This window comes from Pezoporus occidentalis, unplaced genomic scaffold (assembly GCF_034315485.1).
Source record: "Pezoporus occidentalis ecotype Australia unplaced genomic scaffold, CSIRO_AGI_Poc_V1 ctg31, whole genome shotgun sequence".
NCBI lineage: Eukaryota > Metazoa > Chordata > Aves > Psittaciformes > Psittacidae > Pezoporus > Pezoporus occidentalis.
In genome coordinates, this window is record NW_026915052.1 from 1825906 (window position 1) to 2061717 (window position 235812).

General features: G+C 41.7%; 4 protein-coding genes across 19 annotated transcripts; all 4 read left to right on the forward strand.

Moving 5' to 3' along the window:
- Positions 1-579: 579 nt before the first annotated feature.
- Positions 580-21642, forward strand: HHIPL1 (HHIP like 1). The gene is made up of 9 exons (XM_062627886.1): positions 580-882; positions 6854-7500; positions 9736-9879; positions 10115-10443; positions 12308-12434; positions 13309-13454; positions 16472-16553; positions 18335-18417; positions 21027-21642. Exons 1-9 carry the CDS (start codon positions 619-621, stop codon positions 21626-21628), a joined length of 2424 nt encoding a protein of 807 aa, XP_062483870.1. The 5' UTR covers positions 580-618; the 3' UTR covers positions 21629-21642.
- An 8581-nt stretch (positions 21643-30223) lies between these two features.
- Positions 30224-52382, forward strand: LOC134168363 (cholesterol 24-hydroxylase). 5 transcript variants are annotated; one of them, XM_062627953.1, is made up of 15 exons: positions 30224-30379; positions 33970-34047; positions 34355-34436; positions 34985-35058; positions 36577-36663; positions 37301-37439; positions 38309-38419; positions 39204-39360; positions 39686-39748; positions 40822-40894; positions 41340-41424; positions 43251-43361; positions 43618-43706; positions 44592-44658; positions 52213-52382. In XM_062627953.1, the coding sequence occupies exons 1-15, from the start codon at positions 30252-30254 to the stop codon at positions 52336-52338; spliced, it is 1470 nt and encodes a 489-aa protein (XP_062483937.1). In that variant the 5' UTR covers positions 30224-30251; the 3' UTR covers positions 52339-52382. The 5 variants fall into 5 exon arrangements, with proteins under 5 accessions (XP_062483937.1, XP_062483939.1, XP_062483936.1 ...); XM_062627955.1 differs by lacking the exon at positions 52213-52382 and adding an exon at positions 51954-52206; XM_062627952.1 differs by lacking the exon at positions 52213-52382 and adding an exon at positions 45536-47124.
- Positions 52383-53698: 1316 nt separating this feature from the next.
- LOC134168345 (extracellular tyrosine-protein kinase PKDCC-like) lies at positions 53699-62321 on the forward strand. Its single transcript, XM_062627887.1, has 7 exons — positions 53699-54329; positions 54526-54648; positions 56727-56998; positions 58114-58193; positions 58286-58390; positions 59877-60053; positions 61455-62321. Exons 1-7 carry the CDS (start codon positions 53802-53804, stop codon positions 61556-61558), a joined length of 1389 nt encoding a protein of 462 aa, XP_062483871.1. The 5' UTR covers positions 53699-53801; the 3' UTR covers positions 61559-62321.
- A 33837-nt stretch (positions 62322-96158) lies between these two features.
- EML1 (EMAP like 1) lies at positions 96159-230028 on the forward strand. Of its 12 annotated transcripts, none has more exons than XM_062627890.1 (25): positions 96159-96356; positions 168622-168804; positions 174165-174297; positions 179953-180000; positions 183281-183415; positions 189091-189119; positions 190548-190574; positions 192675-192905; positions 193710-193839; positions 197960-198109; positions 199582-199651; positions 201547-201657; positions 203986-204081; positions 204609-204743; positions 206187-206286; positions 207639-207793; positions 215949-216074; positions 216330-216461; positions 219766-219833; positions 221324-221412; positions 221879-221976; positions 222100-222187; positions 222379-222474; positions 228028-228158; positions 228467-230028. In XM_062627890.1, exons 1-25 carry the CDS (start codon positions 96329-96331, stop codon positions 228590-228592), a joined length of 2715 nt encoding a protein of 904 aa, XP_062483874.1. In that variant the 5' UTR covers positions 96159-96328; the 3' UTR covers positions 228593-230028. The 12 variants fall into 12 exon arrangements, with proteins under 12 accessions (XP_062483874.1, XP_062483872.1, XP_062483873.1 ...); XM_062627888.1 differs by lacking the exon at positions 96159-96356 and adding an exon at positions 140138-140394; XM_062627889.1 differs by lacking the exons at positions 96159-96356; positions 190548-190574 and adding an exon at positions 140138-140394.
- Positions 230029-235812: the final 5784 nt, after the last annotated feature.

Sequence of the window (235812 nt, forward strand, 5' to 3'; positions counted from 1 at the left end):
ATTAATCTAACCAAAATATTATCCCAGGACGAGATTGCCAAAGGATGCCGAAGGATGTAGAAGCACTAGCTGTACTGAAGCCAAGTTTCTTGGTTTTAAATATGTCCATCACCCCTATAAACTCCAAGTGCTATTATCTATCATATTTTGGTCACCAAGAGATTAAAGGGCACAGCCGAGTCCAGCAGCCAGCACCCGTGGAGTTGGTCCGAGGAACTTGTTTCCAGAGTGCCACACAGGAGGGCCATAGACCGCGGCACGACACGCTGTGCGGACTGCACAGACAATTACCTGCCAGGCTGTGGTCCAGCTGCAACGAAGTAAAAGCGCCTTTCCAAAGCCATCACCGCAACCTAAGCGTGCGGTGAACGTCTCCAAAAGCCCAGCGCTGCCGGGCGGGTGCCCAGAGCTCGTGTGTCCGCGGCGCCGACCTCACCGGCGGCACCGGGGAGACCTCGGGGCGGGCGCCTCGGGGCTGCCGCTCTCCGCGCCCCTTCCGCCGCGGGGGGAGCGAGGCGGCGGGGCCGATCGAACGTGCGCGCAGCCCGGCAGGGCAGCAGACACCTCGCCACGCCGCTCGGCAGCCGGCTCGCCCGTGGCACAGCGCTGCGCGGGGCCATGCATGGTGTGCTCGGCGCGGCGCTGGCGCTGCTACTGGCGGCGGCGCTGGGGCCGGCGCGGCCGCACCCGCAGTGCCTGGACTTCAAGCCGCCGTTCCGGCCGCCTCGGGGCCTCGCCTTCTGCCGCCGCTACGCCGAGTTCGGCTGCTGCGACCCGCGGCGCGACCGCGCCCTGCTCCAGCGGTTCTACCGCCTGAGCGCCCGCCTCGACGGGCCCACGTACGCCGCCTGCGCGGGGCACCTGCAGGACCTGCTCTGCCAGGTGAGGCGGGGCTGCTGCTGCGGGGGGTTTGCATAGCACAGGGAGTGTGAGCCGTGCCGTTAGTTCCCAGGCCCAGGCAGGGGTATATGGACCACCCCACAGGCGCATCAGCCGTGGCATGAGGGCCTGGGCACAGGCACGGGTCTATTGGCACACATATGAGTACATCAGGGATCAGCGCAGCAGCCTAAGCGTGTGCTTCCGGGCCCTGTCAGGAGTGACTGTCCATCATCAGGTGTCCTAGTGGACTTCTTGTCCTTTGGCAGGAATGGGGATCTTGCTCTGCTTTAGTTTTTGAGTAGCAGTGCTCTGAGATGGGTATATGGGCAATTGCAATTTTCAGACATCCCTCACTCTCCCATAGCTGGATCACAGGACCTGGTGAAGACACCCAGGAGGGGACCCACCTGCACAAAACATGTTCCTTGTTGCACCCACCTCATGGGATGAGGTGGTTTGGGTTTTGTACTAGGTTACAGCATCTTGAGTTGGTTTTAAGCGTGTGCCAGTTGCTGACAGTCCTAATGATGGGTGTGGAGTCATGCCAGAGCAATGCCTAGAAACCTCCGTGGTGACCATCCTGTATAGGGAAATTACCACTCAGGGCTGATGTTCTGTGGCCAGGTGTGATAACAGGATGATCACAGTCTGCACAGAGCAAAGTGTCTGACCTGATCATCAGTGGTGGCCTCGTGTGTATGAAAATGCCCCTGAGACAGAGCAATGGCAGCTCTGTGCTGTGCAAGTGTAAATCTGAAATTCATTCAGACACTGGAGTTTTGTCCACTATGCTCAGATGGGATCAAAGTGGCTTTTCAGAAATCCTGCTCTTAGCATTTTAGAGGGTACCTCTTGTGTTGCTGAAAGAGTGAAGAGAAAAACAACCCCTTTCCATACCTACTTCCAGAGATTTGACTTCTATTTCACCTCACATTGCTTTGGAACCAATAACCTTTGAATATGTTCCCAAAACAGAAGATGTCCAAAAGTCCATTTGCAGATAGGAAACCAGTTACCAGTGCATGCTAAGCACTCCTCCTGCCTCTGGAAGCAATGAGTAAGTCTCATGTACATCAGAAACCCGGCCATTGAAAATTTGTTTAGAATCAGTGAAATATTTCAGCGTGAGAAAGTGATTCACTGGGATGTTCTGAGAAGCTCAGTGCATGACCAGCCCAGACAAAGCTGCAAACCCCCACCTCTGGCCAAGCAAGCATGAAATGGAAGTTCAGGTATTGCAAGCACTCCAGAATACTCTGCTTCCATTCATTAGAATCATTGAATCATAGAATCATAGAATAGTTAGGGTTGGAAAGGTCCTTAAGATCATCTAGTTCCAACCCCCCTGCCATGGGCAGGGACACCTCACACTAAACCATATCACCCAAGGCTCTGTCCAACCTGGCCTTGAACACTGCCAGGAATGGAGCATTCACAACCTCCCTGGGCAACCCATTCCAGTGCCTCACCACCTAACAGGAAAGAATTTCCTCCTTATATCCAATCTAAACTTCCCCTGTTTAAGATTTAACCCATTACCCCTTGTCCTGTCACTACACTCCCTAATGAAGAGTCCCTCTCCAGCATTCCTATAGGACCCCTTCAGATACTGGAAGGCTGCTATGAGGTCTCCACGCAGCCTTCTCTTCTCCAGGCTGAACAGCCCCAACTTTCTCAGCCTGTCTTCATACGGGAGGTGCTCCAGCCCCCTGATCATCCTCGTGGCCCTCCTCTGGACTTGTTCCAACAGTTCCATGTCCTTTTTATGTTGAGAACACCAGAACTGCACACAATACTCCAGGTGAGGTCTCACAAAAGCAGAGTAGAGGGGCAGGATCACCTCCTTCGACCTGCTGGTCACGCTCCTTTTGATGCAGCCCAGGATACGGTTGGCTTTCTGACTGCGAGCGCACACTGAAGTCAGCTCATGTTCATTTTCTCATCAACCAACACCCCCAAGTCCTTCTCCACAGGGCTGCTCTGGATCTCTTCTCTGCCCAACCTGTAGTTGTGCCTGGGATTGCTCCGACCCATGTGTAGGACCTTGCACTTGGCATGGTTAAACTTCATGAGGTTGGCATCAGCCCACCTCACAATTGTGTCAAGGTCCCTCTGGATGGCATTCCTTCCCCCCAGCGTACCAACTGAACCACACAGCTTGGTGTCATCCGCAAACTTGCTGAGGGCGCACTCAATCCCAATGTCCATGTCAGCAACAAAGATGTTAAACACGACTGGTCCCAACACCGATCCGTGAGGAACACCACTCGTTACTGGTCTCCAGCTGGACATTGAGCCATTGACCACAACTCGTTGTGTGCGGCCATCCAGCCAGTTCTTTATCCACCGAGTGGTCGATCCATCAAATTGATGTCTCTCCAATTTAGAGACAAGGATGTTGTGTGGGACAGTGTTGAACGCTTTGCACAAGTCCAGGTAGATGACACCAACTGCTTTACCCCTATCCATCAGTTCTGTAGCCCCATCATAGAAGGCCACCAAATTGGTCAGGCAGGATTTCCCCTTAGTGAAGCCATGCTGGCTGTCACGAAGTGCCTTGTTGTTTCTCATGTGCCTTAGCATGCCTTCCAGGAGAATTTGCTCCAAGATTTTGCCAGGCACAGAGCAGGGACTGACTGGTCTGTAATTCCCAGGGTCATCCATTCTCCTTCTTGAAAATGGGGGTTATATTTCCATTTTCCAGTCATCGGGAACTTCACCTGACTGCCATGATTTCTCAAATATGATGGCCAGTGGCTTAGCAACTTCATTCGTTATATATACAATTTATATCCTAGACCTGAATCAATAAGTGGGTTTCTCTGACTTATTCAGCACACTTCTGTCTCTCATACATCACATAATTTGTGATTTCTCTGAAATGTGATCAAATTATTTTGATAAGTGTCTTGGCTTGTACTTGTGGTGAGAATTCCTACCTTCTCTGAAATTGTGATTTACTACATGGTGCTGTTTCTGTTCCTTGTGGAAGGGCAAGTGGAAGACCAGAAACATCCTTCACTCAGTGCTGCCTATGATCCCCCAACCCCAAAATCCCCTCCACCCAGAATCAAGCTGGGAGGATGCCTTTGGCCATGGGGGAGAGGAAGGCTGCAAATGGGACATACACCCTGCCTGCCCCATGGCTTTGACACTCAGGGCAGCAGGTCTCACAGGATGTGTCTGGATGTGGATTATTGCACAGTGGGATACAGGACACCAAACTGTGGGAGAGCAGATGCCTTGTTCTGCTTCTCGGGGAAAAGCTTGCCTAAAGGCTTGAGTTTCCAGGTGGAAGTGGACAGGGAATGTCAGGGATTATGTAAAAGTCAAGCGCTGAGGAGTCTCATTGCCTTCTTTGGGCTGATAGCAGCAGTAGATAAGCCATTGTTTGATGTGGGTGTTTGTCCAGATTCAGACTGCAGTTCCTCAGAGCAGTAGTTGCTGCTGAATTCCTGGAGCAATTAGGATGGATTTGGCTAACTTGTCTCCATGTCACTTATTTTCTGATGAGTTACTTTCATAGTGTGAGCTTGTTCCATCTCTACTAAAGTTACTGAACATCTGCTCATCAGTTCCTTGATTATCATAGATTAAAATGAATGAATAGACAATGCCATTTAGAAATGAGAATGCAGATCTATTACTGATGCTGGGCTGTGTCTGAGTGTAGAGTTGCATGGTGTTTTGAGTTAGTGAACTGACAAGATGATGTGAAGGGTGAAGGACCACAACATTTGCTTCAGAAACAGAGAAATTCAGGATCAGGCACCAGGCTCCACCTCTTGTGGAGTAAAAGTTGGAAGATACTCCACATATGACTGGAAAATATCCCAGGCACAAGCTTGTGTACTGTGTGATGGATCTCTGAACATCACTGTTCAGCATAATGCTCCTGTAAACAGATGTATACTACCAGGGATGTGGTAAGGGGTGAGGAGGAAGTTATCCACAATTGCTGTTCAAACACACCTGAGGCTGGGCCCACAGCAGTAAAGGGACAGGGAAACCGTACCACTGTGCTGTTTTTAATGCCAGTGCTGAAGCCAGGACATTGCTTTATAATGCATAAGATCACTGTGTGCTTTGTTAGAGGCTTTCAGAGAACCAAGAACACCCCAGTAATCAAGCAAGGGCCTTCCTCTCTCTGAATGTGAAACCTCCCTAGGCAGCAACAGACTGAGCTCCCATCCAGCCCTGCCTTTCTAAAAGCCCTTTCTGTCTTGTTTCAATTTGTCTTCTATGGCCAATTTTTCAGTCATAACAACTGCATGGGCAAATGCTTCGGCTCTTTCTGTCCCTGGCACACCTCGTGTCACTGAGCTGAGTGCCGTTACCCAATCTGCCCGTGTAATTTCAGTGTTTTGTGTCATGCTCAATCTCCTTTTTAGTACATTAATTGCTGCTCATTTGAACGCATAATAATCTTCATTTTGCAATGAATGACTTGACATTCCAGGAGGAAAGCTTATTGTACACTAATGATCTGTTATATGGCCTCTCAGTTTATTATGGTATGTAATGGAAAATAAAATAAAAATTAAATATTGTGTGTACTTATCAGATAATTTAAATACTTCAATATCTCACATGTTGTATCTTTTCAGCTATTGAATGGTATAAGAATCTGCATCAAGAAATAGCTCCCTATAGGTTTAGAAACAGCTCCCTATTTTTTATTATTCTTTTTTTAACTGAGCTGGTTTTGCTTAGGTGAAATGCCAGATAGGAATTAAAAAATTCAGAATTTATTCAAAAGGGATAGCTTCTCTTCCGACCTTTCTTGCCTCAGTTATTTACTTATCCCTATGAAAATGACTGAGCCTTCACAGAGTCATATTGTATTGTTTGAAGAGCACTTTTGAGATGATTGTTGAGAAGATGCATTGCAACTGGAAAATATTGTGTGCTTATTACAAGGAAAAGCCCTTCCAAAGCAGAACTGAGTTCTTTTGGCCAGTGTGTAACTTGCAGACAGTTTTACTGGATTTCAGCTTTTTACGTAAGGAAAATATGCCGGTAGGAGTTCTCATAGTGGAGAATACAATGAATTGTGTCAACTTGATTCAGTCCTTGGGTACATTTCCAAGGCTGCACCATCCGTAAATGAGGGTTGAGCTGCAGTCGCTGCCGGTGGACTTTGCCTGGACTACAGCCGTTTGGTGTTCGCTGTCTGAAATCCTGTAGCCTGAGCACTCCCTGCAGAACTTGGTGGCCAGTGTCATGATTACAAGATACATTTCACTACTTATAGTCAGGTATATAGCTGTCTGTAGGCAAAGATCCACTAGCAAAGGCAGGAGGACCCCAGCAAGGATGGGGTCTAGCTGCCTTTATATTACAGTGTATGCAGTGATAGCATCCCAGGCTAGGTGCACTGTGCAGTACAAAGGATGGGCATCCTTCTCCTCTCTATATCCTCATCCTGCTCCTTCCAACCTGCAAATCATACCTGTGTTTGAGGTGCATGTTTGGATTATCAGATGATGAGGTATGAAAGTTGCAGATTTTGGCCCTGCAGACCTTTCCTTTTTCCTCCTCGTCATGGAGATGCAGGACCTGAATCTTCTTAGCTAACTGTTAGGTTTTGCTTCTGTGCTGTGATCAATCTGCACATTATTCCACAGAAGAAGTCAGAGTATCCAAGAGAAAAGTCTGTTTTTCCCCAGTACAGTCCACTGGGGTGATGTAGCAAGATATGCGGCATTGCTGGTTTTCTTGAGTTAGTGCTATGTTTGGAGTAATGAGTAACAGCATGAGGAAGCCAGCTTTCACCAGGAATATTGAAGATCATTTCCGTGAATGCTGAGATAACCCCCCTTTTTATGATGTCTTCCTGTGTTAATTTATCTTCAGTATAAACCACAATGTATGTTGTAATTAAGATGAAATTTTTCCAATTGGTGTTGCTGCTCAGCTGTTTCAGATCTGGTCCAAGAAATTGTTTGAGGCTTTTTCTCTGTCCCTCTAGGAATGCTCTCCGTATGCAGCTCACTTGTACGATGCCGAGGATCCCTCCACCCCAGTGCGAACGGTACCAGGACTTTGCCAAGACTATTGCCTGCAAGTGTGGCAAAAATGCCGCTCCATTTTTCACTATCTCTCTGCAGACCAAGAGTTAATTGCACTGGAGAATAATGTGGCAAAATTCTGCCGCTACCTGTCCTTGGAGGACACAGACTACTGCTTCCCACACCTGCTGGCGAACCAGAACCTTAACCAAAACCTGGGGTTAGTGACTGCTGATGCAGAGGGCTGTCTCCAGCTTTGCCTCATGGAGGTTGCCAATGGGCTGCGCAATCCTGTTGCGATGGTGCATGCCAACGATGGCACCCACAGGTTCTTCATTGCGGAGCAGGTTGGCCTGGTGTGGACCTACCTCCCCAGTCGATCCAGGCTTGAAAAGCCATTTCTGAATATTAGCGAAGCCGTACTTACCTCACCTTGGGAAGGAGACGAGAGAGGTTTTCTAGGTATTGTCTTCCATCCTAAATTCAAATTTAATGGTAAAGTGTATGTCTACTATTCAGTTCAAGTTCATTATGAAGAGAGAATCCGAATCAGTGAGTTCAGAATTTCTCCTGCTGACATGAATACTTTGGACCATGGTTCTGAAAGGTATTGTACACACGTTTCTCTGGCAAATGTATGTAAGATATCAGAAGGCAACTTGTGCATTTTTAAAGGCTAATACTGAATGAGGCTTATTTAGCTGAATATTGTTCTTGCATTCTGGTGTGTTAGCATATTAGTTCAAGTCTGTTTCTAGCATATTGAGACAGAGAATACACATGTCCTTCATGGATGAGCTGCAAGTGCTCAGGGATAAAACATTTACATCTCTCAGTTCTTCTGTGTCAGCAGATTTAACTGAGCATTGTTTAAACATTGATTAGGGTTAGTATTTTAGAATTTGATTTTTGGTTGGTGCTTTTTTTGGTATTGTGATGATTACCCTTTAAAATGGACTTCTGCAGTGCATGAGTGAAATTCATCCCAAAGGTTATTAAATTCAGTATGAACAAACTCAATGATATGGACTGAAGATAGATTTGGGCCCATATTTCTTTATCTGAATGGCAGCTCAACCCTGTGATATTACTAATTCAATATAAAATCAAATAAAATGCAAGCCACTATGTTGTTACTGAGTGCATTTTGATTGGAAATTTCGTTTGAGTCTGATCTTGCAATTGATCTACATTAATATGCACAAATAATAAGAGATTTGTTTGTGTAGTAAGTCTATAGATTTATAAGCGCATAATAGAACCACTGTTTTAAGAGACCCTTGAATATTATGTCAATATTTTTGCTTTGCTAGAGGGGTTGTATTAGGGGCTTTCCAAATACTCAGCAGTGGATGATTCTAGCTCAGAAATGCATGTAGCCTAATGATGAAAAGAGGATGCTGATTTATAAAGAAATTACAGTATAAGCAGTACTGTAGGTAACAGGTAAGGGGAACTGAAACATGGTCCTCAGGAAAGCAAGTCCAGAGCTTAAACCTGCAGAGTCAGGGCCCATGAGCTCTCTTATTAAAAAATCCTCAGGCTCTCCATTTGTAACATTTCCTGTACTTGTTTAGCCAATGGTTAGTACGGCAAAAGCTTAAGAAAACAAAATTGTGGTCCGGTTGTGCTTGTGTAGGCACAGGTCCCACTGACTTCACCCTGAGATGCTGCCCAGGAGGGAGCTCAGGCCGACATGTGGTGTGCATTGCCATAGCAGCAAGGCATGTGTCTGTGTGTCCACAGATTTCTGCTTGATGTGTTTTGTTTTATTCTGTCTTCTTTGGAAGGTTGAGAAGGATTCATCTTTGTGTCCGTATAGGATCCTCCCTGCTCCTGCAGCTGGAGTCTGTGTGCTTGTGCACAGTTGCCTTAACTCAGAGGTGGTGACATTTAGCAGCAGGAGACAGTAATTACATAGTTGTATTCCTTCCCACAAATTGCAATCTGATAATGATTGTAGCTATCAGTACTTTCAGAAGGGAAAAAAACTAACTAAAAATGAGGTGGATAAGTGATTATTCTAATTAGGTTTTTCAGCTATTAAGAGGCACTGCCAGCATGAAATCCGGACTGCTTTAGAAGCTGGAGTAAAATAAACTTTAATTATTATACCTAGGAACCACCACTGCATGTATTTGTGGCTTTACCTTTCTATAAAGTAATACTTTATGTATTTCACCCTTTTCTTACCGTGAAAGGAGTGCCAGGTGTATGAAATAAACATAAGAGTCAGTTTGGATTCAAAATTAAGGTAAAGGTTGTTGGTACTGCTTTGAATAACCTTTGTCAAAATGTTAATTTGTTGGTGGGGCTCCTTTTAACCACTCTTTAAATTCATGAAGTCCTGTGTAATTATCATTTAAGGATTCTTCTTCTTTAAGAATTTAACTATTCCTTAAGGTTTGAAAAGTTTTAGGTTTGTCTTGAAAGCACCTATCAGGATGGTGCCAAATGCTGCACAGATGCACAGGCAGACAGGAGTCCTTTCTCTTGCAGTTTATAATTGGATTTAATCTGAGATGGCTTTTCTTAAAAAAAAAAAAAGTTTAATAAGGGGAAGGAAGAATCAGAAGAAAAGTATGATTAATTAAAAATATCTTCTGTCATGTGACTTCCCAGATTTTCCTTATTGCTCATCTTGGTATTTCTGTACTCCGGAAAGTATGTACGAATTATTTAAAGTTAGAAGATCAGCTATGCCTAAGCAAAATGCAGTAATGTGGATATGGAGGAGTTTCCATCAAAACAAATGTGTGCCTGGTGTGTCAACATTGGAGTTGCTCTGCCTTTTGTTTAGGGCTTGTGCAATAGGTAATGCCTCCTCCCTGTTTTCATTTAGGATAATCCTGGAAATAGAAGAACCTGCTTCCAACCATAATGGAGGAGAGCTGCTTTTTGGAGATGATGGGTATCTCTATATATTTACTGGAGATGGAGGCATGGCTGGAGATCCTTTTGGGACCTTTGGAAACGCCCAGAACAAGTGAGAGTGGACCCATCCCTATGGCAGCTCCACATGGTGCAGTGGGTCGTGGGAAGTCAGTGCTGCTTGAAGGCTTACAGTTGTTGAGATGGTTGTTTTTCCAGAGATGTTGAAAGACTTGTCTTTTCCAAAAGAAGAACAGTGAAACCCTAGACATCCCAAAAAACCCACCTCTGATGTTTAACCAGGGTCTAATTTTATTTATTTTTTCATTTCCTTTCTTTTCCCAATATAGATCAACTCTGCTGGGCAAAGTGCTGCGGATTGATGTAAACAACAATGACCGCGGGCCTCTATACCGAATCCCTCCCGACAACCCTTTTCTTAATGATCCCAAGGCTCGCCCTGAAATCTACGCGTATGGAGTGAGAAACATGTGGCGCTGCTCTTTTGATCGGGGCGAGCCTCACACCAAGGAGGGGAAAGGACGGCTCTTCTGCGGGGACGTGGGGCAGAATAAATACGAGGAAATTGACATAGTGGAGAAAGGGAAAAATTACGGCTGGAGGGCGAGGGAAGGGTTCAGCTGTTACGATAAAAAGCTTTGCACCAACTCTTCAATGGGTAAATAGATGTGCTCTCCAAATTAACTGCGCCTCCCACTGTGCAGTTTTCTGCACTGTCATTGTTAATTCCTGCCCTCAGAGCCTGGCTGCCTGATGGAAAACATACTTTTTTTTTTAGATGTAAACCTCTATTGTCTCAGGCTAGAAGGAAACTGACTTGGGAATAAATATCGAAAGTCCAAATGTTACTATTTTTGAGTTAGGAAGAAAAGGAAACACGCTAGCTGCTGTTCTAGGTGATCTGTGTTAGTCAAATTCCATGGTGATTCTGTGATTTAGGGGAGCAATTTAATGTTTTCCACATACAATAAGCTTCCCTGCAGAAGTGAGAAGAATTTGGAGCAATTGTATTTTTCTCCATGACTCAAAAGTAGTGTCCTTATTTTTTTAAAAAGAAAGAAACATATTGTGTAAGCTGGTCGAACAGTATACACACTGCCTGCTTTGCAGGCAGGAGTGTGCAGTGTATTTTTGTTTCTTTTAGCTATGCCAAAAAGGAAAACTTTATTGCTTTCTTTTAACTTTTAAAACCTGGGTGCAGGGTATTTGCTGGCTGGCTAAATTCCAGTGCATGTGTGAAGTCAGGCTGTATTGTGTTGCAAGGTCTGATGTGACCACATCTTGTGCTGGAGCATCTCCCTTGATATTCAGGGTGCAGTAGGCTGGCACTGATTTGCACTAGCCAAGATTATGATATTTTTTCTCTTCTATGTGCTACGTGGTGGTGTTTGACTTCCTTTTATTAACTTAGTTTGACTTCCTTCCTTTTATTAACTTAGCTACAAGTACAGTGGCAGTGATTGTTCTTTATAGAAATTTGGAGCACAGGAAGCAGATTTTTTGCACCGCCTTTGCTGAAGCAGTTGTCGGAGAGCCCATTTAGTGCTCTCCTGTGTGACAGTGCCTGCGTGAGCATTCATGGCAGGCACTTTACTGGCATCTCCAGGGATTCAGAACAATTTCTGATGCCTTTAGAGACGCTTTTGTTAGAACAGTGAAATGTCACAGCCCCTTTAAAACGGTAAGTGCAGCTGAAATGTAGAAAACACCTGCTTTAGATGAAGTGCCCCTGGTGCAGGTTCCTCTCTGGCAGAGCTGCTGGGTTTGCTACTTGAAGCATATCTGCTACACCGGCAACATGAGGAAGGGTGAGTACCACGAGGAGATACCAGGATTTCCAAAAGAAAGGGGAAGAAGCATCTAATGGAGACTGTCAAAATCAGGGCATCTCCCTCTGTTTTGCCTCTGCCTTGTGTTTTATGTTTTACAATGAATATACCAGTACTACATTTTGCCTGCACCATACCATAAATATTTGATGGTCCTTTCAGGTTAAGCTCCTCTGTGTCAGAGAAACAGAAGCTATTTGTGCTGACATCTGACGTATCTTTTCATCAGTGCCTGCAGTCTGGAGTTACCTCTCTCTATTTTGCCCTTTCACCCCTAAAACAAAGCTGCATTGGCCAAACGTCTCTGCATGGGTGCAGTGACCCTAAGAAAAACCTGCAAATTCGTAGCAAAACCAGCAGCCTGTAGAAATGGGCCAGAAGCTGCACTAACAGAGCTGGGTTGTAGGGAGAGGAGAAGGGCTCAGGAGGACAATGAGGTGTCTGGGTGATAGACGGCACTTGGGCTTACCAGGGCTTCAGCTTGTATTGCAAATGAAACACTGACCAATCTCACTTAGCTAGCTTGGCTATGGTTAGCAGAGCCAGCTGGGCAGGCCTATCAAACATGGTTCTGAAAAGGTGAAAATCAAACTAAATATGACTCCATTTGTATTGTGCTGGTCTCACACCTGTCTAGATAAGAGCTGTTCTGCATCGTGTAAAACAAAGTCACAGATCTTTTCTCTCCTACAGATGATGTGCTTCCAATTTATGCATACCCACACAAAATGGGGAAATCAGTTACAGGAGGCTATGTCTATCGGGGTTGTGAGTCTCCAAACCTGAATGGCTTGTACATATTTGGTGATTTTATGAGTGGGTAAGTAAATACTTCAGATACTTGCTGAGCTGTGCCCTCAGCCAAGCTCCTCCAGTGATATTACACCTGTAAGTGCACATGCAGTCTAACAACTGAGGCCATGCTGCTATTTGCTGTTTGGAAGCACCATGCAAAGCCTGACTGCTCATTCCAGAGGGTTCACGTGGCATGTTTTACATAACCCTTATTCCATGGTGCTGTGCATTCCAGCAGCCCTCGATGTCGCTGATCTACATTGTGCCAGTACAAATAAAAAGGCAATGATATAATGTTCATTTAAAGTACTGGAAGTGGTGTAAAAAAGCATTCAAATACATCCTACCCCCCCCCTCCCCGCCCCCCCCCCCCGATGCTTTGATGCAATGTTTCCAGACACTGAAGAAATGGAAAGAAAAAAACTACATTGTTTGGCAGTGAGTCTGGTGAAGACCTATGGTGAGACAGGCATGAGACTGCCTTGTTTCCCCCCAGCTCCTCTGCCTTTGCCACATCTGCATCTCCCAGGTCTCTTGCCTGCAGTGCCTGCGCTGCCTGCCCTGTGTGATACATTGGTCCTGGGCGCGAGAGAGGTCACAGAGCTGCAGTGAGGCCAGGCACTCTGTGTATCTGGCAGCATCTGCCTCCTCCCCAGTAGTCTGATATCCCTTAAACCTTCCCCGATTGTGTTTTCATGTGCTTGTGTTGCCCTAGAGAGACAGGGTCTTGTGTGGGCATATACTTGTTTTAATATTAGCTATCCTTTGCTTTTGAGGACCTGCAGTTCCTGTTGCAGCTGATGTGGGTAGGAACCAATAAAGATCCTTCCAGCTGTCCTCATTAATGTTCATAAATGATACTCTTGGTTGTGTTGTGGAAGTGTTCTTTTGCCTTGCAGACGCCTGATGTCTTTGAAGGAGGATCGTGCTACTGGAGAGTGGCGGTACAGTGAAATCTGCATGGGGACGGGACAGACTTGCATGTTCCCTGGGCTTATCAATAACTATTACCAATACATAATCTCTTTTGCTGAAGATGAAGCAGGTAATCCTCTAACTTTGTTACTCTGAATGGTGTGCTTGTTGCTTCTCTTCCGAGGAAAACACCAGAGAAGGGGTCAGAGAGGGCTCCTGGGGGGTAGATTATGGTGGGGAGGCAGAGCACGACCCCTTCAGTCTTTAAAAGGCATCTCCCAAATACCAAACCAAAGTTGCAACCCTAATTTTGAGGCCAGTGTGCCAGGCAGTGCCTGCAGGGGGAACTGGAGAGGCACATCCCTCGGCACTGGGGCTGGGTGTGCTGTTACCCGCATGCCTACCCTCTGGGAGGGCTGGGAACAAAGGAGCAAATACAATAAAGCACAGCTTAGAAAAGAAACCTCAAGGTTCCATGCCTTTGGGAATGCAGGCCCTGAGAAGATGATACCCAAGAGAAAGAAAGTCTATGCCTCTTGGCTAGTCAAGGAGGCTGTTAGTGGTTTTAATAGATGCAGGGAGGCAGAGGTAATGAACAGTAATTATGAACCCACTCACCAGAGCCTGGAATATTTGTACCTCTTGAGGAGAAGCAGAATGAAAACCCTATGCTATGTCTCAAGTGTAGGCATCTGCAAAAGTCTGCTTAAGTCCATATTTTATTAGTGCCAGCTGGGATTTTGCCTTGCATAGGGCTGAAGGATGCAGTCTCAGTGGAGCTTTGCAAAGCTATATTTTTTAAGACTGGAGATATTTTCTTTCTAGAAGGGAGATGCTGTGATTTGAAAAGGAGAAAATAAAGAGTCCTGGATGGAGGGAAAGCTGGTGGCCTCTCCCTTTGGTCATACAAGGGTTGGTTAATTGCCCAGCCCTGCAGTGGGGCAGGCAGTGTGCAGCCCCTGGCTGGGGATGGCGGCAGGATGAACCTTGCAGTGTTTAGTCCTATTGCTAGCTAGCCTCATGTGTGACTTGGCAATGCAGGAGTTGATGTTCTGCCCTGCTGTGGGGAGGTCTTGGCTCATAGTCACAAGCACCTGTGTCCAGAATGCCCCATTTTTTAAACATCTGTTTTTCCTGCAGATAACATTAGGTGTGGATGACGCACAGACAAAACATCCACTGCATGCCATATAAATGCAAATTTTATCATGTAAATGCAAATCATCCAGATTAAGTATTAGCTCAAAAGTTTGGCTTTGGAATTCTTGTCTTTTGGGGAGGTAAATATATTTCCTTTAATGGATAATGTTCATGGAAGTTAGAGCTGCTTCACAGTGCTGTGGTGAGAAGGCTGTCTTACCCTAAAATCAGAATAACTTAGCTTAAATCAGCTTTATGCCAATTCAGAGGGCTGCTAAGTGCAGTATCAAGCCGTTAATTGCAGCCCTTGCTCATGCCCTCATCCTGCACCAGTGGGCAGAGCCTGTGCAAAGTGGGGCTAAAACCCTGCTACCCTTCTTCTGTCCTGTGCTTTTGTGATTTGCACAAGCACAGTAATGCTGAGTGGAAATTGGGGCAGGAGTCTGTTCTCAGACATAGTTATTTGCCTTGTGTTTGCTTTATTATAATGGAAAAAAGTCTGTTGGTAACAGCTTAGGGAAGTTGCTTTATCTGCAGTGAAGAGTCTTCTCTTGCACCTTTATGGTGTGATGTGAATCTTGGGTTTTACACAGCTTGTCTTTTACAAGTTTGTTTTAACAAGCTTTTCTTCACAGAAGTGTTTGGTTTTGGGGTTGTTGCTCTGATGAATGTTAATGTGGCTGGTGCACTGGATGTGTTTATGTGGCTGGGGACACCTATATTTTTGGCTCGGTGCACAGCCATCATAAAGCCAGCAGCCCCATCCCCTGGCAGCTGAACGTGTCGGGGACATCCCAGGCACTGTGCTATGTGTGTGGGGCACACGTGTGACAGCCTGCGTGCTTCATGGCCTGAGCATCCATATTTCTGCCTGGTAATTTCCAGGAAAGAGGAGTGGGATGTAAACCACCCATCACTGCACCATAAGATGCAGTGACAAGTGTTTCCCACCACTGTTTGCATCAAGGCTGCCTGCTCTGGTTAATGGAGCTCACCAGAAAAAGGAAGAAACCACCCAGGGGTTGCTGGGATGCTGGGAACATATGGAGGAGCTCAGCGCAGGGCAGCACAGGAGAGCAGGGAAGAGGAGAGAGGCTCAGCAGCCAGCACCAACTGCCACCAACTACCCACACCTTCTTTTGCCCACTCTGACCCCTCTGCTCTTTCCCCTCTTCCCATTGGGGTACCCATAGGACACCCAAAGAAATCTGCCTTACTAAGCAGTTCTCTGTTGCTTCTTTTTCTTCTTCTTTTTTTTTCCTTTTAAAAAAAAATATTGGAAGTGTATTTTTTCTTTCCAGTTCTTTTCATTGCACTGCTCAAGAGCTTGAGCTGGCAGAAGGAAATTGCCAGAGGGACTGCTTATCCTGGTGTCACCTGCACAATGGGAGCAGAAGGATAGAAATGCAGATAAGAGAAAATAAGTTAAATAAATGGTGGCGGATATTGTTTGGATGAAGGCCAAGCCCTACCCATGTGGCTTGACAGAGCTGTGATGAACCAAATGCCTTTCGTGTGAGATATACCTCACTTTGTGAGTGTGCTAGAGAAAGCAAAAGCAAAACCTTGTTCTCCTGTAATTCACCCCAAAGAAGCACTTCATTCAAAAGAGCAGAAGACAGTGTGATCATTCTTAATTTCCTTTCATTTCATTTTGAGAAAGGGAATTCAGGGTTTGGCTGTTTTGCATTAGAGAAGTTAAAGGGCGCAGATCAGACTGAGATGACCCGCAGTGGAAACTTGTCCAAATAATACTTCATGACAATATGTAAAAGCTCCCACTCACTAAGTGTATTTTATGCCACTGGATTGCAGATGAACTCTCACTACAAACCCAAACACAAATCTGACTCATTTCCTTTGGTAGACAGATCCCCACATTGGTCCCATGTTTCATGATGCTCTCTGACCTGTGATGCAGAGTTGATGCCTTTTTGCTGTACAGGACAGAAGCTCTATGGAGAGTTTTCATGGCTGTGTCTGTTTGCTTTTTATCTTTTTCCTCAGGGGAGCTTTACTTCATGTCCACCGGCGTACCAAGTGCCACGGCTCCCCACGGAGTGGTGTACAAAGTGGTGGACACCTCTAGGTACGAGATGCTCTTGTTGCAAAGCCTGAGTGTGGTGCAGTGTGTCCAGATGTGGATGTGATGAATGATGTTGACTGAATTACTATCTCTCCTCTTATGCTGGGCCCTTCTGTGAAGCTTCATCAAGGAATGGCTGGAGCAACCCATTGTGGGTCTGCTTTGCTCCTGCAGTTGTGGGAGTCTACACTTGTTATAGGGCCTCTTGGTGTTATATGGGTTGGGAAATTTGTTCCTGAAAGCTAAGGGAAGATTTTATGGGTGTTTTGTCCTTCTCAGGCAAAGTTTCTCTAGATTTGTGCCCCAGAGGAGGCAGTTTTTCCTCAAGGTGTTTTTTCTCAGTTCCCCTCCATCCTTTGTAGCCAGCTGCATCTCCTGTAAGAGTCCCATGCACAGGAAGCTGACCTGCAGCATGACCTGCAGTGCTTTCTTGCACAAACCAGAACTTAATTAAAAAAGTACATTATTTTTTGTATTTCAAAGAGGAAAATGTCTTGGACAAGGAAAGAAGACCATTGTTAAACCTTCTGGATCCTGTGTGTGTATCTGAGACTGGGCAAGGCAGGGAATAACTGTGTTTCATGGGAAGATTTATAACTGTTTTTAAGCGTTACTATTGTAGGCTAAACACCAAACTACTTTCAGCCAGACATGGAGAGTAAGACTTTTGTAGCTTTTACGTTGTTTTTGTTTTCAATGGATTACATTTACAGCTTTAGCTATCTGAGCACTTTGAATAAAACCACTTGTCTGGTTTTATGTCCGAACCAGACTCCAAAGTTAAGCAACCCTCAGAGCTGCTGCATGTTTTCCTCTAACACTCTTCTATCAGGAGCATTTTCCATTATCTAACACAGTGGCAGAGTTCCTGTAAATTGTGTATTAAGAGGCCGTTATTACGCAAGGTTTGCAAAATTAAAGCAGAAGTCAAAACCAAGTCCTAAGTTTAAAAAGAAGTTTCTTTCATGTGCAGAGTACAGAAAGAAATCATAAAAGTAGGGAACATCCATGTGTCAGTAGTAGAGAGAGAAGCTCTTGGCTTCCACAGAAATACAAAGGCAAACAATCCTAATTACAAAGGAGTTACACCCTCCAAATGCAAACACCATGCATTTTTGAACCAGTTTGAAGACCTCTGAATACTGAAGAAGTCTGCAGATTAACAAGACAGGAAAAGTGACGATAAACTGGATGTAAGTTCTCAGAAGTGAGCTACACCTCCATGGCAAACCATACTAAGAGGGAATTTCTGTAGGAGACGGAGCTCTTTTGTGAAACTAATGCATTTTTGGTACTACTTTAGTAGTAGCTAGCCTTTTGTCTGGGCTTTATATATGAATAATAGCATGCTATTTTGCTTCTCTGAAGACAGACAGTCGGAAAACTTGCATACACGTGACCTTTATGTCAGATGTTCAACGTATACTGTACTTTTCTTTTCGTTTTATAATTTTTTTTCAGTTGTAATTTTTATTTTCAGTTTGATTAATCTTTCTGTGATGCTTGAACTTGCCAATGTTTTATTTCCTTAATGGATTCAGCAATGGCAAGTGAAAACACAGCTAGAGGACTCCACTTCCTTGTGAATATTTGGACTTTGATCAATGCAGAGATGTGATTGTTTAATTATGTTTTCTACTGTAAGAGATTACATGGATCATTTAAACAGACATATTTTTTTTCCCAATGAGCATTACATTCTTAGAAAAACAATGGGAAGTAAAGACTCTGAGTGCCAGGAGAAAGGAACTAATTGTGCACTCTACGTGTCCCTTTTCTTGCAGGAGAGCACCACCAGGAAAATGCCGAATTGAGCCATCGCCAGTGAAAGTAAAAAGCAAGCGCATCCAGTTTGTGCCAAAGGAGAGTGAGTGTCACTGTCACTGTTTATTATTGGTGCATGTTAGCTGGCTGTAAATACAAACTCCAGGCTCGTACTATCTCTGTGTGTGTGGAGACCACCCAGAACTTCACTCTTCAGAGTATCCTCAAAATTAATTCTTACCAGCTGCTTTTGGATCAGAAGAGTCAGTTCAAATAAGGCATAACATATTTCCCCTCTCCTGGCTATGTGAAATCTTCTCTGTAGTTTCTGCCCCTTTTCCCTTTTCCATGCTACATGATACCTGTTTCATTACCCACCAACTTGGTTTCTCTGTAATTGTTTCCATAGTGAGATACTCTCTGTGCTCAATGGCACTTTTCAATGATAAGTGATCTTTTGCTGTTCCTTCAGGTAGTGAGGAGCACTTCAGGAGCTGAAGGATATGATGGCTAAAGGGTTGGGAAATAGCTCATTGAGCAAGATGAGAGCTGAATCATTGTTAGATGTAAGTGAGAGAATATGGGATGACAAAACACTCCTGAAAAACTTGAAGAGATCAGCCATTCAGGTGAACTTTTGGCTTATCCAAACCCTCCAGGGCTTTTTGCTTCATACTAAATTAAGTATTTTACTGCTAAATCTGGAGCACTCAATGATGTTGCTGAATCTGCAGCAAGATAAGTACTATTTGTGTTAAGTGCAAAAACTTAAATACAGTATTAGGATCTCAAAATTAGATTAGGCAGCATCATCTTTCTTTTCCCCTGTGCATTTTGTTTACGCACATAAGTACCTAGGAAGCACTCTAACAACTTTGTCATGAAATTACTATTACTGTAGGAACTCAAATGGCAGAATACATGATTTAATTTTTAATAACATTCATCATCTTACGCTGCATTTGAGTCACTGACAGTTCCTACAGCTTTGACTTCAGGTAGGAATTATGGCACTCAGCACCTTGCAAGATTAAGTCTTTAAGGTGGAACAAGATCTAAGGCTAATTATTGACTATTGACATGTCTGAGCACTCACCACATCTTCAGAAACATTCTCCTTTGCAAGCTGCGCATCCAGTTTCCAAACATTAGTTATCTGGTTTGTGTTCCACAGTTTTTGTCTCTGCTTATGCATTGTTCTCTATGCAAGTCCTAAGTTCAGATTTTTAAACTGTACATATAACTAAATCTTTTGGATTTGTTTACAAGGTAGTTTTCATCATAAAGTAAAACTTAGAAACAGTGGGAGAGATTCTGCTAAGCGTCTCAAGAACTAAATTCGTTTTTAAGTGAAAAGCAAGCATGAAAAATTTGATTCAGAAGCATGCAAGCGAGGATGTGTAACTGTAAATATTTTGCTGTTTTGGGTAGTGTTTAGTATGAATGCAATAGAACCACCAAAGCATGTGGTTTGCATTAGCAAGATAAGTGCATCTGCTGGAAGTATATTTAATAAATAGCTTAATGAAGAGTAATATATAATAACAACTTGATTCAGTGAAGTGAAAAGCATTCCCAGATGACTATTAGCTTTCATGCAGTCCTATATACCATTATATGGATTCCAGGATTTTAAACTACTTTGCCAGATCAGTCTGCAGCAACTGAGGTGTACACAGGTAGGGTTTTCATATCTATTTGTTGCCTTCAGAACCTCACTTTCCAAAGAAGGGAAATCTTTTCATGCCACAAATACAATTTATCTCCATAGAGTGCCATTTGGAAAAACTGGACCACTGCAAGGGTTTGTCTTTTGGGGACAACAGGTATTAAGCACAAATAAGAAAGTCATATTTTTCCCTTGTCTCAGTACTACAAAGCACATGATGAATGAGAACGGGTAAATCTAGGATATAATTCAAAAAGTCATGATGTCTCTGACACTTCTCAGCTCAGTTGATTGTTATTCTGAACAATTCTGAATTGCTTCTTTCTGACAAGGAAAAACTTATTTTTATGCTAAAAATAGAGCGCATGTGAATAAGCAAGTCCAGTAACGCCTGGAAACTCTGACAGCAAAGAATTTTCAGCTCTTCAGAGTTCAAGACTTTTATTTTGTTTTTTTTTGTAAGGAAGAAAAAAACACAACTCCAAATCCTGTTTTATGTGTTGTCCTGGCAACTCCGTTCCCTTTGCACATTCCAGTTGCCAGAGAGAATTTATTTTGAATGTTCCTGATTTCAGCTCCTCTCAGTAAAACATCTGACCCAGTGGGGAGGCCAGCGGTCTTGTCTGGTAATGATCCAATCATTAGTAATGAAGAGAAGGGCAGAAACAGTGCTTGTCTTCAACATGCTTTCAGCAGTGGAGAAGGGTATGGTGGGAAACTCCGCTTCTGACTGTGAAACTCCAGTGCCCACACTTTAATGGCCAGGCTGAGGTTTTGCCAATAAACTGCTTGGAGTTTCCTTCTTGAAAGAGGCTTGCTTGTTGGCATTAAGCCCTGCAGTCCTGTCTGCTAACTAAAAGCAGCCGACATTTTTTGCTGGGAATACTGGTTCACCGGGAGCACTGTCACTTCTCAACAGGATCAAGTAAGCAAATTCCAAGAAACAAGTAAGTCAAAAATCAGTGCTGGTTTTATGTAGTTGTCCTTACATGTTGTCCATAGAGTGACAGACTGATGGTTTTCTGTTTGTTTTTCCCCAACAGAGCTGATTATGAAGACACCAACACCACGTCCCCGGCTGAAGGCCATGACCGAGGCCCCACAGAGTGGCAGGCCAAACCCCGGAACCCCCCGCATGCCATCTGAGGACTGGGTGGCACAAGTCCCACCACCACCAGGGAACCGAAGCAGGACATCCACTACACCGGCACCGAGTGGCAGGGCCTCCAAGCCCAGGAAGGGAGCAGAGAGGAGAGGACAGCGCAGGAAGAAGCCCCCCAGCACGGCCCCACCACTGCAGAATGGTGCCGTACGGTTGATGCAGCAGCAGAACCGCGGCCAGAGCTGGGGCCGGGTGGAGGTTTATGTTGATGGAGAATGGGGCACAGTGTGTGACGATGGCTGGAGCTCACTCGGCGCCGCTGTGGTGTGCCGCCAGCTGGGCTTCCCCTACGTCATGCGGGCCAGCAAGAAGGCAGAGTTCGGGGAAGGGACCTCCCTTCGCATTCTCCTGGATGATGTCCAGTGCTCCGGGCAGGAGAAGACGCTACTGGAGTGTGCCCATGCCGACATCGGCACGCACAACTGCTCCCATGAGGAGGATGCTGGTGTGGTGTGCAGCCGGGAGGAGGTGGCAGACTGGTGACAGAGGAGCTGGAGGACTGGAGCGTGTCACTTTCTTGCCCAACACCCTATACCAGCATCAGTGTTGAGGAGGGTGTGCCCTGCCTTCAGGATGCTGCATGTGTTTGAAGTAATCTTGTGGTTTTCTTCATGTTCATCCCCATGCATCTGTCTTGGAGGGAAAGAAAAAGTAAAATGAAGCAGTGACTTGAGTACGATGAGGGCAGGCACTGCGTTTCTACCCCAAACATCAGCCAATATTGATCAGAAAAGAGATGCATCCTGTTGCCCTTTCCCTTTCTGAAATACAGCATTTCCCAGCTGTGCTTCCCAATGTTTTGCCAAAAACAGATTCCCAAATGACCCTGTATCACTCCTGCAGAAGTGTTTGTGTTGCTTGGCTTGCTTTGCCACCCACAGCTCCTGAGTGGTGGTTTTTAACTATGCATAAATCTGTGCCTTCCTTTGCAGAATACAAAAGTTGATTTTATTAATTTTTTTAACTTTCCATGCACTAGTTTAAAGGAAAGTGATTCCTCTGATGTGCTTTTTATTGGTATAGGCCTACTGGTCATCAAAGGTGACTGTGTCCAAGCAAAATCAGATGAATTAGAAAAAGTCATTGCATACTGCCTGGAAAATATCTCTGCAGTTTACACTAGCCTAAGTGAAAAGAAAATCTGGCCTTTGTTACATGAACAGGATTGTTATCCAGTTTAACCCTGAAGATAGTTGTACATGTTTCTTCGCTTCCCCAAACATTGTGAAGCCAACATGTTTTTGCACTCAGTTTTCACAGGTGCGAATAACTAGACAAGAGGTAATGCACTGGGGCAATAATCTGGTAACATTTACCTCGTTTTAAAGGATATAAAAAAACGCAACACGAGTAACTTTGTCTGAAATGTGTTTTTCACCTGCGTGATGATTGAGGACACGTGTTCTCCTTTTGTGGTCTCTCTGCATTTGATAGCATTTTGCCTAGGGTTTTTTCTTCCCTGTTGTAATCAGGATAGGTTTTATCTTGCTGCTTACATGTGAACATGGGAAAAACAGAATAAATGTAAAATGACTAGTGCATCCAGAAAAGTCCACAAGCAAAACCTAGTATGTAAAGCTCTTACTGTGGATATTTACTTCAATTCCCTGATTAACTGTTCTCTTCAGCCTAAAACATTGATGTATAAAGTAGATAAGCTTGGTTTAAGTATTTTTTCTGAACTTTCTGATATACTTATTAAGTATTTTTTGATATTAAAGAACACCTTCACTATACAAAACCAGACAGTCAGAAAAATATCACTGTCTCCCTGCTTCTTATGAAGTATAAAGTGGAGAACAAACATAAGAAGTGCCTTTTGCAAAATCCTGCTCATTTCACTGGAAAACCTACAAATGCCATCAGGCACCAGACTGTCATTAGGCTTTTCCCATTGCAATGAATGTGCAAATGCTTTTGTTTAAACTGCAGAAATTCACTTCAGGCACATCAAAACTTTCAGGGAACAAGAGAGTCCTTTGTAAATTCTTCTGTTAAAAGAGCTGGCACCTGATGAGTTGATGGGACTCGAGGTCTGGAAAAAAATGAAAAGCAGAGATACAGTCTTTCTTCTTCCAAATTCCTCTTCCACTTCTTCTGGCTCCTTAGCCAGATTTCGTCTAGCTCTAGCTGTGAGATTTTAAGGAGAATCTTGGTCATAGTTATGCTTAAAAATTTCTGGGTAGAAAAAAGGCCTGCACAACAGAAGTTACTCTTAAGGAATTGAGATGATTCAAGGATGCCTGCCATAGACAGGCAGTCTCTGGTGACAGTGAAAGGCGTATGGAAACCAGCCCACAAGGCTCTTGACATTGGCAAGAGTGAGCTGTACTGTGGCTTGGCTGATGGCAAACATGGAGCTGTACACCCCTGTGTTTGCTGACGGTGTTCCACAGGGGTATTATTTATCAGCATAGAAAGAGACAAAACTTGTAAATAGGTTGGGTTTTTTTCTCTCTTACCCTTTCTCCCAGTCTACACTGAGTGGGGAAAGCATTCAAGTGGGAGCATGCCAGCTCAGAATGCTGCTGTGATGCTGGGAAGATATTTCTGACCATCATAGTCCCTTCCAAGCTTGAAATATATCTGTTCTAATCCTGGTATTTGTCAGTCTAGTTCCTTGGTATTTAAATAATGAGCCTGTACTATTTAAAGCACAGGAGTACGTGTGCATTTCATTACCTGATATGTCATCTGCTGTTTGATAGGATTCTTATTGATAGCTTTTTTATTTGTTTTAAAATGCACTTGTATAATACCAGGATGTCACACAAATTCAGCTTTAGATAAATTAATAAACCCTGCTGTTACATTTGAACATGCCAGTATTCTGTGTGGATGCTGTTTCAGGATAAAGGTCTTAAAATATCCCAAAATAATGCTGGTTACCACAGTGTAGCTGCCCTTCCGCATGTGTTATGTAACAGTCCCAGATTTTGTCCAATAGCAATATGATTTATTGCTTCTGATTCACCTCTGTGACTGAGACTGGAGCATCTGCATTTTTCCTTACGGTTTTCCTTTCCTTACGTTAGCACAGGTACATCACACACAGGATGAAGCATATCTCTGAGGGAACAATGTAGACCCAGCCTTGCTACATCTTTTTCTCTACCTCCAAGGCAGAGTAGCTCTGTGTGAAGTGCAAGGGTTTTTTTTTTTCACTTACACTGCTTCTGGTATCCAGCAGCCAGCCCGAGCACCACCCATGCTGTGTTGCAGTCTGTGGTATAGACATTATCTTCAGGCCAAAATAATTTGAATTTAACCATGTTCTTTCCAAGACATCAAAAAGACAAATCCTCCCACATGTATCTAGTAAAAAAAAGCCCTTATATCTTGCTGTCAAAGCAATGGAGAGATAGTGAAATAAGTGAAATAAGTAGGGTGATGCAGTGGGGATGTTCTTTCAAATGCTGGCAAAACCCTTCTGGGTGCTGCGCCCTGGATGGAGCAAGCCGTGAGGACATCCCCTATGCTGGGGGAGCTTGGGCTCTGCCCAGCTTCCCTGTGACAGATTGCAGGGTATAAATAGCACGAGGCACATGTATCACATTACTGAGCACAGCAGCCTGCAATTAAATGACACTGAAGCCATGACTCCAGTTCAGAAAGTTCAGCGGTGGCACTATGGAAGACACGGGCACGGGGAGCAGACATGAGCCTGGGGGCACAACTTCGCCTGCTGCCAGAGTGTTTCTCCTGCCTTCATCTCTCCTACCAGCCTCTCCTCCACCTCTCACCAGTCATACCTTCATGCTGGGCCTCAGTATGGCCAAGGGAGAACAGCAGTTCATATACCACTGCCCCACAGCCCAAACCAAAACACTCCCAGGAACACACCGAGCAAAGCCTGCCTATTCTTTAACCTGTTAGCATTGATATGGTTGTATGGGGTGGGAGGTCCACAGTACAAACCCTTCCTCCTGTGCATTTGCTCAGCCCAGCATTGTTTGGTTGTGATGAACATGGAAATTCAGAAGTGCAGAGAAGAAAACCAGTCACAACATATCAATATCCAAGCCTGCTTTTCGTCTCAGATGCCAGTAGACCTCTTTAAAAGGTCAGCTCAGCATGTGAGATGCATTGGCCCCCTTAGATACTTTCATACACAAACACATATTCTTCTATATGAAAAAAGATGTAAGCATCATTTGATAACTAATAACTGCATTCCAAATTTAAGTTTTAAGAATTCACAGTTTTTCCTCTGTGAACAAACAAGACCTCAAACCCATTCGATGTGTGTCCATACCTTGTTGCCTTGTACATGTCTTTCCCAAGGTTTTCAATCTAGACTTTAACCTGGGGCACAGGTGCAGCAATAGAACTGCCTTGAGCAACTTCTTAATGTAGTCAGAAAAGTAGCTATGATGGAAGCAGCAATCATTCCTTAACAATAATGTGGTAAATAGGGATGCTATTTTTAAAGGAAAAAAAAGTAAGGCTTTAGTGTTCAGCCAGCTGTAAGCACTGACATCAAGTAGCTTGTTCCTCAGCGGCATTAGCTGTTGGCAATGACTAAACCCTTGGACTGTTTTCTTTATTATTAACCATCTTGCCAATTACTTGCCCACTCCATGCTGGAAAATCTTATTGACTGAGAAGGATCAGGACCTCAGTGTACATGAGCTGGGTGACAACTTATTCAGTGTGAAAATCACTGGAAAGGTTTGTATTTAGCAGTGTTGAGTAAGTAACATCTAAGCCCAGTGTAGATTTTGTTTCGGAAAGGTATGGTTGACTCCTATATCCAGTGTAGTTTAATCTGTGGCAAAAGATCCTGCTATGTAACCAAAAGCACAAAGCAACAAATATCTTCCCAAATGATACCTTGCAAATGACTAGTAACAGAGCAATCACTGACTGAAGTCAGTGGGAGGAAGGAAGGGCGGTTCAGGTAAATGTCTCTTCTGTATTTGGCAAAAAAATTGGTAAAAAATTCTGTATGGTCTTAGTTTAAATAAGTTTATCTACCTCACTACTTTTCACATTGGCTGTCATAATAGTAGTAAAAAACAGGCAGATACTATTACCTGGCTGTCAGAAGAACAAGGTGGGTTTTGGAGGTGTACTTCAACAAGTATTTTGAAATCTGGTTCTATTCCTCCGCCAGTGTTGCTCTGAGCCAGACAACATTCTGCTGGCATCACAGCATTCGTATCCTGGGTTCAAAGATAGGCAAAATATGAATTTATCTGAACTCTCAGGAGTAAACTCAATAGCAAGCTGAGCTGCAGTCATGCAGCAAGAAAGTTTGAGAATAAATTTTCTGTCCTGAACTTTCCAATCCTTGGAGCAGAGAACTTTATCTTTTGCACTATTAAAAACAAATTATTATTTGCCACAATGTAGCAACTACATGGGATGATTAAAGGGAGGAAAGTTGAGGCGCACTGTGCACAAAAACAATGAGTGCATGGGACACAGTGTTTCCTGCAGGATTACCCATGGGATTGCAGAGTGGCTAGTGCTGGACAGAAGGGCCAAAATCCCTGACAGCAGTTGGTCCTTGGATTCCACCTAGACAGTGTTTTTGCCTAGGAAAGGAGGAGATGCATAGTAAAACCAGTCCTGAAATTTGCATTTTCACTGGAGATGGATGAAGTGCAGTGCTCATGTCCCAGACTCCCACTAGTTCTGTATGGACCTTTAGAGAGGGGGTGAGGTCTCAGACTGTAAATTCTCCAGGAGAGGTACTATTTAATCACCACCTGCACTTAACCAGTAGCACACCACAGATGGAGACATTTAACAATAAAATTAAAAGCTCTTTATTTAGAAATGCATTTTATTGGTAAATTCAGAGTGTTCCAGGATACCCAGCCCTCTGGCTGTGTGCTGCCGAAGGCGTTTCCTAGCACAAGGGATGCCTGTGCTGTGCCTTCTTCCTGTCCTCACAGTCTACACAATGCTGGACATCGATGGAGAGCAGTAGATGTTTTCAAACCTAAATAGCTATGCAAATATAAGCAAAAGAGCAGGAGTCTGGACTAACCCTACATCCTATCAGTTGCAAATCACATTGTAACTTCACAGCGGTTAACAGTTCCCAGCTCTCTGCTCCTCTATTCGGCTTCCAAGTCTCTCTTGCTCTTTGTGTTTATGGGAATGTGCAGGTTGGGAAAGTGTCCACGCGATGGCAGTTCAGCTGCCAGCACAGAGGTGACAGACGACGAAGTTCAGCTTGCCCAAGCTGCACTCCTTTAGTGCAGCGTGGGGCTCCCAGGCAGATAAACATGACAGCCCCTTGGTGTCCTTCACTCAAGGGTATAGAAACACGTTAGAACACAAACAAAAGGTTTTATTTAAGCTTATCTTTATGGCCTAAAATATAAGGTAATTTCTGTAGTCTACCAAGGCTAAATACTGAGGGAAGGGGAGTTATCAGCTGATAACTGTATTTGCATGAGAAGCTTTACTCTGAGAGCTTGCCTCATCCACTCAGGGATCAGAACTGTATCACATGGCCTCCCTATCCCATCAAAATATATAAAATGCCAAATACTTTATCACCACCACGTGAGCTGCTCACAAACAGGGTACAAGCAGGAATTTTCCACAGGAATTATTCTGAGAGTGATTTCAAATGAAAGAACACCTTATAAATAGTTATGATCTATTCTTGAATTATGCTGAAAAGAGCACTGATGAAACTCAGAAAATCAATGTTTCATCAGGAAGATAACTGAGTGGCTTTAAGAATGTGGTAACATTAGTTAGCTTTACTTTTTAAGCACTTCCTCTGGGTAATGCTATTTTTGTGATTAGATGTATTTCCTAGTGATGGGTATTCATATCATGATATCATATATTGCCTGACCAATAGGAAGGAATGATAGGGTTTTTTTCTGAAGAGGTTGTAAAAACCCAGCCTTAATAGGCAAAAAAAAAAACAAAAACACCCCCCCAAAAAAAAACCAAGCCCCTAGTTTCAATTAAGGTAAACAGAAATAATATTTAGATAATATTTTGGTCTTTGAGAGTATAACAATGATGTAATTTCCAGATTAAAAAAAAAAAAAAGGTCTGTGTGAATGTATGTGTACCCTAACCAGAGGGGGAAATAATTTCAGGGTTGTTGCAATTATTTTGAGCAAAAGAAGAAACTAGCAGTTCAAGAATAATCAGTGTTGAGATTAACAGAAAGAAAAACAATGTTTAAAATAAATACGACCATAAATGCTCCATTGTGTACTGACGGCTGGAGACTGGTTTCCAGCTTTTTGCACCATTTGACCATTACCAAGAGTCAGTGATCTGCTAGTCTCAAACACACACAGAAACAACACAAGAAAACAGAAGAAAACCTGCAGATTGTGGCCCTTTAGCACAGCCATTGCTTCCATTTGGAAACAGAAGCAATCTGACTCTTGGAGGCATCTGGCAGATGATTGCTGCATCAGATGGACAAAACCGGGGGGTGCCGTAAGTTACATCCTCTTCCTCCTGCTGCAGAGAGGCATGGCCATATGGGCGCTGCCATGGGAGGGAAGCAGGGAAAAGTCACCCCAATGGAAATGGCAGATAAAAACTTCAGCAGCCTCATATGGTGCTGTGAAACAAGTCAGAGACCCACAGGTGGCAAATAGACATTGATAAAACGCCAGGTAGCTTAGTATCCTGTGTCCAGCCAGTTGAGTAAACCTTGTGCAGAAAAAGAGCAAGTGAATGGCGTTGTCCTGTGAAAGTCTGATAGGCAGGTGGTGTGGCTGCTTTTCTCTAAAGGGCATGATGGGGTTGAGGGCAGGATGGAAAGACAGGAGGATGCACTGGGTGGTTTGTGTGCCCTCTTGGTCTTCTTGGGCCATGTGGGGTCTTGCTGTTCCTTACCAGAAATCACCAGAATACAGAGCTCCTGCTGAGGCCAGTGACGACACCTGGATTCATCCCACATCACTTTCCTTGGCTCCTTGTGAGCCAATTTATTCATTCAGCATCCAGAGCAGCTTGTCACCATGAGTGACAGTTTGTTGTGAAAACTATCTTCCTCTTTCCTGCTGCTATCATTTCCGTGACTTCCTCCTTGCTCTTGACCAATGCAAAGTAATGATTGGTTTGTCCCTACTTATCTCCAAATCTCTGATGGCTTTCCAGACCCCTATCACAACCTTCTCTCTCATCCTTTTGAGGCGAATTTGTTCTGTCTCTATTTCTACACCTCTGCTGAGCTGGGAGGAAGAGCATGTATGGCATTCATACACAGTGGGTGTGCTCTGCCTTTACAGAATCCTCTATGTACTGATACACTTAGGCATCTTGTTCACTCACTCTTGTTCAATCACTGCCAATGCTCTGCTTGCTTCTTTCATCTGTAGTGAGCATTAAGCTGACGTTTCCTGAATGAATGCCGCCACTGAATACATATAACAGGTTTGTACTTAGATACATAATTTATTTTTGCCTGTGCATTACTTTTCATTTACCAGAAATGAATTTTCACCACTTTATAGCTTGGTACCTTGTGTCCTGCAATCCTTATGCAATTCGTGGCAGCTTTAGATACCTGTTTTGAATAGAAGTGTATAATCTCTCGTTTCCGTGTCTGGATGATGACTAAGTACATTGTATAACACAGGGCCCAAAGTAAACTGCTCCGAAAGTCTTCATCTATTGATTCCTACGGGCACCAATAATATATTCCCTCTGCCTCTTCTGTTTTAAGCAGTTAAAAGTCAACAAAAAGCCTTTGCCTCCCTTGTCCTGATTTGGCTTAGTTTGTGTAAGCCTTCAGGAGTGAGACTTACTTAAAATGCTTCTGTAAACAAACATATGAGGATGCAGCATCCTTCCTGACCTGCTCACGCACCGGTACAAAGCACACCTCTACCCAGGAAAGCATACATATATATGTATGTACATAGACATTCACATATATGCCTGTATATACCCTTCGCTGGAAGGCAGTTTTCCGTGCTCCTGTAACCCAGGGCTCTTGGTTCAGCGCGCCCCCAGCGCCGCCGCTGCCGGTCTCTTTAAGCGAGGCCGGGCCCGCCCGCCGCCGAAGCCTTTTCCGCCCGCCCCGCAGATCCGCGCAGGCCGCTCGCTGCCCGGGGACGCGCGCGCACGCGCACGCACGGCGTTGTAAGCTGGGTACCCGCTCGCCATGGAGGCGCTGAGAGCGGTGGGGGGGCTCCTGCTGGCGCTGTGCGTGCTGGCCTTCGGCCTGTACTGCTGCTACGTGAAATACATCCACGTGAAGTACGACCACATCCCCAGCGGCCCGCGGGAGAGGTAAGGAGTGGGCAGGCGCGTGCGGCGCGGGTGGAATTTTCAGGCGTCTGCAGGGCGAGTCCCTCCGCTGGCATTAGCCCGATGCCCGTCGCCGTGACCGCGCACAGCGGCAGACATGGCACCTTGGCCGCTCTCTCTGCCGGAGCCATGAGACAGTGGCAGCGCAGAAATAAACGCTCCAGCCTGTGACCTGCGGGGTGACCGGGCCGGACCGGACCGGACGTCGCTGATGTGGGCAAGGGCAACGGCGAGGAGGTCACGCCCGTGGCCCCTCCCCGGGAAAGGCTGGCACAGTAAGGCGTTGCCGGGGGCTTCTGCAGCGCTGCCGTGTTGGCTTGGGCTGGCGTGGTGGGATGTGCTGATCTACATCTCCTTGCTTGCAGCGGCATGAAGTGAGCGGCATAGTTGCCTGTCTCAGCTGTGCGCTTGCTGGTGAGACGAGAGGGGCCTGACAGGCAGCACCGGCCTATCTATCCCAGCACAGCTTGCCATCCTGCACCGTTCCAGCAGGCGTGTTGATGCTAACTCCACCAGACACCTTCCTTGTGGGCTTCCCATTCAACATAACCTATGGATGCACGTGCTCTCCATCACATGCCGCAGGAAAAGACACCACACCAGCACTTGTTTACACAGTCTACAGTTTAAACGGCCCTACAGGGACACCAGGGTTGGCTGCCTAACACTGAGCTTCAATTTGCTTGTGTGATTAGGTCAAATAGTAAGATAAAGAGATGATGGATCTTACCATACCTGAAACTGCTTGTCCTTGGGTTCTTTTCAAGGTGTGAAGTAACAGCAGCTTGAAGAACCCTGTGATTGCTTTTCTGTCTCTTAAGGGTTTGAGGCTTGATCATCATAGAATGGTTAGGATTGGAAAGGACCTTAAGATCATCAAGTTTCAACCCCCCTGCCATGGGCAGGGACACCTCACACTAAACCATCTCACCCGAAGCTTCCTCCAACCTGGCCTTGAACACTGCCAGGGATGGAGCATTCACAACCTCCCTGGGCAACCCATTCCAGTGCCTCACCACCCTCACAGGAAAGAATTTCTTCCTTATATCCAACCTAAACTTCCCCTGTTTAAGATTTAACCCATTACCCCTTGTCCTGTCACTACACTCCCTAATGAAGAGTCCCTCTCCAGCATTCCTATAGGACCCCTTCAGATACTGGAAGGCTGCTATGAGGTCTCCACGCAGCCTTTTCCAGGCTGAACAGCCCCAACTTTCTCAGCCTATCTTCATACGGGAGGTGCTCCAGTCCCCTGATCATCCTCGTGGCCCTCCTCTGGACTTGTTCCAACAGTTCCATGTCCTTTTTATGTTGAGGACACCAGAACTGCACACAATACTCCAGGTGAGGTCTCGGAAGAGCAGAGTAGAGGGGCAGGATCACCTCCTTTGACCTGCTGGTCACGCTCCTTTTGATGCAGCCCAGGATACAGTTGGCTTTCTGGGCTGCAAGCGCACACTGAAGCCAGCTCATGTTCATTTTCTCATCGACCAACACCCCCCAAGTCCTTCTTCACAGGGCTGCTCTGAATCTCTTCTGTGCCCAACGTGCAGTTGTGCCTGGGATTGCTCTGACCCAGGTGTAGGACCTTGCACTTGTCATGGTTAAACTTCATGAGGTTGGCATCTGCCCACCTTATGTGGGCAGGTCAAGGTCCCTCTGGATGGCATTCCTTCCCTCCGTTACAAGACTAACATTGACAAATGGGTAGGTCCAATGGAAGGCAGCCAGGATGCCCAGGAAGCTGAGTGCTCAGCTTGCTTTGGGTGGAGAAGCAGCTACTGAAGTGGCCATTTTCAGCTACCTAATGGGTGGTTATGGAAGTGTGGAGCCTGACACTCCTTGGAGTTCTGAAATGAAGGGCAGAAGGCAATAGGCACAACTTTTTGGCCAAAAAGTTGCCTCAAGGGAAATCCAATTGCATGTAAGGCAAAACACTTTCACCATAAGGGTGAAACCCTGAGTCACGTACCGTGTGTACCATAGCTCTGAAGTTGACTGGCCTGGAGCAGGGAACTTGACTGGTTACCTCCAGAGGTTCTTGCCAACCCAGATTACTCTGAAATGGGATTAATCCAAATCCAAACACTTCTCAATTGGGACTGTATCTGGTAAACTGGAGAAGAGCAGCACCAGAAGCAAACGCTGGCTTGTGTCTAGATTGCTGACCACTGGCATCAGGGTGTGGTCAGCAGACCTGCTCCCCACCCAGCCAGTCCACAGCCTGTGTCCTTTTGAGGTGTTACTATGTCCCGTATGCATGACTTTCCCTTTTTCCTTTATCAAAGGGCCCTTTGATAAAAGCTTAAGAAAGCCTTATTTTTAGGGTGAAGTACAACATAATCTTATCAAAACCTCAGACTTTGCTCAGAGTCTTACAGCTGCATGATAACAAGATTGTATTAATGTCCTTAATTTCCAGGGCTGATTTATTTTATTGACACTAATACAGCACATCTCTAAAGGAGACCTGTGCAGGACAGGCTGGAAAAGTGAGTTTTGGTGGCATTTTGTACTTTTTACCCCATGAATGGCTCACCTGTGAAGACAGGAGGTCATCTCTTCAAAGGTTTGCTTCATATTGAAGATTTAATAGCAAGAAATGGAAAAAGGGTTCTTTGCAAATACACGTTTTCAGTTGATAGTGTCACATAGTTACGTATCCCAAACCAAGCCCTTTTTTTTTTTTGATGGCATGCAGTAAGTAATTGGGACTTCTCATTAGCAGATTAACACTTTAGGCCTGTTGTAACACCTGACTTAATTGGGTAATGATGCTACAGCAGATGAAAAATATCTGAGGATTCATGTGTTTCACAAGAGGAGCCGTGAGTGGAACCTTGCCTCATGTGCTGCAGATAAAGTGGGTTTTGGAGCTTTAGTTAATGAAGAACTCACCTGTTATATTTAGGGCTTTCCCGTCTTTTTGGAGTCCAGTTACATTGGAGGAGTTAAACAAGTGGAGGATTAAAAGTTCTTGTAGATGTTGGAGAACTTAGTTGAGCGTTTGCTATTTTTAACCTGTATTTTATTTTAAAATAAGAGCCTGTTTTTCCCCTATTGCTTGTTTATACTGAAAAGGGTGGTAGCATTGCTGCCTGTCTCAAACAAAAAACGAATCTCGAGTGTAGAGAATCTCACATAAGAGAGGAGTTTGGCCAGATTTTCCTTCAGAAGTATGCAAAGCTGGTGGGGACTCTCCGCTCGCAGCTGAAAGAAGGAATTGATCTCTGACTTTTAATGCAGCTGTTGAATTTGAAGAGTTAACCTTTTTTATTCAGTTTTGCAACTCAGTATTGATCAGTAATCATCCTTTAATGCAGCAGCAATAACTGTCTTGTCCTGCATCTCTGCACTGGTCTTCCTGGATTCACGAGTGCAGCAGCCTGAGCCCAGTTCCCTGCTTACTCACATGAGGGCTGGGTATTGGCACAGCTAGGTGTTACTTTCCTTTTTCCTTACAAGGGGGAAACCATGAGCAACACTTACATTGCATCACTGAGCACAAAGGTTACAATCCACCCAAAACCTTGTGTTTGCATTCTTGTGACACTAAACCTTATTTTTTGCAGCTTTTTATTTGGACATCTGCCGATCTTATGGAGAATGCTGAGGAAAGAGGAGTTGGTGCATGATTTCTTCCTGCAGTGGTAAGTTGAGACACATCAGTAATGTCAAATGGAGTAGTTCTGTAGCACAAATTGGAAAATCAAGGTGCAGACACCCTGAATTACATATTTAGCATCATTCAGAAGGTTGGTAGAAGAGCTAGAGAGAGAGTATTCATCTTTCTTTCTATGGCTTTATGTGCTGAAGACTGCAGTAGCTCCCAGTACATGCTGCTTGGTCCTTTGAGGTTATTAGGTCTGAACTGTTACGTGTTGGTGGTTTGTACCATAATTCTCTCCATTTCTTTTTTTTTTTTTTTTTTTCCCCCCTCCCCTTCTCTTCTTGTAGGGCAGAGAAATATGGACCTGTTGTACGGCTTAATGCCTTTCACAGAGTCTCAGTAATGGTTCTGAGTCCTGAAGGAGTGAAGGTACTGCAAAATAAAGCTGAATCAACAGTGGGGATCAGCCTGTCCCTCCAGAAAGAGAGAAGTGGTGCCTCATGTTCAGGGCAACACAGTGCAGCCAGTCTGTCCCTGCAGAGAGGGCAGCTCTGGCTGGGTTAGTACCAGATGCTCTGCTCACCCAGCTGCCGTGATTTATTTTCCTCATCAATTGGTTGATTTACTTTGTTACCTTTATTTAAAGAGCCGACAGAGCAAGCATCCACCATTCCTGAAAAGCAGATTCTCTGCAAGAGCTTAATATCTCTAATGAGCAAGGCAGAAGGGACTGAATTTCTTCCTCTAAATCTTTGCAATAACCACAGAGTGAGATTTTGGGTCATTTGGCAAAAAGTACTAGAGGCATGCAACACAAGCTAGTGGCACAGGAACTGGGAATCAGGGCACATCAAATAATTTTCTAGTCTTCAGCCTGTTGCTATAGGAGGAAAACAGTGAATATGTGAGCAGCTTTTTATGTTTTGTCTGGGAAATGGACCACACGCAGTATTCACTGACCTGAGATTTGATTTTAGGAGTTCTTGATGTCACCACAGTACCCAAAGGATCGGTTCGTATATGGTCGTATCGTCAACATATTTGGTGAGAGGTAAGTGAAACCCATCTAAAGCCATAGTGATCTGAAAATTACAAGATTAGTAGAGTTGCAGGCATGACACTTCTTTTAACTCAGACCATTTACCTTTGTGGAGATTAATGACTAATTCCAGACATACCTAAGAGCGTGTACCTATTAAATTATGTGCTAAGTCATATGTCTTCCCAGGCAGAGAGGAGGTTATGTTGGATTTCTTTGACCTTGATCATACTTTTTTTTCCCTGTGGGTCTTCAGTTAGTCTCAGAACAGTTAGCTCAAGACCATCATCAAACTTCTCACTTAAATTTTAGAGCACTGAATTATTCCTTATTGCATGGGAGTTTCCAGCTCCTACGTCCAATAATAAAAAAGGGGATTTTCTCTTAGGCTGAAGCTTTTAAATGTATAATAATCCAGTCATTACCTTAATTATTTGCATAGCAGTTGTAATGAACCAGCATCTTTTTGGACTCAGCAGTCCACACCTATCAGGCAAAACATATCTGCAGTTCAGTCATTGCCCACAGTGGTGCAATGACTGTGTACTTGGAGCAGCACGGTGCCCCCTACATGTGGGAAAAATACAAGGAAGTAGATGAAGGAATGCCATCCAGAGGGACCTTGACACGCTTGTAAGGTGGGCAGATGCCAACCTCATGAAGTTTAACCATGACAAGTGCAAGGTCCTACACCTGGGTTGGAGCAATCCCAGGCACAACTGCAGGTTGGCCAGAGAAGAGATTCAGAGCAGCCCTGTGGAGAAGGACTTGGGGGTGTTGGTCGATGAGAAAATGAACATGAGCCGGCTTCAGTGTGTGCTTGCAGCCCAGAAAGCCAACTGTATCCTGGGCTGCATCAAAAGGAGCGTGACCAGCAGGTCGAAGGAGGTGATCCTGCCCCTTTACTCTGCTCTTGTGAGACCTCACCTGGAGTATTGTGTGCAGTTCTGGTGTCCTCAACATAAAAAGGACATGGAATTGTTGGAACAAGTCCAGAGGAGGGCCATGAGGATGATCAGGGGACTGGAGCACCTCCCATATGAAGATAGGCTGAGAAAGTTGGGGCTGTTCAGCCTGGAGAAGAGAAGGCTGCGTGGAGACCTCATAGCAGCCTTCCAGTATCTGAAGGGAGCCTATAGGGATGCTGGGGATGGACTCTTCATTAGGGACTGTAGTGATAGGACAAGGGGTAACGGGTTAAAACTGAAACAGGGGAAGTTTAGGTTGGATATAAGGAAGAAATTCTTTCCTGTGAGGGTGGTGAGGCACTGGAATGGGTTGCCCAGGGAGGTTGTGAATGCTCCATCCCTGGCAGTGTTCAAGGCCAGGTTGGAGGAAGCTTCGGGTGAGATGGTTTAGTGTGAGGTGTCCCTGCCCATGGCAGGGGGGTTGGAACTTGATGATCTTAAGGTCCTTTCCAATCCTAACCGTTCTATGATTCTATGTGTAAGACTTATCTTTGTGGCTTCATGGGGCTTGGTTGGCTCCCTTGGTGACAACTGTTCCTGTCCTTGTTTTCCTAAATGATAGGTTCCTAGGGAATGGCTTGGTAACAGTTTGCAACCATGAGCATTGGCACAAGCAGCGGAAGATAATGGATCCAGCTTTCAGCCGAACGTAAGGCAAATATTTCTGGGATGATCTAGCTGTAATATCTGCTGTATTTTATGATTCTCTCCATCATTGATCCATTATTTGATATTTAGAAAGAAGTAAAAAACCCAAACTTTTTATGCTAAAATCACGTTTTACTTAGAGTACAACACACCATTTCCATGACTAGCATGATGTGACCAGCCTTCCCATGGGGTGGTGGCACCCATATAAGCTCAGTGATAGCAGAAAGATCCTAAGCTTGTGTATTCAGGGGTGTGGTGATGGCTATTTTACCCTATTGGAGAACAGACCTCAGGGTCTGATCATTCACCTGATTGATAAGCAGGGGATTGTTCTGGTTTGTTTGTTTGTTGCATTGTGTTTAGGGTCTGAAGATAAAGTCCATTTGCTTTTGCATGCACAGGGCCAAAGCTCTTTGCCATGTCAGCTGTTGATTACATGGCAGGGTGGAGCAGGGGTGCTGTAAGAAGAATTTAACTAATTTTAACTGTTTACTTTTTAAAATATCAAGGCAAGTGTATTATTACTAATAATAATAACATCTTTATACTTTTCTATGGAAAATAATGAAGGTAATTTGCCTGAGCAAAGATGTCCTCTCCAGAGCCCCCATCACTCATTCTTATTGATTGTTCAGCTACCTGGTGGGTCTGATGGAAACTTTTAATGAAAAAGCAGAGGAGCTGATGGAGAAGCTAGAGGAAAAGGCAGATGGAAATAAAGAGTTTAGCATGCTGACGATGATGAACCGGGTGACTATGGATGTCATTGCAAAGGTACCAGCTGTCCACTTTGTTGTTTCCTCTTGAATTAGCAGGAAGATACAGAAGTAATGGGTACCAGCAGCAGGACAGAGTGAGGAACTGGAGCCAGGGAACAAGACCTTTATTCAGTAGTGCGGGAAGAACTGAAGGACTAATTGTGTCATAGAATCAGCTAGGTTGGAAAAAACCTTTAAGATCATCAAGTCCAACTGTTACCCCAGGACTGCCAACTCCACCACTAAACCATGTCACTAAAAGCCTCATCTAGATGGGTTTTGAACACTTCTAGGGAGGTGATTCCACCACTTCCCTGGGCAGCCTGTTCCAATGCTTGACAATCCTTTAGGTAAAGAATTTTTTTCCTAATACCCAGTCTTAAGCTTCCCCATGCACAGCTTGAGGCTGTTTCCTCTTGTCCTATCTGTCACTTCATTTTGGGCTGACCCATAGGAAGGGACAGTTAGGGAAGGGACTGCACAGCCTAAGCGTGGCCTGCGGGACAGGGATCATTTGCAAAAGCCCTTACAGCCTCATACCTCACATCCCTCTGTGCCAGAAGGGGCACACTAGTGCTCATTCATGTGTGGATGTTGCATTGTTGCCATTATTTGTCAGCATGAAGTCTGCCTTACACTGGCTTTTCCCTTCTTTATGCAAACAATTTGGATGAATGGAGAGTAATAGTAAATTATTGATCCTCCAAATAAGGAGGAAGTAAAATGTAGATACTACCCTTCCCTTGCAGCCTCCTGCAAGGCAGGGTCTACTCTGAGGTATCTGTAGGGGGAAAGGCAGTGGAGTGAGGCAGTCTTTCTCTTTCACCTCAGCCACAGGAAGCCAGGAGGATGCAGTGAGTTGCCTTTTTCTCTCCCACTCCTCAGGTAGCCTTTGGCTTGGAATTAAATGCACTGAGCGATGACCAGACGCCTTTCCCACATGCTGTGACTATGGTTTTGAAGGGAATGACCAAGATGCGTATCCCCTTCTTGCGGGTCTGTACACTCCGCACTTCAGTCCTCCCCCTTTGTGTCCACATGGACCCTCTGCTCCTGCATGAGTTAGTGGGTTGGAGCTGTGCAAGGCCCATATACAATTGGGAAAGTCATCAGTATCTCTTCCCCTCCAATGTGCGTTAAGATAAAATTCAGTAATGTTTTATAACACTTGCAAAACTTATGTTTAATGCTTCCTCTCTGCCTTTTCTCCACCCTGCATGTGTCATCATCTCATATGGCTTTACACTTTCACACCCATCACTACAAAAATTGTGGGTTTTGCCATTTGCCCAAGAAGGATGGCAGCCATCACTCAAGGTGGAAGAAGTCTGAACAGTCTTAAAATAAGAAATTCATATTTTTGACCTAATTTCATATACTGGGAAATTACGCATGTAATATGAAATATTTAAGTTGAAAATCATTCCATTTTCTCACAAAAACTGTAGTTCAGGCTTTTAGAGCTCCTGTTTTCCTTTTTGGGTCCAGAGGTAAGATTCTGTATTGCATGCTGCAGTTTTTTACATGGAGAGGTGAGGGATTTTGCTTACTATGTCCAAAACATCAGCTCTGACAAAGCAGAACATCAGCATGGAGTGATGGAAGTATTTCTCACGTCAGCCCAAACGTTCTACCTTCGGGGTATTCACTTTGTTCTGTGGAGAGCAGATTTGTGACAAATGCAGCTTAGCAGAAAACAAGGTGCTTGCTTGAAAAATAAGACTGGCAATATATTTTACCAACAAAAGGACTAAAATGACTGAAGAAACTCTGTATTCAGTACATGCCAGGGAAACAGAAGCTGGTAAAGGAGGTCCAGGAAAGTGTGAGGCTGCTGCGGCGTGTGGGGAAGGAGTGCCTTGACCAGAGGAGAGAGGCCATCCAGAGTGGGAAGGAAGACACACTGGATATTCTTACACAGATACTGAAAGGAGATGGTAGGGAACACATCGCTGTTTGAGTGAATTTCTGTGTTATGACTTGTCGTGAGATTCAGGGGGGATTGTTTCAGCGGTCTGAACTTTGTGAATGGTGGCCCTTCTTTAATGTATTTTTCACACTGAAGATGGTGAGAGCTGTTTTGAAACTTCTCTGTTTGTGTTGGATCAAATATTGATTGCAGCTCAGCGCCGACTTGAATGTTCAGCATCCCCTCCCAATACCACCTCAGACAAAATGTGCAAAATGGGGCAGAGTAGTCTGGCTGTTCCAGATGGTTCATGGTGGTAATTTCTAATCTTGTTTGCTTTTCTCTCCTGACAGCTCTGGAGGAAACTAGAGATGATGAAAATATTCTGGATAACTTTATCACTTTCTTTGTTGCAGGTTGGTATCTAACACTTGGATATGTCGCATGGGAATCTGTACTCATTTTGGGGCTGTCTTACGGGGCCATGATTAACATACTTGCTCACTCTATGTGATGCTGCTTTAACAAGGAGTCACTTCATTGGAAGACAGCAGTATTACACTGGCATAGGACCAGCTGGGCGAGGTCTGAAGAGAACTCAGTTTCTCATAGGCAAATGCAGTGTTATCCTCCTTCAGTCCTGTCAACACAGCAAATAATGTCAGGCCAGTGGTTTCCAGCCTGCAGTGCAGAGGGCACCACTGCTTCCTGGGGTGCAGTGCTATTCCTTATGGGGTTCTGCTCTTCTTCCCTGATACTGCTAAATCTGTAACATGTTCCGTGTGTCTTCATGTCACCCCACCCACATGATTAAACACAGTTCTTGGCTTATTAGTCAACACTTGGTAGGAGAGGGCACTGTCAGGCCTGTCAGAAAAAGCAGGGGCTGAGGTGAACACATGAGGTAAACAACTTAGAAAGATCAGTCTTGCAAGTCAGTAGGATTTAGGTTCCTAAGAAGGTGAGATCCATACACTGTTCTTCTACAAGAAAAACATTATTGCAACAAAGACATCTTTGTAGAAGACTCTTTTAAAATAGTACATATGCCCATCCATTAAAAAATTGAAGCTATCCTCATAAAGCAGACATTTCAAGGAAAGATGGTTAGAACTCAGTTTTCCCTCAGAACCAGTAAATCCTTGCATCACGGCAGAGCAGTGTGTCCCATGATGTGGCAAGGCAAATACTGAACCTTACTGGCCTGTGTGTTAGGGAGCTCATGACCAGTAGGTGCCATGTGCTAGCACTGAGTTGAGCAAGATGGTTCGTGTCTTTACCAGCTGCAACTTGTTCTTGTCATTCCTGGAAGCTCCTTATGTAAGATTTATCACCTTTTTAGTATTTCTTTTGATTTCTAGCATACTTGAAATAAAACATCTGGGGCCTGACATTTAAAGATTCCTGTTCACAGATCACACTAACAGACCATCTTTCTGTCATTATATTATTTCATACTAACAATAAAACCTATTTTTGGTGTCATTAGGTCATGAAACCACTGCAAATCAGTTGTCATTTACCGTAATGGCACTGGCTCAGCATCCTGAAATACTGGAAAGGTACGTGTGCTCCAGCTTGCTGTTAATTTTGAGGTGCACTTATTGAAAAGGATTATTAAAAAGCTAGGATAAATTCCCAGTAAATTCTAGCCTCCCTTCCAAAATAAACTGTCTCATTGTCTCAGTATATTTAAAATATAAAAAAAAAGCTTAAGGGGAGTTATTTCAATTCCATCTAGCTTGTGAGCTTTTTTTATTTCAAAGCCTTTATACATACTGGTCCTGAATCATACCTGATTTGCCTGTGCTGTACACCCACTCCTGGTATCAGCCCATTGCTGATAAGAGGCACAAGTTCAGGCAGGCTGGCTGGGAATCAGTAGGCATTTAGCCTGAGGATGGAAGTCGAAGTCCAACTCAGTGTTTGGGAAATTATAAATGTAATTGTCAGCTTGCCTAGCAAGAGATGCACGTCTGCAGCTAACCATTTTTAATTGAACTGCAGGCTTCAGGCCGAAGTGGATGATGTTCTTGGTGCTAAGAGAGACCTTGACTCTGAGGATCTTGGCAAACTCACCTACTTATCTCAGGTACTGCAGGAGTGAGGTAAAATACCAGTTGTAGCTGTTTGTTAGCACCTCTGCCATGTCGTGGAGAAGCCCCACGCTTTTCACATTTTAGGGACAATGTCAAATTTGATCCTGATGGTGTTTGTCCCCAGAGACTCAGCAAGCAGGTACCATGAGCCATTTGCAGCAGCCCAGGTTTGTTGGGAAGGATGCTCCTCAAATTGTTTTCCAAAATCCCACACAATTCCTTCACTGCTTTCCTTAATTATTAGCAAGCTGGGAGCTAGAGTGGAGCTGCTTAATCCCTACCTGTTTACACTGAAACCACAGGCATATGTAAAGAAGGGTTTGCAGCTCTGAGCCCAACCTGTGTCTGAATCCCACGCACTTCCCAAACTCACAGCTCTATTTTTGTTTGATTATTGTTAAAGCATTTCCAGCTATGATCTCACCATGCACCATAAACTCAACGGGATTTGAGGACATCCAAAAATAGAGGGTAGTTTTTGTAATTCCATTTTTTTATTACTCAGTCTTGAAACTCCCTTCAGTCACTTGGGGGGTTGGGATTAAATAAAAGAGAGTTTGGTCCTAAGAAAGAGGTCTTGTGTATAGAAATGCTAGTTGGTAATGAAATGCAAAGCCAGGGCTTGGCTACTCGCCAGTGTTTTTATTGCATATCCTTTTTTACAAGAAGGGGGATACCAATAGCCCTCAGGAGAGCCTGAATTGCAGCCATGGCAGCTATTCTTCTGCTTAGATTTCCATGTGATTTTAGTATTGTGTTATGGTTGCTTTTCCCTTAAACTGCCCTGCTGAGGAGATATGATGCTGTTTTACCATTTGATGTATCATATTCCACAAATCACTGTGCTTTGACAGTAGGTACATTTCAAAGGTGTATTTCTCCTAAGAAAAGCATCTCTGTGTGATTACAGAAATCAACAGGTTTCCTTAGGCTTCTCCAAACACCATCACAATTATACCGCTCCAATTAGGATGAGGTATCTAAGCCTTTCAGTTTTGAGACAGCTCATGACACCCTCTCAAAGCAGATTATTTAATGAACAAGCTTGGATCTATACAACCAACATCACAGTCATCCTTGGTCAGAGCCAGTCCATCACTGAAGTATCAGAGACCATGGGACTCCTCTCCTGCCGCTCAGGCAATTCTGAATCCTTTTGTCCATGTTTTTTTTTCATTAATCCACTCATGCATACACACTGTTAATTGCATTTGCAGTGCGATGCTAATGTGTGCTGTTAATTAGGTTTCACTTTGATGAAATAAGCCGTTCTTACAGCTCACTGCCACCAAAAGAAATGGTCTCACTCCATTTATTTTAACTCGCTGTTCCCTATTCATTTTCCTTTGCCAAGTTGCTTTGTCATTTTGGTGCTGTGACCTGGCTCAGCTCCCTGAGCAGCAGAAGCAGTACAAAGGTGGGAGCAACCAGTCATCCTCATGGCAGCCAGCACTGGGAACAGCTCATCAGGAGCATGAGACGTCACTTTCAGATACTGTCTTTGATTTTGCTTCCCAATACTTTTTCACTTAGTTGTTGACTTGACTTGAGGTGTTAGATCAGTTCAGTTCATGGGATCTCTTGTGGTTGTACTTTTTTTCTCTGTGTTTTACCAGTTGTAAGAAAGAACCAGGCCTGAAAGAACTGACTTAGCTGTATATTTTGCCCACAGGAGTCCAAGGCAGGTATATCAGCATCTATTCCACAAGCCAAAACTCCCATTTAGCCAAAGTAAAAGGTCATAGGGAAGTAATTAGTTTTATTTCTGCTTCCTACACTGTATTAACTAACTGACCTTTTGTGCTTTTCACTGATGCAGGTTTTGAAGGAATCGCTGAGGCTGTACCCACCTGTCCCGGGGACATTGCGCTGGATAGACAAGGAGCATGTCATCGATGGCATCAGGATTCCTGCAAAAACAACTCTCTTTGTGAGTTCCATCCACCATCATCAGCTTTTAGCTGCTGCAGTTGATCCAAATGTGATGGATTTGTGTATCAGGGGGCAAAAGTCCTCCCTGATCATATTTCTACCAGCCTCTCTAAACTATTGTCCAAAACTGGGTTAGAATTTGGATTCCTTTTGTCTGGGGTATGGCAGGAAGTTATGATTTTGTACCCATGACAGTGAAAAGGCATTTTCAGTGTTCTGCTCCTGACTAACATAAATAAACTCTTTCTTCACAGTTCAGCACTTACATAATGGGAAGGATGGAAAAGTATTTCAAGGATCCACTCACTTTCAATCCAGACCGATTTAGCAAAGATGCACCTAAGTGAGTTTGTTTTTACTCCTAGGTTATTAAATATGTAATAAGGAACCATTAAAGGAAGAGATTTCAAGGGGGAGGGAGAGAGGAATAAAACTGTTTTTCCATTCCAGTATGAGTATTGCTAAACCCTTATCCAAATGCAAATAGAGAGTCATAATGCACAGCTTTTGTTCAGAAGTTCTTTAGACCACATGATATTGTCTAAAAAAGAGTAATTCTAATGTTGTTTAATGTTTATATTGAGGTCAAAGCTTTGGGCCAATACGAGGTTGAATATTTTGCCAATACAGACATTTAATCTGTTGTAGCCCTGGCTCCAGGATGCTTGATATGTCTGCACATTAGAGAGGGGACAAGAGGCTGAGGGACAGAAGATGCTGTTCAGCCACAGGACAGGCAGCCTAATGAGTAATCTGATCAGTAGTCAGGAGTGCAGTAGGAGGGACCAGTTACCTAAACAGATGGTGCTGATCCCTGCATCTAGCTACTTTATGAGTCATGGATTTTGCTTCAGCTTAGTCTGGTCTCCTGAACCAAATGCCCCCCTCACTCACATGGTTCAGAGCTGCCCAAAGGAGCAATAACTGAGTGGATTGTTATGTCCTCATGATGGCCTGGAGAGCATTTAGAGTATGCTTGACATTCAGCTTTGAAATAAGGTTTTCACATATCAGACCAGTTCTGGAAGCTAAGCTATGTACATGACAAGGAAGCTTGTTGCAGAGCTGTACTGCTGCTCTGAAGCAAAACCATGAGAATTTGGAGATTTTCTTAAGTGAGCTAGGTGAGTTGGTATTTAGACCATTTCCTTGCTGCAGTGATCAAATATTCACTCGTTGCCTTGTAAGCTGTCAAGGTGACAGTTTAGAAGTTTGGTTTTTTTTTCAGGCCATATTATTGCTATTTTCCATTCTCTCTGGGACCCCGGTCCTGCATCGGGCAGGCGTTTGCACAGGTAAGGCCTGGAATGACACTTTATTAGCGAGCATTGGGTCAGCTCAGGGTGTGCTGGCTGCGGCTGGTAGTGATGGTACCAAAGGCCACACTGATGGTGTGCTGGCCCTCTTTCCTCTAGAGGGAAGATCACCACCATGCCCATGACCAGGCATGTCTCTTAAATGCTGTCAGACATACATGTATCAAACTGGTCCCATATCACTCCTGCACTCATTAGACCAAGGTGTCTGCAGGTGAGAGGGCAGCAGGCTGTTCTCCCTCTGAACTCTTCTGGGTAACCCTGCTTGAATCCAGCCCCCTTGATGGGAATTGCAGTCAACATCCCTTTTCCAGCCAGGGTCAGACACACGGGGGCTGTGCAAGGGCTTAAGGGCCATCCCATGAGTGCAGCTGGCAGAGTCAGGGCAGGGAAAACATCAGCTGGCAGAAGGGCACAAGCCAGAACTGGCACTGAGGAGGTGAGGAGGGGGCTGCTTGGATGGGAGGAACAACTTAATGAAGTAACGAGCATGGCAGGGAGCATTTCAGAAGAACAATAGGAGGCCGGCTCTTTGGGTCTGTGCTGTTGAGTTCATCTGAGCAACAGTGCTCGAGATCTTCAGGTTAAAGTGCTTAGTTTTACACTCGAATTTCCAAAACGGGGTTAACGCATAAACACAAGGACTGATCTTAGTACCTGTCAGTGGTCCTCAAATCCAGGAAGCCCCAGCTGACTCTTCTTCCTGCTCAAACTCAGCCAGCTGCATTAACAGAGTAACATTTAACTTTTAAATCTCTGTATTGACAGAGCAGCATGACATAACACACTGAGTGTAAGAATCTGCAATCCAAGTTACATTTGCTGTCATTGATAATGAGTTTGCTTTTCTTAACAGATGGAGGCGAAAGTGGTGATGGCAAAACTGCTGCAGAGGTTTGAATTCGAGCTGGTACCAGGGCAGAGTTTTAAACTCTTGGATGCTGGAACCTTGAGGCCACTAGATGGAGTAATGTGTAAATTAAAGCCAAGGAGTGTTGAAAGAAGCTGCCAGGCGTGACTACTCAGGGAGGGAAGCATGGCATGGTAATGTTAGTGTGTCTTCTAATTTTGAAGATCTTCATGCTAATCAAAGATCAGATTTTTCAGGCCCCTTCAGAGGGTTACTAGACTGAAATTTTTCTTAACCTTTCTCATAATTTACTGAAGAAAAACATAGGAGTCACTCTAATGAGCATCTTCAATCTGGAAGCTTACCGGGAACTGCAAAGCCTGTTATTTTCTTGGGGGACTATTTGGTTCTGACCAGATTTGGAAAAGAACGTCCTTTCAGTGGAGTATCTCTGGAGCTCCACACAAACCTGCACTCAAATCCCACCTGATAGTTTCCACTAAGCTTCCTTACAACACAACATGGTCTAAGTAAGCCCTTGTTGGGGGAGTTTCCTACTTACACAATGAAATTGGAAGATTTTGTAGAGCACAGGATTTGGGCTGAACTTGGGAAGAAAAGCTTGGAGATACTCTCTTGGTGAAAGCAATCTTCCCATCCCTACTCTAAATGAGAACAATTAATAGGAGCAATCTGAAATGAAAATCAGAAACGGAGGGCACTACTTTCCCTGTTGCTATTGCCTCATTTTTATTCAGTCTCTCCTACCTTTCTTCCAGTATCATTAAGAACATAGATTCTCAGTCCATGCTGCTGAAGGGTGCTCTTCTGCTTCCTCCCCACAGCTTGTTCTCATTCTCATGAGACACTGTTCCTTTTTATGGGGGCCTTACTAGGTATATTTTAACCTGGACCATTTTCCCTGTCTGATTTACCATGAAGCTACACGAGGACTTGAACGAGATGGTTTAGTAGGTGCAGCAGGGTTGGTGGTAAGTGCCTGTAGCCACATGCTGCTTAAAGTGACATTGCTGCTGAAGTGTGTCTATAACTTGAGCCACAGGCAGGAAAAGGTCCTGCACCCCCTTCTGCCAATGTGCCAAAATTGCCCACTGCATGTTGGCTTGCAGCCTAGTTCTGCTAGGGAAAAAAAAAGTATCGTGAAATTGCCACTTTCCATAAATATGTGGATGCCTCATATGAGTTTGGGCCTCATCTATCATGAAATACAGGAAATTCAAGGCATTTGGTGCTGCCATTGTTGTTTCTTACCTTTTTTAATTGAAAGGGCAAGAACACAGTCTGTACACTGTCAAGTTTCCACACCAGGAATGTAATGTCAAAGAGCTTTCCCTGTTGTACACCGTCTCATTCAGTGCAGCAGTGGGATAGGAGGCCAAGAAGGGTGATGTGGTTTTTGGTAATACAAGCAATGTCATATAATGTACTGATATGATTTACACCCTGCAGTACCAATAGCTATATTGCTAGTGAAGGTTTAGTCCATCTATTAGTAGATGAGCTCTTCAAGCCCTTGTGCTGGACATACTCTTGTATCCTTCTAGACATAATAAAAATGTCATTGGAAAACCTGAGGACTTTCTTGCTGGATGTGTGTTCCTGGGAGCTGATGTGATCAAGAGCAGGATGCTCAATGCCTTTTGGTCTAGGTAGGCTGGTGGTGTAACAAAAGGATGAATTGTGAGAATATGTCGGAGGGAAGGATCTCAGTGGTGCGGGGAGCAATGTATGCTGTGAACAGCACACAGACAGCTTGATAGACATGCTGGCACGATTGTGCCATGGAAATGTGAGGCGCAATTGTGCCAGCTCTCCGCTCTGCCCTAATGACTTAGTTGAAATGCATGAGTTGCACAAACAGGTATTGCTTTCTGCTACCCCTGCAATGGCTATGGGCACCTCCAAGGAGAGCTTAAAGGGGGTGATAGCATGTTAAAGCCCTGCAGCAAATTTTGTCAGACCTTATTTGCCTGAGACCAGAGCTTTCTGTCTACTTAGTGCTTACCCTCCTCGGATGCTCTTCCTGTTCTCTCTGCAAGCCCAAATGCCATCTAGCTCTCCAGGGACTGCTGACACGGGCCTTTCTCCTATTCGGACCCCCAAAAGCTCTCACCATTGTCACCTGTCAATGCTGATTGCCTTCCAGCAGATGGCAAGCTCTCATTGGCGATGCACCTAACTGGAGCAGCGCTCTTCATTGACAGCTCCTCTTTGGCGACAAGCTGTCCTGACTCCTCCAGGACATCCTACCACAGGATGATACCCTGTGGTGTTGTGCAAACACCCCGCAGTGTTCTCATGGCTTCATCCTGCACCCCCAGCCAGGACGTGATCCCTGCTCTGTCAAAAAAAAAACAACAAATAGGGTCAGGAAAGCTGTCCCTGGTGCCCTGAATGCCAGCTGGGTGCCGGTACAGGGTTTGCTAAATGCTGTGGAGAAACTTGCGGCCAGAAGTGGCTTTGGAGAAATAGCTGTGTCTGCCATAGGCTGCAAAAGACCTGGGGGCTGCAGCTTTCTCAGACACCACAGGAAAGGACAGTTTTCCTTATTCTGGGGAGGAGAAACGTGTTACTTCACTTCTGGCGCAAACAACCATTACCTGCACCAAGAATTCTGCTACAGATCATGGTTGGTAAGGCAAAAAAGGAGAGCAAGGGCTGTCTCCCCAGTGCTATTCCCAACTGGCTGTAGGAAACTATCATACCTGTAGCTATTTTTTCCTGTACCCTTTTCCTGGCTTTTGGGCAAAACAAAGGAAAACCTGGAAGTGGCTGCTGGGGTGGTTTTACCCTGGGTGCCATGCAGCACAGCTGTGTGTGGGATGCCTGGAGGATGGAGGCAGAAAGGTAAGCAGCTGCCTTCATTAAAGGTGTGGGCACTGGTGGCGACACTTACTCCCAAGAGTCTGTCTTTATTAGCAGCATCTAGGTCTTCATCTTGTTCTGACAGATGGCTGGTGCAGGTTTCTGACGCAGGTTTCTTTGATCCCTTTCCCAGACCTATAAACTCTTTGCCTCCCTCTTCTGGACTTAGGCCCAGGACTTTCATATATGACTTCAGAGTGAAGACTTCTCTCCAGGATTTCTCCCAGTTGTTTTTTTTTTATGCTAACCCAAGAGCTTCATTTTATCCCATTTAGATCAGTGTTGAGGACAAGACATGAGGAAAAAGCTGCTGCCTAGGCCTCTTGAGAAGGAGGGAACCGGTTAGGGGACATGCACCCAAGGAGCCTCTGTCTTTTAGAAAGCAGCAAACCCCCTTACTTCTGACAAGGGAGAAGGTAATGCTTTTTCGTCCCAGCTAGTCTGGAGCACAGGAGACTCTCCGTTTTTGCATCTACACCTCATGTACAGACTGGCCTACATCTCCAGAGAAGACCCCAGCTCTAGATTTGTGCCAGGACAAAAGTGGAAAAAATCTCCACAAGTTTTCATGAGAGGAATCTCATTATAACCCTTGCAGGGAGCCAAGAGAAGCTCAAAGGTATGGGATTCAATCATGCTCATTGAAACTGTAGCTCAGCCCAATATATTCTGAATGGTGGACAGCCTTTTGCTCCATCTATACCCTCTGGAGGACTGAGTGTACATAAGAAAGCACAAAATACTGTCTTTCTTTGCTGGAGCCAGGTATGCAGAGCAAGAACCAGGATATTTCAGGATCATCTATCCAGCCATGGTCAACTTCTAGTTCCTTTCTTCACTGCACCAGCTTTAGAGCACTGTGCTAGGTGCATGTAGCACATTTAGTCACTGTATGTTCAAAAAAACTGGGGCTCCCAGGATGTGGTGTGAGCATGCAGGTTAACCATACATGTATTTGTGGTGAGTGTGGTTACACGATGAGAGCTGTAGAAGGAGACCTTTGCTGCATCCAAGCAACATCTGCTATTGAGACAACACAGTCACAAAGCAGGTCTCCACAACACAGACCATTTCTCTTCTAGCTCATATGCTAGCAAAGGCAATAATGTCAGACAGAATCTTCTTTCTGCTGTGTTACAAGAGGGATGGCATGTACTGGGTCAGACAGAGCTGTTGTGCCTTCTCTCCGTTTTCCCACAAATTGCAAGATCTTATGTTCTTCTGGACTCAGAGACGAAGTACTTGCAGACGAGGTGACATTTCCTCACTGAGGCAGTGGGCTCGCTCTTCTTCCCTCCTTCAGTGATACCAGTGACAAGGGAGGCACCAGCAGGGTGGAGGAACTGCCCACAATGGAACACTGCCTCAGTGGGATCATTTTAAGGTTTCTCTATGTTGCTGCCCATGCCAATGCTTTGGTCTGCTCTACAGGACACTTGGTGACATTATTTGTAATTAATCACTGCTGGTCTGCCTCGTGGTAAGGTTTGGAGGCTGCACCCAGGTTACACTGAAGCTGAAGGGGGCCCTTTCCTCTGTTTTACTCCCTGTGAGCTCAGCCCCTTGCTGTAGACTCACAGCCCCCCAGCTGCATGTGCTGCAACTCAAGGAGGCTTATAAAATGGAAATTAAAATGACATAAAGAGGTCAAAGCTAGTGAGCTCAGAAGTCTTTTTACTGTGCCTTCCCTTCTCATGTGAGGTCTCCATGTGAAATGTTTGGTGGCAAGTCCTGCCCTACTCACCATGCCCATGCACGGGTCTGTGTGAGGTTGCAAGTGGTTTTTGTCACTGAACTGGCAGTGATGGGTATTTTATGAAACAGGAGGTACTGATTCAAATATTCTCCCTTCAAGCCCTGAAGTGTCTCCTGGACTTGTCTTGCTATCTCAACAGGCTTTGTGGTGGACATGGACATGGTCAAAGCTATCTGCCTCCCACTAGAGTGAGCAGGTAGATTCCTCTCTGAAGGGAGTTTGCGTTCTCTATGTTCAGCACTTCTTCGTCCCTCCCAGGACCCACAATACACATAAGGTCTACCCTGAATCAATATTTTTTTCAGAACAAGCCATCTTCTGATCCTCTTCCTGCCAATGAAGGCCCCCAGATTTGCTGGGAGTGAGGCAGTGCTCAGAAGCAGAACCTCCTCAAACACTGGTATTGTTTCCTCCTCTCTCTTCAAAACACTTAGGTGACACCTATATTAACAAAGGAAGTATGTCCTGGACCTTTCCCTGGCACTGAGGTGGACTGAGACAGAATAACTGTGTCTGTCGAGCTCTTTTATCCTTCAAAATAGGGTGGTCATGTGCAACTTGTGTACCAGGAAGGCCGTCTGGCACATCCAAGATCATACCAGAAATTGTCAGGAGAGTGACAGTGGCCAGGGGCTGCTCTAACAATGTAGCTATGGGGAAGATCATGTACCAGTGACCTAGGAACCTATCTGTCACTTTTAACTTTTCCAGTCTGTACTAGTGCGAAGCCTGCCCACCTTTAGAGTCAGTCTGTACTGATAGGCTAACCCTGATAGCAGTTTGTTTAGTTCCAATGCCGAAATTCTGCCTCTCATCCTTCCCTTTCAGCTCTATGACCTCCCTCTTTCAGCAATGCTGCTTTCCACACATCTCATTCTCTCTGGAAACATCACCACACTGATGTCTCATGGTCCAGTTGTCTTTCTCCTCTTTGGTCCACCTGTAGGATTTGCTTCTGCTCTAAAGCAGCCCTGCACTGAGCTCCAGTTGAGGGTCTTGCACTCTTTAACCCATGCCACTGTCCTCACTGGACTGGTGTGGGAGAAATTGTTCCTCCAGTACAGACCTATTGTAACAATATTAAAGAACTGCTTCCTCCTTTTCAAATGGACTTTGTTTGATTAAGCCTCATTCTTGGTTCAGTTCCTCAAAAGATCACAGTACTGTAAGCTACAAGCAGGCACTGGAGCATCTCCAGTACCTGAGGCACCAGCAGCATCCAGTAAGAGTTTATGCTGGATCCACCCTGTGGATTCTTGCAGGGGATACTGGTACCAAGCACTAGGGAAGACTCCAGTTCTGTGGGGTCTTTAAGCTTGTCTGGTAAGGGTTGATCCTTGTCTTGCTTACCCTCACCTTCCATCTCTTCCCTTGTTACCTCCTCTCCCCTCTTTTTTTTGTGCAGTGCCTCCAAGGAACAAAAGGACATTCAGATGACCACGTACTCTTCTGCTACATCCTTGCTGCAGTATTTTGCCATGTTTCCCATTTAAGGCATGAGCTCTAAAGGTGAGGCCACCTCTTGAGCCATTGTCTGCAAGAAGCCTTGCACAGCAGAGCCATGATATTGGTAGGGATCCTCAAGTGCTACTATAAAGCAAATAAATAATCAACCATTATTATTTGTATGTATCTGTGAGTCTTCTTTAATAGATCTTGATATTATTACAGTGCTGAGGACAGGCTAAATTAGATAATACTATGCTCAGCTGGCATCTATTCCCTTGGAAACACAGGTAAAAATGCATTTAATAGCTCTTTGGTGACAATATTATGACACAGATGTATACTTGATTTGAAAATAAGGATGGTAATTAAAGAACTATTAAGGTTAAAAAACAACAAAGGAAATTCAGCTCCTGAAAGAGCCATGCTGGGATCATGCCTCTAACCTGTATGTGTGTGGATAAATACAGGCAGTGAGATTTCCTCCTTTATTTTATACACTGGCAGACTGTGGGTTCTGGAACAGACTGTGGCCAACTGTGTTTCTGGAAATGTCCTGGTGAATCCTTAGTTCATTTTCCCTGCTGCCTTACAGAGCAACTGTGCCCTGCTCCAGTGCTCCTGGTCATACCCTGTCCCACAGGGTGCTCCAGGGAAGCTGAACCAACAGGAAGTGGAGAGGGAACTTTCTGCAGGCTTTTGGGAAGGAAGCTATTTATAAGTGATCACTCGTATTCATTGTTTCTATTTAAATGGTCTTGGGGAGTCACCGGTCATGATAACTGCCTTGCTATAGTCTCTGAAAATCTCTGTCCTATGGGCCATGATATTAAAGTCGAGTTTCTTAGGAAGGTTTCACAGAGGCTCCTTTGCAGGGGTGGCTTGAGAAAGCAACCTGAGCAGTGTGCTCTGTGTTGTGAGTCAGGAGAGAGAGAACAGCACTGTTGTACCTTGAGTGAGCCAAGGAGGAGCAGACGTGTCCCAGGGCAATGCCGATACTGCAGGACTGAGTGGTCCCGCTGCCTGATCATGGCTAGAACAACCCCTGTGTAATCTCACCCACTGCAATCGCTGGTCTCCTCGTGCTCGCAGGAGTCCTCATGAGGAGGCTACGTCACCAGCCTAAATGTCACCCTGCTCCCTCTGGGGAGGGTCCCTTAGGCCAGTTGTGCCATAAGCGATTACAGCAGATACTGAAGCAAAGCAGGCAGAGAGGCAGACCGTTGTTTAATTTCTAACCCAGTAGTGTAGAGGGGGCTGGTGTTTCAGGCCACTCAGTGAGGAGGGCTAGCGGCATACTGCCTACATCAGAAGCAGATAAAATGCATGTGCCTTTGGCCTAAGCTAACCCGACCAAGCTTCTGCGCAGCAGCGCCCGCTGCAGACAGGTGTATAAACGCAGGGACAGAGAGGAGGCAGCACTCCGCTCCGCTTCTTCGCAGCTATCCCGGCAGCGCTCTCCCCTGTGCAGATGTCTGCGTGTGGCAGAAGGCAGCCCTGCGCTGCCTGTGTACCACCAGCCATATGGATGTCCTCACAAATAAATGATATTGCATTTTCTGTCTGGATTGGCGGGTTTAGGCAGAGGGGTTCTGGTGGCGTTTTTCCTGGAAAAGAATTACAGTTCGATGCTTTCACCAGCGTTTTGCTGTTTCAACCTTCTAACCAGAGAGACTTCCAGCGTTTGCTTTCTTAGAAACCTAACCTGCGGCTTTTCGGAGGCACGGGAACGTGATATCTCAACTTGTGCTAACTTCAGTCCGTTTTCCATCCCTCGGCTGCGCTCTGTGGTAGCCGTAGCACGACGGACGGATTTCACACCCGTAAGATCCACGGGTTTTGCCATGAACAGCCTCCGTCGGGAGGGCGGGGCAGGCGTCAGCGGGGATGTACCGCTGCTCGCGGCAGCTTTGATTCCCACCGCGGGCCGCCTCTCCCTGAACCTCTTCGGCTCTGTCGCCGCAGCGCCCTCCCCTCCCCGAGGGGATCCGGGCACCGCAGCCCCGGGAGCCCCCCTCTGGGAGCGGCTGCCCCCGCAAGACCGGGCCGGGCCGGGGGTGGAGGTTTCGGGCGCGGGGGGGGCTCCTGCCCGACACGCCCCTTCGGCAGCGCTCGCCTTCCCCGGTGCGGAGCAGCGCGGGCGGCAGAGCGGCCGGAGTCCGCTGCGGCGCAGCCCCGCTCCCCATGGCGGCGGCAGCGGTGGGGCGAGCGTGGCGGCGCGCTCGGTTGAGCGCGGCCGCGCTGCTGGCCCTATTGGCGCTGCTGGCCCTGCTGGCACTGGCGCTGCTGGCGCTGACGGCCGGGCGCGGTGGTGGTGGCAGCGGTGTGGGGCAGCCGGGATCCCCGCCGCCGCCGCTGCCGCCGTTGCCGCCGGGCTTGCGAGAAGAGTTGCGGCAGAGGCGGCGCGACCTGCGGCGCCTGAAGGCGGCGGCGGGCGGCGGCGAGGCGGCGACGGGCGGGCTGGGCTGCAGCGACCTGAGCCTGGCGACGGGCGTCAGCGTGCTGGGATGGGGCTTCACCAAGGTGGTGGCTCGGGCGGCGCTGGCGGGCGGCGCCGCCGTGGCCCTCAAATCGGTGCACGGGACGGGCCGGGAGGTGCGGCAGTGCGTGCAGCGCTACGGGGCGCCGGCCGGCTGCCGCCGCCTGGCCGCCTACAAGCTGCTGAAGGAGGTGACGCTACTGCAGCGCCTGCGGCATCCCGGCATCGTACAGGTACGGCGGAGCTGCGCCCACGGCACGGAAACCTTTGGGGATGGGGAGGGGGGAGGCTCCGTGCTGGGGCTAGGTCGATCCGCCCTTGTTGCCCTCCGTGTCACCGGGGTGGGGGGGTGGGGGGGAGGGGGAGGGGGCAGACCCGCTCTCGCTGGCAGCGGCATCCCTCTGACAATCGCTTTTTCCATCCCCACAGCTGCACGGTCAATGCTATGATAATAGCGGAGATCCTGAAATACGGGTCACAGCTATGCTGGAGCTGGGATCCCCCCTGGAGATGATTCAGCTTCTGCAGACCCCCTGGGAGGAGAGATTTAAAGTAAGAAAACAAGACAAAGGGAGTTTTATCAGTCGCTTTTAGACCGCAGACTGGGTAAATGCGAAGAGCCCGTGGTGACTGCTGGGCAAACGGGGTTGTCATGCTGACACTCTGTTTGCTCCCGCAAATTGTCCTTAGATCGGTTTGCTTTCAATCCTTTTAAAGCACATTAACTTTGCCCTAGCCTGGCGTATCAGGGTTATTGTCCTTCTCTCTAGGGCGGTGTTAAAAGAGCTACATCTGGATGAAATGGCTGCAGAATCTTTCTCAGCAGAGGGGTGGTGTTTAATACCCAGTATTACACTATATTGCTGATTTTGCTTCGATGTTGTTCCAATCCACAGAGGGGCTTCCGTAGCGAGGCCCCTCAGCAGGATGGGTCTGACTGGGGAAAACTGCCTTGCCACACTCCAAGCTTGCTGTTTCTGTGTATTACCTGTCCTAGGCAGCAAGCTGAGCAGCCTGTCTCTCACCATGTGTATGTCTGATGTTCCTCATCATAGCCCTTTAGGCATTACTGTAGTACAAACGCTACTAAATTGCTTTCCTTCTGCTGTAGGATTGCATCCCTGTTAGTGAGATCTGCCTTGTATCCTAAGCATCCTCTTAAGCTCCCCAGGAACATAAATAACTTGTGACATAGCACTTATTTTGGTTATAGCTTATATTACATTTTGCCTCAAGGTCTCAGTTGGGGGTTCACTCCTACTTGCTTGGTTCCCAGGATGAAAGAGAGCATCAGATAGAAGCATGGATACCTTAATGTCACCAAGTAATGCTTTAGGCAAAATAAAAACACAGCAGAAGTCCCAAAATAAAAATCCCTGCCTGCATGTGGTCCCTAATGTTGAAGAGGAGCCTTGCCATCCAAGGCAGAGGGGAGTGTGGCAACTGCGCTTGCTCAGCAGTGGGATGTGAAGCTGGGATTCCTATGATTGCTTCACTAATCAACTTAAAATAGTGTCAGAGCTTCCAGTCATTGCTGTTGGCCTGCAGAATTCCCCTTCTGCTTACAAACTGTTTCATACTGGCTTCTACACAGCTTTCCCAGCTCCTCATCTCAAATTAGTCAAAGCTATCCTGCAGAGCTAGAAACCCATGATGCTGGATTAGCTGTTGGTAAGGTCTGGCACAGTGGCATTAAGGCTTTAATAATCTTTTAAGTGATAAAGACATGGATTCAGGATTTACACTGGTACTGTCTAGTCCTGTTGTGTACTAATTAGGGCGTCTAAACGGATGGGATTCCCCTCTGATGAGCCACATCAGATACCAGGGATTCTGCAAGCTGTTCCAAGTGAACAAACCCTCGCGCCTGCACAGATCACTATCAGAGACAGTGAGGGGTGGCGCGGGTCTGCCTGGCACACCTCGCTGATGATAGTCTGGTGCCAGGGCTCCCGATACTGGTTGAAAACTGCTGCAAAAAGCCACTTTAACAAAGTGCTGTTGCACTGTGAATATACTCTTCTAGCTCTAGTTTGTTCAAAAATCATTTGCCGAGCTTTCTGCTGGATCAGGTATTGCCTGACCTTTCCCTGCTGCCAGAAAGATGACATAGAAGCAAAAAAGCTGGCAATAAGTACATTGCGTGCTTTGGCTAATTTAGTAGAAGCACGATTGTGTGCCCAAATTCATACTGCTGAGTGATGCAGCAAGGCATGAATCTGGTATTAATGACCATGGAGCCTCAGTCTGTATGGAGCAGCATGGGGGAAGGGAGGGGAATGTATTAATTCTTTGCCGGAGTGGGAGAAAACCCTTCTGATTTCAGCTAGCTAGTATAGCTCCTGAAACATGAAGGCTGCTATTGTTTTCCTCACAGCTTTCTCCTCTAGTTCCTCTAACTGCAAATGTCTGTATATGCATGTTTTTTAAAAACGTTGCTAAACTACTTACCAGTCAAATCCTGTGGCAATGTTGATAATAAATTTTGTAGCATACATATAATTACCTTTTAAGTACCATATGCATTTTTTGCCTTTAATTTCATTGAATGCTCTCTCCCCTTTGTTCTACTTCCAATTTAATAGCCGGTTTTCATCTGATTTTCCCATGCATATTCATCTCTTTCTCAGATTTGCCTGAGTCTTGTGGAACTGCTGTTTTACTTGGCACATTCTCCTCTGGGTTCAATAGTCCTCTTGGATTTCCAGCCGAGGCAGTTTGTTATGGTGGATGGAAACCTAAAAGTGACAGACATGGATGATGCCAGCACTGAGGAACTGTCATGCAAGGAAGATAATGACTGCACACTTGACTTCCCTACAAAAAGCTTCCCTCTCGACTGCTCTGCAGTTGGGAAATGTGAAGGAATAAATGAAAAGAAGAATCTTTTCAATGCATATCGGTATGTCCAGCGAGATGAGGGGGAAGATCTGGGGTGGCTGAGCTCACACTCTGCCGTGTAGCCTCTGGCATCTTGTGTTTCTTCCATGCAGTGATTCCCCTTCACCTCTGTCAAACGGTAGTTAAGGATTACTTTGAAGCAACTTTATTTTCCTTATAAGGCAGGAAAACAGTGTAGTTGTTGTCTGGTGAGAATGAAGGCATCTTTCTTCTGCTGCTCCCTTTCCCAATGCCCTCTAGAAACCTGCCCCAAAGGTTGCACCTGTGAATTTGTTTGCCAAACAAGCTCTGGCACTTGACTTCCACCGGCTGTGTTTGCTGGAAGGAAGGCAGTGCCAGCTGCCTGCCACAGCCTGCCAGCTTTGAGTCCCCATTGCTGGGACCAAGCAGGCTAACTCTTCCCTTTAACTCCAAGTCTCCCTACGGAGACTATGGGAACCTATGCAAGAGCAGTGAAACAGGAAAAGGGCAAGGGGCTGAGACTGCTGTGGCATTTCTTATAGACCACCAGCTGAAAGTGTGAGGACTTCACTCACCATTGATGCTTGGCAGGTCGAGTGTGGGGGGAAGCCTTGGCAGCTGGATATTTACATAGAAGGATTTAGGGAGCCTGAATTTGCAGGATTCAGTGTTAAAGGGCAAATCCCTGCATAGATTATTGCAGCCTTGCAGTAGCGAGCTTGTCTCTTGTAGAACAGTTTTCTGGAAGGTTGAGGGAATGAGTTGTCCTGCTTTTCCAGGGACAATAAGAATGCCAAACATTTACAGGGCAAGGGAAGGGTCTTGCATGAGTCTTCTTTTGTTTTTTTTTTTGGTGAGAAATGCACTGCTTAGTGTACAAAATGGGCCCTGAGAATGAGGGAAAGCTCCATTGCGTGCATCTTTGCAAGGCTTTTCATGTAGTGGTTGCCAGCATGCCGTGCTGCAAGGACCAAGCTTTCAGCCCAACTCACAGGAGCTGTCTGTGAGATACCAATGAAGGTCTCAAGCATAGCTCAACAAACAAGTAGAATTACTAGTTGCATATGGATGATGGAGTCACAGGAAAACGTAGACAACTTAATTACCATGGAAATGAAGCGACTGCATTCTCATCAGTATGTGGGATTTTTGCAGGTATTTTTTCACCTATCTTTTGCCACACTCTGCACCACCAGCTTTGCGACCCTTCTTGAGCGATATTCTGAATGCAACAGGTACCAGCTAATATTCATAAACTTCCTTATTAGAACTCTCTAAATGTTATTTTTGGAATGGCTCATCTTGTCATCTTTTCCTTTAAATGTAGGTGATTTACGATATGGAATAAATGAAACCCTGAAAGCTTTTGAAAAGGTTTTACATCTCTACAAGTCTGGGCTCTACCTGCAGAAAAGACCTCTGCTTTTAAAAGGTACATGATTTTGAATGCTTTAATAACATGACTACTGAGGGAGTGAGGAACTTGGTAACTGGTCAAATTCTGATCTCCCATACGTTCAGGCAGGGTGTAGTCACTGGGAAAAGCACCAAAAGTATCTTTTTTTTTGAGCAGTCTTTTGTTGTTTTTTCATGGATGCTATGCATGATTGCACTGCTTTGCAAAGTAAAAGCAGTGCAGACAATCTGGCCTCCATATGGAGGTATGCTTGCACTGCTTCTAAATACTTATAATGCTTCTAAATTCTTATAATGCACACCAGTGTTTCAAGTGAATATATTTGGGATTGCTTAAGTGACTAGACAAGAGTGGCAAACTGAGTGTTTCCTGTCTCTCTTCAGGGTCAGCTTATCCTATGGACCAATAGGTCAGTTTTCCAGGCTGATATTGTAACTTCCTGTTTCACTTGGTAGCTTCTGGCTGTTTAGCACAAGTTATTGTGGGAATGTACAGAGGCGGGGGGGTGACAACACTGATATGAATGTGGCAGAGGAGCTGGGGCACTGGTGCCCTCTAACTTTCTTTTTTTCTGAAGACCATCTTATTGGACCTGTGGCTAGATAAATGAACTTTTATGAGGAAGAGACCCATTTGGTGGTAGAAACGAGGCTAATCAAAAGAAATGCTTCAAAAGCCCAGTAGTTACTGTGGCTTACATTTTCCTGAGCGTTCACTTGAGATGGAGTGGCACTGGTGGCCTGCCAAAGGAAATCTCTTTATGTGTGAAAGAACTGGAATTTGCACCATTATGAACAAAGATATCCTGTCATTTGCACTGAAGGACCAGCAGCTTTAACAGAAATTACTAGTATTTTCCAGCAACACCTACCTGTTGGCTTCACAACTTGCCCAGTAGCAATGTGCCAAAACAATCACCATCCTAGGGGTGTGGGAAGGTAGGGAGATACTCTTAGCAGTCAACGAACAATAGCCTGAACATGTCTGCTCAGGCTTGTCAGGTCTTTTGTATCCCACTGGAGCAAGACCTGGCCTCCCTTTCCCCCAGTGAGGTTCCTAAGTCTCCCACACCTATGGGTGGGCCAGCATGTGCCCCATGTAGCTGAGTGCTGGATCTGTGGTGAGCTGGTTCAGCTGTTGGGGCTGGGGTGTAGGAGAGGCCATTGTGGTGTTGGCTTCTCTGGAGAAGAAGCACATCAGCTTTCACCTCTCACACACCCCTGTGGTCGCTTCCCTGCCCCTTCACCCTTGAGAGCTCTGATCCCTCCCTTACATCTGTGGAGAAACTGCTGTTGTGTGCTACATAGCAGAACCAAAAGTCACGATTTAAGTTTCTTTGAACGTTGCAGCTGCACTCACTCCATCTAGGTACATCAGTTCAACCTATCACTATCACATTCCTTACAGCTTCACTGAAGTGCAACACACTAAGTATATAGTGTAACCAGCCACTGGAAATGCAGCTAAAGAGTTTCCCTAAAAACCTTCCTCCTGTTTCCAGACTACATCTCCCTAAAGGGCTTCCGAATGGTGGAAGGAGAAGACTACAAGTGCTGGCCCTCCTACAGCCATCTGGGATGCCTGCTTTCTGTTCACAGTGCTGAGGAAGCTGCCGCAATCTGTAACTCCCAATTGCAGTGTCAAAGCTTTATCATCACCCAGCAGAGGACCTGGACAGGTGAGTTTAGGCAAATGTGATGGGGTCCTGCCATGTGGTGCCCCTGCTTCCTTAGTCATGAGTGGGGATGATGCTGCTGTCCTCCTCGTACTGCCATGAGTCTATGGGTGCATGCAAAAACTGCCTTCCTTAATCGCAAGATCAGATGGCTGCTGTGGTGGGCATCCAAGGATCCCCTGAGTGTTCATAAGAAAACATGAAAGAAATTACGTTCACTTTCTGCACTTTCTTTCCTCTGCAAATTTGGCACAGGACTGCTAGGCGTTATTAAACAGTTACTTATTTCATGTAGAGATAGCCTCACTTTGGTGTTGGGCTAAATGATTCCTGTGGTATGTATAGTTTGCTAAAAGCTGTGGGGGTTTCTATAGATGAAAGAAGATATGTAAAAGAAGGTGGTTGCTATTGTTATAATTAAAAGAATCATAGCTTACAAGTTGTTATCCCCTTTATCAAAACTAAAGCCCTAAACCAATGGATTTCCAAATTGTCCCTGTAATTAGCTCTGATTATAGCTTCTTATGGTTAGCAGGTTTTCAGAATTATTATAAATTACCTCATTTAACTGACACTTCAATCACTGGCTAAATTGTTACTTGAAGTGAAACATTAAGTGAGGTAAATGGGTGTTTTCACTCATGATGGTGCCAAAGAATCATGTCTTAGTTGGCTTAGAAGACATTTAAAAAAAAACCCAAATACCAAAACTGCCAAAACCACAGCTTTTCCATTGGTTCATGTGCAATTGGAATGTGGCTAACTATTGACATAAGGACACTTATATCAATGCAATTGTCTTTGAGCCTGTTTCACACCAACAAGGGATTGTGTGAGCTGTGCCCAACACATTGCATCTGGTTTCTCACAAGGCAGCTGTTAATTGCTGTGTTCAGTGCCTGGCTGCAAGGAACCCCCTTAAAACAGCAGTGGGGATGAAGAAACAGCAGCAGAAGACCCTTCCTGCTGCTCCTGGCTTGAATGCTGTTCCCTGCCATCCTGCACCATGCCTGCGGTCTGTTAATATTTCCCTTCCTGCCAGTTTTCTTCCACATTTTTACAGCTCATCTTTGCAGCCAAAGATGCCAAAAGTGTGTGGCTGAAATGCCGAGTGCCTAACTTTGCCACTTGGATTAAGAAAAGTTGTGGGAACATGGTTAGTTCCTCTTAGGGCAGCTTGGTAAAGCAAATCAAGATGTAAAAGCCTCTGGGGTCCAGTTGTGTGTTAGTTGTGCACATTCAGTAAGCATGTGGAGTTTGCTGGGAGTGTGAAATACATCTCTGGCAGGGTGGAGTGGCTCTCTGTTGAGCGAGCTGTGTGTTGCTATGTCTTCTGTAACAAATAGCATGGGTCAAAGTGAACCTATGTCCTCTATTAAACTTGGGTTTTTATTTCCTTCCCAGGACGCCCACTCGCCTCATTTCAGAGTAGCCTGACTGATTTAATACCGGATGCTAACGCCGTAGTCTATGTTAAACGATCGCCTTCCTCAGGGGAAAGACTTTAGAGACAATGAGATCACATAAAATGATCCTGGGAGGAACAAACCACTGGGGAGAATTTCATCTGCTGAAAAGAATGGCTTATTTTCTTTTGCTTTGGGATGCGATCACCCTGCCAGCCCAGATAGAGTCAGATGCTGCTGCCTCCTTGATCAAAACTCAGATTTCTCATTGCAGCCCCGCTAGCTTTGGTATTTGTTCCCACACAGCTGTTCCACAGTCCCAGTTGTAGTCAAATGTTGCTAGACTGTGCAATCCTTCGCCTTGCTGCTTTGGTAACCAGCTTGTCAGCCAAGAAATAGAAATAGCTGCACGGGCTCCAGCTTGGGTATGCTTAGTTAGTTCAGTCACCTCTGAAAACCTATGGATAACACATCTTGGAGAAGACAATGGCTCCTTCTGCAGCTGCCAACCAGGATTTCATACCACTGCAGATGTAAAAGACTGGATCTGAGCTATGGGGCCAAGGTTGCAGGGTTGGGGTCCATAACCAGAGGTTGATGATGGGGGTGGTCTTCCAAGGAGGGTCCTGATTCCATTCCTTCCAGGGCAGGGGAGGGAGGTGGTGTATAAGTCAGCTGTGGAGCCAAATGTCTGCATATTTGGATGCAGGATTTGGGTTTGACCCGATGTGATTTGTAATGCCAGATCCCATGTATCAACCTTGAAGGTTTTTCTCTGTTACTTTCCATGAAAGAACAAGACATTCAAATTATTTATGTGTAAGGTGTGACTCTGTATGATAAAGAATTACTATGTTTATTCTAAGCACGCTGTGAGAAGTTTTTGGCTAAGTCTTTACTGCAACCAAATGAAGAAAAGCAATCGTTTCTCACCTTGAGCTCAGCTTGCATCATACCCACTCCTCAGGACAATCTGTGAGTGCTCTAACCTGTGTACAAATACGCCTGAGCCCCTTAGGCACTTAGGTCTTGGAGGATGTTCTGTGGCTCTGCTTGCAGACTCATAGGTGAAGAAGAAACAGTCTGGTCCCAAGAGCCTCCTGCCTATGCCCTTTGCTAAAAGGGCCCATTGTAGATGTGGCCAATGAAAAAAAGGCAGGGGTTAGTCTAGTTTCAGGCTAGATGGCAACATAACGTTCCACTCCTGAGAGTGCCTGGAAGCAGTGATCATACAGTACCTCATACAGTACCTCTTCTGCTGTAGCGCAGTTGGGGAAAGCCCAAAGCACTGCTCACCTCATGCCTTGCAAGGGAAGGTCCCCGGCCTCGTGCAGGAGAGCCACACTGCGGTCTCTGTGCAATGCCGTACCGAGTTTTCCACTTAGCCCATAATTCTGGTGGAAATGACAGCTCTTGGGACATTGCCATTGACTCCTTGTAGCCTATGACAGTTGCGGGTATTTCCATGTGCACCTCTGTAGCAGCTGGGATACCCCCCGACTAAAAATGCCTGAGTTCTTGCCCGGGGTTGTGCTATTTTTCATGATCTGGTTCTGTGTTTCCTAGTGCAGGATCTCACCTTTCAGCTTGTTAGTACTCTATTAACCCACAGCAATGCCATTGCATGTGTGCTTTCTCATACACATCAACGCCTGCTGCTTACACTAAAGCTGGGGGACTCTGATAGTGATATCAGTTAAAGAGAATTCCTAGTTAGCACAACAAGAAGGCTCTTCTTAGTAATGGCCACATTGCTACAGGCTTTGTGATGTCAACACTTTTTAAATGGACAGCCACAGACCACTCCATCGGTTACAGTGGGTCCTGTGGAAGTTGAAGGAAAGCTCCTGCCAGGGGTCCACTATTGTTTTACATTGAACCCACTGAGCAGAGCTTCAGGCATCTGCTGTATGGTGCTTTACATTAGCAAGAGGTAATGAGTGTTTATTCCATATCTCTCAGGCTCCTGAGATACAAATCAGAAGTACATTCCCCAGAGCAAGGGCAAGGGCCAGCCTGAGGTCATTTCAGAGAGGAAGAAACAGAGAGAAAATGCAAAAGTTAAACTGATTCCGGTTTGTGTTAGAACAATCTTCCTGCCCTAAAAATCTCTCCTGGTAAAAAAATTTATGTGTGTATTTTAGCCATGTGATGCTCCTTTCACACTGCAGAATTTTCCATCAAGTTTTCATTGTGCAATTGCCTGTCAGGCAGTAAGGTTCAGCCCCTTGGCACATGGAGCAGGGTATGTCACTGTCACTTGTCTTAATGCAGGTTCCAGCTTCAAACATGCAGTTAGTGCCTGGGAGCAGAGGCCCTATCCTCCTGCCTTAAAAGGTTTGAGGACACAGTGCTTAGCAAATAATAATAAATAAATAAATAAAAAGGAAAGCCAGGCTTCAAGGAATCCCAATGCTCAATCTGCTCTTGCCATTGCAAGTGGCTTTTCGAGGGCATTTAGATCACTCCCTGCAAACAAGTAGGTGCCTTCTTAGGACCTGGACCCCTATGAGCACATTCATTGTGCTAGCTGTCATGGTTTAAACTCAGTCAGCCATGCAGCCCCTTTCTCACTCCCCTGCTTCCTCCCCCCCCTGCTCCTGGAGGGATGGGGAGGAGATACGAAAGAATGTAAGTCCCACGGGTTGAGATAAGAACAGTCCAGTAACTAAGGTATAGCACAGATCACTACTGCTACCACCAATAATAATAATGATAAGGGGAATAACAAGGGAAGAGAATACAACTGCTCACCACTCACCGATCGATACCCAGCCCGACCTGAGCAGTGATCTCGCCCTCCCAGGTAACTGCCCCCACACTGTTTATATAGTGGGCATGACGTGCTGTGGTATGGAATAACTCTTTGGTCAGTTTGGGTCAGGTGTCCTGTCTCCAGCTTCCCCTCCTCCCTGACAGAGCATGAGACTCAAGAAAGTCCTTGGTCAGAGTAAACATTACTGAGCAGCAACTAAAAACATTGGTGTTATCAGTGCTGTTCCCAGGCTGAAAGGCAAAACCACAGCGCTGCACCAGCTACTAAGAAGGAGAAAAATGACTGCTACTGCTGAACCCAGGACACTTGCACAGACAAAGAGATAGGGCACAGGCATACATTTATGTCCAATTCTGTTCATGTGCTAGAGACTTGGAAGGTGCTGCAAATATGCTGGTAAAAGCATATGCACCATTCTCACTGCATGTCTGCTAGCTCCCCACAGCACGTAGCACCTGGTGGGCATACCAGTTTCAGTGGTTTGGAGTGACATCCCAGTGCAGCCCAGTGGTGCCCAGAGAATGTTGGGTGAGGGAAAATGTTTTATCGCCCCTCCACATCTATAGCTATAGTTTGTCATGCGTTTGAGGAAACACAGTCACTGGAAAAAGTGGTTCCCACCCTGCTTTTCCCATCTTCTTTCTGTTATCATCTGCTAAGAAACCTTTTCCAGTGGCTGCGCCAGTTTAAAAGCATGTAGAATGAATTCTCTGCTAGCCTGCAGTGAGCAGCTTGTGACCACCAAGCTCCTGCACCAGGGCTGTGTGAAGTACCCAGGGTGCTCACAGCCCAAAGGGGAGGCTACAGGAGCAAGCATCTTCTCTACAGATTGTGGGCCCATGTGGTTGGTTTGTAGTGTGCTATCTTTATGTCTCATCTCGGTCAGTCTTTATTCATTCTATCCTTTTATTAAATTATAGCTGCCTCAAGCAACTTCAGACTTTCAATGCCAGTGAAAATTTCAGTGCATGCCTAAAAACTCTTTCAGTAACTATGGTTTGTATGGAACTCAGATACAAAGATTTGCTGCCCTTAAAAAAGCTCCCAGTTGCTGGAGTCAATTTGTCTCTGCTGTCGCTGATCAGTATTTCAGCCACCATCGTGCAATATGTAACAGAGGAAAATGCTTAGAAGGAAACAGTGGGGGATCAGTTGCAATGGAAACCATGTGTGCTGGAGGAATAATATTTACCTACATGTGTCTATCACTTCTTAAAGGATGCTGCCATTAGGAGAGAATGGACATGAAAATGTTGCCTCCATATATAAAAGTTAGGAATATCATTATTTTAAACACAAACTTTAATATTCTTAATTAATTCCATGTTGTAAAAACAGAGATAAAGCCATATCCAGGAAGAATAATACCATGTACTCCAAAGATATAAACCACAATTTAATAAATAGCAACAGATGCCGCATGACTCATGTTCAGTATGTTTGTGCAGGCTTTAACTTAACTGGTGACTTCATGACAGATTGAGAGGCAGAGCAAGAAGGACAGACCCTGATAAAGAAAAAGCAACTCCTGGAGCATCACACAAGGTTGAAATAACAGTGAAAGTCGTATCTGTATTCTTACATGATGTTCTGCAAACTTTGGTGATCAGCACTCAAATAGATGAACTTTCAAGTTAGGTTTGGCAAAAAACAAGAGTTTATTACAGGCAGCTGCAGGCCGAAATCACACATGTGGGTTAACATTAATTTCTGTAAGGTCTCCTATAAATTCATGTACCAAAAGCACTTTGGTCCTATTGGGTTGAAAGATCTGGTTTGGGGTCCAGCTTGAGGAATTAGTGAAGTGTAACTCCAGCATCGAGAATAGCCCATGGTTACAGCTTGGTAGGACTTCAGAGTGAATCTTCCCCCCTAACTATAGTACCTGCAGCAATCTTTCTCCTTGGTTCCACTGTCCCAGTTTACCAAAGCGCCACCAATAACAGTGTGGAGATAGTAGTGGTGAAGGCAAACTCACAGAAGAGAATTTTGTATGAGAAAGAACCATGAGCCTCTCTGCCTCCTCAGTAGCATGTGCTTAGTCCAGGATGGTGGATTTGTCCTGAACGGTAGTTCTTGGTTAATGGGTAAATGTTTCAGAGTACATCAAACAAGTCTGAGTGCACCAAGGAGAGGTGATAGCCAGAGGGAATGTCTGCCAGACACCTCTGCTTGGAATTGACCTCCTGGCTTTGTGTGAGGGCTCCAAACAAGGGCTTGTGCTTTGGAGCAGCCCTCCTGGCTGGCCAACCCAGATGGCAAAAACACTGGGTTTACTGGTAGGGGAAACTCCTCAACGTAGCTGTGGAGGAGATGGAGATGCTGATGGCTTTTTAAGAAATATCTGATTGGCCTTTCTGGGCACTAGATTATGTCCCTGCACTGCACTCACTACCACAACTGCCCTATCCCAAGTACCACAACCACTGTTCTTCCCCACCCCATAATCTATACCTGAGGCTGCACTCGGGTCTCTCCCTCTTGTCATTTACTCACCTCCCACTCCCCATGTGCTATCCCAGCCCACACACTTCTTAATTCATAGACCCACACCCTCAACATTCATGCATGGCCCCACAGCATCTTACCTTGCAGCCAACACACCGGCTGTGGTATGGGTGGGGAGCCCTTGTTTCTATACTATGAGAAGCAAAATAGTCCTACATGTAGCAGGAGGCCACATCTGAATGGTGTAACCACAAGATCATCCTGCCTTTGATTTGTAACCTTTCTCTTCTCTTCATCTACCATCAATGAATTTTAGATTAACAAGTACTAAATATAATGTAGTAATAGCCTCCTGCAAACAACCAGGGTTAAAGCCATGCATTAAAACTGCAGTGCTTAGACTGCATTGTGTTATTCACACTGTGCATCACACCTTCCAAATCCAAGTCTAGGTAAGGCTTAAGAAAATGCATATTCCTACATTACGTTACATTTATCAGTATTCATCCTCAAACCCCATCAAAATCAATGGGAGTCTCTCATGGACTTTATGGCTGAAACCTTTTGCCCTACTCACAGTATTAAGATGCAAGTAGAAAATGAAGTAAAATATCAGTGTCTCCTAAAGCTACAAAATAAGCACCCAAATTTCCAGATTCTGTATCTGTAAGTTATATTTCCCACATAATGTCTTTAGCAAGTGAACTGTTCTACTTTTCTGGGAAAAGCCCTGCTGCAAATTCCCTCACTACTTCAGATGACAGATCAGGGAGTTCAGGCTTAGATTGAAAGCTTGATAATGGAACCTGGGGACACAAGTTAATCATCACATTGGGGAGACAGAGAGGCACTTTATGAATATCTTGAGGACACTGGGGTACAAAGGAAATTCTCTCAGAATGGAAGGAAGAAGCATGTCAGCATTGCTGCTGTGTCTCATCTGGTGCTGTTCCTCATTCACTTGGAGAGGGAGTCATGAACTCCCACTCCTAATTAATCTCACCCTTGTTTGTTTCTTTTGATTCTTTAAACACACAAGAAACAATTCACAGTCCCTCCCAGTGAAGTTAATGCCATGGTCGGCATTTTTCAGAGCTTGACTATTTCACTTTGTGTAGCAAAACTACTGTTGCAAGACTGTCATGTTACATGACATTACCTCTGAAACAAAGAAATTGCACCAGCCTAAGTTCACTTGTACTATAAAGCAGCATTGAACCCCAAAGTTTTACTGGCACAGCTAAAGGCCAGTTCAAGAAGTGCTCTGGAAATTGCCTAATCATCTCAATTGGCTTGCTCATTCGCCTGCTGTATGGTAAGAACAATTAAAGCCTCTACAAAGACCCATCTAAACCAGCAAAATATTCTTCAGTTCACCCAGGGAATCTTAGGTAGAATAACTAACTTTTCATTTAAAAAAAATAAAGTGTTTTAAGAACTGTATCTAATTAAATAGTTTTTATTTTAACTGAATGCTTCATCTTTGAGAGAACTCAGTGACGTGTTATTTTAACAGTGCTTCCTCCATCTTACTAAGCTAACACAGAAGCATAAGGATTAGTCTCTCATCCTCACCTTCTCTGTTTTCCTCCTGATAGCAGCTGCCATTCAGTGCTAATGGAAAAACCCACATGCACAGGCTGGGTGATGCTGCCAGAGAGAGGGAGGATGGTCTGCAAAGCCTCGCTGCTAAGGACCCTGTAGGATGTCACTTAGGCTGTCAAGGGAGCTGTCACCCATAGGCTGGGGACATGGAGATGACATCCCCCTTGTCACAGCCCTTCACAGCATCATCCTGACACAGCCCCACCAGGAGACAAGGGGCAGTGGCTGGTGGCTGATGGCCAGTGCAAAGCTGTTCAGTAGGCTGGCAGCCTTCAGTAGCTGGCAGGCTGCATCTGCCCATGGGAGGAGGTTGGAGGCACTGCATGGAGGGACATTGTAGCCCATTGCTGCCTCTGGCAGCGTGAATGGAGTCAGAGCTCTAGCACCCACCAACCCAGACTGGAACCGGCCCCCCACGTTCTGCATCTTTCAGCCCGTGGTCTGAAGCATCACCATCCTAGGGCTAGATCCAATGGTGATTTGCTAAAAAGTGCAATGTCCAACATGCACTGTAGCTTCAGTTTTAGAGATGTCAGGAATTCTCTGGAGACATTGTTTAGCAAAGGAGCTTCAGTCCTGCCAGTCTGTAGATGAACTATCTTGGGAAAGTGGAATTGTTCCCGTGCCAGGAACCAAATCAAAGTTATACCTTCATCCTTAGAAGTGCAGTTTTACCTTGCCTGACCCTCCCATCCTCTGGAGGACCCTGAACTTCAGAGGATGGGCTTTGCACGTTCATGCACAGGAAAAGAACAGGGAGAACAAACAAACACTCCACCCTCTTCCACTTATGTAAGATCAGAAAGAGTGTAGACTGAGCCCAGAGGACTGGATTTATGGATTCAGAAGAACCTCGTTATTAAAATGTTATGAAAGTTTTACTCTCCTTTAAATGCATAAATATGCAGATGAAAGGAGCCATGTGATCTGGCCATGCTGCTGCAGGCTCAGCCTAATTATCAGTTGCCAGCTCCACTGCATTTTAAGTGGTGAACATGATTAAAGATGCACAGACAATTGAAGAAAGTTAGATCAGTTCTTACAAGGCCTGCTTTTATTTTATAACCACATGGCAGCTTGGCCTTGGGACTGAATCTGCCCTTACAAGCTGAGGGAGAAAAGTTCTGCTGATCACACGGTTTCTTTTCAACCACAAGCTCCACGTGCTTTTGAATTCATAATATTCATAGCAAGCTGTTTGCCAAGGCAAACTGCTTTCCTTCCTCCCTCTAAGAAAAAAAAGGGCTCTTAAGGGGACCAGGTAGCAGAGGGCCAAACACTGCAGAAGTGTGGCCCAAATTTTCACAGTCTCACAAGCAGAAAAGTGCTAACTGTTTTCAAGGGTGTTGTAGTAACAGCATTTTTGGGGGTTTCTCCTTTCCCTAGGGATGGAAAATATCACTGAGAAACCCAGACAGTTTCATGCACTTGGGGGACAGCTGCAGTCCTGTGAGCAACTGGACTCCTCTTCCAGAGCTGTTGGGTTTTGAGCTGAGTGTCACTGCCATTGCAGCAACAGGAAGGGCAAATAGTCTGGCAGCATCTATCCTTTTGTCATCCGCATTTACTGGGGGTGGAGTCTGGCTCTATGAAGTGGCAGATCTGTCGAATCTCACACGCTGGGTGTGAATCTTGTTCCATGGGCTTTTGCTTCAGTGCTTCCCACAGCTACACTGGGTCTTGTGCCTTTCCCAGTTCTTTCCTGGGCTTACTTGCCATGGTGGATGGAGCTCCTAGGCTCTGCTTGGGAGCCACTGTCAAAATACACCATGCCTTGAAAAGTGGCAGGCTTCTGAGTAACTTAGTTTACTGTCTTTTCATGGCTTTCCAGAAAGACAAGTCTTTCCAAAAACACAAGGATTTGGCTGTTTTTTAGCACCACCACAGAGTGTGGCACAGCTACCCCTTATGGTCCTGGGAGTGAGCCAGTGTCTGCACAGCCACCGCAGACCATCCCCAGACAGGCTGGAGTCACTGCATGCCTGCACATCCCTTGGATGGGCACAGCCGCTCCATGCCACCTTGACCTGCCAGGGCTGTGCATGGCAGATTGGTTCCCCTATATTCATCATCTCCAGAGAAGACTGTATCTTAAGCTGGCCAGGTAGCACTTTGCACTGGAAGGGTGCATCTTGCTGCCACCTAGTCAAGGTTTCCTATTTCATGCATGTTCTCCTACTGCTTAAGCAGAGCCCCACTTTCAGCTGGGATTTCAAGATGCCTTGGGTATGCGTTGACTATGTGCACACCCAGACAGCAGGTTCCCTGAAGAAACACCCTGGCCCAGGGCACCACATACACCCTGTCTCTAAGCAGCCCACTGCAGTGTTCTCACAATGGGCATTTGCTCTGGTGCCACCATGATGCACGGACAAGGTGCTGCCACCTCTGCTGTGAAGCTGCAGTTCTCCATGGCCACAGTCGTGGCCCTGTGCTGCAGCAGTGCTGAGTGGCCAACACATGGGGTGCTGTGGCCAGACATCTCTGTCAAAGGGGTGAGGTCTTGTCCAGGGTTTTGTGGCTGGCTACAGCAGAGGCAGCAGTCTTGGCAGTCTTTGCAATGAGCAGAGAGAAACAGGCCCTTTCTGGGGTAAAGCATTTGACCTCTGCTAGATAGCTGCTCCTGCCCTGGATGAATTACATCCTCAGACCACCTATTGATTATAGAAGCAGCCCAGCTCAGACACAGACATAGGAAAAGAGCCTGTTGCCAGTACTCAGCTGTGTAAGCTAAGAGATATAGCTGGTACACTCAGTGAGCTGCTGGAAATGTGACTCTATCCTTCTGCTGAGCTGAGGTCTTCAGGACAGAAGGGGAGCCAGGCTGTCTCCTTGCCCCCCTGATTTGCAAGTTAGATACTCACAAAGTCACTTCATCCTTTGAAAAGGGGCAGCACACAAATGAATGTAGCTCTATCTTTGCAAGATTAGGGCCTCCTCCAGTTTCTTGTTGATTTAACCACCTTCCAATGGATAAATTGATGGGAGACAAAGCTGATTATTATGTCTTGTAACTGGGCAGCCCCCACAGCCCCATGCTCTACTGCACTAGCTTTGGGGTTTTAGCTTTCTTATGTCATATTTGTCAAGACATAAACCAGTTAAAGAAATGCAGCTCCTCCATGCCAAAGTTATACCTTAGGAAGCCCCACTATAATTTTATGTTCCCCTCAAATGTTTCCTGTTTCAATGGTGAGACTGCAGCACTGCTGTTGTTCCAGGATAATCAAGGATCCTTAAAGACCCAGTTTATGATTACAGATTTGCTAAGGTGGAGATTTGCATTTTCCCTATTGCGCTTGCCCTGAGCTGCTTCCCAGATCCTGTTCTCCCTTTTAAGAATAAAGCAATGTTGGGCAATAACTGCTCATTAAAAGCTATTTCAAAACCTAATTTCTTTCACTGTTCGATAAAATACACATGCCTCATCCTGGAGATTACTCTGTGGCAAAAGATAAGCAAAATGGGCCAGTTAATCAGTGTTAACTATCCTATAAAAGCCATTCCATACTGATCAAATATATACAGTCAAGCCACGGAAGTCTGTTTTTCCTAAATCATTAAGCATGATTAATTGAGCATAAGCATGCTGCTCTTTCTAGTCTCAGCCAGATGCCTCTGTATTATAATCCCGCTCTCACTAACATATTCTCTGGTAGAGGAAAAGAGGATTACTCACATGCAGGGAACAGCAGGAATATATATATTTTAATCTGGGTTTTGTTGTCGGCATTTGTTTGCATTTAAACATGAGGACGGGGATAGGAAGGGGTTTCCTGTCAGCCTGCTGGCTCTTCTCTCTGCTCCTCCAGGGTTGCTCCTGAGCTGCTGCTACAGCTGAGTGTTAGGACTTCTGAGAGCTCCTTCCCTGCAAGCAGCTGCCCTGAAGTCAAATGTTATCTGTAGATTTGCATCGCAACCCTCCTATCAACTCACTATTTATCCACACTCCAGCCATATAATAGTGTTCCTCTGGGGCTAGTGAGCTGTTAAATGGATTGGTTCAGTGGCTGGGAAAAAAAAAAATGAATACATTTACAAGAGTTCACAAACCCTTTTAAAAACTCCACTTTTATCAGTGAAGTGCAGGAAAAAACACAAATAGTTAAATCGGAGGGTGAGAGCAAACAGGATCATCTGACTGGCTTTGTCAAGCCAAGGCAGCATATCACCCACTGCCTAAAGGGTGTCACAAACTCCTTGTTTGCCCTGCCTCCATGCTTCTGGCAGGTATCTGGAGCTCCTGCTGCCTGGAAAACCAATTTCACCCACCAAAATGGCAGGAAACTTTCCAAGCAAAGAAAAGAATGTAAGTATGCAAGATTAGAGAGAAATAGATGGCTGAATAAATGCCAGAGTAGGGGAGAAGCTGCTGAGGAATTAGCATATATTAGCAAAGAAAAGCTGGAAAAGGGGCAGGAGGATATGTAAAGTATAGGAGGAAGGGCAGAGCTGCAGCAGAGCTGTCTCAGTGCACCACAGTACAGAACCATTGTGCATGTGCTTTCATGCTCTATTAAAGTAAAAGCGAATCTGTGTTTCTGGAAAAGCTTTCCCAGCACTTCTCTTGCACCATCCTCTATAGCGGGACTGCTTCACAGCCAGCCAGACCACTAGAGAGCCAGAAATCAACCTGAAAAATGTATTAGTACTAGTAAGGAGAGCCCCTGATGTGGAGCATGCGGTTGCATGAGTGTGGTCAGGAGGCCACGGAAGCAGTGGGAAGGTGGCTGAGACGCAGGGAGCTCCACAAACCCCACTTATCCATCAACCACCAGTGCAGACAGAGGCTGACTCAGGTTAATTAAGGAAGTGCACTCTGGCTCTCCACTCCAGTGGCTGGGGCCTTCCATCCTGAGGCTTCTTACAGCAGCTTACAGCAGCTTCTGAACTATATTTAACGGGACTTCAACACAGAATTGCAGAATGCATGTAAGGGAGCTCTGGAAGTCACCTTGTCCAACCTCCCTGCTCAAGCCAGTTGCAGAGAACTGTGTCTAGATGGTTTTTTATTATCTCCAAGGAGAGAGACCCCACAACCTCCTCAGCCAACCTATTTGCAAACACAGTGTGAACAACCCAGGTGCACATGCATGCTCTCTTCTACAAGTGATTTCAGGGAAGACTTCAAGTTTTAACATGAAGGGTACTTTATTTCATCATGATGCTGGGACTCCTGTGTCCAGTTGTCCCTTTATATGGTAAGGCAACAGAGCCTGCTCTACCACGTCATTTCAAACTTACTTTGGTCAGTGCTGGCATAGGCTCCCTCTCCCCAAGTGAAGATAGCCCCTCCAGGCCCTGAGGAGCACTCCCATCCTCCTGACCCTGAGAGGAGCCAGCACAGAAGCTTACCTAGCAGAAAGCAATTTTCTTTTTTTGCCAGGTCAGTTTTCTGCTTGTTTATTTTCCCAAGATGACTTACCCCATGCTCAGATAAGCATCAGTGCCAGCAACCAGGCATGCAAGAGGGGCTGGGAAACACACTGGATGAGACACACGGTTAATGATGCCTAACTGTTGTGTAACCACAGCTTGAGCTATCCAGGTGACTACTCGTAAAGCTCTCAGCCTCAGAAAACCCCAAATCATTAGGTGTAATATTGCACAAAGGGGTTCCTCAGGCCCATTTACTTCTATTTTGAAAGCACGGTGAGGAAGGACAGGATGATGGAAGCGCAAAATATTTTGTATGACCCCAGCTGTAAGAGGTTTCATGCATCTTTTCTGTATTGACTCATGGCCTGCTTACTGATGGCAACAATGTGTTGTCTTACAACAGTAGCAGAGGCAGACATGCTCTTCCTCAGCTGCGCAGGGACTCTGCCAGGCTGAGGGGATGTCTGTTGGGGAAGGGGCTGTCACATGCTGTCCTTGGTGAGGTCCCAGAGAAGATCCCAGGTGCCCTTGGATGCTTCACACGCCAGCTATTGCACTGCTGCATGTTGTAAAGAGCTTTTTTTCTGAGGAAGAGCTGTGCTCTGCACAAGTCCTTGTGTTTGTTAGAAAGAGCCAAGCATACAGTTTCTTCCATGATCACAAGCTTCCTTTTGACTCTGCTGGTGGAGGCTGGTGAGCAGCTTTGTCACTGTGAGGCTTCTTCCGAAAGCTGGTCCCAGGGCTGCAGGCAGCTGAGGCTCACCAGAGAACTGGCAAGCTCAAAGTCACTCACAATGGGTTTAATCTCCTTGCAAGCCATTTACAGTTTGGGTTTGTGTGACACACAGTAAAATTTAAAGGGACAGATTGCATATGATTTGTGCATCTATCATCATAAATATAAATCATTTTGATCACTTAGCCTTCCACCAGAGATGAATTCTTCTCCTCATTTGAGTCAGTAGAAGAGAATCCATAGCCATGACTCAAACCCACAGCTAAAAATTGTGAAGGAAATATTCAGCAGTTTAAACAGGCAGAACCCAATGTTCTTCCAGTGTTTCTGAAAAACAAAAGAACAATTAACAACAACAAAGCAGGAGGGCTGTATCACCAGGTGGTTCCAGGGCGTCTATGGACTAATGCTGGTGAGCCAGCTAAGGCCTGGCTGTAAGAGAACAGCACCTCAAAAAAGTTCTAAACCTAAAAATTAGGTTTAGATTATTAATTATAATTAATTAATAAATTATTAATGAGCAGAATGGGTGTTGGTGAGGCATACATGGCACAGAGGTATTGGAATTTAGGATTTAGGAAGAACTTGCCTTACATGCCCTGTTTTATAGCCAGCCTTGCAGTAATGGCACCAAGCTTCCTTTCAGCAGCAAAGAAAAGTTTTCACATTTCCTCCATACTAACAAAGGACACCTTTTAGGACAGCTTTCCGGGAGACTTACTGGAATTTCCAAGCTGTCCCTGTGGCAGAGGCGATGATCCCGCGCGGCATCGCTGTGGGCTCCTCTCCTTGTGCCACTGGCTCAGCCCCACCTCAGCAGAGCTGGATGGAGCTGCGCTGGCTCTGTGCTCTGCTGTTGACTACACAAGGAAAAGAGTGCCTGCTATGAACTGTTTTTAAGCTGTTTTAATTAAACTGATATCAATCTTACTAATGTAAACACAAAACAAGAAAAAAAATGTATCCCTGCTTTAAGTCCCGTGTAACGTAGCAAATGGATGGTAAACAGAAGGTTGAAGGGAGAGTTAGCTGGCTTGTGCATGTTTAAACGTGGAGGCTGCATTTAGCATTTGATTTAAAGGCAGGCAATGTAAGCGGCGGTCTAGCATTGACAGAAGGTAGGACAGCAAAAAGTTAAATTTGCAACAGTGAAACCATTCTTATTATTCCTGTTGAAACTGGCAAAATTTAAATTCTCGGTGGATTTTAGCGTGAAATTACAAAGTTACCTGGAAAAGGTGGGAGAAGAAAAGCAGATGGTGCCTGTGCTGATTTAACTGCATTTATCCTCAACCTGAGGAGCACAGGTAGGGGGGTGTACGAGGAAGCCTGTGGAGGAAGAACTGCTGTGTAGCAAGTACTGTGGCTGGGAGGAGACAGGAGAGGCTGGGACAAGGCAGCATTGGCAGTACTTTGGGGAAAGGCTGAGCTGCCTGAGCTCAGGGGGTAGTGTATTGTTGGATGGATGGATGTGGTGGGAGTTGCTGTTGTAGATCCACCCTGGGGATGGTCAGACTCTCAGAAAAGCTTCTCGTCTTGCCCTCAGGTCCTGGTCAATATTTCAGGTATGTGAGGTTCCTCCCTGTGAGACCATGGAGACTCCAGTAGAAGTGTGCCACAGAAGAGGAAAACAGACACTTGCAGACTTTCTGCTGCATCATCTAGGATGAAGTATTGTGGGAAGCAACCACATCTTTTTCCTCAACAACCGTTTGCTGTGCTCTCCAGTCATGCTCTCCTGATGACAAATGCAACATATGGGAGTTTGATTCATCAACCAGACGTGCTGGGAAATGGGAGAGGCCACAGGACAGGCTTTCCTGCGAGTGCTGGGAAGGACAGATTTCATGGGCTATGCCTTTGGAGCAGAAGTCAGGAGCATGCAGGATGGGTTGAGTCTGTTTGGTCAACAGATTTCCTTGCTGTTCATCAAAGTGAACTAACTCGTAGTGCTTATTACTTCTTCAGGTACTGAAACTATGTTGACAGGTTTGCCAGCTTCTGCATGCCATGGCCCCAGTGCAGCTCCAGAGGTGGAAGGGGATGCTCGAAGGTGGCTGCTCTGCAGGCTCCCAGTTCTTAACAGCTCCTAACTTCTGTTGTTGAGGGCACTGCTGGCATGGTCCATTACCTGGCCACATTATTAAGGCCTGGGGTGGAACTACATTGTATATCTCTCACCAAGATAAGTCCCATAAGATCCAATGGACAAAGTGATGCTTCCTATCCTTTTTTTCAAGTCAGATTTGGTAGACAGAGCTGCCACATTGTTATCAGCCCATGACATACCTATGTGAAAATCCAGAATCAGAAATGAATTGCTGCATAGTCCAACCAAGAAGAAACGGGGCATTTGGGGCACTTTCTTTAATTGCTGTAGAATGAAATACTAGGAACTAAAAATTTACTAGTTCAGATGACCCTCACTTGTCTATACAGGCAGAAAAACTGAGGCAGGCACCTACCATCACCCACCGAGTTTGCAGCAGAACTAGATATAAAGCAATAAATTCCTGAAGGTATTTTTGCTGGTGTTTCCCAGGCTGACTATGAAAAGGGTTTATTAACTTCAGCACAGAGCAGTGCTAATGGTGACTTCTCAGCTCCTGACACAGAGCTGCCTTGTATCTGTGCAGCTTGGGCATATCTCCTGTGGCACAGAGAAAATAGGTCCATCTTCAAAAGGTTGGACAGATATGACAGATTTCCTGTCTTGATCCTTATCTGTTAATTTAGGCTTTATCCCCATTGCAGGTAGGGTATTCAGAAGAGCCTGATATTGTTGGTAAACTAACACTTGCACAAGTACTGCTGTAACTGGCTATGATAGAGAAGAATCATACTTTACCCTGCAATAAAATATGAAGACAGCATACATGCTGGGGAAGTTGTATTCTAACTTAAAGTCAATGCAATAGCACATCAGAGGAGTCATACAATTAAATGATTTCACTCTTTCCACCTTCCATTTAGCAATCAATGAAAGCTCTCCCTTCAGGGAAAAGCTAGATGAGGGAGGAGCACTTGGCCCATTGTTTTGCCTGGGGTGCAAAAAAGAAATACACCATGATTTATATGTTAATGAGCAATTCTTGTTAGGCAATGCATTCTGCAAGGTGTTGCAATGGGGGACTGGGTGGTTGATCCCTCAGAGGAAATTAATTCATCATCAAAGCAAGACAGGGAGCTCCCTGGTGAGAGCTGTAAATAGGCCACTGGGAGAGTGACTGAGTGCTGGGTGTCATGTCCCTACCATTAGAGCTCCCATTGACAGTTCCCCTACTGCATGCATTCAGGCTCTGGCTCACGCCCATTATTTATAGAGCATTTCACATTCCTGGTCCGTATCCAGTCGATGTTGGCTTCAATTAGAACAAATGTTTGTTGATTGAGAGGAGATGGACCGGCTGATTAGCTCCTTAGGAAGAGGAGCACGCTTGGCAGAGGGCAGGCTGGGATCTTTGCAGAGGCAGGAGCATGTGGGGCTCTGAAAATCTGTCATGGAAGAGAAGTCTAGATTAAATCAATTCATTGAGAAGTCCATTTAATAAAGATAAATGGCTAACTTCATTAGGGAATTAATGATAGGCCTGATTAAAAACCCCAGTGGGAGTCCTGTTGACTTCAGCAAGCTTCTGATCCAGGCCAATATTTGCCTTAAAGCCATGGTCCCCAAGCTTGGTCTATAGGCTATTGAAACATATGTGCCTACAGACAGGCAGTAATCAGAGCAGACACACCATGCCTGCTCTTGAGCTAGATGTAAATGTAAACCAAGCATCTCGAAATGCCAAAAAAAAGGCAAACATCTTTATTTACATCAACGAGGGCATTTTTTTTTTTTTTTTTTTGATACTACAGAGAAGAGCCTTTGCTGGACGAATGCTCCAGGAGCATGAACTCGCAGCACGTTTTCCCTTCCCCAGTCCTTCCTGCCTTATCATGAACACTGCAAGATCTAGACGCCGTGATTGACTTTGCTGCGTGTTTGGGCACCTGAGACATTTAACTCGCTAATAGCCTCATGCTATGTATGAGACACACTGCCGATGTGATTACACACTCTCCTCTTGCTCGGCATAATAGTGGCAGGATGCCTGCGTTCATTCAAATCGTTTACCCATAACTAAGCTACCCGGACCCTTACCGATGTGCTATCTCGCCGAGCCCTGGCCCCGCCGCTGCTTCCGGTCGGGAACGACGGGGAAAAGCGCCTGGTGCGTGCTGCAGCGTTCCCCTCCTGTGGCCGCGACCTGCAGGTGCAGGCAGAGCTGCTGGCACAGGCAAGGCAGCTCCGAGCAGCACAGGCACAACGAGCGGGGAGCGCAGGAGGCCGTACAGGGAGCTGTACGGAAGGAGGGAGGAGGCGGAGCTGGAGGGTGCTAGGGGATGGAGAAGGGTGAGGAACGGAGAGAGGAAGGGAGACAAGGCGCTGAGCAGGCAGCAGGAGTGCGTTCAGGAGGCAGAGCACTGAGAGGTGATGGATGAAGAAGAGTAATACTTTTAAACATGAGTTTTCTTGTTGTTTTTTTTTTTTTTTTTACTTCTTTTCACATTTCCTTCTGTTATTTGAAGAATACGCATCCCATTGGGTTCGTGGGTAGTTAGTCAATGGCAGAGATACCAAGGTGGCCAAGCTGCCTCCCCTGCAATTTCCCCACCCTAGGGACAGCGTGACCTTGCCAAGCACAAAAAGCAAGTGATCAGTGGGATCAAAAGAGAAAGGCTTCAGCGTGAGTCTCTGACACTGACGAATCCACAGGAACAGCAATTCTGTAAATGATGAATGAGTCCTTTCATTATTCATGCCTATGTCAGGTGCTGCCAGGAAAAGTCCCATTGCGATCTGCCATTGCCTGCGTGCTGCCTTGCCAGAGATGCTGCTGCCATTGCCACATGGGCAGGTGCTCATGGGATGCAGTTTCTGTGCAGTTTTGCTTCGCCAAAGGCCAGATGAAACATCAGGGCACAAAAGTGCTGCTGAGACACCACTGCCTTTTACGGGTCTTTTTTTGCTGTAGTAGATAGGTTTTAAAGTTTAATAGAGTCAGGGTATTCAGTATTAGCAGCTTGTACTGTAGGTCACACAGCACGTTATGCAAGAGGATAGACTGAAGGATAATAATGATGTTTTCTTGTGGTTAAGATCTAAAACAGGTCTCATCTACCATTCTGTCTGTGGCCATCAATAAGAAGGAAATTCCCTTGGTGTTCACACACAGAGGAGCAGGATTAAAATCACTTGAGCTGGACTGTACTTCAGTTCCAGGGTTTTCACATCTGTCCTAAACCTCTGGATCTGAGTTTGGGATGCGCTGCCCAGGAGGGATGTTCATATCTGACCTCCATGGCTCTTGTACCCTGCAGCTGGAGCTCTAATTATCCATGTCATTATCTCTGCCTGCCCTGCTGGAAATGTTATCAAGGAGTACAGGGATTTGCTAGAAAAAACCCTTCCAATGTAGGACGATGTAATTATTGCCATCAGAGAAGGGAATGACTAATAAGGATCTTCAGAGAGCATTTCATTCATCCTTCGCTCCATGGCTTCAAAGACAGTTTTAAAAGGCATAATTAAGTAGCTCAAGTGCTAAAACTGCCTTGGCTCTTTTAGCTAATTTCTTTCCAATATCAAGATATAAAGTGGACAATAATTTCCCAGCAGGCCAGCATCTCCGCCTTTAATGAGCTAATGGAGCTTACATCTGTCTGCTCTCCTGTTTTACTCCTGCTGTGCATTTCTACCTGTTGTTCACTATTTTCCCTGCTGATTCTAGTAATAATCCCTGGAAGAGGTGACTGCCCCACTTCCATCTCCCTCCAGCTTTTCTTTGCAGAGTAGCTTCTCACACACACAGCAGAATGCTGTTTTTTGATAACCATTTGTATCTATATGAAAGATTAGCCTGATTTGGCAAGAGACTTGAACAGGCTGTTTCATTTATCACTCAGCACTGGCCTTTTCACTAGTTTGGGAGAGCACAGGATGTGTTTCAGTCTTTCTGGGCCTGCACAGGGACAAATTGGACATCAGCATGGGTGACTATGCTCCCTGCTACCTTGACCAACCATCCCTGACATGAACCCACAAGCTGATACTGTTACAAAGGCTACTTTGCTTAAAATAGTCTACATAGCACATTTCCACACATTTGAGACTTGGTTTTTTTTTTCCTGTGAGGATGACTGTCAGGATCTCAGAGCATGACCATGGTGGCCTGCCCCTTCCCAACTCACAGATGCTCACCCCATAAGCTAACAATTAGGAGGTTGCTTTCCTAGCACAGCTACAGTGTGGATGGAAGCAGAGAAAGGGCTGCATCTGCTCTCCCATCCCATGAGTGTGGCATCCTTGCCTCTGCTAATGGGGAATGAATGACTGCAGTTCGTCCCTGCTTCTTCTAGTGATTTTGTCCTTGTGGTAGTCCCTGTGGTATCAATGTTTTAAAACCACACCAGGGACACAGCCAGGTCCCTAGTTTCCATTGAATCAAGTGCATTGTAGTATGAATTTTAAAATAGGATGTTCTTTTCTGTTAAAGCAAATCTATCTGCTTTAGGTTCTTTCTTCAGTAAAATGTCTTAAAATTAGTTAATGAAAAATAATTTTGGAAAGGTAAATCTTCTGCCCCCCCCCTTTCCCCCCCATGTTTAAATAAGCCCAAGGGTGCTTTTCTGACCCTTCTGGATTGATGACAGCATCCAAAAATAGCAAAGCAGGCGTCTGGAATTACTTTATACCTGCATGTGTCAAGAGAGGCTGCTAAAATTAATGCAGCAATACCAACATAAAGGAGGGATAATGAATTTGATTAGTTTTATTACTTGCCTCAGTGCTACTGAGAGGTGCCAATCTGTTTGCAGGGAATATTGCAAGACACTTTCAGGCAGATAAAGACCTCAGCAGATGCAATACTGAATATGGGGCAAACCTATTGAGCTTCCTAAATGATTAACTACACATCATCTTTCCCACACTGGAGACTAATTAGCAACAGCAGACATTTTGGTGGGATATTCAAAACTAGGCCAGGCATTTTAATCTGATGTGTAAACCCAACCTTTCTGCTCCACGGCTGTGGTTAAATGAGCTGCTGTAAGATGTTACACACTGGCTTTTTCCTCACTCCTCCATCACTGAATACCAGTCCTGTTTTGAAGTGGGCAGCTGTTATGTCAGTCCCTGACACCATGATGCACAGCCCAGCAGCAGCAGCATCAGTCACTGCAGCATCGGGCATGATGAGCAGGAGGCTGAGCCTACAGCCAGCCTGTCCCAACTGCAGAAGCCTCTGCGGAGGCTTTGCTGGGTGAGGTTGGTGCAGTCCAAGCAGCTGCTTCAGTGAAGATGGGGCTTTGTGCTATGAGTTGCATTTGAAATCTGCCTTGCTAGGTTGAAATTTTCAGATGGGGGCTTTCTGAGTTGCCCAGAAGAAAAGCCCCTATTGAAAATAATGCTTAGTAATAACTAAGGCCAGGTTGGATGGGGCTTTGAGCAGCCTGGTCTAGTGGAAGGTGTCCCTGCCCATGGCAGGAGAGTTGGAACTAGATGATCTTTAAAGTCCTTTCCAACTCAAACCATTCTACGATTCTGTGAAACTTTGCTGCTCTAGGTGATATTTCACCACCTGGTTATAAGAAACGCTTTCAAAAAATGAATTTAGATGGAAACTAATACAATTTCCATCACTCATTTAACATTTATGAAAAGACTATATTTGGTTTTGGTTAAAACCCCCTGTATTAATTACTTAATTATTTACAGACAGTCAAATTCTGTTTATACTTTGACGAAACTGCTAAAAAAACAGATGGCAACTTGTAAAAGCACAAGAAAGCTATACATGTTCTTCATTTAAACTCAATACAGTCATTTCTATTATTAATGTATAGGTGAGAGAGGGAATGTAGAGATGTGTGTACCTGAACCAGTTGCTGAAATACTTTTCAGTTCATCTACTAAGATGATAATACTGGTAGCCAAAAATAGAGCAGTTATGTTTATAAACTATTGCATGAAGAAGAGGTAAATCCATTATAACTATGCGCTTACAATTGCAGAAAATTCAGGTATACGTGCCTTTGGCTCGTATATATGCATGCCAATGTTATGTACATAGCATATAGATTACACTTGTGTTAAATACATAATATATAGATTACATATGTGTTATAATAGATATGGTATAACTCTAAAATAGCAAAAAGTACAATTTCCGTAGGATTAATGTTCAGCTGGTTGGAAGAATGCGCTAGCAACTCCATCATCTTCCAGGAGAGGGCAGTCATATATATGTCCACAGGGTTTAGAAGCCCTTCAGCTTTCATGATTGCAGTGCTGCTCTCAGACTAAAACATGACCCTGAACTTTCTGAACCATTAGTCTGGGGTCAAAAACACTCTCCCTAATGCTACAGCCAAAGTTTTCACAGATCTCTTAGACAAAGTCCCATTATAAGCAGCTGACAGATACTAAAACACTGTATAAAGCTTAGTATAAGTACCATGGAGCAGGTGGTCAGTTGACATTTTGTCTTAGCACTGCTTCGTCGGCAAGTCTTGCAGAAGAACTGCATTACCCCTTCCCTACAGCTCAAGCACCTCAGCAACAAGTTAGCAGCTACATCACTAAAAATCATTTTAAAGGTGCTATTAGTCTCTTTTGTTATGTGAATGCCAGGTGGAAGTCAACACAAGTATTAATTGCAAACCTGTTCAGCTGAAGTGCTTTGAGCCAGGCAGGACTCTTAACACAGCTGAGAAGCTTTGTGTTTTATTTTAATTAATCCAACAAGAAAGGCAATTGAAATGAAATGTTTTCAGTTGTGTTCTCCAGCGCTAATCAGCAGCTCGTTATCTTTAATCGCACTGTTTCCAGCTCCATAAGAGAGGGATGAGCAGGAGTCTTCTGTAGGTGGGGTGAGCACAGCAAGCAGAGGGTGAGAGGGGAGAGAAACCCAGTGCCTGTATAGAGAGAGTTGGGTCTTATCACCAGATTCAGGGGTCTCCTTTCCAGCTCCCTCTAAGGCCTGCACTTACCTGTAAAAAATGTGAGACTTTGAATTCTTAAGGAAATATTTATAGCTTGTAACTCCTCCAGTTCATCATTTTCCTACATCTTCCTTTCCACCAATACAAGATGGTTAATCAGAAGAACGAGAGCTCTGTTAGCTCTTGCAGCTTTTGGGTACCACGCTCAATGATCTTTTCTATCTTAGTTTCTGGTGTCTTGCTTCTCTGTCCTTAAGACCCTCATGTCCAGTATTGATATGCCTGTCTCCTTTAAGTGTTCTTTGCCACTGATTTGATAATCTGTGCCACCTCACCAAAGTTGCTTTAGTCCTTGTGTTTTGGGAATCATTTTGGAAACATCAAGTATCTGCATGAGCCTCAGAATTTCAAAGTTTGATGATTTTCCTCATTCTCGTGTATTGCCAGTCTTGCAATATTTAATACTGATAAATTTATATGTGTTACTCATAAAAGGACTATTTCTATGGCTGTAGATACATGCATAAAGCAGTATTTTGCAGTATTGTATAGTGAAAGGGATGGGGGTAGTGGATAATAAGCTGTAGACAAATTACTCAAAAGAATGGAATCCTTGTTTGGAAGATTCAGAAACCAAATTAAACTCAGTGCAATCTAGAAAAAGAACTAGACCAAAAGCCAAGTTTTGGATATGGTTTTATCAAACCTTATCCAATAGATTGAGTTTGCAGAGCCATCCCACCTCTGAGGTCTTATATATCTGCATCACTGATAAGAAGAGCTAGCAGTGTCAGCTATTGCCAGATTCCAGATTAAATAGTTCACTATAGTGCAAATGCAGATGAGCAGCACAGTAGACCTTAGAGCCAGAACACCAAACAGGAAATCCTACTTTTGGATATTAAAAGTGCTCAGGGGAATGTACAGGGACTATAAGCAAGCTGTAAGTATTACATACTGTTGGGTATTGGCCCAGTCCCCTGAGAGCTGATAGCAGAGCTCCCACTGAGTTCAATGCTGCTGAATCAGGTGCTATGTGATTGCCTGGCCCCTGGACAAGTAGGAGCAAAGTCTGTGCAAACAGTCTGCAAACAGTCTGTGCTGAGCTTGGAGATGGTCCTTGCCACTGTGGCACTGTGTCCCTGAGCAGGGCTGCTGGGTGACACTACAGCATCTCCCTTCAAACAGAGGCACCAGGCTGAGCAGCCTCAGCTTTTGCATACTACAAAGCCCAGGGAAGGAGCAAAACCTATTTTTTTTTTTCACTCCTCATAACTTAAGATCCATAATTTGGTGTCTGAAAGCCTTTGGGATCCTATGGTTCATACCACATCAGGTCTTCTCAGAGTTAATGTCTATGCATCTCCATCCTGCTGTAAGCTATTTGTTTTGTGATGGATGTAGCTCACATTGTGTGAGCAGATCTTGCACAAAGGTTACACTTTTTTCCTTTTTTTTTCTTCCCCCCGCCCTTCAAATTGGTTAATAAAAATGTAGCTCATCTGCTCATCCAATATTTAGTAGGTACATACACCTAATTGCTTTATTGTTCCTCATATTTTTGGAGAGCCTTTGTAACCTCTTCATAAAGATGAAGGTAAATGACCACCATCATTATGAAAAGGATGGGTGTAAATGACCACCAGAAGTATTTATTGTGTATGCAACTAGCCACATGTGTTAGAGCACCAGCCACAACCAGACCACCCATGTTTGGATGTGTGTGATGTATTTTAGGTTTCGCACCCATACTGTTAGATGCCATGTAATGCTGAGGGTCAAGTTTATTCCTAGTGTTAAGTTCAGTGAAATCAAATCATCTGCCTTTGGGTTACTGGTGCTGCAGCAGGGACTGGTTTGGCCCATGGTGTTTAATTCTGATTATATTCAGTTTGAATTAGCATTTGGTTATTTCACACAGTAGGCATGCTTTACATTTTCTCCTCACCTCCTGCTGTGTGTGGCCCCATGCATCTTCCTCCACCTTTGAAAAATTATTCCTCTTAATCCTGTTGTACCTAAGTGAAGTATTCACCAGTGGAGAGAGAAAGGTGGATTAGCCCCATATCTGCTCACCTCTCCACTAAGGAGTGCGGTGAAGCTGAGGAGTTTTGCCAAGGGAAAGAATAGCAGCTAGTACTGTAGATACACATAGAAGTAGAAAGTCTGCCCCCAGGACAGCTTGTCAAATGGAGCCTCCTGTGCCATTAATTACTGTTCCAAGGTGCAGATGAAATACGTATGTGATAGAAGAGGTTTGTTTTTTAATGTCTTGTTCAAGCAATTTTTTAAAGAGACAGCATCAAGCCAAGTTTTCAGCTCATACATAGCAGGTTTTCTTTCCTTGTTGCTCATAGACTCTTGTCATTTCATTCCCAAAACACAGACTGTAGCTCTGGTTACAGATACAGAAGTTAGTCAGAAGGCTGACTTCTTCCTGGGGAACCCATGGGAAGGGCTGTGAGACTGACAGACTGTCTGTGGCCACATCAGCTCTCACATCAATATTTAGAATTGTGAAAGCAATCCCAGAGTCATTTTGCTTATTAGGGAATTACAATTTAAATGGAACTCTACACAGCATAAAAAGCATAATGTGAAGAATCATAGTTCAGCTCTAGTTAATATTTTTGTATTTCGTATCAAAAGCATAACCAGACCTTTAATTAAAACATAACATGAATGTACAAGTTATAGGAGTACACAGAGATCTTGGCCAGGGCAGGAGCTCCAGTAGTAGGTGCAGTGTAAACAAGCAGTACAAACCAGCTCCTGCCCCAGACAGTTTGCAAGGGGAAATTTGCAATCTACAGAGGGAAACTGAGGCAGGGAGAAATTTAATCTTTGATCAGTGTCACAGAGGCGATCCCTGGCAGAGCCAGGAACTAAACTTAGCCTGCTGAGTCCTGGCGGCAGCAGCCCTTTCCCCGGGACAGGCTGCATTCTTCCCCTGAATACTGTAGAGCAATAAATAGCAGCAAGCAGGGAAAAGGAAAGGAGAGCTGGGGGCTCTCCACTGGGGCTGGAGGTGACCTGATGGAGCAGTGAAATGGCCAGGGAGGAAATTTCCATCTGGGAGAGCTGTATCTCCTGCTTCAGAGTGGCATGTGGGGGGTGGGCAGTGGAGGGAGGAAGGTCAGGAAGGAAGGTGAAAGTGATGAAGGTGCATGCCAGAAACAAAGAGGCAAGTTTTCAGCTTTCTCCTGAGAGGGCTGAGCCCTACAGGGATGGGTTTGAGGCCAAGCACAGTCCTGCTGGGTTTAGGGAGTTATTGGGCAGCTGGCCCTGGCCAGGCTTCCTTCTGAGATGGGAGCAGCCCCTACACCCCTGCAATGACAGTCACTGGCTTGCTATAATTTTTTGTCCTCCCAATTTTTCTAGCTGCAGCAGCGCTTGTTTTCCTGCTGGGTTATCTAGAACATCCCCACCACATCACAGCCATCTCCCATCACTTCTCTGGCAGCCCCTGCTGCAGTACTGAAGGCACACCAGCCTCCCTGCTCCATCTGCACCTTCCTCCTGTGTAACCCATTACCCTGCCTGTGTCCTCGTAACTATGCCTGCATGACTGGCAGGGATGGAGGTGGCACACACAGGCCAGCTTCAGGGCTCTGTGCATGCTGCATGGCTGGCCTGGCCACACACACTGACTGTGGTTCACAGTGCCAGACTATCTCTTGTCAGGCAGCCTTAAACTGATCCAATCTCTCCCCTTTAATAAAGTCCCAGATGTTTTCTTCAAGCTGCAGGAACTTCAGTGCCTTTTGGACCTCATCATTGCTTAGATCTAGCTGGTAGGCTGAGGATTTATTACCAAAGGGAGTGTGCAAACCTTGTTTCTTGAGGAAACAGCGATGAAAATGAACATTAAATTGGAGAGAAAGCACCCAGCGTACTCTGCCTTTAGACAGGAGGATGGGAGTTATTTCAGTGCCAGCAGCATGTGTCTTTCCAACAGCTTGCTTTAATCTGAGGAGCCTTGCCGAAGAAGGGAGACCTTAGGAAGGGAGGACCAGCAGCAAAGGTGTGTTTGGCCAGGCTGCACCCACTGGGAGGAGTGGGGAAGGAAGCCGTAACCTTTATAAAGCGAGCAGCCGGGTTTCTGACTGCATGTGTGCTGAAAGGAAGCATGGACTTTGCCTTCTCTCTCTCCTCTTCCCCTGCTGAAAAATTCGTCTTGAAGGAAAAGCCTTCTCTCCAAATGGAAATACAATTACCACATTGACCTTTGCAGCAGAAGGAACTTGACATTTGACCATATGTGGAATTTCCTTAGATGTGAACTCTGCAGAGAGATAGATTTCTCTTAGGCTTCTGTTGCTTTCTGAATTAAAAGGAAAAAAAAAATAATCAATGGTCATTTAATTTTCAGCTCTTCAGCCTTGGGCCTTCTCTGGTCTATTCCATGCAAGTTTAACAGCTCATTATTAATAAGGTTTTGTATCTTTTAAGTATAATTTTATGATAAAATGGAACTAACTGTATGCTGATACTGTATTTCCAGAATGCCAGGATCCCTGGTTAGTCCACATTAGGGGTGGCCTGGGAATGGCTCTTCACATCTGATTCTGCTCTGCACAACATAACCATGATTTTATGTGCATGGTGCTCTTGGTTAGCTGTATCCCAGGGCTTCAGAAGCAATCGTTCACCTGCTACTTCTAATTCATTTCATTTCTGTAGATTAATAACATGATAGATGAGGAATGGATCCAACATACCTCAGGAATACTGACTTGGGTTTGTGCTGAAGAGGCACAGTAGGGACAAGGTGTCACTAAGAACTTCAAGAGGCAGCCCCAGGGGAGCAGTCCCAGGGGATGTTGGGAGGCAGCAGCATCCTTGGTTCTGCGCTGAGATGGGAGCTCTTGGTTTTGTTTCATTGCATGTGAAAATGCTGGGATTCCCATAACTGCTCCACTCCAGTGGGTGCGATGCCTGTGTGCAGAAATGGCAGTGGGAGAAATTTGGTCCCCAGATTAGCCCTGGAGGAGAACTGGAGAGTGAGAAGGAAGAAGCAGCTTCATGCATCAAATTAGGAAACTGCAAGGAAGCTTGTCCCTACAATTTTAAAGCATAAAACATTTGATCTGTGCTTCCTGGATGCCTCACACTTTTCATGAGCACTAAATGGAAACACGGACTTTTTTCTCTTACCTTTTTTTCTTTTTTAATCACAATAAGCAATTAGATTTATTGAGACTCTCCTGTTTGCAAGCAACACTCCAATTTGACAACCTGATTTAGTGAATTCTCCTGTTTGCCTGCTGTAGAGCAGAGCCCAGGCTCCCCTGCCACCATGCCACAGCCTCAGGGGGTGAGCCTAGGAAATTCACTTTACCCCCTTCCAGGATTTTCTCCTCTCCATGCTGGCAGGGGGGGACCCCAGGGTCTGAGTGCCTGTCACCCTGCAGTGCCTGGCTCAGCACTGAGGTGCTGCAGTCCTGGCCCAGGCTTCCCACCCCCAGAGCTGAGTCTAACTACACCAAGGCAGTCTTGAATTTCTTCTTGAGGCGACTGGAGGTGTATGTAGTGAGAAACATCAATATTGGAGAACTTAAAACAAACTTAATCCTGTTTTCAATGAAAACTGCTTGGAAATAATACTTATGTGCTATTGAAGCAGTCACAACAAAGTTTTCCTTTTGTACCAGCTATATGCCTCACCCTAAATGTGACTTAGAGAGGTCACTTACATGGTAATAATCTTCTTTATTCACTGTTCCCACAGAGTCTGGTCCCCTTTGCAGAAACTGCCAACAAGGTCGCCGCTTCCGTTAATTGTGACTGTGTTTATTGTAAGACAGAGGCGGCTCCAAATGACTGAGAATGAAAACTCCTCCCAGATCATTCCTTCCGTTAAACACCGGTGACAAACGTTTGCCAAGAAGAAAATGAAAGCGGGTTGTAAAGTGCACCATGTTAAAAACTTCACAGATACCCAGATGAATAATTCCCCTGCTGTTCAACTCTTATTCCATTAACAATCCCTTAATTCTGTCTTCGAGCATGGCAGACCTTTGCTCTGTGTTGTGGAGACAGCAGATGCTTTGGTAGAGAAGATCACTTGGACAGGTGATCAGATGGAGCATTACCAGACCTCTCTTGTGCACCTTTTCTGGTCATTCCCAAAAGTAGTTTGCTCCTGTTCAATTTTGGGATGAAACTCTGATCTTTTGGTTACTTGTTGTGGCTAACCTTGGCCAGTGGCAATTTCAATGGCGTATTTTCATATTGGTGAAAGCCTCTTGCAGTTCTTTGCATAGAGCAGGGAGAAAGTATCTCAGGGAAATAAGAGATAGTTTATTTGAAGGTAGGATTGGTTTTGGCTGTTGTAAATATTCTGCATTGGTAATGCACTCTCTGGGCCTGGTTTTAATAAAGACTGAAGGTGGGTGAAGGTGCAGGCTCCCTTTGACCTGTGGTGGAAGGAGGAGGCTTTTGCTTCCCCAAAGCACATTTCAGTATTCCTAGGATGATTCAGAGTGTCTGACACCTCACCTTCTTTTATTACCAAACCAATATCCTTAATCATGGATGGCTGCAATTAGTCCCCAGAGCACTGACAGTACATGACAAACGCTGTGGCTTTTGTCTTTTGAGAGGATGATACTGCACCTCTGTAATTCCTCTTGGGATTTTCCAGCTCTGAAGCCTTTGTCAGCCAGCCTTGGATATACAAGCTGTCTAGGGAAGTTATTGATTCCTCTCGTCTCCACCTCCCTGCCCAGTTAGGCTGATTTATAGGAATTTCCACAGGAACCACTGAAAACCTGGCAGAGCTCATTCATTTGTGAAACTTCTAAAGACTTCCCTCATGGCAGAGACCATCTGTTTGCCCGAGTGCTATTTTTGCAGCTGCCAAATCAGGTTTGCAAGACTCTCACCTTCTCCTCAAACTCATCACTTGATACCGTAATATTTACATTCAGGACTCAACACTCTTTTTTCTACCGGATCTATGCGGAGCAAATGCAGCTATGCTTTGCTGTGCAAGACTCAGTCTTAATCCCCTTGAACCAAACACCAATAACGCCATTAAACCAGAAGCAGCAAGATCAGGTTGAATTGTATAATTTTTCTTGGATTTTCTGTTCACTGTGAGACTATTCAGTAACACCTGGGACATTTGTAGAGGGAACTCCCATTAATGCTATTTGCAACTGTGTATGAAAATCTACCATGTATTGATGGGAAAACAGCTTCAGCCTTGGTCCCCTTGTGCTGGGTGACTCCTGCAAAGCCTGCCAGCAAAGGGCCACTTGTGTTTATCAGCAAATACTGAAAGCCAGGCTCACGCTGTCACACTCACCTTCTCCATCCCTGTGAAAATGCCCTTCACTTGAGAGCTAGGGCAGGTTCATTTTGGTACCCAGTGTGTCAGGAGACATTACCAGCAACAACTGTGACATCTCAGAAGCCAATTTTGTCCTTTAGATGTAGTTTTTCTATTTCCCCATTTAATTTCAATGGCCTTTTGTAACTCCTCCCCAGAGGATGGAACCACTTATAAATTAGATGAGACTAAAATGCCACCAAGATTCAGACTATCCACTCAGTTCTTCTTTAAGATAAATCCTCTTCCAAGTCTTTGATCTTCTTATATTATTTACCATATATTGGCACGCTTGCATAAAATATTTCTCTGTGAGTCAGCAATTATCACTGGTAAGGTTCACATTCCTTGCACATAGCTGGAATTTCTCCCCATTTTCTCTTTGAATGTGCAAAATTATTTTCCCTGCCATTGGATCGGTGTCATCTGACATAGTTAATCTTCTAATCTTCTCTCTGGGGTGACATCAGAGGAGATGATGCAGACGTTTCCTTTCTTGAATACAAAGCTCAGATTCAATTGTGACTAGTGAAAATTATGTTAATAAAATAACTTAAAAAATGGAAAGTTATGATATATAACTGTTATTATAGCTATTTTGCTAATACTTTTATATTTTTTTTTCCTAGAGGACTGGTTTAGCTGTCATCTGTATCTTGCCTTTTTTCACTCAATTTCCTTTCACTGGATGCACCCACATTGAGATCCTGTCAGTGCATCACCTTCTCTTGTGATTGCGTTATTATACTTCCTGTCCATCAAGTTGAAATGTGAACAGAGTATGTCAGAAAACAATAATGAAATAAAATCCCAATTATTGGGACTTGCTGGGTGCTCAGCTTCTAGTCTGAGCTGGGCTGCTTTCCTCAGGGCAGGCTTCTGCAGATGATGTGCAGAGGTTGAGGCCCATCTGACAGCTCTGGAGCCATTTCTCTGCGATGTGCACCTGGCACAGCATCCCATGGACCCTAGATTTGGCCTGCAGGACCCCTATGTATGGCCAAGGCCCCACCAGTGACTCAGGAGCAGGGGTAGACTGGCCAGCCAGCATGGTCCCGCCTTGCTTCTCTGCACTTTGTCTGGGTGCAATTCCAAAGCTGTGGTTAATTTTACCCCTTACACTACAGGTCAGAAAGTCCCGTGCTCTCCCCACCAGCCGCAGGGCTTTTCAAGGGGAGAAAACCACTCTTTGCTAACAAGTTCTTAATTGTGACTCCCAAAGAAAACAGCATGAGGAGCAAAAGACTTAAAGCATGTTCTGAATTTATTCAGCTCATCTACCAGCGAAAGCAGGGATATTTAGCTTGTCTGAGTGTGGGTCATGCTCCATAAATGCTCCCGTGCCTGGGCATGGTCCCCACCAGCAGGATTGTGTTTTGGGCCCTTTAGTGTTCTGAGAGAAGGTCACCCACATCCTGATGCCAACCTCCTTATATTAGCCTGCAGTTTTTCTTCTAGCCCTATTCCTCCCCTCCCCCTGCCCAGGCTGTGAATCCTTCCATATCCAACAGGCAGAAATCTCTTCACACGGCAGGGAAAACCCAAGGGAATTTGCATAAATTAGAAGGGAAAAGAGCATTTCAGCCATTCCCTATTTAAACTGCGTGGAAATCACACTGATGGGAAATAAAAATGCCTGTCAAAGCAGGCAGTAAGGCGCTTGCTTCAATCTCACGGAAAATTGAAGATTTAATAATCAGATCTGACTTGGTTAGCTAACTTGTGATTTCTCTCTGCCAGGAGAGAGAAAGGCAGAAGGAAGGAGAACAACTTGTCTATGCTGCTACAGTGGTGCCTAGCTTAGCAAAGCTAGTGATGTTAGCCACCAGTGATGTTAGCAGGTGGCCAGCATCCGGCAGGACCTGAGATCCCTGTGGGAAGTGCAGTTCCCTGCTTTTCCTATGAGGTTTAGATGAGACTGGCTTCATCCTTGAATGAGACTGAATGAGAGGTGAGTTAGCAATGGCAAAAGCCCTGGTCCAGCTGGGAGTTTTCGGGTGGATCTGGCCCTCTGAATGGTCAGAGGGTTGAGCCCGTCTGGACGTGGGAAAATTATGACCCCTCATGGGATTTAGAATCCTACATACTAGATTTTCCAAGGCATTTAAGCACTTAGATCAGGAGTATAATGGGATGTATAAGTTTCTAGTTTAGAAAGTAAGTCCTGCTACATGAAGTATTTGGGTACTAAGGTGACCGCGTACTTGTACTGTTGTAGGTGTCCTGCGCCCAGGTTTTCCTACATACATCCTCTTTCCCCAGGCATATCAGCTCAGCTCCAGGTTCTTGGTGTCTCAAAACCCCTTTGCACAGTCCAGAGTGTGGCTTGTCTGCAGGATTTGTGGCATAAACAGCAAACAAGACATTTATATTTCCTCCTGGAAAGCTCCAGAGAGGCCACTCTAGCAAGAGATTAAGTATTTCAAGATGCATCAGGGCAACGCAACTGTCCTGGACCAAATGAGTCCAGTTAAACCTTTTTGAGGAAATATTCCTCCCATACATTACATTTACGATCCCACTCACTGTACTTGTCAGGATTTTATGCAGTAGACTATCTGTCAGTACAAGTATGAAGCAGAAAGATTCATGACTGGTTCTCATTGTGTATTGAGGGATAAGCATCTTTTTGGTTCCTTGGAAATCCCAAGTGAGAACAGTTATTGACAGGTTTTTATCACATTTCCCACATTATTTTAATACCACCTAAAATAATACGTGTTTTACTTCTTACCTTTTATTTTTTAGTTCAATTTTTGGCTTTTGCATTTTTTGCCATGATAGACACCAGGCTTATTCATAAATTCCCCAAACTTTCTCTTTTCAGACTTAAATTTTCCAGGCTTGGTCTTTCTGGAGGAATAAGCATGGATTTATTTCAGGATGAGGAACAGAAAACGTTAAAAGAAATGCTCAGTTTTACTCAAAATGAATCATAAAAAAAGCCTTATACCCTCTCAAATAAACAACACAGTAACTAAAGTATCCAGGAATAGAAGCTAATTTCTTAATTGGAGAAGTCCTCATCAAAGGAAAGTGTTTGTGAGTGTCATTGTAAAAGCTGGGTCTGATTTTTTCAACTTTTGACTCCATGGATAACTTCATGTTTAGCGTTTCACTGAAGAGCTCTCCCAAGGCCAAATCCTAATAATGGCTCTGGCGGACAAACTCTTGCCAACTTTGCTGTCATAGTTTAAGATGTATTTGTCCTCAACATTCTTTGCCCTCTTGCAGAAGATGTTGACCCCCTGTAGCAGACTTGGCCAAGGACAATGCAACAGTGGTGACTAAGGCATGGGTTTCTTAGCTTGCTCTTGAAGATGAGCTGGAGCTAAGACACCAGTCTGTGATGTGGTGTGCCTTGGCTGCAGGCACTTGTCCAGCTCTGCTGGAGAGCTCCAGCCTTCAGTGGAGGAGCAACAGCACACAGCTGTGAGAGGTAACTCCAAAATCAGCTGCAGCTGTTTGCTCAGCAAGGATGGTGAGATCTTGATCCTGCAAATATTTATGCATGTGTTTAACCTTATAACTGTGAGTAGTTCCAGGAACTTCAGTGGGGCTTGATGTTGTACTGGCACGTAAATGCCTGCAGAACAGGGAGCCTGCCTTTGCAGAGAGTCCAGCTAAGAAAGCTTCAATTCTCACACATTGGAGAGATATGTTTCTGCAGTGAAATTGCACTGGAAAAAGAGCCCTGTGGTCTGATTTAGGCCTTCTTCCCTTCCCAGATGCCTACCGAGATTAAGATCATACATCTCCACATCTCCCTATCTTCCAGAGGATCTAGGGACTGCTCTTTGAGTCTGTGGTGGCAGCAGGATGGAGAGGATAAACACAATGCCCTGCACTTCTCCTTTGTAAAGCCTCTTTGGCAAAGAGCACAACCTGAGGCTCTGTTTCTCCTCAGAGCTGCTCTCCAGGTGAGCCTTACACCAGTGAATATCCCTGTGTCATTGCATGAGCAGACCTAGAAGCAGCCCCTGACAAGCACTGTTCCTTGAATGATGCCAAGAGATCTTCATGCTGGCAGACACTTATGGCTATGGGAGACTCAGGGCCCTCTCGCCTGACAGGCAGCCTGAGGGATGATTTTGGGAACATGTAACTATCTACATTTGCAGTTATTTTAGCTTCTTAGTCACTGGCCTGACATCCTGAATTGAATCTGTGGCTAGCTATGCTGCTGAGTAACCACCACACTATTAAAAGGCTTCTCTTCGGAGAGAAAACAGGTAGAGCCAGCAGTGACAGCTTTTGGGTCCTTAGACTGAGGCATCTAAGTAAAAACAGCCCAAATTCTTGAGAGATGCTGAGTACACTGAGCTCCCAGTATACTTCATGCAAGTTAATCCTTTGTTCTTCAAGGCATTTTGAAGAAAGGTGTCCTCTGGGGCTCTGATGGCTCATTTCCCTGAGGGGCTGTGTCTGGCCAACGATCTGGAAGTGTTTCCCAGAGTCCCCCCCAGAGAGCCTCCCTCTCCTCCCAGCCCTCACAGCGGCTCTGGGTCCAAAACCCAACATTTGTGAAGGGCTCAGACACTAAAGGTCTGTGTCAGGTAAAGCTCAGACTGTCCAACTGTTCCCAGAAGACAAAGTGGCAGCAAACCACCCCCCAGCTGCTGAGGACACCTGCCAGGTCCCACACATCTCTCTGCCAAGCCTACCATGTCTCTAAAGCTGCCAGAGCCTTTGTTTCCACTTCATTCAGGAGCCTAACGAACACACCAGTGTGCAGTGGCACCCTACTGACTGCTTTGGAAATCTCACACCAAGCAAATTCCACATAGACATTTCCAAAGATTAAAAAAAGTAAGTTGTAGGCGCAGCCACAAAATGCTTTACTAAGGCAGCATTAAAGTGGCATATTTTAAACAAGCAAAAGTCATAAAGTTACAGAGAAATCTGTGCTCACAACAGTATTACATACCTCAAAACAGCCTTTAGTTACAGTGTTGAAAAAAACTGTTTTTCAGATATAAACAGAAGATATTTTTTTTCCTTCCCCCTTAAACAGATCCACCCTGGCTCCTGCCCCATTTTCAGCAGCAAGTACTTCTGCTCAGACCCTTCCTTAACCTGCAGACTGAGAAGATACAGAGCAAGATGTCAGAGCATATTCCCAACCCCACCACGTCCCCCCTGTACCCCCCTGGGAAGCAGGAGTGCTCCAGTGGTGTGGCTCCCAGCACCAATCCCACAGCACAGCAATTAGCCCACTTCTCCAGCACAGATTTGCAGCTTAGCTCTTAAAAGCCGTTTCATAAATATTCGATGGCCTTTCCGACAGGGTAATGTGCCTCTGTGACATTAAAGAGGAAACTCTGCGAAGGGGAGGGATGACAACAAATTTATCCACCAATAGCACACTCTTTTGGCACAAAAGCACATTCTTATCTTTACATCCCATAATGAGAAGGCAGGGACGGGACTGTTGCTACAGCTCTCTGGGTGGGTAGATGTACAGTGTAAGAGAAGGGTGGCTGTAAATTGTTAGATATTCCCCCCCCCCCCCCATTCCCCCGCCTTTGCAAGCAGAAGGACCGGTGCTTGCAGTCCTGCTGTGGTTTTCCTAAGCCCCCAGCGAGGAGGACTTCTCGCACGATGTCAGACTGCGAGGGACTGCCTGTGGGTAAGTGCCAGATTTATATTTACCCCGGTGTCCTGCCGACTAGTTCACATTCTCAGATTGCAAAGTCACACGCGAAGCCGTTTGCTCTCAAAGGGAGCTGGAACTGCAGCAGGGAGAGGAGAAACTCCCTGCAACCACTGCAGACCCTGGTGCGGTTCCTTACGAGTCCATGGTGGAGGGCTGCTGTGGGTAGTAATGCCTGGATTTTCTCTAAAGGCACAGGGGAAGGATCGGAAGAAGGGTATGGGAATCCAGGCAGATGGTTTGAAGTGTCTGTAGAGATGATAGCGTTGATGTGCATAGTCTCAAGCTCACAAAGCAGAGTTTCTGGGGATGCGTCCTGCAGGACCAAGAGTGCCATGTTATGTGCCCTGTGTTCATGCCTTGATAAACCTTCTGGGATGGTAACGGATGCCGCAAGGGCAGATAAATGTAATGCAAAGGGTTTATTTGCTGAAAGGAAATAGAAATGTATCTTATTTTCAAAATAAGTGTCTTACATGTTTTACCTATATGTGGGAAGGAGACATTTACTGGCACTTACGGATGTATAGGTCAAACTTCACTGAGCAGGAGAGCACATGAGCAAGAAGCATGTTTCTCAGCTTTTTTTTTTTTAACTTCTATAGGAACTATAAGCACTCACTAGACTATCTGCACAAAAGGAAACTCCTGTCAAAATGCTGGAGTAGTTCTCTGCCAAAGCCTTTTACTAATGAAGAGATGGACCACTGGAAACCTCTTTTTAGTTTCGTTTTTCCTTTTGCCACGGCAAGCATTTCTGTTTTCATATATATATTTATACATAGGCATACTGTATAACACTCATGTTTCATTGGCCTGTGAAGGCTGTGTGCCAGAGATGAGGATGTGGGGCTGGAGAAGAAGGTGGCTGCAGCAGTGCTTTTTTTCTCCTCTCTCTGCTTCCATTTTACAAACACTAGCCCAAGTTCAATAATGCGTACTCAAAACCAGAGTGAAAAACTATAAATTATGTATATGGTGCAGAGCGAACTGCACCATCCGCAATCCCCTGTGCTGTTGCTAGCGTTGCCTAAAGAGAGATGAGGATGAATATTTCCTGCTTACCTTCTCAAAGGGCTGATCTGTTACCAGCAAAGCTTCCCTTCTGCAGACTTTGATTTAAGGGCCTGACCTCAGCTTGCTTGTTAAGCACTCTGAGTTGAGGGTGGGATATTTCAGTGACAATATTTAGCTGGCATCTGATATTAATGTTGAAACTGATATTGGCAGTGCATGGCATGCTGTGTGCAGAAGTTACTGATATCTCAATTAACTTTGCTGCTGAAAGAACTTATGAGGTTTCCTCCATAAAAGTGTTTGTAGATGCATGATTTGAGGGAAGGAAGCAGTTTGTTATGGGTGAGAATGAAAAGTAAAGACAAAGTCATGTTTAGATGTGGATGTGGATCAGGAATGTGGCACCATATGCAGAGGAAAGGTTCGTTTCTCTGTGTTCCCCCAGTAGTCTTCCTGTGCTCCCAGAGCAGATGGGGCCTCCATTCTAGTTCCCTGGTAGCAGGGCTCACCCTGCCTCCTGCTGCTCTGACCCATGCTGGGCACAAATAACAGGTCATCACAGCTGAGTGGCCACCCCACTGCATTATTTTCTGGTTCGTGTATGTATAAATGTGTGCATGCATATATGCATGTACAAATGCACACAAAACCAGCACTGGAGATAGAAATGGTGGCACTCCTGTGCAGTTATTAAGCAATTTTAGTGAACCAATTGCTGACAGTTTTCTTTTCACGTCAAGGTATTTCGAAATCAAATAATTCTCTTTGTGGTTATTCATCTTTTACTAGCCAGTTCAGAGTTTAAAACTTTAGCAGTAAAAACTCCATTAAAAGGGTTGCAAAAATCATCATCAAACTTTTTAAAATAATGATTAATGTCCACTAGTGCAGAAATACCAATTTGTTGAGTCCAATAATCAGAGTAAGTCTGGCATTGTACTTTTAAAATCCTTGGTTTTGCATGTGGCCCGATAATATAGCTGCAAAAAGTGGTTGCAGTGACAGATATCATTAGCACTGCAATGTGGCTAGAATCCAGAGCCCTGCTTATAACACAGACCGTACGGACGTATGCGTGCGCCCATGTATACACATGCACACAGCTATAAATAAGTTTAGCCAAAGCACAATATTAGTGTCAAGTGTATGTGTTGCTTCACCAACCAACAACCTGGAGAACAGCAGATTGCAGTTGCAGTAAATTAATGCCAGAATTTTTAGCCCTCTTTCAGCCTACACAGGAATGTAGCAAGAACAGCTGCGTAATTGTTCCCTCAGACAAGCAACTCAGAGGGAACTGCTGAATACAATCTTTGAATTAAATAGCTGGGTACGAAAGGGTCAATATACCAACGATTCTTCACAGAGAAACTTTATTCAGTAAGAAGATCCTACTTCTGTGCTGGAAATGATTATGCAATTTTTCAGGATGAAGATATTGGGTGGTTTTAATTTGCTGTTTTATGTTCACTTCCAGTGTGGCTGCACCTTTTCACTGATGTCAAATGGAAAACTAAACATGTGATGCAAACAAAGTTTTATGTTGTTATTTGAGTGTAGCGCAGAAGAGTTAAGCAAAGGATCCTAGATGTCAGATTGCAGATTAACTGTAAGCACGTGTACAGTTATTTTGGACTGAATTAATACCAAAAAAGGCCTTTGAAAGCATCACTATCAAAATGATCTGTTAGTGAGCAAATTTCTAAAGTTTACACTATTAACTTCCCAATGTATCACAGGGAACGAAAGAAGAAAGAAAGATCAATCACTTCAGGACAAATGCACTCCTATTGCTTTCTTATTACCAATTACTGGCATACTGATGTTATCCATTAGTGCCAGCTGCATAGATTTCCTGTCATTCCTACATGCAGATAAAAGAAAAGCACAACAATTATTTAAGTGTATACTCTTGTGTGCATTATTTTTCTCTGTAAGGAGACATAGTTCAGTCTCTGTATGACTGAACAGCTTTCCAAGCACCCAGCATTTTGATTAGGAATATATGAGTCATGATGGTTCTGGTTCTTAACACAATCCTTTTGACTTCAGGAAAAAAACCCTCTGAAGTCATGCAAAGGTTCTTAAAGTGCCTCTTTCCTTATTTTCTTATTTATTTTTTTCAGCCACAGACTGACTCTGAATGGCATGAGGAACTTTTTGTGGATAACATCACTTTTGCAATAATAGAAGGGATTCAGCCATAGTAGATGAAGATTATATTGCTGAAGTAGGAATAGCTATTCAAACACATGCTTCCTCTGTTTTTTACTACAACAGGGCTAAGAAGGGAAGAAACAGAATTGATGTAGCTTGTTCTGCAGCAGATGGCATGAGAATCTAACTGGATTTCCTTAAAATCCCTCCCAGACTTTTACTGGCCTTGTTTCAACAGAGGAGGAAGCAAGACCTTTCATCTGAAGCATGTTCCTGACTCTTTAGTTAAATACTTCCTTTCAAAGCTAAAATTACACGTTTCAAACATGTCTTTAAGACATACTGGAGCCAATTTGCTAAAATTGATGTTTTCAGAATGAGGATATCCAGAAATCTACAGGAATTTAGATTTTCTGAAATTCAACACATATTCTTCACTGTCAGGGGGAATCCATTCAGCTCTGTCAGAAAGGCTGCTAGTGAGTGAGACCTCCAGCTCCCACACTGGGCTGTCTCTAACTAGTCACTATGAAATACAGCACAAATGTATTTTTGTGACAAAAACAAATCACTAGAAATGACTCAGCACATGCATGAGCAGTACTCCTGTCCAATAAAACTGCCCACTTTCACATACTCAGAATAGGACTCTGCTTTATATTAGTCTTTCATCAAATTTGGTAAAAAATGCCTAGCTTTTTGCAGATAACTCTGTGTCCATTTAGGGCTGGAGCACCAGTTCTGCTTTGTAGTTTAGACCTTAGGTAAAAAGTCTTGACTCAGACATTAATGTTGTCATGTGAGTGGTCCCATTGAATACTACTGTTTGCAGGGTGAGACCCTAAATAAAAGGCAGTACACTGAAATTGCTTTGCAGAATTGCTGTACAGAGAGCATTTAGTCCCTTGGGATAAGCAGGGAGGTGACAAGGAGATTTTTTTTCAGCACATCAACCCATCAAACTGCTGCAGATTAGAAAGGTAATGGCATTTCTTAAGCACCTCAAGAGAGCAGTCTGGAGGATAAATGGCAGCTCCTGACCCCATGAAAGCCGCCAGCTCTGGCTTCCATGCTTGGAGCTCCCTAGGAACATTCCCTGGCCAGGGAAAAGTGAGGCAGGGGTGCTGGTACTCCTGGACCTACAGAGCTAGCTTTGCAGAGTGAGGCATGAGCAATCTTGCAGTCAGTACTCTTAGAAACAAACAAGCAAAACCATATAAAACTTTCAACTTTAGGAAAGAATGGGGTCAAAGCCTGAATAAAGTGACTGTGAATGCCTACTGTCATTGAAGCTGTGCAGCCTTGCTCAGGTCACTGGAGTTAGGTGCCACTGCAGGTTGCCTGAAGTCTCTCTATGGATTTAATCTGAAGGTTTATGAGGCCAGCCTTGCTCATGGTTAACTTGCTACATGCTCTACAGCTGCAATGGACATGGCTGAGTCAAATGTCTTAAAGAGAAAAGGAAAAATGTCTGTCAGTCAGTATAAATCTTCAAGAAAGAAGCATTTGAAATGCCAGCATTTACCCTGTTTGAATCATAGAATCATTTAGGTTGGAAAAGACCTTTAAAATCATCAAGTCCAACCATTAACCCAGCACTGCCAAGTCCACCTTATGTCCCTAAGTGTCACATTGTCACATCTTTTAAATACCTCCAGGGATGACGACTCAACCACTCCCCTGGGTAGCCTGGTCCAAAGCTTGACAACCCTTTTAGTGAAGAAATATTTTCTAATATCCAATTCCAACCACTCCCCTGGGTAGCCTGGTCCAAAGCTTGACAACCCTTTTAGTGAAGAAATATTTTCTAATATCCAATTTAAACCTCCCCTGGCACAGCTTGGAGCCATTTCCTCTTGTCCTATCACTTGATACTCAAGAGAAGAGACCAACATCAGAAGCAACCACCACAATAATGAAACCTCCTTTCAGCAAACAGTAGTGGAAGAGAGTGACTCCAAGGTCTTGCAAGAAAAGCCCCCAGCAGCTTTTTCCTCTATCACAGGGTTGAACAACACACCAGTGCTCTTCCTCAGTCATGTTTGATCACACAGTATCACACGGTCAGAAAATGAATGTAAGCTATTAGAGCCGGTCACAGATTTTCCAATAGAGTGTTCTTCTATCAAAAAAATACAGAGGTCACCACGTCAAAATGCTATATTTTGTCTACAATTTCAATACATTAATACACTTCTAAAGACTACATTTGAATATTGAAATTGAATGGAAAGTAAGACAAAAAATATTGGAATGCTTGGGTAAAATAACCCCAAATATAATATCTGGATTCCTTGTCCCGATTTGATGCAGATGAAACTAAAATCACAGAGTTCTCTCAGCAGCTGGGAGTACTCAGGCTGACATACTCTGTAGCTCCCCCTGGAAATGCTGCGGGTCCTTGATCTGCCTGAGCAGCGCCTTGAACAGCAGAAGCAACCACCACAATAATGAAACAATCATTATTTTTGAAACATGAGGATCAGGCAAACAGCAGTGGAAAATGAGTGACTCCAGTGCCACAGGAATCCATGTTTTGCAAGAAAAGCCCCAGCAGCAGATTTATGGTGACAAGCAAGCCCCTCTATCACAGGGTTGAGACCTGCCAGAGGCACACCTGGAAAGTGCTCTCTGCCCATGAGGCATTTCAAGACATCCCCATGATCCAAAACATTCAGACAACTGTCCATAAAGGGTTAAAATTGCCTACGTGCAGCCTTCACCTTCTTCCCAGGCAGGTGAGGGCTGAGCCTTGTCCCCTGCTGTGGAGGGACTACCTGCTTCAAACACAGCCTTCAAAGCCACGATGCTGCAGTGTCCCAGCTGTAGCCTCTCCTTATCCACCTTATCAGATTTTTTCTTGGGGAAAAAATATGCTTTTCTGTTTGGGAGAAGTGTGAGGCCTCCCAAATCAATGCAGCAGTTGCTCCAGTGCTGGGAAAGGGAGAGAGCCAGAGGGTTGGGGCACTTGTGTAAAACACTGTTTTTGCACTGTGTAAACACTGTGCAAACCCTGTTTGCACTTGTGTAAAACACTACAGATGGAAAAGCTGGTTCTTTGTCATCAAAAGCATAGAAGCTGTTCTCTGCTGCAGCCAAGCTTGCTCTCAACAGGAGTTTAGCCCAGCTCAGCCAAACACAGCATACCTGTACATAGCGGTGTAGTACAACCCCCATTTACTACTCATAAAGTTTCAGGTTCAAAGTTTGCACCTTTTGGAAACAGGAAAACAATAAATGCTGCTGCCAACTTCCTTTTCCTCCCCTGAGATTTGGCTTAGGAGTAAGCACAGACCCAGAATCCCTGGCCCTGCTCTGCTAGCTTGGCAGCCCGGACAGCCACTCTTGCCCTGCCTCCCTGTGCTGGCTGTAGTGGCATGGTTGCTGGGGACAAGAAATATGGGTGTCCAGGCTCAGTGTCACAGTGGTGTGTTTCCTGCCAGAGTACAAGCTCAGAGGTTTACCGCAAACAGTGTGGGAGCAGCAGGACACAGGTGTCCTGTCCCTGGGGCTTGGCAGCAGTTAGGTGGGAGCTGACTGTGTTCCAGGAGTGTCCTGAACAAAGGCACAAGGCTAGTCTGCATCTTCAGCATCTGCATTTAAAGTGTAGCAGGTGAGGTGTGCTTCTGGATAAATATCTGGCTGGTAGGCAGGCAGGGGCTGCGCCTGCTCAACATGTTCCTAAAACAAAATGTAAGGATGTGTGCTGTGTGCTACTGGGGCTCCAAGTGGCAGGTATCTGAGCTGCCAGAGGCGTCAACACCCTTTCGCAAAAGTCTAGGTTTGCAGAAATGTACTGAAATCAATCATACCTAAGAGTATAACAGAGGATTTATTTCCCCTCCCCCCTCCTTTTTTTTTTTTTTTCTGAGGGTGAGTGCTGAGGAAGGAGAACTCTTTCAGGCAGTCATTAGAAATGGTTGAAGTTATCATGAAAGCTGGCAGCTGGGATGCTGGTTAAGGATCTAGTTAAGGAAATACAGAAGATGCTACATAATTCCCCAGTGCTCTTCCTCCCTGCCCTATCCCACTGACAAGAGGATTGTGCTTATCTGTAGAAATACTTGGAAGCTGTTGTTTGTCCAAGGGTCTGTGAGCAAGAGCACTTGCACAGGCTGTACAGCAATATGTGAACAGACTAATTCTATGAAGTTTACAGTAACTTAAGGCATGCAAAAAAACAACCAATGTGTTTTTTCTCTTCCTCTCCTCATGCCTCACAACATCTGCAGCATTTCCAACATAGTCTGTGTTAAGCCATCGGCATTTAGAAGCTGTAATTGCATTTAACATTTGTTTCTTGCTGTCTGGAGCCCTCTCTTGCTACAGACCTGGTTTGTAGGCTGTAATTTAGAGGGTGGGTCACCTTTCCCTTATTTTGCCATTCAGACTCCAAACTAAATGCCCAGTTTGCCCTCCCACCAACCTGGTGAGTGTTAGTCTCTCATATACATAGTCAGTTGCTTCTCTGTCCCTGTCATTTCTTTCCTTTCTGTCTGTAATCACCACGCACTAATGATTTCCACAGATAAATTTGTTGCATTCAGGATTCCCTTAGATCTCAAATCTCCTCTAAAACTTACCTGAAAGACTGGCAAGATCCCTCAAATGCTTTCTTCCTTGCGGGAAAGACACTCTGGGGCAGAGGAATGGGCTCCTGACAGATGTCAAGTTCTGGGCATGGACCATGTGGATAGTGCCCAGGATCTGTTCCTGAAGGAGTTCTGGATTCCATGGAGCATCTGAAGTCACCATTGAGTCAGCGAGGCACGTGGGGACTGGTCAGAGCTGCTCTCTAGTTCTGTACGCAGTCTGTCAATCACAGAAATTGCTTTGGGAGGAAAAGCCTGTTTCTGCAAGTCCTCACTCAGATGAGGCCTGAAGTCAGGGTTGGGTAATAACTCCTGTAGCTAGATAACTGGCCTAAAGAGGTCTTTCTGACACAATGAAGAAATTAAAGCACATGAAAAAGACCTGTGTGCAACATCTTCACAGATATGCAAAAGTCTGCAAAGCTGACAGAAGGCTGAGGGTCTCAGGGTGTGCTTGGTCATATTACAGGTTAACTTCAGGCTGGACTTTCAATTTGTGTATCTCCCACTCTCTGGGGGAAGGAAGAGCTTTAGGAGCCTGACCTGGACCCCTTGGAGTCAAGAGAAGCCTTTCCATTCAGTCCAAGGAATTTGGACCACGACTCTTGAAATCTCGTAAATATTTTTATCTACTTGAACCATAGGTACAGACAGCTGGGGCAGCTCAGTTCTAAAGACAAATAGCCTGAGCCCTGTGCAGTGAGGCTGATGAGGTCTGCTGGGTAAGACCTCACCAGCAAGCACTCTCATGGTGCGTGGGAAGCACTGTGCATTAGTCATACTTTGTCCCAGCATGATTGCTCAGAGAAGTGTATTTTTATTTGCACCTAATTAAAACTGTTTTGTATTTGCCCTGTTGCAACAGTGCTAGGTATGACTTAGCAGTAAGTCACAGCCATGTGTGTGGTATTATTCAGAGTTCATATGTGAGGAACTGAGGCACATCAAGGTTAAGCCAAACCCAGTGTCTGCTAATGTTGGTGTCCAGTCAGAGATCCTGAGGAGGTCGTCTTTCAGAGCACCCAGTACAGCACTGTATTTCATATAGTCAAACTTCATTGCCAGCTGTAGGTGTTGGGCATAAACCAGATCTGTGGTCTTTGCTCTGATACGAGAAGATGAGGAATGTGTCATCAGTGACCATTTGTAAAAAGCTTGGTTTGCACAGTTGCCCTGTGGAGCAATTCTTCTCCCTTCGAGAGCTGCTCTGCAGCTGAGGCACAGATGCCATTCAGTTCCCAGTAATACTTTTCAAGCTGTCTTAGCCTGAAATTGTCCTTGATCTTCTTGGAATTGCATTCTATACCATGTTTGGTATTTCCAACAGGTGAAATTGTGATGTTACGATAAACAGCTTATTGGAACCACGTATGTCATAAGGTACCAAACACTCTGACACCTCATAACTAGTTCTGTAGCAATAAGTATATGTGTTATAATACCTTGATAGTTCACCAGTTGTTTGGAGATACTTCACAGTGTCAACAGCCTCACACGCAAGCACCTCTGATACAGGCAGCTTGTCGCTGGGACACTATATCTCACATTCTCTACAGCTCTTCTTACCCAAATCAGAGGCTTCCAGGTTCATCCCGTTGCTACAACAGTCAGTGGCCTTCTGACACCCGTCTGACTTAGATGTGAGATTGCAATCCATTTGTGCTACAGGCATATGGACCGCATGTGGAAAGGATTTTGAGAAGGAAATTATTATTTCCTGCATCTATCATAAATTCCAAATTGTATATTCAGGCATAACTGTTGGAAAACAGAGAATACATTGATGAAATGGAAGCAATTTCTCTGGGAAATTTCACCTCAATGGTTTGATTTGGTTTAGTGCTGCCAACTCTTTGATGTTTGTCATAAGCCTCGTAAGAGTATCTTGATTTTTTTTTTCCCTAAAGCCAGGTTTCTCGGGTCATGAGTTTTTGGTGGTTGTCAAGATGTTGATGCACCGTCTGTTTTCACCCAGTCAGCAACATATGAAGAGTCTTATAGCACTGGAGAGTGAGGATCTTTTTTTTTTTTTTGAAGACGTTTTGGGAAAGTATTTAAACATCTAAGGCATAGGGAGAAGCATCACGTGGCAAAGTGCAGGAAAATGTGCACTGTCTGGAACAGATATGGCAGGATGAGGCACACAGTGCTCACATGTGTAGCCTGGAGAATAATATTTCTCTAACAAAAAACTCTTTTTAAACACCAACCACATTTTTGCATGTTTTCATTTTGAGTCATTTAATGAAAAAACATTGGAGCACTCCAGGGAAAGCTTTCAATCTGCTCAGTTTTACGCAGGAGGAATGTTTTCTCAGAAAACTCCTCTCCTGCAACTATTTGGCTTCTTCAGATTTTTGGGGAGCCTCCCCACACATGAAGTAGCTGAAAAGTCTTTTTGCTGTCCTTTACTAGTCCCTGCCTATGCTGTCCTATAAAGCTGGGGGAGTAAGAAGACAGCTCATCACTCTGCTTTTACTACACTGGAAGGAGACTACCACTGAAAAGTGACCAGATGACACATTTTTATCAAGACATGATGAGTCTCCCCTTCCTACAGTAGAAGCCTCAGTGCTCAGATCAGCCAAAACATAACTGACATAAGGTAGGCTTCATCACTGTATCAGCCTCTGAGGATCAGAAGGACCATCAGACCCTGAGCATGAGCATCTCCCTGCTTCATGCTGCCCCTGGAACCTCTGCAGGACAGGTCTGTTTCCCAGATCAGCATGTACTCCTGTGCCATGTCGCTGCAGGGGAAAGGAAGCAGAAGAGCACCCAAAGGTGCAAAAGCAAACTCACTACTATGAGACACAATGGTAGTCAAGAGCTGAACTTCCCCATTTTGACCACGGGGGAGATGCAGGCTTAAGAAATAGTCAGTTTTCCTAGACTGGTTTTACTTTCTCCAGCAGAAACGTGCCTCCAAGGTGAGCGCACTTTTAGCATTTGTTTCTTTTCCTAATGAAGTTCAGCAGCTGGGTTATCCTAGATAATGGTGCCAAATCTGTAAAGATTTCCTTGTTCTGAGGCAATTGCTCAACTGACAATCTGCCTTGTTAATTAAGCTGCCTTCGGGGACAGAGAAGAACTGGAAGCAACAGAATGCTTTAATGAGCCGATGTGAAGGGCACAACAAGGCTGTAGTGTGAGTCCACCCCAGCATGGTCCTGAGCCCACCCAAACAGCTGTGGCTGCCTGAAGAATGCAGAGGGGCAAATGCAGCTGGAGTCACCCTTGAGTACAGTTTCTCCAGGCTTGGTCATGTTCCTCTGTGCAAAATCACTCACTATTTGCAGTGAGTCCCTGACCTCACCCCTCACCAGTAGTTAAAGTGTCTGATGAGCCTATGTACTCAAATTTCTGTGTATTGATGCGGTATCAAACATCTATAAAAGGTATGAAAAATCAGTAGGAATGCTAATTCTCCACTGAGCTTCATCTGCAGTCAGAGATAGGCCTAGGTTTCTGCCTGGATCTGGAGGTTAATTTTAGTTCAGTAAAAGGTTTTTAAATCCTTGGTTTTGCTTCCAGTATTTCCCAAAAGCCACTTAGGAGAACTGAATTATCTTCCTTGCCTAAATTCTCTGGCTACTGATGATGCTTGGCTGCTTTCTCTGTATTTTCAAGGCCTTATGTTTAATTTAGACAAGGAGGGGGGATATCTTCTCTGGACCTTTATTATGTGTGTTATTCACTGACTGCTCTGGGCACAATGTGATTTAAAAGTCTCATTAACTGCACAGCCAAGCAGGTTTGGGCTAGGAAGACTGATATCTTCTTGACACCTACTCGAGTTCCACATGCCTTTCATATGGAGCACACTGCTGCAGGCTTCCAAAGACTTAGGACCACTTCTTCCTTTCTGATATATTATCTTAGGCAAGAATTTCCTAAAAGCTCTCTTCAACTGTGTATGTGGTTCTTGAGACATCCTAAATAAGTGATGTCCCTACCGCAATACAGTACTCCCTGGAGACACACAGCCTGAGACCTCTCTGGCTCTTCCTTGGTTCTTCCAGCCCTGCCCATCAGCTGCTGCCTTCCTTTCTCTGCTCAGCAGCAAATCCTGGGAAAATACCTTGGTTTTATCCAGAGCTGGAATAGGAAGTATCAAAATACCAATCGTAAGAGGTTGGGGTTTTCTGCATCTGAATACCCATGGAGTAGAAATGCAAAAGTCATTTTCTAATTGGAGTGAATATTATGAGAAAATTTCTTTGTGCTTATTAGAGGGAAGGATCTTCTACTATTTTCACATCTTCAATAAAGGCAGGTTTTTCCAACTGTTATGCAATAAAGGTGGAATTCTACCAAGTATCCAATGATGACCCAAACCACTATAGTGAAATTTGAGTCACTTGTTCATGTCACTGAAAGCCCAGAAGGGAATTACAGCCTTTAGCAGGGTTCATTTGAGGTATACTACTTAAGGTAATAGGGTTGGACAATCTCATTAAGATTTATTTCCACCCCATTTAAACATGGGTTCAAAAGTACAGCTGGAGCTGTACTGGCTTTATCTTTGCTTATGGAAGAGATTGGAAAAAGAAGTAAACAGAAAGCACAATTGGCTGGGCCAGAACACTGCAGTATATAGTGAATACACACTTGCTTGGAGGCTGAGGAAAACAGAACTGACTTTTATCCTTCTAGGATTTCTCTCTCACACACACACACACACACACACCTCCACCCAGATGAGTTTAAGAGATATTGCATCATTTTGGGAAGGAGGGGATAACACACAGTTGCCTCTGCTCTTCCCTAGTGGCAGTGTATCATGCTCACTGGAGTTGTTCCAGGCCTGAATTTGCTCATACTCATTTGGGAAATGCATGGTTTAGGAAAAATGTTTTCAAACACTTTGGCTTGTGTTGCAGATTCCCTAAGCAGTCAGAGATGTTTACAAAGCTGCCAGTGCATCGAGCTTGTTCTCCCCCAGATAACGATATACAGTGACAGTAATCCTTCTATCATTCTCTAAGTGCTTGTTCTTGCTTCTGTTGAAGTCATCCATATTGTAGGATAATTTGAAGCATTTACTTCCTCTGTTTCTTCAGTATAAAAGAAGCAGAGAATCCTTCCACCTGGGAGAGGAGAATTTGCTAGATAGCAAATGCAGAAGCCCACTAAATTTACTGCAGTGTGTTTCTGGTAAGTGGGAATAGATACTCTGGGATGTTTCAAATGCTAGAGAGAGTCTGCAACTACCAGAAGAGACTCATGGTTATTGTGGCCTGAAGCCAGGGGCTTTAGGGATCAGACGCCCTGTAATCCACAGGCCAAGCTCAGGCTGCCAGCATGGTCCAGCTTTTCTTACAGCAGGCAGCAGCGGGACTATTCTAGGGCTCACTGTCATGGGAGGGTGGACTGCAGGTTGCAGGGCCAGCATCAAGGTGGGTTTCAGCAGGCAGATGATGCAAACAGCAGAGGACATTACCTCAAGCATGTCCTTGGTGTTGCTTCCACCTGGCAACGTACCCAAGCCCTTCAGTCAGTGTGTGTATTTTCTTGTTTGGGCAAAACTCATTGCTCTCTCACCCCTCTCAGATTTGGACTGTCCTTTGTGGTTTACCAAAACCCAGGGTAAATGAGTACATCCAGAGGCCCCTGGAGATACCAAGGCAGGGAAATGCATTTGGCTCCCTCCTGCCTCCCTCCTTGTGTGAGAGGCTTGACTGGGAAGCAGATCCAGCATTGCTGTTCTCCAAGTATGGTTTCCTTGGCACTTGTTTGATGCATAAAAATGTACAATCAACACTGCCATAAAGGATAGGACTAAGATTTGCATGTTTGGAAAAAAACTAAGGAGTTGAATAGAAAGAAAAATGGGGTCATCAATTCTAAGGACCCATCACCATAGTATCAAACCAGTATTTACAAAACTTCTTTGTGAAGAAGTTTCCATAGGCTCTTTCCTTCAGTTTCAGTTAAACTCAACATAGTCACTGCTCTGGATTTAAGATCTGCTCCGAAGGGCCTGTAATCTAAACATGGAAACATTTAAGTCATGCGCTAAAACAAGAAAATGAAGCTGCATAGTGCAAGCCAGTGCCATGTGAGGACCCCCCATGCTGGTGCTAGTGAAGCTGCTACAGCCCCATTGCATAGAGCAACAGACAGGGAAAGCTCTCTTGCAAACTCCAGAGCTGCTGTGCTGGGGGAAAACAATAATGCAAACCCCAGAGATGCTGTGCTTGGAGGAGAAACACTCCTGCAAGCCCCAGAGCTGCTGTCCTTAGGGGGAAACCTTTCTGCAAGACCCAGAGCTCCTGTCCCCAGGGCTTGAGGCTGGGCCAAAGCTAACAAGAGCTGCCCGGGCAGCTTGACAAGCAGGACATTACGTGGCTTCTCTGCATCTCTGCAGCTGCCTTTGCAGCACTGCCCAGTGCATCTGTGCACTGTCCTCTCATACAATGTAGGTGTGCTACAGCCTGAAAGCACCGGAATAAAGCCCCATCTGTTTTCAATGGCTGAGTTGTGTGAAATACAGTTCAGACTCTGGCACAAAGAGGGGGGAAATTAATTGGGTATTCAAACTTCATTCTGTTTTAATCTGGAATTATTAAGGACATTTATGTTTTTAAACACAATGCTTAACCTGACAGAGTCCTATTAAAGTGCTTTCTATAAGATCATTAGGAGCTTCTGTGCAGTATCGTATTTATTGCAATTAGCAAATATTAGTGGCTCAGCTGAATGGCAAGATTTTTTTCTGTCTTGCTCCTCTTTTGTTCCTCCACCTCCTGCCTCTCATAACCTAAGCATAGCCTAGATTAGATCCTTTCACACATCTGCCTTTCTGTCTGACAAGTCCTAAAGAAGGACAAATAATAAAAAAGGAAAATAAATAGGAAATTAGCCAGTAGTAGACTCTGAGAAATCAAAAGAGCCTCTTAGACTAAGTCCTGCACCAGTGTCAAGTCTAGCAGCGGTGCCAGTGGCATTACTGGCACTAAGTCACTTAATTCCGATATGATTCAGAATCATTTGTAGCTATCAGCTTATTCAGAGTAAATCCTCTTCCTACCAGGTCTTTTGTTTGCCATCTTTTGACAAGCTATGTTGCATATAAATGAACTCACAAGATGTGTGAAGGAGAGATATATTTTCATTTGCACTGAAGTTTCATGCATACAATTGTTACTATAGAGATATTGATAATGAATAGTAGTAATAGTTAATTTATCCAATCCTTATTTTTGTTTTGTTTCAGGGTTTTTGAGCCATTACTCAGATATAAAACATGTGAAATGAAAGGGAGGGAGGTTCCTGAATAAGGACAGGGCCCCATTTTTAGAAATACACAGACATTGCTCCAGTCAGTTGCAAAGGGTGGCCCAGCTGGCCATCTCACAGGATGGCTGGAATTTAGCCTCTGAGGTCCTTGGTGGTTCCTGAGTGAATCAAAGGCTGCTAAGCCACTTCAAGCCTACAGAGAGCTTGGGTTCCCAAGGAGGAGCAAACGTTTGGGTACCTGAGTCTCAAATCCTTTTGTGGGTGCTGGAGCTCCAATATAAGTGCAGGTTTGGACCTTTCATCCCAACTTGCCACTTCTGTGTGTACCTGAGTCCTGACACTGCTGAGCACATAAGTACTAGTGCTTATCCTACAGCTTCTTGAGAGGGTTCAAATCCTCTAGCAGAGGAGAGCCTAAGTAACTGGGCCAGGATGTTGTGAACAGATGGTGTGGAGAAGCATTTAGGAAGTGGCATAGGAATTGGTACTAGGCCCTCCACAACAGACCTCGACCTTTTCCCTAGTGATGCCATGTGGCTGCACCAGGGAAGGACTGCTGGTCCCCTGCCAAGCTCCAGCCCTACTTGGCTTGTCTGCCATGCTAGACATTAATACTCTCCCTGCTCTGTGTGCTAGCCTGCACTGCCTGTGTTTGATGATAGCTGGAAAAAAGTCTGAATTTTATGAGGCCATTGGAGTTTTTTTCTTTTTCTGGAAAGAGAGGAAATAAAGGTGCCCCTGTAACTCACCCATTATATAAAAATGCACTCAATCATTATCTTCTTTATTTGCAAAGAACTCACTGCAAAAGTGCCAGACATGTTGAGCAGCAACCAGAAAAATGATTTTTCATTTACTGTAAACATCAAACATGTCATATGAAGTGCAGAGACCAGAGTTTAGAGAGTTCATCTGGGGAACTTGGGCAATGAAGGTTCTGTTTCAAGGACATCCATTCCACAGTTATTAATAATCTAGACTTAAGGGCCCAATTTCCAGATGTTTTCTAGTTCTGTTCTTTTCTACTGGAACAGCTTGGGTCTCTTTCTTTTCCCAGCTGATGCCTTATCCTTCTAATGCCCTCCAGCGGGACAGCCTGCTACTCAACCACTTGGTAATCAGAGTATTTTGTGCAGGAGATCTACTACAAGTTCTCAACCACTGAATAAGCATGAACCCCCGAAGGCCATTGAATAGGGCTATGTGTCATTGCTACAAGCAGAAATTATCAGTGGCAAGATGCCTGGAGGTAGTTTGCAGTCCTGCTTGGAAATATTATTCCTGAGTCTGTTTCATTTCTTATTCAAATCTTTAACTGACTTCAGGGAGCTCAGCTTGGACTTACTGTTTAGGACTAAATTAGGTTCCTAACATCTTAAAATCCCATCTTTTTTTTTTTTTTAAATTGTTTGACCCAAATATGCATCAGCTGATAGGTGTATCTTTGTCCTCTTGTGTCTTGAACAAGTATAATATTTATGGCATGTACTGGTTGAACTGCAAAATATCATTAATTCCTATTTCCATTGCCTTTCCAGGAATGGATTTAGGACACAGACTAGAGATTAATGCCTTGGCTGATAGAGAGGAGCATTAAGAGTGGAACCAAGAGAGGGTCAGATTACACAAAAAAAGAAACACTAGCTGCAAGATCCACTACTAAGCAGAAGAGAGCAGAATATCTTATGGGTGAATTTATCAGTATTTCAAAGCTAGTCTGTTGGAGATGAAGCTAGCTAGCGCACTACAAAATAGAGTCTGTATTCCAGTTATGTGAGCTGTGATTTTGCACTAGTTGGTTCACAGAAAACTTGAAAAGGAGGATAAATGTTGTCTATAACCCCCGTTGCCAAAGAAAATATAAGTGGTATTACTTTCAGCTGCTTACTCATTCAAAGGGACTCACAGCACATGAGTCTTGCTGTGCTTTTTGGCTGCTGGGAGCCAGCAGATTTCCTCTTTGAGGTGGGAGCTGTGCACGCCTGGCTCTTGAAGGAAAACAGCAATAAATCACAAGATTGCTAATGTTGCCTTGCTAACGTGATGTGTGTAGTCTATGCATGTGCAGAATGGATTGTGAATGTGCTGTTGGAAGAGAAAGTGTTTGGGGAAACTTTTACAAATGGGAAGACAAATATGCTGGTACCTCTTGTTGTGCTCCAGTAAGGACACATAATTTATGCCTAAAGAAATCGCTACCTTTATCAGTGGTCATATTTCCTAACAAAGACAGATTGTGTCTACAGAGAGAAATAAAAAAGGTGACTGCCAAATAATATCAGTGAATGTATCAAGAAAATACTCTTTTGTTGCAAAAAAAATAATGACATTAAAATCTGCTTACGTGGCTTGTCTAAATATTCGAGACTAAATATTCGATAACTAAGTATCACTACCCAAGAGTTTTATTTATTATTCCCTAGTTATGCCACTGAAACTTAAATACCTCAAAAATGACCCTTAGCAGTGAATATTAAAACCAGCTATATCTTATTAGTTACCAGGCGTCCCCACAACAAAAGATAAAAGATGTCAAACATGAGATCCGATTAGCAAAGGAAGTAAGAAAGCATTAAAGCAAGCAAGAAAGAACTGTTAATTACAGCATCCCAGTTTTGTTCCCTCTGAAGCCAGTGTTTATGGGCACACTGAGTAGTGATTTTTCAATCCCAGAAAGGCCTGACTCAGCCACGTGCAGTTGAAGAGGTACTCCTGAGGAAAACAAGGTTTTGGTTCCTCTGTGTTTGGGGCTTATGTCAGTAACATCAATATACACTATTGCCCTGCTCTCTCAGCTAAACTACCTGATTTACCTGCCCTTCACACTGGAGCAGGCATAAAGAAGCCCATAGTGCAACTGAAGAAGCATCTTGTTCCCTCATTCTTTCTAGGGGTTATTAGTGATGGGCAGAGCTTACTTACAAAAAACACAGGATAGTTCCAGAAATATAGTGATATTGCAGCAGGAAATAAAAAAATCCAACAGGTCCAAACAGAGCCTGTTTCAGTTTCAAAATGCCTACCAATAAGCTCAGTCATATGTTCATAAGTTGCCACTTGCACTACAAGGATGTCACCAAAAGGCCCAATTTCATTTTCTCCCAATCCACGGCAATTTAAAGGACTCTGATTTAAATCCTGGTCATCACCCTGAGTATGTGTCCTGGGTTCAGCAGTAGCAGTCATTTTTCTCCTTCTTGGTAGCTGGTGCAGTGCTGTGTTTTGACTTTCAGCCTGGGAACAGAGCTGATAACAATGATGTTTTGGTTTGGCCAAGGACTTTGTGAGCCTCATGCTCTGCCAGGGAGGAGGGGAATCCAGGAGGAAGCAGAGACAGGACACCTGACCCAAACTGACCAAAGAGGCTCCATACCACAGCATGTCATGCCCAGGATGTAACTGAGAGTTACCCAGAAGGGCTGGGACTGCAGGGTTGGAGGAGGTATGGGTCGGTGCTTGGTCAGGCTGGGGGGGCCGAATTATCGGTTGGCTGGTGGTGAGATGTTGTATTCTCTTCCCTTGTTATTTCCTTTCTCATTGTTATTACTGGTGGTAGCAGCAGTGATTTGTGTTATACCTTAGTTACTAAACTGTTCTTATCTCAACCCGTGGGAGTTGCATTCTTTTCGATTTTCCTCTTCATCCCTCCGGGAGTAGGGGGAGGGCAAGAAGGATGGGCAGTGAGTGAACGAGTTGCCTGACTGGGTTTAAACCACAACAGTATGTACGTTTGGGGGGATGGGGAGTTAAATCACACAAAGCTTTCCTTCTCACGTGAAGCCTTCTTCAGTTGTACCTCAAGAAGCTATTCAACACAATTATTTATTACTTGCATAAATCAGAGCAATGCAAAGAGGTCTGTCACTGAAGTTTAACAGCAGATTTCTCTTTCTGTTATTGTTCCAACAATAACTTGTAACCTGAGAAAGGGGTGATTCCTTGGGTTTGGGTTTTGTTGTTGCTTTTTTTGTTATTGTGGGGGTTTTTGTTTGTTTCGCTTTGGGGTATATTTTGGGGTTGGTTTTGTTTTCTTTTTTTTTCTTTTTTTTTTTTTGTGTGTGTGTGTGTAATGCTATAGGCTTCCAGGAAAAAAATAGACAGTGATTTATTTATGAAATTCCTGGTGTGGGAGGAAGCCATGCTTGGGTCTCACTACCATGAAGGGAGATAAATAGACTGTCCTAGTATATTTAGCTAAAGAAGATATAACCCACAGGAAAACAGACTGAACAAGACTAGAGAGACATATACAAGTTGGCAAGGGAGATACTGAGCCAGAGAACAGACTGTTTAGATAGAGGCACTTATGGGTACTCCCCATCAACAAATGAATCATCGAGGACATAACTGGCTATTTTTAGCAGCAGTGCCTACGTTTCCTTTTACCTCGAGAAAACTGTGAACTACATAGGAGCCACTGAAAATCCATACGGAGCAATGCTGAGATTCCTTGTACGGATGGGATGGGCAGGGCTCTGAGTGCCCTTGGCTTTGCAGCAGGGCCCACAGACATATATATAAATGTGTGTCTGTGTGTCTGTGCAGAAGCAGTTCATTCTCCCAACATATATCCTCATGTGCTGGCTAGAATGGGGGTGCTCAGGCACCCTTTCTGATGCCAACCCCCTTGTTCCTATGCTTTTCCTCAGCTCCTCTGCAGGGATCAGGAAGATAGCATCTTCTGATATCGTAATCATTGCTCTGGGCAAAATCCTTTGACTTCATGGGGATCATGATTTAATCCAGCAATTTAGACCAATAATGGAAACCAGTGGGTAACACAATATTTTTTTTATCATTATATTCGCCATTTGGAAGTAAGGGACTGTAAACCCCTTCTGATTTGTAGCAGGGTATTCCATTTATGCATCCATAAAAAAGCAAAGATGTCTCCATTGACAGCACTTAACAATTTTCTTTATTACTTTGATGACTATTCAATTTGAATGGAAAGTGCTTTTCCGCACCATTGAAGCACAGCTAGTGTATAACCTCCGAGCACTCAGAAATGCTGAGGTGATACAAGGAGAAACACTTAGGAGAGCACATCCTCTCTTCGGCATATGCTGCCCAGCTTCAGACCCCTTACGGCTCACTGCCTGCAGTGCTGCTGTATCACGCACAAATCAGGACAAAACATGCCCTGAGGCATCAAAAGAGGAACAAAGCTATTTCATTTGCCTTCCGGTTTGCATGGTCACCAAATGGATTTTACATTCGATTCCTCCTATGAAATTGGTGGTCAAATCTACGCAGGTCTAAGCTTGTTTCCAAAGCTTTTATTGGCTAGCAGAAACAGTGAGTGCTTGTCTGGTGGTAGGGGATATAAAAGCTGTAAATTGAGAGGCTTCTGTTCAAATCCAGCAAATCAGCATAAAGCCCTCAGGATATCACTCTTGCTGCAATTACAAGTAGCAGCTATCAGGAAAAGGAAGGTTAGAAGACTGCTACGTAGCGAATAATATAAATGTTTTTCTTCGGCTGTTTGTATGAATACTATAGACAAGGATAAATAGTTGTTACCATAAAGCTCTCAGGGACAAATCGATTCCCATCTGTGTCTCTAGCTGCCTCTAGCTTTTCCTTACAGGAAGCAGTGGTGGGTCATCAGTGTGGTCATTTTAAGCTTGGTACAAAAAAAAAAGATCCTGATTTAAGAGTCTCCGTGTGTGACCTTTCCTTATATTCGTTTTTCTCACACAAACAGCCCCTGTGATGCTGATGCTAATAGGTAGATGGTAAAGACAATTTCATTGTGACTGTTAGAGACTGGAGACAAGGAACAAAAGCTCCTTTCTGAGAGCTGCTCATCCATCTCGAATGCTCTGACTGATTTCACCTCATGTGGGACTGACTGCTTAGAAAAAACAACACTGCCATCTTTTTACCACGTTTATAGGATCACAGCCTTAGGATACACAAAGCATTACTCACTTCAGCTGATTCCATTAATGCCAAAGACACAGGCTTGCACTTACTCTGTACAGGCTGTAGAAAAGGCTTCTGTATGAGAGGATTATGGCTACAGTTCAGATGCTCAACATTTCCTAGTAGAAATATTTCACAATGAAACAATAGCATCACTAAGAGCTTGCAATGCATGAGCATCTGCTTCATTTCTTCCATTTGAGTCTCCCTATTTCCTTTTTTATTTTTTTTTGGTAAATTTATGAAGAAGATCAAAGCTGATTGCTGCTGTTCTTGATATTTACAAAACTAGTTACTTACTTAGGAAATAGAGAAAAACTTCCCAGGCTCAGTTGTACAGCATAATCAAACTGTCAATGCAAATTGGCAATGCCATGCCATGTCAGTGCAAGTGGTAAGATGAGTGGATTTCCGGTGGCCTGACATGTGCCTGTGTGAGCATGCTTGTATGCAAACACAAACCCAGTCTGGCATAAATTATACAAACCATGTTATCTTGCATCTAAATATTTTCCCAGTTCTGTGTGTTTCCAAACATACACATTTCTGAGTATGTAATATGTGTTGCTCAGAGCTGAGGCAGGTGCACCAGCTCTTCTGTTTAAATCACAGATGCTGTTGGACATTTCAATGGATAGAAAAAGTACTTCTCTGGGTCATGCCAGGTATGAAAAACAAGCCGTCTGACAAGTCCACACAAGGCATCCAGCACAAGCTCTCCAAATTCTTTTATTGCAGGGCATGTACTCTCCTTTTCCCGTGACCTTCCCATCCTAAGCAGGTTCTTATGACATCACCTTAATGCTGTGGCTTAAAAACAGCTTAATTAATTTAGAGTCTATACATTGCTGTCTGCTGCCATTGTAACCTCCACATAAATAAAAAGAAGATAAGGCACCCAGCTGCCTCTCATGCAGAGCCCTTTGAGTCCCGGACAAAACCCACCACCTGCTCTGGGGGCATCACTGAGGAACATGAAGTCCATCCCCGAGGAACCAGCCCAGGGAGACCACAGTGGAGCACCAGAGTTCTGTGCAGGTCACTTGTTTCTTCTGTTACTTAATTCTACATTGCTGTTGACATGAGGATTACCTTGCATTTTATTACAGCTGGGATTTTAACTTCATCTACAAAGTCATTAATTTTCCTTAAGTGTGATGGTGGCTCCGTGTTAAGTAGTAAGTAGACAGGGATACTGCAGTGATATTTTCTGGATATGATACCGTAACCTGGCACCTGTTCCTGTATTGTCTGATTTTAAATGCTACAAGAAAAAAAAAAATCATTCTGGCTCAGAGCTGAGCTTTGAAGACCTCACAAACTTCTTTCTTTTTAAGTATTACTTGTTCGTGGTGTTTTAGTGTGGGTTTAGAACAGAAAATAGCTTTCCTTTTCCTTCAGCCTGGAAAGCAGACAGGTGGCAGTAAAAAAAGGACTACAAATCTAAAGCAATCTATAATGCCATTAATGCTTTAAGTTACTTTAATAAGAAAGGATTTGTTGCTTACTATTTTGAGATTATACCTAACTGTACTTTCAGTCAGTAAGGAAAAAAACAAGATAAGCAATCAAAATACCTGATTTTAAATATATTTCATTTTGCTAAATAGTAGACTTGTAGATCTTTTTATGTTACTCATTAGCTAACAAAAGTAATCCCCATCCTGACATCTAGGCAAGAAAATCCAGGATTGGAGCTCACGCAGAGGCTAATCTATGCAGATTAAATAGCTGTATTGTCTTTCTCCCTGAAGTGTACAGCTTGGTAGCACACCCCAAAACAAAAACCTTATTTCAAAGAGAAGAATATATTGTATTTCTAACCAGGTTCAGAAATACCATCTATCTCATACCAAGGTAGAGGGACTGCTGTTTGCAAGTAGCAGTGACTTTGTGATCTGCAGGTGTAACCCCAGGAGGTGCTGTCAGTGATTGTTGTACACTGCCAATGCCCGCAGCAGTCTTTCTCTTCATGGTGCTTGATCCCACAAAGCTGCCCGAGTCCAGCAATTGGCATCACAGAACCAAACAGTATTGTATTAATCATGGATTTATCAAATCTAGGCTCTGCATGGTGAGAACAGGTTCAAAACCCCTTCTGACAGCCTCATTGCTGTATTATACAGCATGTGGCTTAGTAACTGTGAGCAGCTGAGACAGCCCAGGTTGAAGATACTTTTGGAGCTGGCTGCTTTGCTCAGAGAAAGCTTTAAAACAATGTTAAGCTCGTTTTTGTGAAATAGGCTCATGCACACTGAATATGGAGGAGACCCGTTAAGGAGCTGAGGCACTTCATCCCATCACATGCCAAGTATAGGGCTGTGTCAGACATCAAAGAGCTGTTAAAGACAGAAGTACAGTGTGATGTCTGAAGCTGTCTGACTGGGAGGTTGAATACCAGACTTTGTCGAAGAACAGACTTTTTTTCTTTCTAATAAAAATCTTTGAGAAGATCCTGGGTCATGTATTGCCTGCAGTCATTAATAGATTGAATGGGGAATCCATCCTCATGGATGGATTCTCAAAACATTCTTTGTTCAAAATAAAGAGAGAAGCTAGCTAGACATGAATAAATGATACTACTTTTAATCATACTGTTGGAGTTCACATTGCCCATCATCTGCAGGAAGGGAGCCCCTAGCATCCCAGGCACCTGAGGGAGGTGGAGATAGTGGCTTTTGGTGGGTACCATGAAGATGTGCCGAGAACAGACGTGCTGGGTTGCCTCCTGCACGTGTTCTGTTATTGACACTGAGCCATGTGTGCAACCAGGCACTTTTCCTGCTTTTACTACACACTGATGTTCTCCCCCAACTGTGACATCCTCAAGATATTTTCCCACCTCCTTTAATCAGATTAATCAGCTGCTCATGCTCTAAGGACACTGACTCTGTGGGGATGTACTTCAGACCTTGCCTTGTCTTGCCTTCATATTTACACCCTTAACAGCTGTGTGCTCAAAGCAAGGGGGTTGTGTCTGGATTGACTTGTTGGGGCACCTATATTCTGTTTTCTGTGAGAAGGGACCTTTTAGTACCCTTGGACATGCTGCACTGCACTTGTGTTCCTTCCAAAATGGGGCATGAGATTGTACCTCCCCTACAGAGATAGCAGGGGCAGACCTGGACCATCCGCTTTGTACTGGTACCGTCTTCCAAAACATTTGCTGGAATAAATTAGTTTTTTATGTCCCTTAGGGTGACACTGGGCCCTGTGTGGTTGTAGCAACTGATTGAATTGGTACCTATGGAGAGGGCAAGCTGCCACCACAGCTGAAGCTCCTGCTTCTTAGCAAGGACATGATAAGGAGCTAATTTGCTCTAAATAATAAGCAAAATGGGTATGTAAAACTGACCATGAAGATTTCACATACTTACATGGTGCCTGCTCTCCTACTCAGACTTTAAGATGGCATATTATTGGTGATGTAAGCCAACTATTTCATTTGTGTCCATAATCCATATACACTACTGAATATGTATGCAAGCCAATGAATAAATATTTCCATTATTGTGTTTGCAGCCTGAAAAAAATAGCCCAGTTTTCCGAATAGCATCAAATATATCCAAACTAGAAAATAAATGATTTTCCTTAAGTACATGCATTTCAGGATACCTGTTACTTTGTTCTTAAAACAGAAGGAGAGCTAATTGCCAATGAAATCAGGAGTCACCCTACCAATGAGATGATCAGCAAACAGCTAACACAGTGTTTACAGGACAAAGCCTGAGCTTTGCTATGCTCCACAGTGCCTAGAAGCAGTTGTTACCACAACTTTTTTTTGCTGTTAGTCTCCAGGATTTGAGCTTTACTGCAACTGGGCTTGTGAAACAGTAATTATTATGAATATGCATATATCTTTCCGCATAAATTATTTCTGACACATGTGTTTTAAGTAGGGCAACAAAGATATATGAACTAGACAGACTGTAATTGTTTGTATGGAGTTATTTTTTATTGAATGTCAGGTATCTTTACTGTGGTGTTCACTACAGCACTAAAGTATTGACTTTGTCTCCCTGAACACTAAATACCATCTTTAATAAAAGTTTACTTGCATGGAGATGATATCCCTGATGCTGTGTTGGATTCTATACTGTTTCTACAACAAACATTAGCTGCAGAAGATGAGATGAGGTACCTGCACCCAGCTCCTACCCTGGTTATACCAGAGCTGAAAGCATGAACTGTACACGTTTTGCATAGCTTTTGCACAGTTTTACATATACTGTCTTTTTTACGTATCCTTACGCTTCCAGCACTAAGCTGCAGGTATATTTGCACATTAGAAAGGCTGGATAAATGCTGACATGTTCACTACCCATTTGCCCTAATCACTAATTATAAAGCTGTTCTGTTTTTGAAAGGAAAACTAGTTTTAAGTTAGCTAGTCTACTGAAATGCAACTGTTTATATTTAGAATTTCCTTTTTACCTAGAAATTATGATGTTATGAAAAAAAAAAGTATATTTTTATCATTTCTTCCTCTAACAATCACCAAATATGGTTGTCAAAAACAGTGAGATAGAAACATTTTAATTTTATAGCGTGAAAGGTCTTCTGGAAACACAGGCTTGTGTTGGAGTCTTTCTCAGAATATTTCTTTAGATCCATCTGTCAAAGGAAGATGCTAAAATGGACATTCTTTTATCTTTTTATATATTATGGGCCTGATTTGACAGCTTTTTCACATTTCCTGTTGTTTTCATTGCCCTTCTGAAACAGTGATGATACCATGTAGGAACAATCCCTGGTATATTTATTTACTATTTTTGGCTGATGAAATTTTCCACATCCCAATTTCTAGGCTTATAAGCATCAGTATTTAGAAATATTGACTGTTATACTGTCAGCACCAACTCAGAAACATTTCTGCCCCACTCCATCTTCTATATTTATGTCACCCTATCAAAATCCAGGTTTCTTTCATATTCTGTTTAGGTGCTTACTCCATGTCTCTTTTTCACATCTGTTGTTCATAGATGGATGGAGCAGTGTGTCATAACATTCCTAAAAAGTGCTCAGTCAGCTGGGGTAGGAAGGAAGCTGGAAAGCTCTGCCCTACAAAAGCCTTGCTTCTCTACCACAGTACAAGCAAGCATCATGACATCCTTCCCCTGTATGAAGCTGTAATATGAGCCAGAGCCCGTCACCTCATTTGAACTCCTACATTCTGTATAATGAAGAAAAAGGTTTTAATTTATCCAAGAACATCCCCATGAAAGGAGTTTTAAGTCATTTCACCGATTATGAAATCTCAGCCATGAAACTCTTATTCAGGCAGAACTACTGATGGGAAGATCCCTATTACAGCTAGATTTTTTTTTTTTCTCCTAACAATAAAAAACCTGCTTCATATTATTATATTTTGAATGAGGGCTTTTATGCATTAGGGCTTTAATGATCTCACTGTTGCCAAGTTTTCCTTTCAAAATCCCAGGGAACATTTTTATCAGGCCTATTAGGTAATGCACATAACTTTTGGGCACAAATTCACTGTCTCCTATTCAATGTCCTCACAGTAGACCTTGCCAATGACACAGATGTTCTTTTTCCATAAATTCCATCAACCATGGTCTGGGAGCCATCATTTTCATTGTTCTGTTCATCTCTGCTTTGTATGCATTTGTTATAGTTAGTCATTGCCCTTTAGCAATACCCTTTCTGTCTAATTAAGCTTCTCTTTAAAACAAAATTTCTGAGGTAAAATGAAGAAAGATCATTTGTTGCTATGGGCCACTTTTGATGCTTTTGTAAGCATCAGGAATATCCTGATGGGATAGAATTTTAGATAGTATTAGATTATTTTACATAGTCTTTAGATAGTATTTAAGATGGGAAATTTGTTATTGTCACAGCCAATGAATAAGGAAATAGTTATATCCAAATCTCAGCATATGTCAGTTATACAGATTTTGAAATGCTTTCTTCTTTATAGACTCATTTCTAATGGAATAGCTCACATTTTGTCAAGCCAAAAGTAGAAGTTCTAAAATTTATGATTACTCATTCAAGTACTACTTTCTATTGGGCATTAACCACTGCATATTTTCTAAAGATTTGAAGATCTGAAGTGCTGTAATAAAATACGTTTGACTCCAAAGCAGTTTCACTGAAGTCTTGTCCTAAGAAAAGACATAAATCTAATCAGTAATTGAAATCTGGGTTGATTCTCCAATCCTCAAACAACTGCTTGCCCTAGAGCATCTCAGTTGGGATGAGAGCCTGAGGGCACATCAGGGCTGCTGTCACTATTTAAGGCTCCTGCTGTGAATCATTCTGTCAAGGAATGGCCAGTTCATCTTTGGTCATTCCTGTTCTATTACCTTTCTGTATTGCTTAAGAAACAGTCTTGTACTAACCAGAAGATTAATGACATCTCCTAACTGGTTTTGTTATCCTTAGAGATGATGGGCCAAATTAATCCCTGTTGGAGCTCCATTAATCTTTATGGATTTACACCCAAGATTAATTTGTCTCCATGATACTAATCACCTGCTGTGTGGTCTGTGGAAAATCACTTAACTTTGCATGTCGGTTTTTCATCCTGACTGGAAAATGGGGGCAATACTTTTAAATTCAGTGAAGACAAACACTCCTATGATTGGTTAAAATGGAAGATACATTTAAATAAAATGCACACTTCATTTCTGAATGTTAGTTTCAGTTTGCACTTGTTTTCTTGCCTCTTCATGAAGCTTGGATAGGAGCATTTCCCTTTGGAGGTAAGGATGTGCCTGCTATTTATACTGAGTAAAGTCTTGGTACTGTAGAGCTTGGTGGGAATTTATGTGCTGATTATCCCAGGCCCAGGGTGTCACACTTCAGGTTATACAGAAGTCACACGTGCACACCCAGAGGCATAATTTGGCTTTTCTCATTTCTGTTTTGTTTAGGCCAATTTCAACAGCTGTTCCCCAGTGAGAAGCTACTGAAGATAGCAGGAATTTTGCGTAAATAAGGATTACAGGATTAATCCCTCTATCTCCACTCATGTTTATTTTGGCACTTGTTTAGATTGGAGATCTCCAAAGCTCCCTAGCTCATGTTCTCTTCATTCTGCTCATAGATAAACATCTAAAAGCACCTCTCGTGGATGCATGTATTAAATTTTTTCACCAAGGGGATTCTATATTTGCAGAAAAAAAATCTGGTAATGCCACTAATTAGATAAAACTGGAACTTCATGCAGATAATAGAAAAGAATCTGCTGATAGGGTTTGCAGCAATTTATTTTAGCTGGAACCCATGCTAAAGGTGAATAACAAGCAATCCATCAGTTAGATGACAAAAAGTATGCTGGAGTTTTACAATTCATTCCCTTTTAATAACCCCAGTCACTATTACCCAGTCAGAAAATATATTTGTTGAAATCTGTTCTTCTCTATTTATGCATATTTAATGTGTTGAATTGCCCATATTAGCAAATATATGTATAATACAGAAGTTACAGGATCAGTTGTAGTCTTTTCTAGTAAGAAACTATAGAGTAAGATTTAATGATCTTTGCAAAAAAAGAAAATGCAGCATGTTCAGTAAAGAAATAATTATAGGGTTTTGACATGTATTTGATACATCACCTTTGAGAGATTTATAAATTGCTATGTAAGTGCAAGTATTTTTCAGCTGTGCATTTTATTTCACAGTCAGTATTAGCTGTTTCTTCTGAAGTCTAGATATATAAAACTGGCTTACCTGCTTACTGGAATTCCAATGGGCATGCTAAATATACACTGAAATCATCGTCAATTATTTATTTGAGTTGGCAAGGAAAAATATTTTTAAAGTTTAATGAAGCCAGCAGTGATACACAGTTTCATGTTGCTGAGCAACAGTACTGGTGGCCAGCATTTTTAATGTAAAAGAATACACTATAATCATGTTGATGCTTCAGGGCTCCGTGTACCTCCCTCAGCAAAACTCGGGGGAGCAGGATCAAAGGGCTCAGCGGACTGCTTGAGCTCACTGAATTTCTCATGACTAGATGATCTTTAAGGTCCCTTCCAACCCAAAGCATTCTATGGTTCTATGATTCTAAGAAGCAGAGGCTTGCAGGTCAGGAGGGGAAGCTTGGGACAGCCCGCAAATTCCACAGGTCCCAGAAACCCATGAGGAAGGAAGCTCTCACCTCCTTCAGAGCAGAAACGATTGAAGGATTTGGTTAAAATGAAGAGGAAGCTTGAGGGTGATATAGAGAAAAATTGAACTCTAGAGAGAGAGTAGTTCATCTGTCTCTTCTTGGAGTTCAAGGATAAAGAGACATTAAGCAAAATAAGAGGCATGACATAAATTTGATTAAAAGAAAGGCTTTTGCATAGTACATAATTGATCTCTGGGACTAAGTACATCAGAGTGCTACCACGGCCAAAAGCATAAAGGATTTGGAGAGTGACTAGCATTAATACAGGCCATGCAATCATCATTAGCTGCATAAGGTAGAATTTAAGACAGAAAAAGGTGTATATATCTATATATCTATATATACACACATTTGAGTTTGCCTCATATACACACATATATATATGTGTATATATATGTATCTATAAATATTGATCGTCATGCTTGTTAGGACTAAACAGCAAAACTGAGAAGAAAATTCTCCTGAGGACAAGCTATTTTATAAATGCCTGTTGTGTGGCAAGCTGAGGCCCATCTGGTGTTGATCCAGCCAGAGCACAGGTCTGGGTTAGCCTGGTAGTTCTTGTTCATGTGGCGTTTTGTAGGGATTTCTCCCTGTGGGGTGGCTCTTGCCTGGGGCTACTTCCTTTTTCTTTGAGCCAAATCCCAATTCAATGAGACTTCATCCAGGGGTTCTCACAAGCCTATGTGGCTTTGCAAGCAAAAGGAGAAGCCTCCCCACTTGGCAAGGCCACGGAAGTCGCACACTGACTTGACTGAGTCTGTCCAAACATGTCCTTTGCAGATAAAAGCAGTTCCAGCTGCACGGCGGTCCTGTGAGGAAAGGTGCAGGGCTGGAAGGAGCAGAGCAGAACCATGTTTCCTCCAGTGCCAGCTTCTGTTTCCCCCTGATAACAGTGGTGCTGAAAATACGCAGCACTACAGCTCCTTATTTATTAACCATGTTCCCCAATAAACACACGGGTGTAAAGCAGTACCAGATTATCATCCTTGATTTGTGTGTATTTTGAAAAGTGTACTCTGCGCCTACTGGGAATTATGGTTTTGAGCATTCCTTTTTCTGTACTCTCTGAGTCATATTCCCATCATTCCTATACCTCACAATATTTTCCCATTGCCATAGTGACTGCCTGTGAAGAAGGCACAGCCGAGTAACTTCAGGTTTCTACTGAACCCAAATTGCCTGCCAGACTGGACCTCTGCTTGAATTTGTCTTACCTCAAGCAAATGGTATGAACTAAATAGTGCTTCTGCTTTTTAAGAGAATCAGAGTTCTTTTGCCACACAAAGGTGGTATTGTCACCCATCTGATCAAAAAGTCCTGCCACCAAATCATCATTGGTCTGGTCCTAAACCTTCTGAGTAGGTCTGACTCTGTAAGTAGCCAGTGACTCCAAACCTGAATTCTCACAAAGCAGCTAAATTAATTGAATTTCAATAGTAAGGTACTAACTGCTCACTTGCATTTGTGTGTGCTCCCCCTCCCCCCTTCTGCTGAATTGCTTAAACTTAGAAAGAGTTTGGACCAAATCCATGTTTCTGAACACCTCCCTCTGTTGGACACAGGTCCAAATGTCACAGCTTTCTCAAATGTCACACTACTACAACTAAGCAGAATGGCAAACCTGAGTTTCATAAGCATGAAGATACAATTTTAAACTTTGTGGTTTAGGTTCTGGAACATATTAAAAAAAATAATGTATTCTATGAATTTAAATGTGTATCTTAGATAATATAAAAGTAAAATTTCTCCTGTAGAAACTACTTTTGTTAGCACTGTGAAGGGCAAGTCCAGAAAACAGATAATCTAGCCTTCAAGGTTAATGATAATTTTCAATGCCTGTTTAGGAGATTGTGCCACTAAGAAATAAATCATATTACATTATTACTCTTTTATGGGATAAAGGGAGGACAGTTTGTACAGAATGCCTTTATGCATAGATGTCTGTGAATGCAGACAAAAGAGGGGCATAAATGCCTTTCATCTCATATAAGGGAATAATATAAACACACCCAAACATTCGATTCTGTCCCTAGCCGTACCCTCTGATATGAAGACACATACAGGCTGAGCTCACTTTAAAATATTTTCAGACGTACTGATTACAGATGCTCAAGTGCATCAAGCCCAGAAACAGCTCTCCTCTCTGCAGGTGTAAGTGTTTTCCTGCTAAATGGCAATTAGACACTTTTAACTGAAAGCAAATACTGCAGTCAGTGTGAATAGCCTTTTTACTTCACCAGCTTGTTGAGCATTATAGGAGTGGATCCAGAAAAAGGGAACAGAGTAGAAATATGAAATCCCAGACATTCCACAGATAGTTTTGGAAGCAGACAGTAAGGACACCTCAGTCCTAATGCCTACTCAGGCTTTTGCCATTTCACTATTGCAACTGAGATAGATTTTTGCCAAGTTTTGACTCTGCTTTGTACCTTCCCATAAGAGAAAAAGGGGCCTTAGCTCATTTTATAACAAGCACTAGTGGACTGTGACTACTTTGTGCTGACCTGACCTGACACACACCAGTGACCATGAGAAAAAGGGATGCTTATCCACCACTAGCCCCCAGAATAGTAGCACGATACACAAGTGTTCAAAAAAGTGGCTTAATTATTTGGTATATCAACTTTATTTTATGGTATGATATTAACTAAACTGTTTTCTCCATCAGCTTCTCTGGGGGGTAGTAGGAATATGTTGCCAATGACTTAAATAGGGGGAAGATTTGATCTCCTTGGAACGGAAAAATGGAGCAATGTCCTAATTTATATTACTTCACCTTGATAGCAATTGAGAGAGATTTTGTAGGTAAAGCAGGAATTATTTGAAGCACTCCAGCCAGTTATTTGTGAACCTCATGTGAGAAGAACAGCCAAATGCCCATGGAAGTGGGCTTGCAGCCCAGTTCCCCAGAAAGCTTAACGGGCTGGACAATAAGTAGGTGAGGTGGATCTCAGGAAACCTAGGCTGGAAAAAAACTTGAGAGTTCATCTAGTCAATGCGAACCAAGACAAGACCATCCATATGACATCAAACAGAACATAAATCTGTCCAAAATGATCTTAGAGATGTTCTATATATGCTCTGTAACTTCCCAGGCAAGTTATACCAGTACCTTACTGCCCTTACAGTTGGAAAGATTTTTTTATTCGAATGTCTAATCTGGATGAGATTTTTTCTTGATACAATTTAAGATGGACTTAATGCTCCAACTGAGGTGTTGTCAATGCCCAATAGGTTGGAAGGATTTCTTCATATATTTTCAGAATTATTTATGCATTGCATTACGATGCTTGCCTTTTCCACTCTGCATAACAGCTGATTCAGTGTTTGGTTTGTGGTCTCTCTTTGGTCAAGCTATTTCCTAGCCAGTTATTACCCACTTTTCAACAGATAATTCATGTCTAAATGTAGTTCCTTGATCCCTTATACTGGTCCTTGGTACATTTTACTTTGCTTTTACACATAGTTCCTTTAAGCTGCCAAGATCTTTTTTGGAATTTTAATCTGCCTTTTGACTAGCATACTTGTAGAGCTCCCAGGCTGTGACCTGCAGATTTGCTAAGTATGTCTCCTGTTCCCTTTTTCAATCAGTAGTGAAAATGTGGACCCTAATGGGAGCAAGGACAAAACTGTGCAGAATCATATTTCATGCATCCTTCCATTCTGTGTCACTTTTTTGGTATAATTACCTCAGCAGTCTTACATCTGTTACAACAGGTAGAGTAGGGTCAGCATGTGTTTCCTTATTTGTTTATGAGAGTGTCATAACTGCAAAAAGCCTTACTGAAATTGAGTTGTATGACAACAGCTGCCTTTCCCGTCTGCAGCAAAATACAGTCATAGAAGGAGCTAGACTGGTTTGACAGACTTTGTTCTTACGACTGAAGCTGAATGCTACCCACTTCCTCTTTATCTTCTAGGAACTTAGAAGTAGTTTGTTTAAAACATCCTAAATTTTTGGGCAGGAATTGAATTTAACCAGACTGATCAATAATCTCCTAGATCCTTTCCCCCTCATTTTAAAGACTGGCACCTTATGTATTGAATCGCTCAGAGACAGTAACTACCCATCCTGGGATCAGTCTGCTCTAAATCTGAATACAGTGCAGCCATGAGATGAATCAAACTGCAGAACTAATTGATCCTAGTAACAATCACCTTATTTACTAGGTTAATTTTCAGCTGGATCAATTCCTCCATCCAGACCATAGTGCACCCTTCCAAATTGCTGTGGAAATGGGATGAAGGCAGGCAGCAAGGAGGTAGGAATGGGGTGGAGCAGGGAGAATGTAACTACATGTTTCAGCAACACCACTAGCTTAACATGTTTGTTTAAATACAATTTTTTAATTTAATGGAGATTTAATGGAGACAGATACAAAAAAAGTCACTAACTACTTGTACATCCCCTGTGTCATCTCTCGATAGTTGTCTTGCACCCTTGAAGTAGTGGACCAGCACTCTCCTGGCCTTCTTCATATGCATTTGTAGAATGACATCTTGTAACCTTACTGCCCCTGTTTCTATCTTATTTTGTGCTTGCCCTTCTGATTTTACCTCAACATACTTTTGCCATTCATCTATACTTATCCCGAATAGCTTAATCCCTTTCCATATGCTTTTTTCTGGTAGGGTCAGAGAGGGGATTGTGATGAAGCCAAGGATTTTATTACTACATTTCCTCTCCTTCCTCTGCTCTGGGATAACTTGAATTTCTGCGCTCAAAAGGAAAACATGCAGGGATGGAAAACCCCTTGGTTTCAGTCTTCATATGCTATATTTCCCACTTTCACATGGAAGGAAATGGTGAATGAAAGACACAGCAATCACTCTTCATCAGACAAATGGAAAAAATACAAAATACTAACTCCTATCAAAACTTTCCCCTAATTCTATTGCTTGACTATGAAGCAGCTCTAAGCAGGACATAGCCCACGGAGGGCACGAGCAAGAGAGAAAAGGACATTTTTTCTGCAGTTCTCCAGCAGTTCTGATCTGCTCAGCATGGCTAAACGTAAACAGCTATTTTGCTCTGCTTCTGGTCTCTAATTGTATCATTTTCCACAAGTTCACATGTGTAACAGCTGAAAATCATAAGTCATATGTATTCTTTTCCATCATAAAGTATTATTTATTCTTGCATGGTCATCAAATGACATTTAAAATAGTGAAGCTGGCAAAATGTCCTTTTACACAGTCTTATAGAGGTTTTCTTTAAAACATCTTGCTGATATGAAATGAATGCCATCAACTTGTTTGAAATGCATTTTTTCCTTAACTGGTCATATGACACTAAATTGTGTCAATATTGTTAAGCTTTTTTTCCCTGCTGAATAAGAAAATAGTTGCTGATGTCTTGAAATAAAAAATGTCAGGAAGGAATGGGGAGACATTATAGATGTGTAAATCTGAAAAATCTGTATGAAGAGTTTTGACTTTGCCAAAAAACTGTTTCATTGAATGAAGTTTCTGATGAGCATTAAGCAGCTAGCTAGGTTATTTGTAATTATTTCTGTATATAGCACCATAAAGCTATATAACACTTTTTCTAACAAATAAAAATTAACAAAATCAAGACTCCAGCTGTAGCTGGCAGTGCTCTGCAAGGTTACAGCAGATGAAGACTTGGCCCTTGGGCTATTGTACTCATCCCTTAGTCTAGAGGGACTCATTCACCTTCATGTGAGAGTATTTGTCTAATGGATGTTTTGGGGAAAAGATTCAAAATTCTTTATTGCAAGATTTCATGGACATCTGAAAAATATACCACTAGCTGGTTATGGCAAAAACATTAACTAAACTGCTATTGATATGTTAAAGAGCTGTTTAAGAGGAATAGTAAGATGGGAAAGGTAGCAAGTCCCTGCATGACAAGGCTGAAGGCTGATGTTTAGAGCAAGATCCTAGCTTGGACTGCACAGTGGTCACACAGTGCCCCTTGGCATCCTCCAGCCCTTCATGAGCCAGGGAACACTGCAAGCATCTTAGGTCCTTAATTCTTTTGTTCATGGCTGCATCTGCTTGTATAATTTATGGCACACAATACATATTTTTCTTTTGAGATTCATTCTGTTCTTTATTCCAACATTTATTCTAAGAAAAAGTGGTGGAACAAGGAGAGGTTATCAGGCATCAAAAAGCTGAAAAGAACTTATCTTTGTGCCATTTTTTCCTTGAATTATGACTGCACTAATGACAAAATCCTTTCCCTTATCTGTAGTTCTTGTTTTCTCTTGCTTCTTTGAAAGCTTTAGAGAGAAATGTCAGGTGGTGAAATACTTAAGAATTAAAGGAAGTGTTTTTAATATTAGGTAATTTGGTATCTAAAACAAATGCACCAGTGTTCTTCATGCTTGGATGAAGGCAGCTGGGTGGCAGGGCCTGGGCTAGTTCTCAGGGCTTCATTCAGAGACTATCATTATCATTCCTATTACTTTTTCCTCTGTCCAGGACTCTTGAATGCCACCACCAAAGAGAAGAATGCCATGCATGGTTTCCCCTGAGGAGGATTAGTAATCCTACACCTTGCACTGGCTGGCAGAGGTGTTGTAAGAGCAAACAGCATTCTTTTCCCAAAAGCTAAATATTTTATTTCTATATGGATCTGATCCTGCAATTTGCATTCCAATGTCTATTGATGTGCCTGTGCAATTCAGTAAAGGTTTCTTTGCTTCAACCACTTACTTTGGTGTATTTTATTTTTAAGTTAAAACAAAAAGAAAAGTGGAATTTATCTAAGTTTCTGGATACACTTGATATGAATACACAGAAAGAAATTACTTTGAAAGAACAAGTGTAACACAAAATTGCTTTGATCACACTGTGGGCCTTGGATGATTCCACAGACCAGAACAAACAAGTTTCTTCCAAGCCAAATTCTGTTCCAAAGTAAATAAAAAATTTAATTCAAAACAAAACTATAGTAACCCACAAGAATAAAAGCTATAGTCCATGCTGGAAACTAGGGTAACATAATGCTAAAAACTGCAGGAAAGGATTGCTGTCAATTGCTTTTTCCTTGAGCCAGCCAAAGTTTACATTAGCCAATGATTTAACTGTTTTCTTCCATCCCCAGGTTGTGTCTTGGGATCTTGTACTGGGAAAGAAGAAATGGGCTGAGGCAGCAAAAGCAGTGGAGGGATGAAGGTCTCAATGTAGGTGGTCTTGGGCTTCAGCAGATACCAAAGAAATCTGTGAGTGTAGTGGGCTGAATTTCCTGCTTCTCCCTTGTAGGTCACCCTGCCTTCCACCCTCTTGCTCCTCCACCTGCTCAGGAAAAGCTCATGGAAATTCAGTGAGTTTGAATCACTGGAGTTTCTATTGCCCCTGAAGAAATAAGCCACACTGTACAAATGGAACATTCTCTTCTTTCTTCCCATACCTCTTTTGGCATAATTAATATTGTAGTTGATGAAAGATACAGGAGGTGGATAAGCAAAACATGAAACTAGGTTAGTAGAGGCAGTAAATGGGCATATGTGATGACAGGAGCTAAGATTGCAGGTGAAGTCTCTGCAGCTATTTTCTACAACTTGTTTAGTAGCACAAATTAGCTTTCCCAATAAACCCCCAACTAAAAGCAAGTGTAACATATGAAATCACTAAAAGAAATGCAGTATTTTTTCCAACTGCCTCTCAGAAGACACTTGCCATAGTTAATTTTCCATATCCGAGCAAATTTCCAGTAACATAAAATACCAATTTTAGCTTTTATTGCAAATGTAGAAAGTGACATGAGATTGGCTAGCCCTTTCTAGCATTAATATATTGAACGGATGTGAACGGATGTGGTGCTTCATCTTGCACGTACATTTTTATGTGTGCTGTGTTATTTACATGGCTGACAGTAAATTTTCCTAGCATGTATCAGTTCCTGTGAGATGCCCTTAATTTTGCTGGATCCTCGAAACAGTGAAACAATGACATGGGAAAGTAGGAAATTATGAATATGAGTTCTGATAAGGCACAAGTTTAAACCACCATCCTACTGACCAGAGAGCATAAAAGAAGTGCTGAGATACCTCCCTCTGTTCACAGGCACTGTGGGTATCTGCAGAGGGAAGACCTGTCTCTCACAGTATAGCTGACATACATTCTTTGGACATACATCCAGTTTTCTGCTTCTTGGTTTTACATATTCTTGCAAATTATTACAGTCAAATCAAAGCATTAATTCTACAAATTTAATAGAATGACTATTTTAGTACTGCTTTGTGAAAAAGGGGCGATTTGTGTGTACATCTTACATGGACAATTTGCTCGGTTGTTATTTAAGTACCAATTAAAAAAAAAAAAGAATATCTACCTTACAGTTTTCTCTAGTCTTATTTGCCTGCAATATAATTTAGAAGGTATAGATTTATATTGCTGTGGCTTTGTATAAACAATATTAAACTGTAAAAAAATATGACTTGAATATATGCATAAAATAGACTTCTGCAATATTTCATGCCACAGTAACATCTGTATATTCATAATGTAAAAACTGAAATAAAAACAGTGATCTCAGCCATGTGCAGTAGGGCTGATGTGGTGCTAGCCACACACAAGCATCTTTTCTTCTTGTACTTGCTGAAGGCATTTCTCAATGCCTACATGCCTGGGACTCCCCAGGGTTTCAGTGAATGCAGGAAAGGTGCTTCTGCTGGGAAGGAATTCCCTGTGCGGAGTGAGACAGACCTGTTAAGGATGAGCCTCCTGTGCCCTGGATAGTGAACTGGTGAACCTGGTGTACCTGAAACCAGAGAAGCCACTCTCACAGGAGGTAGGCTTCATGTCCCAGAGCACACAGATCTCAGTTTGCTATTGGAAGCTTTCAGCCTCTATTGAGGGCTAAAGCCACCAAAAATAGGGTTGCAGATCTGAGCTAGAATTGAAAGCTTTCAAGGAGTAATGTTGAAGAGTGGATGGATCATTTCTTCACATAATGCCATCCATCATTGTGCCTCTTCACATCAATCTCTCAGAGTATTAATATATCTGAAATGCTGTTCCCATCAGCACAGATTGCACAGAAGGTGGAAAAGGAGTTGCATTCCTATGTGTCTGTAGTGAATTTTTGCTTCTCATCAGTTTAGTATCATAATATCTGTGGATGTAACAAGTCTGCAGTTGGCCTTTACATACACTGATGTGCATCGAACCTAACTTGTTAGGGGACCTTACAAAATAAAGGTTTTTCTATTGCAGCCACTATGCTTGAAAGCACTTCATAATAAACCATACAAATAATACCTTCAGTGTTTGCAGGCAGGGTAGTCTAATGCTTAGTGCACTCAACTGGTAGTTGATCTGGTTTGATTCTGCCACTGACTTCCCGGTGTGACTTTGGCTGTGTCATGTTTTCCCTCCCATTTTCCAAACAAGCAAAATAAAGACAACATTTAGTTCAATAAGTTGTTGCAAGTCTGAAAGCACCACTGTTTCCTGAGCAGCCTCCCATCTTTGAATGACAGTCATAGATGTGCAAAGCATTATGCTTTTCATCTTCAAAGCTTTCCCTTTGTATTTACAAATTAATCAATCTGCAAAGCAATATATTTTTTTCTCCTGGGCAATATGAATCAGAATCTTCTTATTAATTATAGGAAAAAATTCCACAATTCCAATATATGTCATTTGAAACAACATGATGTGTACAGACATATTGCAACATATTTTCATTTGGACTGTAAAACATGCATACCTTTGATGGTTTCAACCCACATTTGTTATACTGTATTTTTAATGTGCTCAGACTGTGCTGGCATAATGGTGATCCTCCCCTTATACCCTATCTTTCCCACAAGCATGAAACATGCTTTGTAGTGACATTCATGAAGACCCCTGCTGTGGTTGAAAGCTGGAGTCCTACTATTTAGACTAAACAATTATTCCAGTGGTTGAAGTGTTTTCACAAAGGAGACTGGGAGGCAAGGCACTTCTTCCTTTTCTATACCACAGTAGGAGAGGAAAACCTTATTTGAGCCTATGATAGGACCCTGACAGAGAACCCCACTCTAATACTTGGAGATAGCCTAGTGGTGAGGAAAAGCCACTTCTGAAGAACAATTTATTCACTGCATGAAATTATCTTGAAAAAATCAAACAATCTCTGCTGCTGCTCACTGAAGAGAAAGGACAAACCAAAAAACAAACAATCCAACCCAACAAAAACTGTCTAAATCAGGATTTCAGCAGACTTTAGGCAGCTAAATCCAAAAGTTAACCACAGACTCCATCTCTGCTAAATTCTGATCTCATCCTGCATGTGCCTAAAACCCATGCACTGTTTCTTCCTTACTGGGGCTGCTGTGGTGTGTAGCCTGCTGCTGGTACTGCTGCTGCCTAGTACAGTTCCCCTGGCTCCTTCCCAAGCACCATGTCCTCCAACACTGAGGCAGAGCACACTGTGCCTGTGAAACAAGGTCTTTTCTCTGACACCAGCTTTCAGACCACCTAACTCCCAGAGCTGGTGATGAAGAGCTGGAAGATGTGTCCATTTCTTCTGTCTTCAGTGAGTGATAGATGATTCAGGAGAAGCACATGCATGGTACCTTGTGCTTTGGATTGCAGTCTCGGGCCAGGCATCAAGTGTTGCAGTGCTTCTGTTCCCTTGTGGATGAAACCTCTGACTCACAGAGGAAAAGCAAAACTTGAACAAACACGCAATTTAAAACCTTCCAGGCTCAAGCAGAGACTGACTGACTGCTGCATTAAGTAAGACTGTAGATGGTGAAATGAACTCTGATGTCTTTAGTGGAAACATAGTGAGCTACAAAACAGAGCTCAGCTCCCTTTGATCATGCTGCAGTAAATGTGACCTATCAAATGATTGCTAAAGAGCTTGAGGGCTCTTCAAATGTTAGTCATGGTAAAATAAATGCTATCATTATTGACTGATAAATTTTAGCAAAGCCAGCACATTTGCTGATGCTGCTAGATGCTCTGCACAATAATTTCTCTAGTTACAAAATATGGGTCGTGTGTGCAGCGTCCCAGCTTTCCCGATCTGTTCAGCAGCCATGCGTTGCACTGACCTGAAGGAACCTTCCAGCCTCTGCAGTGAACCAAGCTCTCACCACCTGTAAATTCTGAGAAGAAGGGCCCACTTCATCTGATGCCATTAGCAGCTTTGCACAGCAGGCTTTTCCACGGACAGTCAGATCCCAGTGCCCTTGCCCTACAAAGTGCCACCATCCTCACTCCCTGAACAAGCCCACTGAAGGCACTGGTGTACAGCACAGACCCAGGAGCCAGGTATGAAGGGCATTGTCCAAGCTATCACCACACAGTGATAACATTCTGATGCTGTCAAATAACAGAGACACAGAAATGATCCAGAAGGGAAAAATCTCTCTTCAAAAGTTCTTCTCTACCAGCCAGGCGAAACATGCTTGTATTGGGCTTTTTCTCTCAGCATTACAGCTAAATGCAGACAGTACAGAGATAAGATTTACCTAATCAGTGTCTGCTATGCTAGTGGAATTTAAGAGGATACTGTAACTCAGATTTGTTTCATATTGATATGGTGACTAAGACAGCATGCTCCTGACTTAAGAGTATTGTTAGCTATACTGTTGAGAGTTATGAACTACCATACTTCTGATATGAACCTGCTATAGGGTATTTTTTGTATGTATTAGTAATGCAAAAGAAATAGAAATTAAAAAAGGAACAGGAATACATAAAACATCAAAATTATTTTACTATAGCCTATTAACAGGGGGTAAAAACAAGCTTCTTTACCCTAAAATTAGAGAATTATCTCCTGAAAATTCAGCTAGGGGTGAGTAAAAGCTCTGTTTTTCTCACTTAGCAAATAGTAATTTGTATTACACTACTCAGTACATCGAAACTTAAATTGTTACAAAATACAGCTTTCACAAATGTAACATCATAGAGTTTCTGATGCTGCGAATAATAAGTGTGCACAAAGGTACAGCAGCAATCCTCCTCTGGATACATCAGTCCCACTATATTGCTCAGGGTGCCACATTCCTATCTATATGATCTCCCATTTTCTGATCCACCAGCTTTGATCTGTACAAATGATTAAAGCTATGGTTTACTGAAAAACGGAGAATAAAGTGTTTTCATTGCTTCACCACACCATCAGAGTTCCCAGACACATTAGTGCATGCTTCCAATCCAGTGTCCCATTGTTCCCACAACCAGGCAGAATTTCTTTTTCATTTTGTGCCTTGTGGTGCAGTTTAGTGTAGTAAGATTGAAACAGGTCTTGAAATCATTGCAATTAAATTATGAAACTGTTTTCCTTTTCTAACCCTTGCCCTCAGAATATAATGCCATCATAGCAGCATGATATGATCTCAGACTGGGGCTGAGATCACTTTCTGTCACATCACTGAGCTGACTTGCAGCACGGTGAGCTGATTGATAGGCTCCACCGGCACCTTTGCAACTGATGTTGGTGAGTAATCTATCATTAAGGTTTTAGATGTTGTATCTTCCTTTAATGATGCCGCATTCAGGTCAGGTTTAGATTTGAATTTCTAAGTGACTTTTAATTTCTCCTCACCAAAACAGTGCTATGTTGCCCCTTTTTGTCCTTTCTTCTGCTTTGGCAGATATTGTAAATGTTATTGGGCGTTTACTTCTCTTGTCTTTGTAGCACTCTCACTGAGAACACATTTTTTTCTATAGACATAATACTTTCAGATAGCAAGGATTTCACGGATTTGCCTAAACTTGCACATCTGAAGGAAACTTAGGTTAAGCCAACATTCACATCTTACGGCAAGCACATTACTTGTGCTGAAACTGTTTCTAGCTCATGGAAAATTAACATATTTGGACAGTTCTCAACTTCAAAAAGAATAACCTAACTGTGGATGGCAATAATGTTTTAAAATTAAGGAAAGGTTTAATTAAACTTTGTATTAAAAATGACCTTCATTTTTCTATTATTGTAACTTGTATGCCCAAAATCCCACGCATGTATGTGTTGATCTGTGTAGAAGTTTTTAGAACAATATGGCATCTGGGAAAAGTTTGATGGCTTATGAATGAAAAGGTCATGAGAAAACCTAAGGGCTCTGTGTTAATTTTAAAGATGAGGAAGAATCATGGCTCATTTAAAACATTCAGAAAATCTATTGTCTTTAGCATTTTTGAAGTAATTTTCTCTTCCATGCTTCTTTGGTTTTTTTTTTATATAATTGAACTACCACAAATTTCTGTTATTTTATAGCCCATGGCTATAAAATGCAGTTGTTTTTGTCAGATACAAGTTAAGCACTGTCGGGCTGCCTAAATACTTGTGTTGGAGATTACTTCAACTTCACCAGTATTGGCATTGGCAATTCAGAAGGGAGCACTTTTCACTCCACTTTAATATGGAACTGATATCTCTGCCTAATTTTATAGCATATTTTTTGTGTTAGCACTACCATGGCTTAGTGGTTGGTGAGAAGACTCATAGACACCGGTCCCATGCCTGTAAGGGGACCCACACGATGTAACTGCTCTACAAAAAGCTGCTGAAAGGACTGAGACCTGAAGAAATGCTTTCTTAAGTGCCTTGGCATTTTTCAAGATGAGAGGTGCTATGGATATGCAATGCATTATTTCTCTTGTGTCTTTGGAGAAGCTTGAAATAAAAACGCCTTTCAGTCACTGGACACTTCAACATCCCTAGCACAGAAACTGAAGCCCACAAAATACTTTTGCAATATTACTAGTCAGCAGTTTTGTGCCACTACTCCCATCTTGCCATGAATGAATATTATACATAGGCAAAATTATTAAAACCAGTTGAAATTATTTTAGTATCCCGTACTGGGAAAGTGTATAATATACTTCACATTAAGCAGCTTAAAATGTATAAAACGTCATAGCAAATTACAGTATATATCTTTATGATTGCAGGAGGGTATCGATCACAGCATTATCTAGACAGCTATTTTGTAGCCAGCTGACTCGCCACTGCAATCAGTGGAGGAGGACACGAGGTGCAGTTACATGCAGTCTGTTGCTTCAGTGGAAGAAGCGACAGGAGCTTCAGTCAAACCCGCGATGAGCAGCGTTGCGGGGCGGCAGGGGGAAGGGATACTGAGGCCGTGCACTGCGCTCTGCAGCCGACAGGCTGCCCCAACGCTACAGCACAACTTCTGCCCCGAGTCCAGCCTCATTCTGATCTCTCTTGTCGGGGCTGTACTTCTGCCTCAACCCCCCAGGCCATGCGGGTGGTGTTCCCCTCCGCAGGGACGGAGGTGTCTGTGCTCAGAACGCTCCGCCGGGCTGGGTACCGCGGTCAGGGCACCTCGCTGCGGCACGGGGAACCGCGGCTCGCCCCTCTTTCAGCCGGGGACAGGGTTTCGCAGGGGCCGCCTGCTGCGGTACGGGGCCTTGGCGGGGCCGCTGGGGGTAAATGGCTGGGGCGGCCGAAAGCTCGTCCAGCCGCTGGAGCCAGCGGTGCCCCGGGCCTCACCGCCGCGCCCTCTCGCCACCCGCCCAGCGGCTCCCTTCACGCGAGATCCCGGCGCCCGTGCTCTGCGAGCGCTCCGCCGCCGCGATCTCCTCTCGTGCTGGGAGCCCCGGGCGGAGGCCGCGCTCCCAGCCGGTAAGCCGCAGGACGAGCAGAGTAACGACGCCGCAGCCGGTGAGGGCAGCGCCCCACAGCCCACAGCCCCCCGCCCGCCTCGCCGTGACGGCACCTCGCCCCGCCCCGCTCCGCGGGTCTTCCCCCTCGCCGGCGGAGCGGCCGCCGCCCCATCCGCGGCGGAGTGAATGGGTTGCTATGGCAACTGAGTGAGGCAGGCAGCAGGCCGCCGCGGCCCCAGCCGCCTCCGCTCCGCAGCGTGTGGGTGAAGAGGCAGCTGGCGGCAGCCGGGATCGCCGAGGGGAGGCCGGGAGCGCAGCGGAAGGATGGAGGACGGCTTCTCCAGCTACAGCAGCCTCTACGACACCTCCTCGCTGCTCCAGTTCTGCAACGGTAAGGGCGGGGACAGCCTGCCGCTGCCGCCCGCGGCGAGCAGCGGGGTCCCGCAGCCCCGGTGGGGCGGAGACGGAGGCCGGCGCGGGGAAGGCAGCGCCGGGAGCGGGCCTGCCGGAGGCTGCCGGCGGCGTCTCCGCCGCCCAGGGCCGCCGGGCTCCGCCGCGTAACCCGGGGAGAGGAGGAGGAAGAGGGAGGAAACTTCACCCCCCTCAGCCTTCCCCATTACACAGCTGGAAACCTGCCAGCCTCGGCGCCGGGGTGCCCGTGCGTGGAACTTCTGCACCTCCTTCCCGGGAATATGTATAGATATGTGTGCGTACGTATACCCTGTAGGTGTGTGTGTGCATCTGCCTCCAAGGCAGATCTGGTAGCCCAGGCTATCACCCACAGCTGCGTGTCTCCGCTGTGCGTATGCCAATGAACATACATACATACATACAGATACATATACACACAAGTATGTATGCGACCGAGCTGTGGGCGCACGTATGTGACCCTGAGCCGCGCACTGTCCTTCCGCCCCCCTCACAGTCCCGCTCCGTTCCGCTCGCTCCCTGGGGAGCTCATCCAGCGGCTGTCCACACCAGCCAATGACAGTTCTTAGGTGTCGGATTCCTGCGTGGAGTTACGGTAGTTAGCCTGCAGTTGTTGATTTAGCTTTCTGTTATTTCTTAAGGTAGGGTTTATTGAAGTGGTGGCGTCACCTGGGTGGCAGTGTGACAGGGGAACTGCTGGGCTGCAGTGTAGGGTCGTAAAAAAAAGGAAGGAGGAGGTGAGGAACTCTCCTCAGAGGGGGTATTCGGAGATTGGACTGTGTAGTATTTGGGATTATTCTACTAGCTGGTGTTTACTGTTATTTGAGTGGAAATAAATCTGGTATCCTAATTGATACGAGGAGTTCTTCATGGTAAACTTTGAACTCGGAGCACTTCATTTTGGTTCTAGTTATTGCCTCCTAGCAGCAAAAATTGCAAGCATTCACGATCTCATATTTAATAAAAAATTGATTTGTGGATCTCCAGGTTTTAGTAGCAGTCTGGCTTTCTACTGCTATCTGAACAGCTGGAGTCATGTTCTATTAAATTACTTCATGACAGCAATGGCATCAAATGTAGCTGCTTCTTCTTGTGGAAGAAATGAAGATGATAAATTTTATGGTTTTTTTTTTGTTGTTGTTGTTTTGTTTTGTTTTGTTTTTGTGATGTGATGCAAGGAAGGGGCAGGTTAGCAGAAAACTCTTAATACGTGTAGACCTTGAGACTGTGGGAGCAGTTTTTCAGGGCATGAGGATTTATGCGTGTGGGCTTTGCATTGTGTGGGGACACTGTATTCTCAGAGCTCTTCAGGAGAGAAAACTATGACTATGTATGCGTGTATGGGGGTTGTACACTCATAGCAGATGCCTGTTTTGCCTAAACTTAATAAATATTTCATGGTAAGTACTAAAAAAAACACCAAACCCAAACCACACAACAATGTATTTCAAAGTTAGTACTCTCACCTATTTATAAGCAAGATCTCCGCCTACCAAAATCCTCAGGCTTTGCTTTCTATGGTGTTCGTGGTAGTAGGATGCATGTGGGAACAGTAGGAATAGCAGCACTTTCTGAATAGTTTGAATAAGCAGAGTTGCTTATTTCTGAGAACCATCAATCACATTGATTTTGTAACTGAGCACCTATTATACATGATGGAAATAAGCCCCATGTATTTATGTTGTGCATAGGTTTTAAAAACTTGGTTAATCATCAAGTCTTATGTTCTAGAATGTTACTGATGAGATCACTGGCTAGATGTCATCTCATTGCAGATAGTGAGCTCAAGGGCTGTTGTAAACTTGTATTATTCTGTGTTTATAAAAGAAAGTGGCTGAATATAGAAGCCTTTCCTTTATGAGTGAGCATTCAGTGAGACTCTATTAGATGAGATGAGTAAGAACAAGAGAATCAGGCCTTTGTGGACTGCCTTGAGGTGATCAGATATTTCACACAGGCACACATGACCCACAAGTGGAAAAAATATAGATAGAGGATGCCAGTGAGGATTTTGAGTTTAGAAGAGGAAAAGAAGATTACAGGGAAGCGGAAAGCCCTTGCAAGTGTAATGGGTAATATGAAAGACGATGTGAAGCTGGGAGTGGGGCAGACATACAAAAGAACCAAACAGAGCTAGGAAGTAGTAGAGATGTGAAGGAAAATGTGATTTTGGTATAGGATAATATGAAATACAGAAACGGCTGATTAGCACTTAAAGTGATCATCGCTGTATCCTGCAAGTTTTTCTGTTCTGAACACAGAGGAAAGGATTAATTTTAGTTCTACAAGTAAGGGCATGATGGAATTTTCTGATGGTCTCAAACGGAAGAAATCGTGAAGAGGTTACATTGTGTTTGGAAAGATCAGGATACAAAGCCTGCGCTCCTGTAGACGTAACCTTGAATCACCTGCTGGGGAGCGACTGAACTCTAGCCTGGGCTCAAGGGTGGCTGCGGTTTCTCCCACCTCCCGGTCCCTTCTCCCTGCTTTGGGAGGGAACAGCCACAGAGGAGATGGGGGAGGAAGGGAGCAGTGGTGGGCAGGAGGTTGTGATGGGGATGAGGGAGCAGGATCTTCGCTGTTGGAAGGCAGCAAGGGAAGGAGTAATCTGAAGGCAATCTTACTCTAAGAGAGAAAGCCTCTCTTTCTCTCTAGAAAGGACACAGGCTTCAGGAGAAGAACTTGTATCTTTTTTTCCCCTCTCCCTGCTTTACTTGTATGAAGCTCTAGTCTGCATGATTATGTTGTAACATATTTTTATGGCTTGCAAAAAAAAAAAAAAGTAAATGGAGAAGGAAGAAAAGAAAGAGGTGAGGAAAATATGTTCATTTTGAGCTGCATGTCTAAAATCTAGGGCAAATATTTAGCACAGCCAGTTCAAAGACACCTACTTTCTTCAACTCTTTTACAGAACAGTGAGGGTAGGGTTGGTGTTTGAGAAGTGTTGTGTTAATGAACACAGGTGTCAGTCTGAGATATCATCAAAGCAAGAAATACAAACTTGCATGTGATTTTAGGTAAGTTATTTCATTCTTGTTGCCTTAGCTGTAAACTCAGAGGAAAGTATATGCCTACTTAGGAGGAGTTTATTGCATTTGTTTGAAATCTTTCACATGATTTTCAGAGGACAGTCTCTTCAGATGCACAAAATGTTTTGCTAGTTGCTGTACCTGTTCTGTTTGTTTGTTTCTTAAGGAAGGCACTAAAATAACTTCTCTTAATGCCTGTGTTAAGTACAGTTCTGAATTTAAATCTCACTTTCTAGGTAATGAAGACCATTATTGGCTTATTTTGTGTGTTGAAAAGCAGAGCTTGGTTGTAGATGCCTTCCCTGGTATTGATTTCACTTTTATGTAGTTCTTGGGTAGAAAGCCATTATGTTTATCTACAGTCAGTCAGGGTGTTAATACTGTTTTATTTAAGCTGAAGATAAAAGTGGTAGAATACTGATGAGGCAAGATAGTGTCAAGGTTTCTAGCTTCTGCTTAAAAACTGATGGAGAGAACCATGCTGGACATGAAACTCTGCAGAACAAGGCACATATTGGAATTAAAGACAGTGCTCACCTCACCTCCAGCTGATTTATTGAGCCACAAGAGTGATCAGTAGTGATTATAGGCAGCATGAGGAGGCATATACAGTGTGGGCAGAGGTTTTGTAGGTCCTTTGACCACAATTCTCTATTCACTTAAAGCCATAACAATGACCTAATAAACATGGCCTTCACTGTGCTAGTGGCTGTAGGCAGGATTATTAGGCATGTAGAATGTAAGGGGTAAAATCTGTGATTCCTGTGCTCTGCACAATGCCTATATGGACTAAAAGAAAGAAATGTGAATTTATCCTTGATCTATTTACAACTTGTAGCATCTTTTTATCCATCCCACTTGGCTTGTGGGAAAATTTTAGCTGTCAAATGGCTATTTCTGCGATGACAGATGCCTTGCTTGACAGAAACTTCAAATGTAGAGTATCTGGATAAAGCAGTAAAAGTGCATAACAAATTCTTTCTTAATGAAATTGATTTCTTTGGCAAGGGATTCCATAATAGTAATTACAGTTCTGTTTAACCGATTACATGAAGTGTAATTGCTAGTGGAAAAATCTAGAGTTTGAGAAAATTTTGAAATAATACCAGCTATATTACTGTTTATGTTAGAAAATCCAACCCTCTTAAAAAGAGACAGTTCCTTTTTACTCCCCTCCTTCCCTCCCAGATCACCAAATCATATTATTGAGTTTTCTGACAGCTAATAGTTTTAATAACCATTAGTCACTATTTCTTTTAAGTCATGAAAAGTAAATTGTATGAATAAGTCCATATACTGTTCTGCTCAGTTTATTTCCACTTTCAATCTTGTGCTTCTGTAATTAATGACCATTCCATATAATAAATCAAATATAAATACCTTTTCTCTCCAACTCATGTATCTACAAGTGGATTGATGCCCTGTCGTTGAGGAAGTGAATGCCACAAACCTTTATGGACAGTGTTATTCTGGCAGTCAGCTTTTCTTTCCCATTTGATTATCTCACTTCCTCTGTTAATATTCCCAAACACTTTCACTTACCCTCTTCCTATGGCTGGACCAAAATCACATAGTATAGTATGGATTAGGGAAGTAGCAATGGTAAGTTCAGCCTTATAGCTTTTGGGTCACTAATTCAAATCTGTGGAGGCTTGGAAGAGACTGTAATTTGTTTTATTGTGATAACTTCCTAGGAATAATGCAAAGCGAAATTAGATTTAATTTAGCTCTCACTGGGCAGATTCATGCCCTGTGTGTATGAGAAGATGTTGCAAGCACGTTCACAAAGATGTTGCAAACATGTTAATAGCATTATGCTTGTTTGTTGTTTTTCTCAAAATTTTGTAACAACAGAGATGGGCAGACAAACAAGGCTTAAACTAGGGCATGTCTCTAGACCTGTTCTGTCCAGGACACAAGTGTGTTTTGAACTCCAGAGTGGAGGACATGACCTACATGAAGCTTCTATCAGTTTTGTAGGACAGAAAAAAAAATTTATTACCTGGAGCTGTTTGGACAGCATTTTTTTTTGTTTGTTTGATTTTTTTTGTTTGTTTAATACTTTCATAAATGTTTGTTGTGGTTCTTACAATCAAACTCTCAAATGTAATGCTGGATTGGGCTCTACATTAAGTGTCTTTTCCATGCATTTTGGGACTATATAGAATAAAAATGATTTCTTTTATCAGCTTACTTCTAGAACTTACTTTCTTCTGGGATAAAGGGGAGGGGTGGCATACAGAAACATTTTTTCGTACATTCAGTAATTGAATGCAGGATAAATCAGTACGCCATGAAATACAAATAATTTGCTATAATGGACACTTTCACAATATTATTGTTAGCCTATTAAAGCTTAGGCTATTATTTTTAATAAGATGCTATATAAGTAAAAAGAATTTGTGGCCATTTAATTAGCTATGTATTTCCAAATAATGAAATATTAAAGCTCATTTTAGTCATGAATACTGTTAATTGAAGTTAGTGGAATTAATTTTTTCTTTTTTTTTTTAAACTAAGCTTTTAAAAACAAATGAAAATATAGAGCAGTTATGAGAGATGCTTTCAGTGATAGGCAAAGCTCAATAGAGAATCTGTGTCAGTGCTAGCAGCATGGAGAGAAACTACAAGTATCAAGTATTTTATCATGAATAAAACAACATACAGAATTTCAAATGAAAGCATTGGACTCTCAGCAGGAAAACATGCTTTATCTTATCTTCAAGGAGTTTTTAAAAATTCAATAATACTTTACTGAGCTGATAAAGTATGTGTTTTAAAGTCTAATTAAGAATAGCAAAACTCAGATTCTTTTATTGAAGCTTAAACGACAAGCAAAAAATTCAAATAAGGATTAAAATTATATTAGAAGTACATTAAATTAGAAGTACATTAAAAAGTGAATACATCAAGAGGCAGTGAGGGAGTACATCAGTCAGCAACATACATTTTAACAGGTTGTATCCTGACTTCCCTCCTGTTTCTCCTTTCCTTCAAAATTTAAAACAAAGATTTTAAAGTTGATGTTGCAGTTCTTTTGTCAAGAGAAATTTTGCAAAGCTGTAATGAAGAACCTGTCTTTTGATCATTAAAATATCAAGGAAGATGTGAGAGAATAAATAGGAAGGTTGTGTGAAATGGTATAATGACTACATTTTTATGGGATGCTTGCTTTTCTGAAATGACACTAATTGGACAACCATAAGGAATTGTGAAAGCTTAGAGGGAGTGCAGGAGGAACTATGGATGATGCTCTTCTTCCATGAAACATAATTTAAAATGTTCATCCATTGCATAATTAAAATGTGGAAGTAGCTCCCTGAGGTTTTTTAGGGAGGTGGGGTGGGGATAATGGTATGTTAACATGATTTCACCAAATTAATTCTTTGGAAAGTAATTAAGTGAGATTGTCCTCACTCCATTACTTCCTCAGAGTGAAATCTGACATGGCCCATCATTTTCTTCTCTTGCTTTGAAATGACTGATTATTAAATAAGTATAATATACTCGTTTGAAAACTAGTATTAGATGTCTCTAGTAGTGTTTTTAGATACTGTGAAATGTTGAAACTAATTGAATTCTTGGATTTAAATACGTGTGAACAGGAACCTAAACTAAGATTTGAAATGTGAGGTTCTAAAGATACAAGACAGTTGAGCACACTTAAATATATAAACAGAAAAGTTAGAGAATCAGTCATTGTTTCAAGCTAGTAAAGGCAAATATTTTTTAATGAAAACTTGTAAAGAACCTTGTATTTCATGAAAACTGGATGTTTCTTTTTCTTACAACTGTGGTGAAAAAGCACAATAAATGTAAACAGCTTTTTTGATTTCCAGTTGCAGCACCTGTATACCCAAGTGGGGACAATGATGTCTAGAATTTCCCTGAGGCTGTGCAAGGTTTTGTACTCTGAAGTCAGCAGCATTAGGAACAGGTTGTTTGTTTGTTTGTTTATTTCCCCTTGGGGGAAAAAAAAATTACCCTGAAACCTGAGAAAGATGCAAAGATGCTGACAGCCAGTTTCATGTTTATTTTATGTTTGCTAAAGGTAATTACTATTCTGTTGCTTCCTTTCCACCTCCCTGTCCAGCATTTCTCTGTTTTATGTAGACCTATTGTTGCCTATGAAGCATCCTTCCATTTCCAAAATGGAGATGCTGCTTTAAACAGCTTGCGGGGTCCAGCAGGTAAGTACACCTCCTGACCCTGAAGTAAGCACATCGGAATTAATGTGTTGCATGACATGGTCCTGCCGCTCAGTGTCTGATGAATTGCATGCTGACAGAGGATGGCTTCTTGGAGGTGAGCAAGGTCTGTGGCTAGATGGGTGGTCTGGCAAGGCTAGCTGGGCCGCAGGGGGCAAGGGGGCCTTTATCTAAACTGCTAAAAAACCTTCCAGTCATTAGCATATCTTGAGACTCAGGCCAGCCTTTATTCAAGCCAGTTTGCACTGCTGCCTTTTTGTTTTGCATCTTCCAAGTACAGGCCAAAATAGTAAGGCAGCAACAGCCAGGACTCTGTGCAAGTTACCTGAAAAATCAGGCCATCTTTTTTAGGTTCCTATCTGTGAACCTAAAAATTTAATTTTGAATTGAATTTTAAAATTGAATTTAAGGAGTTTATGTCCATGGGTTGTATGAGGCATGGTTACAAACCATATATAAAATAGCTCAGTGTAACGCAATAAACAATAGCTGATGTGATTTGGGGTGAGAGATGAAATCCTGATGCTCTTCAGCCAGTAGGAGTTTGGCTGTGGACTTAGTAGGACTGCAATTTCAAACCTGGAAACCCTTATGGCAAATTCCACTTGTGTATGAAAAGTGAGGATTCTCAGAAATTTTGGCTCTCACAGTAAAAAATATATACCTGTGTAATTTAGCTAACTCTGATTAATGCCATGCATGGAGGGAGGCGTGAGGGTAAGCTACGCTAGGCAGTGTGTGTGTGTGTGATTGAGATCCTTGCAGTGGCTGTATTTCAGTTTGGAACTAAGTAATTTCCTCTGTGTTCAGATGATTTAATGAACTAGTTAGGGATCCTTTGGGACAGAAGATTTTGTATATAAATGTTTTAAGTTAAGCGTTTGTATGTTTTGCAAGGCTTGAGGCCTTCCTGTGCAGAGAAGTGAGAAAAGATCCATTTTTAGTATTTGGAGATTTGCTGTTTTCTGGCAAATGTGTAGGCTGGGGTCAGCTACTGGTGGCATGGAGATAAACCTTTCCTCGGATGGTGTGCAGCAGGATCTGCAGCTGAAGGGCAGAATGCTTTAAAAGAGAAACTTGTAAGATGCAATAGCTCTAAGATGTTGTATTTTAGTGCTGTGTGTACATTAGAAGGAAATGTGGGATAAGAGGAAGACATCTGTAAAGCAAAACAGTTTACAGTGAGTACTCAAATATCTGTATGTCTGCATTTACTGCGGACTGGCTCTAATCTGATGCCATGAAACGCACATGATGCCAAAGAAACACACAGCAGTACTCAGAGCGCTCCTGGAGTGCAGTTTCAAGATTTGGCCATGACATGAACCAGAGGGGTGATTGGTGATGATTGCTGGATGAGTACCCTCTGGGTCGAAACTCAAATATGCAGAGGGAGACAGTTGTTGTCAAAGTTAGCAGGCAATACTGCTGGCACAGCTACAGCTGGGGTAGTTGTGCTGAGTCGTCTTTGAGAGATGTTGTCTCTCAGTCTTTGGTCTCTTACCATTGTTCCTTCTAATTTGGGAAGAAATATGGGTCACTCCTGAAAAGTTACTCACTTGTTCCACTCTGTTCTTGAGAAGAGATTCTTAATATCATGAACAAAGGACCTTAGGGTTTATGTTGGGCTTGAGCACTTCTGTAGATCTGAAGACTTATTAATGGTTTGTTTAAAAAAAAAAAAGCTTATTATGGACATTGATTGTGTTCTGAACTGAAAATGAAAAACTCTTGACTTACTTTTAGCAAAGTGTAATGGATCAGATAAATTAAAGTCAAGGCTTTACCTTTATTGAAAGATCTAAGCCCGGTCATTTTAAAGGGGGAAAAGGGGATGTGGGAATAGCAGTTTATGTGGGCTTTTTATTATTTAATAGCTCAATGTTTCCACCTCTGGTTTAAAGCTAAAGGATAGATATAATAAGTTTCTTTGGTTAAGGGATTCCAACCCCTTTCCCAGTGTTATTGATTACTGCATGGTGGGTTTTGCTTAGATTGTTTTTGCTACATTTGTCAGTCTCTTATCTGAGAGGTTTACAACATGTATGTTACCTGCACCAGTCTGAAAAAAATCTTTTTATCACACTAGGAATCTTTCAGAATAAATTTATAGCTGAATTAAATCATTAGTGATCTGTACTGTATTTCAGCTGTCTTTTATGACCTGGGTGCTTTGTTTTGGTTTTTTGAAACAGTTCGGAAACTGAGTCCTTGAGATTAAATGTTTGGCTATGGAATTGAAAAATGTTTGCTGCTGTGTTAAGTGAATGCTTTATAACTAAAATTCATGGAAGCTAGAAAATAAGTTTGTTGGTATGGTCTCCCAAGAGCAATAAATCTGTACCTACTCATTTTTTTTAATGGAGTTCATGGTTGTAAGGCATTAAGGTGAAACTTTACAGCAGTGAACAGAGTAGTGTGGTTTATTCCAGCATTTTCTCATGTGTAAGTTATTTGAGAGATTCTATTCTGTAGCTGTTATTCCTAAATAGGATAGTACTGCTGGGACCCTAACCTTACATGAGTTCATGGTCCTGAGTGACTGATGTGCTTATTTGTAAAATTTGCTTAAACAAGGGGAGTCAATAGCAGGGTAACCTACCACTTCCCTAAAATTTACCTTTCTGGTACACTGTGATGTAATAAAATCATTCTACTAACTTTGAAGATGAGTAACAATAACAGCTAATTGTTTTTGTTTGGTTTTGGTGTTTGTTTTCAATTAATGAAAGGATACAATGTAACAGGGCTGGGAGCAACTGAATAAGGTATGTTAAAGATGACAGGCCTGATCCTTTACACAGTAAGAGGGTGTATAGGGTTGCTCACGAGTAAAGGTTAATAAACCAGAGAGCTGTGGGAGCTGGAAAGTAATAGCATAAAATTCAGGAGACTGAGGTTAAGTGGATTCTCGTCTTGGTGGCAAACGTTATGGTACCCCCGTCTCAGCCATCCATTCCCATTTTCAGGCAATGGTGGCTTGGGCAGTTAACATAGACCATGCAGCTGCTTGGGAGGAAGGTCTTGATTCCTCTTCTCTTGCTCTCTGTGGTTTTACCCACTCAACACTTGACAGACTAATTTGTCAGAGCTAATTCAACATGCTAACCCAACAGGAAAAAAAATATCTATGCAGTGTTTATGTGTGGTACTTTGGTTTTGCTTTTGCGGGGCTAGTTTTCTGCCACACTGGAGAATTAAATCAGCTTCCAAAGATTCATTATAGGAGGAGTGAGTGCTGCAGGCAGACTGGGTCCTTCTAGATTGGCCATTGTGTCTTGTGGAACTGGATCCTTGCTTTTGTCATTGCAGCTGCTTGTGGCACCATGTGTTGCACGGCATCAATAAATTAATCCAAATTAGAAGTGATACCCATCTGTTTTGTATTGTAGCAGGTAGAAGCCGTTCCTTTTTTTCTGTGTTGTGCCAGGTGTAGTGGTGATAGGAAAAAAAAAACAAACTACGGGGGAGAGGCAGGCAGCTGCTAGAAGACAGTAATAAAGAAGAAAAGTAATTTTTAACTGCTGCAAGTATGATTTATAACTGAATTTAAAGGTCATACAGGGTGGAAAATTACATCTGCATCATCAATTTCATTTTCAGCCCAGTTACCTATTCAGAGTAAAGTGGAATAACATATTTTTTTTACCATTGAGATACTTGCATTTCTTTTGGTGAATGTTGAGCTTTCATGGTTGCTTTCATGTGTGTCTGTGTGTGTTTTGTGGGTTTTGTTTTCTTTTCTCCTTGCTGGAAGCTGTGAATCTCAATATTTTTTTTAAATTCTTCTTATGTTCTTTGCAGAATATGACTTCACATTTGATTAAAAAAAAATCATAGTTAGCCCCTGGCACACAGGTGTAATCACAGTGTTTTTATACACAGAAATTTTAATTCCTAATTGCAGATCCTCTACTTTTTTTATAGAGCTTTAAAACTTTTTAACTATGTTTTCCTTAGAACTTAATTTTGTACTTTTGAGAGAGAAGTAGAATTTCTATTAAAAGAACAATGATCTTTTCTTTCTTATATTTTCTTTCTTGGGAACATACTGGTTTCATGGGCATGTTGATCAGATTATTCCACAGCTTTGCAGGAAAAAACCACAACCTAAACCCAGAATTAATCAGGAGCAAATGTCATCAGTGTGATGCTCTCACTCTGTTCTCGAAATCAAATCTGGCTACCTGCAGCTGAAGCATTTCTTTTAATACATCAGATTGATTGCAAGGGGAAGAGAAAGGTCCACAAGATCTCTGTCCATTGAGGAGTTTAAACAAAAATACTCTTACAGGAGCTAGCAGTCATCAGTGGTCCTGTTTAAGAAGGTCTGTATTAAAAGCCTTGCCCTGAAGAGAGTAGTTGTCCCTCCTGTTTGTTCACTCTTCTTTGCTTCCAAAAAGTTGAAATAAGCCTAAAGCACCTCCAGTGATTCCTGCAAGGCTCTGTGGATTTTGCAAAGCCCAGAAATTATCTGGTTGATGCTGGGTTCTTAACCCTGGTGGCTGTGACTCAGAAGGTTGAGAGATTTGTGTGCATATTGTTCCAGGAGGGGTAACCTCAGGGTTTTTCTTCCCTCCTAGTTTTTAATTTAAAAAAATGTTTAGCCTCGGGGAGACCTCTAAATCTAAGCCTTTTACTGCCTCCTGAATTTGGCAGTTGCTTCTCTTGGTTTAAGTCTCTAGGCATGTGAGATGCGAAGCTTTGAAGTAGCTGTTGCCTGTCTGAAGCCTCTCTGGGGGCAGGGAGAAGGATAATAAGGTTTGTGCTTTTGACATTTTATTTCTTTGTAGCATGTAGATATTTTAGCACAGGAAAAAGTGAAATGGCTGAATTTTAGTAAAGACCCTAAAATTACAGAATTGCAAAGACTGTGTCTTTGGCTTTAATACAGAAAAATTGCTAAAATTGAGATGGGGAAAGTCACATATTTTTTGTCGGAGTTTTAGTATCTACCATTACAAACTAGTTAATCCATTTAAGAAGCAGAACATGAGATTCAAGGGGGAGATACTTTGTTACTGCCTGGTTTTCTTATGTGATGCCGCATGGACCATTGACAAGAAACAGGAAAGTTGAGAAAAAGTATTTGGGAAACCAACAGAAGATTTTGGATATTTGTAATTCTATTTCTACATGATGTCTGATAGTCCCGTGTTCAGCTTAGCGAGCAAAGATGTGCAAAGTCTTTGGCAGTCTATACCCCAAACAGCAAGCATAGGAAAAAAATCCCTCTGCCTTTACCTTTCCTAGCAAGGCTTTTCAGATGCTGTCTCAGAACTGCTCATGTACTTCCTCCAAGTATAAAATTCATATAGGCCACCTTCTCCTGGCTATTCCTAAGTTTTTCCAGTCTGGCTCCCTTAAAAGAGTGTCTTGAGGGAGTGGGTTAGAAGTAGGACAAATACATCAGGGAGGAAAAGAAAACTATTTCAACATCTTGACTCTGGCAGTGTGAAGGTCTTTCTGTTTGGCTGTTCCTAGCTGTGGCATAGAGCGCTTCCTATGCTGCTCAGGTTAGTATTAATGAGGATTACTAGGTTTAGTATTGGCTAAAATACAGAAAGTGATTTAAAAACTACTAGTGTCATTGCTCAGTTTACCAGGCTGTCTGGGCTTGTCTGCTGCAGACATCCCAGTGGTGTGGGGTGTCATTTTAGCTGTAGTCCAGGGCACAAACCCTGTGCAATAAGGGGAGCATGCCCCATGGTGCTCTGCAGAGGCACTAATGTTTTCTAAATCTCAGTTTGTTTAATTTGGACCATTTGGTTCCAGGTTGAGCAAGGCAGCTTGTTGGGATTGTGAATCAAAGTTGTTTAATCAGTCCTTACTGATGCCTGATGTCCAATAGAGCGAAACTTCATTTTATAAGCCAAGGAAAAATAACTGTTGTCATGACTTCTGTTCACTGTGGAAGCGTTATCACTGTGTAATTGTAGTAGTATGTTTTTTTAGTAGAAACTTCATTTATATTAATAGTCTAAATGATCCATTTTTACTTGCAGTTTATTGTAGTACCTTTTGTTTTGCTGTGTAGATATTTATTCAGTTTTTATTTGTACATAGCTATTTGTCATACTAAAATTAAATGTTAGACCTGTATAAAAGTTTAAAATCTATCTGTGCTGGAAACAGCAATTCTGTGACTCTCATGACAAGTTAGCAACTTGCATGGTTGCAAAATCTTTTCTCTTTTTTCCCAGTTATAACCACAAGAATTGGTGGTGTTGCTCTTACAAGTCCCTGTTACCTGTCCTTTAGTGTTCTGTGGTTAAGAGCTGCATACTAAACCTCAGTTATAATATGTTGCAGTCTGTATGAGCTGAATTCCCACATCCATCACTGTGGGAGTAGAAACTTGAGGCAGTCAGAATAAGCTCAGTCCTTCAAGCTCCTCCTAAGGTAGCTGGTGCAGGGTGCAGTGAAGGGGATTCTTCCAACCTTTTACAGGCACACACCTTGGAAAACAAATGAGCCTTGTTGAAGTGACTACATCTTTCAGAATTTTTCATCCTTTTTTTTTTTTTATGCTAAAAGTAACAGCCTCAATAAAAAAGAAAAAAGCTTTTGACACTTGACAGACTTCCACTTGATAATTAGATAGTAAAAAGGTGTTGGTTGGCAAGGCATTAGAGATGAATGATATGCAAGTTCCTATGCATTTTTCTTTAAGCAATGCTGTGCTGAAGAGGAAGCCCTCTGAATAATTGTATAAAGCAGAGGTTTTAGAGTGAAAACAGATTGTATCCATTTGAAATAACCCAAGAGAATCTGAAGAAACCTACTGGCACTCTCATTTCTATTTCTGAATAGCTCCTTTGTTTAGGTAAGAAGTTCTTAATACAGCATATTATGTGTCTATTCTTAGAACTGTGTGCCTTACCTTCTAGTTACACCCAATGTCTTAATCACTTTCCCATTAACTTTATGGAGTAATAACCTTTTTTTTGCACTGTTTATTCCAAGCATTACCCTTCCTGCCTTTACACCCTATTGAGGGTGCAGAAAGGAACAAGTGAAGAAGGGTTTTGTAGTTTTTGCAGATGAAGTAGTGCCTTGGTGCAGCTATAGTGTATGAAGTTTGTAATTAGTCCACAGGAAAATGGATTATGGAGAGATATGCATAAGATAATAGAAAATATATGGCATTTAGTATTCCTGTGGGATTTTTGGACATTCAACTTACCCTTTGGCAGGGTATCATCAGCTGCCAAAGGTAGTGGTGGTAGCAGAATTGGATTCAGGTAGTGGCAGTTGCCCCTCTCTTTTTACCATGTTTCTGTCTGCATGCTTTGGGTTTTATTGCATATTCTGGGTGTTGTGCCTGCTGGGAGCCTAATTCCATACTTTTCACCTGTGCACTGGATCCCGGCTCCTTCCCACGACAAACAGGGACTCAGTCCTACCTGCTGACACCCCCTGAGCTGCTAGCTGTCTGCAGCTACTGATGGGAGGCGCTCACCTCACATCCTGGGACTGTGATTCCTGAGTGCAGCTTGCAGAGGTAATTGTGTCCCTGCGTGTATTGACTTGAGATACAGGGCAGTCTCTTTCATATAGTAGCAGCAACAGCTGCCTGTCTTGCTGGGGCTTGTCCATGGGCAGTCAGGAAGCAGTTCTGATGGCCAGGTCCATGCGCCAATTTTTAGATACCATTTTCTCTGCAAATTTTTAGTGCCATTTTGATTTCTTGCAAGAGTTTGGCACTATTTGGCACCTTTTCCCACCACACTGCTGCTCTGTCCTGTTTGACAGGCTGCTAGTCGTTCAGAAATCAGATGTGAGCTGACGAAACAGCAGATGATATTTCTGCTCTGCATGATGTTGTCTCATAGTGCTGATGTTCATTACGCTTCATATACAGGTCTCAGCAGCACAAAGTGAATGTTCTCTATCTTTTGCCCCACCTAACTGTGTAGTCTTTAGCCCTACAAAATAGCTAAGGAGACCCTGTCTGAGGCTGCAGGTGTAGGACTGGATGAATTTTTTTCTACCTATGATTGACACAGGGGACATCTTTTGCTAGATCAGGTTGTTCAAAACCCTGTCCAGCCTGATTTTGAACACTTAATGATGGGGCATCCACAGCTTCTCTGAGCAACCTGTTCCAGTCCTACTCCACTCGCTACACACTGAGCAGGTAGAAGAGCAAAAGCCTCCAGAACCTGTAGTTCCCTGAAGAGTTTGTAAGGAAATGCAGATTTATTGAGTCTTCTCTTTATTCTGCTGTAGGCAGTTGTCTATGAAGCTAAATAATTCTTTTATTTTCTGGTACAGATCCACAATGTTTATACACTGTTCTTGCTCTTGGTTCTTTCTGTGGATGAAGTAGCAAGCAGCTAGAAAGTTCCAACACCACCCAAAAGTAGGAAAATTATTAAGATTTCCTTTCCAAGCTCTGGGAAGTTAGAAAATGTTAGAACTAAGGCTGCGTAATGAGGCTTAAAACACAACTGTTTTATTCATGTGTTACAAGATTTTATACTTACTTCTTCACCCCCTATTATTTTCATAGGAATTGTGTCTCCATCGTATCACAAGACCGACTTTTCCTAAGTCTAATAAATGCAGTAAATGTATTTAATGTAAATTTGAAATCCAGTAAATATAAAGCCATTAAATTTGATACCCAGTTCAAACGCCTCTCTTTTTCTGTCAAGGAGAGATAGTAAGGCATTGAAGTACTTGCAATACAGTAAAAAATATATCTAAAAATTAATGATATTTTTCTAGGAATTTTGCTTTTAATGAATAGGGAAGTGGGAACTATCCCATTCTGTGAATAACTGCTCAAAATGTGGTCTTGTTTCCATTTAAAAAAATAAAAATAAAGTAAGGTGTGAATAGAATACAGTTGCTCAAGTGTGTGACTCGTTTGCCTTAATGGCACTCATTGCTAGAGCTATTGCTTGTTGGCTTCAGTGTAACTGGGGATGCCTGATCAACCAGATCACTTTTCAACTTTTGACTTCATGAATATGAAATGCTTGGTTTTAGTGGGGAATCAACATTTGGAAAGAGTTACAAATAAGACCCTTGAGTGTGAAGAGTTTGTTCACTGGCTCATAGAAGCTTTAGCCCTGAGGGTGAGACTTCTCTGCCATGGAGAGAGCCTGACTTCTGGGGGCTTCTGTAAGTGATCATGTTAAATTTTGTATCTTACCATGAGATTATTATGTTTTTGTCTTTTGCATGACTAAGTATTTAATGCTGAAGCTTTTCTGTACTAGGTTTTACTTTTGTCTGTTTCCTGCTAAACTGAAAGTTATTTTGAAAAAGGTATGTCCTGCATGCCTTGTCTGGCTTACAAAACTGGTGTGCTGTGAGCAGAAACTGTTTTCTGAACTGTCTCTTCTGTGCTGTAGGGAGAAATGTTTTCCAGTCAATTTCAGCCTTTTTCTCACCTCCCATAAATCTAGTGATTTCCAAGTTGAGTATGTTGCTCGGCTTATTGCCCATGGAAGTCACTGCTCTGTGCTGCTGTGTTGAGGAAGTTTGCTATACCTGGGTGCTGTTTCAGGCAAATCTTATCACTGAAATAATCTTTACATACTTGGAGACCACTGATCTGCTTTCAGGACTAATTCTAAAAATGTGGCTGTTTGAATTGTACTTAAGGATTGTAATGTTAAGTTGTGCCCTGGCATGTTTTGAATTTGACTTCTGAAGTTGAAGCCTACAAAACAAAAAAAAACCAAACAGAAAAGCGATCAAATAAGAGACAATAAATAAATAAATAAATTCCAGGTTCAAAAGTGAGAATCCTGAAAATATTAAATTTATTTAGTTCAGTTTGCTATACTTCCCTACCTAGAGTCTGTACACTTGGACACAGAGGTCTGACTTATGTGAGGTCCACCCACGTTCAGAGCTAAGAAAGTGAAAAAGAGCTTTTGTTCTAAAGCTGTATGGCTTTAAGAGCCATACAAAGCCTTAAAGGTTTGTCTTTGCTGGTAAGACCTACTTCATCATGAAGGTTGAGGCTCAGATAATTGGTAGTCATGTGGCTACAAGAGCTTTATCAGCCAGACTTTCTGCACGGTTTGTTCATACTAGTATTTCAGCTCTGTGCCATTAGGAGATGCCTTTTGGAAAAGGATTTGCTCTGCACAGCCTTTGCCCATCTAATCTCTTGGGTGAAACTCATATGGGAGAAGTACTTACAGCCACCAGAAGGAAATCAGTCCCAGAAAGTCCTTGAGGGAGAGGACCGGTCATGAGCCAGTCTCTGCTTGGACCTTGGTCTTGGGCTTGTTCCCAGCCAAGGGCGGATCAGGCATCAGCTGGCACTCTCTCTTTTACTGAGGACTCTTTGTGTAGCCTTGGGGAGATAAAATACTGCATTAGTTGAACAAAGCATATTTGTAAACTTCTTTTGACAAAGATAAAAGCTATAAAATAGATTATCTCTGTCTCCTTCGTTTCTGACTCCATGAAATACAGAAAAAATAGATTTCTTTCAAAAATAGGCAACATGCATGATGTTAAAGTATTGACAAATACTATGGAGGACGGGGCAAGCCTTGTGGTGCAACTCTTTAGCTCTCACAGGGTGGCAGGACCACACTTGCACAGTGTCCTTGGAATGGCATTGCAGCTGGGTGAAATTTGTGACAATGCTATGCACCCCACTGTGGTAAAAATAAGAATATGATGTCATTCTAGGGAATCCAGTTAAAAATAAAAAAAATGCAAATTGTCTTCAATTAGAGGAGTTGCATTTTAAACCAAATAGTTTTTCAGATGATGTATGTTTCTCCGTTTCCTGAAAGTAACCTGAAATACTATTTTTTTTTAAGGATAGGGTATAAAGGGATTTTCTTTCTTCACTGTATCCTAAAAAGCACTAAACCAGACATTTTCCTAACTGTTACCTGGACACCTAACACTACCAAATTCAGTATCTCTGGCTGTGTTTGAAGCCTTGGCAAGGGCAGTTTGTTCTTTCTGCATTAATGTCAGTAAAGATTTTGTGCTGGAGAGAGGGAATGTGTGATCTGAAGCTTTTAGAATAAAAAAATATATTGCTGTTAATTATATTATTGTACCTGTCAATTAAATGAAACGAAGATTTAACCCTAATTGAAGATGCAGATGGACAATAAGGGAAAAATTCCAGTCTATTGTGGGCATACCGTGTGCTTTTTTCCTCTCCCATCCAAGAAAGGTTGTCACTAGTTAATTCAGGTAGTTCTCATGAACACTAGATTAACTGGCAGTAGTGACAGAACTGTACGTTACTATGAAAGGCAGTACTGAACAAGATGGGTTTCAAAAGAAGACTTAAAATAGTTTTCTAAATTTGATTTTTTTTTTCCATTAAATAGATTGTGATTTATCTTTGTGACAACTTGTAATGAAATCTAATGTTATACTGCATTAATTACAGCAAATAAAATATTAACGAGGTACAGAGTTCTGAAGAAAAGTCAGACCACTTCTGGAAGTGAAACCATTAGCTGAGAACAAGTAACCAGAGTTTGCAAAAGTGATATATACCTACTTTTGACCTCAGTAACTCCTTGTGCAGGTGCAGGCGGAATATTTTGTTCTTTTCGTATTGTGTTGCTTAGTTTGAATCTACAGAAAACAATTAAAAGTCAGATAACCCTTTAAGAAATGTAAAAGCAGAATGATGGGGGGTTATCTTACAAATAAATGATATTGGTTAGAGGCGGAGATTTTCCAGTTCTTAATTCTCAAAGGATACACCTTTGGAATGAGACAAAACACAAACTATTTCAAATTGCTAACTATGGTTTACTTGCTACTGATGTCATCTCAGTTTTAGTAAATCTTTAATTTCTTAAATGGAAAAAGTTGGGTTTTGTTTATGCATTTCTTAATTTTAATAGTGTTTTCAATATAGTTTTTTTACAAACTTATCCATATATGATTATAATTTTCATTAAAATGCAGATTTAAAGAAATTGTAAGTAAAAAAATAATTGTCCAAGTAAATTTGAGTATCAGTTGCCATTCTAATATTGAATATGGGGATTAGGAAAGTGAAGAAATGTATGCTAACTTAAGCAGTTTTGTGTGTGTTTATATAGTGCTATCTCTAATGTTGCGTAAAGGCTGCATTTAATTGCAGATCAACTAGTACTGGGGAGGGACTTTTCATTAGGAGCTGTGATAGGACAAGGGGTAATGGGTTAAAACTTAAACAGGGGAAGTTTAGATTGGGTATAAGGAAGAAATTCTTTCCTGTTAGGGTGGTGAGGCACTGGAATGGGTTGCCCACGGAGGTTGTGAATGCTCCATCCCTGGCAATGTTCAAGGCCAGGTTGGGCAAAGCCTTGGGTGACATGGTTTAGTGTGAGGTGTCCCTGCCCATGGCAGGGGGGTTGGAACTAGATGATCTTAAGGTCCTTTTCAATCCTAACTATTCTATGATTCTATATCTTAGTGGTTTCCTGCTAGTGTGAATAAACTTTTCTCTAGGAAAATAAGTAGTACACACAAACAAGATAGAATAAAATTATCAGTAACTTTTAAAAGAGGTTTAAATCACTTTTCTTGCCTTTTAAATTTGTCCGGACTGCGTCTCTTTGCTTTACTTGCACAGTTGAAAAATCCGGTGGAGACATCCTTTTTTTTTTTTTTTTTTTAAAGGCAGTGAACATATATTGATCTAAGTACTGCTAAAGTTTCTGAGAAAAAGTTTTCTGTGTACCCATGTGTGGTGTTTATCTGAATGTGGTTTAAAACTACTTTAGGCGAAGAAGATCTTGCATTTTAGTTCCTTCTTTTTGTCTAATGGTGCTAAACAAGAGCTGACATCTTATCAGTGTACATCATGTGATGAATTTGAATTCATGCTTTGCTAGCTTTTGTAGGATGACGTGGATGTTGGACCATAGCTGTGATGTGGAGATGAGAGTTCCTGTAAATGTTCTTCAGTGCTCTACAATCTGTTTTCCTCTTGCTCTTAAGGGTGTGATATAGGCACATCCTCAGCACATCCTGGAGAAGATGGTAAAAAAAAACAGCTCTTCTGCCCTGGGGTATTTTGATTAATTACCCAACTGGTTCCTTTCTTTACGAGTTTGTGTTTGGCTGTATCTTCAGCTTTTTCAACTCTAGGCAGATCCCACAGTGTTACTTTTTTTAAGCTACTAACCTTGCATTAATATTATGCCACAGAAAGTTGTCTTTACTGGGTTTTGTTCACAATGTTTTTGTGGTTTTTTTTTTTTTTATGGTACAGACTAATCCCAGCATAATATGGAGGAATGATAATTTGTTAAAACATTTCCTACTGATTTCTGTGCTCACTGGCACCAGCATGTTAATTCTGAACTGTAAGGAGTTTACATTGATAGACCTCTTCTTGGGAAAATTCCTCTAATTTACTGATGTGTCAAAAAAAATATTTCCATCTTCCACTTAAGCACCATTGGGCGAGAGAATTTTTAACTGATTGATTTCCAAGTAGAATCTCATCTACCATCTGCCAGCGAAAGAACAGTAAGCTGTTGGTTATAGCTTGACTGCTACAGGCAGGTCAAGGGCACATGCTTATAATTTTGCTACAGTGATTGCTGACTAATTAGTCACAAGGAATTTTCTGAGAATCTTAAGATCATTTTCTTCTCTCCCATTTTGTTAATGAATACGGTGCACCCAGCTGTGAGGCTCTGAGTGATGATTGCAATTATGGATTTATCCTGTCAAATTCTGCCTCTAGTTTTAGCAAATTATATTCCTCATATTTAGTTTCTAGTGGTAGAACTGTAAAAGGACAAGTTATTCCTCAGCAAATGTTTGGAAATACAGTAATAAGATTTTATAAATGCTGGGCTACAATAGCTAGCTATATTAGAGGAGGGAAAATACTGTTCACAAAAATAACCATCTGTAGTCCACATACAGTAGATTAAGAAATATTTTTATTACATATTTTATTATTATTAAATGTTTTAGAAGTGGTCTGTTATCACAAGACGATGCTTTACATTGGTGTTAGTGTAGTCACCTAGCTCTTAGGCTCCCAGTGCAGTCCAGAGTATGGCATTAGGCAGATGTGTGGGATAGAGTTGTCTTCTTCCTATTTCCTCCTACACATACATGTCCTCCTTGTCAGGACATGGAAAACCTAATCTGGTCTGTTCAGATTACTTACTCTAAGATGTACCTGATTGTACTGAACTAGGGCACCTCCTTGCAATGTTAATCACTCTTATCTTAGGTACATGCATTAGAATAGGGATTGAGCTGAAAAGTTGTCCCACCTGTTCAGAGGCTGCAGGCATATATACATATATAAGCTTACACATAGGCATGACATTGTTCCAATAGGTACCAGGTTTAAAGATTAGATGTGATTTCTAGTTCCTCACAGTCAAAGCTTTCCAGCTAAAAAAGCGTGTATGGTGCTTGCACTTTTATCCTATTATATATACTTTTACAAGAAAACACAATTAGAGCATTTGACATAATAAAGGATATTCCTTTAGTGTTCAGCTGGCAACCAGTTTTGATTTCCAAAACTTCAGGTAAGGCAACATGGTTTTATAGTTTTATCCTTAGATAAAAATTTCTGTTTCTTCCCTAACCACACAAAATAACAAGATTAAATAGGATAACATTATTTTAGGCTTTAAATCCACTTATTTCTCACAGTGGAAAGCTCTAATCTCATCGAATCGGGGTCTAGTAGACCAGTTCAGTATGTACCAGACTTTATGATAAGCTGTTGCCCATATGTGTTGTCATTGTCCCCAAGAGACAAGCCTGGAAAGCTGCTGCTGTGTTTTCAGGTACGGTACAATGTTTTGCATTAGAAAAGTGGATGGAGAAAAGATATTTAGTCTGTGAAATACTGTCGACACTAATCTTTTAAACAAAGGAGCTTGGCTTGGCGTTGTCAAAGGAAACTAAACCTGCTGTTTTATTTTCCCATTGTTCTATTGCACAGAGAGTCTTTTGGTCTGCAGATGATTCCTGACACTATGCCACAGAAACTGCTACAAGAATACTTGCTACTTTCCAGATCTTGCATCTAAGCCTGGCAATGGGTGTCATGGCTGCATTTCCCTGTTTATGTGCCACAGCAAATTGCTCGTGTCCATTTTAAAATGTGGGTGGGTGTCTCTCTTCCTAATTCTCTTTTTCTCTCTGTTGCTGTCAGTTCAGACCGTATCTATCAAATATGTTGTCTGTCTGACTTCTGTGCCCCATACTCAAAAATTAATGAAATGAACCGAAAAGGGAGGACAGGATTTTGAAGACATAGGAGATGCCTGCCATAGAGGGATGTTTTTCTGCTGTGTTAGAGTTTCAAGCTGAACAGATGGCATTGAGAGAGGTGAAGCAGAGAGGTCATATGAAAGTTAGTGGTAGTGTAACTCCCAGGGAGCTTGAAGAAAATAGTTTAAGTAACTCAATTACTTGCATGAGATCTCAGTGATGATGTGAGCAGGAGAAGGGGAAGTTGCCAAATGTGTGCCAAGTGACATGTGTCACATTGGAGAGTTTTGCAGAACTAGTGAAGCCCAAAAAATATGGGCATTTACTAGTGGGAAAGTGTTTCTGGAAGTGCAGCATCTTCAATGTTCTTACCCGCTTTCTAGTATATAGGGTCAAATCCATTCTATAGTTCTCCCTATCTAAATTCAGCTGTGGGATTTTGCTTTTTTGTGTGCTTATTTTTTAATAACTGCTATACTCAACTTTCCTTTGGTGTCATGGGTTTTCTTTTCTCAACAGCAACTGTGTTCTGCCGTGCTGTTGGCTGAATGCTGGGGGTGGAGAATTCCTTTCTGCCCATGTTTCAATAGACTCTAGTAGTGGTCATGAAGTTCATAGAGATTTCCAAGGAATGTAAATACTTGTACCAATTAATTTCAGGTGAAATGAAGAGTGTGATGCACTTACCGGTATCTCGATGACGGAAAGCATTCCTACCAGTTGAGCTCTATTCAAGTGTGTTGGCACACTCTGAGCTAGAAGAAGGGCATCTGTATGCAGGTGTTGCTGCCTTTTCACTGCCATCCTTTGCCATGTTTTCTGTTGTGTGGGTTATCTTTAGTTTTTGCTGGAGACCACTGCTGGAATTTGCTATCCCCAGAAAGCTTTTTCTTTTCTGATGTTCTGCACAGTGTCTTCAGGGACAGCTCTGATGAAGACACTAACTTTAAAGTGTATTATAATAGTGTCTAGCAACAAGACCCCCATTGTGCTAGGTACTTCACAAACATATGATGCATTACATGATGATTACATCCTGAAAAGTTCTGGAAGTACGTCCTTTGCAACTTGATCCTGTTAACTGGTGCTCCAAAGAGACCATGTACATTGAATAAAGTCACATTTGCTTGCCAGTCTTTTGAAAATCAATACCTAATGTTTCCACTGCTTCATCAGCTGCCAGGGTCTGAGCTGAATGTTTTAGCTTCAAAATTAATGTCTGCATAAGCAAAGGTGGAATATGTTAAACGAAATAGTTCTTCTGGAGGAAAAATGCCAAGCTTGTTTTAATGAATTCCTACACCATTAATGTACAGTTCAGGTTTTCTTGCAGGTAAAATCTATAGAAAATGGTCTGCATTTTCACATACTTCCTTCTAACTAATAGTGTATGTATGTCATTTTGCTTTAGTCTACATATAATGAATTAATATTGAAATAGTTCTTGTAAGCATCATACACATCCTGTTGTTGGCCTTGCTTCAGATGTTTCTTCACATTTGGCTAAATTCAATTTGCCCAAAATAAATCACTGAAAAACTGAAAGACACTCTGGAAGCAGATTAATCATCTGACTCAGTACTGTCTTATACTTTGCCTCAAGAAATCTTTCCAATCTATGAGATCATAGATTAGCTGGTTGGAAAATTTAAAGAGAGGCATGAAGAACATTCCCTTTTTTTGCAGCCTTCTCTTTGTAACCTGTAAAATCTCAGCAAAGCATAAATGACAAATGACTCTTCTTCCCAAGCTTTACCGCAAATATGTATTATGATGCAAAATCAGACATCTGAATTGGTACCTCCTCATTTCATCTAATTTTGGAAGTTGTAGGTGGCATTTATCTCATGAAATTTATGTATATGTGTTTGAGACAGTGATTTAGACTTGCATTATAATCCATAAAAAGAAATGAACACTTGTAGAAAGCAATTCACTACAGATTTCTAAAAACAGATTGCATAAATTTCACTTCAAAAGTCCTTTTTCTTTCTATAAATGAAAGAGAAGCAATGATTAAGTCTGACGTGCTATCAATGCTAACCACAGGTAGGTGATATGGTGTCTGCGCTTTCTATCCATGGGCAAAAGTGGTAGTAGTGACTGATAAGTAGATCTAACTCTTGAAGGCAAATTATTTGGATTTGTAGTCTTCTTCATATGTCTCTCAGGATGGTGAACATCTGTGGATTTTATGACAGCTAGACTGTAAGGAGGTCACCAAATATAAGTATATTGACACTGTTAAAAAGGACTTATGAATTTAGTGTTGCAAAAAGTAACAAGTATTGACATAATGGTATTCTTGTATTGTAAAATTTCAGAAAGGCTTGTGCATTATTGCTGCAAATTTATTTCTCCATGGATTTCTTTTAAAAGCATGTTTTTTATATTCTTGGCTTTACCTGGAGTGTTTTGGTAATCTTTACATCATTAGTGCAAAGCGCTTTTCTCTCAGTTCCTGTAACTGTACAGCCAAAGAGCATGTGTAACCCAGCTGCTGTGTGAATGTGTATGTGTACCCTTTGAGGGGAAAATTCAGCCCAGGCTGGACCATCCCAGGGCACAACAGTCAGTGGTCTCTTGTCACCCCAGAGCCACCTTCCTCCAAACCCCTGTGCTCCCCTCTCAGCCCATTCTGTGTGATGTCCTTGAGGCTATGCTTTATCAATGAGAAAACGTGGAACAATGTGCTGTAAGATGTATAGTTGCTTTAAATTTAATATTGGCTTGGGAACAATAATAAGATTGTGGCTCTACCCGGTGTCTAAATTGCGTTACAAATGTGTGCTGTAAATTTCCTTGCAAATGTTCTTTGCTGTGAGAATCAGTGTTCTTTGCTGCTGTGTACTGCAGAGGCAGATCACAAGTTAGGCTAACAATACAGGTTTTGCTCTTGTGGGCAGAGTAGATGACATCTGTTTCAACTTTTTTGTTTTGGTCAGTTTACCTCATTAATTTTTTTTTTTTTCTGATACCATACCTCTTTGCTTATTTGGCTGTGTTGAAGTTGCAACTTTATTGCTCAACATACTTGGATAGAATGATCTCAACAGCAAGAACATTCCATCCTCTACTTGCATAACAAACAGGTTATGCTTATTTTATAATTGAACTTACCATTCTTCAGTAAGCATAGTTTTGTTATGTACTGTGTCTCTTTTCTAGCTAATTTGTTTATGCAAAGGGCAGGCGGAAATGTGGACTGGACTCTAAGAAATCTTAAGTTGCAATCTTAGTGAAAGTTGTTACAAATATTATTCTTTTCTTCATCTTTGGAAGGGAACTGCCTCCAGTGAGGTAACCACCATAAAAAAGGAAGTTGCATGTTGCAGCAAGGGTGAGGGTTATGTGGTTACGTTCCCAAGGACTAGGAAGAATAGTAGCGGCAGAAGGTCCATACACGCTGTGTCCAGAGGAAGGGTTTGCTGGTCAATGAGGATATGAGGGGAAGAGTCAGTGGCAGCTGAGAGAAGGGGGAAGAAGAAAAAGAGATGTATATCTTAGTAGTTATTAGTGGAAGTGATGTCTATGGGGCTGTAAATAAACCAATGACACTGGTTTACTAGGAGATTTATGTTTGAGTTAAAGTACTGTTTCTACCCTCTTAAAATTAGTGAAATTGATACTTTTATGAGGATTTTTTCTTTTATAACAAGGGCTAACTTGTTTTAACACTAGCTGATTTCTCTCTGGTTTACATCTCTGCCCTAAATTTGGGAATTGGCTATTTCTTGTTGACTGAATTCAGAAGAAAACTATGCCCTATCGTATTAGATTTGGCAGAACGGCTGAAGTTTGAATTTGGCTTGTATTGGTTAGATCAAGCTTTTGATTTGGTTGCCTATTGTCCACTATGCTAATCCATGTTATTTCCAGCTGAGTTAAAGTGTAAAGTCATTAGGGCAGCATGGGCTTTTTGTTTGTACAAGGAGAGGTTAACTTTTGCAGTCTCCTCGAACTGCTGCCAGAATGGCTGCTAATCTGAGTTTGGGGATTAGTTACCTGTAACAGCTGCAGGACAGAGCACTGTGCTGAGTAGAAGTCTGATTAGGCCAAAGTTTGGAAAGCTTTGTCATGGGGAAAGTTTTTCAGCATTTTTTCAGGAACTTCTGATTTAGTTTGTTGAGAACCAGATACTTACATTACCACTCTGTTCGGTTTAATAATATCCTAATGTTGATATTTTAAATATGCTCTGAAAATCCTGTAACAATTAACAAGCGGTCTAAACTATATTAGCCTATAGCTATTTATTGACTCTCAATATGGTTATCGTCTTTGTTTCTGAGTTGTTTCTAATTCAGCTTTGGTAACCACAGATGGCTGTTGGGGGTGCAAGGGGTAGGGAAGCCAAAATGCAGTTTATGATTTAAAAAACAATTTCTACTGAGATTAATAAATATTTTTCTTTTAATTTTAAAAGCGTTTTTTTCCCAGACCCTTCAGATTAGAAGCTTATATGTATTAACATTTCTGGGCATGCTTATAAGTGCATTTAAATGCATTTAGAAGCTGTTGTTTTTCTGTTTGAAACAACACTTTGGTTTAAAATTTAATATTAGTTATTATCCATGAGCCATTTAACTTTCATTTTATGCCCTTGTACAAAAGAAGTGGAGAACAGGTTTGGAATGGAGGAAAACACACAAGAAATGAAAGCAAATACCAGTTTCCTCACAAAGAGAGATCATCTTCACCAGAAGAAATATGTGCTGTGGACCTGTATTGGAAACAAGGGAGATGTCAATTATGATTGTAGATAGTAGCATAAATATCCATGTTTTCTAAACTAGAACTTACTAAGTCTTCAAATGAAAGCTATATTCCACTCATCACTTGACTAACATCACTTCAAATTATCCAGTAATTTAATACCCAATTTTTCTTTTCAGGTTTCAAATCCTTCTAGGTAAATAAAATGACAATATTTCTACATGATAGGAACTGCAGTGGAATAAAAGTGCTCATTTAGGAAAAACATTCTTATTAGTAGTTTTGGGTGGAAGGAATGTGTTGTTCTCATCAGGGAACTGCAGGCTTTAAGCTTCTGTGGTTTATTTCCAAATAATGGGTGAATTGTATGCAAAGTAATGACCCTTTTATGATTTGCAGAGCTAAGTGTACAATTACCAAGTAATTCTGAATTTATTTCATGTTTCTATTTCAGTCAGAGGGAATGTTCTCATAAAGCTGCTGGTATAAATCAGGAATTAGCAGATGGGGTTAATATCTATTCTCCAGTCTATGGACAGTAACTTCAAAAAATGTAAGCCTGTAGGTTGCTTATCTATGTCTAACATACACATTCTATCACATATGTAAGAAAGAAAAATCTGGAAGGGTGTGTAGCACATCAGAAAGTAGAGCTCTCTACCTGAATGCTTGCCAGTGCCAGAATTGTTTTGAGCAGAATGGTGAAGGGTGATGGTTGATCACTCCCATTCATGCATGTAGGTAATTGATAGTGGGGCCCAATTAACAATAAGTAGCCCTGAAGCCAACTTCATCATCATATCTTACATAAGCACTCAACCTGTTTCATTTATTTATTTATTTACCTGATTATTTATGTATTTGTTTCCCTGATTATTTACGTATTTATTTCCATCTCTTCCTTTTGGTCACTTAAATTTATTCCTCAAGAGGTCATCAGGTCTGAGAAAAACCTTGTTTTTACCTGCAGCCAGTTATATAAAGTATTCCTTGATGGTTATACACTGCTGATAATTCATCTTTTTCTTCTTTTTTACTTAGATGACAGTGCCTCTGCTGCAAGCAGCATGGAGGTAACGGATCGCATTGCCTCTCTGGAACAACGCGTCCAGATGCAGGAAGATGACATCCAGCTGCTCAAATCTGCCCTTGCTGATGTGGTTCGACGCTTGAATATTACAGAGGAGCAGCAGGCCATGCAGAACAAAAAAGGACCTACCAAAGGTTTGTATTTCAGATATATGTGAAATAGGTAGTGCAATTCAATGAGTGTTTTATATGTATTAAAAGAAGTTATTATTTAGATCTTTAAATACTCAAAATCAACAGATCAAACTCAAAATACATTTGAAATTTAACCTGTTAAAAAGAACGCATAAAAATCCAAGTGGTTAAATCTGTGAGCCTTCTACAGTTCCCATGAACGAGCAAAGCATTCGTGTATTCTTAGTGCTTCATCCACTATCTACATTTAACCATGGCTACCACTTCCTGACTTGTGATCAAGATTAGTTTATGAACTCTTTCGAGAATGCATCATCTTCTGTGGATGAAACACCTAATAGTTTTGGTTTTTAAATCCAAACCCATAAATTTAAGTCAAATGTAATTTCAATGTAATTAAGAATATCTTAAGTCTCTTGCGGCAGGCATAGCCAAAGACAAAGCTGTAAGCTAGCACAGAGATGACATGAGCAAGCAGATGATGCAACACCAGCTGCTCAGCTATGAAGGAAAGGTAGAGCTGTGGCTGGTGCCTGACTGTTCCAGAGCAGCAGATCTAGGGCCAGCAAGGTGGCAGGCGTGACAGACATTGCCATTTGTAATATAGTGTGTTGTGCTGCACCATGATCTGTCTTTGTTCCTGCTTGGCAAGAATGAGTTTGTCTGTACACGCATTGGAAAAGCTGGAGTCGAACATCCAGCGCTTTGCAGTAGCAAAGTTTTATTAGAACCCAACCAGTGTGATTTATTGTAATCTTTGTGGCTGCAAAAGCCTAGGAGACTCTCTCCAGTTTAACAGAATGCATGAGGTATTTTTGGGTAGTCTTAGGACTAAGAGTGGTAGCAGCCTAGATGTACAAAGTTTGGCTGACTTAACAGGCTCTCTGTTGTGTAAATTAAGAAATCGTTTCTTTTGGGATACTGATATGTATTAATATAAAACTAAATTCACATTGGAAATATAATATGTAATTAAAGATTCATAATTTTCTCAATTGGAAATTAGGACTTCCTTTCAACTTGCTTATTTATTTGTGACTGCAACAGATATTTACTTTTAGGCATTGATTTAACAGAATTGGTAAGGAACTACTTAATTAATTTGCTGAACTGAGAGGTGTTTATTATCATACTTTGTGCCTGGAGATGAGGAAAGGAGAAAGGGACAGAATTACAGAGCCGAATTAGTTGATTGTACATTGTCTTAGCTGTTGGACAGAACACTCAGTAAATGTCTCTGGTCTTGTTTTCTTGGTTTTTTTTTTTGCTTTCTGCTGCATTCTTCTCATTTTGTCTTTGATTAAAAAAAAAAATCAGATAAGTTAAATGTTACTAAAGATAGTCTCTGCTACAATAAAATGTTCCACCAAATCTGGTTGTACAAGGGATTCAGAGGCTTTATGTTGCCTGTAAAATAGATATTAAGTGGTGCGTGGAGGAAATAAAGTCTAGTAATTACTACCGAGTTGTAACTGAATCTGTTCTTCTTGCCTGCTGGCTTTACTTAGCAAAACACAGACCAGATTTTCATGGATCCTCTGAGCAGAGTTGAACTCTAAATCAGGAGATGCTTTCTTGGTTGTGGCAGATCGTTAAAGCCCTAGTTCAATGTACATTGAAGAAAAGCTGCCGTAAGCCTATCCCTCTGCCTTTTACGGCTCTTTGCGGGGGAGGGGAGGGTGGGGGATGGGTTTTTTGTTTGTTTTGTTTTAAATGTGTATGTGGCATGGATGCTTCCTAATGAATGTGTGAAATGACAGTGTAGGAAGTTTTACCGTGCTAATGCAAGTGGAAGAATACAAATGCCAGTTGCTCTTCCATTACAAATTACTGAAATGAGTCCTGATAATTGCCGACTAAATCCACTTAATTTCTGGAAATAATTGCTACTGTAACAATTTATGAAAAGAGCTTTAATTTTACTATATATCAGTTGTATCATTAGTGTATGGTCAGCTGTATTAAACATACTCTGTAACATGAAGCAGAATCTGAAGTATTCTGATCATGTTTCTCCCAGCTGCTATTTAAAATATGCTGGCCTATTTTTCCTGTCTTAGGCACGGCGAGTTTATAACAAATAGCATGCAATTACTTAGCATAAGGTGAAGCTGAATTTCGGTATTTTAACTTGGAAAACATTAGCATTATGGAAGCTCCTGATGGAGACTGTTAAGAGAGGAGCTTGCATAGACATGGGTGAAACTGGAGTTGTGGCCTCTTGTGTTTCACCACTTGAGTTCCGTGGACTCAATCTGTCATTAAATGACTAATTCCACGTTTAGAATTGTAAAAAATGGAAGTTGATCTCACAGTGTATCACAAAAATCTTGTCTATAAAAACAGGGGCTTGAAACATATTGTATCTCGCTTCTTTCATTTGATCTATAGATGAAGTAGATCAGGATTAAAAACATATGTGTCAGGGAAGGTTTGTGCCTTTGGCAAAACAGCATCCCCAATGTACTGTTTAAAGTCTGGAATGAGAAGCTTCATGGGACAGAGGACTACATTTCTGAGCACTTCAGATTTTAAATTTGGTTTCAGTATTTCAAGTGTCAGCCTCTTAAGCCTATAATAGAGAAAAGCTTGAGCTTGTTTTCAGCCTTTGTGTGTGTTCTTGTTCTAGACTTGAATTAGGCAGCTTAAAAGCAGTGTACATCGTGGAAAGTGGACTACTTATCCTGTCCATTTGTGGAGCTCCCTCACTAATGGTGATTTGGGGTTTTGTTTGTTTTGGTTTGTTTTTTTTTTCCTCCCCTGTTCCTTATTTAATTCAGCTACTTGGTGGAGTTCAGTATGGCTTCCTGCCTTTGTTTTACTTGTGTTTGTTCTTTCCTTTTGCAATTATTAGTTTGTTTGTAAACTTAACAGCCCTATTAATCCATAGATCAGAGTATGATCAAAAAAGCTGCTGCTGAGGCTGATAAACATGTCAGTCCTAGTACCACAGGTAAGACCTCGAAGCAACAGAACTTCCAAAATACATGTTACTGACAAAGTAATAATACTGATTTGTTCCACCTACTGACTTCTAACAGCAATGACATGTTTGGGGTTTGACTGTTATTTCAGTTACCACTGGTGTGAACTAGCTGTTGTAAATAAAACTAAGCAGCTCCAGAGTAAATAGTGGATTAATTGAATAACATACAGTTTTTCTGTGTGCTGTGTGAGAGATTCATGGTGTTGTTTTCTACACTAGCTGACCACAGGGCTAGATCTTTAAATCTCTAGTTCCAGAAGTGTGGGCTCTGGGGTGGTGCTGGATTTGAACCAAATTTGAACTGTTAAAGGTTGCAGGTGTTATTCCTGGCTGCTGCTAGTTTCAGTTTCCTAAGGTTAGGAGAGTAAACAGATTCCAGCTAGTTCATTCCAGCTTGCTTTTTAGTAGGCATTTTTTTTAATAGAACTACAAAGAAGGAAAACATTTTAATTGCTTGTTTATTTAACTTTAATTGTTCTAATTTATGATCTCAAAGCCTCATTAAAGTTTTGTGCGCTACAGAGATCTTGTCAGGAAACAAATCCGCAACCGCTCAACTGCAACTGTCTGTGAATCTGTAGTATGCAACAGAATCATTTTCCTACGTACAGATTAATTAGGACTTTGCAGCAATTAATCAGGAAACAAGCACTAGAGCCATCACTAAACTAAGTAATGATTTAATTTGGAAGAATGAATGCTGTAGCAGTAAACAGGATCATGATATCTGACTCCCCCAATTAAAACCAAAAAGTAAAAATAGACATGAGAAGCCAAAGTACAGTAGATTTTAGGTGTTTTATATAAGCTCTAAAGACAGCATTAGTCTGCTAAAATAGATCATGGAAGCCAGGGCTCAAGGGCACCATGAATTCAAGTCTTGTTTAGCCTTTCTGTAAAGCTTCCCATAAAATCAGAGAGCCCTTGCTCTTCCCATCCTTGGTAAGATCAATATTGTCTCACTCTATTGATCTTCTGTGCTTATAGGCTCTCAGCTCCTCGGTGAACCTGGAGAAAAATTTCATCTTTGTTGTCTTTATCTTGTTTTCCTGTCATCCTTCAGTCTTCTAAGCCAAATAAACCTTGTTCCTGCAATATTTCCTCATAAGTTGTTTTCCAAACTTCTTTACTCTGAACAAGTAAATCATGAATATGTAACAAGTAAGTGTATATTCTAACAAAGTTTCAAGACAGAGTTTGTCTTGGAAGTTGCATTGCCTATATTTACTGACCTAATCTTCTCAAGGCACAGGCTTTCACATCTATCTTCTTTAGTTCAATATCTGAAAATTCAGGTGAACAAGTCAATGAATGCTTGCCATCAGTCCTACAATTAAGAGTTATAACTTAGGACTGTATACATCTTTAATGTTTCAGTTTAGTTTTTCAGATTATTTATCCTCAGCAGTCTGTTTTTGGAGTATTTGTAGGCATTCTCTCTGCAATCCTCTCCAACTTCAGTGAACTTTTATGTTCTTTAAGTGACTTGTGACTGCTGCCTTCTCTCAGGTGTTGTTTCACTGAACCCAGAGACTTTTGGGATCTTTAGAAAGCAAAGTGCTATCAAATTTCAAGTGATTCCAGCTTTCTTTCCTGCTGTAGAGAGAGCACTAGTCACGTTTGTGTCTGTTTTCAGACTATGGTCCACTGTAGTTTTCATGTTTATACTCATTGCTTGCAGATTTAACCACTGTTTTGTAATTAATTTCTAATGTACTTGAATGGGACTTTTCTGTTATTCTAATATTAATTATAGGTATGACATGTATATGCTTTTTTGAGCCAATGTTTGATCAGAAGAACTTAGGTAGATGATGTCAGCTCGTTAAGTCTACTGTTCTGTTGATTTCAGTCACTTCTTCTGACTAAATGGCAAAATTCCTTCTGTCAAACATAAGCCCACATTCATTGAAAGAAGACCTTTAGGGGGAGTAGGGATTTCTTAATAGATAACTTGTTTGTGAAAAACCTGCAAGAACATTGAGGGGTGAAAAGCAGGAGTTTCTGGGATGCCAACCTGCCTTCATTTCTATCAGTCCTCTGAATTCTATCCAGGAGGGCAACAGACTGATGGTCTTTTAAGAGAGCAGGATTGGTTTTGGTGGCAATGACTACCATTGCATTTGCCAGTAAGCTCCTTGAGCTACGATTGAGTTTTATAGATGAGACAGGTTATAGACTTGTGTGCGTAAGCCATATGCAGATGATTGGCTTGATATGATTAATATTAATAAAAATCCTCTGTTATATTCCTCATCCATGGTGAATTTGGCAATAATGAAACTAAAATGATACTTTAAAATATTCTAATGTTGTTTGGGGTAAAAAAGAAGGCAAATTAAAACAATGACTCCATCTTATGCTTGTTTTATAGCAAGACCACTGGTACAAACCCTGCCTTTAAGGACTACTGTTAATAATGGAAATGTGTTACCAAAGAAACCAAGTGGCTCTTTACCTTCCCCATCAGGAGCCAGAAAGGAGACTGCATCACCAGCAGTAAAAAGGTATGCGTTGATCATAAACCTTATAATTGCAAAATTGGTGGTATATTTCATCTTTTAAGCTTCTAGGTATGTGTATTTTCTTACATGCAAAGCAATGGTCTATATATTTAGTTTGGAAAGGAGAGATGGATTTCATTCTAAGAGGCTTTAAACTTATTTGTTCTAATTAGAATTGAGGTTTTTCTGTGAATATTGAAAGAATGCATAATGCTTGGTCTACTGGTTTGTGGTTTTTTCTTGCTAATATGGTTGAGCATGTAGAAAACAAAGTGTTTCTACTGTGCTGTTGCACATGACATGAAACATAGTACAAGAATTGTTTTAGTAGATAGTAGAAAATATGTAGTCTAGAGAAATGGATGTCGTTACAAATCGGTATGTTACCTTTGGTTTTCTCTCACTAAAAGTTATTATGGAAACTGCATGTGCAATTTTAGAAGCATTTCAGGGAGGAGGAAAATTCTACGCCTAACACATATTTACGCAAATGAAAACATCCATCTTTAGATTTCTTACTATTAGTATGTATTTAAGTCCTTTTAAAAAATTACTGCTCTCTCTCAATTTGCTCTGTGTGTGTAGTTGTTTTTAAGTGGGCTAGATGTTTTATAGATCTGAGTTATGGGATTGAGGTGGATTGGGAGCAGCAAGTCCAAGTTCCATGTGACAGTTATTGAGCTTCTAATCTGCTGTATGGTTTGCCTGTATAAGCTAATAGCATGGGGTTTTATTTAATTTTTTTACATTGTTATGTGTCATCCTCAGCATCTTGTAGTGATGATGCTGAGGAGGGCAAGTTGTGGAGATGAGACCATTAATCTAAAGATCTGAGGTCTCTTTTGTAAAGAGAATTTTTCCTTAAAGGAGAGGTGGTGACTAAAGATATGTCACTCTCTGTTACTGTGATGAAGGGAGACTGATTTTCCAGGAAACTCCGTGTTCTGTTATTGCAGAGAAGAGAAAAGCTGTGCTGTGCGCAATCAAAACTAGAAAATATCTTACTTGTTTTTGTCGCACAAACAAAGTCCTGTGAGCTCCTATGAACTGGGCCCACTGCAGTTGTAGGTTTTGGCAGGTAGGCCTGATCAGCCCTTAAGATGAGGAACACAAATACTGTATGAACAGTATATATACCATTATCAGAATTATCAGAATTTTGAAAATGTGTGCAAAGTCAGTGTTTAAGAAGGAATACTATTTTGTATATGCTGAATTTTTAAAGAAATCTGTTCTTTACAAGTCATTTTTTTTCTTCATTCTCATAATAAAGTTTCAAGTGTATTTATGTAATTATGTAAATATGTAATTATGTAAATATGTAATTATGAAACATATGAGAGAGCACAAGCGTTGGCATACTTTACTTGTGGATAGTGGGTATGATTTCTGAGACTTCAAACTCCATCCCTAAGGTTCAGCATAACACTGTCTGCCACAGAGCAGGGTGAATGAAATGCAGGTCAAGATCATACTTGTGTTTCCTGTAGTAGGAGTGTTCTTTGCATAATTCAGGTGGTCCATCAAGTATTGCTGCAGCCTGTAGGCGTTATCCTAGATCAGGATCCCTGTAGATAAGTGACACCCTACAGGCCTTCCACTTGATTCATATACAGTCTGGATACCTGGAGTGCTGGGGGGACAATATTTAGGGAGCATCCTTAGGGAGTATTTTTGGACTGTCTTGGATCCTGTATGAGAGAGTCTTCCACAGGATAAGGATTTAATGTTCCTTCATTATGCTTTATCCTTTCTCTTTGCTGAAGAAGCTAGACTGAAGGTGATTTAAATCTGCAGTATGAAGATGTATATTTGGTTTTGGAAAAGAAAAACTACAAATGGGCACTTTTGCTAAAATAGATTGACGCTTAAAGAGTGCTTAGGAGAGTGGAGTTATTCCATGTCCTGAAAACAGCAGTTATAGATCCAGGTGCTGTGAAGTCCCCATTCTCCTCAAATGCCATAAAAATCTATATTGATTGGCTTTAATATGCAAATGTTGTTCTTTTATTTTTTATAAATTATAGTGAAATATATTTCTGTGCCTTGCCTATAAATATACTTCATGAGGAAGAGAATAAAATGATAAGGACCCCACCAATGAATTACTGTACAAAATGTTTTTTGGTAAATTAATGTCTACTCTTCTCATTTGATAATGAACATTAAAATAACTGATGGGGTTTCATGTTTTTATAGTAAATCATGCTCCAAATATTCAGTATTCAAAGATGGGAGGGGAGTTGGAACTAGATGATCTTTAAAGTCCCTTCCAGCCTAAATCATTCTGTGATTCTATGATGTATTGAGTGTTCCAAATAGCCGTCTTTCAAATAGTCAAATAGATTAATCCATTTTGCATCCATTAAGATAAACTCATTCATGCTTTATATTTATACTGGACCGTTTTACCTTCAGGAGCTGTACGTGTGTATGCATAAAACAGTGTTGGAAATACATCAGCAAGATCAAATAGCTTCTTTATTTTTAAGGTGTAGGTTTATTTGTCTTAGAATCTTCACTCAGTGTTGAACAGTTTATAGATGGAATGTAATTTTGAATAATTTTTAGCTATGATTTCTGCTAAGCAGTCATGTTTTTATAGTGCTCTTTTCATATAAACTGATTCCAAAACTGCTGTTGTTTTGTAGTGTAAGTTTTCTTTAGTCCTAAATATAGTAATGTGGCAGAGCAGCTTTAATTAATATCACTCACAGATGTTTTAAAACTTAATTTCTGCTTAATTTTAATAGTTTTCCTATACAAATTAGATACAAAATTGAAAAACAAAAAAAGAAAATTTTCAATATATGAAAAGGGTAAAATTTGAAAAGTGATAGAAAAATTTAAAAAAAAAAGAAGGAAGAAATCCCCTGCCCCCACCCCAGTCATCTTCTAAACCTTTGGTCTGCTGTTGGGGATTACAAGTATCTGCTTGGATTACTACCCTAGAAAATATCATCTTCAATTTTTTCTTACCTGTGACCATATTTTTAAAACATGCAAGCATCCAGGTGAAACGGAGTTCTTCCCAAATGTTTTATTGAACAGACTTATGAAAAGGGGGGTTACAAAAAAATAACTTCAGATTCCTCTGTTCTTTGCTTTCACCATTTGGGCTAGGAAGTGTGTAATGTCCTACTGAAATGTCTGTCCCTTGAAACAGTATGTGTATTTATATAAATACATGTAAATAATCTGTGTGGGGACTGACTGTGCATCCATACATTCCTCTGCGTAGAAACAGATATGCTTGTGTGTATGTCTGCAGACACAATCTTACTTCATACAATAGCTGTATTTAAACGTGTTGGTTAACTCATTTGAACCCACAGGTTGGTATGTGGTTAATTTGCCTTGCTGGATTACCAAGGAGATGCAGTTCAGAGGTCACTACATTTTCTGATTTCCCATTTAATATTTGAAATGGAAATGACTTCTTCTGACAGGAATATAAAATTGGAGGTAATAAAAAAGGCTTGAGGCTGAAAGGGTGGAGCTAGCAGGCTTTTATTTGTGTTCTGCCACATATTCTCTCAATGACCTTATGCAAATCATTTAACCTCTATGCATATTGGTTTTCCATATGTAAACCATGTATCTCTGGATATCAGTAGGTTGTTATAGTGCTTAATGTGATAATTAGATCCAGATCTTGCAGTGTGTTGGGTAACCTCAGCTGACTTTGACTTCAATTAGAATTGAGGGCACCAAACCCTCCTTCAGCATTCAGATCTCATAGAGTCAGCACCCAGTTATCCAAGTTATGGAAGGAATGAAATTATCTGAATAGAACAAACCCACAAATCCAAAACATAGGTGAATTGGACTATAAAAGTATATGGTGATAATACAATGCAAGACAGAAAGGCTGGTGATACATGGACCAAAAATTCTGATCCAGCACCAGCAGGTGCTGCCATACTCAGGACCTGGGTGCCCTGGGAACACAGCTGGGCAGCTTCCAGGTGCAAGGCAGCTAATGCAGAGCTGAAGTGATTTTGTGATGGGCTGGATAATCACCTGACATGGAGAACTGAGAGTTTCTTGGTTCTGTAAACTTTCCAATAGTCTTTGCAAAAAGCCTTTGCTCAGAGAATTTGGTTTTAAACTTATTAGTATTTTTGTTGTAGAAGTGTCTAAGCTATTTTGAGCATCAGCTTTTCAAATGCTGCCATATTCTTATTCTGAACTTTGTGCTTAGAATAAGTATTTGAAATTACTCATTCAGAATAAGATGAGCTTTGTGTATTGTGAGCAAAAGTTTCCCTTCCCCCATTCTTTTGCTTGAAGTTCACTGCTTAACACTAAGTTTGTCTTTGGAATTTGGCCAGTGCACGGTAGTAATGTTTTGTGTTCCCTAATAAAATCTAGGGGTTTGTGACTCATCTAGGATAGCTTTGTTTTCCAAGAGTTTTTGGGGGGAAAAGGAAAGAAAAAAAAATTTGAGGAGAATGCAGACAGTACCTTTCCCTGTAGGGATGCTGCTGCAGGCTGCAGGCTAACACATACTTTGCCTTTCAAAACAAGACAATCAGTCATTCTTTCTCCCCCAGCAGATTGCAAAGTACAATGATGCAAAACTCTGACAATGGAGATCAAAAGGAAGAAGCTGGAACAAAGAAAACATAAAGAGCTTTGTTTGTAGGGAGAATAAAATACTTTAATATGATAAATTCCTGATCTTCTAAACTCCAAACACATGGCCCCTAAGAAATTGTTCAGTTGCCTGGAATTAATGTTCTGTGTTCTGTTCTGAGGGTAGCGATGGTTTGTAACTGGCACATACACAAACTCTATACCAAACCTTCAATTAAATCTCCTATTTAACACTTAACTCTCAAAGAAAATGTTTTAAAATAAACAGAATGTAAACTAAAAAGGAAATCCCTCTCCACTGATCTTTGAGTGGCAGAACTATTATGCCACTTCACCCTATCTCTAACAATTAAATTTTATGCTAGTGCATTTTGCTCAAAGGCATAATGAAATTAAAGTCATATGTTATTCTTGAATTTATTCTAATTGATTTAAATGAGGGTCAGAAACAGAGCTAGACAAGTTTCAAAATATTAATATCAGTTACTGTCTTAAGATGATTGTGCCATTTTTTAGTTTATTAAAAGGCGCTTTTTTTTTAATTGGCAAAATTAAATATATCTTCAGTATATATATATTTTAATTGTGGCCAGATTTGTTCACCGCAGTTCAGTAATGCAACCATCTGAAACATTCATGCTATGCAGTGGTATATGTATGTATATATGAGGATTTATTTTCTTGTCTTTATTGTTGCTTTTTTAATAGTCTTTGTCTTCTAGCCAGATCATCTGTCTTATTTCTTCAGCTAGACTCTTTGATTTTCTTTTTTTGTTGTTTTGAGTGGCTTTACAAATGAATGGTGTATTGCAGCATTGCTGAGATTTTGTCATTCAAAGATACATTGGTGTTCTTAAATGTATGGTTTGAAATGATCAAACATCTAACTGAGTCAATAAGCACTGTGTTGTTTACTCTTGCACGTGACTTCATATCTTGAAAGCATGCAGTTATGTCTCTTAATGTAAGTTTGGTTTAAATGTCTTGTTTCCACATTTTATTGTTGCATTCACTTTTTATTCTGCTTTGTTTACGCACCTCTCAATCTGGATTAAGCAGGTCTGTGAATCTTCTCAATGCATGCAAACTGAAAAAGCCTGCTCTAAGGTGAGGGATCCTTAACTGAGCTTCAACACTACAAAGCTATTGTTTTTCCTTTCCATTTCAGTTAACCACATAGAAAGTGTCTGGTTTAATACAAGCATTAACATGGTAGAGCTGTAACTGTTATTTCCATTTTTAACATTTTTGGAAGTACATGTTTCAAACATTCTCATCATTGATAAATGCTTTACAAAACTTTGATAATTTTAGCATGACATAATGCAGATACCATAACTAACATAACTTTTATTATAGGGGTGTTTCATTAGACCACACTGCTGTCTTAAATTAAAAATTGTGATACCAAATGTTATCTTTTTAAATAATTGAAAATGCTCTCTTTTCATATCACTAAAGTGAAAGCCAAGTGCTGGAATCCAGTTATAGTGTTACAAACCTGTAAGTTAAATGAGTATTTTTCAGTCATTTTAAATTCCTCCTTGTATGACAGTGTTTCTACTGTAGCCATGGATATAACCAATGATGTTTAACACTGCAGGTACCAAAATGTGTGTACACCAAAATTGAGTTAATATGATGGAGTTATAATCCTCATTTCCTACCACCTGCTAATAATTCTCACTGGGCTATTGTTGTTGTTGTTGAGAGTTTAAAATAAAATTTGTCAGAAGATAGCATTCCTAGTTAGTTTAAGCAGTAATGGATGTAAGCCGAAAGAGTTTAAAAGAATTTTGTTCTTGTGGTAAAAGTAGTTTTTATAATGATGTGAGACTTCATTATTCAGAAAGAAGATAGCATTGCGCTTCTAAGCTTTAGTCCCACCCATTCAGGATTTTTTATCCACCAGTTCATCTTCTGAATGTTGATAGCTATAAAAAAACACAACCAAGCAACATTAAAATTAGTTTAATATTGCTTCTGTAACTTATGTTTTTTTCTAACATTAATGTAATTTGGTGATTTCCTGATTTTGATTTCAGTGTAGGCTGATATTGCCTATTCTTTTCCTTAACCAGGAAAGGATGCCAAAATGAAGGCCTGATCCTGTAAAATCACACAGGGAAGATATTTTTGCAAGGACTCATGCTAATAAAGCTAATAAAGCTGTTTTATTTGAAGAAAAATGATTGACTATCAAGACTTTATTTTTTTAACTGGAGTAGTATTAAATTGGATGATGTTACAAGATGGAGGGAAAAAAGTTAAATGTTAACAGTATATTATTTGATTTACTAGAGGAGGTATTTTCATGCACTGAGATGACTTGGATGATGTTAGGCTAGCGTAGGAGACACTTATTTCTGAAATGGAGATGGAATTCCTCTAACTGCCTTTTCAGTTCTCCTAGGAATGTATTTTGTTCTGTGCCTGTGTGTAACTTCGCATTCTGCTTGCTATCTTACATTGCTCTCTCCACAGAAACACTATTTTTTAAATATCAGCTTAATCATTTGAATCATCCTTAATTTTAATACAAAAATGAAGCACTCAACATCTGGCCTACCATCACATGTACCAGAAAGATTTTTATCAAGCTGCCTGAGCTGCATCTTAACATGTGCCTGCTCTGTTGATCTCGCCCTGGATGAGGGCTTCCTTTCGGAAGGGCGGTTGCTTTGCAGGAAGACTCTGATTCTGTTACTCCCATAGTTTCTGTAACTGAGCTTCAGCTGAGGTGTTGAAGCATTCCTCACCATGCTGGTAAAAAGACATGAGGGAGCAGGAATATATTTGTTGGGTTTAATTTGGTTTTGCCCTTTTTAAAAGTATATCAGTGGTGGTGTAAGTTTGATAAGCTGAATAATTTTTTGACTGGAAAGAAAAGTCAGTCTCATTTCTTTTAGTTATGAAAAGCCAGTGCCTCTCTTACACCACATATGAAGTGGACAGAGCCTGAGAAGCTGGCTGAGATAAGAGTAGGGATAGTTGTTAGAGGCTAATGGGGAGCTTTGGAATAGTACTCAGGGATGCTTGAGATGAGCCTTAAGGTAAGCAGAGCATCCCTGGAGGTGTATGGAGGTCAAGGCAGAGCTGGCTGGAACTGGTGAAATGGGTGACTGGAATGAGACGGAGGCTTGAAGGAGCAAGAACAGAAAGAACTGACGTTTTCACAGAGGGAGTGAGCTTGAGGTTGGGATTTGGGTAGCGGGGTATGAGCTTGAAAGCAATCATTGGTGTCCATGGCTTCTAGAGTGAGATTGCCGCTGAAGGTGGTCATTTAGTTACTGGAATGTTATAGTTAAAGGACATTTCTGTTCTGATCTTTGAAAGGGAGAAAACAGTACAGGACTGGGGTAAGGAGTAATGAGACCCTGACACTTTGAGTCCTGTAATTCAGGCACCTCCATGGGGAATGATTCCTGCCTCGGACTGGGTAATGCTGCCTGCGTCTCTCTGCTGCACATGGAGTGCACCAAAGTAAAAAACATTATGCAGCTCATGGCCTTACCCTTAGCTGGAAATGCTTCCTACCGTTCCTAGGAAGCACTGCTTTAGGGAGAAGTGCTTTGGACTAAAGAGTAACCACAATAATTTATTCCTATTAGGTGTAACTTCTGAGTAGGCTTCTCTTTCACTTACTAAGTAATACTTCTGGTTTGGCTCATGTTTTTTCATCAGAGAGGGCTGAATATCTAAGGGGTGCCATAAAGTCATTCAAGAGATCCCTGATAGCTATCTTGGCAGGACAGATGGTTGAAGAGTGAGTGACAAGGCAAGTTTTAAGCCTTTGAGAAATCCCTTGTCACGAGATGTGGGAAATCTATTCATACATGTAAGTAGGAAGCATACTTTTTCAACAAGCTAATAAAAAATGCAGGCTTGTTCACCATTAATTGCACTTTGGGGTATGTTAAAGCTAGCTTTGGACCACAGAACAGTTGATACTGAATGAAGACACAAAGTTAGCTTGCTGGTGCTCAAATTTTGACCCACTTTTGGCATTCTCTGTAGTCTGCCTGGAGCTGTCAGGTAATATGCTTTCTCTTTAAATATTTCACTTTCTGATTAAGAAAGTCCAAAAGTCCAGAAGAGTGGAATAGTATTCAGAGATTTGAAATGCAATGCGGAAAATAGGTATTGAAAATTACTCTATGATACTGGTTTAGCCTGTCTTCTATTTCATGATTAAGGAAAAAGCAGTATGTTTGTTGCACCAGGTACTCAGCAAAACTCTTTTTAACAAATCAAGTTATGATTAAAAACAAAGTTGTGGTTATTTTTAGGCTCAGCATTCTCCTTGGTACATTTTCCAAAAATATTTGTTGCAGACATAAGTGCTTTTACAAGTGCTACTGTAAAACTTGCTCCATTTTTTTATTAGCACCATTAAGAGAACCAGTTCAACTGAGCGTGTGTCCCCAGGCGGTCGGAGGGAAAGCTATGGAGATTCCAAAGGGAGTCGCAACCGCACTGGATCCACCAGCAGTTCATCTAGTGGTAAAAAGAACAGTGAAAGGTAATGTTATCTAAATATCTATATCCTTTCTCCGCCCACTGCCCCAATAATGAAAGCAGTTTCTTTAGTGCAATTAGTTTCTCTAGCTTTGCAAATATTGGGAGCTTTTATTTTTAAAGCTCCAACAGTTGGACAAAAGCATATTTTAAAACTTCCCCTGTTGAAGTTTTAACCCGTTACCCCTTGTCCTATCACTACAGTCCTTGATGAAGAGTCCCTCTCCAGCATCCTTGTAGGCCCCCTTCAGATACTGGAAGGCTGCTAGGAGGTCTCCACGCAGCCTTCTCTTCTCCAGGCTGAACAGCCCCAACTTTCTCAGCCTGTCTTCATATGGGAGGTGCTCCAGTCCCCTCATCATCCTCGTGGCCTTCCTCTGCACTTATTCCAACAGTTCCATGTCCTTTTTATGTTAAGGCCAATTAAATCTTACTGGTATTGTGTGTCCATGCATATGAATGAGCTTTTTATAAGCTGAGTGACTTCAGCAGGACTAAAGGTAGACTTGTTTCTGGAATATGAACAGGAATATTTCACCTACCAGTGGTGAATGTCATTACATTTCCAATTTACTGTAGTAATTTGCTGTAGCTTTTTGAAGAAGTTTTAACAAACGTGACGATCCTGCAGTGTCCTTTCTCTGAGTATTTTATCTTGTATAATAAATTTCATTAGATCAAGACCCCAGAAGGTGAATTCTATGTGTGTTTGACAGGTGTATTTTCCACTGCACAAATCTAAACACAGTGCTTTGCCAAAGCTGTTTTTTGAAGATATCCCTGAGTTCCTGCTACCTGTGTAAGGTGATAATTATCTGAAGTTAGTAATATGTTAAAGCTACTATAGACATAAGGTGAGAACATCAAATAGGTTGTTCATTTAAATTAAGGAAAGACAAGACTTCTAGTAGTTGCATAGAGGTACTGTGCACTTGAAAAATGGATTCTGAAGTAGTTGAGAAATAAGAGCATTATGGCATAATGATTATCTGCAAAATGGTTTTGCTTCCGCTCCAAAGTTGATTACGGTACTTGAGAAGCATTGTTAATTTTTCCATACTATTGTAACAGAAATCCAATGTTTATGTCATTCTGCAGCTTTTAAGCCACAAATGGTTGAGCAGCAACACTGATCAGATACCACTTACTTTGGCCTGAAGGGAGAGGTCCAGCACACAAGTGATGTAGTCCTTGCATAATGTGCAAGTATCCCAAGGAACTAATTGAGAGCATATGTTAGATTGCTTTAGCTGGACTTAATGATGTTGGTGCCACTATGAGAACAATCATTGTGTAATTAGAGAGTTTTCCCTGATTTCTGTCACACATTAGCCTCAAGGTGTTGAGCACCACAGCTCTTAACTCCTCCAAGAGTGTCCTTATCCTGTGGAAGAGGCTTATATCCAATCTAAACTTCCCCTGTTTAAGTTTTAACCCATTACCCCTTGTCCTATCAATACAGTCCCTAATGAAGAGTCCCTCCCCAGCATCCCTATAGGTCCCCTTCAGATACTGGAAGACTGCTATGAGGTCTCCACACAGCCTTCCCTTCTCCATGCTAAATAGCCCCAACTTTCTCAGCGTATCTTCATGTGGCAGGTGCTCCAGTCCCCTGATCATCCTCGTGGCCCTCCTCTGGACTTGTTCCAACAGTTCCATGTCCTTTTTATGTTGAGGACACCAGAACTGCACACAATACTCCAGGTGAGGTCTCACAAGAGCAGAGTAGAGGGGCAGGATCACCTCCTTCGACCTGCTGGTCACGCTCCTTTTGATGCAGCCCAGGATACAGTTGGCTCTCTGGGCTGTGAGTGCACACTGCCGGCTCATGTTCATTTTCTCATCGACCAACACCCCCAAGTCCTTCTCTGCAGGGCTGCTCTGAATCTCTTCTCTGCCCAGCCTGTAGCTGTGCCTGGGATTGCTCTGACCCAGGTGTAGGACCTTGCACTTGGCATGGTTAAACTTCATGAGGCTGGCATCTGCCCACCTCACAAGCGTGTCAAGGTCCCTCTGGATGGCATTCCTTCCCTCCAGCATATCAACTGAACCACACAGCTTGGTGTCATCGGCAAACTTGCTAAGGAGTTGCCTCATGTTTCCTGTTGAGGCTGGGCCACTGCAAAATATAAAGCAAGAGTCATGGGATTAAAGAGACATGGCCATGATTCTGTATGCTAAGACCTAGGGAGCTAAGGCTGTCCTCGTAAAATTTTGTATGTATCAAAGAAGAAGAGGGAGTTAGTTAACCGTCTACTCCCAGCCTTATTATTAGTATCATTGAACCTAATGGGTCCCTTCCAACTTGAGATATTCTGCATTGGGTCTTTAGATGAAGTTTAAAGCCAGTAATCTATAAAGGCAATCATGAAATTATTGTTTTTCAAAGTATATAGAATTGTAGCCTGTTTCACAAAACCATTATACTATAGAAAGCTATTTTTAAAAGCTTTAAGCATAAGGAGTAAGGAGATGGCTGTAATCTCCTGTGCTACTCTGGTGTATCCCAGCTATGAGCCAGGGGTAAGCCTTCTGAAGAGTTAGATAAGTAGGACGTGATTCAAGTTAATGAAAAAGTCTAGTCAGAGCTCTGAGCTTTTGTGTGGTTAGGGTTTGCATAATTAGGAAGTACAGATGATTTATTACTGACATGAATCAGTCTTTCACATTAACTTGGTTAGCTTGAATAAGTCAGCATGGTCTCTTCAGAGCTAAGGACTCTTTGTCTCTAACATGGCAGCATTTCTGGCTAGTATTTCATCTTCTAAAGCTTTTTTTTTTCTAAAAATATCTTCATAAGATAAAATGTTAATCTTGGTGTTAACAATGGCAACACATCATTCTATTTATATAGATGAGATTGGCTGTGCACACCAGCTTGAAGCATGAATTTCGTCACATAATTAATACTGATGTGACAAAAAGTTGCTAAACTGATGGGTAGGATCAGTAGAATTTGTTTTTGTTGTTTTGGTTTTATCATTAAATAAATGTATTATTCTCAGTGTAACTGTCAAATCAAGGCAAAAGAAATCATAGAATCATATCATAGTTAGGGTTGGAAAGAACCTTAAGATCATCTAGTTCCAACCCCCTGCCATGGGCAGGGACACCTCACCCTAGACCATGCTGCTCAAGGCTCTGTCCAACCTGGCCTTGAACACTGCCAGTGATGGAGCATTCACAACTGCCTTGGGCAACCCATTCTAGTGCCTCACCACCCTCACAGTAAAGAATGTCATGGTTTAAGCCCAGCCAGTAACTCAGAACCATGCAGCTGCTCGCTCATTCTTCCCCTTCTTCCCCCACAGCTTCCGGAGGGATGGGGAGGAGAATCGAAAGATTGCAACTCCCACAGGTTGAGATAATAACAGTCCAGTAACTAAGGTGTAACACAAACCACTACTGCTACCACCAATAATAATAATAATAATAATAATAATAATAATAAGGGAAATGACAAAGAGAGAATACATTTGCTCACCACCTGCTGACCGATATCTAGCCCAACCCCAGCAGCTATCTGGGCCTTCTGGGTAACTGCCCCCAGTTTATATACTGGGCGTGACGTGCTGTGGTATGGAATACCCCTTTGGCTAGCTTGGGTCAGGTGTCCTGTCTCTGCTTCATCCTGGCTTCCTGAGCCCCTCCTCATTGGTAGAGCATGAGACTCGCAGTAAGCATTATGTAGCAACAACTAAAACATTGGTGTGTTACCAGGGTTGTACTAAGACTGAAGTAAAAACCACAGCACTGCACCAGCTGCTAAGAAGCTAAAAAATGACTGCTACAGCTGAACTCGGGACAAAGAACTTTTTTCTTATATCCAACCTGAACTTCCCCTGTTTATGTTTTAACCCATTGCCCCTTGTCCTATCACTTCAGTCCTTGATGAAGAGTCCCTCTCCAGCATCCTTGTAGGCCCCCTTCAGATACTGGAAGGCTGCTAGGAGGTCTCCACGCAGCCTTCTCTTCTCCAGGCTGAACAGCCCCAACTTTCTCAGCCTGTCTTCATAAGGGAGGTGCTCCAGTCCCCTCATCATCCTCATGGCCCTCTTCTGCACTTATTCCAACAGTTCCATGTCCTTTTTATGTTAAGGACACCAGAACTGCACACAATACTCCAAGTGAGGTCTCACGAGAGCATAATATAGATTTGTGTCCCTTTCATGCTTCATTAGAAACACCCTCAAGCATGATTATACAGAAGCAAAGGACAAAGAAAGAAAATGACTGCCATGTCCTCAAGAAGATTGCTTCTTTCTGGCCAAGGTAGCACTATCCAGAGGGCTCCTCAGCTTTTTTTTCTCTTCTTTCTCCGCACACTTCATGTTTTTCCCCCTGAAGTTGTGCCAATTTTTTTCTCAAGACAAAAAGGCAGTCTGATCTCAGATTGTCTTTCAGGCAGTAGTGTAGTGAGAAATAGAAGATGTTTTAATCATGATGGCTATGTGCTTTTTGGGTTTTACCAAGTTCTGTCATTCACCAAGAAACAATTGAGTATTTTCTGGTTTATGTAAACTTTTTGGAAAAGCAGGATTCAAGCTTTGTTTTGCTTCTTAAATCCAGAAAGAAACAAAGACATGAAGTAAGTGAACACCCATATGTGCAGTGATACAGCACTCCTATCACTCTTCATATGCAGAGAGATATTGTAGTTAAGAACATATTCCTTGCTTTATATTACAGTTGTAGACTGCTTTGGAGTAACAAATCTCACTGGAAACTGTCCGGGTTTCATCTGGGATAGCATTAATTTTCTTCCTAAAAGCTGGTGAAGTGCTATGTTTTGGCTTTAGTCTGAGAACAATGCTGGTAACACATCAATGTTTTAGTTGTTGCTAAGTAATGCTTACCCTGATCGAGGACTTTCCAGTCTATCCTGCTCTGCCAGTGAGGAGGGGCATAGGGAGCTGGGAGGGAGCAGATACAGGACACCTGACCTAAACTAGCCAAAGGGGTATTCCGTACTAGAGCACGTCATGCCCACTACATAAACTGGGGGAGTTACCCGGAAAAGACTGATTGCTGCTTGGGTTGGACTGTGTATCTATCAGAGAGTGGTGAGCAATTGTGCTTCACTTGTTTAGGTTTTTTCTTTCTTTCTTTCCTCTTTTAGTTATATATCTCTCCCCCTGTTATCTCCCTTATCATTATTAATGTTATATTGTACTTTTAGTTATTAAACTGTTCTTGTCTCAGTCCGTGTGTTTACATTCTTCTGATTCTCCTCCCTGTCCCGCCTGGGAAGGGGGGAAGGCAGGGGGTGAGTAAGCAGCTACGTTTGCTGGCTGGGTTTAAACCACAACAGAAACCAAAAGTAATGCAGCTACTCATGACCAGTTTCTGTGTTCTCTTATAACTGGAATAACTTTGCAGAGGAGGAGGATTTGGTAGTTAGTGAAGGGAAATCTATAGTTTCAAGAATACAAGGAGAATTGAATGTGAAAATTTTAACATCTGCCGTCAAGGAGCCACAATGTTTACTGGTTTTAACTGTGTCTGCCTGGAGATTTACATTGTAAATAATTGAATTGAAAAAGTATTTTTATTTATATGTGCACACAAATATATTTTATATCTTTTGTGCTGCATTTTTAATTTTATATTGTTGCCTTTATATATGCCGACTGTATGTGCATGCTTTTTAAAACAGACATTTCTTCACTGTTTTCACAGCAAACCCAAGGAACCAATGTTCAGTGCAGGTAGGAACTTTTTAAAAATTTTAAGCAGATAACAGTTGTGATAATATAATAGTATTGGGGTTTTGTTTTGTTTTCTGTGGATACCTAAAAACTGGCATTGGGAATCTGAACATGATACTTACAGGCTGATGGTGACATATTTTTTTAAAAGTTGATTATTTTGCACTAGGTTTTATTAGCCTGATAGAAATTTTATTTTATAGTTGTTAAGTAGAAGAAGGCCATGTCTTCTTACCTCTTATATGTCTCCCCTTTCAAAGCAATATTAAGGTTCTTTTAGTTACAGCATGTTACAGCATGCCAGGTTCCACTTATGATACAGTCATGTTAATTTAGTCATAAAAGGGAGCCCTGAAATACTGTTAAAGAATGCCACATCTGTCCCAGTGCCTTATAACAAAATTTGTCAAATTACAAAAAAAAAGTTTTTTGTCACTACAGTTTTGGAAATCTAATTTGAAAATCACTTCATTTTTGCCCACTTACATATTATCCCTGCAAACAAATACTGAAAATTAAACAGTAGGTGTAAGTGAAAGCAGTTTGTCCTTGTCATTAGACAGTTACATAGTTTTGAACAATCGCGATAAAGATATGAAGCTGAATAGTGTATATGTAACAGTTACTTTTGTTCTGAAAAACCAAGGACAACTAAAATAAAAACTTTCTTTTAACAGAATAAGGAAGGAAAAAAACCCTGATGATTTATCAGATATTTTTATAATCATACATTTTTTCATTCATTAAGCTGAAAAAGTAGAAAATCTTCTGTTTAGTGCACTGTTTGATCATCATCCAACAAAGCTCTTAAGCCAAACTTCAGGGTTTAGTGTAATTGATTTTGAACTCAATAATGTATAAAACTAAGTACATACTTGAGTCTCTTGTGAGAATGGAATCACGGTTCATGTCCCTTTCATGAAAACTGTTGGTTTAGAAAAAGAAAACCAATTTGTACAGAATGTACTTTTCATGTGTACCACTTCTCCTTCCCTTGCACCATATAAGCAAGATATTGCAAAAGGTGTTCTGGCACTTTCTCTGTAGATAAATATCATTAATTAAAGAGATGTGACGCTATTAATACCCTCACCTGGATGAAATTAATACCAAAATTAATGTTGTGGGGTTCTTTCCTAAGAAAGTTATACTTGGCATTTTACTTACTTTAAGCATATAGTTGCATAATGGAGCCTAAGCTAGTATTTTAATGATAGAAGAAAAAACAGAGCCTCTAGATGGAGGAAAATGGTTTTGACTGTAATTAACCACTTTATGGCATGGAGTATGGCTCAGGGTTATGTCAAGCAGTAGGTTAGCTTTCAGCAGAATATAACTGGACACCCTGTAGAGCAGGTATTTAGTGAGTTTATTGTATTCAAACACATCTTTATCTAGCCCTTCTGTCTCTGTCTCTGTAATCACAAGGGAAGCGCCGTGTGACACACTGCAAAGGTAGGCTTCAATTCCAAAACCTCATAGCTCTCGAAGCAAAATGGTGCTGGTGGGATAAAAGCTCACTGTATAAACATCTATTTTCTAACTTGTGCACATTTTGCAGTGTTAAAACTTTTCTAGTTCTTCTCAATGAAACAGAAATATTATGCAATGTATAATACAGTCTGCTGAATTATAGCCCTCAGGTGCACTTCAGTAATAATAATGGGTTATAATTAAATTCCTGTGGACTTACTCCAAAGAATTTGAATTAGGAAAAAAAATGTTGAGAGAGCTATATGGCAACACATGGATGTTCACTGTGTTTGAAATGGCGTTCTGCACTTCTGCTGAAATTCATATAGAATTGCCCCATTGTTGGCTGCTCTGCTGTTAGCCTAACATGATTATAGAAGCCTTGGTTTTTCCTGTGCTTTTTCTTACTGAGTAGACTGTAGTTTTTTTCTGAACGTTAATAAACATAACTAGGCCTCCAACTAATTTTCTAGTGCTTTTTGCTTAGTGTGATAAAGTAGAGGTACGTTTGGTAAACATACTGTATTGTTTTCTAAAGCTTTAATTTTAGTGTAAATGTGCATATTTGATGCATGTTTATGTCTGTGATAGAATCACAGATTTATTTTGCTTTTTAGAGATAGCTAGATGCTAACAGTTTTTCCACTAATCAGCATCTTTCAGCTTTGCAACAAATCTAAGATTTCACAAGGCAAAGAATGTTTGTTCTCAAGGCAAAGTCTCTTAAAGAGTCTCTGCCTGTGTGTATTCTTTGTACAATTTTATGCCTGCAAGCAGTAGTGGTCTCCTTTCCAGATCCTACTGGCATTCATGGGCTTTCTTATTTCTGTTCGGTAATTGTTAAGCTTTTCAGTTATTTTCCACAACAATTTCAAATTTACAAAGTTGCAGATGTAAAAGATACATTTGTCTAAAAGTTTCATTATTGGTCTGTCTTTGTAGTTTAATGATTGTCTGTCCTTACATCTATATCTTCACATTTAGAACTTTGCTGTCTTAAACTTAGCTAAGAAAAGTACAATGAAAAGTATGTTTATTGATTATGTAGATAATATATTTGGATTAGCGCCAGAAAGTACAGATGGAATTAATTTGAAATAATGTATGTATTTCTATACCCAACCTAGTTAGTCTAAGTTCTTCTTTATACTTATGGGAGAGAGAGAGGCATTCTGAAGGTATTTATATACTTGTGTAATTTACTGTGCTTGCTTTTGGACGTCTGCTTTAAAATGTGATTAATTTGTCCAAAAGTACCCATTTCTCCCTATTTAATACAGAATTTTGAGTGACTAGGTCAAATACTTTCACTGTAGATGGCTAAATGCAAATTTTGAGTCCCAAAGTTTCAGGTGAGAAAAGCAGTTCAATGGATTAAGCTTTTGTTCATTCCTAGACTGATAAGCACAGTCAGTGGCTGTCAGTGCTGAAAATCTATTGACTTCCAGTGCACCAGTATCAGTAGTATTGGCAGGTGTTTCAAGCTCACTAAAAAGATGTTGCATGCGCATATGAATAGTGCTGTAATGCTCTGCTATTTAATGCTTTACCCTCTCTATTTTATTTTCCAATACAGATCTATTAGAGTAGATTTTTAAAAACAGTTCCGTATTCTAGCATTTTAACAGGCATCTTAAGCTCCAACCATCTGTCACTATTATTTCATCATCACTGCTTCTTTTTATCCTTCAGTTTTCTGTTGTTTTCCTTATATGTATGAATTCTGTAAATGAAACTAGAGAGCCCTAGCTGTAACCTTACTGTGACAGATCAGGTAGATCTCTTTCCCAAATGAATTGGTCTCAAGGCAAAATACACATATATTTAGGTATTAGAGCATAGCTATAACGTTTATTTGTTCAACCAATAATTTGTATTAATTTAGTGAGGATTTGTAGAGTGTGCCTATTTCCAATTAAAACAAAGTCTTAGTTTTCAAATTAAAAAAAGATATAGTTGTAATGATACTTAACAATTCATAGCATAATTTTAGCAGTCCTAAATTGTATATTTTTTTTCATTTACGTGATTTTGTTACTTTTGCCCTTCCATTTCCTCTGTGCCCACGATTATTCTGTCTAGTAACTCTACAGATGTCACTGACTCCAAAACTGCTTGAGTCGCATGAGAACAAGGCTGAACCCCTTGATCTGCCGATGGAGCAGCAAGAGCCAGCACGTTCTGAATCTGGACAAACTTCACCAGAAGTTCACAGGACACCCACTTTGGCCTTGCCAGTTCCCAAAAGTCCTAGTCAGACCTTCATGGCATTTCCCAGATCTCCTAGTTTTATAAGCCCCATGAAGTCCCCAAGTCAGTACTTCCAGATCTGTTATTAATCTTGCTTCTCTACCCCAAAAATATTTCTTACCAGTTCAACACATTACTTCTAGTATTTTCTTCTAGAACTGTTCACTTCTGTCAGCCAATTCAGTTTTTGTAGCTTCTCTCCTGTATGTCATTTTCCTTTCTTTTAATGTGCTGTCAATGTTGTCATTTCTTTTTTCAGTGTTTAGTAGTACTTAAAGCATGTGTCTTTTCTGCATGTACATCAGCATGATTCCTTTTCTGTTTGTGTTCCTTATCCTCGAATGTATCTCTAACACTGTATTGAGTGTAAAGCATATCTTTACACCGAGATGCAAAGAATGCAACTGTGTGTTGGAAAATACTTTAGATGCTGATGCTCAACTGTAAATACTGATTAAAAAATAAAATTAATTTAAGTGGCATTTCTGCGTTAATTGTAATCTTTGATGTTTTCCCTTTATTCTTAGGTTTTAAAAAATGTAATATTGAAACATTATTTTTCACCAGAAAAGTTTTGATTTTAGTCCTTTCAGTTTTGTAGTCCTTCATGACATTGTTTAGTCCTAATTCTGCTGCTCAAAATATTTAGAGGAAAATGGACTTTGAATGTTCAAAAAAAAAAATAAATCTGCTTAGTTATTATGATTAGGAAAAAAAGAAGTGTTGCTTAATTTCTAAATTCGAGATTGCATGTTGTTCTGTAATTGTAACACACCAGACTGTTAAGTGGGAAGGGATGGAGGAGCATGGGAGTTCTCCACTGATGGTTTTTTTTGTGTAACATTAAACATTTCTGACCTTTTGTAGAGGAAGGATACGTAAAAATGTTTCTTCGTGGACGTCCTGTTACTATGTACATGCCCAAAGAGCAAGTGGAATCTTACAATTTGGAAGCAAAAGTAGAGCTACCAGCCAAGAGGCTTAAGCTGGAATGGGTGTATCCTTTCTGTGCTAGACTACTGGAAATCAGTAATTTCTTAATGGTTTGTTTTAAATAGTTATTCAAGCTGAAATGTGGCAAAATTAAGCTCATGGGTTTATTTCATTACTGAAGCAACATTCCAACGTAAATAGGTGTTAATTTCTTGAGGCTGGAGTTCTGTACCTTTGTGAAGTAAAGAGTGGCAGCTTAAAGATTTTACTTAAATGTTTCCTGAAGGTTAAGTCTGAAGCATGCCAATTAGCTAAAGATTAAGCTAGGCATATTGCAAGAATGTAGTGAGCTATGATTATTAATTAAAGTATGCATAAAACGAGCTCAGTTTTTTTGCTGATTCTCGGCAGTAATCTGTTGGTTTAAACTGTGTTTTATAAAATGTGCACCATTATCTTTTAGAGAAAGCTATAATCAACTACAGTACTTAAATAAGCCCTGAATTGAAGACTGTTTTGCAACTGATAGGTGCTTAGCAATAAAATTCATAAGCTACCATATATAAAATAATGTTTGAATTTAGATTTTAAACTTTATTTAAGCACCATAAACAATGAACAACCAGAATTTCCCACTGACTTCTATGAGTGGACATAATTACAGACTTTTTAGGAAATCTGTGTTTCATTACATACAGAAATCTTCACATTTCAATTTTAAATGTAAAAAGAAAATGCATACTTTATTGGAAAAAGAAATATTTCAGCTTTGTATAATCTTAGTAATAGATTGTGTTCACAACACAATAAGATCTTAGTCTATTTATAATATCCACTATCTTTAGAGAAATGAAGTCTTCATAAGGTTTTCTATTTTAAGAAAAAGATTTTTTTTTTTTTTTTTTTGGTCCTAAACAGTGCAAATAGGAAGTTGCTTTGTCTTCATAAAAAAGAAGACAAGCTGCATGTAGTCTTTTTTGGAGTTGTATAAATAGAACTGCATGTGGTTTCAGAATGCACACAGAGTCTCCAAAAGTCCCATTGTATTCACAGGAGATTAATGACAGATTTAGTAACCATTCTTGTCATTTCTGTTGCAGCTGAGCCTGTAGGTTCTACCCCACTCTGCTGGAACTGAGTAGATAATGCATACAGAAATAACTCAAGATTAGTTAAAACCCCCCAAAATCCATAAAATTAATAAAACAGCTGAGATTAGAATGATAAATACTGCATAAAGCAATCTTTTTATAATTGTAAGGGGCACCTTGCTTAGGGGGCCTAAGGATGATACAGGAGAAAGTGTCATGATGCTTGCTGAAACAGCAAAAAAAACAACCATGAAACAAAACAGATTATTTGCAGTGTGTAGGTGAAAGATGAAGTTAGTATTTCAGACTATTATAAGAAGTGATAATTAGAGTAGGTCATAACTTCAGTCTCATTTGTTTCTCACTTACTTAAGCTTACTTAAGTAACTGAATATTTGCCAGATGGAGTATTATTATTAGTTTGAATATTCATATGTCCTTTCTGGTGTGTATCTGTATACCCAGCAGAATCCTGTATGTAAAGGTTGTCTGTGAATCAAGAAGGTATGAATTAATAAAATGATCTAACTAACCCTAAATGGTTACTGAGGAGGATGCATATTTTTCCAAAAATGCCTTGCAAACTTTTTCAGATTTTAATTTATTTGCAGTTAAACCCAATCATGATATCCATACTTAAAAGTTGTGCCCAATGTAAATGTGTATGAAAAGTATATGGAAGTTATAAATATATGAAGGACGTTTAAAAAAGCCCCAACAAACAAAGCCAGCCCAAAACAAAAACCTGGAACAACCAACAACAAAATAAACCAATTACCACAAAAAAAAAAAAGAGAGAGAAAAAATAATGCCCGATTTACTGACTGTAGTGATGAGAAGAAAAGCTGGGGAGAGAAGCATAAAATAATTTAAGGAGAAAGATGAAGACTGCAGAAAACCTACCAATACTGCAGGCATTTGTTCCACTTAAATTGGGGAAGCTGAGCTGTTTGATTGGAGGGTAACCAAAGTGGAGTAGGAGACAAATCTTTATAGCAGACAGATCAGCCTGTCTGTGGGATTACAGCCAGAAATGCTTTATAATGTAAAAATGAGGACAGAAAAACAGGATATTGGAGGTGAGATGGACAAATGGAAAGGGCAAAGCAGACTGTAATGGGAAACAGGAGGATGAAAATCTAATGTGTAAAGATTTCAGGGCATACCTGAACCGTAAAAGGGTTTTATGGTCATCTTAGCAGGTATCTGGGTAAGCTAAAAAAGGTTAAGGGCACATCAGATATAATCAGACATGAAGAAACAAATGCTGAGTGATGAAGCGTGAGGGCTGGAGCGGAGGTAGTAAAATCTGAGTGAGAAATCAGCACTGGGAACATCAGGGTGGGAACAGTGATCTGCACAGATCCATTTGAGACCAGCTCACTTGGCAAGCAGGAGGTTTGAAACAAAAGCTGCAGGCCAAATGAAAATAAAAGGTCAAGATAACGTTTCCTGTAAGTGCCAACATACCAAATCCAACTTGAAGCCACTGAATCAGAGTGTGGGAAAGAGTGAGGGGAAGGAGAGATCAACCCCAGGAGTTTGCATCTGAGAAAAAAGGCTGATAGAAACTGAGTGTTTGACAACAGCAATCATGTGAAGGGTTGAGTGCAACATTATTCCCCTCAGGAAGAATTGTAAAGAAAGGGGATTTTCCCTAAAGAATGTAATCTTTCCCATTTAATAGCTATTTTTATGCACTGAGATTTGTTCCTTATGAATGTCTTTATAATGTTTTTACTTCACTTTTAAAAGAAGTTTAATTTCTTATGCTAGCTTCAACTGCTTGTTCATTATAAACTTGATTATATATTGTTGAATTATGGGTGGTTTATGTTGGCTTCAGTTGGTAATGGTATCTGGCCTTATAGAGAAAAATAAATTTAAGCAAATATTGTCCAGCAATCTAGAGTAGTTAACTCTAACCATTACAGATAGGTTCAAAATTGATAGTGAATGCTTTGTAATTTGAAGATATTGCTGTTTCCATGTCTTCAAATTTTAGTACCACGAACTTGAAGGAACTTTGGCTGAAGTATTTCAATTTGTGAGTCCATAAGCTGTATTTTTGAATGCACATCTTGATGGTTGGTATGCAGCACTGCTTCTGCATTTACTGGGAAAGAAACAGTAAGCTGTTACTTCTAAATTTAAATAAGATAGCTATTGACTTTGCTTCTTGAATAACATTAACATGAGAATTTTAGCTTGACTGAGTTATTATTGACCACAGAGAATAGTGCACAAGTATCTTAATATCATATAATTGGGGTTTCAGTACTTCTCCATATATTTATCACAGCCAGTTTCTCCATACTGACTGAATTAGAATGCAGTCCTGTTTTGACAGAATTCTGCTAATGCTGTTTCTCTCAGTTCCCATAAAAAAGGAAAGCCAAAATAGTTTTAAGTCCCTAATGACTCTTCAGAAGAATAAAACTACATAATTTGGCTGAATTAACATTCAGTCTCAATGAGATTGTATGTGGATTAATTCCAGTTATTTCATTGGATTAACTTTAGATTAGTGTTGATATGACTAACATCCGAATCTGGGCCACTGCCTTTGAAATACTATGAAAATAAATTGGAAGGGGTGATGTAACCCTTTTACGGTTTTGTATCCATCTGGCTGGTAATGCCAGGAATAATGAAATCAATCAACCTGCACAAAGGATAATGCAATCAATCCTAATGTAATGCAGGGAGATGTGCTGAAAGACTTATTAGCATTTCTGTCAAGTCTAAATTTTTGTTTTAATTAGTCAAGCAGTGTAAATAGTAAATACACTTGGGACAAAATTAATATTGCCTTAGTCTGGCATTTAGCAAATTCCAGAGGATAGTGAAGGAATAGTATGTCTACAAATTACTGTCTTGTTTACCATGTATTTTCTATAAGAGAAGTATAGGTTTTCAGTAACTCACTAGGTAAGGAAGAGAGTTGTGAAGGCTGGCAAGTGTTAAAGCTGTGCTCAAGCCAAGAGGTGCAGACTTCAGGAAATAGAGGGCCAGAGAATCTGTTTTGGTTTTCATTATTTTTAACATTCTTCATTGGTAGATAATGTTGTTGCAGCTTGACCAACATGCTAGCTATGGATATAGGGGTCGGGATTGCCGCAGTAATCTCTATCTTCTTCCAACGGGCGAAACTGTATACTTCATTGCATCTGTAGTTGTGTTATACAATGTTGAAGAGCAACTGCAGAGACATTACACTGGTCATAATGATGATGTGAAGTGGTAAGTCACCTAAGAATCTTTCTTTCTTCTTAACAAAACAGTATTCAGGGTAGATCTACTCATTTTCATTACTGTGTTTTTAGGATGATTTAACGTTAACTTCTTCAGACTTTTCTCCTTCCCTTTTTTAAGTGGGATTGGATTAAGTCATCTTCACCTGGGTCTGGGTTCCAGATACAGGTCCTTTAGGCTCAATCTAAACAATGAAACAGTTTTAATCTCATCTGCAGTCTTTGTTGTAGTCTTCAGGCATGTCTACGTCATGGCAGATACCCTGTAAACTAGTCCTGAGGAGCCTGGTTTGTCTGCTGCCATGCAGGCATGCCAGCTTCAGCTTCAAAGTGATTTAGCTGTGTTGAAGCTTAAAAGATGCTAGATACCAGGAAATACCAGTATCATTAAATTGAAATCTAAATAAACATATGGTTTATCTTGGCAGTATCAGTGCTCAAAAAGAGCATCCGGATTATATGATGGGACCTAATGTATGAAGTTAGTTTGACATCCTTCTTCAGATTAAGCATTATGAAACACCTGTTGTCCCTCAAAGCCAGATATAGACCTGATAATCTTGTGAGCATGTTTCATAAAATTGAATTATTTGTATAATCTAGTTGTTTTATAAGGAGATTTTAAAGTTGGACCTGTTCCATCTCATTTCTTTCTTTCAAATTTTCTGACTCCTTAGATTATTTCAAAGCTTTCAGGTTTATTGGAAAGAGGATACCTTTCTGCATTATAAAGCTGAATTTATTATTGCCACAGTTCATTTTGCAGGGTACTTGGCCTCTAGAACTGTATGCAAAGCAGGTGTAGTGAAAAAATAATTGTGAGAATTTACGGCAAAAATAGACTGTACTCCAAGCTTTAATACAAATTTTAGATTGCTTTTTTCTTAGAGACATAAGTTAACATTGATCACAGTTTTAAAATATCAGTTTAATTTTAGAATCAAAATTCCTAATTTCTGTATCGTGTTCTTGCTTACTGAAGGACTTTTTTTGCTGGAAAAGTATTAAGGGAAGTTGATATCTCCCTATAAAATCATTGCGCGTATTTGGTCAATACTGTCTGAAGAGCACTGTTTGAGTGAATACATCAGTTTGGTCTGGAAGATTGTCACTAGACAGCATTGACTGTACTGACCAGATCTCTGGAACCTCTGATTACAGATGACTGAAATTAGATAACTAGCTCAAGCTGTAAACTCCTGGTAAAATAAACTGCTGTCATTTAAATCTTAGTGAGATGAATCCCAACATGAGTGAGACTGGGGCTTCTTTGATACATGTTTTTGGGTTTTAGAGCTGAAATTACTGTCTTGTTTATCAGGAAAGAAGAGTTTTCTGAATAAAAGAGCATGAAAATTATTTTGTGAGTTCTGGATTTATATTTTAAAAATGTTTTTTATGTGACTAAAATAGGGCTATTTATTATAAGCTTATATAAGTTTGGCCTCTCTCCTTTTTTAGCCTGGCTGTCCATCCTGATAGGATCACTATCGCAACAGGTCAAGTTGCAGGGACATCCAAGGATGGAAAAGTGAGTGATTCCTTTGCTGATGTATAGTTGCTTCTATTTCATAAGAATATGTTATTGAGAAGATACATGCTATATTCTTTTCATGTTGTAGTTAAATTGGTCTTAAGTTTTAGAACTGAAAGTAAGGAAAAATTAATTTGAAAGTGCCTATTGCATGCTATCAGTTACCTAGTTCCATTATCAAGATTGTCAGTGGTTATTACTGGTTCCGTTACTTTCACAGACTGAAGGTAAATTTGGAGATGGTCTCCAAAAGAGACATAAAACGGTGAGGCTACAAAAGAGATTTGAGAGGTCAGATGGATATTAGGAAAAGGAAGGGGAGGGGCAGAGATTAAACTGTACAGTATACAACTTCATTTCTTACAACAGCTACCAAAACTAAAACATAAATAAAGATGGCTTTGAGTTATTTGCTGGAAAAAAAAAAAAGAAATTCTTGCCATCATCTAGGCAAGAATATTTTTCTCTCAGCTATTACCTGTATTATTGTAAACCTTAGCTGTAGGCTAGGAATTTATTTGAGCAGAGTAAGATGAAAATTGCTCTGGAGAGCTAAGGCAAGTGAGAAAGAATTGGGTACAAGCAGAGGCAGGAAACACATGAGGAAAGCAGAGTCTGCAGCTGATGTCACAGCCAAGCTATTGTGATTTTTTTTTTCGTAGATGTCAAAGAAGAATTTTAGGATTAAAAACTACTTTAAATGAGGAAAACAAAATCCCAGTTATGCAATATAAGGTTTATGCAAAGATAACTTAGCTGACTAACATAAACTATTTAATTTTATTGTGTGTTGGAGAAGTTACTGGTATGTATTTTTTTAACTTCAGAAATATAATTACCATTTTATGTGTGAAATAAAATCTATAGGTTTGATGTTTACACTTGAAGGGAATGTGATATATAGAAAAGTTTATATAAAAGCCATTTATGTAACTAAGGTATTGGAGTGGCTTTGAGTTCCAGTTTTCATGTATTTATTTATGTTAAGAGCAATTTCATTACTTATGAGCAAGAAAGACTGATAGCTGATGTGTTTTGTTTTGTTTTTTCCTGATATTGTAAGAAACCAAATTCATTTTATTTAAAGGGGTAAGGAAAAAAGGGGAAATAAAACACGGCCCTTGTTTTTCTTGCAAAGGTTGATGGCACTATGTTAAACTCCTATTTTTAAAAGAAAACTTTATCAGCAAGTCCTTCCTGGGGTTCCCTCTAGTGGACTTGAGGAGGATTTCTGTCTCCATGAGGTTGAGCCGGTGTGGGACTCTGTGCTGTACAAGGTCAAGGATAGAGGGGAGGAACGGGCAACCATGTAGCTTTCACAGGGAGTTGGATCTTGGGCCGTTGTGTATAACTTGAATTTTATGTACAAACAGCAGTCTAGTTCTGATTACAGTTGTAAGAAGAGTCTGAAGATACAGTTCTTTTTCACAGCCATTTGTATGACATGGAAATTAATTACATTTTAGAAACTCTTAAGCTTCTTTTTGCATTTCCTCTTTGATGTTGACCAGAGTTATCTTGGTTGCTACAACTTAAACTGATGATCTTGGACCTGCAAGTAAGTCTCAGGGTGCAAGTTCATCAACAATTTTCACTTAATGAAGAATGTCTCTGTTCCTATTAACTTTAGTGAACTGATGTCACTGAGAGCTGACATGTTGTATACGCTGGGTAATCAGTCCAAGATACTGGTCCTAGGCACAGTAATCAGTGAGTCAGTTATAGTGTATCTGTGCTGACATGGGTGAATCTAAAGGATTTATGATCATTTTTGTATCTTAAATTGTGATAATTTTTTTTTGATTAATTACTATTTTTAAAAATCCTGATTTCTTTTTTTTTTTTTTTTCTTCTCCATTGTTTCAGCTGCTTTTTTTCTGTCTGTTTTATAGCAATTGCCTCCACACGTGCGTGTCTGGGATTCCGTAACTCTGAATACACTGCATGTCATTGGAATGGGGTTTTTTGACCGAGCTGTCACTTGCATTGCTTTCTCTAAATCTGTAAGTAAAGTAAATGAATAGTCATATTAAGAATCGTTGCTGAAAAGGTCCTTGAAGCCTTTCAAATTTAGCTTGCTTGATCAACACAAACTCCAAGATATCTTTTCTCTTAATTTCCTCTTTAGAGGAAGAAAGCTTGCTACCCAGTTGTTTCCAACAGTTTATGATGCTATTAAAGTTAGCAGTATCTCAGCAGTCTCAGAGATATGCATTGTGCTTTTCATAATATGCAATTAATTTCGTCAGGACACAGAGTTGCAAAAAGATTTGTGTTCTTGAAATTTCAGTATCCTTACTGCATACTCTATCTGCAGCCTTTAACCCCCTCACTATGCCTAAAAATGACTAATGAAAGACCTTTAGAATGGCCTGTACCACTGATTTTGGATTTAAAAAATGGGAGCTCCCATAAGAGAAGGAAAAGCTTTTGCTTGAAAGCAGTAAAGGCATATGGATAAAGGATTGTAAAGAATTAGATTCCTGGTTTTAGCCTCTTGGCACCATCCTTTGAACTCTGCTCTATCAGGGAGGTAAGAAAAGATGACATAGGCAAAATTGACATCCCGTCTGAAAAGATGAGCCTGTAACCTTACATGTGCAAGTGTAGAAGCGATCCATGTAGAACGGAATCCATAAGCAATGTATGTGATGGTGCCCAATTGTCTTAACAGCATTTTTAGAAAGGAGGCGGCTAAGTGGTGTATTCCCTAGGCAAAATGTACTTCAGTAGAGTTTCCACAATTACTTGCAATCTATTGATGACAATATTATATAGAAAGTAGAAAAGACATGAGTAAATTGGGGGAGTAGGTGAAGAATGCAAAGGTTAAAGCCAACACAGTTCAAGATGACCTTTGAAGGATAAATAAAAAGTAGTAACAAGGAAATACTCTGTAAATATCTCCCTGGAGGAAGAAATAGGTACTTAATGGAGGATTCCTCCTGGTAGATGCCAGAAGAAAGTGTTTAATATATTTTCTTTATGCTGTGATTTCACAGTTAGAGCTCGGCCAGTCTTGAGCATCACTTCCTATCCTGTAGCAGTACTGCTTATCTCATTTTAGACAGCCCTCTCTTCAGGCTACCAAGTCCTGTCTCCGTCCCATCTCTTGAGTTGCCTTGGCACAGTTATTTTTGTAACTGTGTCTGAAATACGTGTTAGTGGCCTGATTGGTCAGGAAAAAAAACAAACAACCTGATATAGAAACAAAATTAAGCAGAGTTTGCTTGGGTCTTCTTTTCTCCCAGTATTGATCTGTTCCTCAAACAGGCTCACTCTATGATAGCCCAGACTTTTGTGGTGCCTTAGCTCAAGAGGCAGCAGCAAGCAGCTGTGCTGTAGGTAGCAGAGTAAGGACTGTTTGCTGCCAAAGGACTGCTTGTGTAACCACAGCCTCAGTCTGTTTCAGCAAGCTCATCTGCACTCAAAGCTAATGCAGCTGATGCCAGGAGGCTATGGAAATCATATTTGAGTGGGTTGGAAAGCAATTAGGCATTACTTGATGGTTTATTCCACTGTAAACATGCAGCTAGGAGTAAACACCAAGAGTAATTGGGAAAAACGGACCAAAAAGTACCTTCCAGATACCTACTGTTTGGAAGAAAGATCTGATGTTTGTACAGCAGTTCCCATCACTAGTGAAACTGATGTCAGTCATTCTCCCTTAGTTCAGGTAGAAATCACAGTTGGAGTTCTTCATCTGGATTTTGGATTCACAGATATGAAAAATGGGTACTAACCGGAAAATGTCTAGGAAATATGGTGCATGAAGAAAAATTAAAGTAATTAGGGCATTAAGATAGGAAAAGACTGATAATAGACAAAACTATAAAAAAAAGATTCTATCAGGAATAAGTTGTTTTCTGATTTTTTTACTATGACCGATTATTCCTATATGAAGAGTAATGTTTTTCCCTGAGTACATTCCAGATCTGAGAAGAAGTAATTGGATTATTATTACAAAGAAAGAAGCTCAATATAATTATCAGAAAAAGCTTTCTTAATAGAATAGAAAATGATGTGTCATTTGCCTTTGTAATTTCTATCGCTGGATGTCTCAAAAGAGATAACCTACGTCATTCCTGACAAAGACTGCAGTTTGCATGAGTTCCTCTTCTAGATCTCTTTTTAGCCCTATTTTTCAATGACCTTATAAATTATTATATTTCATGGAGATCTGTGGGATAACTTACAAGTATAATAATTAAAGTGTAAATAGATATAAATATTTTCACCTACACCAAAGTATTTAATTATTTTAAATGTGTATTTCTATGTTTCTCATGTTGGTTGGGCTATGCATTAATATTTTCCATGTTCTTCCTCAGAATGGAGGAAGTAGCCTATGCTCTGTGGATGACTCAAATGACCATGTGCTTTCTGTGTGGGACTGGCAGAAAGAAGAAAAGCTGGCAGATGTCAAGGTGTTGCAATAAGATATTTAATACTACTTGCTTGTATGTAGATCTGGTTTTCTTGTCTGAAATGTCTATCTTTAACTTCTTGTGCCTTTTAAAAATTTTCATTTTATAAAAGGCAAAGAACATGAAGGAAGGGAATATTTTCTATCTGTTGAGATTATCCCAATAATTTGGGGTTTTGTTTTGAATTTTGCTATTGTTGTCATTTTAGAATTGATTAGAAAAGTCAAGGCAGCAATGATAAGAGCATGCACACAAATTAAATGTCTTAAACTAATTTTTAAATGTGTTAAACTAAACTTTTCATTACCTGACATGGTTTTGAACGATAACTTGTGATTCGAATTTATAAAATCCTAAAATACTCTGACTTCAAAGTATTCTACCAAATTCTGCTGTGTTAATGAATAGTTCAGAATTTGTATTATACTGAGAGTTAATCGGTTTATATAACTAGAGAACCATTTTATAGTGTTTGTTTTTCTTTGAGTTTTAAATTTTGATACAATGTTTTTCTTTTTCCTTCCAAGTGCTCTAATGAGGCTGTATTTGCTGCAGATTTTCACCCTACTGATACAAACATAATAGTTACTTGTGGAAAGTCACACCTTTATTTTTGGACACTAGAAGGGAATTCCCTTATTAAAAAGCAAGGATTATTTGAGGTAAAGTATTTCTTTAATTGTATGTTAATAGTAAGTGCTAATAACAACTGATCATTATTAAACCTGAAATTTTGCAGAAGCTCAGGTTGTGTTCATGGTATGGCACAGAGAACGTTTCCACGGGTAAGACTTCCACAATAAAGTTTTGAAATATAATTAACATTTTGTTCCCTGCATCCTTTTTCCTATACTCTTTATGCCAGGTTGCCCATGTCCGTCCTGTCCTATTCTCCCCTACACAAAATAAAGTTACCTCAGGTTTTCTTTTTTTTTTCTTATTTTTTTTAAATTTTGTCAGAAGAAACACTTGCAAAACCACATAGATTATGTGAATATGAATATTCTGTATGAATATTCTTAGCTTTTCCTCTGTTCTGCTCAGATACATACATGTATGTAATTCAAATACAGGTTGAGCTGCCCACCATTTGGTAAATGTAACTAATTTCAAGGTCTTAATTTGTTTTTTGTTCTTAAATGTATATAAGCTCTATGGCAGTTTCATGCACAAGTGAGGATGTATGCAGTGACTGCAGGTAACTCCAATAGGGCTTAGTTAATTGCTTGTGGAGTTGTGGCTCACAAGAATAGTCAAAGCAACTGTATTGCATTATCAATTAATATACTCTGTGTGAAATCAGGAGGAAATGCTGAGATAACATGTTTAAATTTTGTTACATTTTATTTTAATTTTCATTCCTTTTTAACTCCTAAGCTACTTGGACAGATTTCTGCCCCTGTTATGGCTCTGTTATTCTCAATGGTTGTTGCTAATGGAAAAGTGTGGTGGCCCTAGTTGAGAACAGTTCTTAGTTTGAGGGAGAGAGAGGGTATACACACTGGTAGCCAACGAACATTGTAAGTAATGTCCTTAGAAGCTACTATCTAATGAATTTTCATTCTCGCTCTACATTGCACTGTTTTGTTGCCATCAGTATCTTAAATGCAGGGTGTTGAAGCAATGTTTCCTTTACTGAGCTTTAAGATTCTTTCAGAAGATGATTTCTTAATTCTTATCTACAACCAAACTCTCTAATAATATTCTTCTCCTAGAAACTTTGGAGTTAAAAATTACAGTAATAAAGCTTGTTTGCATCTTTGACCATTTCTATATACTTAAAGCCTTTAGGGTTATGCACAATTTGGGGGATTTGGTTTATCTCAGAGCATTCTTGATCTGATGTTAAAAGTTGGCAAGGCTGTATCACTCGCTCTATCTGGAACTCGTAATTAAAGGGTGCAGGATTGGGCCACCAACCTCAGCTGATGCATTTATGCCCTCTCAAGGACAAGTGTTTAGACTGTAGAAACGTGTTTAACTCCTGTGTAGATATGTAAGTAATAATAGAGCTTTATAAGACTAAGCTAAATTACTCAAGTGTATACTGTTAAAATAAATGGGTCATGTGTTGCTGTGAGTGTATATTTTTCATAACCATGCAGAAACAAGAGAAGCCAAAGTTTGTCCTATGTGTGACCTTTTCTGAAAATGGTGATACTATTACAGGAGACTCAAGCGGAAACATTTTGGTTTGGGGGAAAGGTAAGGCAAGATTTAAGCTATTAGTGAAATTGTAATACAATGCTGTGAATTTTTACATGAGTGCAGCATCATTTTCAGAAGAATAAATTTTACTTATCTAGAGTTCTTTCCCAAGACCAATCCGTCAGATTATGTCTGGATTCTCCTCTATAAGCACCTAAAGAACTGACAAAACACCTACTTGACTGCTGGAGCACAAAGTTGTATAGAACGTGCTCCCTGTGTTCAAACGTTTAATCACAGAGCCATGCTAGCATGTATACCTTTTACTGATTTAAGAAATGCAGGAAGAGTTCTTTTCCTTAAGCAGTGTGATAGCAAGAAGCACTGTTAATATAACTGACGATCTCCAGTCTCCTATACTATCACTCTAGAATTTGCAAACGTTATGCCTATTGACATACACTTTAAAAAAGACATCAAATAGCTGTATTTGTTTTCCTAGAAAGTCAAGCTAAAGTATATGCAGATCTAATTGAATTCCTCAGCTTTATTTCAAAAGAACAGACAGATAGGGTGAACTTCCTAAAAAGCGTTTTCTAGTACAACGACTTTTTTTAGGCAGCAGAAGGCAATGCCTGCTGGAAGGCAAACAGCAGCAACATCCTAAACATGGATAGAAAGAAGTGGGATTTATAAAGGAAAAATTAGTTGTTTCTTCCTAACTTGCATCAGCCCCTTGCTTGTGCTAAACATAGTTAGCCAAGCTTTGATGCAAGGTGCATATTTCAGTAATAAAATCATTAGTAACCATTTCTTTATACCTCATAATAGTAATGCTTCATTAGAGGTGTTTAATCTAATTTAGTTGGTTTTGAAAGTGTTTTGAGTCTAAGAACATACTTGACCAAGCCATGTATGTCAATAAAGAAATACAGGCTCTTTAAGAGAGTGGTTCAGCACTTTCTGCCAGGTATACAAAGACCTCGAGCTTGGGTTTTGGTGCAAGCTTGGCGTTGGAAGGCTGTGGAATATCGTGGGAAGATAACAAGTGACTGGGTTATGGTTTCTTTGTTGATGAGATGCATAGTGCTACTGCAGTAGCAGATGTCAAATGGTTTAGCTTAAACACCCGCAAAAAAAGTTTAACCTGTTTTACTTTGTGTTTGAACTTCACTGAGTGTGTATGCTTTTAATTTTTGAGACTGGGGAAGTGCGCTCTTAAGATGTACTACTTTAGTCTCTTCTGCAGGTCTGCATGTTTTGGTGCAAAACTCCATGCCCGCCATTATTATTTTTTAAATACAGTCCTTCTCAGGTAGTAAAGAAACAAGGTGGGGTGAGGGAGGAAGGAAAAAATGAGCTATTAAGCTGAGTATTTCAGTAGCAATGCCTTTTCTCCTTCTACCCAGGTACCAACAGAATAAGCCATGCAGTTCAAGGGGCACATGAGGGTGGAATATTTGCGCTGTGTATGTTGCGAGATGGCACATTAGTATCAGGAGGTGGAAAAGACCGAAAGCTGATATCTTGGAATGGAAATTACCAAAAACTTCATAAAACTGAGGTAATATCATCTATATTGAAGTTATTCTGCTACTCAAAATGAAATTTTAGTTGTCTTCTGAAGAGAGCTTTTTAAATATTTTTTTTTCTTACGGATATGTGTTCTGTGGGAAAGCAAATCAATGGTAAAGTGCAATATCATTTGAGTCATCAGGTGATTCCTGTGATAGCCTATTTATTAACATAGTATTTCCTTTTTAAGATCTATAGGAATTGGAAAACAAATCTTGTATTCATACTTTTTCATATTATTTCTTTCTTTCTTTGTAATTAATAAGGTGAGGTAATTTTTCACTTCAGGCTATTACAATAGCAAAATGATTTTGTAATTTCATAGAATCATAGAATAGTTAGGGTTGGAAAGGACCCTAAGATCATCTAGTTCCAGCCCTCCTACCATGGGCAGGGACACCTCACACTAAACCATGTCACCCAAGACTCTGTCCAACCTGGCCCTGAACAATACCAGGGATGGAGCATTCATAACTTCCCTGGGCACTGCATTCCACTGCCTCACCACCCTTACAGGGGTGAGTGATGATACTGTTGTGAGTGTCTGCTACAGACCACCAGATCAGGGTGAGGAAGTTGACGAGGCCTTCTACAGGCAGCTGAGAGCGGCCTCACAGTCACAGGCCGTGGTCATCGTGGGGGATTTTAACTTCCCTGATGTTTGCTGGAAGGACCACTCAGCAACCCAGCCACAGTCCAGGAGGTTCCTCCAGTGTGTGGATGATAACTTCCTCCTGCAAATGGTGGATGAACCAACCAGGAGAGGAGCGCTGCTGGATCTCATCCTCACTAACAAGGAGGGTCTGGTTGAAGCAGTAAGGGTTGAGGGCTGCCTTGGTTGCAGTGACCACGAGATAGTGGAATTCAGGATCTTGTGTGGTAGGACCAGTAGAATAGCAAGTAGAATTCCAACCCTGGACTTCAGCAGGGCAAACTTTGGCCTTTTCAAGCAATTGCTAGGGGAAATCCCATGGGCAAGGCTGCTTGAAGGTAAAGGGGCCCAAGATAGTTGGTTGGCATTCAAAGATTGCTTTTTCCGAGCTCAAGATCAGAGCATCCTGACATGTAGGAAGTCAAGGAAGAGGGCCAGGAGACCTGCGTAGATAAATAGGGAATTGCTGGGTATGCTCAAGTGGAAGAGGAGAGTTTACAGGTCATGGAAGGAGGGGCTGGCCACTTGGGAGGAATATAAGGCTTCTGCTAGAGGATGTAGGAAGGCAGCTAGGATGACTAAGGCCTCCTTAGAATTAAACCTGGTGAGAAGGGTCAAGGACAGCAAAAAGAGCTTTTTCAAGTGCATGGCAGATAAAACTAACACCAGAGGCAGTGTAGGCCCACTGATGAACGGGATGGGTGCCCTGGTGACAGAAGATACAGAGATGGCAGAGTTACTGAATGCCTTCTTTGTCTCTGACTACTCTGCTGCAGGCAGTCCTGAAGAGCCCTGTACCCGAGACCTCAGATGAAGTCAGGTCAACAGAGCGGTTTGCCTTAGTCGATGAGGAATGGGTTAGAGACCAGTTGAGCAATCTGGACATCCATAAATCCATGGGTCCAGATGGGATGCACCCGCGGGTGCTGAGGGAACTGGCGGAAGTCATTGCTAGACCACTCTCCATCATCTTTGCCAAGTCTTGGGAAACGGGAGAGGTGCCTGAGGACTGGAGGAAAGCAAATGTCACTCCAGTCTTCAAAAAGGGCAAGAAGGAGGACCCGGGTAACTATAGACCGGTCAGCCTCACCTCCATCCCTGGGAAAGTCGTGGAACACCTTGTCCTTGGTGCCATCTTAAGGCATATCAAGGATAAGAGGGTTATGAGGGGCAGTCAACATGGCTTCACCAAGGGGAATCATGCTTGACCAATCTCTTAGCCTTTTATGAGGAAATAACGGTGGATGGATGATGGCAGAGCGGTGGATGTGGTCTACCTTGACTTCAGCAAAGCGTTTGACACAGTCTCCCACAGCATCCTCACAGCTAAATTGAGGAAGTGTGGTCTGGATGATCAGGTAGTGAGGTGAACTGGCTGAAGGAGAGAAGCCAGAGAGTTGTAGTCTATGGGGCTGAGTCTAGTTGGAGGCCTGTAACTAGTGGAGTGCCTCAAGGGTTAGTACTAGGACCAATATTATTTAATATATTCATCAGTGATTTAGGTGAGGGAATTGAGTACTATCAGCAAGTCTGCTGATGACACTAAGCTGGGAGGAGTGGCTGACACACCAGAAGGCTGTGCTGCCATCCAGCGAGACCTGGACAGGCTGGAGAGTTGGGCAGGGAATAACTGGATGAAATATAACAAGGGAAAGTGTAGAGTCCTGCATCTGGGCAGGAACAACCCCAGGTTCCAGTATAGGTTGGGGAACGACCTGTTAGAGAGCAGTGTAGGGGAGAGGGACCTGGGGGTCCAAGTGGACAACAGGATGACCATGAGCCAACACTGTGCCCTTGTGGCCAAGAAGGCCAATGGCATCCTGGGGTGTATTAGAAGGGGGGTGGTTAGTAGGTCGAGAGAGGTCCTCCTTCCCCTCTACTCTGCCCTGGTGAGACCTCATCTGGAATATTGTGTCCAGTTCTGGGTCCCTCAGTTCAAGAAGGACAGGGACCTGCTGGAGAGAGTCCAGCGCAGGGCAACGAAGATGATTAAGGGGGTGGAGCATCTCCCTTATGAGGAAAGACTGAGGGAGCTGGGTCTCTATAGTTTGGAGAAGAGGAGACTGAGGGGTGACCGTATTAGTGTATATAAATATATAAAGGGGGAGTGTCACGAGGATGGAGCCAGGCTCTACTCAGTGGCAAACAATGATAGGACAAGGGGTAATGGGTACAAACTGGAACACAAGAGGTTCCACTTAAACTTGAGAAGAAGCTTCTTCTCAGTGAGGGTGATGGAACACTGGAACAGGCTGCCCAGGGAGGTTGTGGAGTCTCCTTCCCTGGAGACATTCAAAACCCGCCTGGACACATTCCTGTGTAACCTTATCTAGGTGTTCCTGCTCCGGCAGGGAGATTGGACTAGATGATCTTTTGAGGTCCCTTCCAATCTCTAGCATACTATGATACTGTGATTCCTTATATCCAATCTAAACTTCCCCTGTTGAAGTTTTAACCCGTTACCCCTTGTCCTGTCACTACAGTCCCTAGTGAAGAGTCCTTCTCCAGCATCCTTGTAGGCCCCCTTCAGATACTGGGAGGCCGCTATGAGGTCTCCACGCAGCCTTCTCTTCTCCAGGCTGAACAGCCCCAACTTTCTCAGCGTATCTTCATGTGGCAGGTGCTCCAGTCCCCTGATCATCCTCATGGCCCTCCTCTGCACTTATTCCAACAGTTCCATGTCCTTTTTATGTTGAGGACACCAGAACTGCACACAATAATCCAGGTGAGATCTCATGAGAGCAGAGTAGAGGGGCAAGATCACCTCCTTCAACCTGCTGGTCACATTCATGTTCATTTTCTCGTCAACCAACATCCCCCAAGTCCTTCTCTGCAGGGCTGCTCTGAATCTCTTCTCTGCCCAGCCTGTAGCTGTGCCTGGGATTGCTCTGACCCAGGTGTAGGACCTTGTGCTTGGCATGGTTAAACTTCAGGTTGGCATCAGCCCAGCTCACAAGCTTGTCAAGGTCCCTCTGGATGGCATTCCTTCCTTCCAGCATATCAACCAAACCACACAGCTTGGTGTCATCGGCAGACTTGCTGAGGGCACACTCAATCCCACTGTCCATGTCACCAACAAAGATGTTGAACAAGACTGGTCCCAACACCGACTCCTGAGGGACACCACTCGTTACTGGTCTCCAGCCAGACATTGAGCCATTGACCACAACTGCATGCAGCCATCCAGCCAGTTCTTTATCCACCGAGTGGTCCACCTATCAAATTGATGTCTCTCCAATTTAGAGACAAGGATGTCGTGTGGGACAGTTTCAAACGCTTCACCCAAGTCCAGGTAGATGACATCAACTGCTCTACCCCTGTCCATCAGTTCTGTAGCTCCGTCATAGAAGGCCACCAAATTGGTCAGGGAGGATTTCCCCTTAGTGAAGCCATGCTCCCATGCAAGTACTAACCATAGAAATGGAATAGAGTGATGGCTATCTCTGTGTATCTTTGATGATGCTTGTCCAAGGGTTTCAGACTTATGATGGTCTTGAACAACTAGGTGATTCACTGAGGTTTGTCAGTATTGGTCAGTTGGTTCTCTCCTGTATTTCCTGTTAGTCTTGGCTATTTCATTTAGCTGGTCCTATTCCAGTTTCCTATGCAAAAAGTGGTGTTGATGGTACTGTTTCACTGTCTTGCTGATGATGTGACTATAGAAACACAGCGTTAATGAAGATCACATAGTAACCTCATTTACCTGTTCTGTCTGGGCATTAGTGCCATCATAGGAGTCATTGAGCTTCTCAGAAGCTGATGATATGGCACAGAGCATCCCTTTCTTTTCATCCCTTCAGTGTCTTTGCTTGATGTAAGGAGTGGCTGAGGCTGTTGTGTACTAATGGACAGCCTAAATATGGGTGATTACAGTATTAATAGTTTGTTCTCTGGCTTACTTTTTCAGCTATGAAGCAAGAGAGCAAGTGTGTAAAGCTTCTGAAACTTGTGAGAGGCTTAGCAAATTACGGCAATAATGGAAAAATTAAGAATACCATCAGGCAAAATATTATAAAATTGTAACTAAGGAAAACGTAATATTTATACAAACTAAAAATTGAGCCAATTAAATCTTACTGGTATTGTGTGTCCATGCATATGAATGAGCTTTTTATAAGCTGAGTGAGTTCTGCAGGACTAAAGGGTAGACTTGTTTCTGGAATATGAACAGGAATATTTCACCTACCAGTGGTGAATGTCATTACATTTCCAATTTACTGTAGTAATTTGCTGTAGCTTTTTGAAGAAGTTTTAACAAACATGTGACGATCCTGCAGTGTCCTTTCTCTGAGTATTTTATCTTGTATAATAAATTTCATTAGATCAAGACCCCAGAAGGTGAATTCTATGTGTGTTTGACAGGTGTATTTTCCACTGCACAAATCTAAACACTGCTTTGCCAAAGCTGTTTTTTGAAGATATCCCTGAGTTCCTGCTACCTGTGTAAGGTGATAATTATCTGAAGTTAGTAATATGTTAAAGCTACTATAGACATAAGGTGAGAACATCAAATAGGTTGTTCATTTAAATTAAGGAAAGACAAGACTTCTAGTAGTTGCATAGAGGTACTGTACACTTGAAAAATGGATTCTGAAGTAGTTGAGAAATAAGAGCATTATGGCATAATGATTATCTGCAAAATGGTTTTGCTTCCGCTCCAAAGTTGATTACGGTACTTGAGAAGCATTGTTAATTTTTCCATACTATTGTAACAGAAATCCAATGTTTATGTCATTCTGCAGCTTTTAAGCCACAAATGGTTGAGCAGCAACACTGATCAGATACCACTTACTTTGGCCTGAAGGGAGAGGTCCAGCACACAAGTGATGTAGTCCTTGCATAATGTGCAAGTATCCCAAGGAACTAATTGAGAGCATATGTTAGATTGCTTTAGCTGGACCTAATGATGTTGGTGCCACTATGAGAACAATCATTGTGTAATTAGAGAGTTTTCCCTGATTTCTGTCACACATTAGCCTCAAGGTGTTGAGCACCACAGCTCTTAACTCCTCCAAGAGTGTCCTTATCCTGTGGAAGAGGCTTATATCCAATCTAAACTTCCCCTGTTTAAGTTTTAACCCATTACCCCTTGTCCTATCAATACAGTCCCTAATGAAGAGTCCCTCCCCAGCATCCCTATAGGTCCCCTTCAGATACTGGAAGACTGCTATGAGGTCTCCACACAGCCTTCCCTTCTCCATGCTAAATAGCCCCAACTTTCTCAGCGTATCTTCATGTGGCAGGTGCTCCAGTCCCCTGATCATCCTCGTGGCCCTCCTCTGGACTTGTTCCAACAGTTCCATGTCCTTTTTATGTTGAGGACACCAGAACTGCACACAATACTCCAGGTGAGGTCTCACAAGAGCAGAGTAGAGGGGCAGGATCACCTCCTTCGACCTGCTGGTCACGCTCCTTTTGATGCAGCCCAGGATACAGTTGGCTCTCTGGGCTGTGAGTGCACACTGCCGGCTCATGTTCATTTTCTCATCGACCAACACCCCCAAGTCCTTCTCTGCAGGGCTGCTCTGAATCTCTTCTCTGCCCAGCCTGTAGCTGTGCCTGGGATTGCTCTGACCCAGGTGTAGGACCTTGCACTTGGCATGGTTAAACTTCATGAGGCTGGCATCTGCCCACCTCACAAGCGTGTCAAGGTCCCTCTGGATGGCATTCCTTCCCTCCAGCATATCAACTGAACCACACAGCTTGGTGTCATCGGCAAACTTGCTGAGGGCGCACTCAATCCCACTGTCCATGTCACCGACAAAGATGTTGAACAAGACTGGTCCCAACACTGATCCCTGAGGGACACCACTCATTACTGGTCTCCAGCTGGACATTGAGTCATTAACCACAACTCTTTTTGTGTGGCCACCCAGCCAGTTATTTATCCATCAAGTGGTCCATCTATTAAATTGATGTCTCTCCAATTTAGAGACAAGGATGTCGTGTGGGACAGTGTAAAAAGAAAATTTTAGATCTTTAGAAGCTGTAGTAACTTTTTTTAAGAGTGATCCATCCGTATGTAACATCTTGCTTTAAAAAGTCAAGAAATAATTACATGAATCCTTATAATGTCCTTTCCTTACCATGTCCATATAACTTGTGTCATCTTCCAAGGTCTTACGACTGTGGCAGTTGCTGAAGATGATGCTGTTACATATAGAGTTTAATCACTTCATCACTGACAGCTGAGGGAGTTAATACACTGAGGTCTGTAAACTGTAATGTAATGAGTGATGGTGATGTGTAGTCAGTCCAGGGATGCTCCTCTGTTAGATTCTGGTTTGTTTTCAGAGTGTCTGCTTTGTACTTAAACTTATCTTGGACATCCTGCTGATTCAGAGCGAAAAGCCTCACAAACTTGAAACTTTCAGCTACCACATAAAACGGCTTATTCTGTGCTTTTGCGCACACAGCAATTTGATTAGTGCCAATCTTGCTGATAATGCCACCACTTTCAGCTGCTCCTTCAGCACCAACTAACATCAGGTCTGCTTTCTTCACAATGTAGCCAACTGCAACATCCAGAATCACAGTCACGGGAATGTTCAGCTTTCTCAGGGGTTTGCCATTTTTTGCCGTGCTTGATCTGGCTGCAATTCAGTGGCATAAACGCTGAATCGCTTCTTTGCCTCAACAACTGCTTCCCTCTTTTCCAAAATGATATGAGGATTTTTTTGAGGTTTTAGTACTTACATCTTTTCAGTAATTTCTTGGTTAGTTTTGGGTTTTATTTAAAAAAGAAATTCCAAAAATTAATTCCATTGTTATGTAGAAACTTAAAAGACTAAAGCAGAATTTGCTTGTGCAGAATTGCATAGTTGTTACATACTGAACATAACAGAAAAATCAGCATAAAACTCTGAGGAAGGGTTTCAACTCTACTATATGGTATTAAATGTTGCAAATATATGTGCAACTGGAATGACGTGTCTGTTTTGGTAATTTAGTTTTTCACACAGCACAAAGTATAAGCTGCTTGTGCTGTTTCTAACCATGGCATCCTTCTTCTTCTTTTTTTGTTCATACAGTGGTATTCCTCGTTATTTTAAGTTCAAGGGAGGATGTAGAATTTTATATTTGAGATTGGCATTGACTCTTTCAGAACATAGGCTGCGATTAAAGAAACATTAATTGCAGGAAAGTACTAGTGATACAAAGCCTGACACTAGCTCTGAATAGAAATGTAGAAATGTCACAGCTGCAATTCAAATATGATCGAGTCAACACAGCATGGAGGAACTTCTTCTGTTTGTTGAAATACTTAGTTTAACTGTACAGTGTTGATAAGGATGTCTTTTCTTGTAGTGTTATAAAGATCATTATTGAGCTGATGCAAGTGGCTACAAACTTTTGAAAGTCAGGCATATATGTTCATTAATTTCTTCTCTATGCAGCATTTATTAAAATGCATTTGTGAGGCCACATATCTTTAAAAATAGGAACACTTGACAAATTGTCTGATTTATCTGTTTGTCTGTTATGACCACAGATTCCAGAGCAGTTTGGTCCAGTAAGAACTGTAGCAGAGGGAAAAGGGGACGTTGTATTAATAGGAACCACCAGAAACTTTGTGCTGCAGGGCACACTATCAGGAGATTTTTTCCCCATTACCCAGGTAAGCTGTTGCCTTACAAGAACCTTTCAAAGTGTGTAATAGCAGTAAATTGCTTAAAGTTAAGTTTCATAGCCATGCATCTGTTTGATTCATTATTGCAGTAATTTTGAAAATAATATTATAAATATGCATCTATCTAAGCCAACATATTTTTCTAATGCTTTAATATATGGTTTAGTAATTTTAATCCTGTTTAAACATGTTTAGTTATGATGGTGCTGTGCTTCTTGTCAAGAATTATTTCTGCTTGTGTAGGGTCACACTGATGAGCTCTGGGGACTTGCAGTCCATTCCTCTAAACCTCAGTTCTTCACTTGTGGACATGACAAACACATTACACTCTGGGATGCAACCACTCATCATCCTATCTGGAACAAGATTATAGAGGTACAAATTTATTAAACACAACTCTGCTATTATAGAACTTCTCAAGTAATTTAGGTTTTCAAAAGATAATTGATTAAAAATGTCTTCAAGTATTGAGGGGAAAAAAAAGAGAGTAATAAAATGTCATTCTGAAAATGGATGTAAAACTCTTAAAACCAAGAATTATAACCCTAGGTTATATGGATCCATGTCCTGTATTATACAGAAGTGCGGTTTTGGGGCCTTAAAACTTGTGTTGATAAGACTTTCTAAATACAATACATCTGCAAGAAGTGTATGCTGCTGCATCAGGTTGAAGCAGTCTTAACAGAAGAGCATTTGCCAAACAGTCTTTCATAGTATCCCACTATACGGACTTGGTAAATCATCCTTGCTTGGTGAATGTGGAAAACTGAATTTATTCTGTCTAACCAAGGTCATATGTTCTAAGGTACATATTTTTGTTGAGTTCTAAATTAATTGGAGCGACCAGATCAACAGTTCTGGTGCCCCACAGATGGAGCTGTGTTTCCATAGTTCAGTGCCTTGGTTATAAAGACAGATTGGCCTGTAGCATAAGAACTTAATAGAAAGGAAAATAAAAGTAGTTCTTTCATTCTTCAAAAAAAAAAGGAAACCAATAATAGTAAGGGTTTGGCCTGAGAATCAGGCAGATAACTGCATTTTCCTACCTTCTAATAATTTTAGGGCTTAAGATATGTTAATGTGATTTGGGCTCTCTCCCCTTCATTCTTTAAGAATACTGTAGTTGGGCTTCAAGGGAATGGTCAAACCTTGAGATGCACCAAAATCTTAATGTGCTTGCAAATCTCTTGAACTGCTACCAGGATGTCAAATGCAAGATCAAATAGATAGCACCACACTTAGGTTATGAACTTCAATAATAAAACATATTTTTAGAAACCAGTGAGCAGTTACAAACCAAATTTTCCTGGACCTGTCTTGGTAAACCCTCTAAGAAAATGCCTTTTTTGTTCTGAAATACAACAATAACAGTGCATTGTATTGTACAGTAAGGAATATGAACACACTAGATTGCAGATATCCTTCACATGAAATTCAGAGTGGCTCAAACAAAGATATAACTGGAAACTTTTACATAGACCTTTCTGGTCTTCAGCATAGGGTTTTATTGTGGAGACTTCATTTGATTATTTAGAAATAGTGCAGAACTGGTTGTGTGCAAGCTTTGTTTATAAATATCCTGAAGTGGAGAGTAAAACCATTGGTACCACCTTTTATGCTTTCCTAATAAGTTTCTTTTTTTGTCAAAAAAACCCAAACGTTGTTTGACTCAATTTCAGGTACTACTGTGATCCTTTGCTCAGTTTAAATGTGTTTTTGTATACTTACGTACATGCTCAAAACCACTGGGAGAACAAGAAGCTAGTACTTCTGATATATTTCTCATTACAGAACAATTTACTGATGAGGGCCTATAGTCATGAAGAGAAGTGCAAAATTTAGCACTTGTTTGCAGTTTAAAGAAAAGAGCATTTAGAAGTTTGGTTTGATAGTGAAACATCATTAGTGGAGATAAGTACAATATGGGGAACAGGAACAAATCTATTAATCAGATAAGCTGTTATCTTAGAAATAAAAATACTTAAGTAATCATCAACTCAAAAAAAGGATATCATTTCCGTTGTATTATCCTTTATGTCCTCTGAAAAACAGAGCTGGAATTTAGCTTATTATGACTTCCAGTGGGCTTCAATTAATACTTAGCTGCTGTTTTCCAAATGTAAGGCATTCTCTAAGAAACTGCTGTTATTGAAATATTTAAGGAACTGCTTTATTTACCTGAATTCTTTTGAAAAGTTTGATGGCAACAGCAGTAGGGCTGTTAAGCTAGGTTTAGATTTGTTTCTTTTTCCCTCCAAGTACGCTCTGCTTCATTAAGGCAAGATTTTTATTGACAATAATCTCCTTATTAACCACTTGAAATGTATGAGACTGTTTCATAGATCAGTGATTCATTATCTGAAGTAAGTGAATAATTTCATGTTAACCTATTTTTGTCATGGAGATCTATGTAAAATCTTTTTAATGTGGTTATGAGTGCAATTTACTGCTCAGGTTACATGCACTGTTTGAATCTCCAGTTTATTCAGGAGAATATTTCAGCATTCGCTATGAAATTATACTTTTAAAAAATTAGCAAATTTTCCTGTCTGGAATACTGAAGTGGATTAGAACATGCATACAGAAATCCTGCATCTCAGCAATTCTCTGAAATTTCTTGAGTGTTAGTAACATCTCTGAAATTAGTCACTTGGTTAAAAATAATGAGAATATCCCTTATACCTAGCCTTTAGGGCTAGTAATTACAAATTGGTAGAAATGTGAACAAACTTACTAAAATGGCTACAATGTGATACTGGTTTAGGATATAGAAAATCCAGGAGGTAAGCATTTCTGTGAGATATACTGCTGGATTTTTTCAGGTTTTTTTTCCTGCCAAAAATAACTAAAATGCATCAGAAAGGGAATGGGGGAAGCTATTTATTTTGGGACTTTCTGCAATAACATGAAGGGCTCTGGAGCTCATTCTTTGTAACTGAACAAGTATTAGAAAGAAAATGCTTACCTGTTTTTTAGGCATGTGTTTAAATTGTAAGAAAAACACTGCAATTCTACCTCCATAATAATACTGCAATTCTGCCTCCATAATAATACAGTGCACATAGTAAAATGTTTTAAAATGTCCCATAATAATACACTATACAAAGTAAAATGTTTTAAAATAGCATATCAAAATAAGAAACCCAGTTTATGTCCTAAATCTCCCACTAAGCTGCAACTGGCAGACACTGAAAAAGGTGTCAGTGTGCATAGAAGCTAGACCTTACCGCTCCACACAAAGTGGCACATACCTTTGTTGAATATTTGCTTGTCCTTTAGACAGTAGGTAAACTGCAGCTTTGGTACTTAATTCTTAGTTCAGCTCTAATTTAAGAAGTTATTTTTATCTCTTGTTTGTGATTTGTTGAGAAGCTGCCTTTGCCAATGTTATTGTTATGAAATTGCTTGCCAAGTTATTTTTAGATAGTGAAGAAAAAAAAAACAATGGGCTTGTATGGAGGGGGATGGGAATCTATTAGGTAATATTTCAATCAGTTAAAAAAGCTTTTTTTGTCTCAAGATTGTATTTAAGAGGGAAAAACACCAACCCCAAAACAAAACAGTAAACCCCAAACAAAACAAGACGGACTTACTCTGCTTCTGAGACAGATAATTGAACTGTGTTTCTGTTCTAACTTGGACTGGTAAAAAAAGTGTGCTTCCTTCTGAAACTTTTTAGGATCCAGCACAGTCTTCAGGTTTTCACCCCTCAGCATCTGTTGTTGCAGTAGGGACGCTGACTGGAAGGTAAGATGTGCAGAGCTACACCTGAGGCACCAACAAACACAATACTTCCAGATCACCTACAAGTTCATGATCTTGTTTTGCAGATGTATGCATGACATGTATTCATTCTCTATTGATTTCTGATGAACTTCAAAGTGAAATTTCTGTTGCCTTAGTGCCTAGAAACCCTAGCCTTAGACCAGTACCTGTGTTTGCTGAGAGCTGCCCTGGGAGAGCAGCAATCTAACATTAGGGAGGAGGTGGATTTGAACATGGCGAGATGTCTAGGTTATCAGTGATACATGTGAGGTGCTGTCACCATAAGTGACCTACATGTTAAATCTTTGTGTCCATCATGGCAAAGGAGAGACTAAAGAAGGAATTTGAGATAATGGGTTAACTTTGCAGATACATTTAGAGATCTCTGAGTCCTGTAGGGCAGTGTAGAGGAAATGGCATATAAAAGAAGTTGCTCATTGGAAAATGTAGTGAGTGGTTTATTATCTCTAATGCAGTGACAACAAGAGACTGTAACAAAAATTTGACAAATGTTCCACTGTGCTAGACACAGTGTAAAAATGCATATTAAGAGACTTGTTCTGTCTGAAGAGTGTAAGGCAAAAACAGACAAAACCAAGATGAAAGATGGTATCTTCATTTTTCAGGGCAGATTGAGCCCTTAGTCATGTAGTGGGTCAATGGCGGCCCTGGGTATAACCTTGGAGGTCTGTCGTAGGAGGGAGTGCCTTTGCCATAACTTCATCCTTCCCTTTAATGTCACTTGAGGGCAGACTTTGCTGTTAGTATAGAAAACAGTTCCACTTAACTGAGAACGTATAGGATGCTTAGAGGTTAAGAGCCAAGATTGTTTCGGGCTGTATATCAATCCTAAATAAAGGATTTACTTTAGTTACGGGGCAAAGTAAATCAAAAGGAGAAGCTTTGAAAGGAATCTTTACTTTGTCTTTAGTAATTTGATGCAAGTATTGAATGCAAATTTTATCTTTATCCTATCTATACATTTTCACAAATTAAATTTTAGTTCTTTAAAAGTAATTACATTAGTTAAAAAGTTAATAAATCAATTAACTTAAATTAAGAAAAAAAACTAGTCTTTCAACCAAAGAGAATGGTCCTGATTCTTGCTTGTGTTTTCCTTTGCCCTAGGATTTAATGTAGGCATAAGTTTAAACATCAGCATAGCATAGAGGAAGGGCATTAAAGGAGGTCATTATATGTAATGCTTACTTTATTCTAATGCATGACATAGTAAAACAGACCAAAATTTGAAGATTTATATCAAGGTCAGTGTCTGATTATTTTTCTGATTAAAAAACATGGGAAAGAAACTATCTTTGTCTTAAAGTAAAAACAAACCAAACAAAGTAGCAGTTGCTGTTTTTCTTTTTTGGTATAAAACTTATGCTATTTTGACAGAATTTGGTCAAGATTACATTAGATTTAAATGCCTTATGGAATGATTTATTGGCCTCTTTCTGTATTTACAACAGGTGGTTTGTATTCGACACAGAAACAAAAGACTTGGTCACTGTACACACAGATGGAAATGAACAGCTGTCTGTAATGCGTTACTCACCAGGTTTGAGAGCATTTATTTACTGGGCAAAAATAAGAAGTGATTTTTTTTTTTTTAATTAAATTTGGGTTTGGTTTGTTTTAAAATAATTTCCCACTTGTCATACTGAAGCTGAAAATAAATACACCATGAAAGACTGGCAACACTGAATGGATGGTGTCTTAAGCTCTATTTTCTTTTCCTTCCCTCACTCCCACACATGTTCAATATGGTTTCACTGAAAAGAAAAAAAACACATATAACTTAACTGCACAGGTTATTGCAATCAGGTTAGTCCTAAATGGACTGTGGTCATGTGGTTACAAGAGTAATGTTTGCTGCATAAACTTGCTGTTTTGTAAACTTCAAATGTGCATCGATATTCATCTGAAAAAGAAAAAATAGAGCAATTCCTCTTGCCCGTGACACAGTAACTTCTCCTAAGTTCTTTCTTACAGAAATAATTACAGTTCACTTTTGTTGTTTATAGATGGAAACTTCTTGGCAATAGGTTCCCATGACAACTGTATTTATATATATGGCGTAAGTGAAAATGGAAGAAAGTACACAAGAATTGGCAAATGTTCGGTAATTAACCTTTTTCTCCTAGTTCAATATTAGTAACTTAAGCATGTTTTATAGCACGGTGTTAATACTGTCACATTTAGAGACAGTGTTAGTGAAGTTAATACAGTATTTTTCTCTTTGTAGGGTCATTCCAGCTTCATTACTCATCTGGATTGGTCTGTTAATTCACAATATCTTGTGTCTAATTCAGGAGACTATGAAATCTTATACTGTGAGTAAGAATTATATTTAGTCCTTTTGTGCAAAGTTAGGGCAGTCTAATGCAGATTTAAAATTTAAAGGAGACCATATAACTGCCAAGATAGACCATAGGTTTTAATTCATCTGGTGCAATCAAAAATCTATATAATTTGAGAATTCAAGATGTTATCACCTGGTTGTTCGGGTTTTTTTCTTTCGTAGGGATCCCCTCTGCTTGTAAACAAGTCGTGAGTGTTGAAACAACTAGAGATATAGAATGGGCCACTTACACCTGCACTTTAGGATTCCATGTTTTTGGTAAGTATATTGCAGGCTCTTACCATTCTTGTTATTAACAAACCCTTGGATTGCCAACTCTTTCTTATGAAACATAACTATTCATATTTCAGGAAAAAATGCAGAACTTCTGTTATGCCATTTTTATTGCAATCTGTCCTCTTATTTCAATCCAGAAAGACTCTGATTTAATATTGTTGCTAGCTTCAAGTACAAATACTAAATTACAACAAAAGTAGGAGACAAGGAAGAAATCACACACTGCCCTTTCTGTCACACTAGTTACTTCTCATAATTTTTATTCAAAGTACCAGTTCTATGGAATTACTTAGGCAGCTGCTGCACCAAATCCCCTTGCCAGAGCCAGTTTCGCTTGCAGTAGGTACTGTGCAAACACAAAATGGCTGACAAGACTCCTTTATGAAGTACTTGCAATGTGTTTTGATACACTGTATGGCATTTAGGTGAAAGGAATGCAAGAAGAAACAAGAAAAACCTAACAAAATCAGGACAATTTTTTTCCATGGGACTTCATGTGCAGAGCACAAAGCATCATTATGCTATGCACGCAGAGCAGACAGATCGTTACAAAATCTGAGTATGAGAAGCTCCCGTTCTTAAGGCCTCAAGATAAAATAGGAAGCAGTGGTAGAGTTCAGAGGAGAGTGGTTTTGTACAAGCAGTAAACATGGAAAATTCTCACCCATGTTTCAACTAAAATAGATGCAGTAATGTTTTTACAGGTAGCCAGAAAGGATGTTTTAAGCACCTAAAGATGGGATGGCAATATCAATATGCTGGGAAGTCACATTCAAATTTTATATAATTTAACTGACAAGCAGTGCTTGGGTATCACTACAACATGCAGATTTAGTAACAGGAGGAAATCCCTGAAGACTTGGCTGCATGTTGATATAGTGTGCTCCTCATATGAGGGATGAAGGCCCTTATAGTAGAAATGTTAAGATATTCCTGGGGTTTGAGTATATGTGAGACACAGTCACAGAGCTACAAAGTCTTTGCAGTTAGCATTACAGGTTCAGATATTCTGACATACTACTTTAAGCGAGTATTCCTCGCTTTACAATTTGGATTCATGCAAAATGTAGTGGTGGTAGAATATGGGGCTGCTTTTGGTGCATAGAGAGTCACAGGAGAGGAGTGTCATACCTGAAAGGGGTTTTTTCCTCTTGCTATAGATCAACTTTTGGAGCCAGACTGTCGAACAAAATGATCTCCTGGGCCATTGGGGAACTTGGGGATACTGCATATACATTGTTACACTTTCAGTCCTCCATGATGAACTGGTTTATTGCAAGCTAAAGCAACAAGGGTAATAAGTAAAAGTAACTGCTAAGTTTTCGTACTTACCACAGTCATTATTTTAGTAATTCCATAGAGATTGTGAGGATGTTCATCAAAAGAAGGGCATTTTAAAGTAATAGGATATAACTTAGAAAGGATATGCAATGTACAAGAAGAAAATATAATACCATATATACTGAGGATTCATAGCTATACGCTTAGGTTCAGACTGGGAAGTTGCAAGGATAATGCATAATAATTATAGATGAAATGGTGGCAGGGTTATACTGTTGTCCATCCTTCCAGAACAATCAAATGAAGAGAGATCTTTTTAATAGCTAGCAGTATCAGCCAAAAAAGAATTGCGAAGGATGTGAGATTTTAACTATTCCAGTCTCTTTTGGGAAAAAAATTGCACTATAGTGACTAACCAGCAAGTTCTCAAAATTCTTCTGATACAGGAAATAGATAAGCACTTCAAGGGGAGTTTCTTCCAGATTTGATTCCGGGGAGTTGGAAGGAATATGCTGAGAAAGTGAATGCATCATGTGTAGGAATGACTGTGGAAATAGGGAGGTGTGATCCTTAGTACAGGAAGCAAAAAAGAGCAACTAAATGAAAATAATGGACTTGAGGGAGGCAAACTGCAGAAATGAAAGCCCTGTTAGGGAAGATCTGAAGCTGGAGGAAAGGCGAGATATGGTAGTTCCTTAGATGGTATGAAGTGCACAAACTGCTAGCCCAGAGGAAAGATAGGAGTGACAGCAAGACACAGATTTGGTTAAACTGCTGTTGCCTTTTCCTAAAAGGAAGAGGAATGCAGAAAGTAGAATCTCTTGGGAGGACCAAGGAGACACATAATCAAAGCTAAAACATAAATGCATACGCATCAAGCACAGAAATAACAGAAGGGCCAGTGACAGTATTGGTCTGTTATGCAGAGAGGACAGAGAGTTGACACTAAGACTGAAGTGTTAAAAAACTTAACACTTCTCTCTCTTTTTTTAATGTCTTTATTTGAAGACTTACTGCAATCTGATACTAACCCAGTTAGTGCCAGTAATGAAAGGATAAGACCTCTGCTTTCAGTAGGGAAGGAATACATTGGAAAATTTTATCTGAGTGTGAGGAACCTTGTTCTAGCTGTCAAAACAACTGGCTAGCATAATCTCAAGACTATTAGTACTTATTATGCAGAGAACAGTCTGAGTACTGGAAAAATGGAGAAGAATGAATGCAGTACCTGTGGAATCATATATTTACCTTCAGAGCTCATGTGGAGAGGATAAAGTGCAGAGTTAATGAGTAGAATAATAAATTGAAGAAGCTTATAAATTATAAATTGGAAACCAGTCCAGTAATTCTGGAAATCAGTCTACTATTCAGTACTTTGTGGCCTCAGAGCAGCTAGTATGACCACTTCAAATGCTTGTCAGTATTGCCCCACTTTTTTACAGAAGTAATCACATCATCAAGGATATGAGGCTTCTATTATGTTGATTTTTCAGTAGCTGCTGGCTGACTGAAACTAGGGGTGTTTTCTCACTCTAGCAGAACCACCTAAAAATCACAACTAATATGCATAGCACTAGGAGATCAACATAACCAATGTAGAGAGGAAAGAATATTGATCTGTTGGACACCTGTCTTCAAGCATGCGAACTGATTAGTCAGCCTGGAAATGTTTATAGAGACAATTCAACTGAAAATCAACAGCATATAAAAAAGTGTATTCAAGGGAGGATATTTTAGTGATACAAACACATGTAATTGTGAAGGATTAAAGATGTTAAGACACTTACTGAACTGTATGCCTTTGCAAGAACCATGTGCTGCTGGATATGCAAGTAAGGCATCGGTTCATATCACATGCCCCGTTTTGGAAAAATGGATATTTGAAGGTGAGGGACAGGAACAGAAGAAATGTAAGATGCTGTGGAAAGCCAGACAATACTGCAAGCAGAGCAGAGCTCAGACTGGTTGCATTCAAAACCGACTAGAAGAATATACAATTCATGTTATATTTGTTTGAATATATTTATTACTGGCATGTATATAATTACAGTGTATATAATTTGTAGGTGTTGTGAAGCTGCAGGATTAGCAAATTGTCTTGAGAAATAGATGATTGGTATGAAAAAAAGAGGCAATTCAACAGAGGCAAATAGGAGGTTATTCACTTGAACAGCAGAACCCAGTTGCACAAATACAGAAGGGAGGAGAGAAGGTGAGAGAGGAGATCTGCACAGAAAGATCAGATTACTTTTGCAAACTGAACAGAGTCAACAGCATTATGCTGTTGTAGGAGAGGTAAATGCATTAGTGGGATGTGTAATGAAAAAGATACCATGCAAAATGTGAAGTAATCATCCATTTATCAGTATCTGCTCCAGTCACAGCTGGAATAGCTGCTTCTGGTTTTTACACATTGGGCCAACAGATAATGTGCTGAATAATTATCCATTTAATACTGTTCTGGGAGAAAAGATGTAATTAATGCATTTTAGTGATGAGGAGGAGAAGAAAAGCATAGCATCAGTCTTCAAATGTAAGAAAGGAAATGGTTTTCTTTCTGTGTCTGCAGAGAATGAAGAAAAAATTGAGTAATTTTTCAGCAAAGGGGATTCACTTTACATATTAAAAAAAAACTGGCTGTGAGGCACTAGAATAAATTTTGTATCCCTTCCCCATTTCAAAATGGCAGTCTTATTTCTTAAACCATTTCCTTTATCTCCAGCTTGTCACAGTGACTTCTTGAGAAGACTCCTGCCTCTTTTCAGCTAGCATCTGATGTTCATACGGCTTCCATTTTGTCAAAGCAGTTATTTAAAACAGTTTTTCTCTGTCTCTTCATTCTATGTGTTCATAACTCTGCAAGTAACAATTACCATGTTTCTTCTTTGCACCTTCCTCTAAGCCTCATTTCTACTGTCCCTGATCTAGCAAAGAGGTGATTCCACACATATTAGGAGAGTTACGGGCAGTCCGCAAATCAGTACTTTGCATTTCATTTTATTTACTCCAAATTGTAATTCCTTATAAAGGCATGGAATCACTTCCTCAGTGCCTTTGAATACAATGATACAGTGCAGTGATACAAAGACTGTATTTGGGCAGAATCCCATGTGGGTTGAAGGCAAGCTCTTTCCACAGTGCAGGGCAGACGCCTGCTTTGGTGTTACGACTGGCCCAAAGAAGGAGAAGCTGGAGTGTGCCTGCCCTGCCCACAGGCTTAGGCATCCTTCTAGGAGATGGGAGGGCAAGCAGGAGTAGCAACTCGGCCACCCTGACCTGTAATAACAACAAAGAACATGCCCTCAAGTGGTGGGACTTCAGGGGGACACTGCAGAGGATGTGTGACATATGGACCGTTATTGAAAATTGTAATGCCAAACCATAATGGGAGAACACACACTATAATTGATTATGTCAGTTGTCTCTGAAAGTTAGGTGTCAATTATGTTGAGTAGGGATTAGGTAAAATCTGAATTACAAAAATGATTTTAAAAAAGCAAACCACCACAGTACTGCATACATAAAATTAAACTGCAGTAACTGGTTGGATTTTATTACAATTCCAGTTTGTTACAGGCAGGTATTCAGAGGCTTTAAAGATGTGGCACATAGATAGGGTCCTTGCATTGATGAGCTTACAGTTTAATTTTAGAACACCACTTGGTGCAAGAACAGCAAATAGAGTATTTGAGGAAGTATGAGAATTTCAGCAAAACAAAAGCATTCTAAAAATTTATAGTAGGTTCAGTTTCTTTTTGAGGGATCTCTTAATTATTAAAAAAATTTTAAACTATCTAAATTCTTGTTTCATAGATTTTAAGCTTTAGTAATATGAAAAGTGTGTTGAATCATATATAGGTAGTTTTTCAGACTACAGTAGTATAAAGTATGTTAGCATATACATAAGCAGAAGGGAAAATAAAAGCAGTAACTTATTTTTCTACATAAACACATGAAAATTCTTTTAGCCTCAGACACATGGTCATAATTCAGCAGAATTCTTCCTTTTTTTGGAGTAAAAAGCACTTTGACTAGGGGAAATACAGTATTTGTTTATGTGCTTGATTTCCTATTAGTATCTGGTCTTTGCTGGTATGGAAGTACACATAGTGGCTCAGCAGCAGTTATTGTTTTATCTTCTCTCTTTTTTTTTTTTTTTAAACAAGTAATCCTTTATTAATATTTTAATAAAGACTTAAGCTGTCACTTCAATTTCCTTTATGAAAACCTTTAATTAGTCCCTCTGTGTTTCAGGTGTATGGCCTGAAGGTTCGGATGGAACAGATATCAATGCCGTCTGTCGATCGCATGGGAGAAAACTGCTATCAACAGGGGATGATTTTGGCAAAGTACATCTCTTCTCATATCCATGTTCACAATTTAGGGTAAGGTGTTTCCAAAAAATTTACTCTTATAATTTGCAAAATTGCATTGTGTTGTTTTCCTATGGGCAACAAAAACCCCAACCAACAAACAAATATACAAGCCCCCTCCCCAAACAAAAAAATGCGAATATGTTTATGCCTGAGGGATTTACTTAGGGTTAATTGAAACTACAATTAAATTTAAAGTTTAACTTAATATCAAAGTACTTTAAGGGAATGATGTGATGCCTTGGTTTCACTGTTGTATGAATGTTATAACGATATGATTTTATGACAGCTTATATTCTCACTACTGTGGTGTTTTCTAGGCTCCAAGCCATGTGTACGGTGGACATAGTAGTCATGTAACTAATGTAGATTTTCTCTGTGAAGACACCCATCTCATCTCCACAGGTGGAAAAGATACAAGTATTATGCAGTGGCGAGTCATTTAAAGGAAACATCAGTGTGAACATACACAGTTGAGTCGACCATGCACAGAACTTATGTATAAACTGTATATGTAAAACTGAACAGTATGTTTGCAGTTTAGCCTGGTCACTGTGATTTTTGTTTAAAAGATTCTTACAAACCTCAGGAAAATGAAGCCCTGCGCTGGTTATCTTACTCAGTCTAGTGATTTATATTTTTTTTCATTGTGTCACACCTTAAGAATGATCATTTTCTGTTGTACAATACACAGTACAGTACAAGTTTAATATAAGAAATGTGGCTTGACAGTTTGCAATACAGTGGTATCAGCAGAATGTGACTGTCTTAAATGTTTTCTATAAACACGGCTAAAATGGTCACAAAAAATGCCTTTCAAAGACTGTATATATGTGCTTATTTGTTTCACTATCTACACTTTGTACTGTATATCTACTTATTTAGAAAAATCTATTACAATGTCAAGGTACCGAATAGTTCCTGATGGAGGATGAAGGGTAGATGCAGAAAGTATAAACTGAGATGTAAGATGCAAAAACTAGTGTTCTAGACCTGAAAATATGAATGCTGGTAAGTTTGCATTCTCTTGGGAACAGCACACCTTGGGAATCACCTGTGAGGAGCTGTGTTCCCTTTTAAGTGAGTCAGCAGGTTATGCCCCAGTTTGACCTGAATATCTCAGCAGGGTTTACATATGTCTATGTGGTTCAGGTGTTCCATATGAGTTTAAATTAAAAGTATTTTTACTTGTACATGAACATTTTCTTTTTGAAAACGAAACAAAAAAGCTTAGCCACATCTCCATTATTGGTTGCTGTATTTAACTAATATGTATATTAATCCGCATGATGCTATATTGTACATGTATAAGATTTTAGCAGTTCATAACAAATGGTAAGGCAATCTAGCTTTACTTTTTTATGCTTATGGATATTGTATATTTGTATTTTAAGACCAAGTAGACCAAGTCTAAAGATATCTTTTTAAGTGTACCATAAACCTGCAGGGGGTAAAAGAAGTCTTGGAAGCCTACATGAGATATTAATGTGTAACTTCTGGCCCCTGTGTTTTGTGCATGGATGAATATTTATAGTCCGAAATAAGATTGTGTTTTGCAATGAAGTAATAGTGGAGGTGGCATAAAATGGTTAAGAAGGCCTTATCAATGTTGATTGTGACACAGATTGAAATGTATTGTTTACTTCAAGGAATGTATCTGAAGAATTTAAAAAAGGAGTTTTAAGCGCTCTCAGAAAAGGTGATATTAAAATTTTGCTTGTAATGGACAGTAAACGTTAATTCTCTGAACTCTAAGGCACTGGTTGTTTAGAGTGATTTAAGCAAAATGGAATCAATAAATTTTGAATTTTTTTTTTTTAATTGCATCTCCAACCTCCTACACTGAATGTGCAGGACACCAATAAACATCTATTAAAGTGTATTTTCAATGCATTCTTCCTGTTTAGTGAAATATCTTTGTTTCAACATGAAATACTTATAGAAGAGAGGGCTTTACTTAATTACTCACACTTGTAATTTCTCTATTAGAGCTGTATTTGAAAATATTCGGGGAATAAAATCTAGATTTTTGGGATATGTTATGAGTGAACAAGATGCTGGAATGTGATTCTTAATGCACACCTAGAGGGTGAAACTCCACAGCAGGGAAGGACAGACCACATGCTTTCACCTGCAGCCTGCCTTGGTTCTGCCTCTACTACACACCAGTTATTTCTGAGCGCTAGGCTGGTGGAGGGGTGTCATTGCAGTGCACAGGGTTATGCTCATGCGAAGAGCTCCTGTGTTAGGAACTTGTCCTCAGGCAAGACTTTTCAAGGCCAGGGTTTTAGGGACACTTTAATATGACATTATCTATCAGTGTCACTGAAGGAAGAGGCCTTGCCCCCAGATGCAGCACAAGAGTTTTTGTGACCATAGGGAGAACCCAGCTGGAAGATGGACCCAGGTTAAAATCACTTCAAGGGAAATACAAAAAAATAAAGGCCAAGCAAGCAAACAAGTACAGCAACAGAGAAAATCCTCTTTGTCCTCAGTTTCCACATCTGATTTAGCTGTGCAGCTATATCAGTACACGTATTGAGCTTCTACAGAGGAAAGAGCAAGGTGAAGAAGAAAATAAATGGGCAGAGGAGCACTGGCACAACTTCTGATCACGATGTCAATCTCTCTCTGTATGAAATGTGTGAAACTAAGGCATAGTTTCCCTGCCATTTCTAGGGTTGATCCAGTCCCAGGGGGTTTTAATATGCAAGTGACAGGTTCTCATCTTGTCTGGATAGTTTATAGATTTTGCCACAGTACTTTCTGTTTATTATTTATTTGTTTTGCTTTTGCAGATGGGGTGCTTTCAGGTTTTCTGCTTTCAGAACTGTAGGTGGTTTGTCATTACTTGCAACAGAGAAAACAGAAGCTGTAAATTGGATTGGGCCATTTCCTTTTCATCCTTCTCCCATGGTGCTGCTCTTGGGATGTGATAATGTATTTGTGATCCCTTTCTTCATTTTAAACTATTATCCCTTACAAGAAAAAGATGAGGAATCCTGCATGTTCATCCCTAGTGCCAATGATCAAAAGGGATTTTCAACAATCCCATCCCATCTGTGCCTCTGCTGCTCCTCCATTTCTAACTTTTGCTGTTAAATCTTTGTTCCTCTGTGAAGACCTGATAAACGTATTAACTGAATTGGCACATGGTGGATAACATCTTGAGCCAAATATCCGCTTGATGACTGTTAAAGTGATTCTTCTGTCATTATCCAGGAAATACTACACAATTTTGCCATTGTTATATATAATCTTCAGCTCTCCCTACTTCCACCCTTATTCTTTGGCTCTTGGGTTTATTTGTTTTCTTGGGAGTGTTCTCTTTTGTACTTTAAAAGAGAAAAAAAAAAAGGGGGGCGGGGGCTGGAATGGTGTGTGGAAGAAAGAGTTATTCCCAAACTTTGCATATTTCATCCCCTTAGCAGCACCTGGGACTCTCACCTGATGCTTGCTCTGTGGCAATTGTCTTTTCCTGACCATCCATGGAGTGTAAGGCTGGTTCTCAAGTCTGTGGCTGGAGCTACAGCCAGACTTCTTCTGCTGCTTGTTCCCTCCCCTGATCTTGGCTGCAGCAGGTGTAGCATTGCTAAGAGACTCATCTCTTCATGTTTCTTGTGTACTGAAAACCAAAAGGGAAAAGAAAAAAAACAAACAGCAGTGCTACACAATACAATTACTCAAAACCCGCTGACCAATACCCAGCCTGACCCAAGCAGCAATCAGTCCCTTCTGGTTAACTCTCCCCAGTTTATATATAAGGCATGACGTGCTGTGGTATGAAATACCCTTTTGGCTAGTTTGTGTCAGGTGTCCTGTCTCTGCTTCCTCCCAGCTTCTTGTGCCCCTCCTCACTTGCAGAGCAGGAGAGGCTGAAAAGCCCTTGATCAGGGTAAGTGCTAAAACAACTAAAACATCAGTGTGTTATCAGCACTGTTCCCAGACTAAAGCCAAAGCACAGCACTACACCAGCTACTAGGAAGGAAAAGAAATAATGGTTACATCAGAACCCAGGACACATGATCTTAGATTTGGAAATATTTTTAGGGTAGGGATTTTTTTTTTCTGTTGCTTTAGGGAGTTTAGCAATGGGACTTTGTGATCCTAAACTCACTGCAACAGTACAACTGTCATGCTTTTCCAAAATAATGAGCATATGTATTCACGTAACCCTTCTGCATCAGGATACTCAAAGTGATTAGCTACTGAAGTTGATAGTATCCAAGTCTTAAATTATACAGAAAACAGTACATATGTTTTCAAAAGACTTTTTCTGCTTTCTTCTGTATGCTTCACAATAATTATAGATTTAATCTGCTTTTTAGGATCATCGCCCATTTTCAAATAGTGGCTTTTTGTGATTTTGTTTACTACTGCCTCTTTCCATATATTTATGCCCTAAAGGACACATATTTGTATTATATCAAAACTTTTTCAACTCAATTCTATATGTACCATTTGAATTACTACCTTTGATTATTGACTATTATTACAGAGATACTTCTAGTAGTGCTTGGTTTTGACAGGTTGTTGAAACCTGACAAGTATTAGTTCAAACTTAAATGGGAATTTCAGGTTAAATATAAGGAAGAAGTACTTCGCTGTGAGGGTGGTGAGGCACTGGAATGGGTTGCCCAGGGAAGTTGTGAATGCTCCATCCCTGGCAGTGTTCAAGGCCAGGTTGGACAGAGCCTTGGGTGACATGGTTTAGTGTGAAGTGTCCCTGCCCATGGCAGGGGGGGTTGGAACTAGATGATCTTGAGGTCCTTTCCAACCCTATCTATGATTCTATGATTCTGTGATTCTAATTTCCAGCAGATGAGCTCTACAGAAAGCAGTCACGGTATTAAAAAAAATAAAAAAATAGCAGTAAAGCAAGAAGATAAATGTAAGAGGAAGTAGTTTTTCAATGCTATTGAATTAAAAAAAAAACAACCCAAACACACCATTTTACATTATTAAAAGATCTTCTCACAAAGCAAATCAGTTTTGTTAAAATGGATTTTTTACTCTTCTAATTAATACAAGGTCATGTTTCCTATGTGAAAAGTTTGGGTCAAATTTATTCTTCTAAAGAACTAAGATTAGAGGATATTGCTTCCCTTCAAAATTATTCATGTGGTAAGAATGTCCAAGGACAAACGGAGCCTTTTTTGCAAAGGTTGGCATTTTTCGTCTCTACAGGTTCTGTTCAGAGAAGCAGGTGGTCTTTTTGCTGTGTTTTCTCCTCCATCCCTGGAACTAGGGCTGCTGATAGATCACTTGATTGCATCCTCAAAAATCCTACAGATGGCAAAGAAAATGTCAGTTTAATTACTGGTGAAAAGAACAGACTTGGGAGAAGCCTAAACAGAAATCTTTCTCTTCCATTGCTGGCTGGGATTCAGAGACATGCTGGAGCAGTCTGATCATGGCTGTGCTGCTCTGGCTGCCACAGGCTTCCCTTCAGAAGATTTGCCTGAAGGCAGAGCATCTCCTAGCCCAGAAGATGGGAGATGAGGAACCGACTCCTGAGGGGAAGGACAGAATTGCACCCAGATCTGTCTGCTCCTCGATGGAGGCTGCTGGATGAGTGAGTACATTAGCAGTTCATACTCTTGCTGGAAGAGGCTGATGTTTCTCCTTAGTCATGCAGTTCCGTGGTAATTTCATTTTCCCTCATTAAATAATTGTAGAAGACTACGTGATAATTTACATGGAGGCATTGAAGACAGCTCAGCCAAAGCTGCCATCTCATACTGTCTGGTAGACCTAATTTATGTCAGTGGTGACACCAATGGGCTCATCTGTGAAAGCCACCTGGGGAACCTTTGTCAGGCAAGACGTTTTGCAGCATTGTGGGTTCCCTTGGTCACCTGCCAAATGCGGAACTGTAAGAAGATGCCTCCTTTGACAGCGCCGCTATGCTGTGAGGGTCAGCAGATTCTGTAGGCACTTCCTGCGTTTTGTCTGTGTTGTTATGAAAGCTTGAGATCTTGGACTCCATGAAAAGTAGTTCCTCCCCACCTGCTTCACAGTCCCAACTCAGCACGGGCTTGGTTTTACCACCTTTGGCTATCTACAAACTATATTAAATTAAGGCAGACATTTCCATTTGCTTGTAGTGGACATATCTGTACCTTAAAAGCTGCTTCTTTGCGTCTAGTCTGAGGTGCTGAGGTTATAACCGTGAGAGCAGAAACCTGTTTTCTGGGTCTCTGTGCAAGTGAACAGGCTTTTAGTAGGAGCTTCTAAGAGATGAACTTTTTTAAATCTGACCCGTGGAATTGCCTAAAATAAACATGTAGCCAGAGGGAAGCAAATTCAGCTGCTCTGTGGATTCTGGCTATCAGTGCTATGTGAGCTACATTTCCTACGGGTTCCAGATTGTAGGCTAAAGAAATCTCCTTCAGGCTGTTCAGTCATTATGGTTAGAAAGCAAAAATTAAAAAGGCTGGATGAGTTCTGCAGCCACATTAGATTATTGTAATTTGCCGTTGCCTTGCATTGCCCTTGCACTGCAGAGGCGTGCTGAAGAGGGAACTGCCTGCTTGCGGCAGCCTGAAGAGAATGCCTCTCTCTACAAAATCAGTTGCCTTGGCTGTTCGTTCTGGATTCAGTTTCTCATTAAGATAAATGTTAACATTTTAGGGCTCCTTCCTTCCTGCCCAGCTTCTCCTTTTCAGCAGCTTTCATTGACATCGTAAGTCCGAATTCATGACATCAGTGTATAACCACAGGGGAGGTTATTACAGCAGAGGTTCAAGTGTTTTGGCCTCCTTACAGCACCTAAAAAAGAGCAGAAGCTGAGATCTGAGAGTCCCTGTCTATGGCTCAGACAGTTGGAGAGCAAGCTGACAGGAGGCTCAGTTTAAGTGAAAAGCCCTCTGGCATTTCCCATATGCACAGCTCCCGTTCAGCAGCAAATCTGGCCACATGCAGTTAGGCAGCCTGGAGTGACCCAACTACTTCTGACTTCAGGAGCGCAGCATCGCCTCTGTGCTGGGATCTTTGCGATTAGTTTTGGGTGAGAACACTGCTGCTTTTGCTAAGGAAAAATCACGAATAGCCCTGGACAGATAAGACTGTGCTAGTTCCCCAAGGTCTGCCTGCAAAGCAGAGCTCTACCCAGCAGCAGCTTCCTGCTTCAGCCTTCCTAGTGACTGTAAACCCCGCTCTCCTGAGACAAAATGGGAAAAATGTAAGTGCCAGTGGGCTCCTCCCTTTCCAAGAGAAGGTACTGACTATCCCACACACCATCCTGAGAGCACAGCTTGGACCCTTCCTTTTGCTGGTTCCTATCTTCACTGGAGGAATATAATAAAATATAGAATTAAAGTATATAAACAATGTATTTTTTTTCCTACTTATTCTCTGCTTTTTCCTATTCCATTCCACCTTCTTGTCTTCTTTCCCTTCTTTATTCTTCCATTAAAATGATTTAGCCCTTTCCATCTAATTTCCTGTTCTCTTCGTTTCTTGTCACAAGAATCCCAAACCTCTGTATTTCCCTCAGTTTTCTGTCTCGGTTCCCTTACTCCCTTTAGCTCCTGCCAGACTCTTCTGCCACTTTGTCCTAGCCTCTTCTTGCTCTTTCCTCCTCACCCCAAGACTGGATGAAGCATTGCTAAAGAAATCCAGGTTTTGGGGTCTCTCTGGTTGCAGCTTTATTTGCAGTCCCTGC

Coding starts and splice junctions, on each gene's coding strand:
- LOC134168345 (XM_062627887.1), top strand. CDS start 53,802: ATGGCGGCGGCAGCGGTGGGGCGAGCGTGGCGGCGCGCTCGGTTGAGC. Junction 54,330..54,525: donor GGCATCCCGGCATCGTACAG/GTACGGCGGAGC, acceptor CCATCCCCACAG/CTGCACGGTCAATGCTATGA. Junction 58,391..59,876: donor AAGACCTCTGCTTTTAAAAG/GTACATGATTTT, acceptor TCCTGTTTCCAG/ACTACATCTCCCTAAAGGGC.
- LOC134168363 (XM_062627952.1), top strand. CDS start 30,252: ATGGAGGCGCTGAGAGCGGTGGGGGGGCTCCTGCTGGCGCTGTGCGTG. Junction 38,420..39,203: donor TGCGTATCCCCTTCTTGCGG/GTCTGTACACTC, acceptor CTCTGTATTCAG/TACATGCCAGGGAAACAGAA. Junction 43,362..43,617: donor CTGCAAAAACAACTCTCTTT/GTGAGTTCCATC, acceptor CTTTCTTCACAG/TTCAGCACTTACATAATGGG.
- HHIPL1 (XM_062627886.1), top strand. CDS start 619: ATGCATGGTGTGCTCGGCGCGGCGCTGGCGCTGCTACTGGCGGCGGCG. Junction 7,501..9,735: donor TTGGACCATGGTTCTGAAAG/GTATTGTACACA, acceptor GTTTTCATTTAG/GATAATCCTGGAAATAGAAG. Junction 10,444..12,307: donor TTGCACCAACTCTTCAATGG/GTAAATAGATGT, acceptor TCTCTCCTACAG/ATGATGTGCTTCCAATTTAT.
- EML1 (XM_062627888.1), top strand. CDS start 140,328: ATGGAGGACGGCTTCTCCAGCTACAGCAGCCTCTACGACACCTCCTCG. Junction 199,652..201,546: donor GGACATCCAAGGATGGAAAA/GTGAGTGATTCC, acceptor TCTGTTTTATAG/CAATTGCCTCCACACGTGCG. Junction 221,413..221,878: donor TGTAATGCGTTACTCACCAG/GTTTGAGAGCAT, acceptor TGTTGTTTATAG/ATGGAAACTTCTTGGCAATA.